This window comes from Geotrypetes seraphini, chromosome 8, assembly GCF_902459505.1.
Source record: "Geotrypetes seraphini chromosome 8, aGeoSer1.1, whole genome shotgun sequence".
Classification (NCBI taxonomy): Eukaryota; Metazoa; Chordata; class Amphibia; order Gymnophiona; family Dermophiidae; genus Geotrypetes; species Geotrypetes seraphini.
Window position 1 is genome coordinate 18400714 of NC_047091.1, and position 288358 is coordinate 18689071.

Sequence of the window (288358 nt, forward strand, 5' to 3'; positions counted from 1 at the left end):
CGCTCTCCACTTTAGCCGTTATATCAAACCAAATCGTTTGATGATCGCTACTTCCCAGGTGAGCACCCACTCGAACATTAGAGATACTCTCTCCATTTGTGAGAACCAGATCCAATATCGCTTTTTCCCTTGTGGGCTCCGTCACCTTTTGTCTGAGCAGAGCCTCTTGAAAGGCATCCACAATCTCCCTACTTCTTTCCGATTCCGCAGATGGAACATTCCAGTCTGCATCCGGCAGGTTGAAATCTCCCAACAGCAGAACCTCCTCTTTCCTTCCAAACTTTTGCATATCCACAATCAGATCCTTATCAATTTTCTGCGATTGAGTCGGAGGTCTGTAGACTACACCCACGTAGATAGAAGTTCCATCTTCTCTTTTCAGAGCAATCCATATCACTTCTTCCTCTCCCCAGGTCCCTTGTATTTCGGTCGCTTGGATATTGATCTTTACATAGAGAGCTACTCCTTCACTTTTTTGAGCATCTCTGTCCTTCCTAAAAAGATTATATCCCGGTATGTTTGCATCCCATCCATGTGATTCACTGAACCATGTCTCTGTGATAGCGACAATATCTAGATCTGCCTCTAACATCAGGGCTTGCAGATCATGAACTTTGTTGCTTAGACTGCGAGTATTTGTGGTCATCACTTTCCAGCTATTTTTCAGCGATAATCTCCTTTTTCGTATGGATTTTTGTTTCGTTTCACGTTCCGTTGCAATACTAAGAAATGAGTTGCTGATATTGTTTATGTTGCAGTCTTTACTACTATCACATCTTTTCTTTTGCCGGGGGTGGTCTCTATAATTGTCCTTCATACATACACCACCCCCACCTTCTAGTTTAAATGCCTAGAAAAATATTGTCTAAATTTCTCTGCAAAGTTTCTTTTTCCTGCTGTAGTAATATGTAGCCCATCAGTGCAATATAGCTTCTTGTCCTTCCATGTATTTCCCCATCCTCCTATGTACCTGAAGCCTTCTTGATGACCCCAGGCTTTGAGCCATCTGTGTTTTTCACTCTTTGCTCTTCCTTTCCATATGCAGGCAGTATTTCAGAAAAAGCTAAAATCTTTACAAAATGTTTCACGCCCTCACCAAGCTCCCGAAAAGCTTTCTGTGCTCCAAGTGTGGAGTTGTTGGCCAGGTCATTTGTTCCCAGATGGATAACAACATCAGTGTTAAAATCCTTAGTTTCTTCCTTAATTATAGTCAGTATTTGCCTGGAACTCCTGGTAGCTGAGGATCCTGGAAGACATTTCACTATTTTGGTCTCCTCGCCTTGTGTTCCAAGGTTAATGCCTCTGATGATGGAATCTCCCAACAGTAATAGTTTTCTGTTTTTGGCTTTTTTATTTGTGCTTAGGGTACGCTTGTTCTCTTGCGTTACGTTCATTGGTTCCAGTCCCACCTCCCTTCTGTTTTCTTGAGTATCGCAGTGCACTAGTGGAGCGAAGGAATTCTGTAGAGGTAATATTAGTGAAGGTGGATGTTTCTGTGTTATATGTTGCAGTCTTCCTGAGCCTACTGTGACCCATTTATTCCTGGGCTGTTTTATTCTTTGAAGTAGAGGTAGTAAGTTGGTATGATTTTGTGGAGTGATGGAAGCTGCTTTAATTGTATTCAATTCCTATTTACCGTATTTTCTCGCATATAACGCGTGTGTTATACGTGGTTTTTACGTACCGCGCATACCCTCGCACGTTATACGCGTGAGCGCGTTGTACAAAATTTTTTTTACATAGTTCCCCCCCCGACGTCCGATTCACCCCCCGCAGGACCGCTCGCACCACACCCCGAAGGACCGCTCGCACGCACCCCCACCCCGAAGGACCGCTCGCACGCACTCCCACCCGCACCCGCACCCCCACAGCCTCCCGACCCCCCCCCCCCATCATGTAGAAGCTCCTACCGGTGTCCTGCTGCTTCCTCTTGGCGGTCCCGACACCCGACACGATCGGGGCAAGAGGAAGCTCAAGCCCTCTTGCCCCAGCCAACCGCGGCACACCCGACACGATCGGGGCAAGAGGGAGCTCAAGCATTCTTACCCCCCGACTCCCCGACACGATCGGGGCAAAAGGGAGCCCAAGCCCTCTTGCCCCGCCGACTCCCCAACTCACCGACAATATCGGGCCAGGAGGGAGCCCAAGTCCTCCTGGCCCTGGCGAACCCCCCCCCCAGTTGTTCGGGCCAGGAGGGAGCCCAAACCCTCCTGGCCACGGCGACCCCCTACCCCCACCCCGCACTACATTACGGGCAGGAGGGATCCCAGGCCCTCCTGCCCTCGATGCAAACCCCCCTCCCCCCAACGACCGCCCCCCCAAGAACCTCCGACCGCCCCCCCCCAGCCGACCCGTGACCCCCCTGGCCGACACCCCCACCCCCCTTCCCCGTACCTTTGTGTAGTTGGCCGGACAGACGGGAGTCAAACTCGCCTGTCCGGCAGGCAGCCAACGACGGAGTGAGGCCGGATTGGCCCATCCGTCCCAAAGCTCCGCCTACTGGTGGGGCCTAAGGCGCCTGGGCCAATCAGAATAGGCCCGGGAGCCTTAGGTCCCACCTGGGGGCGGGGCCTGAGGCACATGGGCCTAACCCGACCATGTGCCCAAGGCCCCGCCCCCAGGAGGGACCTAAGGCTCCCGGGCCTATTCTGATTGGCCCAGGCGCCTTAGGCCCCACCAGTAGGCGGAGCTTTGGGACGGATGGGCCAATCCGGCCTCATTCCGTCGTTGGCTGCCTGCCGGACAGGCGGGTTTGGCTCCCGTCTGTCCGGCCAACTACACAAAGGTATGGGGAAGGGGAGTGGGGGTGTCGTGGGGGTCGGCCAGGGGGGTCGCGGGTCGGCTGGGGGGACGGTCGGAGGTTCTTGGGGGGGCGGTCGTTGGGAGGAGGGTTTGCGTTGAGGGCAGGAGGGCCTGGGATCCCTCCTGCCCGTAATGTAGTGTGGGGTGGGGATAGGGGGTCGCATGGCCAGGAGGGTTTGGGCTCCCTCCTGGCCCGAACAACTAGCGGGGGGGGGGGGGGTGGCCAGGGCCAGGAGGACTTGGGCTCCCTCCTGGCCCGATATTGTCGGGGAGTTGGGGAGTCGGCGGGGCAAGAGGGCTTGGGCTCCCTTTTGCCCCGATCGTGTCGGGTGTGCCGTGGTTGGCTGGGGCAAGAGGACTTGAGCTCCCTCTTGCCCCGATCGTGTCGGGTGTGCCGTGGTTGGCTGGGGCAAGAGGGCTTGAGCTCCCTCTTGCCCCGATCGTGTCGGGGGTACCGCTGTTGGCTGGGGCAAGAGGGCTTGAGCTCCCTCTTACCCCGATCGTGTCGGGGGTGCCGTGGTTGGCTGGGGCAAGAGGGCTTGAGCTCCCTCTTGCCCCGATCGTGTCGGGGGTGCCGCTGTTGGCTGGGGCAAGAGGGCTTGAGCTCCCTTTTACCCCGATCGTGTCGGGGGTGCCGCGGTTGGCTGGGGCAAGAGGGCTTGAGCTCCCTCTTACCCCGATCGTGTCGGGGAGTCGGGACCGCCAAGAGGAAGCAGCAGGACACCGGTAGGAGCTTCTACATGATGGGGGGGGTCGGGAGCCTGTGGGGGTGCGAGCGGTCCTTCAGGGTGGGGGTGCGGGTGAGAGTGCGTGCGAGCGGTCCTTCGGGGTGCGGGTGCGTGCGAGCGGTCCTGCGGGGGGGGGGGGTGAATCGGACGTCGGGGCATCAGGCTTTCAGGGTGGGGACAGAACTTCAAGGGGGAGAGGAGAGTCAGGACGGGCGAAAGGAGAGTCGGGGTGGCCAGCGGAGAGTCGGAGCGGGCGAAAGGAGAGTCGGGCGGCGACGGGAGAGTCGGGCAGCATGCGCGGTATATGGGTGTGCGCGGTATATAAAAATTTCTGTACATAGATTTGTATTTTTCGCGCGCTATACCCGTGTGCGCGTTTTACACGGGTGCGCGTTATCTACGTGAAAATACGGTAAGTTTGCAGAGCTCCTCCTTAATACTAGCAAGTTGAAGACAGATGGGACAAGCCTTAAGCCTCCAAATAGTATGTCTTGGAATTAAAGCACCACAGTGATTGCATAGAATAAAGGTCATCTTGATTGGTTGTGAAGTGACTTGATTTAAGTAGTCCTGATTATTTGGGTCTCTATATATGAAAAGTGGTCCCTGGGGTTGGTGGGACTATAAGTCTTACCCTTATTCCTATGAAGGGAAAGGGAAAGAGGAAATACGATTTAACAAAGGAAAGACAAGGGTTTATTTTTTTGTTTTTTTAAGTAAGAAACAGGGAGGAGAAGAGAAATTAAATAGATATAATGCTGAAAAACAGTGAAAAGAGCAGAATATGAAATGCTGAGTAACTTAGCTTTTAGAAGTTCACAGGGCAGCCTTGTTCACAGCACTGTCCCAAAGATATAAAGATACAGACCGTGCATGTCTGCCCAGTACTGGCCTTAGTTCTTCAATATTTACTATTATTTTATGATTCTAGATCCTCTGTGTTCATCCCATGCTTTTTTGAACTCTGCCACCGTTTTCCTCTCCACTACCTCTCTCGGGAGCGCATTCCAGGCATCCACCACCCTCTCCGTAAAGAAGAATTTCCTTACATTGCTCTTGAGTCTCCCACCCCTTAGCCTCAAATTATGCCCTCTGGTTTTACCATTTTCCTTTCTCTTGAAAAGATTTTGTTCTACGTTAATACCTTTCAAGTACTTGAACATCTGAATCATATCTCCCCTGTCCCTCCTTTCCTCTAGGGTATAAATATTCAGGCCTTCCAGTCTCTCCTCATACATCTTTTGGCGCAAACCTCTCATTATTTTCATCGCCCTCCTCTGGACCACTTCATGTCTTCTTATATCCTTCACCAGATACGGTCTCCAAAACTGAACACAATACTCCAAGTGGGGCCTCACCAATGACCTGTACAGGGGCATCAACACCTTCTTCCTTCTACTGGCTACGCCTCTCTTGGAAGTAAGGAGGATAGACTGCCCGCATTGGTGTTGGCTCTCAAGTACCTGGCAAAAACCCAAATAGTAGCAGCATTCCATGCCACCGATTCAGGGCGAGCAGTGGCATCTCCCATATCTATCTCAACAGCAGTGTATGGACATTTCCTCCAGGAATTTGTCCAAATCTTTTTTAAAACCAGCTACACGACGCAGGCAGCAAGTTCGTGATGCTGCTCGCGCCGGGAAAACTAAAGAGGTACAAGGGGAGGGAAGGGGGCGCGCGCATGGCAGGGAGTTTGGGAAAGAGCGGACGGAGAAGAGGGCGTGGAGGGGCGCCACTCACCCTCACTATGCCACTGAGGAGAATGGATAGAGACATCTGGGTTTTGTTTCCATTGAAAGCAATGGAAGTAAAACCCAAATGTCTCAATCCATCCTCATTTTTCTGGAGCCATGTGGTATCCCTAAGAACATAAGAACATAAGAAGTTGCCTCCGCTGAGGCAGACCAGAGGTCCATCTCGCCCAGCGGTCCGCTCCCGCGGCGGCCCATCAGGCCCACTGCCTGAACAGTGGTCTCTGACTAATTTTACAAATTGCCTCTAATCCTATCCCTCTAACCTTACCTCTACCCTTATCTGTACCCCTCAATCCCTTTGTCCTCCAGGTACCTGTCCAGACCCTCCTTGAAGCCCTGTAGCGTGGTTCCCTATCCTAGAGCCTCTTCTTCAGTGAAGCCCAGATTTTTCAGCACTTCAGTAAAAGAGCCCTTAAATTTGTACCTGAGGCAAGGGAGGGTTTAAGTGATTTGCCCAAGATCACATGGAAACTGCAGTGCGATTTGAACTCTGATTTCCCACCTGCTGCTCCAGCCATTAGGCTACTTCTTCCTCCTAGCAATTGCTGATGGAGTCCATTATATGCACAGATGAGCATGCAAGTGAAATAAAGAGAGATCTGATGTGACCTTCATGGGACACAGATGTAGATTTAACATTTTTTTTTTTATTGCTCTGAGAGTAACAACCAGTCTCTGCCTTAATAATCATTAATGGTAATGCTCAAGCGGTTTCTGTGCACCCAGCTGCTGGAGAGTGAGCAAGCTTGTGAGTCTGCAGCCTGCACTAAATGGCCTCCCATTCTTTAATTAATCGGCTCCCCATCACAGCCTCTTCTTCTCCGTGTCAGCAGACGAGCAAAAAAGAAAAATAACAATTACTGACTCCGGGACGCGGCAGCGGCGTGACAAGTGTCAGGAGCCTCCAGAGAAGGAGGAGAAAAAGCAGGAACATGACAGTCAAGTGACAGGAGACAGCTCTCAAAATAACCTGCGACGCCTCCCACAAGTCTGCGAAAGGTACGTCTAGTAGCGCACAAGCTGTGTGTGTATATCGGGTCACTTTCCGAGGCCGGGAGGCAGAGCAGCGCTCGAAAGTTGTTGCACTGGTTCATTTAAAATTCTTTCCGCAGCTTCCTTTTCATGGTACAATAATAGCTATGAACAAGTCTGAAATGGCATCTCAGTCTCACTCATCACAGATCAATGCATGCAGTGTGCTTGTGGCACTCTTCCAACCAACGAGACCATTCCCTTGAATAGAACTTTGGAGAAAAAGGATATGAATGTCATTCCGCTAGAAAACCCAGGTCAGGAGGGTAGGCTGCTCCAGTCCTGATTTTATCCTTTTCCAGATACGGTTGCAGCCTTGTGGTCCTACGTCTCTCAACTGAGGTGAGAGCCATGAATTATTGTATGCAGTCGTCACAACCGGGGCTCAGGCTGCTCCTTGTGACATGGGATTATTTCATTCTACATCAAATTGGCAATTCAGTCTTTCTAACCATGGCTTGGAGGGGAAGAGCACCCAATATGCTGGGTAGAGGAATTGCCTAGGGCACTGGTTTCCAACCCTGTCCTGGAGGACCACCAGTTTTTCATTTTTGAATGTTTTACCCCCTTACCTTACCCCCCCCCCCACACTTTTACTAAACTGCGGATATAGTTTATAGCACAGGTCGACACGCTGACTGCTCTGCGCTGCTCCCGACACTCATAGGAACTCTATGAGCGTCTGGAGCAGCGCAGAGCACGCCGGCCTGCACTAAAAACCGCTTTTGTGGTTTTGTAAAAGGTGGGGAGGGGGTTAGTTTAATTGTAAACCACTTAAATTTTAGCTTTGGTTTTATATTGCGACAATGTATTTATCGGTTTCAATTTAAGAAACAGCTAAAAACCTAATTGTTTGTCACTGCATTCTTATGACTTAACAGTTCTTTGGAAAAAAAAGATAGTTCTCCCTTGTTGATTTTAAGATTTTAGTTTGTCATAATTCTTACGTTTGTTTTAACTCATGTGAACCGTTTAGTTTTTACGCGGTATAGAAAAAACTTAAATAAATATTGACGGTATATCAAATAAATTGGATTTGACCACCAGCCAGTCAGGTTTTCGCGATAGCCCTAATGAATATTGTGGCCCACTGTAGCGCAGAACAGGACTTTATAGCTCATACAGTGGAAACTCCAATATAGCACTCTGACGTGTGGCCCGAAATGGAACCACCCTGCAGGACCGGATTCTAAACCGGAATCAAAACAAAACAAAGTCACCACAATTACCATTCAAAGAAATAATATCGTTTTATTCCTTTTTGTATCCAGGTAAGTAGTCTTTTCAAAATAGCTGCTAAGCTTGTCAGAATGTTCTACACAGCAGCACAAAGGAAAAAAATAGCAAACCAAGCAAGCAAAAACCAGCATACAATAAAGTTCTTGCCTTGCATCCAGCAATGTTGCAACCTCAGCTGTGTCTGAGGGTTTCAGCCCAACTCAGGACTAGCACTGACTGCTCCACAGCAGGCAGTTTCAAAAACCAAAAAAAAAATCCAAACAGTTCAAGGCACTTATCTCACAGCACAAGTGTTTCAAAGTTCCTCCAAGCCTCTGGCCAGTTTCACTCACTGCCAGGTAAAGGGGAGTGACAGGTTTTGCACACTAAAGTCCTTAATTTGACTTTCACAATTCCCTCCCAAGATATCAGCAAAACCTCTCCCAAAAATCACTCCCTAGCTTGCAAACCAAAATGTTCCCCACACAGTCCAGCCCCAACAAACTCCACTCACTGTTTGAGGGTGGAAGCAAAGTCCACCTGCATGGCTTCAGCAACCTCAGGAGCAAACTCTGCCAAACCTTCTTCATATTCCATGGGCTGTTCTCCTGGAAACATTGGTTCCTCAGCCTGACCCGCCTCCAACACCTCCATCGGAACTGGTTTGCTGCTCCTGCTTGGCTGAGGGGACTCCCTAGGGAGAAAAGGATTAAACCTCCTCCCTAGCTTGCTTCCCTGCCTGTTCTCTGGGACAGATTTAAATACCTTAGGGCGACACCCTGTTTTGTCAGCCCTGGCAGTGTTCCAAGGGCCTCTTGGGCTCCCCCGGTGGTCAATGTCATTATTTAGCTCAGAAACTACCTGTCCCTTCCCAATTCCTCTCCGGGATTTCTTTTCTGCTCCATTTTCTTTTTCCCTATCTGAGACCGGGGCAGGGAGGATACCTGGCTGGTCACAATATGCATGGAGCAGATTTGCATGTCTTGTCACTTCCATTATATGCAAATCTTTCTCATGCATATTCATTAGGGCTAGTCCGAAAACCTGACTGGCTGGTAGCCCTCCAGGAAAGGTTGTAAGCCTCTGGGTTAGTGGATAGGGCGGTGCCCTGAGAACCAGGGAAACTGGGCTCAGTTTCCATTGTGGCTCCTTGTGACCTGGGCAACTCACTTAACCCTCCATTGCCCCACTCATAAAATAAGTATGAGTCCCTATATCTGATTTGCTTTGATTGTAAAGGCAGTATATCAAACCCCATCCCTCTTCCCTTTCTCTGCCACAGCACGAAACAAATAAAGAGGGAACAAAAATGAAATGAAATGCCTCCAAAGAGATTATCAAACTGACTGCATAAAGGCCTCAATTTGAGAAATGTGGCTGTCAATCTTCAGTTAGGCACCATCTATAAAATCACACCTAAAATGAACTTAGGCACTCTCTATTTAGCCTAAACACTGACACCTAAGTCCATTTTAGGCTCCTACATAGAAAATATGCCCAAGATCCATATACGATCCACACTTGCCTACTTTCTGGTAGGTGTTTAGCAACTTAGGTGCTTAACTAGCAATTAATTTTTATTTATGTCAATGCCTGCATTCTTCTCCCCAAAAATCTCCCAAGAGCTCCTAAAGAAGTTCTCCCTTTTTAAGAGGGATAGTCCTCAGGTCCTTATATAAACCCCTCTTGAGGGTCGGGGTGGATACTATCCCCATCACCTATACAAAATCCCCTTATTGTTTAACAGTCCTTTATGTATCTGTGGTCAGGTCTATATCTTCTCCCTTATTCAAAAGTCTTTTTATTCTCTCTAAAACAGTCCATTCTGTGCAATTGGGTTATATGCAAATTGAGTTGCCAAACCCAGGATGTCTTCTTATACTGGATTCCGGTGAGCCCCCTAGTGGCAAGTGATGGAACATACAGCCCATCACACCTTTCCTTCACACCCACCCATCCCCAGCCCATACAGCATTTCTGTTTCTCTGTTTCCCCCGCAGTGGTTCCTACCCACTGCTGGTGGCTGACATGGAAGCCTTCCCTCTAATGCAAAATGCAAATGTGTCACAGGGAAGACTTTCGGGTCAGCCGCCAACAGTGTGTAGGAACCGCTGGCTGTGGCCTTTGGCTGCTGGGTAAGCGGGCTTGAGCCCAGGCCCACCCCATGGCTATGCCCCTGCCATATAACCATATATCTTGTGCCTGCCTGGTATCTGGGTATCACCTGACACTGAAAATCTACATATAACATTCTCAGCATTATAGAGCAATGGCTAAATATTGGGGGGGGGGGGGGGGGGAGTTAAGTCCTATCTTGCAGTGGTCCACTATCTGTAAACCTGTTGTATCTTCATTCATTTTCATGGTTTTATGTATCAAGCCTATGGGAACACTTGTGATTACAATGGACAAATTCTGCTTCGATGCCCCTCTTGAGACAGGCTCATGCTTGAGATGAATCATGTGCATATTGAGAGGAGTTTTTCACTTTAATAAGCTAGATATACTTGGCTGTAGAAAATCTATAGCCTTCCAACATTTTTCAAATATTGTTTTGTCATTGCATCCTACTTGCAGGCATTTAAAAAAATGAGAAATTTTTTTTTTTCATCAAAATGCCATATTCTACATCTTTCAGAGGAAAAGGTTTTTAGCAGGAAGGAATGAGCAGCCAGAAAAGCTTTGCTTCATGACATTTCCCATGTCGTTTATCGAAGTTTCATTTAATTCAGGGTTTTCTGGCCATTTTCTGACACTTGTATTACTATAGATTCACAATCCTTTATCCAAAATGCTCGGGACCAGAGACATTTTGGATTTTAGAATTTGGGGTTTTTTGGAATGATATGTCACGAGTGGCCATAATGACTCATATTTGTCACCTGCTGCCTTGCTGACATTACTTCCTCTTTCCTTTTCCTGGCACGATGTGACAAAGAGAATCGGCAACAACAAAAAGAAATCCAACCAGATCTGCAGAATAAACATCGGAGCAGGAAAACCAAACAGAAACTGCAGATAATGAACACGATGCAGGCAAAAATTTATTATCCCAAAATTAAAATGCAGTAATATAAAAACCTTTTTACCAACCAAGGGACCCAACACGGTCTGTGTTTCGGACAAACACCTTCATCAGGGGTCCATGGTAAATAAGGTATAAAATGTACCGCAAAAAATGAAGATAACAACAATTGCCTGTATATTAAATCCGCCGAAAGTCACTTACCTTTTATTTTTTATACAGCATTTTAATTTTGGGATAATAAATTTTTGCCTGCATCGTGTACATTGTCTGCAGTTTCTGTTTGGTTTTCCTACAGAGAGAATCGGCAACATCTCAGAATACACCAGTTCAGATTTGCAGACGTTCGGATTTACCCAGACATGTCCGGGGACATGTCCGGGCATCCAGATGGCTTTTTAAAACCCAGCACTTTATTCGGGTGTTGTCAGGAAGGCACCTGCACATGCGCAGATGCAATGCGATGATGTCATGTGCATGTGAGCATGCATGTGATGTCATCACGTAACAGCTGCTCATGCGTAGATGCCCTCCCAACGTGGCTCCAAGCACTTGAGGGGGTGGGGCTGGGGAGGAACGGGGCATGATGTGGGTGGAATGGGGTGGGCATGGAGGTGGGGCCATGGGTCTGGATTTTAGAAACATAAAATCTGAGGCAAGATGAAAAAGCTGAACTACTATCAGCATAGTGTGAAGTCTTTAAAATAAATCTGGGCCAGGTTTTACTTTTTTTTTTTTCCCAATATTACATGATGACGCACTACAAATCCCACACTGCTTTGGGACACAAGTTCCCAAAATCACAACTGGCCAAAAAGTCTCTCACCTCCAAAGTACTTGAACTCCAGACTCCCAAGATGGCTGCCAGGTTTTACTTTTGATGCTAAAATTATGCCTTTTTGTACAAATCAGTAATGCACAAATGTTATTTAAAAATTTGGTTTTTGGAGCTTTTCGGTTTTTAGAATTTCAGATAAAGGATCTTGTACCTGTACTACTACTACTTATCATTTCTATTAGAAAATGACACGGGGACAAATTTTTCCCCGTCCCATCCCCTGCCCCTGCCCCTGCCCCATTCCTGTAAGCTCTGCCTTAACCACACAAGCCTCAAACGCTTATGATTTTAAAGTGTTTGAGGCTTGTGCAGATGAGGTCGGAGCTTAGGCATTGGTGGAATGAGGCATTATGACATCACAATCTGAGCTCTAGAATGTTGCTACTTAGGATTTTAAAGTGTTTAAGGCTTGTGCAGATGAGGACGGAGCTTAGGCATTGGTGGAATGAGGCATTATGACATCACAGTCTGAGCTCTAGAATGTTGCTACTTATGATTTTAAAGTGTTTAAGGCTTGTGCAGATGAGGACAGAGCTTTCAGGAATGGAGCAGGGACAGGAATAGAACTTGCCGGGATGAGAAAATGACTAAACATACTCATGGGTTTCTACAACATGTCTATTCTCAGTCACTGCAAGGAAGCAAAATAAAGTCCACAAATTTCATTTTCAAATCCATGTTCCATGAGAAAAATGCTCTTAGCATTTTCTGTGGTGCACGTAAAACCCTATTTATCCTTTGAAAACTGATGCAAAGATCACTGGTAGAAAAAGCATACATACTGCCTGAGAGAAGAGGATTGGAAATGTTGCCTTCTGCCAGAGATATGGGCGATGGTTAATCAAATCAAGGAGAAGAGCTCTGTGTGCTCAGATTTAGCAAGGCCAGCGAGGGTGAGGCGTAGCGAGGGTGAGAGGTGCCCATGGCATTGGCACCCTTCCCCTGCCCTCTTCTCTGGCCTTCTGCTCCTTACACATCCTTAATCCGTGCGCGTGTGCCCATTCCAAGATCCAAGTTTTATTAAAAATTTGATAAAACGCTTATAAAAATTTCTAAGCGATTTGCAATTAAAAGAAGCAAGGTAAAAAAAAGCACTTAAAACATACAAGAGCAAAACAAGACAGTCACTGACAGGAACAAAAAGGAAAGAGGGCAGAACTACAATTGGAATAGGAAAGTAACATTCAGTAGGTAATTTTACGGGTCTGATGTTTGCCAATAATTTCCCCAGTTGAGCAGAATCACCAACTTGTCGCCCACGTCGGCTTTCCCTCGGACGTCACTTCGCGCGGGACCCAGAAGTGACGTCGGAGGGAGAGCCGACGCTGGCATGAGCAGCAGGATGGAGTTTCTGCTCGCGCTGGCAAAAAGCTAGAGGCATGGGGAGGGAGGGGACATGAAGGCGCGCATGAGGCGGGAGGAGTAGTGGGAAGGGACGGAAGGACTGATCCTGCCCAAAAAGGAATATAGACAGTTTGGAAATCACCCCAGATGCAAATTAAATGTAGTCTATCCCCTGTTATGTCCTCTATTAGCATACATCTTAGATCTTGAGTATTTTAACATGAGTCTTCATGCTTAGGCTTTTGTGAGCACGCAGAGAAAAAGAAAAAGTCGTGGGATCCTTTGGTTAATTAGCGCGGGCGAAGAGAAAGCCGAAGAGTGATATTTCTAGAAAATAAGAAGACAGATTAAAGGGGATTAGGCAAAGAGATGCTAATGGGTCACAGTAGGGAACAGTCCAGCAGGAGCAGGTTTGAAAGGAAATGACGCAGGAAAAAAAAAATTTTTTAATCCCATGGAAGCACACATTAAATGAAAATAATGCAAGATTTTATGACATTGTCACTTGTGACTCTTTCAGTTTACAGTAAGATGCCACCATTCCCATCACTTTCACTCACAAGAGTCCCATTTGTCTTCCACTAATAGGGGACTGTCACCATGCTCCCAATCTCCAGAGCTGTGGTGACTTTAGCTTAATTTAAATTGGCATTTATATTTTGCTTTCTTTCAAGAGACCAGTGTATGGTGAATCACAATCTTCTGAAAAACCATCAAGAGCAGGCATAACAAATAAGAAAGTACATAGGAAATCTTTTTTAAAGAGTTGTACATCATTTCCACCTGCATTAAGGCCCTCTAAGTTGTACCGTATTAACGAGCTAATAATGCAGGCCAGAACCCTAATACAGGTACATAATTCCTATCACCACCACTTGCTCCTGCTGCTAGATGTACAAATTATATGCAAGTAATTTCTCTTTAGCTAGTGGCACAGGAGCCAAATTTTCAAAACAGTTGGTGGTACTAAACGCAATGGACATTGGAGGTGTGGATAAAGGCGAGCCAGTTGATGTAGTGTATCTAGATTCCAGAAAGCTTTTGACAAAGTTCCTCATGAGGGGCTCCTGAGGAAATTAAAGTGTCAAGGGGGCAAAGTTCATTTGTGGATATCGAATAGAAAACAGAGAGTAGAGTCAAATGGCCATTTTTCTCAATGGAGGAGAGTGCATAATGGAGTGCCGCAGGGATCTGTACTGGGACCAGTGTTATTTAACTTATCACTAATAATAAAACCCTAAGCGCGCATGTGCACTCCTACCTGCGTGATCCCTGCCTCTGTGATCCGTATCTCCGTGGCCGGCAGAGCAATGTTAAAGTGCGCAGCGCGTGCGGTGCACACACGTTCGGCACGAGTGCTCTTAGACGCATGCGCACGCCATCTTCAGATGGTCTGCGCATGCATCCGGATCGCACACTAGCGATCCATGCAGTCCAAGGGGGGTGTTCCTTCGATCGCCCTCATTGTAATTTTTTTGGTGGGGGGGGGGGGGGAATTCATCAGGCCTGCACGGATCAGCCACAGATCGGGAACCCTGATGGAGGTTAGTGAATCTAGCCCAAAGTACACTCTGAGAACAGATATGATCATTCATCCTACCCCTTATCTTCCAAGCTATCTGAAGCAGTGGCGTAGAAATGGGGACAGGGGGTGGGCCATCTGCCCCGGGTACCGTCTTGGTGGGGGCGCCGACACCCATCCTCATCTCTGTGCTCCTTACCTTCCCCCGTACCTCTTTAATTTTCCCAGCGTGAGCAGCATCACGAACTTGCTGCCCGCATCGTTGTCGGCTCTCTCCGGCGTCGCTTCCGCACCTAGGAAGTGATGTCAGAGGAAGAGCAGACACGACGCAGGCAGAAGGTTCGTGATGCTGCTCGTGCCGGGAAAATGAAAGAGGTGTGGGGGAAGGGAAGTGGGGCGTGCGCACAGAAGGGGGCGGAGCGGGGGCTGGAGAAGAGGATGGGGAGGGGCACCACTCATCCTCGCTATGTCACTGATCTGAAGTGCTCAAGGTGAGACCGAGCTGCGGCAGAGATGGGTGACCCTTCTTACATGGGTTCATAGACAAAATCGCGCGAGACAACGGCGCGCCGAAAACTGAGCGCAGACAACTGAGCGCAAGGTTGACGGCGCGCCAAAGAAAATCACTATTTTAAAGGGTTCCATTGGGGGGTGTTGGTGAGGAATCCCCCTATTTTACTTAACAGACATTGCGCTGGCGTTGTGGGGGGCTTGGGGGGTTGTAACCCCCCTCATTATACTTGAAACCGAACTTTTTGCCTGTTTTTTAGGGAAAAAGTTCAGTTTTAAGTATAATGTGGGGGGTTACAACCCCCCAAACCCCCCACAACGCCAGCGCAATGTCTGTTAAGTAAAGTGGGGGGGGTTCCCATCCCACACACCCCGTCGGAGCCCTTTAAAATAGTGCTTTTCTTCGGCGCGCCGTCAACCTTGCGCTCAGTTGTCTGCGCGCCGTTGTCTCGTGCGATTTAGTCCCGTCACCTCTTACATGTACAGCACCAGCACTCCATAGTTAATTTCATTTTCTCTTCATTCATCAGAGAAATTCAACCAAGAAAAAAAAAAGAAAGAAGAAACTCAAACAGAGACATACCCTCTAGGGAGAGATCAGACTGAGTCAAGTGTTGCAGAATCTCAGATGCAGAAAGATCCAGTCATTTAATCAATTAAATGGAAAAAAAAAAAAAAAAACACTGGGAGGAGTTACGGAACATTTCCGTAGCATACTGTTCCATAAAAAGGGTACACCGTCAAAAGCGCGCCGGACTTTGGCGCGCCGACAATCACGCGGTGACATTTGTGGGCAGGACATATGCGCGCTGACGCTTCCGCCACTTTGAAGGCTTTGTGCTAGCGCTGTGAAGGGGCGTGGGGGGGAACCCCCCAGCACATTTACAAGTCCTTGTGTTCCCGTTGGGGGGGGGTTGAGGGGAACCCCCCCCAAGTACACTGAAAACTCCCATTCTCCTTTCCGTTTTTGGTGTTCGGAAGTTTTCAGTGCAGTGGGGGGGGGGGTTCCCATATACGCACGCCCACCTAACAGCGCTAATGGGAAGCCTTCAAAGTTGCGGAAGCGGCGGCGCACATATGCCCTCCACGCAAATGTCACAGGATGGTCGGCGTGCCAAAGTCCGGCGTGCTTTTGACGGGTCAGGCCCTCGCTCATTTAATTCCACTAATACAACATGCCATCTTTGGAGTGTGAAGTCTAATCATCTCATTAGCTCCTTTTTTTTTTTTTTTTTTTTGCCGAGATGTAGGAACCATGCACAGTCCAAGAGCTAATGCTCCATTTTCACTTGAATTTTTTCAGCTATTAAGCATGATTTGTGACCCTCCATGTTTTACAGACCCCTAAAAGGCTGCCTCTTTGGTCCTGAGGTACAAATGAAAATGATTTCCTAGATCAGCGAGAGATATTAAGCCACAGTCCATTTGCCCAAGTTTTTAGCTAACCATGTCCTAAAGATATGAGCTGGCGGTTAGGAGCTGAAGCCGTTCTGTCAGCAGACGCCCATTTCACTAATCCTTCTGCACCTCACTGGCTCTGGTGCCACCCTTTGGACTCGGGATACAAAGCATCTCATCATCCCTTGTGCCCTTATGCTCTTTCAGGTCTGAATGTTCACATTTCAGGCACTGTGAAATGGTTTTAAATTTAAACAGCAGCCTGCCTGCTTTCCTCAGCTCAAACCAATGCATTCTGAGCGGTACACATAAGAACATAAGAATGGCTGCTGCTGGGTCAGACCAGTGGTCCATCGTGCCCAGCAGTCCGCTCACGTGGCGGCCCTCTGGTCAAAGACCAGCGCCCTAACCGAGACTAGCCCTACCAGCTAGCCCTAACTTTGTCTTGAATCCTTGGAGGGTGTTTTCCGCTATGACAGACTCCGGAAGAGCGTTCCAGTTTTCCACCACTCCCTGTGTGAAGAAGAACTTCCTTACGTTCGTACGGAATCTGTCCCCTTTCAATTTTAGAGAGTGCCCTCTCGTTCTCCCTACCTTGGAGAGGGTGAACAACCTGTCTTTATCTACTTTGTCTTGAGTCCCTGGAGAGTGTTTTCCCCTATGACAGACTCCGGAAGAGCGTTCCAGTTTTCTACTACTCTCTGGGTGAAGAAGAACTTCCTTACGTTCGTACGGAATCTATCCCCTTTCAATTTTAGAGAGTGCCCTCTCGTTCTCCCTACCTTGGAGAGGGTGAACAACCTGTCTTTATCTACTTTGTCTTGAGTCCCTGGAGAGTGTTTTCCCCTATGACAGACTCCGGAAGAGCGTTCCAGTTTTCTACTACTCTCTGGGTGAAGAAGAACTTCCTTACGTTCGTACGGAATCTATCCCCTTTCAATTTTAGAGAGTGCCCTCTCGTTCTCCCTACCTTGGAGAGGGTGAACAACCTGTCTTTATCTACTTTGTCTTGAGTCCCTGGAGAGGGTGAACAACCTGTCTTTATCTACTTTGTCTTGAGTCCCTGGAGAGTGTTTTCCCCTATAACAGCCTCTGGAAGAGCATTCCAATTTTTCACCACTCTCTGGGTGAAGAAGAACTTCCTTACGTTTGTACGGAATCTATCCCCTTTCAACTTTAAAGAGTGCCCTTTCATTCTCCCTACCTTGGAGAGAGTGAACAACCTGTCCTTATCTACTAAGTCTATTCCCTTCATTATCTTGAACATTTCAATCATGTCCCCTCTCAATCTCCTCTGTTCGAGGGAGAAGAGGCCCAGTTTCTCTAATCTTTCGCTGTACGGCAGCTCCTCCAACCCCTTAACCATCTTAGTTGCTCTTCTCTGGACCCTTTCAAGTAGTACTGTGTCCTTCTTCTTGCACGGCAACCAGTGCTGTACGCAGTACTCCAGGTGAGGGCGCACAATGGCCCGGTACAGCGGCATGATAACCTAATCCCACCCAAAACTTGCCCCCTTGAGATTTAGATGGACTGCAGACAAACAGCATGCAAACCATCTAAAAAAATGTGTTTTGAAAAAGGCATTTGGGACATTTTAGCAAACGAAACATCCAAATGCCACTTTGTGCCATCTTTTGGACGTTTTTCTCTTTCGAAAATGAGCTCCTACAGCTGTTATGTTATAAGCATCGATGTATGCGCGAGCAACAACCCCAACCTGCTGCTCACACCGGCGTCAGCTCTTCCTCTGACGTCACTTCCTAGGCACGGGTCCAGGAAGTGACATCAGAGGAAGAGCCGACGTCGGCACGAGCAACAGGTTGGGGGTTGCTGCTCGTGCCTCGAACGTTAAAAAGGTATGGGGGAAGGGAACGGGCATGCACTAGTAGGGAGCAGGGAGAGGAGGAAGGGTGCCAGTGCCCCTACCAAGACATCACCTAGGGCAGACCACCACCCCCGCCCGCCTCTCCTTATTACATCACTGACAATGATTGTTGACAGTTGCTTGGCTAGAGTGTCACGTTTGCATTATTACACTATTATAAATGTATGCTATATTTACACAAGATTACAGTTAACCATTCTAAGTATGCTATATTTACATCCTCCTAAATAGGTTATCTGTTACAGCTAAGTAATCTATATTTACATGCATCCGAAATAGCTCTAGCAATGTATACTATATTCATCCTATTTACTCTTATCCTCGATAATTTTAGTTACACTCATCCTACTGAGTTAGGCGCATGCCACCCAATTAATTTTAATTTAAGTTAATTATGAGATGCTCATCACTTGTTATTGGCATCGATTAAGCTTTATAAATAATTAAGTTAGGTGCACCGATCTAAGCTGCTAACTTCAGGTGTCATTTATAGAATCCAACCCATCTCCGCCCCATCATGCTCCGGTTCTGCACCACCACGCCCTGATCCCACCCCCCTAAGCCCGCCTCCAATCCCCCCCCACTGCCTGTTCTCATCGGGCAGGACATTCGCGCATGCACGGATGCGACCCTACCCGAAGGAAAGTTTTTCAAATGGGTTTTAAAAAGCCATCCGGACCCCCGGACATGTCCTTAAAGCAGTGGTTCCCAAACCTGTCCTGGGGGACCCCCAGCCAGTCAGGTTTTCAAGATATCCCTAATGAATATGCATGAGAGAGATTTGCATACCTGTCACTTCCATTATATGCAAATCTCTCTCATGCATATTCATTAGGGATATCTTGAAAACCTGACAGGCTGGGGGGTCCCCCAGGACAGGTTTGGGAACCACTGCCTTAAAGAGATGACATGTTCGGGGAAATCCGGATGTCTGGTAATCCTACGCATTAGCCAATTCAGCTTGGCGCACATTTTGCATCGGCACCCACTGGGTGCCACATATTGAATCCAGGGTGATAATGCATTATTTGTCTCAGCATAAGAGCGAACGGCAGAGGTTAAGTAGCCCATGATTTAACCAATTTCCTGGTTTGTGACACCTGCCACTTTGTTGCTTCAATTTGCAAAAGATTGACGGAGGAAGTAGCTGTGAAATATTTTTACGTCAACTGTACAGGTGCTTTGTTCAGGAATTGTGAGATTTGTATGCCTTCCGACGTTCTTCGCAGCACTTAAAACAAAAGACGGCAGCTTGTATTGTTCAGACCTCAGTTGTTGCAAATGACAGTATTCTTCATAATCAAATTTCTTTATTCCTGTAAATCTATTGTGCTCTTTCAAGGCGGTAGATATATATTTTTTAGCCCTCTTGGTGTTGTTGTTCCTACGTATCTCCGGCTCTTTGTAAAGCTAAGAATATAAGAAGTGCCTCTGCTGGGTCAGACCAGAGGTCCATTGTGCCCAGCAGTCCGCTCGCACGGCAGCCCAACAGTTCCAGGACCTGTGTAGTAGTCCTCTATCTATACCCCTCTATCTCCTTTTCCTTCAGAAAATGGTCCAATCCCTTCTTGAACCCTAATACCGTACTCTGTCCTATCACACCCTCTGGAAGGGCATTCCAGGTGTCCACCACCCATTGGGTGAAGAAAAACTTCCTAGCACTGGTTTTGAATCTGTCCCCTTTCAGCTTTTCCGAATGCCCTCTTGTTCTTTTATTTTTTGAAAGTTTGAAGAATCTGTCCCTCTCTACTCTCTCTATGCCCTTCATGATCTTGTAAGTCTCTATCGTATCCCCTCTAAGTCTCCTCTTCTCCAGGGAAAAGAGTCCCAGTTTCTCCAATCTTTCTCTTTCTCTCTCTATTTCTGTCTCTCTCCCTTTCTCTCTCTCTCTATTTCTCTCTCTCTTTCTGTCCCTCTCTACTCTCTCTATGCCCTTCATGATCTTGTAAGTCTCTATCATGTCCCCTCTAAGTCTCCTCTTCTCCAGGGAAAAGAGACCCAGTTTCTCCAATCTTTCTCTCTCTCTCTCTCTCTCTCTATTTCTGTCTCTCTCCCTTTCTCTCTCTCTCTCTATTTCTGACTCTCCCTTTCTCTCTCTCTTTCTTTCTATGTCTCTCTCTCTCTCTTTCTGTCCCTCTCTACTCTCTCTATGCCCTTCATGATCTTGTAAGTCTTTATCATATCCCCTCTAAGTCTCCTCTTCTCCAGGGAAAAGAGTCCCAGTTTCTCCAATCTTTATCTATCTATCTGTATTTCTGTCTCTCTCCCTTTCTCTCTCTCTTTCTGTCCCTCTCTCCTCTCTCTATGCCCTTCATGATCTTGTAAGTCTCTATCATATCCCCTCTAAGTAACCTCTTCTCCAAAGAAAAGAGACCCAATTTTTCCAATCTCTCAGCGTATGAAAGGTTTTCCATACCCTTTATCAAACGTGTCGCTCTCCTCTGAACCCTCTCAAGTATCGCCATATCCTTCTTAAGGCACGGCGACCAATATTGGACGCAGTACTCCAGATGCGGACGCACCATCGCCCGATACAACGGCAGGATAACTTCTTTCGTTCTGGTTGTAATACCCTTCTTGATTATACCTAGCATTCTATTTTCTCTCTTAGCGGCTGCTGCGCACTGTGCCGACGGCCACTATTACCCCCAAGTCCCTTTCTTGAGTCCTCTCAGTCAATAACATCCCTCCCATCGTATAGCTGTACCCCGGGTTTTTGCTTCCTACATGCAATACTTTACATTTCTCTACATTGAAATTCATCTGCCATCTCGTCGCCCACTCCCCCAGTTTCTTCAGGTCCCTTTGTAATTCTTTGCAGTCTTCTATAGTCCGAGCACCACTAAATAGTTTGGTGTTGTCTGCAAATTTTATTATTTCGCACTTCGTCCCTGTTTCTATATCATTTATAAATATATTGAATAGCAGCGGTCCGAGCACCGACACCTGTGGAACAGCACTCGTGACCCTCCTCCAGTCTGAGTAGTGGCCCTTCACTCCTACTCTCTGTTTCCTACCTTCTAACCAATTTCTGATCCATCTTTGTACATCTCCTTCCACCCCATGGTTCTTCAGTTTCCGAAGTATGCATTCATGGGGTACCTTGTCAAAGGCTTTTTGGAAATCTAAATATACGATGTCTATGGGGTCCCCTTTGTCCATCCGTTTGTTAATTCCTTCTAAGAAGTGCAGTAAGTTCGTTAGGCACGATCTCCCCTTGCAGAAGCCATGTTGGCTTGTGATTAGAAGTTTATTTTTTTTCAAAATGCTCATCGATGCTGTTTTTTATCAGCGCTTCCGCCATTTCCCCCGGAACCGAGGTCAGACTCACCGGTCTGTAGTTCCCCAGGTCACCTCTTGATCCCTTTTTAAAGATGGGCGTAACATTGGCTATCTTCCAATCCTCTGGGATCACGCCCGTTTTCAGGGATAGATTGCAAACTTGCTGTAGTAGTTCCGCTATTTCCTCCTTTAGTTCTTTCAGAACCCTTGGGTGGATTCCAACCTGGCCCGGCGATTTGTCAGTTTCTAATTATTCTAACTGTCTGCGTACGTCTTCAAGGCTTACTTCCATGGATGTTAGGTTATCTGTTTGGTCTCCTTTGAAGATTTGCTCAGGTTCCGGTATGTTGGATGTTTCCTCTTTTGTAAATACAGACAAAAAGAACATGTTTAGTCTTTCCGCCACTTCTTTCTCCTTCTTCACCACTCCCTTCCTGTCTCCGTCATCCAGCGGTCCCACCTCCTCCCTAGCCGGCTGCTTCCCTTTAACATATCTGAAGAATGGTTTGAAATTTCGTGCTTCCTTGGCTTGCCTTTCTTCATATTCTGTTTTGGCTTTTCTAACCACACGGTGACATTCTTTTTGATACTTCCTGTGCTCTTTCCAGTTCTCCTCAGTTTTGCCCTTTTTCCATTTCCTGAATGAATTCTTCTTATCACCTATCGCTTTCTTCACTTCTTTGGTTATCCACACCGGGCCTTTTGTTCGATTCTTTTTGCACCCTTTTCTGAATCTTGGGATATGCAGATTTTGCGCCTCGATCACCGTGTCCTTGAATAAAGTCCAGGCTTGCTCTATAGTCTGCCATTTCTTTGAGGTTTTCCTAAGTTTCATCCTTACCTTACCAGATACTCTTTGGTATCTGGTGAATAATATTTGGGAAGCAGTGGTGAAGTAAGGGGGGGTGGGGTGGTCCACCCCTGGCTCCATCTTGGAGGTGGCACCGCACCCCTCCTTCTCTCTGTCCCCTACGTCTCTTCCCACTCCTCCCCTCGCCACGCGTGTGCTCCCCTTTCCCTTCCCCCCGTACCTCTGGTTGTTCACCGCCATGAGCAACAACTTCAACGTGTTTCTCGCAACCACATCAGCTCTACGGCTGACGTCACTTCTGGATGCCATGCATAGGAAGTGTCATCAAAGGGAGAGTTGCTGGGGTCGCAAGGAGCACGCTGAAGTTGTTACTCGTGGTGGTGAACAACTAGAGGTAGAGTGGAAGGGGGGAATGTGCAAGGCAGGGGGGAGCAGAGAGGTGGAGACAAGGGTGGGGGAGGGGCACTTCTCACCCTCGCTACACCACTGTTGGTAAATGTGTGTCATGCTGAATTCAGTGTTTTCTTTCTTTCTTGATGGTACTTTCCTTGGCTATCCCGCTTTCATTGGTGTATTCCCTCTCCTCCCCCCAATCCTACTAGCTGCACCTAGAATCAGTTGTGTAGTTTTTATTTTTTCATTACCTTGTTCTGGTTTTCCTGCATTGCTTTATGTACGAGGGGCCACTGAAAAGTTCTCAGCCCAGCCAAGAACAGAACGATGGGTACAAGCATAGGGAAACCAAGCCATTGTGACATCATCAATGAAGTTGGCTCTTGGGCATTATTGGAATGAGATATTATGACATCACAATACGAGGGGCCACTGAAAAGTTCTCAGTCCAACCAAGAAGGGAATGATGTGGAGCCATGAAACTTACAAGTTATTCTACACTTTTCTTGACACTTTTTGTTTCAGTGAGGCAAATGCATGTAGTACATGAGCACAAGTATAGGGAAATCAAGCCACTGTGACATCACGGATGAGGCTGGCTCTTAGGCATTGGTGGAATGAGGCACTATGACATCACAAGACAAGGGACCACTGAAAAGTTCTCAGCCCAACCGAGAAGAGAATGATGTGGAGCCGTGAAACTTACAAGTTATTCCACACTTTTCCTTTCAATAATATGAAATGAAACAAAAATTGTTGTATTTTATTTATGTACGAATCAACTATTTGTTATACCACCATTCAAAATATAGAAATAAACCATGACAGGTTTACAGTTCCTGAAAATATCTCAACATAGGCACAGAGACAAGCACGTAGGAGAGACATCACAAAAATAAAACAATTAAATAATTCTACATTTGAATTGGTATAAATAAAAAATACTGTAATTTAAAATATTGTAATTTGAAATACTGAATGGAATGGAATAGGTGGATGTGAATTGACTAGGGGTAGTTGATTTATAACAAACCGAAGAAAATATTTTTTTCACTCAGTGTGTAATAAAACACTTGCCGGAGAATGTGGTGAACAGTTAGCTTAGCAGGGCTTAAAAAGGTTTGAATGATTTCCTAATACAAAAGTCTATAACTACTACAACACTATCTATCATTTCTATAGAACTGCTAGACGTTCTGTGATGGATGGGTCAGCGAGGCACGTCTTCACTTGAGACAATTTCTCAACTGTAAATTAACTACTTTGCACAAAAAAAAAATCACCTTGTATAAGGCTCACGTCAAAAAGGATTCACAGGCAGCTCTTTGTACTCCACAAGGCAAAGAGAAAAAGAAATAAAGAATTCATAGAAGATTTTGTGCAATTCCCAAGGACAAAAAAAGCAAATTAAATTGTAACCCACAAAGCTAAGAAGTTCATAAAAGATCATTTGTGATCCACAACCACAAAGAAGTTTCAAGTGAGTCAATTGTAATCCACAAGACAAAAGAAAAGCCAAAAAGCATTAAAAGCAAAAAGAAATCCAGTCCAGAGAAGTAAAATCTCTTCCTCCCCAAAACACCAACCAAGTATTCAGATCCCTGAAATGTAACATAATCTTATTTGTACTCTAACTGTAATCTATTTGTTATATCACACAGTAACGTACAGTCAATTTAATATCCAATTTGCAAGTTCTTCCGGAATTAATCCAGGTACCTCTCCTCCCTTGTAAACAAAAAAAAAAACCAAAAAACCCCAAAACTGTTGTAACTTCACTGGAAATGTCCAGTTAGCTCTGGAGACTGGAGCTCTGGAGACTGGAGTCGGTGCAAAGAATGGCCACCCGGATGGTCTCGGGACTCAAGGATCTACCATACGAAAAACGGCTTGACAAATTACAGCTATACTCGCTCGAGGAGCGCAGAGAGAGGGGGGACATGATCGAGACGTTCAAGTATCTTACGGGCCGCATCGAGGCGGAGGAAGATATCTTCTTTTCCAAGGGTCCCACGACAACAAGAGGGCATCCGTTGAAAATCAGGGGCGGGAAACTACGAGGTGACACCAGGAAATTCTTTTTCACTGAAAGAGTGGTTGATCGCTGGAATAGTCTTCCACTACAGGTGATTGAGGCCAGCAGCGTGCCTGATTTTAAGGCCAAATGGGATCGGCACATGGGATCTATTCACAGGGCAAAGGTAGGGGAGGGACATTAAGGTGGGCAGACTAGATGGGCCGTGGGCCCTTATCTGCCGTCTATTTCTATGTTTCTATGTTTTGTAATCCGCCTTGAACTGCAAGGTATAGGCGGAATAGAAGTCCCTAATGTAATATAATGTAATGTAAAATGGGCCGGGTTTTCTACTTTTATTTTAGCTCAAAGTCTCAGAGTTTGGAAATCTGTCCCCTAGCTATACTTTCAGGGCTAGATGCAGAAAACACGGTTGCTAAGATCGCGCGGATCGCTTTTTGGAATGCTTTTTTTTTTGCCAATTCTGAAACAGCGATCGATGTTCCAAGTTTGCATGAAAATGATTTGTGCAGAGGTTTGCCGTCCGATTGGTTGTTGTGAGAGCGACTTTGACATGTGCAGAGCAGGTTTGGGGAAGCCCGAATAACTGAGCAGCACTGGAAACCCCAAAGCAGCCTCCTGCCATTCAGCTATTGGGGCTTTTTCTTCTTTTGTTTTAATGGGCACAATACCTGCCCCATTAAAAAAAAAAGTGAGCCCCCCCATGTGAGCCATTCCCTCCAAATGACAGTCACTCCCCCAATGATCCCTCCCCCCCCTGGCTGATCCCTGGAACCAAAATAGAGGCAGGAGGGATGGCCACTCCTGCCTGCTGCCACACCCCCCCACGCCAGCTGAACCACCCTCCCGCACTTCAATAAATATTGGTATGAGGGATGTCCACTCCCTCCTGCCACCGTAAACCCCCCACCACATAGAACTGACACCACTCCACCGATCCCCCCCAAACTGACCTCTCCACTCCCCTTCCCCACTTTACCAAAAATCTGCAGGAGGAATGCCCACTCCCTCCTGCCACCGGATGCCCCCCCTCTCCGGTTTCCCCCAAACTAGCCCTCACACCCCCACAAACCTCCCCCTTACCTCTAAATTAGGATGACAGCAGGAAGGATGCCGAGTCCCTTCTGTTCGCAAGCCCTACACTCCAAAATGGCAGGCCTTCCCCTTTCTGGTCCATCCTAGGATGCATGGGGAGGGGCCTAAGATCCTGATTAACTCAGATAGCTAAGACCCCCCTCCCCTGGGGGCCTTAGAAATCTGACCCATTCAGGGCCTTAGGCCCCTCCCTGTGTATCCCAAGGAGTAGCAACATTCCATTCAGAATCCTAAAGAACAGCAAGATTCCAGAATCCAAAAGAGTAACAAAAGATTCTGGAATCTGAAGTAGTAACAACATTCCATGCTAACGATCCAGGGCAAGCAGTGGCTTCCCCCATGTCTTTCTCAATACCAGACTATGGACTTTTCCTCCAGGAACTTGTCCAAACCTTTCTTAAAGCCAGCTACGCTATCTGTTCTTACCACAACCTCTGGCAACACGTTCCAGAGCTTAACTATTCTCTGAATGAAAAAAAAAATTTCCTCCTATAGGTTTTAAAAGTATTTCCCTGTAACTTCATCGAGTGTCCCTAAGTCTTTGTACTTTTTTAAGGAGTGAAAAATCTATCCACTTCAACTCCACTCAGGATTTTGTAGACTTCAATCATATCTGCATGCCATTAGTTTGTTGCACTGAGGAGTTAAAACCTTGCGTTTGGCTTGCGTTAGAAGCCCTCCACAGTGCACAGCACTAAAGCAAGCTCTCTGCGCCAGCTCCTCGGTTTCTTTCTTTGCTCTATCTGTAAGCAGCATCACCAGATCAAGAAGGTAAATAGTGTTCAATGAAGTGTAAGGTAATAAATTACAGAGAGAGAAACAGTTGCAGCATTGAGTAAGCTGACATATAATTCACTCAATAGCAGATCCTCTGACAACCTGCAATTCTAACGTCACCTCTGCGGCCATATCATAGAGATGAAGATTAGCGAATATCCTCCTCCTAAAAGTGCCATCCTTATCTAGGAGTTTGCATAGGCAGGCCAGAAATACTGTACATGCACATACATACACGCAAACACAAAACACATACACACACACATGCACACATAAAACACACACACACAAAACACATATATACACACAGACTTACACACACACATATACACATACAAAACACACATATACACACATATTCACACATACACGTATATACACACATACACAAACAAAACACACATATACATACACACATATAAACACATACACATACATACACACATACACATATATACACACACATATACTCACATACATATTCACACATACACATGCATAAACACACATACATACACACATATATATATATATACACACATACACACACACATACATACATACATACATACATATACACATTTAGCTGAATGCCATACACAGAAAGAGGTAGCGGTAGGATTTTGAAAAGGGGGAAGGCAGAAGGTGGGGTATATTTGTACTTTCCTAGTCCTCCTCTCCCTCATACATACACACATACACATACATACACACATATTCACTCATACACATATATACACACATACATATTCATACATACACATATATACACACATACATATTCACACATACACATGCATACATACATACACATATATACACACACATATACTCACATACATATTCACACATACACATATATACATACATACACATATATACACACACATATACTCACATACATATTCACACATACACATATATACACACATACATATTCACACATACACATGCATACATACATACACATATATACACACACATAATCACATACATATTCACACATACACATGCATACATACATACACATATATACACACACATATAATCACATACATATTCACACATACACATGCATACATACATACACATATATACACACACATATAATCACATACATATTCACACATGCATACACACACATACATACACACACACACATATATATATACACATACACACACATATACACACACACATACACATACATACACACATTTAGCTGAATGCCATACACAGAAAGAGGCAGCGGTAGGATTTTGAAAAGGGGGAAGGCAGAAGGTGGGGTATATTTGTACTTTCCTAGTCCTCCTCTCTCTCATTCATCCTCCCTTCTGACTTTTTATCCCCTCTCTTTGCCCACTGCCTCTAATATTCCAGGTTCTTCTCTCTACCTACTTTCCCTATTTATTTCTTTCTTGTGCCTCCGAGGGTCTCTCTCCATCCCTCTCTTAAGCCGCTTAGGTTCTTTTCTATCTCCTTTTCTCGCTCTTCCTCTTTCTTCCCCACAAGCAATATTCTGCTCCATCTACTCTGTCTCTACTAGAATTGAAAGGTCACTTGGACACACAAAGTCAGAGGCGTGAAGAAAGTACAAGAGGTTTATTACAGCATGCCGGACTCTAGTGCAGTTAACAGCCTGCCTACTAGAGTGTTAGAATCAGGAAATGCATGGACTTTTATGCCCTTTTCACTAAGCATACGCAAACTAATATATGCAAAAACTACAATTTTCATTTGTTACTTCTATAACTTTCTACAATTATTATTGGTCCTAAGCCAGCACTTATGATAGGTTCAGGGATACAACTTATAGTCCTATAGGAAACTAGCTCATTTCTCTGCTTATCTAAATCTTACAGGTCTAAATTTTACATGTACAGAAGAGCAGGGTACATCATGGCTCAAACTCTTATCTATTTAGCTTACAATGTGGTAAGGTAGGGACATACATTTTAGGCAGATGAGGTCAGTAGATTGTACACTGTTTTCAGCTATGTAGGCCAGAGCAATATTTTAAACAACAGTTAACCATTTCATGACCCTACAAAATCTCATCCATCTCTTCTGCCCTTAGGTTTAGTTGTTTGACGGGCCACTGAAAAGTTCTCAGCCCAACCAAGAGGAGAATGATTTGGAGCCACGAAACTTACAAAAGTGAGGAATAACTTGTCAGTTTCATGGCTCCACATCATTCTCTTCTTGGTTGAGCTGAGAACTTTTCAATGGTCCCTCGTGCAATTATTCCTTTGATATACAGCCTAAAAGAAACCATCAAAGTGGTTTACAGTGTTAAAAAAGAAAAGGAAAAGAAAAACCAGTAAGGAATATAAAAGCAATAAAAAAACCCCAACAAAAAACGATATGCACATAAAAAGAGGAAAACTACAAAGCTACAATCTGAGGAAAAAACCAAGAGAACAAAAAGCAAATAGGAAGAACAATAATAATTTTGACCCTGTAAAGTACTACGGTACAGTCCCGATGAGCTGACCTTTGCTAATCCGACCATTACATCACCGTTAAGAAGCACCTGGCTTCTCTTCCTGGTTTTGTTTTGTTTTTGGCTTCGTATGAAACATAGAAACATAGAAACATAGAAATTGACGGCAGAAAAGGGCCATAGCCCATCGAGTCTGCCCATACCAGTGACCCTCTCCCTGATTCTTACTCTCCTAGAGATCCCACATGAATATCCCATTTCCTCTTGAAATCTAACACGCTGCTGGCCTCAATCACCCGCTGAGGCAGCTCGTTCCAATGATCGACCACCCTCTCGGTGAAGAAGTACTTCCTAGCATCACCCTGAAATTTCCCTCCTCTGATTTTCAGCGAATGTCCTCTGGTTACCGAGGGCCCCGTAAGACTGAAGATATCATCTTTCACCACTATACGCCCAGTAATATACTTGAAGGTTTCAATCATGTCTCCTCTCTGTCTTCGCTCCTCCAATGAGTACATCCGCAGTTTTTTTAACCTTTCTTCATACGTGAGATCCCTGAGCCCCAAAACCATCCTGGTAGCCATTCGCTGAACCGACTCAATTCTCAACACATCTTTTCGGTAGTGTGGTCTCCAGAATTGAACACAATACTCGAGATGAGGTCTCACCATGGATCTGTACAGTGGCATTATTACTTCAGGTTTTCTGCTGACAAAACCCCTACGGATACAGCCCATCATTTGTCTTGCCTTGGACGAAGCCTTCTCTACTTGATTGGCAGCCTTCATATCGTCGCTAATGATCACTCCTAAATCACGTTCCATCGTGGTCCTGGACAAGGTTTCACCATTTAGTGTGTAAGTTCTGTGTGGATTTTTTTTGCCTAGATGCATTATTTTACATTTTTTAGCATTGAAGCCTAGCTGCAAGGAAGCCATGTTTTTTTTAAGATGTGAGCTTGCTTTTCCTGTATGTACTGCAAATTTTGGACCTGGGTCCTTACTTTTTCTGCAAGGGAATCATGTTTTCAGCTGATATTCCTTCGTAGGGTTACCATATGGCTCCAGAAAATGGAGGACGGATTGAGACATCCAGGTTTTACTTCCATTGCTTTCAATGGAAGTAAAACCCAGAGGTCTCCATCTGTCCCCTTTTTTCTGGAGCTATAAGGTAACCCTACTAGAGGTCTGCACGGGAACGGGGATCGCGGGAATCCCGCGAGAGTCCTGCGGGAATCCCCCCTAACCCACGGGACTCCCACGGGGACCCCTTTCTGGTCCACGGGACTCCCACGGGGACCCCCCTCTAGCCAACGGGACTCCCATGGGGATTGAAGGCTTTGGAAGCAGGGTACGTCCATATAATATAATGGACACGTCAGTCTTAGTAAAAGAGGGGGGTTATAAGTTAATTACCTGAACAGAAAACAAAAAAAGGGTTCCACCAAAGAGATTCCACAAGGAAAACAGCAGCGCAAACACAAAAGAAACTGTGGAATTGATGATCCTGTCAGAAGTAATTGCTGCTTTTTATGGGGACGGGCGGGGATGGAGGGAATTCCTTGCGGGGATGGATGGGGACGGAGAGAATCCTGGCAGGGATGGGCGGGGACGGAGAGGATCCTGGCGGGGCTGGGTTGGGATGGAGAGGATCCTGGCGGGGACAGGCGGGGATGGGTGGGATTTCTGTCCCCATGCAACTCTAAACCCTACTCCTTCGTGCTCCTCTCATCGCATGGCCATTAAGAAACGGGTAGGTTCCCTTCCAGTTATCTGGCTTCACATGCTACAAGGAAGCCATGGTATTTTTTAGCTGAAACTGTGCTTTTCCAGTATAGTAGGTGCAGTAATTTTTGGACCTGGGACCCCGCTTTTTCAGTGAGTAAGTTGATTTGATCTTAGACCCTGCTTCTCTGCAAGCAGTAGCGTAGTAAGGGAGGTGGGGGAGGGGGCATCTGCCCTGGGCACCGTCATGGTGAGGGCGCAGGCACCCATCTTCCTCATCGCCCTCCTGCTCCTTCCCCGTCCCCCTTCCCCCCATTGTCGTGCATGCGCACCGCTTTCTAGGAAGTGACATCAGAGGAAGAGCCAACGCTGGCGTAACAGCAGCTCACGCCAGGAACGTTACAGAGGTACGGGAGAAGGGAAGAAGTGCACGTACAGCAGGAGGGGGCGGGGAAGGAGCGTGTGGAGGGGAGGGGCACCACCTCCCCGGGTGCCTCTCACACTCGCTACGCCCAGGGCATGATTAACTCTTTGTTGGGCCCTAGGCAAACAGGTATGTTGGGGCCCCTCATTGCAATTTAAATACATTTGAAAGCTCCCACAAATGAAGCCTTGCATGATTCTGACTACAGAGGAAAACTGGCAGAGCAGGAAACAGCAGATAAGAGGCCCTGCTCGCTGGCTCCCTCTGCTGACTAAAGGCAGTACACAGGGTGTGAGGAAGAATAGACAAACCTCTGTGGTGAACAATGGCTCTACACCCTCCCGATTTTCTTCTCTGTGACAGCAGCTAATGTACCAGGGCAAAATTCTGCCCTGTGATTTGAGAGGGCCCCTCCTAAATATTTGGGCCCTAGGCCCATGTCTAATTTGCCTATGCTTTAATCCTGCCCTGGCTACGCCACTGTCTGTAAGGGGACCATAATTTTTGAACCTGGGTCCCCGATTTTTGCAGCTGGAAAACCGTTTTTGATCTGAGATGCTGCTTCTAACAATGCTTTGTTTAAGCATTGAATGAAGGTAAAGGAAGTGCTAAAAAAAAAAGTGACCATTAAAGATGTTTTGAACTGAAACCTTGCTTTTACAACATGGCAGCAATTTCTGGATATGACATGCTGTTTTTCTACAAAGGCAGCACTACCTGTATTTGACCCGAGAGCCTGCTTTTCTTTCCAGGGAACCATTTTTGATCTGAGGCTGTGCTTTTGCAATAAGGGAACCGTGGTATGATACTTGTTCACAATGAGTTTTATGCAGTACTGTATGTACAGCTGTTCTTATCCCTGTTCCTATTCTTAGATCTGTTCTACCTGTGAACTTGGAGTGCAGTGAGTTCCAGTTGCAGTTCTGCTTCACACTGTTATTGACTGGCAAAGACAAAGCGGTTAGCTTGAGAACTGGAGCTCCAGTAATGCTCTGCACAATTGTTGTTTTCACTTTGGAATGTTTGCTCACTTCTGCTGTAGAAGTGAGACTGAACACTTAGTTAGTAGATAAATATGGTATCCTTGTTCTGTTCTAATTTTTGCTTATTAGTTTTTATAGACCAGTGTCTCGCAAACTTTTTTTTAACCTCTGCAACACTAATGGAGCAAATGTTTTTCGTGGCACACCTGCCCCCTTCCGTCCACATACGAGTACCAGATTTTCCTGACGGAAAATCTGGACCCATGGCCACGCCCGTCCTGCCCCCAGAAGGCATCCTTGCCTGCGCAGACACGATGCAATGACATCACACGCTTGCACGTGATGTCACCGCACATTGCGTCCGTGCATACATGAATGCCCCTTCCCGACGCGGTTTTGCCAGGAAACTTTTCAAAACCCAGACAATGGGCCGGGTTTTGAAAAGCTGTCCGGAACCCCGGACATGTCCTCGAAAAGGAGGACATAGAATTCCTACTAGGTTAACCATATCAACTAGCTAAATGTATTTGCATGTATCCTAATTGGCTCTATTAACGGTATTAGAATTGCCCTATTTACTCTTATCCTCTGTCAGTTCACAGTTTCAATTTGAAATAGTCTGAGAAAAGGATAGTTTTTATCCCTTTCTTGAATATTCTAGTGCTCCTTTCTCGTTTTAGTATTAAACTTTTTTTTTATTGGTAAAGAGAATAACAACTCACAACCACAGAACACAGATAAGGATTGTAACATTTCCAATAACAGTCAAAAGAGGGCCACCTCCCCCCAAAGAGGACTGGACTCTGATGTCCTCTCAGGGAACAAAGAGACCCAAACACCCCCCAACTGGCCTGTACCCCCCCTCCCCCCAAACCCCTCTTCCCCCCTACCCCAACAGAAAAGAATCCCAGGTCAGACAGGTGGAGCAGAATACAGTTGCAATCTGTTCACAATTCAACTACGACTCCGTGGCGGCAAACTGTTCAAGTAAGGAGACCAAGTGTGAATAAAGTCACTACTAATGCGGCCTCCAGAATTGCACACAGTATTCCAGGTGGGGCCTCACCATGGATCTATACAATGGCATAATGACTTCCGCCTTACGACTGACGAAACCCCTTCGTATGCAGCCCATGATTTGTCTTGCCTTGGACGAAGCCTGCTCCACTTGATTGGCAGACTTCATGTCCTCGCTGACGATTACCCCCAAGTCTCGTTCTGCTACCGTTTTTGCTAGGATCTCGCCATTAAGGGTATAAGACTGGGCAGCCAGAATCCATGCAAGTCTTATACCCTTAATGGCGAGATCCTAGCAAAAACGGTAGCAGAACGAGACTTGGGGGTAATCGTCAGCGAGGACATGAAGTCTGCCAATCAAGTGGAGCAGGCTTCGTCCAAGGCAAGACAAATCATGGGCTGCATACGAAGGGGTTTCGTCAGTCGTAAGGCGGAAGTCATTATGCCATTGTATAGATCCATGGTGAGGCCCCACCTGGAATACTGTGTGCAATTCTGGAGGCCGCATTATCGCAAGGATGTGCTGAGACTGGAGTCGGTGCAAAGAATGGCCACCCGGATGGTCTCGGGACTCAAGGATCTACCATACGAAAAACGGCTTGACAAATTACAGCTATACTCGCTCGAGGAGCGCAGAGAGAGGGGGGACATGATCGAGACGTTCAAGTATCTCACGGGCCGCATCGAGGCGGAGGAAGATATCTTCTTTTTCAAGGGTCCCACGACAACAAGAGGGCATCCGTTGAAAATCAGGGGCGGGAAACTACGAGGTGACACCAGGAAATTCTTTTTCACTGAAAGAGTGGTTGATCGCTGGAATAGTCTTCCACTACAGGTGATTGAGGCCAGCAGCGTGCCTGATTTTAAGGCCAAATGGGATCGACACGTGGGTCCTATTCACTAGGCAAAGATAGGGGAGGGTCATTAGGGTGGGCAGACTAGATGGGCCGTGGGCCCTTATCTGCCGTCTATTTCTATGTTTCTATGTTTCTACTCTTACGACGAGAGAAACAAGCCAGCCGGGCCTCCCAGCACATCCTTCGGCAGGGCGTTCCTCCACCATGAATGCATTTATGCTAATATTCTGAACATTGGCTTCTACAACTCACATGAAAAGCTATATATATGAGCAATAATACTTTCCAATGAATATACCTTTTCAGTTATTTAAAAAAAATCTCACAATTGCAGGTGAACGACCTTCTGAGGTATAGCCTTCAAGATACTGTAGCTTAACAGCTATTTCTTAAAGGATTTCGCCAACTTCTTCATTAGGTCGATAGAACCTTTCTACTTTCACTATATTTAAATATATTAATAGTCAAAAAAAGTATCTTTTTTTTTTTAATTTATAAACTTTATTTAGCCATTGCATGACTTTGAGATTCCATTCATGAATTCATGTTTTACTAGAACAGCTGAATCACGAGGATCTCCTAGAGAATTGAAAAAAATTTTAAAAAAAACTTAATATCACCCCCTCAGTCTTTAAAGCAGTGTCCCGAAAATTTTTTTTATTGCTCTGGCACACTAACGGTCAAACGTTTTCCTGTGACACACCCACAACCCCGCCCACTCTGCCCCAGCCCCACCCTGCTCCACCCCAGCCCTGTCCCACACAAACCTCATCTCAGTTTCCCTGAGCTCGGGCCCGTGTCTGGAGGGCCTCTGAGCTAGAGGTCTGCACGGGAACGGGGATCGCGGGAATCCTGCGGGTCCCGCAGGTATCCACCCCTAACCCCCAGGACTCCCACGGGGACCCCCCTCTGGCCCACGGGACTCCCACAGGGACCCCCCTCTAGCCAACGGGACTCCCACGGGGATGGAAGGCTTTGGAAGCAGGGTTCATCCATATAATATAATGGACACGTCAGCCTTAGTAAAAGAGGGGGTTTATAAGTTAATTACCTGAACAGAAAACAAAAAAAGGGTTCCACCAAAGAGATTCCACAAGGAAAACAGCAGCGCAAACACAAAAGAAACTGTGGAATTGATGATCCTGTCAGAAGTAATTGCTGCTTTTTATGGGGACGGGCGGGGATGGAGGTAATTCCTTGCAGGGATGGGTGGGGACGGAGAGGATCCTGACGGGGACGGGTGGGGACAGAGAGGATCCTGGCGGGGACGGGTGGGGACGGAGAGGATCCTGGCGGGGACGGGTGGGGATGGGTGTGATTTCTGTCCCCGTGCAACTCTCTACTCTGAGCATGCGCGGATGTTGACATGATGACATTGCATGTATGCACACATGTTCATGATGTCATCACATCGACATCCGTGCATGCTCAGAGGTCCTCCAGATACAGCTGCTCAGTGAAAATGAGACAAGGTTTGCGTGGGGGCGGGAAGGAGGAGATGCACCGATACCGGAAATGACTCGATCCCTGGCGGCACACCCAGAATCTCGCTGTGCCACAGCACAGTTTGTGATTCACTGCTTTAAAGGACCAAGCATATCAAAAATATAAATTCACAATTAGGGCTATCTCCAGCGGTTCATACCATTAGTCAAGTTAGAAATGTGTCTTTCATAGCTCACGGCATTTTTTTCAATCTTCTATACATAATCACATGAATCAGAACAGCCAATCACAGAGCATCATTAGATCAACGCCATCCATTCTATCTCCCGATTCAATCCCAAAGGAGCCACAGAGTTGAACAAATAGATCCAATGTTGTTCTTTGTAATTTTAAAGATCTTTTCAAAATGTCCGCCCTCCCACCCATCTTTAACAGTATCTATAACTCTCCATCGAATATCAGAAACAGAATGTTTATAGTCCATCCAGTGCTGCACTATCGGTTTCATTGGACCAGAATGGAAAGATCCACTTACTGGACGTAGAATATATTCTCACGGGATTACATCATACTTCTAGGCTTTTGTAACTTTTATATGAGGATTTGTTCTTGCAATCTGATTTATATTGGGAGGAGTATTCGCCAAATTAAAATTCAATTGAATGAACATAAATCAAAGATTTTGACTGGTAATATCCAAGCTTCAATAGTGTAGCACTAGCTGGACTACAAATATTCTGTTTCTGATATTTGGCAGACTGACATCCCCCCCCCCCCCACGGAATGCACCATGCAGGGATAGGCACCACCCATTTTGGAAGACATTGCCACAGAGGCACGATCGAGAGGGCATTTCTCCTGCCTCTTGTTCAAGGTATATTGGCGGGAGGGGTGGGGGGGAGGCTTGGAGGGGCAACAGGAGCTCGGGGTCTGCTAGACTACCAGTGATTTACCAGTGAAAACCAAGCTAACCCGTATACATGGTATCCATGCCATTTTTCCTCATCATGTCCCAAATTCTAGTCCAGAGCATCAGCACTGTCGGTGAACTAGTAGACAGCTGAACTGCTACGCTGTTTTTTTTTTTGTTTGTTTTTTTTATTTATAACTAGCTGATAACCCGGCGTTGCCCGGATATTTATTTATCCCAAAATGTCCAACCCCCTACATGTCCCACCCCCCTATGTCCCACATGTCCCACCCCCCACGTATCCCCCCCCACATGTCCCATATGCCCCACCCCCATGTCCCAACCCCCTACCCTCCACATGTCCCAAAGGAATGTCCCTCTCTATGGGGCTGAACTTAGACTTAAACGGCATCGGGAGTGTCGGTATTCATCTCTGCGAGCCCGAAAACTATGGATTGGACATTAATATCTGTCGCTTTTGATAATTTTAACATATCACCCCCTTCCCACCCCCACAGTATTTTACCCCGTCCCACCTGCACAATATTTTCCCCCAGATAGTAAGTCATATGTGTACCAAGTTTGGTTGAAATCTCTCCATGCGTTTCAGAGTTATGCTGAGTATTCATGTGTGAGCCCGAAAACACTATGGGGTAGATACTAAAATCTGTCATTTTCAATCATTTTTACATATCCCCCCCTTCCCACCCCCACAGTGTTTGTCCTCAGATAGTAAGTAATGTGTATGTCAAGTTTGGTTGAAATCTGTCCATGCATTGAAGAGTTATGCTGGAACATACATACATACACATATATTCAAATTATAATGTGAAATATTTGACAAAATGAATACAATACAACTAACGCAAAACTTGATTATAAACAACAATTTTAGTTTCACCTCCAGGAGCAAGAACATATAAATTCTTGGGTGAACCCACCCTTGAGCAAGCAACATAGAGTTGTGGGCCGCGAGACCCCCAGAACATATCACCCCAGGTAGTGAGGGATCCGCATACCAAGTTTCGTTCAAATCGGGCAAGCCGTTTTTGCTTGATCGCGGCACATACATACATACATCCGATTTTATATATATTGATTTTGAATACTTTACAATATCCAACAATTCAAAAGAAAAAAGGAATCACTTAAAACAATACATAATCAAATCATACATACAAATCTCCTTTCAAGCCCACATTAATGGGGAGCATATCTTACTATTTCTAATAAAATAAAGTTCAAAAAATATTAAGGATAAAGAATCTTGGCTCATATTCAATGAACCCTGAGTTATCCTTAAATCGGAGTACTATTATATTAATTCTCCTCAATTTCTCAGTAAAATGAAACAAATCTCATTTCTATTTCTTTTCTCTTGCAATTAAGAATTGTTGTAGTTGTATTGGATCCCAAAAGGAATATTCGATATCTTGTAGTTTAATCATACATTTACAGGGAAATTTCAGGTAAAAGGATGCATCCAGTGCCAACACTCTATCCTTCAGTTTCAAAAATTCTTTCCTCCTCAGCTGTGTGGTTCTGGATACATCCGGAAAAATCCTGACCAAATCCCCACAAAATTTCGTTAACCTATTTTTGAAATAAAGTCTCATTATCAACATTTTATCCATCTCGCTCATGATACACTGTTTTGTTAGTATTTCAAAAAGTTATTCATAAAATCACAAGAGGAACTGCCAACTATTTGTCATCCCTTTTTACAACCACATCAGAAATCCATATCTTAAAAGTGATGAGGCATTCTGGTGCAGTACATTGTTAACAATCAAAGGCGAAAAGAGCCTCCAGTGGAATTATACAGTGTTTCAGGAGCGAAACAGAACATTTGGCAGGGCGAAAATGCAGAATGCCATGTCTGGTGTGACTCCAAACCATAACATCTGGGTTTTGTTTCTGTGCCAGGCCAGATGAGAGCCATAGATATCCCTGCATGTGTTATTTATATGAGTATTCTGGCTATTCAAATCCCTAACAGCTCAACCTAAAAAAATATTCTGATACTTCGAAATGATATATTGCAGTTTATTTATTTTTATGTGAAATCAAATGTCTGTTCCCATCCCTGCACAACAATCTGTTGACAGAAAAAAGATGCCTCCAGTCCCAGCTTCATTAACAACTGACTAATTAGCATACAATGCCTAGCGCCTGGCAGCAATTAGCATACAGTGTTGGACTGCCAGCGGTAATTAGCAGCTATGGGTCATTACAGATGGCAGGTTTTATTTTTAGCTCTTTATCCTTTGGGATTGTCCAGAAAGGTGAATGACACGGCGACACATTTTTCCCTACCCCCGCAGGAACTCATTTTCCTGTCCCGTCCCGAGTTCTTTTCCTGTCCCTGCCCCATTCCTGCAAGCTCCGTCCTCATCTGCATAAGCCTCACACACTTTAAAACCATAAGTAGCAACATTCTGGAGCTCAGACTGTGATGTCATAATGCCTCATTCCACCAATGCCTAAGCTCCGTCCTCATCTGCACAAGCCTCAAACGTTTTAAAATCATAAGTAGCAACATTCTAGAGCTCAGACTGTGATGTCATAATGCCTCATTCCACCAATGCCTAAGCTCCGTCCTCATCTGCACAAGGCTCACACACTTTAAAATCATAAGTAGCAACATTCTAGAGCTCAGATTGTGATGTCATAATGCCTCATTCCACCAATGCCTAAGCTCCGTATTCATCTGCACAAGCCTCAAACGCTTTAAAATCATAAGTAGCAACATTCTAGAGCTCAGATTGTGATGTCATAATGCCTCATTCCACCAATGCCTAAGCTCCGTCCTCATCTGCACAAGCCACAAACGCTTTAAAATCATAAGCAGCAACATTCTAGAGCTCAGACTGTGATGTCATAATGCCTCATTCCACCAATGCCTAAGCTCCGTCCTCATCTGCACAAGACTCAAACGCTTTAAAATCATGTGTTCAAGGCTTGTGCGGTTAAGGCAGAGCTTACAGGAATGAGCAGGGACAAGGACAGTGACAAAACTCACGGGGATGGGCCATGAAAATTGAGTTCTTGCAGGTGCAGGGCCTGGAAGTGGCGTCCGAGAGAGGCAACACCAATGCGGGTAACAAGTTTGTGATACTGCTCATGCAGGGAAAATTAAAAAGGTACAAGGAAAGGGAAGAAGTGCACATGTGTGGCAGTGGGGGGTAGGGAAACAGTGGGAGAATGGAGATGAGGACAAGTACCTTACCCTTACCCAGACCATGCCTGAGGCAGACTGCTCCCCTGCCTCTCCCTTACTAGGCAAGGTAACGATGAGATAATGAAAAAGAAGGCACAAGTAGAAAGTGGCAGAGAGAGAGAGAAGTAAAGCAAAGAGAAAGATGGGCATCTCACTATCAGCTACTGTACATGAAAGTAGATCTGACAGCGCTGCTTCCTGCTACCTCTATGCTGGTCTCTTACCTTTCAAAAGCCTGCCTCCTATCTGTCAAGCTCTCCGCTAGGGCAGCTGGAAAGGGAAAGTGTAGTTACTTACCTGTAACTTAGGTTCTCCGTGGACAGCAGCTAGGGCAGCTGGAAAGGGAACTGCCAGTCAACCAAAAGGTTTCCTGCAAGCAGAAGCTGGGATTCTGTCTTTATTTTATTTTTGCATCCTATGTATGCGCTCTTCTTTGAAACTAAACACTTCATTTGGCAGTGTTTCTTGACACACTTGTGTTCCTAGTGAGGGGGTCGCATCAGGGACCTTTTCTTTTAAAGGTTGGATGTTCTTAATATCTGTCTAGAAATGGTGGAGGACACTGATTTATCCACGTAAACGGCCTAAGGTAAGCAAGGCTGACGTAACCATCAGACAAATTGGGCAAAAGCCTTGGGTGTCAGCTTCTGAGGGGCAGCAAAGCAAAACAATAAATCATAACAGCCAGACAACTCAAAGAACCACCAGCACATACTTTAACCTGCAAAAGGGGGAGGGGGTGTTGTTACTTTAAAAACAACTCAGTGTATCCGGGTAAATAACTTTCAGAAACTGTTCTCATTATAAGTGTACATATGAGCGTTTAATATTTAAAAATGTAATATCCACTTATGCATTTCTATAGGTTATGTTGGGATAATTATGGAAATATCAAGAGAGGTTGAGGAGAGGACTTAGGGGCATGAAAATAATTGAGTAGGGACACAAGACTGAAAGTTCACCTAGAACATCTAATACCTTTGAACCAGCCCAGGTGGTAAGGCCAGAAAGGCATGGAACAGATCCCTTAAAGACTACTGCATAAATAAAGCATCAGTATCAACACAGTAAACATTTGTAGTGGTGATGTGAAACATTAAACATCCCAAGAGACAAGGACAAACATGTTAAAAAATCATGGCTGAATCCAGAACTGCATTAGCCACTGCCCTTGGCAAACTTTTGTGGATTCCCCCTCTTCCCTGTTCCAGAACACCTCTCAGTCTAGGCCCCCTCTCCTCTCCCCCCACACACAGGTCAAGATCTCCTCCTTGTCCACAGGCACAGCAGTATTTATTCCTGTCCCCTCCCTCCTTAGTCCAGCAGTGCAACTTACCTTGCTTGTTGGGGCTCTGCCAATCGCATCCCTCAGAAACAGGAAGTAACATTAGAAGGGGCCAGTGTCAAAACAATGGAAAACTGAGAACTGATGGTTCCGCGAGCTTATGATAGGAGGTACAGGAAGTCTCGACACACAACCCCACCTAGTTCCAGTTCAGGCCCACTCCATGGTAGCACATATTATTAGTGTAGCTGGAGGGGCTATTGGTGGCGCATATCCAGACACTAACATTGGTACCTCCTCCTCCACACTTGTTAGGTTAAAACAAAATCCACTGCATATGTGTGTGGGGGGGAGCTCCTGAGAGGACTCTTCAGGTGGCTTCAGGATCCCTTCCAACCAAGATATTCATTGGGGGGGGAGAGAGAGTTAGTGAGCAAAGAGGAAATGTGTGAGCCATACCCATCTATCACCCCCCCCCCCTCCCAGCCCCACCAGAATTTAGAGTCTGGCAGTGCTACTGGAAGAGGCAGACCTGGCAGAACTATCATGGTGAGGTTTGACAGCAGCTCTACACCTTGGAAGCAGCTGCCCCCAGAGAGGAGAAAGGAAGGAAAAGAAGATGCCGGATCAGAGTAGGACCTGTGTTCACACCTGCTTTTATTTATGAATCTCCTGTTAAGCTGGGCCTTCTACTACTTATCAGTGGCATAGTAAGGGTAGGAGATGCCCGAGGAGATAGTGCCCTCCTCCCCCCCCCCCCCGGGTCCTCCATGCCCCCACTCCACACTCACGCTTTCTCCACCCCTGGTACATCTAAATCTTTGCCAGTGCGAGTGACTTTTCTCCAGCATGCTCCTCACGCCAGCTTTAGATTTCCCTCTGACGTCACTTCCTGGTCCCTTGACCCGGAAGTGATTCAAAGGGGAACCATTCTGGCACAAGCAATAGGCAGACGTTGTTCGCGCTAGCAAAGATCTACAAAGGTACAGGGGAGGGGGGAGGGATGGCGTGAGTGTGGCAGAGAGGTTCCAGCGTCCCCACCGACATGGCGCCCGGGGTGGGCTGCCCTCCCCCCCGCCGTCCCCCCCACCCAACTTACTACACCACTGCAACTTATCATTTCTATAGTGCTGCCAGATCCATACAGCACTATAAGAGGCAATTCCTTCTCGACATTGTTTACTATCTAATCAAATAGACAAACAGGATAATTGAGGAGGGGAATAACAGAGGGCGTAACAAAAAATAGACATGAGTACTTTCAGTAGCATAGCGAGGGTGAGAGGCGCCCGGTCTGGGCGCCCCAACCCCGCCCCCCTGCTCCTTCCCCGAACCCCCCTGCTGCATGCACCCCCTTCCCCATACCACTAATTGTTCATTGCTGCAACCAACAACATCAGCGCGCACCTCGCGACTGCGTCGGCTCTCTCTCTGACATCACTTCCTATACGCGGCACCTGAACTGATGTCAGCTGGAGCCGACACAGTCAATGAGGACATTGCAGTCGTTGCTCACGGAGGTGAGCAACTAAGATTTTTGAATTAAAATGATCAGATACTGTGGAGCTGTATAAAAAAAGAAAGAGATCTTTGCAAAAATCTGGACTTTCTAATTTATTATTAGCCGTAAAATTTTACTGCCGTCATTTTCTGATCACCCATCAACCTTTCCCTCTCTCCTCCCCATTCCCTCCCCTTCCCTGTCAAACCATCATTGAAACACATTTTATGATTCTTTTATATTTTAAAGCGTTGCTATATTTTTCGCATTCTGTACTGACCTAGGGAAAGGAATGCCAGCTCCCAAATGCTGATCAGAAACGCATGAAGTTAGCTCAATAAAAAAAAAAGTATTAGATTCTGTTCTTCGAGGCATTCAGTAGGAGAGGATGCCGGCTAGAGATCAGTGCTTTAAATCCGTATATTGGCCTAATTTACCAGCACCTAAATATTTATTCTTCTAAATCTGATACAAAGACTTTGGGAGCATCTGGTCTAATTCTGGTTCAGATGATATCAGAGTCTAAAAAAATTCGTCATTTAAAGATAAGTCTGTTACTTTGCAAGATGTTTGGCTAGTTGTAAATAGAATTGAAACTTCATTACAGAGGACTGTCACTAAGCTATGTCAATTTTCTTCTGATACAACTGTGAAAGTAAATGAACATGAGATGAAATTTTATCATTGATAGAGAAAAAATTGGATAAATTAGATTTATCTGTTAGCACTTTACAAAAGTCAGCTATATCCAATATAAAAGATAGTACATTACTGCATGTTCAAATGGAGAAAATAGAGAAATTTATGAGGTCATAAAAACCCGGACGTCTGATAACCCTAGTCCTAATCATTAGGCCACTCCTCCACTCCATATGATGTACTATATGGAATCTGGCCCTAATTTCTTAATAGTAAAAACACTGTACAAAAGAGGTCTTGGGGCATGAATGTAGTGGGTGTTCTATAGTGATTTGGGGGTCGCTGAATTCAAACCCGACCTTAATTTTTTGATGTAACCCTCTGATATTTGGCAAAATATTTCAGAGATTGTTATAACGTTTACTCCCAGCATTAGAAAATATAGCAAAAAATTATATATAGATATGTAGATAACATTTTTGCTATATTTTCTAATGCTTGGAGTAAATTATAACACTATGAAATAGTAAAACAGTCTGCCTCAAATTAGATTTTTAAACTAAAGTGAGAAAAGAGCATGGAGAGCATTGAAGAATGTAATCGAGAATTTTCCGGGGAATAGGAGGGCACCAGACTCTGGGCTCATTTTACAAAGGTGCGCTAGCGTTTTTAGCGCATGCATTCAAGGTTTATTAATATTTGATTTATCGCTAAATCTATTTACAAAGCGATGTACATAACTAAAAGAGTAAAATATAAAGATACAAATAAAAACTCAGTAACAACAGTTTTAAAACAAGACAAACTTGAATTGGGAGGAAAAATGGGGAAAAGATTACATCTGTTATATATAGAAAAACAAATACGGGAAAAAACATAAGGAAACAGGGCTAAGTAGAAGATTAAAAAATTAAAAAAATTTTTTAATAATGAGTATTAAAAACATCTTTAAAAAGGTAGGTTTTCAAAATTTTTTTTAAAAGAATGGAGATCTCTTTCGTTTGTGATATGGTGTGGTAAAGAGTTCCACAATTGTGGACCCATTACAGAGAACATGTCTGCTCTTCTTGTTCCTATTGCTTTTAGAGAGGGTATCACCAATAAGTTTTGGGAAGGCGATCTAAGTGAGCGAACGGGGTTGTAAGGGATCAACATCCTTGATATAAACAGAGGTTCGTTATGAATTAGGGTTTTAAAAATGAGCAACATAACCTTATATAAAATTTGGTGGCTAATAGGAAGCCGGTGAGCGTCGATAAATAGAGGCGTGACGTGATCAAATTTCTTTGCATTATAAATTAATTTAATGGCAGTGTTTTGAATGATTTGAAGACGTCGCTTTTCTTTGCATGAAATTACCGTGCGCTGCATCGTGCGGCACGCTTCTAGAATAACGCCAGCTCAATGCTGATGTTAAGGTCTCGCACACGTGGTAATTGAATGCACACTATTTCACGTGTTAAGGCCCTAGTTAAAGGAGCCCTTAAATCGGCGTAATGCGTTATGACTTCTCATGCTATAAATATTTGTGATTTGCTCAAAAAGTAGACGTGACAGGAGAAAACTGAGGCTATTTTCGTACACAGGAGGTCAAATTCTATAAAGTAATCCTCATTTTCTTCATGCCCCGGAAAAAAAAAGTTAAAATTTGTTGCACAGTGAAATCGGTAAACTGTTTTACTAAGGTGCGCTATGCATTTTAGCGTGCGTTTAGCACGGGTTAACCGCTAATGCATCCCTAGACTAACATGCACGCGTTAGCATTCAGTGCGTGGTTAGCACGCGCTATATAGCATAAGGCACCTTAATAAAAGGAGCCCTAAGTACCCCCACTGCCCAAATGATACATACGGTAATATATTCTTGTAAACTTATACTGTACCTGCAATACAGTATGTTACATTGTTATTTATTTATTTTTAATTTTTTTATTTTATTTCATAGCCCGCTGTATCCACAGTTCTGTGTGGGTTACATAAGAACACAAATAATAATAATTATAAGAACCAACCAAACTATTTGCATATAATATATTAAAAGCACATTAAACTTCCCTCTCTGTCCCAAATGGGCTCACAATCTACAGTGCCTGAGAAAGAGTATATGTAATATATAAGAGTATGAAACAATATCAAATAGAAATAAAAGAAATAAAACAGAAAGGCAAAATTAAACATGACGTAGCAAAATAATCAAATCAAATACATTTCAGTCTGTAAAAAAGTCAAAACGTCTGTCCAGTATAATAGAGCACAACATCCATCTCTACTCCGTGCGAGGCTGCTGATTCAATGCCATGGACATCAAGCCGATGTAGGAGGCAGTTCCAGGCAGGGCCAAGCACAACGGCCATCGGATGCAAACAAATCAAGGGCCCGAAGAGAAACAGCAGCCCCTCCGCCGTCACCAACCGCGAGCTTCGCCTCCCCGTTGATCTCGGTTAAGTAAACCAACTACCCAATGAGGATCTCCAGTAGAAGGGTTAGCCGACATTTGCAGATGTAAAAAGTTACTTTATACATGTAAATAGTCACCTATTATAGCAAAAGGTAATTTTAGATAAACCATTACTTATACCTGTGTATTCACCAGCATGAACAGAAATGCGGACTATCCAATTTGAACCTTCTTTTTTTAAATAGACGTCTATGAAAAATATAGGTATACTAGCTGATGCCCCGGCGTTGCATGGGTATTTAATTATAGCAATAACACTGTAAATGGATTCAAATAAAGATACTTTATAGTGGTGAATGAAATTATTGTTTTACAGCTTAATAAAAAGTACAATATTCAAATTATAATGTGAAATATTTGACAAAATGAATACAATACAACTAACGCAAAATGTGATTATAAACAACATTTTTAGTTTCACCTCCAGGAGCAAGAACATATAAATTGTTGGGTGAACCCACCCTTGAGCAAGCAACATAGAGTTGTGAGCCGAGAGACCCCCTAGAACATATCACCCCAGGTAGTGAGGGATCTGCATACCAAGTTTCGTTCAAATCGGTCAAGCCGTTTTTGAATTACTGTGAGAATGGCAGCTTTTTACATTTTTTCCATTGACATGAATGGGTGAAATCTGATTTTCTGTTTGTAGCTCCGCCCACGTGTGCAGGTGGGCCGCGAGACCCCCCAGAACATATCATCCCAAGTAGTGAGGGATCTGCATACCAAGTTTCGTTCAAATCGGTCAAGCCGTTTTTGAATTACTGTGAGAATGGCAGCTTTTTACATTTTTTCCATTGACATGAATGGGTGAAATCTGATGTTCTGTTTGTAGCTCCGCCCACGTGTGCAGGTGGGCCGTGAGACCCCCAGAACATATCACCCCAGGTAGTGAGGGATCTGCATACCAATTTTTGTTCAAATCGGTCAAGCCGTTTTTGAATTACTGTGAGAATGGCAGCTTTTTACATTCTTTCCATTGACATGAATGGGTGAAAGCTGATTTTCTGTTTGTAGCTCCGCCCACGTGTGCAGGTGGGCCGCGAGACCCCCAGAACATATCACCCCAGGTAGTGAGGGAGCTGCATACCAAGTTTCGTTCAAATCGGTCAAGCCGTTTTTGAATTACTGTGAGAATGGCAGCGTTTTACATTTTTTCCATTGACATGAATGGGTGAAATCTGATTTTATGTTTGTAGCTCCGCCCACGTGTGCAGGTGGGCCGCAAGACCCCCAGAACATATCACTCCAGGTAGTGAGGGATCTGCATACCAAGTTTCGTTCAAATCGGTCAAGCCGTTTTTGAATTACTGTGAGAATGGCAGCTTTTTACATTTTTTCCATTGACATGAATGGGTGAAATCTGATTTTCTGTTTGTAGCTCCGCCCACGTGTGCAGGTGGGCCGCGAGACCCCCAGAACATATCACCCCAGGTAGTGAGGGAGCTGCATACCAAGTTTCGTTCAAATCGGTCAAGCCGTTTTTGAATTACTGTGAGAATGGCAGCTTTTTACATTTTTTCCATTGACATGAATGGGTGAAATCTGATTTTCTGTTTGTAGCTCCGCCCACGTGTGCAGGTGGGCCGCGAGACCCCCCAGAACATATCATCCCAAGTAGTGAGGGATCTGCATACCAAGTTTCGTTCAAATCGGTCAAGCCGTTTTTGAATTACTGTGAGAATGGCAGCTTTTTACATTTTTTCCATTGACATGAATGGGTGAAATCTGATTTTCTGTTTGTAGCTCCGCCCACGTGTGCAGGTGGGCCGCGAGACCCCCAGAACATATCACCCCAGGTAGTGAGGGATCTGCATACCAATTTTTGTTCAAATTGGTCAAGCCGTTTTTGAATTACTGTGAGAATGGCAGCTTTTTACATTTTTTTCCATTGACATGAATGGGTGAAATCTGATTTTATGTTTGTAGCTCCGCCCACGTGTGCAGGTGGGCCGCAAGACCCCCAGAACATATCACCCCAGGTAGTGAGGGATCTGCATACCAAGTTTCGTTCAAATCGGTCAAGCCGTTTTTGAATTACTGTGAGAATGGCAGCTTTTTACATTTTTTCCATTGACATGAATGGGTGAAATCTGATTTTCTGTTTGTAGCTCCGCCCACGTGTGCAGGTGGGCCGTGAGACCCCCAGAACATATCACCCCAGGTAGTGAGGGAGCTGCATACCAAGTTTCGTTCAAATCGGTCAAGCCGTTTTTGAATTACTGTGAGAATGGCAGCTTTTTACATTTTTTCCATTGACATGAATGGGTGAAATCAGATTTTATGTTTGTAGCTCCGCCCACGTGTGCAGGTGGGCCGCGAGACCCCCAGAACATATCATCCCAGGTAGTGAGGGATCTGCATACCAAGTTTCGTTCAAATCGGTCAAGCCGTTTTTGAATTACTGTGAGAATGGCAGCTTTTTACATTTTTTCCATTGACATGAATGGGTGAAATCTGATTTTCTGTTTGTAGCTCCGCACACGTGTGCAGGTGGGCCGCGAGACCCCCAGAACATATCACCCCAGGTAGTGAGGGATCTGCATACCAAGTTTCGTTCAAATCGGTCAAGCCGTTTTTGCGTGATCGCGGCACATACACACATACACACACACATACATACCTCCGATTTTATATATATAGATTCAGCAAAAGATGAAACTCTAACCTTATATATCCCTGACTTCTTTTGCTGCAAATTCCCCTCCTTATTTTTAGCTAAACTGTGTCAGCTTCAGGGGGGGGTTTCCCAACAGAACTATTTACCTTCACAATCTAATCGCAAAATATCTTTAACTCTTTGTTCTACATTTTATTTCCCCTGTTGCCCAAGGAAGATTTTTCTCTCAGGTTCTTGCTGGGGTTGATATTTACACTTGGCTGCGTTTCTAATACACCTCAGATCACTCACGAAGGGTTTGCAGAACTAGTCTCGCCCAACACCCATTTACCTGCTTATGCAATTTGCTAAGTTTGCCTATAGGTTATCCTGTCAGTCACACTCAAAGAGCTCTGCTTTTCTGGGCCCTGTAATATTTATTTATTCAATTTTTGATAGCCCTCTCCCTGGGGAGCTCAGAACGGTTTACATGAATTTATTCAGTTACTCAAGCATTTTCCCTGTCTGTCCCGATGGGCTCACAATCATACCTGGGGCAGTGGAGGATTAAGTGACATGTCCAGGGTCACAAGGACCAGTGCGGGTTTCAACCCACAACCTCATGGTGCTGAGACTCTAGCTTTAACCACTGCACCTCCCTAGCAATCAAAATATAGCAGACGTGAGCCAAGTACAGTGGGGCCTCGCATAACGAACGCCTCGCACAGCGAACGCTGCACACAACGAACTTCATGTCTTGATTCACACAACGAAGTTGCCCGAGCTGCGTTACTCCTTGCGCTTAACTGCCCTCTCTCACAGCCCTTCGCCTGGCTCCCTGTGCAGGGGCGGACCGTCGGCTCGCCTCCTTTTATGGAGGGGCCCGGCGCCTACTGCTGATGCGTTGGGGGGGGGGGCGGAGCTACTCTCGCCGCTTCCCCGATGCTAGAAAAAAAAAAAAAAAAAAGTTAAGTCCCAGTTTTTGCCGCTGAGACTCTGCCCTCTCTCACTGTATACAGTCGTCCTTTTAACCCTTTCAGGACCAAGGGACATATTTGTCCCATAACTTTAAAATCCTATACATTTTGATTGGGATAGTCTACAGTTCTAAATTTGATATGTACGGATTCCATAGGATACTGCCTTTATGTAAACAAACTGGTTCCGACATTCATTCATTAGCGTCGTTGCCAGATTGATGAGAAGATTCACTTGCCACACTGTCCATAAGCCAGAAGTGTGATTTTTTAAAATAAAAATAATGATATTTCACAAAAAAAAAAATCAATTTTTTGGCATCTGCAAGCCCTTTTTACCATAAAAATGTCGTCAAAACCACAAAAATTGGCCTACGATCCTTATGGTCCTGAAAGGGTTAAGATAAACTCAATATTTTTTATATATCATGGCTTCTAAAAAAAGCAGGAAGGTGATTTCTGTTGAAATGAAACGGGAAATAATTAGAAGGAGTGAATGTGGGGTAAATTTATCTTTTTTTATGTCATCTTAGCATATTATATGCTACAGAACGAATTATTTTTTTTAACATGTATTGTTATGGGAAAACGCGTTTCACATAACGAACTTTTCGCATAACAAACTTGCTCCTGGAACGAATTAAGTTCGTTGTGTGAGGCACCACTGTATAGGACAATGAAGCCATTGTGACATCACTGATGAGGTTGGCTCTTAGGCATTGGTGGAATGAGGCATTATGATGTCACAATACCAGCTCTGGTTATCAGCGGCTGAAACTCTTCACACTATTTATTTATTCAAATTCTCTACTGTTCTCCTAGGGGAGCTCAGAACGGTTTCCATGAATTTATTCAGGTACTCATGCATTTTCCCCCATTTGTCCGAGGGGGTTCACAATCTATCTAATGTACCTGGGGCAAGCCTGACAAAGATGGCAAAACAAAGTTGACAAAGCATGGTAAAAATATAATATGACAAAACATGGTATGGTAAGCCATAGCATGGCGAGCATAGTTCAGTAAAAACATAGCATGGTAAACATAATACATGATTTTGTTTTCTTTGGCTCTCTTCTCATTGTCCCAGCCAGGATTTGGAGTTGAAGGAGAAATACAATTGAAATAATGTTTAATTTTAACACACTTCCCATAGGGCAGAGCTTCTCAAACTATGGTTCAGGACCCCAAATGGGATGACAAAACCTGCATTTGGGATCCCAGACTAGGCAGATGCTTCATAAGATATCATTGCCCTGCACTGCCCGGAGGCCACACGCTTTCCATAGTCGTGCAATTTGGTGTCCTGGCTGTAGAAAGACTGGCAAACATAACTCTGCCACAGAAAGTAAGAAGGTGCTGAAACAGGGCAGAAATGGCAGATGCACCTGGAAATACACTTAAGTATTCGAGTACAGAATAGTGTTTAAGACATTGATTCTATAAAAGATGCCTACAGTTAGGCATCTACACAGAAACATGATGGCAGATGAAGGCCAAATGGCCCATCCAGTCTGCCCATCCACAGCATCCGCTATCTCCTCCTCTCCCTATTGACTAAGGCTCTTTACACCTGAATTGTGATGTCATAGAACTTTATGGTTATAGAAACATAGATAACACACTAAATAAAGATCCCCAGTGGGAAAACGTATATATAGTATTATGTACCCAATATTTCCCACTTATAACTAACTATGAATAAGGTTGTACATGTCGTAATCTATGAGAGTTAGCCTCAGTAATGGAGCCTACGCGTAGCCATTCAATGACTGGGGTATTCAGCGTAGCTATACTCGCTCCTTTAATCTCCAATCATTGGCCTCACTCTCATTTTATATTATTCAACACTTATAAAAAAAAATTTTTATTCTTAATATTTATTCTTTTTTTTAAATCTTTTTTTAGGAAAATCCTTAAAACATCTATTTTCATACACTTCCTATCATTCTATATTTAATCATACACTTCCTATCATCCTTCCTTATTCACGTTTGAGACTACACTATCTATATTTCTCGTTTTATCTCTAAATTTCTTTTCTCCAACGTTATGTGATTACTCAAAAATATTCGTATTCAGCAAATATTGGCTTATACAAGCCTACTTATCTTTAGAGCTTATCTTTAAGTCAGCACTCATCTTAAGTCAGCACTTGTATTTCACAAATAAAGCCAACGTGGCCAACGTTTCGTGGGCGAAAATTCAAGCTAACTGCATCAGGGCCAAGTTATTTAGGAAACAAGATGTGCTTTTTGCTAGTGCACTAGTGCACATCTTGTTTCCTAAATAACTTGGCCCTGATGCAGTGAGCTTGAATTTTCGCCCACGAAACGTTGGCCACGTTGGCTTTATTTGTGAAATACAAGTGCTGACTTAAGATGAGTGCTGACTTAAAGATAAGCTCTAAAGATAAGTAGGCTTGTATAAGCCAATATTTGCTGAATACGAATATTTTTGAGTAATCACATAACGTTGGAGAAAAGAAATTTAGAGATAAAACGAGAAATATAGATAGTGTAGTCTCAAACGTGAATAAGGAAGGATGATAGGAAGTGTATGATTAAATATAGAATGATAGGAAGTGTATGAAAATAGATGTTTTAAGGATTTTCCTAAAAAAAGATTTAAAAAAAGAATAAATATTAAGAATAAAAATTTTTTTTTATAAGTGTTGAATAATATAAAATGAGAGTGAGGCCAATGATTGGAGATTAAAGGAGCGAGTATAGCTACGCTGAATACCCCAGTCATTGAATGGCTACGCGTAGGCTCCATTACTGAGGCTAACTCTCATAGATTACGACATGTACAACCTTATTCATAGTTAGTTATAAGTGGGAAATATTGGGTACATAATACTATAGAAACAGACACATGATGGCAGATAAAGGCCATATGGCCCATCCACAGCATCCATCTCCTCTTCTTCCTATTGGCTTAGGCTCTTTACACCTGCATTGTGATGTCATAGAACTTTATAGTTATAGAAACATGACGGCAGATGAAGGCCAAATGGCTCATCCAGTCTGCCCATCCGCAACATCCACTATCTCCTCCTCTCCCTATTGACTAAGGCTCTTAACATTTGCATCTCCTCTTCCTATTGGCTAAGGCTCTTTACAGCTGCATTGCGATGTCATAGAACTTTATAGTTATAGAAACATGACGGCAGATGAAGGCCAAATAGCCCATCCAATCTGCCCATCTGCAGTAACCATTATCTCTTCCTCTCTGAGAGATGCCATATGCCTATCCCAGGCTTTCTTGAAATCAGACACAGTCTCTGTCTCCACCATCTCTGCTGGGAGACTGTCCCACGCATCTACCACCCTTTCTGTAAATAAGTATTTTCTTAGGGGATAACAGGGTACAGATAGAGGTTTACCTTACAGGACATTGAGCGAATAGGGTATGGATATTTTAGGTTAGGTAGGGAACACTTTCAGGTCATGGACCTGGGGGGCCGCCGCGGGAGCGGATTGCCGGGCACGATGGACCCCTGGTCTGACCCGGCAGAGGCAACGCTTATGTTCTTATGTTCTTATGTTCTTAGATTACTCCTGAGCCTATCATCTCTTAACTTCATCCTATGCCCTCTCATTGCAAAGCTTCCTTTCAAATGAAAGAGACTCGACTCATGCGCATTTACATCACATAGGTATTTATACGTCTCTATCATATCGCCCCTCTCCCGCCTTTCCTCCAAAGTATACAAATTGAGATCTTTAAGTCTGTCCCTATACACCTTATGACGAAGACCATGTACCATTTTAGTAGCCTTCCTCTGGATCGACTCCATTCTTTTTATATCTTTTTGAGGATGTGGCCTCTAGAATTGTACACAATATTCTAAATGAGGTCTCACCAGAGTCTTATACAGGGGCACCTAGCCAATCTAGGTGCCTAACTTAATTTTTTTTTAATTGGTTTAATCTACTACCACTGCTACTTATCACTTATATAGCACTGAAAGGCGTACATTTTGACATTTATAGACAGTCCCTGCTTGGAAGAGCTTACAATCTAACTTGGACAGACAGATAGGACAGCACTGATAACTGAAAGCACCCCAAAAAAAATTTTTTAAATCTAAAAAAATTAATTTGCTGGTAGGCACCTACCACCTCGCCGTAGGCATCTACACTGAGGCGTTTACCAGGCGTAGTTTGGGGAAGAATTCGGCATGAAGTATAGGTGTGGGCCGGCTTAGGTGCCAGTAGGTGCCAAGAAAACCCTGGCCTAAATGGTAGTGCATCTAGGTTTTTAACACTATCAGTGCCTTAGGCAATTCTATAACGCATGCGCTTAAAGAATAGCGCTTTTGGCAAGTGCACACATAAATGGCTCCCATTATGCACGTAAATGCAGGCACACCTAATATAGAATCGCTCTCCATGTGCCGATCGCAACAGTCAACGTCACCCTAACAGATGGGATATTCTCAGGAGCCTGGAGAGGTTGGCACACTAAGATTACACGTGTTGACGCTTTTTTTTTCCCTGCCAATAATTTTTAACAGACCTTTCTATTCATCTGAACGCAGAGGGCGCATTAGAATAAATGACCTGCTGGATCATATCTGTTCATCCTACTGTTTGGTTCCCGACTCTCCGAACTGCATGATTCTCCTCCCTAAATCATAGGGCCGATTCTGTGAATGAGAAAGTGGAGCGAGATTCGGATTTTTACTCACACCTTTTTGGCAGACCTACGGGTACAGTTAGGGAGGGGGGAAGAGGCACTAAACCCTCCTCAACTGGCCGTGACCTTCTCTGGCAAGAGCGGAGTGACAGGAAAACCATACTTCAGTGTTCAAAGACAGATTGCTTAGGAATCCAGTTAGAAGCAGAACACCCCCTTCCACTCCCTCTCATTGCCCTCGGCACTGTTCCTTAACCAAAGGAAACTGACAACTGGCTGCCAAACCAAAAATAAGACCAGATAAGGGATGAGTGATAGGTTTACTCAGCAAAGATTTCTGAAGACAATGCCTCTGGGTGGAGGAGGAGGAAGGAAATTACAGAATGCTTGAAAAGGCAGAAGCCAAGGGGGAGAGGGTGGTGCAGTGGTTAAAGCTACAGCCTCGGGTTCAAATCTCACGCTGCTCCTTGTGACCGTGGGCAAGTCACTTACTGTAATCCCCTTATTGCCGCAGGTACATTAGATAGATTGTGAGCCCACCAGGACAGACAAGGAAAAAATGCACGAGTACCTGAATAAATTCATGTAAACTGTTCTGAGCTCCTCCGGAAGAACAGTATAGAAAAATGAATAGTGTGAAGAGTTTCAGCCTCTGGTAACCAGAGCTGGTATTGTGACATCATAATGCCTCATTCCACCAATGCCTAAGAGCCAGCCTCATCAGTGATGTCACAGTGGCTTCATTGGTTCACTTCTGCTACATTTTGACTTCTAGAGTGGTGCAGTGGTTAAAGCTACAGCCTCAGCACCCTGAGGTTGTGGGTTCAAACCCACGCTGCTCCTTGTTGCCCTGGTCAAGTCACCCCACTGCCCCAAGCACATTAGATAGATTGTGAGCCCACCGGGACAGACAGGGAAAAATGCTTGAGTTCCATGAATAATTTCATGCAAAACTGTTCTGCGCTTCCCTGAATAAATAGTGTGAAGAGTTTCAGCCTCTGATAACCAGAGCTGTTATTGTGACATCATAATGCCTCATTCCACCAATGCCTAAGAGCCAACCTCATCAGTGATGTCACAATGGCTTCATTGGTTCACTTCTGCTACATTTTGACTTCTAGAGTGGTGCAGTGGTTAAAACTACAGCCTCAGCACCCTGAGGTTGTGGGTTCAAACCCACGCTGCTCCTTGTTGCCCTGGTCAAGTCACCCCCACTGCCCCAAGCACATTAGATAGATTGTGAGCCCACCGGGACAGACAGGGAAAAATGCTTGAGTTCCATGAATAATTTCATGCAAAACTGTTCTGCGCTTCCCTGAATAAATAGTGTGAAGAGTTTCAGCCTCTGATAACCAGAGCTGTTATTGTGACATCATAATGCCTCATTCCACCAATGCCTAAGAGCCAACCTCATCAGTGATGTCACAATGGCTTCATTGGTTCACTTCTGCTACATTTTGACTTCTAGAGTGGTGCAGTGGTTAAAGCTACAGCCTCAGCACCATGAGGTTGTGGGTTCAAACCCACGCTGCTCCTTGTGACCCTGGTCAAGTCACCCCCACTGCCCCAAGCACATTAGATAGATTGTGAGCCCACCGGGACAGACAGGGAAAAATGCTTGAGTTCCATGAATAATTTCATGCAAAACTGTTCTGCGCTTCCCTGAATAAATAGTGTGAAGAGTTTCAGCCTCTGATAACCAGAGCTGTTATTGTGACATCATAATGCCTCATTCCACCAATGCCTAAGAGCCAACCTCATCAGTGATGTCACAATGGCTTCATTGGTTCACTTCTGCTACATTTTGACTTCTAGAGTGGTGCAGTGGTTAAAACTACAGCCTCAGCACCCTGAGGTTGTGGGTTCAAACCCACGCTGCTCCTTGTTGCCCTGGTCAAGTCACCCCCACTGCCCCAAGCACATTAGATAGATTGTGAGCCCACCGGGACAGACAGGGAAAAAATGCTTGAGTTCCATGAATAATTTCATGCAAAACTGTTCTGCGCTTCCCTGAATAAATAGTGTGAAGAGTTTCAGCCTCTGGTAACCAGAGCTGGTATTGTGACATCATAATGCCTCATTCCACCAATGCCTAAGAGCCAACCTCATCAGTGATGTCACAATGGCTTCATTGGTTCACTTCTGCTACATTTTGACTTCTAGAGTGGTGCAGTGGTTAAAGCTACAGCCTCAGCACCCTGAGGTTGTGGGTTCAAACCCACGCTGCTCCTTGTTGCCCTGGTCAAGTCACCCCCACTGCCCCAAGCACATTAGATAGATTGTGAGCCCACCGGGACAGACAGGGAAAAAATGCTTGAGTTCCATGAATAATTTCATGCAAAACTGTTCTGCGCTTCCCTGAATAAATAGTGTGAAGAGTTTCAGCCTCTGATAACCAGAGCTGTTATTGTGACATCATAATGCCTCATTCCACCAATGTCTAAGAGCCAACCTCATCAGTGATGTCACAATGGCCTCATTGTCCTATACTTGGCTCACTTTTACTACATTTAGAGTGGCACAGTAGTTAAAGCTACAGCCTGAACACCCTGGGGTTGTGGGTTCAAACCCACACTGCTCCTTGTGACCCTGGGCAAGTCACTTGAGCCCCTCATTGCCCCAGGTACATTAGATAGATTGTGAGCCCATCGGGACAGACAGGGAAAATATGCTTGAGTTCCATGAATAATTTCATGAAAAACTGTTCTGCACTTCCCTGAGAATGGTATAGAAAACGGAATAAATAAACATGATGGGAGGAGAAATGAGAAAGAGAAAAAATGGAATAAAAAGAAAAGAGCAGTGGTATAAAAGAGAGAGGACTAGAACAAAGAGTGACATAAAGGAAAAAGGCAGTTGAAAGATTAATGGTATCATATGAAATGGAAAAGGATTACTCTGAAGAAGGATGGAAAGGAAACATTGAAAAAGAGAAAGCTATATCAAGAAGAAAAACTAGAAAGATCCTTTTAAATCTCCTTTTAACAACAAACAACTGGCATATTCTCAAATCGTGAAATGTGTCCTCAAACGCCACTCTTCAAAAAAATAATTATTTTAAGCTAAAAAGACAATTAAAAATTCTTCTCCATCAAGCGGCTCACAGACACAATTTGCATATAGCATTTAATTGAACATTTTCCAAACCATCAGTCATTTGAGAAAAAAAATAGAATACAATTGTATTCTAGTAACAAATGAAGCTCGCTGTGGGCAATTTGCATCATCTGCTTTTATATTTTTTAACATTTGCCTATTTACATAGTTGGCATGAACCTATTCTATTTTTGTGGAAAGAAAAATGAAATCTCTCTTTAGTGCCATTTTTTTTTCACCCCCAAGAATTTCTTCTGCTTTTCTTTTTCAGTCTTCTGGCAAAGAGTTAACCAGAGCTGGTAGATTTTCTCAGTCTAATATAAGTTCTCTATATATTAGTTCACCCGTTGCTCAGGGTGACCTCTTCGCGGTTTTTAGCGGAAGTAAGTTTCTTCCGGACATGACGTAGAACGCCGCCAAAATACACCTATAAATCTGGCTGAGTGGCTTACAGCGTCTGAGATCTTCTAAACCAGTGGTTCTTAACCTTGTTGGAGGTACTGAACCCCACCAGTTTCATATGCGTGTTCACCGAACCCTTCTTTATTGGAAAAATAAAATATGATTTTTACAAATTCAAAACATAGGTATACAGTGAGGAAAAAAATAATACCAATTTTGAAAACAAAAAAGTTCTCCTATATTTCAAATAATAATAACATAATAATGAAATTTACTGCAAATCAGTGTGACTTCTGCTGTTGCCTCTCAGAGACCAGTTAAGAAATGCACGGATTTACCTTGGCAAGTGCCACTCTCATGTCATTTTCGCAACAAAGACTGTTCCTTTTCTTCATTTTTATGTCCAGCATCCTCGAAAAGGATTGCGCGCTATATGAGTTGGAGATGTGTTTTGACCTCCACCGAGCCCGTGAGACTGACTCACCGAACCCCTGGGGTTCGGTCGAACCCAGGTTAAGAACCACTGTTCTAAACTTTTAAACGCGATGAGGAGACATGCGATTAAAAATCAGCAAGTGTAGAGAAACATTTAGAAATTTAATGGTAAATCCTAATATTATATTGCTTATTTAGGCTACAATATCAGGATGAGTTAGGTGGGTGGAGTGTTTGAGTTTTTCTTGGACGGTTAGAATTAAAGATATTCGGCTTTCTTTAAATAGTGAAATAAGTTGGTAACATTGTGTTTTAATTTATGTAGATTTAGACTATTGAACTGATTGCTGTCCTGAAGAAGCTCTCCATAATTGAAGTAGAGCGAAACGGAGATCTTCCGTCGGGATGAAAGCCGGGAACAATTCTTAACCCGAGCTAAGTAACATTCAGCAAACAGTTGCAACAACATTGTGTGATTGAGCTATTTATATTTTTAATGATAGTTCACAGTTAAACAAGATAGATAATTTAGATCACCGCTCACAGAGAAAATAAGACAAATATCAATGATAGCCCAGATATACCGTATTTGCCGGCGTATAAGACGACTTTTCAGTACCTTAAAATCCTCCCCAAAGTCGGGGGTTGTCTTATACTCCGGGTACTGTTTACATCACAGTTCTTCAACCGCCGGTCCGCGGTGCTGGTCCGCAGAAAATTCCTGCCGGTCCGCACAGGACCGGCGAGATGGACCCGTTAAATTTTCTGCCCCGATGGTGTTTGCAGAAATCTTCTGTTCCTCCCAGCCTCGGGCGATCAAGACAGGCGGTCATTCCCTCTGTGAGTCTCGCCTATGCGGAAACAGGAAGTTGAAACAAAATAGGCGGGACTCAGAGAGGGAAGGTCCCGACGTTTGCAGCCTGTCTTGATCGCTGCCCCTGCTGAGTCGCCGAAGAGGGCCGCGGGGAAAGTGCAGGCAGAGAGAAGATGGTCAGCGTGCGCGGGGAGGTCAGCGTGTCGATTGGGGCCATCAGCAGCGTTTGTGCTGAGTCTGCCCACGTGCAGGATGCGGCGGGTAGGGGCCTCCGACTCGTCTTGGGCGGCTGGGCCTGCGGTGCAAAGCTGTTTTTGCCGGCTTGGGGGGGGGGGTCGCGAATCGGAAGAAGGGGTAGTCTTATACGGCGAGTATATAACAAACTCTATATTTTAACTGTAAAAGTTGGGGGGTCGTCTTATACGCCCAGTCGTCTTATACGCCGGCAAATATGGTAAGTTAAACAACTAGGATATGCTCTGGTTGTAAACTTTGGGCACTTGAGATAAACAGTCTTCGTCTCTGAGAGTGAGCAAGCTGTTCCTTTCTTTCTACCGTTGGCCTTCATTAAGGTTTTTTGAGTTCTTATACTATTTATTGAATTGGAAAGAGGCCAAAATAAAAACAAAAGCAAAAACGATGGATAACCAAAGAGGAAAGACAAGACAGAGTAAGTGACAGAAAACATCAAAAGGAATGGTCTCTAATGTATGTCCAGTTAGAATAATAACTTGTATTGAAAAATATTACACTGTAGGATAACTATGGCAAATTGCAACTTATAAACTCTATACACTTCTCCCTCCGTATTTGCGGTTTCAGCAATCCCGGTTTCGATTATTCGCGGTTTTTAGCTTGCTGGCTCCTTCCCCCAAATTACATCATCTTGCATAGAGAAATCGCTGATTGCAAGCGTTTACAGAGAAAATTGCCGATTCCCGGCACTTTCTTCACCGTGTTTTGCCTCTCCTTCAGGAACAGGCCAGGTCTCCCACCATGTTATTTGTGGTTTCATGATGGTTTTTAATAGAAAACAACGAATAACATGTGAAAAAGTTATTTGCGGTTTTTCTGTATTTGCGGTTCTGTTAATCCCCTATCACAGCGAATACGGAGGGAGAAGTGTATTATGTAATTGGTATTAGACCCCATTGTATATGTCAAGTTAGGATAAGAGCTGATATCATAAACTTTCCCATAGTTATAGCAAATCATAACCTGTTAACTGTTTAGTGTGTGTGTTTGACCTGGTAACCCGTTCTGAGCTCTTTGGAGACAACGGGATAGAAAATGAAATAAATATTTGATAAGGCATGGCCTAGTGCAGGGGTATCAAATGTCGGTCCTCAAGGGCCGCAATCCAGTTGGGTTTTCAGGATTTCCCCAATGAATATGCATGAGATATATTAGCATACATTGAAAGCAGTGCATGCAAATAGATCTCATGAATATTCATTGGGGAAAACCTGACAGATTGCGGCCCTCGAGGACCGACATTTGACACCCCTGGCCTAGTGGTTAGAGCTACAGCCTCAGCACCCTGAGGTTGTAGGTTCAAATCTCAGGCTGCTCCTTGTGACCCTGGGCAAGTCACTTAATCCCCTTATTGCCCCCAGGTACATTAGATAGATTTTGAGCCCACCAGGACAGACAGGGAATAAATGTTTGAGTACCTGAATAAATTCATGTAAACCATTCTGAGCTCCCTTAGGAGAACAGTATAGAAAATTGAATAAATAAACAGTGTGAAGAGTTTCAGCCTCTGATAACCAGAGCTGGTATTGTGACATCATAATGCCTCATTCCACCAATGCCTAAGAGCCAACCTCATCGGTGATGTCACAATGGCTTCATTGTCCTATACTTGGCTCACTTCTGCTTCATTTTGATTTCTAGAGGGGCGCAGTGGTTAAAGCTACAGCCTCAGCACCCTGAGGGTATGGGTTCAAACCCACACTGCTCCTTGTGACCCTGGGCAAGTCACTGAATCCCCCATTGCCCCAGGTACGTTAGATAGATTGTGAGCCCACCGGGACAGACAGGGAAAATGCTTGAGTACCTGATTGTAAACCACTTAGATAACTTTGATAGGCAGTATATAAATACCTAAAATAAATAAATAGATGGTCACTTGCTCCTTAATTCTATAACTTTTCGTGAACAATTGTATACTTAGGACTCAATTCAAAATACCGCACCTACGAAACTGGTGCCGAAAAAAAAAGCCTAAAGTTAGGTGCGGATTATAAATTAGCGCTTACCCCTGGCAGCCACACTTAACTTTCGACAAGTTAGGCACAGATGCCCCTTATTCTATAATTATGCTCGTAATTTTGAGGACCGCCCCAATCCGCCCATCACCCTCCCATTTCCACTCTCTCTTTTTAGGGCTGTGTGTAAGTTTTAGATGCGGATCCCATGCCTAAATTTACACGTGTAAATTTAGATCAAAATCAATTAGCGCTAATAATTGCTTACGAGGTCAATTATTTGTGCTAATTGGCTCGTTATTCAATTAAGTTATGCATGTGAATTAGGCAAATGCCCAAATTTGCACATGCAGTTCAAAGTGCCATTTATAGAATTTGGGCATTAGTGCACGAAGTTGCACATGTAATTTAATGTGATAATTAACTGCTAATTAGCATTTACCAATTATTGGTTATAATTAGTGTGAATTGGTATAAATTGGTGCTAATTAGCAGTTACGTGTGCAGGTGTTCTTAGGATTCAGTTATTATCCTAACTTGGTCTTCGTCATGAGGCGTACGGGGACAGACTTAAAGATCTCAATTTGTACATTTTGGAGGAAAGGCAGGAGACGGTAGATATGATAGAGACGTTTAAATACCTACGTAATATAAATGCGCACGAGTCGAGTCTCTTTCATTTGAAAGGAAACGCTGCAATGAGAGGGCATAGGGTGAAGTTAAAAGGTGATAGGCTCCGGAGTAATCTAAGGAAATACTTTTCACAGAAAGGATGGTAGATGCGTGGAACAGTCTCCTGGGAGTGGTGGTGAAGACAGAGACTGAATTCAGGAGGGTCTGGGATAGGCAGGTGGGATCTCTCGGCAAGAGAAAGAGATAATGATTGCTGCGGATGGGCAGACTGGATGGGCCATTTGGCCTTTATCTGCCATCATGTTTCTATGTTTCTAGACAAGGGGTCTAATACCAGTTACGTAATATACAGATTATAGGTTGCAATACAAAGAGGTATAGACCTGGGAGGGGCTTGGGCGGGTCAGGGGCATACCCTGACACACGGATGCACACGGATTCTAGAATACTTGTAGTAATGTGTCTTACTCCCTGCTGCTAGGGGGCCATTCAGCTAATGTAGGTGCTTGTGTTTAAAGTTAGGTGTGCAATTGTGGACTTCCACTAGATTTTAGTAGTGAATGGGGCAATTGCCGAGTGAATGCAGGAGGCAGAGCAGAGGATTTCAGACTTGGAGGATCCATGGCATCTGTAATGGCCAACCTGGAGACAGAGCTGGTGATAAACATGCTGGGGCCTAGGGGGGCCCAAAGTCCACCAGTAGGTTATATCTTCCTCAGCTTGAGGACCCCTGTAATGTCTGGGCCTGTATGAAGAAGTTTAAAGGTCTGGTAGAAAAGCAGAAAGGAATGCTGGATGACCAGCAGAACAGGCCTCTCAGAGGTTATCGCAGATAAAGAATTTAAGGGCTTCAAGGAGATGCGGCTCCCCAGGGAAATAAGGTATGGAATTGGAAAGCTCCATAAGGAAAAGGCCAATTGGATCATGCCAAAACATGAGGGAACAAAGAAGCCACAAGCTGTGATAGGGGCATAGCTATCAACCTGGACTACTGTTAAGACATGTTATGATATGTTATGTTATGTTATTTGTGGTCTTATATCCTGCACAATCCTCCAAAGTGGAGTTTGAGGCAGATTACAACAGCAACCACTGACTCAAGCTATTTACCACAAGGTCCCATTTTATGCAACGAGATGTTAGTTACTAATAAAATAACATTTTTTTGTTATCCCATATTGATAAATTTCCCCTTTAATTAAAGGGAAAAAAAAGAAGAAGAAATGTCTCTAGAGATTGAAATCACTGCTGTATGAAATCACAAACTATCTTTCCCCTCGTTAAAAGGCGTCATGTATGCAGGTAAATTAAGGAAATCCCTTTTCTTCAAATTCACTGAGCTTTGGAACAACCTCCCTGCCCCGCTGCTGAACCTAGGCTCATTCCAGTTATTCCGAAAGCATCTGAAAACCTGGCTTTTCGCCAAAACGTAAAGCTATCTATTTAAAATGTAAAGCTAGCTATCCTCTTGATAACCTCTAATTTCTTATTATGTCCTTCCCTCATTTATTGAATTACCTGTAAATCGTGCTGAGCTCTATCTTTATGGAGATAATGCGGTATACAAACTTAAGGTTTAGTTTCAAGAGAAAGAAAGAAAGAAGAAAAGAAAGAAAGGAAGAGAAAGAAAGAAAGAGAAAAAAAGAAAGAGAAAGAAAGAAAGGAAGAGAAAGAAAAGAAAGAAAGAAAGAAAGAGAAAGAAAAAGAAAAAAAAAGGAAGAGAAAGAGAAAGAAAGAAAAAGAAAGAAAGAAAAGCTCATTCCAATTATTCCGAAAGCATCTGAAAACCTGGCTTTTCTCCAAAACTTAAAGCTATCTATTTAAAATGTAAAGCTAGCTATCCTCTTCATAACCTCTAATTTCTTATTATGTCCTTCCCTCATTTATTGAATTACCTGTAAATCGTGCCGAGCTCTATCTTTATGGAGATGATGCGGTATACAAACTTAAGGTTGAGTTTAGTTAAGTTTAGTATGTAATAAAAATGAACCAAGAATAGGATATTCAAGTCATTGTGACATCATTGATGAGGTTGGCTCTTAGGTATAGATGGAATGAGGCATTATGACATCACGATATCAACTCTGGTTATCAGGGACTGAGGGCTCCTTTTACAAAGGCGCGTTGGCGGTTTAACGCACGTAATACCGCGCACTAAACCGCCGGCCGCGCTAGCTGCTACTGCCTCCTCTTGAGCAGGCGGTAGTTTTTAGGCCAGCACGGGGGTTAACGTATGATGAAAAGTCACGTGCGTTAACCCCGCTAGCGCGGCTTGATAAAAGGAGCCCTGAAACTCTTCACACTAAGAGAGGACGTTCTCCATGTGAGCTACCTTTGAGGTGTGTTGTTTGAGCACAAACTTATGCTATTTTAGCACAGTTCCTGTTTTAAACAACAAGCCAATAATTCAGAGCAATTTAAGTGGGCAGGAAGCTCCAGACTATTCTATAACACTTCATGAATGTTAAAGGAATGCCCCGGCCCTTCCATGGCCACACCCCTTTACACATCCACGCAGAAACACTTAAGCGCTAATTTATAAATGGATATGTGCGTTTTTTGTGCAGATCTGCCCTCTTTTCTCAGCTTGCATCCATTAAAAATTAGGCATGGAAGTACAGTAATACCTTGGTTTGCGAGCATAATTCGTTCCAGAAGCATGCTTGTAATCCAAAGCACTCATATATCAAAGTGAATTTCCCCATAGGAAATAATGGAAACTCAGACGATTCGTTCCACAACCCAAAAACTTTAATACAAAATACTATACATACTTGTAATGCAAGACCTCGCTCGTTTAGAACAGTCACTAGACTCCCGCAGCGTCGGAGAGAGAAGAACCATTGGCTCAGTTGTGATGATGTGACGCGTGTATACTGTATGTACTCGTATCGCGAGACCTCGCTCGTTTAGAACAGTCACTACACTCCCGCAGCGTCAGAGAGAGAAGAACCATTGGCTCAGTTGTGATGATGTGACGCGTGTATACTGTATGTACTCATATCGCGAGACCTCGCTCGTTTAGAACAGTCACTACACTCCCGCAGCGTCAGAGAGAGAAGAACCATCGGCTCAGTTGTGATGATGTGACACGTGTATACTGTATGTACTCGTATCGCGAGACCTCGCTCGTTTAGAACAGTCACTAGACTCCCGCAGCGTCGGAGAGAGAAGAACCATTGGCTCAGTTGTGATGATGTGACGCGTGTATACTGTATGTACTCATATCGCGAGACCTCGCTCGTTTAGAACAGTCACTACACTCCCGCAGCGTCAGAGAGAGAAGAACCATCGGCTCAGTTGTGATGATGTGACACGTGTATACTGTATGTACTCATATCGCGAGACCTCGCTCGTTTAGAACAGTCACTAGACTCCCGCAGCGTCGGAGAGAGAAGAACCATTGGCTCAGTTGTGATGATGTGACGCGTGTATACTGTATGTACTCGTATCGCGAGACCTCGCTCGTTTAGAACAGTCACTACACTCCCGCAGCGTCAGAGAGAGAAGAACCATTGGCTCAGTTGTGATGATGTGACGCGTGTATACTGTATGTACTCATATCGCGAGACCTCGCTCGTTTAGAACAGTCACTAGACTCCCGCAGCGTCGGAGAGAGAAGAACCATTGGCTCAGTTGTGATGATGTGACGCGTGTATACTGTATGTACTCGTATCGCGAGACCTCGCTCGTTTAGAACAGTCACTACACTCCCGCAGCGTCAGAGAGAGAAGAACCATTGGCTCAGTTGTGATGATGTGACGCGTGTATACTGTATGTACTCGTATTGCAAGACCTCGCTTGTTTAGAACAGTCACTACATTCCTGCAGCGTCAGAGAGAGAAGAACCATCGGCTCAGTTGTGATGATGTGATACGTGTATACTGTATGTACTCATATCGCGAGACCTCGCTCGTTTAGAACAGTCACTACACTCCCGCAGCGTCGGAGAGAGAAGAACCATTGGCTCAGTTGTGATGATGTGACGCGTGTATACTGTATGTACTCGTATCGCGAGACCTCGCTCGTTTAGAACAGTCACTACACTCCCGCAGCGTCAGAGAGAGAAGAACCATTGGCTCAGTTGTGATGATGTGACGCGTGTATACTGTATGTACTCGTATTGCAAGACCTCGCTTGTTTAGAACAGTCACTACATTCCTGCAGCGTCAGAGAGAGAAGAACCATCGGCTCAGTTGTGATGATGTGACACGTGTATACTGTATGTACTCATATCGCGAGACCTCGCTCGTTTAGAACAGTCACTACACTCCCGCAGCGTCGGAGAGAGAAGAACCATCGGCTCAGTTGTGATGATGTGACGCGTGTATACTGTATGTACTCGTATCGCGAGACCTCGCTCGTTTAGAACAGTCACTACACTCCCGCAGCGTCAGAGAGAGAAGAACCATTGGCTCAGTTGTGATGATGTGACGCGTGTATACTGTATGTACTCGTATTGCAAGACCTCGCTTGTTTAGAACAGTCACTACATTCCTGCAGCGTCAGAGAGAGAAGAACCATCGGCTCAGTTGTGATGATGTGATGCGTGTATACTGTATGTACTCATATCGCGAGACCTCGCTCGTTTAGAACAGTCACTACACTCCCGCAGCGTCGGAGAGAGAAGAACCATTGGCTCAGTTGTGATGATGTGACGCGTGTATACTGTATGTACTCATATCGCGAGACCTCGCTCGTTTAGAACAGTCACTACACTCCCGCAGCGTCAGAGAGAGAAGAACCATTGGCTCAGTTGTGATGATGTGACGCGTGTATACTGTATGTACTCGTATTGCAAGACGTTGCTTGTTTATCAAGTTAAAATTTAATAAAATGTTTTGCTTGTCTTGCAAAGCACTTGAAAACCAAGTTACTTGCAATCCAAGGTTTTACTGTAGTTCCTAAATCCCGTAAGGGATTTTATGTTTCCATTACAGATGAACATCAATGTTATACCAGTATCACTGTTATCAAACACGAACTACCACAAATTACAAATTCTTTATACCACCTTTACTTCAGAGATTGAAACCGATGCTTACTTCAGCTTTCATTCAGTGGTGCAAGCTATGGAATGCAATGCCTACGTACCTTCATGAAGAATCCTCTTTAAACAAATTTAAATCAAACTTGAAAACATTTGTATTCAAAGATGCATTTGATTTCTGAATATTGACTAACTCCTAATCATCCTGATAAGACTACCAAGTCCCTTCCATTCAGATATGATTACCACTAATCAGATTTAATTGTCCCCCCTACTGTTCATTCCTTGTTTGTATCTCTGTCCTATCGAATTTCATATTTCTTCCCTTTTACCGCTTGTGTGAATAATTTATTTTGTTTGTCAGTTAGTATTTGTCAACCCATATTAATATAATTGTTATTCCATACACCGCTTAGATATCTGATAGAGAATGACACGGGGAAAAAATCTGTCCCCGTCACTGCACCGTCCCCAGCCCACCATCCTCTGCACCGCCCCGTCACTGCCGTTCCCTTCACTGCCCCGTCACCGTCACCGCCATCCCTTTTACTGCCCCGTCACCGCCACTGCCATCCCATTCACCGCCACGTCACCGTCCCCGAAGCATCCATATAAGCCTTAGTACTGCAATATTTAGCTTATTCCTTTCTTATAAATCAAAGTTCTGGCTGCTGAACTAGAGAAAGAGATGTTCAGCTGGCAGGGCTTTGTTTATAAATTTTTATCAACACAACTAATATACTACTTTACCCGCACGCCGGCTCGATTGTTTAACCAGCTTCCTCTCTCCAACTCACCTTAGTTTGCCGGCTTTCTTTTTCGGCGACCGGCACGCTTTCAAAGAGCCGCGCATGCGGGCCTGCTCAAAGTTCAATCTTCTGCTCTGCTGCAACTTCCTGTTTCCGGTTGGGTCAGAGCAGAAGATTGAATACTGAGCAGCCGCGCATGCGCGGCTCTTTGAAAGTGTGCCGGTCGCCGAAAAAGAAAGCCGGCAAACTAAGGTGAGGTGGAGAGAGGAAGCTGGTTAAACGATCGAGCCGGCGTGCGGGTGGGGGCTGCGGGGACCGCGCGATCCTTGATGCCTCACTGCGGTGACAAGACCATTCACTGCTCCACGGGGCGGTGAATGGCCTTGTCCCCGTCCCCGCAGAGGCTGCTATTTTTCATTCCCCGTTTTGGCGGGTTACCCGCAGCTAAACGCGGTAGCCGCGGGTAAACCGCCACCGTGTCATTCTCTAATATCTGATAAGCAGTTTATCAAATGTTAAATAAACTTGAAACTTGGTATCCCCATTTTCAGAACATTGTAAGATTTCCAGACACGGCTTTAAGATTTCTACAACTATTGCATTTATGGTATTAATAGCTACAGATTTAATGAGACATAAATGAAACCAAATAGATATAAGTAAATATATGTCAAATGTCTGCTACGGAAAGGGTTACCAGATTTTCCGTTCGGAAAATCCGGACCCCCTAGGCCTGCCCCCAGGCTCGCACACAGTTCCACCCATCCCCACCCCCATCACACCCTTAGCCCCGCCTCAGCCCCACTCCCCACTGCCTGCTCTCGTCAGGCAGGAGGGCATCCGTGCATGAGTGAATGCGCGAATGCCCTCCTGCCCGACGATGATTTGATAGACGCTATTCCAAACCCGAAAAAGTGCTGGGCTTTGAAAAGCAGTACAGGGAAATCCGGATGTCTGGTAACTAGTTAGGGAGAGCTGGAGGATGGTGGCTTCTGCTAGGATTTGCCATGTTAATGGTTCGTGTTTGTGCTTTCGCCCAGGTATTGCTGGAAAGGATATGGAAGTCCAAACAGTAAGGAAGACCATGTAAGGTGACTGCAGAAACTGTGCTTCAGAGATACTTCAATGCCGGATGGTTCAGCAGCCATGCATATAGAGCTGAGAAAGCAATGGATGAACATCATGTAGCAGACTGTAAGAACTATGAGGGGAGATTATGTGCAAAGATGAGTGTATCTGGCATTTTTTTCCAGCTGTTTGCGATTGCTTAGAGTTTTAAGGAGGTTCAGATTGGGAGTGAATGGAATGCATGTTTAGAGTATATGGATGGACTGGTGGGAAATCGGATGGTCCCAAGCATAAGGATATAAGAACATAAACATTTCCATGCTGGGATAGACCAAAGATCCATCAAGACTATATATAGTTTCCAACAGTGGCCAATCCAGGTCAGAAGAACCTAATAATATACCAAAAAGATTTACCCAAGTACATCTTAATAACTGCTTCGGGACTTTTCTTTTAAGAATTTGTCCGCAACCTTTTTTTTTTTTTTTTTTAAACCCTTCTATGCTAACCACTTTTACCACATTTTCTGACCAAAAAATTCCAGAGTTTAGCTACATGTTGAGTGAAGGAGATTTGTGCATAAAATGGTGGAGAAATTGGAGGGGAATAAAGGAAATGCTGCACTGGCTCACAGTCAGAGCATCACTGGGCTATAATGATAAATAAGCGTGCCACCAGATCCAGGCTGTGATGCTTAAGGAGCACATCGCTCATATTGGCATGCAAGACTGAAAGGAGCAAATCTCTGGTGCTGGGCTTTTAGAATGAAGAAATGCATATAGGATAGGAGTGTGAGCATAAAAACAGAGCTTGTCGAGCTGCGTTTCCAAATAAAGATCAAACTGCGGCGTTCCTTCCTTTTCTCCCATGGCTTGCTAATAAGAGAGAAAGTAATTGTTGACCAATCATTAAACAATTAGATGGCTTGGCCACATGTCTTTCTTTGAATTTCCTTTGAGAATCGCTCAGCTCTGGAATAGTCTCCCTTCCCCTCTCCGCAACTTGAGCCCCCTTCTACCATTCCGTAAGCTTCTGAAGACTTGGCTCTTTTCCAAAACGTAACCCGTCCCCTCCCTATTATTATCACACCTAACCTCTCTCTTACTTACTTTTATAAATCCACTGGAGTTCCGTTGCTTCCTAACCATGTAAACCGTGTCGAGCTCCACCTGTGGAGATGATGCGGTATATAAACCCAAGATTTAGATTAGATTAGATTAGATTTAAGCATCCTAGTTATCATTGCAGTAACCATGATCTACCAAGCACCAATTTTCCTATCATAGCCAGTTTAATTGACAGCACTTTGGATTAGTGAACACCCTTTAACTGGCCGCCATCTTGTTGGAATATTCATTTCTATCTCTATCTCTACTTCTGTCTTTATATTTTTATCTTTACTTTTTATAAATTGTTTCTTCAGGTACTTTAGTTAGATTGTGAGCCTTTGGGACAGTTAGGGAATTTCCAAGTATCTATCATTTATTTTTATTTATTGTATCTTTTAATGCATCATTTTTGTAAACCGCTTAGAAACCTCACGGTTATTAGCAGTATATAAGAATTAAATTAAATTAAATTAAATTTAATTTAATTTAAATAGCTATTATTTAGTAAAGAGCTATTAAAAAAAAAAGGACCTGTGATATCTTATTTAGATTAGCATCTCTTTTGCTGTTTTTTCTGCTGTAGTGTTATATCTCTTAGGAGGGGAAGACTGTACCATGTACAGCTTTCCAATTTCTTTGTGTGAGAGGAGAGTTGAAGACTATTGGGCTTAAACATTTTGAAATTGGTTTTATATTTCCTGTGGTACTGTGAATTATTTGCATTTACTATATACATATATTACTGTATTCGTTTTATTGCTGGTTTTGAAATTCTTTTGATACTCTGGGCTCCTTTTACTAAGGTGCGCTAGCATTTTTAGCGCACGGAGGAAATTACCACGCGCTACGCTTCTAGAACTAACGCCAGCACAATGCTGGCGTTAAGGTCTAGCGCGCGCAGCAATTTAGCATGTGCCATTCCGCGCGTTAAAGCCCTAACGCGGCTTAGTAAAAGGAGCCCTCTGTGTTTGTTTTGATATTCTGTGATATTTTGCACGTAAGCTGCCTTGGGTCCTCTGGAAGAAAGGTAGGATAGAAACTTTAAAATAAACAGAAGCTCTGCATTAAGATTATACAAACCAATGTACTGGCATCGGGGGGAAGGCTGGTGGGCCCAGCGCATTTGCAATCGCTGCTGGCCTGTTAGAGCATCGGGGAACAGGGAGAACTCGGCAGCAACGGCGGCTTGGGGGCCTGTTCTCAGATGACTGCGGCGGTGGCAGCTTGGGGAGAAAGATAGGACAGAAAGGTCCGGATGGTCTCGGGACTCAAGGATCTACCATACGAAAAACGGCTTGACAAATTACAGCTATACTCGCTCGAGGAGCGCAGAGAGAGGGGGGACATGATCGAGACGTTCAAGTATCTTACGGGCCGCATCGAGGCGGAGGAAGATATCTTCTTTTTCAAGGGTCCCACGACAACAAGAGGGCATCCGTTGAAAATCAGGGGCGGGAAACTACGAGGTGACACCAGGAAATTATTTTTCACTGAAAGAGTGGTTGATCGCTGGAATAGTCTTCCACTACAGGTGATTGAGGCCAGCAGCGTGCCTGATTTTAAGGCCAAATGGGATCGGCACATGGGATCTATTCACAGGGCAAAGGTAGGGGAGGGACATTAAGGTGGGCAGACTAGATGGGCCGTGGGCCTTTATCTGCCGTCTATTTCTATGTTTCTATGTTTCTATGTTTCTATGAAAGAGAGAAAAAAAGACAGACAGAAAGACAAGGAGGCAGAACAGGGCCACAGAATGACAGACAGGGAGACAGAAAGAAAGAAAGGAGGCAGGGAGACAGAAAGAAAGAAAGGGGGCAGGGAGACAGAAAGAAAGAAAGGGAGACAGAGAGGGAAAGAAAGGGGAGGGGGCAGGGAAAGAAAAAGAGAAAGAAAGAAAGGGGAGGGGGAAGGGAGAGAGGAAAATCAAGTTGGACTCATGGAAGGACAGAAATGTTGTTTGGGGAATGGAATGAGGTCTGGACGAGAGGAAGCATGCAGGAGGCAGAAAAAAGGGAAGAAATATTGGATGCATAGCCAGAAGAAGAAAGTGCAACTAGAGACTCATGAAATCACCAGACAACAAAAGTAGGAAAAATGATTTTATTTTCAATTTAGTGATCAAAATGTATCCATTTTGAGAATTTATATCTGCTGTCTATATTTTGCACTTTTACTAAACCGCAGTAGTGGATTTTAGTGCAGGGAGCCTATGAGTGTCGAGAGCAGTGCAGCTCCCTGCACTAAAAACCGCTATCGCGGTTTAGTAAAAAGGGAGGGGGTATATTTGTCAATGTTACTGAGGTAACATTGCATATTTTAAAGCCATCTGCCTTGACCTGTTTGGAAAACTCCCCCCAAATATAAATCATAATTAACATTTTCTCTGCGTACAGTGTGCTTTGTGCTTATTTAAATTTTTTTGTTCGTAGATCATTTTGATTTGGTCATTTTAAAGTAGCTGGCAAGCCAAAAAAGTGTGGGCACCCCTGCTCTAGGGTGAATACCATCTGGTGTTGGTGATTTCCCACCAATAAAATTGTCAATTTGCTCTAATGCATTCTCCAGCTTCATTGCGATTCAAATAAATTCCTTCAGAGTCATCATCTTCAAAGAACAGCTGCAGTAAGGCTATTTTCCTAACATCCTCTTAAAGACCAAAGCAAATATTCATTTAGTATTTTGCTATTTCCTTATCCTTTCAGATCCCTCCTTTAAATTTCTGATACTTTAAAGGCTTCTTATTTCTAAAGTACTTGAAAGCATTTTTATTAGGAACATTATCCTCTTTCTTGAGCTTCTTTTCAAATTATCTCTTGACCTGTCTTAAAATACATACAAGCTTGCCAGAATCTATATTCTTTCCTAATCTCCGTATTCAAACCTGCTCTTTATTTAAGAAAAGATACCTTTCTGGCCTTACTGGATTCTTCTACCTCACCATTTAAACATGCTAGCCATTGTTGGTTTTCCTTTGACCTTTTAAAAAAAAAAAAAAAAATTGAGGGGTACTCTCTCTGAGCTTCCAAGATGGTGTCTTTGAAAACATGCTAGAGAAACTTGGATTTTGTGGAAAAACTCAATCGTATTTAAAATACACTTTCACAAGAAAAATATAGAATGTCAGGTGGAACATGAACAGCATAGCTTAGGTTTGGATGTAATGCGCAATAAAAAAAAAGAGGAAAAAGCCTCAGACTAGGCCCCTCCCACCTCCACAAAGATGGTTAACGGGTGGTCAGGCGCTAACCTCATTGGCAAAAACAACAGAAGATAAGTGGAAAGATATTTCTCCTATCATTCAGCACTAACAGCTCTGCTTAAGGTTTTTACTTTCTGGAGTGCAACGGAGGTTTTTTGCCAATGAGGTTAACGCCTAACCACCTGTTAACCACCTTTGTGGAGGTGGGAGGGGCCTAGTCTGAGGCTTTTTCCTCTATTTTTTTTTATTGCGCATTACATCCAAACCTAAGCTGTGCTGTTCATGTTCCACCTGACATTCTATATTTCTCTTGTGAAAGTGTATTTTAAATAATATAAATGTCTTTAAAAAAACATGTCCATGCCCCACACAAACTTGTAACGAATCCTTTTAATATTTTTTTTCACATCTAAATTCCTCATTTTATCATATTCTTCTTTCTTAAAAGTGTTATGGTGGTAGATGTTTACAGTGTTTTTCTTTCCATAATGATGTCAGATTTGACAGCATTATGATCGCTATTACCAAGTGACCTTTTGCAATAGGTTCTGCGATTCAGAAGTAGTTCTCTTTCTCATTCATTCTGATACCAGCAGGTCTATGGAGAAGTCATTTATGGCATCTTGGAACTTTACCTCCCTAGCATGCTCCAATGAGAAATTTATCAAATCAATATTAGGGTAATTGAAATCTCCCATTATTATTGAGTTACCAATTTTATTTGCCATTCTAATCTGTGTAAACATTTCACAGTCTGCTGCTTCATCTGGGTCAGGAACAGAGCAGTATACAGAAGCTGCTGTACTTTTTTCCTTTCACATTTGGAATTTCTGTCGACAAAGACTCCGGAATGCAGTTTGTATTCTGCAGAAATTTCTGGGCGCGTTTTACTTAGGGCTCCTTTTACGAAGCCGCGCTCGCGGGTTAAAACGCGTGTGACTTTTCGTCACGCGCTAACCCCCGTGCTGGCCTAAAAACTACCGCCTGCTCGAGTGAAGCGGCTAGAGGCCGGCGGTGAAGCGTGTGGTAATGCGCGCGTCAAACCGCTACCGCGCCTTTGTAAAAGGAGCCCGTAAAGAATAGCATTTGTTAGGGAGGGCTCACCTCTCTGTTTGCGTGTCTGTCTGTCTGTCTGCATGTCCAGTATCAAAATCAGTTCCAGAAAAATTTGTGTCCATGAAGTTAATCTTATTTCACTTAAATCCACATTTCTTGAAATATTCAGCTTGCTTCCCCCCACCCCTTTTTACAAAACCATAGCACAGTTTTTTGCACCAGCCACCGTGGTAACAGCTCCAAACCTCAAAGGAATTCTGTGAACGTCGGACCTGTTACCACCACGGCCGGAGCCAAAAGCCATGCTACGGTTTTATAAAAAGGAGGGGTTAATCACTCAGGGCCTCTTTTACAAAGCCGTGAAGCCGAATGCCATGCATTAAATGCTCCGACGGCTCATTCAATTCCTGTAGGCGTCGAGCATTTACCTCACCAGTTTGCACTGCCAGCTTTTGTAAAAGAGGGGGGGGGGGGAGGGGGGTCAGCGAATTAATGAGACTTAGGAAAAGAAGAAAATAAATCGAGGGAGAAGGGAGGGTAAAGAGGGAGGAGGAAAAAAAGGTTAATAAATTAATAAATTAATTAAACTCTGGAATTGGTTGCCAGAGAATGTGGTAAAAGCAATTACAGTGATGTGAAAAAGTCTGGAACCACTTGTGAATCATGCGCTCTTTCAACTTTCTGACCTTTTATTTAAATTTTTTTTTTTGTTGACCCAGTAGATTTGTCAGTGTACCACATTTCAAGGGATACATTTGGCTATTAGAATCAACTTTTTATTCTAGTTTGGCCTTCAATTTCTGAGTTTGTTTGTTAAAGTTGCCATGTTAATCATTTTTCTAAATAAATCGAGTAATGTACTTCGCTGGCCAGAAAAGTACATGCAAGCGCCATCTATCCTTCATATTCATGTAGGCAGCCTTGAAAAAGGCCATTTTGTGTGTCGGCGATGGCTCAGTATTTGGTGGGCCACCCTCTGTTCTTGATCATCTGTCTACACCGTGTCGGCATTGAGTGAAACAGTGTGATGAGGTGATCATGGGGATAGCAACGCGGATCCAGTCTGCAACGAATGACTCAATCAACTCATGTTTTGATGTTGGATGTCTCTAGGATATCTTCGACTGGATTAAGATCCAGAGATTGGGCTGGCCAGTCGATTGTTCCGACGCGATGGAAAGGTGCATTGTCATCTTGGAACAGGAAGTGGCCTGGAAACAGCTGCTGAGCTGATGGCGCCGGTTCATAGACAAAATCGCGCGAGACAACGGCGCGCCGACAACTGAGCGCAAGGTTGACGGCGTGCCGAAGAAAAGCACTATTTTAAAGGGTTCCGACGGGGGGGGGGTGTTGGTGGGGAACCCCCCTATTTTACTCAACAGACATCGCGCTGGCGTTGTGGGGGGTTTGGGGGGGTTGTAACCCCCTTCATTATACTTGAAGCCAAACTTTTTGCCTGTTTTTTTAGGGAAAAAGTTCAATTTTAAGTATAATGTGGGGGGTTACAACCCCCCAAACCCCCCACAACGGCAGCGCGATGTCTGTTAAGTAAAGTGGGGGGGGGGCCCCACACCCCCTGTCGGAGCCCTTTAAAATAGTGCTTTTCTTCGGCGCGCCGTCAACCTTGCGCTCAGTTGTCTGCGCTCAGTTGTCGGCACGCCGTTGTCTCGCGCGATTTAGTCCAGTCACCGATGGCGCCATGCACCTTTGCAGTATTGTGATGTACTTGGTCCTGTTGACCACTCCATCGATGGATGTGCAGATTAGAGAATGACATGGAGACAAATTTGTCCTCATCCCTGCGGGATCTAGCTCCATCCTCGTCCTGACTACTTGTCTTGCCCAAACTATATGTTAAGACAACTGCAGTCGGTTCAGAACACGGCCCTCAGACTCATCTACTCCCTTGGCAAATATGACCACATCACCAACGCATACCTAGACTCACACTGGCTACCAATAAAAGCAAGATCCCAGTTCAAATTCTACTGTCTACTATACAAAGTAACACACGGAACAGCACCCATATACCTAAATAACAGACTACACCGTAACCTATCTCATAGATTAAGGAGAACTCGGAGCCTATTCATTCACCCTCCTCTCAACGGAACAAGACGAAAGAAAATATACGACAGCCTTTTAGTGACACAAGCAGCAAAGATTGATCCCACCATCAACAACCTACTGATAAATTCAACAGACATCAAAATATTCCGAAAAGAAATCAAAACTCATCTCTTCAAAAAACACTTTCCATCATCATAACCCCTCAACAACAATAGAAAATACTCCCATGACCACCACCATCACCACCATAGCAATACATCAGAACCCTGACTCTTATTATTTCCATTCATCACAACAACCTACCAGAATCCTGACATTACTATATCTACTCATCACAACTACTTATCATAATCTACTATTAGCTTTCAAGTTCTTCCGAAAAACCCAGATTAACAATTGTATCTTGACACATTCTTGAATTTATGTACTGCACCGCTACTGGAAATGTACAGTCTTATACATTGTAATCCGCTTAGAACCGCAAGGCACAAGCGGAATATAAATCACTAATGTAATGTAATGTAATGTAATGACTCTGCACGTTATGTCCCTGTCCCTGCCCCATCCCTGCAAACTCTGTCCTCATGTACACAAGCCTCGAATAGTTTAAAATCATGTGATTGAGGCTTGCACAGATGAGAACAGAGCTTGCAGGGATGGGACAGGGACGGAACTTGCAAGAACCGGACGGGGATGGAGATATATTCCACTGGAACAGGGATAGATTTGTCCCTGTGTCAACCCCACTAGCAGTCACGCAGCCCCAGACCATGACCTGGAAAGGATGCTTCACAGTGAGGTTGAGCAATTCAGGCTTGAACTCCTCTCCAGGAAACCTCCTCATGGGCATGGGCCTGGTTACAAAACAGTCAGAAGGTGTTTTCATCATTGAAAAGTACCTTTTCCCACATTTCACATGTCCAGCTTGAGCGCTTCTATGCCCACTCAATCCAGTTTCACTTTTAGACGTCAGTCATCAGTGGCTTGTTGCATGCTTTGCAGCCCTGCAGACCAACTGGCACCAGCGACGAACTGTCAATAAGTTGACACTGACATGACACTTGTCTGACCACTTATGCAATAGTTGAGGTGAGGTCATCTTGCAATTGGTCAATGAAATCCATCAAAGTGCATGGTTTTGGAAAGATGTTGATGCACATGGATGAGCAGACCAAGGTTTGTCTACCACTGATCCCATTGCTTTCTTCTTTTATACGATCTTTACTACCACGCTGTGACTGCAGCCAACTTTGCTGGTGATCTGGCAGCACAAAAATCCTTCCTTGCTCATCACTGACACATGAACATGCTCCTCCAACGTCAGGTTCCAAGTCTTGCTCATGGTTGATGCAGAAAGTGTATGAAACTCAAAAAGCCCATGCTTGTTATAGCTGCCCTATTACCTATATGTCTGCACTATGATTGGCTAATGAAAGCAACCTTGTGATTGGTCTGAAACAACTTGTGCTGATTGGACAGTCTTGATCCAGTTTTGAAGCATGAACTATAAAAGTTATAGTAGCTATGTTCCAGTATCAACAAAATTAGAAAATTAGAAACAAGTGACCTTAAAAAGTTGATTCTAATAGCCAATTGTATCCCTTATAATATGGTACACAAACAAATCTTTTGGATCAACAAAACTCAATAAAAAATTTTGAACTAAAAAAAAAAAAAAAAAAAGAAATTAAAATAAAAGGTCAGAAAGTTGAAAGAATACAAAATTCACAAGTGGTTCCAGACTTCTGCGCACAACTCTAGCTTAATGGGGTTTTAAAAAGTTTGGATAATTTCCTCAAAGAAAAGTCCATGAGTCATTATTAAGATTGACTTGGACAAATCCACTGCTTATTTCTTGGATAAGCAGCATAAAATCTGTTTTGCTCTTTTGGGATCTTACCAGGTACTTGAACCGCATAAGCAATGGCGGAATACAAATCTCTAATATAATGTAATGTACTTGTGGCCTGGATTGGCCACTGTTGAAAGCAGAATACTGAGCTTGATGACCCTTCAGTCTGCCTCAGGGTGGCAACTCGTATGTGCTTAATATAGGGAAGGGGAGGAAATAGCCACAGAAATGGTGAGACAATGGAGGAAACAAGAGGAAACGATAATAAAGAGAAGGAAGAAAGTAGAAAACGTGATACAAAGATCCGCAGGAAAGGAAGGCAAGAGAGTAGCAGAAAAGAGAAAGTGTTCTGAAAGCCTAACCAATGGAAGAAAGAAAGCGAGCTAAAGAGATTTGTATGTGTTGATAGACTTCTTGCCTCATCAGAAAACCCAATCAAGTGACCTTCTTTTTTCTCCCTATTTTGCCCAGTTCTTCAAAGGGGTTGGAGTGGCAGCCGAGGACCTTTCCTGTGTTTTCTTAACAGGACAATAGAGGCCATTTGGCTGTAAATGTCTGCAATCACAGTACAAATGGAAGGAGGAAGGAGTGGCGTAGTGGTTGGAGCTATAGCCTCAGCACCCTGAGGTTGTGGGTTCAACTCCTGTGCTACTCCTTGTGACCCTGGGCAAGTCACTCAATCCTCCATTGCCCCAAGTATGTTAGATAGATTTTTGAGCCCACCGGGACAGATAGGGAAAATAGTAACATAGTAGATGACGGCAGATAAAGACCCGAATGGTCCATCCAGTCTGCCCAACCTGATTCAATTTAAATTTTTTATTTTTTTTCTTCTTAGCTATTTCTGGGCAAGAATCCAAAGCTTTACCCGGTACTGTGCTTGGGTTCCAACTGCTGAAATCTCCGTCAAGACCCACTCCAGCCCGTCCAAACCCTCCCAGCCATTGAAGCCCTCTGTAGTCCATCCTCCCCCAAACAGCCTTATACAGTCACAGACCGTGCAAGTCTGCCCAGTACTGGCCTTAGTTCAATATTTAATATTATTTTCTGATTCTAGATCCTTTGTGTTCATCCCACGCTTCTTTGAACTCAGTCACAGTTTTACTCTCCACCACCTCTCTTGGGAGCGCATTCCAGGCATCCACTATCCTCTCTGTAAAGTAAAATTTCCTAACATTGCCCCTGAATCTACCACCCCTCAACCTCAAATTATGTCCTCTGGTTTTACCATTTTCCTTTCTCTGAAAAAGATTTTGTTCTACGTTAATACCCTTCAAGTATTTGAATGTCTGAATCATATCTCCCCTGTCTCTCCTTTCCTTGAGTACCTGATTGTAAACCGTTTAGATAACTTTGATAGGAGGTATATAAACTCCATAAATAAATAGCTAAAATCATGCATATAGTCTCCTCACACAGAATAGGTTTCAATTCCAACTTCTCCTGATAGTTCTCTTTTTCTACTTCCACCCCACTGGGACGCCTCAGTGGTACCATAAGGAACGTGAAATAGAAAATCCTATTAAAAGAAGTCAATTCCTTTTTATTTAATGATCAAAAGTTCTTGATGAGTGGAGGAAAAATTGCTCAGAGTTAGCACCTGTTTAAATAAGATGAAGGAAGTAATTTCACATGCAGTTAATCGAAGGAGCGACTGAAATACCTCCGAGACTCTGCTCAGAACGTCTTATTGGGACGTCGCGGGTGGAAATGAAAGAGCTGCCTTTTGTTTATCAACACAAGGATAAAACTCTGAGCATTCAGCTGGCAAATGTAGTGCAATGTTATATTAGCAGCAGAGAGGGCTGTGGGGGCGGAAGGGAAAATGAGATGCCGCTATTGCTTTCCTGTGAAAAATACCACAATTAAAAAGGGACAACATTCCCTGTTCATCTGGTGAATCACCTTAAAAAATGACCGTGAGATCCCTGCTTACAGATGTAAAAATGAAAGATCAGACCCAGGTGTGGCTGCTTGTACTATTCTGTATCACATGGTTGCATGTTATTTCCTGATGTTCATTAAAGAAACCAATTTCTGGTTAGGAATTAGATAACAAATGTTTTTTTATTTATTGAGATATTTATTTATTTAAATTTAATATACAGCAATATATTTAACTCATAGCAGTTTATAATGAAATAAATATACAATATACATAATTTAAAATAGATGGCAAATATGATAAAACACATTAAAAAGCAAATAAAATAATCACCCTTCTTCCACTATCAGTCGTATACACCACTGAAGTCTAGATTTATTAATGCCTAGTACATGCTAAGGGTCATTATTGTATGCTAAACGCTAGTGAATAAGGACGTCAATGAATAAAATATTAACCAATCATAATTAATGGAACAATCCATCCCCATTTAATTAATTCAAGTAAACTTGAGTAAATAGCCAAGTTGCCTTGTTCTGAATCTCCAACTGTTGTTTGTTCCTTACCAATGGAGCATAACGCCAGAATGATAAATTCCTTTCAGACGATAACTTCAACATAGATACTGAAGGAATTAGCAATAACTCTTGCTGAGAGGCACAAAAAGCACAGTTTGGTATATGAATTCTAAAAAATGTAAAAGGTAACAGCTCCTAGCACCATTTAAAAAGAACCTAGGATAGATAAAGACATGGATGGCAGGCACAACAGAATCTATGACTGCTAGCAGAACAGAAAGACTGAACCAACACAACTCATGACTGCTGCGAAAGCAGAAAGACAGACTCAGTGGAACCCAAAAAGCCGATAAAGCAGAAAGACAAACCCAATGAAGCCCAAGACTGCTGAGAAAGAAGAAAGATAGACCCAAAAGAACCCATGACTGCTGAGAAAGCTGAAGGACAGATCCAATGGAACCCATGACAGCTGATAATATAGAAAGATAGACGTAACAGAACCTATCATGATGATGTGGCATAAAATCTGATCCAACAGAGCCCATGACTGCCGAGAAAGTAGACTCAATAGAACCCATGACTGTTGAGAAAGCAGACTCAATAGAACCCATGACTGCCGAGAAAGTAGACTCAATAGAACCTATGACTGTTGAGAAAGCAGAAAGGCAGACCCCCCAAAAACTATCATTAATGATGTGGCAGAAAGACTGACCCACAACAAAAAACACCACCAAAAGTTCCACAGAGAAGAGGAAGATCCAAAACAAAAAAGGAACTGTGAAACCAATGTCCATGATGACAAAGTTTATTATCAAATATATATCAAATATAAATCAATAATAAAAACAATTTATAAGGCTAAAAATGCAGGTAACCGCTGTATACAAACATATATATATATATTCCAAAATGTATGCTCTGATGTGTAATGATACCAATCCAATGAAGCTGCTAAATTGTATAAAGATGAGGACCCGGCATGGTCCATGTTTCGGCTATGGATAGCCTTCCTCAGGGGTCCAATGTATTTATTTACTCATTTATTTAGCCCGTCCTCCCAAAAGAGCCCAAAGCAGATTAGAAAAGTACGTTCACAGTATAGACGGACTTGAGAGAAAAGTACATACTGTACTTGGCAGTCGTAGCTTACTTGATATTGCAGCTTTCACAGTATAGATATAACGTAACATACAGAGCGTTGCTTATTTTTCAGTATTCATAGTACTGACAGAAACAGAACATAAAGGTAATTCATCTTTTATGTTGCAGGATAGTATGATGGCACTACTATTTAAAGGGTCCTTTCATTAAAGTATGCTAACTGATTTAGCGCGCTCTAAAGATTAGCATACACTAAGGGCTCCTTTTATTAAGGTGCGCTAGCGTTTTTAGCGCACGCATGAAATTACCGCACGTACACCGCGCGGTACGCTTCTAGAATAATGCCAGCTCCATGCTGGCATGAAGGTCTAGCGCGCGTGGCAATTTAGCGTGTACTATTCCGTGCGCTAAGGCCCTAACGCACCTTAGTAAAAGGAGCCCTAAATATAGGTGAGCGACCAAGCGAATAAATCCAATTACATAAAAAGCAATTCTAAAACAAACGGGTCCACAAAATTTGTGAAATTCAAAGCAGTAGCACGCAATAAAGACTGACCTAACAGAGCTCGGGCTTGCTTTACAGAATGGAGGACATAGGGGTCCTTTTTAATAAGGCACGCTAGACGTTTTAGCGTGCCCTAAACGATAATGCGCCCATAGACTATAATGAACGCTTTAGCATTTAGTGCACACTAAAACCACTAGCGCGCCTTAGTAAAAGGACCCCATAATGCTTAGACTTTAAGATTTTGGGGCTCCTTTTTCTAAGGTGCGCCAGCGTTTTTAGCGCACACACAAGATTAGCGCATGCTAGCCGAAAAATTACCGCCTGCTTAAAAGGAGGCAGCAGCGGCTAGTGTGCACGGCATTTTAGTGCGTGCTAAGCGCACACTAAAACCACTAGCGCGCCTTAGTAAAAGGACCCCATAATGCTTAGACCTTAAGATTTTGGGGCTCCTTTTTCTAAGGTGCGCTAGTGTTTTTAGCGCACACACAAGATTAGCACGTGCTAGCTGAAAAATTATCGCCTGCTTAAAAGGAGGCGTAGCGGCTAGCGCGCATGGCATTTTAGTACGTGCTAAGCGCACGCTAAAACCGCTAGCACGCCTTAGTAAAAGGACCCCATAATGCTTAGACCTTAATATTTTGGGGCTCCTTTTACTAAGGTGCACTAGTGTTTTTAGCACGCACACAAGATTAGCGCGCACTAGCCGAAAAATTACCTCCTGTTTAAAAGGAGGTGGTAGCGGCTAGCGCGCCCAGCATTTTAAGCACATGCTATGCGCACGCTAAAACCACAAGCTCGCCTTTGTAAAAGGAGTCCTTTATGTGATCTCCAGTTTTTTTTCACCTTCTCTTAGGTGGGCATCAGCTCTTTGACATTTCCCTTTTAATCTTAATTTTTACAGAAATGATATAAGCAATAACTAGGTTCCCCCTGACTTTCTCACCCTCACCTCTCTCATGTGTTTTGGCGGCCACAGAAAACTTTTTCTTAGTTGTGAGCGGCCCAAGGCTAGCTCCCCATACGCCGATGATCCGCTTATAACGGAACTCAGCGCATTCTCTTTCTGTGTTTTTATACAATAACAGATGACAGCGCTAATGTGTTGTTTTAATTCCTGAAAATTCACCAGTGCCGTGGCCTTTGAGTGGTCCTCTTCGTCACAATTACTCTTATAAGGGCCTGTTAGTGGTATGTTGACAAGTTCAAATACTGTCAGTCTCGGCGTTGCAAAGAGGAAAATTGAAAGACCTTTGTGTACCACAGAAAGATGAGCTGTCACTCTGAGCGTAGCAATTATAGTATCATCCCTTCTGTTCTAGGCACCAGGAAAACCTTTGGCAGCACACTCAGTGCACCAGGGATTGGAGAAACCAGGAGACAAGGGTATCTAGTTCTTAAAATCAGATTCTGGAGGCAACCTCTGTGACAGGGGCCAATTTTACTCAGACCTTACTGAAATCAATTCTGTTTAGAACGCACAAGACATAGGAGAGAGACAGAGAGAGGACAAGGAAACAGCCCAGGATACTTGTAAATCGAAGCACTGGGACAAGTTTGGACTGTATGGCCCTGATTCTATAAAAGGCGCCTACTGGTAGGCGCCTGGTACTTACCGATCTAGGCCCCTAATTGGTTTTTTTTAAAAATTGGGGTTAATTGAAACCACCATTACGAACTGATTAAAAAGCAATTTAAAAAAAACTTAATTAGCCAGTAGACATCTACACTGAGGCACATACCAGCACTTACATAGAAAATAGGCATGATTAGGGGCGAAGTTTGGGCATCAGTATATTAGGCCAAGAAAACCCTGGCTTAATATACTAAATTAAACTAAATCTTAGGTTTGTATACCGCACCATCTCCACAAGCGTAGAGCTCGGCACGGTTTACTGGGGCCTAACATTAGGCACTGCTTGGCATTATTCTACAAATGGCACCTAACTTTGACAGGCGGTAGGTGCCTCTTTGCTAGACCCCCCCTAGACCCTCCCCCAGGCCCGCCCAGTTCTACCCAACCCCGCCCCTCCCCCCCATCTGTTCATCAAGCAGAAAGGCATCCGCGCATGCAAGGATGCGACGTGATGACATCACATGCATGCACCCTCCCGACGCATTTTCTTTTCAAAACCCAGCCAAAGTGCCGGGTTTTGAAAAGCCGTCCGCACCCCCAGCCATGTCCTCAAAAGGAGGACATGTCCGGGAAATCCGGACGTCTGGTAGCCCTAGGGGAGACCAAAGGCCGTTGGCTGGATACCATCAAGAATGAGACGGGAATGAACATCAAGCAATTGAAAGAAGCTGAGGAAAACAGGAAAGCATGGCGAGGAGTGGCTTACAGAGTATCCAAGGGTCAGACACAACTAGGGTTATCGGTTTTACGTCAGTATAATCTGGACCCCATAGGCCTGCCCCCAGGCCCACCCAATTCCACCCATCCCCGTCCCGTTACACCCCAGCTCCACCCCTAGCCCCATCCCTGCTGCCTGTTCATCAGGGCAGGAAGGCTTCCATGCATGCACAGATGCATGACCTGCGTACATTAGAAAGTTGGTCCTCGACCTGGCAACTGGGCTTCAATGCCAAGAAATGTAAGGTCATGCATCTTGGAAGCGGTAATCCATGCAAAGCCTACACTTTGAATGGAGAAACTTTAACCAGTACTACAGCAGAACGAGATTTAGGAGTAATCATCAGTGCAGACATGAAAACTGCCACTCAAGTGGAGAAGGCTTCATCTAAGGCAGAGCCATGGTGAGGCCTCATCTGGAATACTGTGTGCAATTCTGGAGGCCACACTACCGTAAAGTTGTGCTCAGAATTGAATCGGTTCATCGGATGGCCACCAGGATGGTCTCGGGGCTCAAGGGTCTCACGTACAAAGAAAGACTTAACAAACTGCAGCTCTACACTCTCAAAGAGCGTAGGGAAAGGGGAGACATGATTGAGACATTTAAGTACATCACGGGACGTGTAGAGGTGGAAGATGATATCTTTCTTCTCAAAGGACCCTCGACCACAAAGGGACATCCGCTCAAACTCAGTGGAGGGAAGTTTCGTGGAGACGCCAGGAAGTACTTCTTCACAGAAAGAGTGATTGAGCATTGGAACAAGCTTCCAGTGCGGGTGATTGAGGCCAGCAGCATCCCAGACTTTAAGAATAAATGGGATACCTATGTGGGTTCCCTACAAGAGTCAAGGAATAAGGTCGCTAGGGTATAGACTTGAAGGAGCAGGTCAGTAGAGTGGCTGTATGATTAAGGGGGTCAGTAGACTTAAAGGGGTGGGTCAATAGAGTGGGCAGACTTGATGGGCTATAGCCCTTATCTGCCGTCATCTTACTATGTTTCTATGTTTCTATGTGATGCAATAACATCACATGCATGCACACAGATGCCTCTCCTAATGCGATTTCTTTTCAAAACCCAAAGTGCTAGGTTTTGAAAAGCCATCTGAACCCCCGGACATGTCCTCAAAAGGAGGACATCTACGGGGAAATCCAGATATCTGTTAACCCTATACCGAGTTAGACATCTTTTATAGAAACTGGTTTTACATTTTCAGGTACCTCCTGCGGTCCACCGTGATCCCAAAAATTCATTAACAGGGCCACATCTGGCCACCAGCATTGATATCCAGGTCAACGTTTGCTATCTTGGATTTAGCCGGTCAAACCAATATTCAGCAGGTGGCAGGCTAAGACAAAGCAGCAAAAGATAGACCTTTTTTAGGCAGGTCTATCTATCTAGCCGCTAGTCTTATCCAGCCAGCCATTGAATATTAGCGATGAGTGGCTATGTCGAATGACATAGTAGCCACCAGCCAATCTTAGCCAGTAGAACGGGTACAAGTGGATCGATTTTTCACTCCGAAAATGACAAAAACTAGGGGGACACTCGATGAAGTCACAATAGGAGGAAATATTTTTTCACACAGAGAATAGTTAAGCTCTGGACCGCATTGCCAGAGGTTGTGGTAAGAGCAGATAGCGTAGCTGGCTTTAAGAAAGGTTTGGACAAGTTCCTGGAGGAAAAGTCCATAGTCTGTTATTGAGAAAGCCACGGGGGAAGCCACGGCTTGCCCTGGATCGGTAGCATGGAATGTTGCTACTACTTCAGATTCCGAAATCTTTTGTTACTCTTTGGGATTCCGGAATCTTGCTGTTCTTTAGGATTCTGAATGGAATGTTGCTACTCCTTGGGTTCTGGCCCGGTATTAGTGACCTGGATTGGCCACTGTGAGAACGGGCTACTGGGCTTAATGGATCATTGGTCTGACCCAGTAAGGCTATTCTTATGTTCTTATCCACCCAGAGCTTTCTGGGAGGCCAGGAAATAAATTGAAATAAATAAATCGCACTGCAGAAGATGCTATTATCATCTTCCCAGTAGTGAATGGCTAATACAGTCAAGTCATTCAGGCCCGGATTCTCGAACTGGCGCTGATTTTCTAGATGCCCATACTGCCATTAAAAACACTGTCCAAATGGCTTTTTTTGTTTAACAGAGATTTGAGGCTCATACCAATGCCTAGAAAATCAGCACCAGAATTGCACCCATGTAGACGCTTTAGGCCAAGTAGGCACGGTCAATGCCGGAAGTGGCGATAGGGGGGGGGGGGGAGCCTAAAGTGCCTTTGTAAGTGCAAGTCCCGTGAAGATAAGTGCCAGGAATGCCGGGAATGTAGACTCAGAAAATCCCGGCCTACATTTCCGGTGCCTCTATTTCACATCGACGCAGTTCCAAAACCAGCGCTGATACTTGATTGGCACGCGATCGGCGGACGCTTTTAAAGCAGCCACTGATATCAGTGCCGGTTCAAGAATCCGGGTCTCCTACCCCCCCCCCCCCTGTTTTATTACGGTGCGCTAAGAGTTTTAGCGTGTCTTTAGCGTGCGCTAAATCTACGCTCGTGCTAAATGCATTAGCGTTTAGCGTGTGATTGGCACATGCTAATATTTAGTGCACGCTAAAATGCGTAGCACACCTTAGTAAAAGGAGCCCATAGTGTATTGTGCCCTAGAGGCCAAACATGTTCCTGTGACCTGCTGATTCATGACCAACACTAGGAACTATTCATTTTCTCTTCTTCTCCTCCTCCCTTTCTGTCATTTATCCTCCACTCCTTCCACCATGCTCTTTCCACCTCTCCTATATTCTCTGCTTTCTCCCCCTTATCTATCTCTCACTTATCGTTTCCTCTTTTCTGTCGTTATCATCGTCTCCTTCTTCCTATCCTGTCCACACCTTCCTATCTTTAACACAGACCTGAATGGGGAATCGGTTGCCTTAGTAACAAACTTGTGTTCTTCAGTCCATTTTTCAAAACCACCCAAAGAAAAGCAGTGTTAACCCAGCTGACCTTGAAAAGGAATGGAATTAAAAGGAATAATAGAGCACTGCTAGCCACCTACAGAAGCTTGCCTCCCTTCTTGCACAATTATATGGCCCATGAACCACAAGTGCATCATAGTGGGTGGTTGCATGAAACAAACCGTAGACATGTGTAAACAGAATTCCAGAACTGAGATTATGCCTTTGCATAGATCCATAGTGTGAGCATCTTGAGTATTGTGTGCACTTCTGGGCATCCCATCTCAATGAGAACATAGTGCAGAGCTCTTAACCAATTCAAGATTCAGTTTATTTTTGAGATGAGTGGAGAAGCACTTCCTCCTCCCTATTCGCGGTTTCGACACTCGTGGTTTCACATATTCGTGATTTTTTTTGGGGGGGAACCCATAGTTTAGCATGTTCTCGCCTCTCTCCAGCCTTCCTCCCGGCATCCCAGCCTTACCTGGTGGTCTAGCGGGCTTTCAGGGCAGGAGCATTCTTCCTATGTTCCTGCCCCTTGTAGATCGCCAATAGGAAATGGCTGCTGTGAGTTCCCGTCGTAGTCTCGAGAGACTATGGGAGCTCAAGGCAGCCATTTCCTATGAGCGATCTGCATGGGGCAGGAGTGTGACAAGATCGTTCCTGCCCCGAAAACCCGCTAAACCACCAGGTAAGGCTGGGAGGGGGCTTACAGGGCTTAAAATAGACCGAAAAATTTAATTTTTTTTGTTTTGTTTTAAAATCGTGAATAACCAAATCTGCGGATGCTGAAACCACGGATTCGGAGGGGGAAGTGTACTACATTCATGGCATTAGGACGCTTAGACTGAGGTGCCAGTTTACAGAATCATAGCAATTCTATAAACTGGCACCTCAGTCTAAGCGCCCTAATGCCATGGACTTGGAGCCAATACAAAAAGTGTTTAAAGCGGTGTCTCTCAAACTGTGTGCCCCGGCACAATGGTGTGCCCCAAAGAGATTCAGGGTAGGCTACAAGAGTTTCCAGAATTGTACTTTATTTTTTTATTTTTTTAGTTCAAAGATTTTATTGATTTTAATATATAGCAAGAACAGGATTTCCGCAAAAGAATTCCTTTCGGGCTGCAAAACCCCCGACTGTTCAGCCAGCCCGTGCTCCAGCAGTTCGCAATCAACAATGATGGGATCTCGGCTCCCTCCGACATTTCTTTGGGAGGACGGCTGTCTTTTTTTCTGGCGGAGTGGGCCAAGATAACGTCCGATCAGTGGGTATTGGACATTATTCGAGAAGGTTACAAATTAGAATTTTCCTCTCCCAAATAGGGATATAGGATATAGGGAGGGGGGTATTTTTCTTATTACATATATTATATAATAATGGAAGATATGGATGGGAGGGATGGGAAAGGGGAAGGGTTAAAAATTTATATAATGTAGCAATGATTGTTTATAAGTGATATATTTATTGTTACTGTGAATGAATATATTTTACACTTAATGTAATTTTGAAAATGAATAAAGAATATTAAAAAAAAAAAAAAAAGAATTTTCCTCTCCCGTCGTCGATTCTTTCTTGGTATCCCCCTGCAATGGGGCAACCAAGAGAGACTCAGTACAGCTCACCCTTCAAGTGCTTCTGGATCTGGGGGCTGTGGTTCCAGTTCCCCCAGCAGAGGTGGGCCTCGGCAGATATTCCATACTTTATTTTTAAAAATTCCCTTCATAAGTATACACTAGAATAGATGACATGTATGTCATGTATGTCATGTACGCAAGAGTTTGTCAATGTTATGAGTATCCATGCGTGTAAGGATACAACCACCCAGTCAAGCATCATTCTTTGATGTCATTAGTCCATGAAAACTAACAAGTCATTTTATTTTTATTTTTTATGCAGTAGCTATCCTAACTTGAGCAACAAAGCAATCAAGGCTTCATATCTTTGCGAACTTGGATTTTCAGCTCTGACAGAAATTATATTGAAAAAAAAGAGAACGACTGCAGATGGTGGATGATGAAATGCGTGTTTGCTTGTCGACTATCAAGCTGCATTTTGAGTGAATTTCCACTCAAAAACAAGCACATCCATCGCATTGATTAGCAATTCTAACATAACTGGGTTTAAAAGACATTTGCACTAGTTCCTGGAGAAAAAGCCCACAAGCAATTAGCCAAGTAGATAACTGGGTTTAAAAGACATTTGCAGTAGTTCCTGGAGAAAAAATCCACAAGCAATTAACCAAGTAGATAACTGGGTATAAAAGACGTTTGCACTAGTTCCTAGAGAAAAAGTCCAGAAACTATAAGCCAAGTAGATAACTGGGTATAAAAGACATTTGCACTAGTTCCTGGAGAAAAAGTCCAGAAACAATAAGCCAGGTATATAAGGGAAAACTACACCTTATTTCCAAAAATGAGCAATAAAAAATTAATCCACTCTTTGGACTCAATGGCTACTTCCACAGGATTAGCCACTGTTAAGAGACAAAAAGCTGGACTCTGGTCACCAGCTTTTCTTCTTAGGTTCTTAGTTGTCACTTTGAAATTAAGGGAAGCCATGCTGTTGATGCACAACTTACGGTTTTCTGCTTCACTAAATGGGGTTTCATTAGTTCCAGTTCAGGAAGGGGACTGAGTTGAACCAACAATGCATTTTATAAAGTCTCCCGCAGACTAAGCTGAAGTTAGAAGCATACATCACTTGCACGGGCCCGATTTGAAACCTTTGTAAGGGAAAAGCACCTTCTCTTTCAAAAGCCCCTAGATTAAATTGCTTTACCAGCTCTCAAGATCCATCCCAGCTTGCTCCCTTAAAAGTCTTTGTAAAAGGCAAATAAGCATAGTGAGCATTAAGAAAAAAAAAGAAATACTCATTCTTTAATAGCTTTTCCGCAATTTGACAAGAAGCTCTAACAGAACGAGAATGCTCAAAGAAGAAAGAGAGTCATTCTTTAAAAAAAAAAAAATTACAAAATCTCTCTGGAAGCCAGCGAGAAGCCTGGGCTTGCCATTAAGTAGAAAAATATTAATAGCAATAAACTCAGAAAGCATTCTTTGTCCCCGAGGGGCACCGGTTCTTTTCAGAGAGTTAAACAGACTCTGTTTGAAACATTGATAAGATATTGAGAGCTCCCCATTGTACCAGTGTGCCAGGCTCTGGTTGACATAACAGACGGATGCATTCCCATTTTGTGAACAGCCAAATTACCCTGAAGTGCACATGCCACCTTGGAGAGCGCCATACACCAATCATGCAGAGATAAGAGGGCAGTCAGGGACAATTTGCAAATCAGGCTTAATTCTTCATGTACCTCCCAGCTCAAATGATTTCGGGCTCCAGATGTGTGCGCGTGTGCCTGTGTCTGGAATGTTTTCTCAATAAAATCTTACAGAGGCAGGCTTGAAAATGTCTGGTAGTCTGGCCCAGTGGCCTCCAGCCGTATTCATGGAAAGAGCCGCAGTATGAAAAACGCACATTGGCTCCCGATCACACATGGAATAACGTATAAAATAAGTCAGAGCTTCAAATACGCCCGCCTTCCTAGATAAATTATGAATTCCTTACAATACTCTAAAATCCCTGAGGTCAAATGAACACCTATTGTCCATCTCCTCTTTGAAAGTTATTAGCACTAGACGCACCGACATCTTTTCAGTTGCGCCCCTCAAATCTGGCACTTACTACCTATCTACTTATGAGAAAAATTTAGGCCCTCTTTTACTAAGGTGCGCTAACCGATTTAGCGCGTGCTAAAAACGCTAACGCATAAATGTTTAGTCTATGGATGCGTTAGCATTTAGCTTTCTCTTCAGAGACGCTTTTGGAGGCTAATAAGTCAGCTGATCAGCAATCATAATCAGGATTTTAAACTCAGCCATCTTTCTTTTTTTATTATTATTATTTTTTCTCTTTCTTCCCCCCCCCTCTTCCTGATGCTATTACCTTACGTGTTTTCTATCCTATTAAGAATTGTCGTTCCTCCCTCTCTCCTTTTGTTATCAGTTAGTTATTTTTTTGTTCTGTTCTGTACACATGATTTTATTTATCGATAATTATCATATCCCCTATTTTTTTTTTAACTTGCAAATCGCTTAGAATTATTGATAAGCGTTCAATGATATTTTAATAAAACTTGGAACTTGAGAAAGCTCTGAGAGTCGCCGAAAGATTTCAAGCTTACGCATTCTACCAATTTTGTAAACCACCTTGTCATAGAAACATAGAGTATGATGGCAGAAACGGGCCGACGGCCCATCAAGTCTGCCCACTCACGAACCCTCCCTCCTTCGAGAATCCGTCTTCTAAGTATTCCTCTGGAGCGACCCCACCTGACGGTCCCATCGTCCTTTGAAGTCGAGCGTTGTGCTCGCTTCAACTACCTGACGTGGAAGACCATTCCATCTACTTCTTTAGACTGGATATCAAACATTAAAAGTTAATGCTGATTCCACAGTACTTCAAGGACATATTCTAAACATTCACTTTATTTTGGATTGTCATTGGTAGCAAATTCCATAAATGAGACACTTGAATAATAATAATAACAATTTATATACCGCAGGACCATGAAGTTCTATGCGTTTTACAATGATTAAAGATGTTACAGATTTAGTGGAGTAAAAACTTACGTGATTAACAGTTCTAGGGATCGTTTGTTGAGGACTAAGATTGCATAGGTTGGTTTCCTAAGTATTTCAGGAACAGATGTGTTTTTAAGCGTTTCCTGAATTCCCTATAAGTAGTAGGCACGAGTAATTGTTCTAGATCTTTACCCCATAGTGCTGCTTGATGTGAGAAAAGATGTTGGTGATGAGTTTTAAATTTACAACCTCTAATCAGTGGAGAAACATAGTTCGAGTATGAGCTTCACCTATGTCTATTGGTTGTGGAAGAGAAAAGGTCTGTTATATATTTAGGGGCTAAGCCATAAAGCACCTTGAAGCAAAAACAACCAAACTTGAATTTCACACGTTCCTCCATCGGCAGCCAGTGTAGAAGTCGATAGGAAGGTGTTACATGGTCAAATTTCTTCAGTCCACAAAGTAGTCTTGTACATTTTGTACACTTGAATAACACACTTAAGAGATTCTCTTAGCCTTTAAGATCAATTCTTCTCATCAGCCTGCCTTCCTTGATAAATATCTCATTCCGCATACCCCTTCCAGGGCTCTCAGGTCCACTAACCAGAACTTACTAACAGTCCCTCCAATCAAGGATTTATACTATACTAGAAATACAATTTTTTCTGTTGTCGCGCCCTCCCTTTGGAATGCAGTGCCATTGAATCTTCACTCTGAAAATTCCTTAAACTAGTTTAAAACGCTCTTTAAAGACGCTTATCAAAATTCCAATTGAGTCCCCAAATAAAAACAGGAAAATAAAAACGCTTCCAGGAAGCGATACCCTATATTCTCCTCTTGTTTTATCCTTCCCCTCCTCCTCTCATTTTATTTTTATGATTTAGTTTATTTGATATACTGTTTTTATTAACAAAAAAACAGAGCAATTTACAATATTACATAATGTAATTGAAAAATTTTCCCTTCCCTATTCTTCCCTTTTGTCTCATACCCTTCGTAATCAAATCTTTGTTACGATCCTATCCCCCTATTTTCATTTAGATTTTTTAATTTCTTTCTTTTTTATAATTTTTATTTTTTATTATTGTAAACCGACCAGATACTTGTGATGGTCGGTATATCAAAATATTAATAAACTTAATAAACTCGAAACTATATCAAGTGGGCCAAGATTGAAATGAGTATATTTATAGGATTTGATGAACATTTCAGCCATCTGTTTGAGGGCCGCAGTGGAGGACTTCAGGGACCGCATCCAGTGCATTGGAGACTACTAGTATAGCCTACAGTCTAGGGCAGGGGTCAGCAACCTTTTTACAGCAAAGAGCCGATTTATCCAAAATATTTGACCCATGATTTGCAAAGAGCTGCAAGGTGTACCTTCTCTCCCCTCCAACCCCTTACAGGTCTCTGCACCTCTCATCCCTCCTCCCAACCTATAGCCAAGGTTCTCTCCCCTCTCCAGGCCATGACCTTTTAATCTTCTTCCCAAACCCACAATTCCCTCCCCACTAGGGTTACCATATGGCTACAGAAAAAGGAGGACGGATTGAGATATCTGGGTTTTACTTCTACTGAAAGCAATGGAAGTAAGGAGGACAGATAGAGACATCTGGGCTTTTCTTCTCTTGAAACAAATGGAAGTAAAACCCGGATGTCTAAATCCTTCCTCCTTTTTCTGGAGCCATAAGGTAACCCTACTCCTCACAGGCCTACCGAGGTACCTCGTGGTCCAGCGGGAGTCTTTGTGTCAGAAGCATGGCCCTCTCGCTTCTGCCTTCTAAAATGGCTGCCGTGACCTCTTGCGGCAGCTCGTGGTACTACAGGAAATGTCGCGAGCAGCCGCGAGAGGCCATGCCCCCGTAGCTCTTTAATTTTCCCGGCGCGCGCAGCATCACACATGTGCTGCCCGTGTCAGCGTCAGCTCTCTCTGACATCACGTCCAGGTCCCGTGCTAGGAAGTGGCGTCAGACGCAGAGCTGACGCCAACGTGAGCAGAAAATGTGACGCTGCTCGCACTGGGAAAATGAAAGGGGTATGGGGAGGAAGGGGTGCGCGTGCAGCAGGGGAAGTCAGGAAGGAGAGGTGGCGGAGAAGAGGTGGGAGAGGGGTGTCACCGGCCCAAGCGGCACGCGCCCTCGCTACGCCACTGCCAGAGATGCCTAACCTAGGTGTCATTTATAGAATCTGGCCCTACGTATTGGGTTATGAGGGATAACAAGTTCCCATTCCAAAATATGTGTAAAGCAGCAGCAAATATAAGCCTATAGAAATATACAAAATAGATCATTTCTTTTCATTTCTCATCTTTGCCTCCTGAGTACCATAAGCCTCTTTGGTTGGATGCACATACAGCATAGGAAGGCGTTCGGATCATAAACCCCTTGCAAAACTTACATTAAATTCAAAGATTACAGCACCAGCTTCTATTAGGGTCTGTAAATCATACAAAGCATAGCTGACTATCTTGATCATAGAGATTTCTCTTGAATCTCTCGTTTTGAGAGCAGAAAGGACCCCAGGGAAATGCAAAGCAATTATTCCAAGCCTGTAGCTCTCACCATTGAGATCCTCACACCCTGCAGGTAAATATAAAGAAACCATTTAGAAAGCTGAATCATTTCACACTTTGAAATCATCCCGATGGATAAGTAAGGGCGAAATACATGGGTAACATTGTATGTGCAAGGATGATTTTCTCATGAGAAAAGACTGTAACTCAAATTCTTTGGCAGCACCCGACCAGTGATGGGACTGGCCTATATCAGACTACAAATAACAGAATAAAACTCTCAAACAAACATGAAGAGAATTATAGCCCTTGAGTACATAACAAGTAATATCATGACGATTTCTAATAAAGACAGAGGGTCACACTGTGCTTACTGACTTCACTCTTTTCTGGTTATTAGCCACTGAAATCTACTGGACCTCCGAGGGTGAATATTAAAATTAAATATTTGTTTAAGATATTCATTGCTATATTCACTTTGTTTCAAGGAACAAGAAGTAATTTTAAACTTTAAATATGTCAGAGCAGCTCAGTACTTGGAAGATTTTCAGTCTGTGGATCTGTAACGGCTAAGCAGCACAAAACCCTGATTTTTGGACGCTCCCAATCCCTTCCCCAAGCTTCCAATTCATTGTCCATGGTACTGCAGATTCCTTTTCTTCTCAAACGCCTATATTCTATAAACGGTGCCTTAACTAAGGTGCCAGTAGGCACCCTATCGGCACTTAAGTTAAGTTCAAAACACCATTTAAAACTGAATTTAAGAGATATTACAAGGCACCAGAATCGTGCATCTGGAAGTGCCTACGTGACCCTTACACCACGTGTTCTGTCTCGTCCACTTCGATCTGCAGGACAATTAGAGCTGCAAATTCCTTCTGTAAAAGAGCTGAGGCTAACATTATCTAGAGATAGTACAGTACTCCCCCGCAAACTCGTGGTTCAGTGTTTGCAGCCCCAGTCGTTCGCGGGGGGGTTTTCCCCTCCTCAAAAATATACTGTTTTTCAGATTACCCCCGCGCGCTTCTCTCCCGTGCTGCGAATACCCGGCACTCCATGCAGCCGCTTTCTCCAGCGCCCTTTCCCTTCCAGGGGTTCTGCAGTAAAGAGGAGAAGAGGGGTGAGCCCAAAACAGAGCATCACCGAAGTCAGGAAACCTGCACAGCACGAAGATACAGAGAAAGCCGTCCCTGCAGCCCTCTCCCGCCTCCCCTAAACCGCATCCAATTATCACGGTTTTTCAAAATTCATGGGTGCTCCTGGAACGGAGCCCCAGCGAATTTCGGAGGAGTACTCTATATTCTATTGTATAGGGCCTAGGGCAGGGCTGCCCAAGTCCGGTCCTTGAGATCTACTGACAGACCAGGTTTTCAGGATATCCACAATGAATATGCATGAGAGAGATTTGCCTGCACTGCCTTCTTTGTATGCAAATCTCTCTCTCATGCATATTCATTGTGGATATCCTGAAAACCTGGCCTGCCAGTAGATCTCAAGGATCAGACTTGAGCAGTCTTGGCCTAGGGAATGGAATAACCTCACAACCGAAGCACGTACGTGTCAGATCTAGATTGAAATAAAAATGCTGTTTTCTTTGTCTTTTAATTTTCCACCATGTTTTTGGTTTTGACCAAAAAAGACCATTTTTTGGAGTTGAAGCCAAAAATTTATGCTTTCTCCTTTGTATCCCCAACTATCCCACCCTCCTTTTGTATCCCCACCTATAAGCACTCCTAGGTCTATTGTGTTCTATGGGTGCAGTTGGTGTGTGGTCTTCATCATAAGGCGTATGGGGACAGATTTAAAGATCTCAATATGTATACTTTAGAGGAAAGGCAGGAGTGGGGGATTTAACAGAGACGTTTAAATATCAAAGTGGTGTAAATGCACATGGGTCAAGTCTCATTTAAATGGCAGCTCTGAAATGAGAGGGCAAAGGATGAAGTTAAGAGGTGATAGACTCCGGAGTAATCTAGGGAAATACTTTTTTACAGAAAGGGTGGTAGACACGTCGAAAAGTCTCCCGATAGAGGTGGTGGAGACAGAGACTCTGTCTGAATTCAAGAAGGTCTGGGATAGGCACGTGGGATCTCTTAGAAAGAGGAAGACATAACGGTTACTGTGGATGGGCAGACTGGATGGGCCATTTGGCCATCTGCCATCGTGTTTCTATGTTTCTAAGAACAATCACCAGTTACTCCTACCCATTTCAGCTCTACTCTCAAAATGGTCAGTATACCTTGACTATACTACTAGACCCTAGAGATTGTAAGGTAGTCTTAAGGGGGCTTCTCTTTATATTCTTTTTTTTCTTTCTGTATTTCAATTGCAAGTCATGCAGTTATGATCTTACACAATACCATAAACATATAATAGCATAGGAATACCAGATGAAACTGAAAGAAGCCAAGAAAGATATGTCTGGTGAAAGCATAATCAGATGAGCAAATGATTAGAAAAGTAAAGAGCGGAGACCAAATTTTTTTAGGTATATTAGTAAAAGGAGGAAGGCTAAAAATGGGATTATAAGACTGAAAGAAGCTATGAACTGCTATGTGGAGAATGATGAGGAAAAAGCAAATGTGCTAAACAAATACTTCTGTTTTGTGTCCACAGAAGAAAATCCTGGAGAAGGACCATGATCGTCTGGCAAAGGTACATATGATAAGAGTGGATGCTGCACCGTTCATGGAAGAAAGTGCTTATGAACAGCTTGAAAAACTGAAGGTTGACAAAGCCACGGGACCAGATGGGATCAATTCCAGGATATTGAGAGAGCTCGGGGAGGTTCTTGTGGGTTCTCTTAAAGATTTACTCAACAAATCCTTGGCGATGGGAGAGGTTCCATGCGATTTGAGGTGGACCCTCTTCACAAAAGTGGTGACAGAGAAAAAGCAGGAAACTATAGGCCAGTAAGCCTCACTTTTGGTAACAGGAAATGTAATGGGTGCATTGCTGAAGGAAAGGACAGTGACCAAGGCAATATGGTTTTACTAAAGGTAAATTATGCCAAATAAATCTGATTGAATTGTTTGACTGGGCAACCAGAGAACTGGTTTGAGGACATATGCTAGATGTAATTTACTTAGATTTCAGTTGCTCACAGAAGGCTCTTGAATAAACTTGACAGGCTGAAGTTAGGACCCAAAGTGGCAAACTAAATTAGAACCTACTTGACGGACAGATGCCAGAGGGTGATAGTAAATGGAATTCACTCAGAGGAAGGAAAGTGAGTAGTGGAGAGCCTCAAGGATTGGTGCTGGGGCTGATTCTGTTCAATACATTTGTGCACAACACTGGTGAATATCAAGATTTATGAGTGGACACCCCAGAGGGAGTGGAAAATATGAAAAAGGACCTGCAAAAGTTAGAAGAATGGTCTAATGTTTGACAATTAAAATTCAATACAAAGAAGTACAGAGTGATGCACTTGGGGAGTAGAAATCCAAGAGGGCCATATGTGCTAGGAATTGAGAGGCTGATATACACAAGAAGGGGAGAGGAACCTTGGAGTGATTGTGTCTGAGGATCTGAAGGCAATGAAACAGTGTGACATAGTGGTGGATGTAGCCAAAAGGATGCTAGGCTGTATAGAGATAAACTTATCACTTAAATAAATATGTATAGGATTAATCAAAAATATTAATCACAACATATATGATAAAGTTGTGAAAAAAGTGCTAAGAACCCACATCAGAGCCGCAAGAGAACCAAAGGAGCCATCATTGCACTTAAAGTGTTCCTGAACCAACCCACTCAAACATAGGGTATCATATTACTAAGAAAAGTTGTTTTACATATATACATCAATGATTTTTTTTTTTTAAACACTTATCTGTCAATGTGAAAGTGAGCTGATTCCAGCTGATATCATGTAGAAATATACCAAATATCACCGCGGCTCCCATCAGAAAAACTGGTTTTGTCAATTTTTTTAAAATATTTGCTTAACTTGGTTTTTTACTGAACATTTCAAGCCATCTTCCTACAACCAAATGACTTGGATTTGGCCGTTTTCAACATGTTTTTTGTGGTCACAAATGGCTAGAAAGTTGTGCCCTAAGGCTGGATGTCTTGTTGGTCAAGACATCTAAATAAGCGATTTTCAAAACAAAAGATGGACATCTAGTGATTTCACAAATGGACATTTTTGGCATCTGAATTTTGGACACACTTTTCAGGACATCTCAATCATACTTCGACACGCTATCAAAAATAGCCCTATTAGTTTATATGGTAAACAGAGTGTTCCAAATAAATGCTTTTGATACAAAATTTTAGCAGGAGATCCAAGATGGCCGCAACAGCTTGCTGCTGAGATAGACACTGCGGATCTTACCTGCAACTTAACTTCATTAATATGCCGAAATGGAGGGGTAGGGCCATGGGTAATGCCTCCCGACAGCATGCTGTTCCACCGATCGGCTCCATTGATCAACTCCTGCAACGCCTGCAGAGGGAAACTGAGCTGTCGGGACCTCGCCCGCTGGAGACGCCACCAAGGAGTGAAGTAACGTTAGATCTCCCTGGGCTAGACGCCACCTTGAGTCCCGAGGTTAGACTGCCGCCCCCGCAGCCTCAGCGAGCGAGCTCTCCACGTGTGCTCAACGGGTCCTGTAACCGGGTCTGGGGGCCTGCGTGAGACTCCACAGCACATACAGTGATTACACAACAATGACACCTGCATGTGACCCAGACTGGAGTCACCCTGCAGTCAAGGAATGACACCAAGAATCAAAAGCAAAAAAAATAAACCACAATTCCTCAGAATGAGAAGTAAAAAAAAATTCAGGTTTTATTTTCTTCAAAGTAATAAGGGCAGGCTTATTAGAAGTCCTACTCAAAACAGGTAAGTGAAATGTCTTCAGTCCAAGTTCACTAAGCAGAGTAATGAACAGTCCAAACATAAATGAAAACAAAAAAAATACTTTTTCCTTTTTTTCTTCACCCAACTGGGTTTTATGTTTTCCTTAGTTCTCAATTAACCATGCTACTAAACAGGGCATTTTAGTTCCTTCCAAACACTGAATAACACAATAGGGTTTAAGGCACTGGCTGCCCTATTGCTAGTGTTTCAAAAGAAGCCTCTGACAGCCAAGCCTTGCACTGTCAGGATAAGGAGAGTGCCTCAGGTTTGCTTTACTTTTTAGCTTATAATAGCTTCAAATTTCCCTCCCAGATTATAGCAAACCTCTCCCTCAATTCAGGCACCACCAGCTTCTTAACAAAAAGAAAAAAAAACAGAGCAGAAAAGAAACCACAAAGTCCTTCAAGGTTCAGCTTCATTCAAGCCAGTCTTTTACACACAGCAAGCTGAACAAACATGAGAAAGGAAAAAATGCACTCACTGATTCTTCACTGTTAGCTTCCTTTAGCAGGTACAGCTGGTAGACAAACCAACTTCCATGGCTTCCTCAGCCAAGCTCATTTCCTCTGGCAAGAGTTCAGTTTCCATTGGGAGTTCCAGCTCAGGCACAGTTTCTTCCAAAATATCTCCAGCTTCTTGTACCTCCATGGGTGAGACGGGTTCGCCTCTGCCTGGCCCAAGGAGACTCGCAGGGAGCAAAGGTCCCAACCTTCTCCCTAACCTGCTTCCTCCCTTGAACTGAGCTGCTGGTTTTATACTGATTGGGCCACACCCTAACCTGGCTGATTCAGCAGTCCTCAAAGCAGCTCTAGAGCTCCTCCTTTGGTGACCTGAATATTGCTGGTCTAGGGGACTTTCAGGATATTCCAACTCCCTCTGGAGGTCAGGGTGAGAATCAGCCCGATTCTTCCAAGGACAACCTTTGGGCACTCCTTTCCGGGTTTTACTGGGAGTCTCAATAGGAACCCTATCCGGAACCAGGGCAGGCACGAAGTCTGTCTGGTTACAGTCCGGAGAAGCGGCGTTTGAGTCACAAGAGCTTGCTGAGAGCTTGCTGGAGATCCCTGGAGAGACTGTGTTTTCTCCGGAGAGACTGCCTGAGGAAGAACATCTGACGGAGATGGATCGAGGCAGTCAAGGGGTATGTTTGGGAGCTGAGAGTTCTTTACCACCACTTGAAACCTTTTTAATTGCAATTAAACCTCTGGAAGCAATATGGGACTTGGTAGTAAAACTTGGGAACTCAATTGTGCCACAACTTAACAAACAGGGAGAGAGATTAGAAGAACAAGTAAAAGAAATTTCTAACTGATTTATTAAAAGTTTCTATGGAAGTGACCTCTGGAAAAAAAAAGTTCAAGAAGCCCTAATAATGGATAATACTTACTTAAGGAAAAAAACTTGAGACTTTGGAAAACTTAGGCAAAGCTAACAATTTACGTATTTTAAATTTTCCTAAGATACCACTGGTCACTCCAATAGAGATGGTGAAAAGGTACTTTAGAGAAATTTTGAATATACCGGAACAATCTACGTCACCCCTTGTAAGAGTTTATTACCTACCGCTGAAAATTGACCAACAAAAATCTGAGAATGGAAATCTACGAGAGTCCCCATTAGATGTCTCCACTTTATTGGTTGAAGAGAAATATTTTTGAAATATCTTCTGAAGTAAAACTTGATACAAGACCACTTTATTGGAGACATCTGATGCCTCTATTGCTTCTCCAGTAGAGAATGACACGGTGACAAAATTCATCACCATTCCCGTCCCCGCGGATAACCGCGGGAAACCATCTTCATGTCATTCTTTAAGGAAAGATGGAAGAATCAGAGTATGAATGGGCTCAGCCACTGACCCGCAAGCTTTGCTTTGAAGAATGCTGATGTAGAAAGACTGAGGTTGAAATAGACACTAGAAAATGACATGGGATTATTTCCCGCGGTTATCCGCGGGGACGGGAACGGTGATGAATTTTGTCACCGTGTCATTCTCTATTCTCCAGCTACACCTTTGCTGACGGTAGCGTTACAACCGGATAAAGAATGGATTTTAAAGACGTTCTTCAAAAACAGATCTAAGGAATTTTTGGGATATAAAATCCAGATTTTTCCAGATGTCTCGAGAGAGACACAAAAAAGGAGATGTCAGTTTTTGATCTTGAGACCAGCAGTGACTGAGATAGGAAGTGTTTTCTATTTGAGATTTCCCTGCAAGTGTGTGATTAGATATCAGTCCCTAAAATATTTAATTTATGAACCTTCACAGTTATCCAGTTTCATATCCCTTAAAAGTCTTGAGCGAGATGTGTAATATCGTCACCAGTATAAATGAAGTTTCCTTACTCAATAGTTAAGCTGTAAATCCTAGTTAGAATTGTTAACTTTGTTAACTTTTGTTTTCTTTGGAATCACTCTGATGTAAATCTTGGATCTAAGAATTGAGGACTTGAGATAGATTCAGCGTAAAGTCTAGTTTCTTTTCTTTTTTTTAGATTGATGTATAATTTGAAATTACTTTGCTCAATCTACCTTTCTGAACAAGTGTATTATACTTGAAAGTTATTCTGAAAATTATAAATAAATAATAATAATAAAAAAAATTTTTAGCAGGAATTTAAATTTGGGATGATAAGCTTCTTAGGAATTAGCCTTTCTGAGGAGTTTTGACATCAAATGTCACTCTGAGTGTGGCAGTGTCAGCCATTATAACAGCATCACAGTTTTAGTTTCAGTTTTCATTAGCTGTGGTCCATTGTGTGGGAGCCATTTTGCTTGGAGGTAAAATATGATCTTTCATTATTTAAATTATATTCTGACTTGAATACAGTGGGTTTAGAAAAAAGATGCAGATTGGAAGCCCTGATAGTCCCTCACTAGTTGACATTCACACAACCAAACAGTGGTGTAGTAAGGGGGGGTGTGGCCCGCCCCGGGCGCCAAGTCAGAGGCACTGGCACCTCTCCGTCCCGCCCTGCCACACCATGCTACCCTCACACTATCCCTCCCCCCAACCGCGTACCTTCGTATTATCTCCGCTAGCGTGAGCAACTTCTGCCTGTTTCTCGTGCCAGCCTGGTTCTTCTCTGAATCACTTCCAGGTCACAGGGCCAGGAAGTGACATCAGAGGGAATCCAGTACTGGCGCAAGGAGCATGGTTGGAAAAGCCACGCACGCTGGTGAAGATTAAGAGGTTCAGGGGGAAGGAAAGCGCAAGGGTGGAATGGGGGGCATAGGAGTGGGGTTGGGCATGGGGGTGGTGTTATCGCCCCGGATGCCTCCTACCCTTACTACACCACTGCAACCAAACTTGAGTTTTCAATTTCAGTCAAAACCAGGTGATGAGTTTCAGCTGCACTTTTGGTTTCAGCTGAAAGCTTGCAGACAGTTTCAGTGGCAGATTTAGCTGAAAATGAAAAAAAAAAAGCACTTTTAATCATCCTCTAGTGGAAGTCAATTTCTCAACAAAAATTACACTCCTTTGGACACCATGATGGCATTTGATCAACCTTAGGGGTAGTCACTGCATCCACAGAACAGGCACTTATGGTTATGAGAAGACTTAGAGACCAGAGGCAGAAGCCAGTTTACTTAATATATCAGTGTATAATTTAATTTTCTCTAGTACATCTTGCTGGTGCTTTCTGTACATAGAAAATATTGTTATATACCATGTTGGGAAATATCATAGAAATTAAATTACTTTAATTACCCATAATTGCATGCTGTGAGCAAACAAAACATGCTCCATTTAGAACACTAAAAACAATGAAATCTGAAACAGGCTTTGAGAGACTGAGAGCCATACAAGAAGGAAGTAATGTCATCAGCGTGAACGCAATCTCATGGTCCAACTCATTATTCTGGGAAGTCATTTTAAAAGAGAGGGTCAATGTAAAACAATTTTTAAATGCTACTATGTTATGCCTGTTTTATAACAGCCTGAAAAATAAGGTGAACGTGTTCACAAATCCAAACAGAAAACTCAAAACCAGCAGAGCACAATCTTTAAAATCTATTTTTAGATAAAGGAGACATCAATGTTCAACAGATGGAATGAATAAATCTATTGTAACGGCTATGTTGGGTGCTGTTGCCGCCATTAAAATGTTTTGGGTTTTTTTAAAGTTTGCATTCTGGCAGGGCAGGATTAACCAATAGGCCGTGCCTAGGACCCGAAATGGTCAGGGGGGCCCGATGAAGGAGGGCATCAACATTGTTTTTTTTCCAAACGGCGATGGGCCCCTCTAGCATCGATCAGCAACACTGGCCCCACCCCAATCGGCAACGCAGTCCCCCTCCATCGATGGGGCCAGGAAGTGACATCAGAGGGAATCCAGTACTGGCGTAAGGAACATCTTCGTAAGAGACTTGGCTGAGGGGCTTCGAGATAAAAATTACATTATTCGCCGATGACGCTAAACTATGCAACATAGTAGGCAACCGCACAACTGATGAAAGCACAGTGCCCGACAAAAGCTCAATGCCCGACAGTATGACGCAGGACCTACTCCTGCTGGAGCATTGGTCAAAGACTTGGCAACTAAGTTTCAATGCCAAAAAATGCACCTTGGCGGCAAAAATCCATGCAGGACTTACACCCTAAATGGTGAGATCCTAGCAAGGACTGTAGCAGAACGTGACTTGGGGGTGATCATTAGCGAAGACATGAAGACTGCCAATCAAATGGAGAAAGCTTCATCCAGGGCTAGACAAATCATGGGCTGTATTCGTAGAAGTTTCGTCAGCCGTAAGCCCGAGGTCATAATGCCATTGTACAGATCCATGGTGAGACCCCATCTGGAATACTGTGTACAATTCTGGAGGCCGCATTATCAAAAAGATGTACGGAGAGTTGAGTCGGTTCAGCGAATGGCCACCAGGATGGTCTCAGGTCTCAAAGATCTCCCGTATGAGGAACGACTGGGTAAGTTGCAGCTGTACTCACTCGAGGAACGCAGAGAGAGGGGAGATATGATCGAGACGTTCAAATATGTCACAGGCCATATCGAGGTAGAAGAGGATCTCTTTTTCCTTAAAGGACCCACGGCAACAAGAGGGCATCCGTTGAAAATCAGGGGTGGGAAATTTCATGGCAACACCAGAAAAAATTTCTTCACCAAAAGGGTGGTTGATCGCTGGAATAATCTTCCACAACAGGTAATTGAGGCCAGCAGTGTGCCAGATTTTAAGAAAAGATGGGATTGGCATGTGGGATCTCTTCATGGAGGTAGTTAGGGGGTGAGCCATTAGTGTGGGCAGACTATATGGGCCGTGGCCCTTTTCTGCCGTCATGTTCTATGTTTCTATGGAAAGTAAGACAAGCATGCAACGCGGGTAAGAAAGGCAACGGGAACTGTAGTTGTGCAAGCGGTGCTGCTTGCCCGAAGCTTCCCTCTGACGCAGCTTCCTGTTTCCGCTTGGGCGCATGGTGGGGTGGGGCGGGGCAGGGGGCCCAGTGTACTTGTGTGCCTAGGGGCCTTCGATGAATTAATCCTGCCCTGCATTCTGGTGGTTTGGGGGTTTCGCATTTTTTAACGGCGACTTACAAGGGGCCGTTGAAAAGCTCTCAGCCCAGCCAACAAAGTTGGGGCAGTCTCCATCGAAGGCTATACACTTAGGGCTCCTTTTACGAAGATGCGCTAGTGGTTTTAGCGCACGCACCGGATTAGCGTGCGCTACAGCACGCGCTAGTCGAAAAACTACCGCCTGCTCAAGAGGAGGGGGTAGCAGCTAGCGCACGTGGCATTTCAGCGTGCGCTATTCCGCGCGTTAAGGCCCTAACGCACCTTCGTAAAAGGAGCCCTTAGTCCAGCTATTTTCCACGTTATTCATTCCATATTTTTCCAACGAAATGAAAAAAAGTGGAAATCGCTGAACTACCCCCCCTGTTTTATTAAGGTGCGCTATGTGTTTTAGTGCGTGTTTAGCACGTGCTAACCGCTAACACATCCATATACTAACATGCATGTATTAGCATTTAGCGCATGGTTAGCTAAAATGCATAGTGCACCTTAGTAAAAGGAGCCCCTTTTAAGCACTCGCTCTGACGTCACTTCCGGGACCCGCGCCTAGAAAGTAACATCAGAGAGAGCTCCAAAAAGGTATGGGGGAAGGTGACGGGGGAGGGGTGCCACCACCCCAGGCACCCCTCACTTTTACTACGCCACTGTGTATAGCCCTTGATAGAGAGTGCCCCAACGTTGTTAGTTGAGCTGAGACTTTTTCAGCCGCCTCTCGTACACCTATATGTGCTTTATAAAATATGCTCTCAGAATAATGCCCAATAACATGCAAATAATCCTATTTGTGGGTATGATTCTGCAGAACTCCCGCCACCCCCACCCCCACACAAACTATACCTCCAGCAATAATCTGCTTAAAAGTACATTTGCTCTTGGTAGCATGCATGTTTATGATTTAGTTTATTTGATATACTGTTTTTATTAACAAAATAACAGAGCAATTTACAATATTACATAAATCTAAATAATTAACCTTGCTCTTATCACCTCATGCCTAGATTACTGCAACTTCCTTCTCACAGGTCTTCTACTAACTTATCTCACCCTCCCGTCAATCTGTAATCATAGGCCTTGAAAAAAAACCTCTCTTTTTTTTTTTTTTTTAATCTTTATTAATTTTCAAAACTAATACAAAGTGCCATAAACTATATATAGATTAATGACAAAAATAAGCACTTAAATTCCATCAATAACAATGCAGATAAAAAATATCCCTCCCATCCCATCCATCTTTTCAAAATTGTATAAATATTGTTCATCAAAATCCACATGAAATTAGTAAAACTTATCTTTGGTTGGATTGTCCCAACAGGACCTGTTTCGCTCAAGGCTTCTTCAGGGAATCAGTGGCACCAGAACTACATTGTCTCAAAACATCAACCAAATTAAATTCATCTTGGCAGTTCAAAGAACAATCATATCTGCCGTTAACACTGTGACTCTTCGACGGCCGCTGCTTGAAAAATTAAGAGTGTTTTTTCAAGGCCTATGATTACAATACGACCCATCCATTTGATCAGCTTCGGCTGTTGATGTGATCTAAGGGGTGTATGAGGTCCTTTTTCCTCTTTCTCATAACTTGCAATCAAGAGAAGTACATAATTTAATGTTGAACATTTGATAGATGAAGAACTAAATTGGTTTTGATGATATATAACTCGACTTTTTTGGGTTTATCTGTGGATAGTAGTTCATAGAGTTTTTTTCCCTATTCGGTTTAGAATTCTAATCATTCCTACCATAGGCAATTCCCTAATCACTTATTTGTCCTGTTTGTCTGTTTTGATTAGATTATAAGCTCTGTCAAGCAGGGACTGTTTCATACATGTTTAGTGTACCATGCTGCATGTCTGGTTGTTGGTAGGTGCTATCAACTCGTATTTGAGTCCTAGTGACTTGATGAAAATCATCAAGTTTTTTGTGGCAGAATACAGAAGTAGCTTGCCAGACCTTTCTTCAGTGCAGTATAAATTCAGTGTTGCCGCCGTTGTCACATCAAACGCGATCCTCCACTTCCAACATTGCCCATCCGCTGCTGCTGCCCAGATGGGTGATACATCGATAGTCCACTGAAATCTGTCCACCTTGGGGGGCCCTGTTGGTAGTGAAATTACCGACAGCATAGCTTTCAGCTTCACAGATGCGCACAAGCCCCAGTGGCACAACAAGCCCATATACCATGACATCTAGCAGCGCTATATAAATGGTATGTAATAGTAGAATGTATTGAAAAGAACGCCACAACACTACACTACAGAAAAGAGAAAAAAAAGAAGATAATAGGATAGGTTAGTGATCGAGGACCATAAGATATCAAGACTATAGTAACAATTACCTTCCGGCACACAGCACACCCTCAGTCTTTCATTGACAACCTCCATAAACAAATGTTTTTTCAGGACTTGCTTTAATTTGAGAAGAAAGTCTTCCAAATGGAGAGTGGACAGCATAAGTAGCATTCCAGAGCATTGAAGCAACGTAGAAGAAGACTGAATGTCTGGTAGAATCAACTCTAGCTTGATGGACAAATGGTATATGAAGATGACAGTAATTTTTTTAAATTAATAATAATAATTTTATTTTTATATACCGCCAAAGCCATAATAGTTCGAGGCGGTTTACAATAAGAAGAGCTGGACAATCAGCGAAGATAGGCACAATGAAAAGTCATTGAATACATGTGAGCAGGATACAGAGATAAGAGGAGCTGGAACAATCAACGCACACGATCAGCGAAAATAGGCACACTGTAAAGTCAAGTACAAGTAGGCAGGGTACTAAGAAGGCTTGAGAGATCTTGGTTACAAATTGGTTAGAGTAAAAAGGGAAGGGCTTTAAGAGATCTTAGGTTACAAATTGGTTAGAGTAAAAAGGGAAGGGCTTTAAGAGATCTTAGGTTACAAATTTGTTGTACAAGTTAGTTTTTACTAGTTTTCTAAAACTTAGATAGGATGAGGAGTGTGTAATAATGTTACCAAGCCAATTGTTCAGATGACCTGCTTGGAAGGCGAGTGTTCTGTCCAAGAATCTTCTATATCGGCAGGCCTTTATAGATGGATGGATAAACATGTGGATTCTGTGTGTAGGCCTAATGGAACATAGGGGCCTAATGGAACATACGGGCCAAACCAAGAATAGATTTGAAACAAAGACAGGCGAATTTGAACAGAACTCTTGCCTCCAGGGACAGCCAATGAAGTTCTTGATAGTAGGGGGTAAAGTGATCCCATTTTTTTATACCAAAAATCAATCGACTGCCGAGTTTTGAATAATTCGGAGTCTTTGTAAGGTTTTCTTGAACGACCCCAAGTAAATGGTGTTGCAGTAGTCGAGCATGCTTAGAACGGAGGATTGCACCAGTAAACGGAATGGAGTTGCGTTGAAGTACTTTCTGATGGTTCTTAGTTTCCATAAAGTTGAGAAGCCTTTTTTAACCAATAATTCAGGGTGTGCATCTAGAGTAAGGTGACAGTAAACACAGCAGACAAGGAGATGTGTAAGGAATGACTAGGGAAGCAAGATAAATGATGTACCTGTTTGCAAAGCTTTATGGGCCAAAACAAGGATCTTGATATGGACATGTTTAAACATTCTTATATAGCCACACCATTTTATAATCACCATTTCCCAGATGCAAAGGATATTTACCTACAGAATATGCTTTATAAAATTGTCTCCTAACTACTGCGCTCTTTTGTCTAGCTCATTTGAAAAAGTGGCCAACCCTTTCTTCATACACGTTGATCACAGCAAACCTAAGTCAACTTCGACAAAAGAAATCTTGAGCCTACTTGCTTACAAGTGTGCTAATGAAGGGCCTTGGCCTAATTATTTTCTGAAGGATATATTCTCATCTGTGGTAATGTATAATTCTTGATATTTTTTTGGTATGTGTGTGTACGATCTTACATTTATTCCCTGAGACAACTTCTCAGATAGTTTTTTTCTTTCCTTTTTCTAGAAAGTGCCACTGAAAATATGGGTATGGCCCCTGTGAGCAGGATTTGTCCAGTAAAAGCAGCTCCTATCCTGAAAAGTCCTGGGGAATATCGGGCTTAGACTTTCTAGAAGAATGGAGGAAAAGGGAAGACATGATATAAATGTGTAGCAGGCTTCAATGAAGTGCAAAAGAGGATCTGTGGCTAGAGGGATTCCATGGTGTTGCACTACACACGCCTAAAGAAGAACTTCTGGAATAGACTAATGGCAGAAACAGAAAGCCAAGTCAAGGATGGGGGAGTGTGTGGTGCAGTGGCTAGAGTTATAGTCTCAGCACCCTGAGGTTGGGGGTTCAAATCCCATGCTGTTTCTTGTGACCCAGGTATAGTCATCTAATCCTCCATTGTTGTTATTACTTATTTTTAGTTTATCAGGTACTTTAGCTAGATTGTGAGCCTACGGGACAGATAGGGTAGTTTTTCTCAAGTACCTAATTTCATTTTAGTTTGATACACTGTAAACCGCTTAGGTCAGTAAAATGCAGGAGCGGTATATCAAATCTTAAATAAACATAAACATTGCCCTACATACATTAGATAGACCGTGAGCCAACCAGGACAGACAGGGAAAAATGCTCGAGTACCTAAATAAGTGGTATATAAATACTAAAATAAATAAAGTACTGTTTCTTCTCTATTCCAGCTCTCTCCCAAAGCTGCTGAAGCCAATTGTCTGCCCAGTAGCTAAGAATGAATGGTAGTACACTTCTCCCTCCATATTCGCTGTGATAGGGGATTAACAGAACCGCAAATACAGAAAAACCACGAATAACTTTTTCATACGTTATTCGCTGTTTTCTATTAAAAGCCACCGTGAATATGGTGAAACCGCGAATAACATGGTGGGAGACCTGGGTTGTTCCTGAAGGAGAGGCAAAACACGGTGAAGAAAGTGCTGGGAATCAGCGATTTTCTCTGTAAACACTTGGAATCAGCGATTTCTCTATGCAAGCTGACATCATTTGGGAGAAGGAGCCAGCAAGCTAAAAATCATGAATAATCGAAACCGTGAATACGGAGGGAGAAGTGTAGTGGCAGGGGCACTATCTATGCAGTGAAGGTACTAACACGTTTTTTAAATTTATTCAGCCTTTCATTTGTCAGATGTACAGAGAAGGTGCAACAGTAGTACCATGCAGCCATGGTTTCACACAGTTGCCAGTGAGTGTAAGGTCTTGAAAAGAGTGCCTGCTCATACATTCCACATTGGCCCAGCAACAGCACCCCCCTCAGGAAACCTATGTGAAATACAAGGCCATGGAGCTACCATAGGAACTGTAAGTGCCTAGACCCCTCACAGGGGCTAGCAGATATGATTATTTTACCCCCCCCCCTCCCTTCAGAACCTGCACTGATTACCAATCAGTTTTTGTTTTTGATTTACATTCTCCTTTTAATACATAATGAGTATCATGAGACTACCACTAGGGGTCAGTCTGCCATTTTAAAAAACCCAAAGCCAGACAGGTCAGGAGCAGAAGGAGGCAGCTCCTACCTTGTTTCACTAGACTACCGAGGATCACCTCCAGAAAAGTCCTAGGGGTGGCAGAGGTTCTGAGGGAAGAATAAGGGGGTTGGAACAAAGGGGATCACAACTGGGGATTGGGAGCCCTCTTATGTGGGTCCCAGCTGAATATTGGCAGGGTCCTGCATAAGTGACAGCAGCCAGCTCCTGGACCAGTGCCTGGCTATGACTTGCAATTGAATATTTTTGTATTTATTTATCTAAAACTTTTCTATACCGTTTAAGAAAACTAAACGGTTTACATCAATAAGATCATGCATAAAATAAAAGACAAACTAAAATCTTAAAAACTCCATAGTTAACAGTCTTTTCTATTCAAGTGACAGTCAATAACTCACAGAAATGCAGTGACAAACAGCTGAGTTTTTCATTGTTTCTTAAATTGGAACCGGTTTACACATAGTTGTAAATGGTTCCACATCTTAATACCAGCAATGCAGAAAGTCATCGCTCTAGTATTTACATAATTTCCCTGCGCTATTGGATTCAATAGCCTTTGATTTTCAGATCGTAAAGATCTATTAGGCTTATACAGCGCCACAACTCGCCGAAAGTACCATGGTGTTTGATGATATACAGTTTGATGGACCACGGAAACGAAATGAAACTGGTAACCAGTGTAATATCTTCAGAACTGGGGTAATATGTACCATCCTGTCAACTCCCGGTACTAGTCTGGCTGCAGCATTTTGTACCAATTGCGACGCTCTCCCCCTCATTTTAGAAATTCTGAGGTAGAGGGCGTTACAGTAGTCTAACCTAGACGGAACCATCTCCTGCACAGGTGTGAAAATCAGAGGCTAGAGAATCAGCGGTTTCAAGCGATATAGCATGTGAAATTGGCTAAAGCAAACCTTTACCGTCTTGAATATTTGTAGCTTCGCAGTCAGGCCTGAATCCAAACAACCTCTAGGACAGTCATTTCTTTCCTCACTGGCCGTGATCAATACTTTAAGAAAAATCCTAACTACCACTCAGTGGTGTAGAAAGGAGGGGGGCCAGGCGCCATCTTGGTAAGGGCACTGACACCTCTCCTCCTCTCCACTCCTTCCCACTCCTATCCGCCGCACATGCAGCTTCAATTCACCCCCCCTCCCCCACCATACCTCTACCTCTTCACCGGTGCAAGCAGCAACTCCAACCTCCTCCTTGAGCCGGCTTCAGCGCCCCCCCCCCCCCCCATCTCTAATGTCATTTCCGGGTCCCGCAACTAGGAAGTGATGATGGAAGGAGAGCCGATGCCAGCATGGACAGCACGTTAGAGATGGTGCTCGTGCAGGGGAAGCTAAACAGGTACGGAAGAAGGGAAGGGGAGCGCACATGGCAGGGGGCACCACCGCCCCAGGTGCCTCCCACCCTTGCTACACCACTGCTGCCACTGGCAATATTTGGGGGTAGGGTTAACAGATGCCCTCCTGCCCGACAGTGATTTGTTCCAAGCTTTTAAAAACCCGGACAGAGTGTCGGGTTTTGAAAAGTCGTCCGGACCCTGGACATGTCCGAGGAAATTTGGACGGCTGGTAACCCTATTTGGGAATACTATTAATGCTTTCCTGCCCATCTAATATCCATGCAAAAGGTAGCTATTTGAAATAAACTAAATTCTTAAATATCTACTTCTTACTGGCAGATTGAGTAGGAGTCCTAAAGCTTTGGACTGTGAACTGAACTGGGTAGGATCTCTTTTTGTACTTGATATTTCAAGCTTGGTTATATTCTCTGAGGATTTTCAGCTCAACTAGGGGGAAAAAAAAGCCATCTCGTTAAACTTCTTTGGAAAGTTGGCAGATAATGATACTGAATGTGCATCCGTTGATGTGAATGAAGCAGAATTTATTTCATCCCCTTAGAGGCATCTATTTTATTGGCAGGGCTCCCTCGAGAATCTTTAACTAAAAATCTTTGTCTGCATTAACAGTGACAGGTGTCAGATTCCTGATGTGCAGGTAAGCCTTGACACACATATTACTGTAGGCATGTAAATTCTCCCATGACTTTACCAGTTAGCACTGAATATCAGTTTAACCAGTTAAGTTGCCATGGACAAAACTCCTTTCCAATTAAACGTATACCAAATGTACGCTGAACTAGATCCACTCTAGGTATGTTAACTTAATATGATAAAATCGTATGCTAAATGAAGATAATCAAATTGTATGCTAAACTTGATTCTCTCTATGTATGTTAACAATGAATAATGAAAACCTAGGCACTACTATAGTTAATTTGTTTTTGTTTTTTTAATTCTTTATTTATCATTTTAAATTTTTTAACAAAATCAAAACATTTTGTACAGAAAGATTGTCTAATCGTTCATAATAATAGAAGAAATTAATTTCCATAATACTAAAAATCTCTAAATCTAACAATCTCAAGTCCTCAAGTATTGATCCAAGAATTTATGAGTGAACTTTAAGGGAATCCATTAATAAACCTATACAAGAAAAAGGTATCTAGTGACTGGTTAAAGGAGCTTATTCTATTTATCGAGTCCATTAGTTGTTACTATTACATTGTTGTTGTCGTTCTTCCTTCTTTCTCCAAACGTTTCTGCGTCAAAAAAGCTGTAAGTTGAGCCGGTTCAAAAAACACATATTTATTATCTCGATACCTTATAATACATTTACATGGGAAGCGTAAAAAGAAAATACCACCCAGCTGTGCAACTCCTGCTTTCATCAAAAGGAATTGACGTCTACGACTCTGGGTTTCTCTACTAACATCTGGAAATATTTGAATTTTCAAGCCCAGAAATTCCTTATTTTTGTTCTTAAAGAACATTTTTAGTATCCAATCCTTATCTGGCAGCATCGCCACAGATAGTAAAAGAGTTGCTGGTTTAGCCAAATCTTTATCTGATACTTCCAAAATTGCTGTCAAATCTTGTTGAAGATCTTGTGCTTCCTGTTTCTGATTCTCCGTTTGCTGATTTATTACTTTGTTAGGCAAGTAATATACCCGAGTGAGAGGGGGTAATGATTCCTCAGGAATATTTAATATCTCAATAAAGTACCTTTTTATCATCTCCCTTGGGTTTATAGATGGAACTTTTGGAAAGTTCAGCAAGCGGAGGTTATTAGTCCGATAATTATTTTCCATTGTTGCTACTATAGTTAATTTGAATGAACAATATTATCATCAAGATGTTATCTTACCGATTTGCCAAACTTCATTCTATATGGTTTAACAATATTTTCAGGTCCTCAGCGGGCCACCACACACTCAAACCATCTCATTGTGCGGGGCTTTACGCTCCCACTCGTCATAGGACCAAGTCTATGTTTATAAATATTTTTAAGAATTTTTTTTTAGAATTTTTTAATACGTGCTAAAAGTACTTAGCTTGTAAATTCGACGCTAATCGGGAGGGTGGAAACATCAATCGCCAACATGTTTCGCCTGTGTAATTCAAAGGGCTTTATCAAGGCTCCCTCTCCCTAAATAAATATAAAGCGCACCTGAGTCTCCATAAATATCCCTATCCAGCATATATTTCTTTACGCACTTTAAACCTTTCAACAATAATACTCTAGTTTACTCTTACCATTCACACAGCTATCGAATTTACAAGCTAAGTACTTTTAGCATATATTTAAAAATTCTAAAAAAAATTCTTAAAAATATTTATAAACATAGACTTGGTCCGATGACGAGTGGGAGCGTAAAGCCCCGCACAATGAGATGGTTTGAGTGTGTGGTGGCCCGCTGAGGACCTGAAAATATTGCTAAACCATATAGAATGAAGTTTGGCAAATCGGTAAGATAACATCTTGCTGATGCTGACTGTTAACAATGAATATGCATAAACTTGATTTGCATACACTGCCTCTATTATATGCAAATTTCTTTCATGCATATTCATTGTGGATATCCTGAAAAACTGACTGACAGGTAGGTACTACAGGACGGAGTTGAGAAACCACTGCATTAGAGAATACCATTTATCATGTGTTCCGGCGCCCAACGTTGGGCCTGAAGACTTGCATCAACTGAAACCTGAAGTAAATCTCGGCACACAACTTGGGTGCATACCCTCAGATTCTATACCACTGTGTATGATTTTTTTAGAGCAGCCCTGACTTGCATTCTACCTTCTATAGTCACAGCCCCTTTTGAGGTACATGCAAGAGGATTTGGGCATGGGTTGTCACAGAAGTGCACCCCCTTTTCGGTTTGCACGTGATTCTCATAGAATAGCGCTTAGCAAGATGCATGTGCAAATCCAAATTGTTACAAATCCGTGTCAATAATTGCTAGTGCCCAACTACTGGCATTAATTGGATCATTGTGCAATTAAATTGCATGCACAGATTGGGCATGTGCCCAAATTTGCATTTTGAGTGCTATATATAGAGTCTGCAACTGCAAAAAGGTCTTTACCTGGGAAGGTACCTGGGTAGGATATGGACATGTCAAACAATTGCATGTTTAGGTTATAGAATTCCATAATGCATGCTTTAAAGCAGTGGTGTCCAACCTGCGGTGCGAGGGTCGCATGTGGCCCAGTGAAGTATTTTGTGCGGCCCCGGTCGAGGGCGATGAAGTGTTTTCCTCTGCTGCCCCCGGGTGTTTACCATCTTGCCGGCTCCTTCCTCTGTCTTGCTGCAGCGTTTGTGCGGCCCCAGAAATATTTTTTTGGCCAATGCGGCCCAGCGAAGCCAAAAGGTTGGACACCCCTGCTCTAAAGTATCCCATTTACAGTACATGTGCCATAGATAAGGCTTAAGCGGGCATGCCTAAAAGGTTGGTGCATAAATACCAATTTACAGTACTTTTCTATCATGGAATCCAGGAGATCAATATTCAGACCACAGAAGGCAGGCCAGCTAAGTCCCGCAGTCAATAGTGAGCCTGGCAAATGCCAGGCTATTTCCAGTGACCATCACTGTTACCTCTAAGCTGAGCAAAGAGTTCTCCAACTTCACTGGTGCCAGTGGGAGGTGGTGCTTCAATATTTTGTTTTCAGTCGCTAGAGACAGGCAGGCTCCTTTAAGTCCTGCAGAGCTTTCCTGTCCCTTACATTGAAAATGCGATAGTGAAACAACACCCTCTACTGGCAGGATTGTAGTTGGAGGACTCCCGCTCAGCTTAGAGGGAACAGTGACTGGCATTAAATATCGGAGGTTTTTTGGCCACTATTAATTGGCCAAGTCAATAATCAGCACTGGCCGGTTAAGTTAATAGAGGCCAAACATAGGTCTTCTATTTATGTGGCCCGATCTGACCACTAAATAGCCAACTCTTGAATATGCATGGATAATAGGCTAAGTGAGCAACATAGGCAGCTGGTGACTAGCAGGAAGTCGTGAATGTTCAGCAAAGATGGTCGGTTATCCCCAGCTGAATATTAGCAGTTAGCTGGCCAAATGTTATTTACGGTAAACGGCCAAGAATCATTCCTGGCCAGTTAAATAGCATCAAACATTATGGGCGGTAGGTGCCCAAATACCATTCACACTCGGTGAACTGCATTTTGGCATCTAACTTTTGGCTCCCTTCCTAAAACTGCCTCCTCTATTTTCTTTCCTCGGGTAAAATTAAAGCAAACTCATTTGGACTCACGCATTTTGCCTCTCTCACTCTGTTCCACTGAAACAAATTGTCTCTTGTACCTCCTGTCTTCTGGCGTGCTTCATATGCACACAGACCACACAATCACCTGATGAGGCTTCAGCATACGAGGTAAAAGAGATCAATCATAAGGAGAACTATATTTCCCGGAACACTCAATTGTTAAGGAAAGTCTTTCTGGCTTTGAAGGGTCAAGTTTGGCATTAGGCACTACATTTTTTCTTCGATTCCCCTATAAATGTTATATTACATATGAGGGGGACACAATATATATCTTATGAGTTTTCTCACTTGGAAAAATTTTTGCAGGAACATAGGGCTCCTTTTATCAAGCAGTGGTAGAGTCTTTCACTGCGGGCCGGCGAGGTAAATGCTCCGATGCTCATAGGAATTGAATGAGTGTTGGAGCATTTACCTTACCGACAGCTGCTTGATAAAAGGATCCCATAGTACGTAATAATACCTTATGGGTTGTATGGAATATAAGAGTTCTGTAATTGGATTAGTCTCAAGATAATCAAGATGTGATTTTATTAATTTCCTGGACTATTTCCTTAGATATGGTTTAATCTTCTCTCGTGTGTCACAGTATTTCTGTTTGTTAGCTTTCGGCGCACCTAAGATACTGGTATGGCCACGGTACCGTGCTGCCTTTTTATTCTTGGATTTTCGGCCTCTTTTACAAAGCCGCGCTAGCAGCTGCGATGCGCTAACGGCCCCGAAGCCCATAGCAATTTAAAGGGCTTCTGGGCTGTTGCCGCGTGATAGCCACTAGTGCGGCTTTGTAAAAGAGGCCGTTTGTGTTCCCAGATTATGTTTATCTACATTGGATGAACCTACCAGAGATTATGACTCCTGACGCAGGCTGTTAGGGCCGAAACACGGCCCCAGGTCGAGTCACATCTTTTTAAGGTGGGCACTAAGGGCTCGATTCTGTAAACGATGCCTGAATCAGTAGGCGCAATTGGACATGGCACCTACCACATCGGTGACAGGATAATCGTGCGCCAGACACCAGCATGCCGACAATCGAGCGCTGACAATTCGGTGCAAGAAAGAAGTGCGCCGCGGGAAAACTCAGTTTTAAAGAGCTCCGACGGGGGGTATGTGGGGGGAACCCCCACACTTTACTGCATAGTGTTTGCGCTGCCTTTGGGGGGTGCGGGGGTGCAACCCCCCACATTATAGAGAAAACGGAACTTTTCCCGAAAAAAATCAGAAAAAGTTCCATTTTCTTGATAATGGAGGGTTCCAACCCCCCCAAGCCCCTCCCGCAGCGCAAACACTATGCCGTAAAGTGGGGGGGTTCCCCACTCACTCCCTGCTTCGGAGCTCTTTAAAACTACGTTTTCCCGCGGTGCGCTTCTTTCTTGCGCCGAATTGTCTGCGCTCGATTGTCGGCGCGCTGGTGTCTCGCGCGTGACTGACTATGGACCACCACATCAATCAAATGTAGGCACCATTTGTAGAATCGCGCCTAGCGGCACCTAAGTCAAGTTAGATGGCGCTAGGTATCTCCAACTTAGGTGCTGTTATATTAGGCCAGAGTTTTCGTAGCCTAAAATAACAGTGCCTAAGGAAGACACCTAGCGTCTAGTGCCACCTCTTTCCGTGCCCAAACCACGCCTACTTTTAACGCGCATAATAACGTGTGCTAATTTGCCAGCCACGCTAGCACTTCCTCTTGCGCAGGCGGTAGTTTTTCGGCTAGCGCAGGGGTTAACGCGCGCTAAAAAGGTGTGTGCGATAAAGCCGCTAACGTGGCTTCGTTAAAGGAGCCCTTAGTGTTGCGTTTGTTTTTTTTTTTTAATCGACTTTTAATGGCATTTTCAATTATCACACCATTAAAGCCAATTTTCAAAATGTAATTTGCTGCATGGAAATCAACTAGGCACAGTGGCGTAGTAAGGGGGTGCGGGGAAGGGGGCAGTCTGCCCCGGGTACGGCATTTCTCGGGGCTCTGGCACCCCTCCTGCCCTCCACCCCCATTCCCACTCCTCCCCCTGCACCCAGGTAGTGATGTCAGAGAAAGTGCCCAAGCCAATGCGAGCAGCCAGTTCATGGCTGCTCGCGCCAAAGATTGAAAGGTACAGGGAAGAGGGTGGGAGAAGGGCACCTCTACCCCTGGCACAGCTCACCCCCCGCTATGCCACTGAATAAGTGCTGTTTAGAGAATCAGGCTCTAAAAGCTTAGAATTGTGGTATTTAATAAAATTGTCAACTCATTTTCCTTGGAAGTTTGGAAGGTCATTTATCAAACCCTACTCTAACTGTCTGGTGACTATTTTGGAGTAACATTTTCTTGTGGTAACTATTCCTTCTTCCTTCTTTTTGAAAGAGGAATTGTTACGTATTATTTCCCACTGTTACCTTAACTAATGAGTGGAATAATATATTATTTCAAAAATTAATAAATAAATTTTTAAAAAGTCATGTGAACTATGAGAGTCGCAGGTCAGCATACCAAAGTGCGCCTCTTCATTGTCAGGGATATTTTGCTGAGGAGGGTGAGGAGAGATGGAGGAGGGGGGAGAATGAGAGTGATCTTTTTTTCCAGGGAGGCATATTTGGGCAGCTCAAAGCTTAGGCACGTGATGGAAAGGATTTGACTAAGATGTGAGGATTCAATTTCTGTTCTTGTGTAAAGTATCCTTAAAATTCTCTGCTCTGGGACCTTCTGTTTAACCTGTTCCTCAAAAAACAAAAACAAATGTTAGCTAATCCAGAAATTACCCACTTGGGTTTCTGTTCATGCCTCAGCTCCTTATTATGAGCTCCATCGTTAGATTTTATTAGTCCATTGTTTTGCATTGTTTCCACATCAGTTGGTTTGTCATTTTGATGAATTTTAACTTGTTATTGCAAATTTTCAATCAACATTTTATGAAAGAAAATGCACAAAGCATCTCAAACAACTCAATGCATTCCTCTAAATGCAGGAATTAGCAGCCGGAAAATGAACCAGACCAGTTGGTAGGTGTTTACTTGGTAGCAAACAAAGATTTGTGAAACTTTGTACTCCCATGCTCTTGGTGTTCGTTAGCCCATAGAAATGCAGTAACCACTCCCCAAATCTGGGTCCCTGCTTTAGAAACAACCTGGAGAGAGATCATAGACATGCAAAAATGTTTCTAACTCAGACAAGGATCCACTCCACAAAATTGTCTGTTCTGCAATATAAACCGGTATGAGGTGGCCTCTGCAGTCAGATGAACATATTGGACTCAGCACGGTCCATGTTTCGACAGGACAATGCCTTCATCAGGGGTCCTTAATGCTGAATTCAAAGAATGCTTGATGAGAACTAGTAGGTGTTGTATTAACTGAAGATTATCCAAGTCCATAACTTAGCCTTAGGAAAAGGGCTCCCTTACCCAACAATAGGTCTTACCATCTTTGATGGTGGGGTTGCCTTAACACAATTAAGATGACGATCATACAGCGTTTAAAGTGGACTCAGGCGCTGGTAGACATCCTAAACTTAGGCACACTCTATTTATACCAGGGTTTTCTGGGCCTAAATATCGTTGCCTACGTCCAAAACAGGCGCCTACATTAAAAGCATGCCCATGATCCACGCCTAGCCATGCCTACTTTCTGGTAGGCACCTTGGACATCCAAACAATTGTAATTTAAGCCAATTATGAGGTGTTAATTGCTTGTTAATGGTGCTAATTAAGCTTTTTCAAATAATTACACCCCCCCCTTTAATGAAGCCACATTGGACTTTTTTATTGCCGGCTGCGGCAGTACAAACTCTGGAATTCTATGAGAGTCAGAGTTTTTACAGCCGTGGACGGCAATCAAAAAACCTAACGCAGCTTCATAAAAGGGGAGGTAAAATAGGCACCTAGATCATCTAGGCACGCCAATCTAGTTCCTTAACGTTAGGCATCTTTTATCAAATTTGGACCACATACACTACTACCCTGTTTCCCTGAAAATAAGCCCTATCCTGAAAATAAGCCCTAGTTAACATCAACCCCAAAGACCCAACCCCCCCACCCCCGAATCCATCCTTGACACTAGTGCTGTCTGATTTGCTGGAAAAAAAAATCTGACTCGTCGTTTCAGCACCTGCTGCTTTAGGAGGCCTTGGAGGTACGGTATGTCATTCTCGCGGTGGGAGGGTCGATGGGGTTCTGCTGCACAGGGGGGATGGGAGGGCGGGATAGAGGGATGCTGCACAAGGGGATGGGCGAGAGGGGGAGGAAATTTGCTGCACATGGGGGTGGGAGAAAGGAAAGAGGAAGAATTGGGGTGGAGGAGAGGAAGGGAGAGATGATTGTTGCACATTAAAAAAAAGAAGACATCCCCCGAAAATAAGCCCTAATGCATTTTGGGGGGGAGACCCAAAATTAATATAAGACACCATCTTATTTTCGGGGAAACACGGGTAGTAAATGTGAGCATAACCCATGTGGGCCCAGTTTCTAGAACTGCCTTTTGTGTAACCCGTTCTAAGCTTGTTGGGGAGGATGGGGTATATAGCTAATGAAATAAATTAATAAATAAGGACTCCTTTTACAAAGCTGTGCCAGCGGTTTCACCGCACACACCGGATTAGCACACGCTAGCCGAAAATCTACCGCCTGCGGCAATTTAGCGCGCGCAATTCCCTGCGTTAAAGCCCTAGCGTGGCTTTGTAAAAGGAGCCCTAAATGTCAAAGCCTAACAAGTATTGGGAAGCTGAAAGATTTTTTTTTTCCATATGTATGTGTGTGAGCTTTCCATTTTCTCTATTGTTGAAATGTCATTGAAGGGTTAGTTAAAAAAAAAACAAAAAAAAAACCAACCCAAAACAACCCACCATCAAAGAATGAGGAAGTGAAGGGGTGTCTAGCTGTGCTGTGAAACAAAACTTGTGTTAAGCAGGTGCTCCTTCCATCCGCCCCCACTTCGCTGCTTTTACCTCTGAGAACGAGGAGGCTCCCCGCTCCCCCCATTGTGTTTCTGATTATGGGAATTTGTTGGGGTTTTTTTCTGTTCCTCAGTGCATAATTACGGTTGCCGGTGAATAAACTGAAAGCCGCAGAACATTGCCGCTTGATTTCAGATGCCGGGGGAAAGGGAGGCGAGGTGCCCGTGCTGAGAGAAGGAGGCTGTTCGTACGCTTATGCTGAGTGGAAGAGGGAGCCCGGGCATGGGATTGTCCCTGAAGAAAGCGGTGCCCAGCAGATAGAGCCAAAATCACTAAACATATTGATTCATTCATTAATTATTTCAAAGCTTGATTACTGTAACTCTTTATGAATAAATGTCACCCAAAAAGAGAAAAAACGTCTTCAAATAGTTCAAAATACTGCTATCAAATTAACACACAACCGCAAAAAAATTTGACCGCGTTACACCGCTCTTGATTGAGTCACATTGGCTTCCTATTGCCCATCGCATTGCTTTTAAAATCTTACTTTTAGTTTTTAAAACATTGACTACAAATGAACCCCAATTTATTAATACATTACTTATTCCACATAGTACGTCACGCTCTTTAAGATCCACCAATCAAAAACTCTTAACAGTTCCATCGCTAAAAGTCATCGGAACTCGTCGCCCTGACATTTTTTCTGTAATGGCCCCACAATTATGGAACAGTTTGCCCCAGTATCTTAGAGTAGAAAATGATCTGAAGCAGTTTAAAAGCAGCTTAAAGAGTTTCCTTTTTACAGATGCGTTTAATTTATAAGCTTAACTAAGGATTATTATCAAATTTTTCCTTTTTTTATCTTTTTATTTCCCCGTTATCTCCCCTACCTGTTGTTTTTACCATTCATGTTTTCTTTTATATATACGATTGTAGTTCTACCCTTTCTTTCCCCATGTATCTGTTAGTTTGTATGACTTTATTTACTATTTTGTATGATAATGTGTCAAATTTATGTATTCTTTTATAATTAATCTGATGTATCTATTTTTTATCTGTAAATCGCTTAGCAAATTAAATTAAGCGATTCAATAAGTCAAAAATAAACTTGAAACTTGATAAGGAAGGGTGATCAAGCAGATCAGGCTTGTCCCTGTCCAGGACACCGGACTTTGAAAGCAACTGGGCTACACACAGAAGCCTGATTCCACTTGCTTTAGTAAGAACCATGCTGAAATATCTCCAAGGGGCAGAAACCTCCTCTCTGTACCGTTCTTCAGTTCTGCCTATGGTCGTACATGTCTTAAATCTGGCCCTGGCAGTATGTAGCAAACGGTTCATAGTCAAATGCGCGCAGACAAGTGAGCGCAAGACATCATAGTAACATAGTAGATGACGGCAGATAAAGACCCGAATGGTCCATCCAGTCTGCCCAACCTGATTCAATTTAAATTTTATTTTATTTTTTTATTTTTCTTCTTAGCTATTTCTGGGCAAGAATCCAAAGCTTTACCCGGTACTGTGCTTGGGTTCCAACTGCCGAAATCTCTGTTAAGACTTACTTCAGCCCATCTACACCCTCCCAGCCATTGAAGCCCTCCCCTGCCCATCCCCCACCAAACGGCCATATACAGACACAGACCATGCAAGTCTGCCCAGTTCAATATTTAATATTATTTTCTGATTCTAAATCTTCTGTGTTCATCCCACGCTTCTTTGAACTCAGTCACAGTTTTACTCTCCACCACCTCTCTCGGGAGTGCATTCCAGGCATCCACTACCCTCTCCGTAAAGTAGAATTTCCTAACATTGCCCCTGAATCTACCACCCCTCAACCTCAAATTATGTCCTCTGGTTTTACCATTTTCCTTTCTCTGGAAAAGATTTTGTTCTACGTTAATACCCTTCAAGTATTTGAACGTCTGAATCATATCTCCCCTGTCTCTCCTTTCCTCTAGGGTATACATATTCAGGGCTTCCAGTCTCTCCTCATACGTCTTCTGGCGCAAGCCTCCTATCATTTCGTCGCCCTCCTCTGGACCGCCTCAAGTCTTCTTACGTCTTTCGCCAGATACGGTCTCCAAAACTGAACACAATACTCCAAGTGGGGCCTCACCAATGACCTGTACAGGGGCATCAACACCTTCTTCCTTCTACTGACTACGCCTCTCTTTATACAGCTCAGCATCCTTCTGGCAGCAGCCACTGCCTTGTCACACTGTTTTTTCGCCTTTAGATCTTCGGACACTATCACCCCAAGGTCCCTCTCCCCGTCCGTGCATATCAGCTTCTCTCCTCCCAGCATATACAGTTCCTTCCTATTATTAATCCCCAAATGCATTACTCTGCATTTCTTTGCATTGAATTTTAGAGCAAGACAACTGAGCACGAAGGGTTCATAGTAAACGTGTGAGCGCAAGACAACTGAGCGCAAGACATAAAAGGAGCCAACGTAACCATAGTAATGAAAATGCATTCACGACGTGACTCATATTCTCAGCACAAAGAGGCCAGGTAACCAAAGTGATAAAAATGCACTTGCAAAACACCGTCAGGGATGACAATGACGTACCTTAAATCCTTACGTGAACGTGCGCGTGATTGTGTAGTGAGGCAACCGCGCTGAAATGCCTTGCACTAAAATGTCTTGCGCTCAGTTGTCTTTGCGCATTTGTCTTCGCGCCTTTGGCTTGCGCGCATTTGACTTGCCACCGTTTCAAACACTACGGACCCAATATACAAAAAAAAAAAAAAAAAAAAAGCCTAGGGTTTGATAATCAGATATTTATTCCTGGATATCCAATGCCAGGCTGTGTCCGGGCACTGGCATTAAATATCCAAGGCATATTTAGTCAGTTAAGTGCCATATTCAGCACTTAACTGGATATGATGAACTGCATAGAGACAGAACGGCATTTTATAAAGTCCTGTTTATGAAGTTATCTTGGATAAGGGCTGAATATTGACATTTAAGGGGGAATTCATCAGTGGGTGATAACCGCATTAGAACACACTAACGATTAGTGCATGCTAAATGCTAAAGGCACCCATTATATTCCTATGGGCATCATTAGCTTTTAGCGAGCGCTAGTGTAGTAGCATCTGTTGATGAATTTCCCCCTTAACCAGCTGAGGTGGAATTCATCAGGGGGCACTAATGGATTTAGCACATGCTAACAGATTTAGTGCATACAATGATTAGTGTGCGCTAAATGAGAGCGAGCAGAGACATATTTTCCTGTTGGATACTGTAGAACCCCATGGGTTGAAAGGAGAAATTGAACGGACCTCACTCATAGGCTAGAGGTCGGGCCAATGAGAGTTAGGGGGGAGGGAACAGCTGACCAAGAAGGGAGGGTTATTTAAACTCCGAGGTTGGACGCCGCGGCCATCTTTCTCTCATATTTACTGTAGAGTCGGATGACACGCGCGCCCTCGGTGAGTAAACGGCACTATGAGATAGGGGGCATAAGTCAAGATATAAAATGTGGGGGGAGGTTGTTGTGAATGGTGTTTAACAAGTTCCTTTCCACTGTTTATAGGGAGACCCTTGATACAGCACTGTTGGGTGCGAAACATGTCATGTCGGGTCAGACTCCCAGGCGTTGGCTGATGGAAAAGCTAAGTACATAGACAACTTTTAGAAAATTTATTTATAAAGAGAAATAAAAAAATAGAAGATTTATATAACACTAAAGCATAAATAATATATATGGGCAGCCAATGATGAAGTGCCACGTAATTCTTCCCGCAGGCATGAATTAACACAGTGGTGGAGTGGTGGGGCTGAGGCTTCCTTTATAAAATAAGGTGAATTTGTCATATATACAAATGCTATTGATGAAATTGATATATATTGTATTCCTATGGGCATCTTAATGTTTAACATAGGCTAATCATTAGTGCCCGTTGATGAATTCCCCCCCCCACCTTAAATACCAACTCTGCCCCCGGAGTGCCCACAAAATAGTCAGTTTTGGCTTAGATGTTAAATGGTCTCTGATGATACCTCATTTACACCACAACCCCACTCCCCCCCAACCCCCCCCCCACATACACACACACATAGCATGGTTTTTAGCACCAGGCACAGCGATAACAGCTCCGTCGCTCATAGAATTCCTATGAGCATCGGAGGCATTCCTGCCACGGCTGGCGCTAAAAACTGTGGTACGGTTTTGAAAAAGGGGTGGTTAGAATATTGTGCACAATTCTGGAGATCGCGCCTTTAGAAATATATAAACAGGAAGACTTTTAAAATGGTCAATGCTCGTTATCATGAGGCGTATGGGGACAGACTTAAAGATCTCAATTTGTATACTTTGGAGGAAAGGCGGGAGAGGAGAGATATGATAGAGACATGATACGATAGAGACTAACTAGTTTCCCTTTTAGTGGCTTCGTTACCGGAAATCACATCACCGGATATGATTCCGGTTTCAGCTATTTCGTGTCTTGTAGTTCTCCTGTGCCGATGTGCACGCAGTTTTTGAGAAATTTATGTGAATCCCTGAAGAAACCTGAAAGGGGTAAAACAGGATCCTGTTGGTGATTTTTTTTTTTTGCGCTCTGGCCGATTTTTGGGAGTAGCGGTCTGTGCAGGTTCTTATAACGCTGATGAGAAGAGAAAAATACTGGCGCTTCAACATAGCTGTTGCAGTTACCCTGTGGCGATTGAGCTAATTACTAATATTTCTAACTTTGAAATGTGCACAATACAGTTGTTCCCCCGTGAATTTGCGGTTCACGGTTCGCGGACTCAATCATTCGCGGTCTGCTCCGACCGCCTCTTCCTGTAGTAAAGTCGGGCTACACCAATCAGGAGCTGTGTGTCAAAGCAGCTCCTGATTGGTGTAGCCCAACTTCATTACAGGAAGAGGCGGTCGGAGCAGACTGCGAGTGATTTTCTTCACCCGCCGACGCGCCAGCTGCCCTCTCCTGCCTTCCCTGCCTTTTGACAGGCGAAAAACCGCATTTGCAGTTTTTCAAAATTCACGGGGGTTCCTGGAACAGAACCCCTGAGAATTTTGGGGGAGTACTATAGTGGGTTTTTTTTTATTATATCTTCACATTGTGCGGGTGTGAGTTTTTTGCCAATGTCGAAAACAGCGCCAGCTATAAAATCATCAATGATAGCTGCATGATCTATATATCTTGAGGCTTTTTCTCCACCCGTTTTGTATGAATGTTGATCTTTAAGGTATAACCCACTGGTGGTGACTAACGTTTTTTTGTAGCTTTTTGATTTAAGGGTTACTACTTCGTGGTTTTTGAGAGACATTTAAATACCTTTGTGGCGTAAATGTGCATGAGGTGAGTCTCTTTCATTTGAAAGGAAGCTCCATGATGAGAGGGCAAAAGATGAAGTTAAGAGGTGATAGGCTGAGCAAATTCTTTTTTACAGAAAGGGTGGTAGATGTGTGGAATAGGCTCCTGGTAGAGGTGGTAGAGACAAAGACTGTGTCTGAATTTAAGAAAGCGTGGGACAGGCACATGGGATCTCCGAGGGAGGGGAGGATATAGTGGATTCTGCGGATGGGCAGACTGGATGGGCCATTTGGCCTTCATCTGCCATCATGTTTCTAGGTTTCAATGTTAATGGGAAGCCAATGTTCATTTCTGAGTAAAGGAGTAAAGGAGATGGAAACACCATCTGTCTTTTTGACTGCAACATTCTGGATTAATTGAAGATGGCGAATTTGATATTGAGGTATCCTGTTTGCACTCTGATTCAGTTTTGATTCCGGTAAGGAAGAAAAAAGGGAAAACTTGCACCCGAATCCATGGCTAGTATAAATTTTGGTGGATGGGTTGGTTGCCTAACGGATTAGGGTTACTAGATTTCACATTAGTAAAATCTGGATCCCCTAGACCCGCCTCCGGGACCACCCGTTCCACTCATCCCTGCCCCATTATACCCCAGTACCGCTCCCCCCCCCCCCCCCCCCCCCCCCCCCCGCTGCCTGGTAACCCTATACAACTGCGGTTTCAGTTCTGGATAGCAGATGCTACCAATCAGGTAAGTGCCAGTGGGATAATTATTCCTATATTTCAACAATTTATAACCCACCCAACACATATTCAGTTTCACTCCCTATATATACCTCAACACTATCCAGACAGTGCCAGGGAGGTCTGAAGGAAGAGCTCGAGAAGGTTTCAGGTTTATATAAAATGTGATATCACTTATAATATTTCTAAGCGATGTACATTTTAAACGCAGGGATAGAATGTTACAAGTTTAAGAACACAGATAAGATCAAATAAGGACCAACATGATACATACAGGTCAGGGGTAGAACTACATTAATTATAGGAAAGAAACAGGCATGGGAAATACAAATTAAGAGCAGGAGGTTATCCAGAGGGCCACAGCCAGTTCAAAGGGATATGAGCCCTAAGCTGACTTTTGTGAGAGCAAAGGAATACACTCTCACCACTACCACCAGTGAGACAAGCTTTTGGTGCCCTGCGCCAGGGCCTGGCTTGGCTCATGCCTTCAGCTGGCCCTGCAGATAGTTAATTGGATTATGTTAGGGCAAAAGGTCTGTTCAAACTTTATCCAGCAGGAGTCTGAATATTGTCACTGATTCTCAGATATTCAACGCAGGCCAGTATCTAGATATGGGCACTGAATATCCAGTTGGAGGGAATTTTTTTATTATTTTTTTACCCACAGTGACTGGCATTTTAAAAAAAAGTGTTGACCATCTTGGGTTTAATATTAGCCCCTGTGTTTTTGAACAAACTGGCTAAAGCAGATTCTTGTCCTCTCTCTTTTGTGGTAGTTGGTTTTCAATTTAGTTAGCTTTCCTTTTATCGCCCCCCCCCAAAAAAAAAAAAAAAAAAAAAACCCTAAACAGACAAACAACATAGTGTGGTGTACACTTCTCCCTCCGTATTTGCGGATTCAGCAATCGTGGTTTCGACTATTTGAGATTTTTGGCATGCTGACTCCTCCCCCCCAAAATTACATCATCCATGAGTAAAGTACTGTACAGCACTGATAAAAAAATTTTGACGATTACCAGCTTTCACAGAGAAAATCGCTTCTGGATGAGCTGTCTCGCTGCATTACGGAGCTGGAGACTAGGGTGGTGACGGTGAAGGAGGTGACTACATCAACCTCATCGGATCTCGAGGAACTTCGTACACAATTATGTTCTCAAGCTGCAAAGTTAGAGGATCTCAAAAATCGATTGCGTTGAAATAACATCAGGTTTGTGGGCCTCCTGGAATCAGTTGCCGACTCCCACCTAATCTCTGAGTTGCAGACGGAATTACCTTTCTCGGAGAGTATGGGCCCCCTTATGTTGGAGCGCACACATCGACTGGGCTGATGGGAGGAAAGTCACCGCAGCCCTCGGGTGGTGATTGCCAAAGTTCATAATTATCTTCACAAGGCGGCACTTTTCCAGCGCTACAAGGCTAAAAGGGAGTTGCTTAATTTGAAAGAGAATCGTTGCGCCTCTTGTTATTTGCAATTTTATTATATTAACAGTGGTTATTGAAAAAAACAGCGAATAACATATAAAAAGTTATTCACGGTTTTCCCGTATTCATGGGGCTGTTCTGCACCTAACCCTCGCGAATACAGAGGGATATATGATGTAGCTCTCTCCTATATTTACATTTCCCAATGTCTCTCTTATTTATTTTTCTTTCATTCAAGCAGTTACTTGGATACAATTTTGAAATGTCATAAAGAATTTTTAATAAAGGAAATAAAATGAATTTCTGTGCTAAAAATTGTATAATCGTGCATTTGAAAACCTCCCTCCCCCCCCCCCCCCCAATACTTTGCAGGACAAAGGGACACAGTGGGAGCTGCAGGGCCATAATGGAACCCGCAAGACTCCTGGGATCTCCTCCATCAGGGCGAGGGGGGTGAGGGAAGTCTTTGTGCAAGATCCTTATTGATGGGATTCTCTCTTGTGGTTTACAAATAAAGACACCTCCACACCAGATTGTGTTTTTCCAAAAATAAAATAATTTACCGAGAAACTTGCTGAAATGAAATGAATTGACAGAAAATACATTTCCTTCTGGTGACATAATTTAAATAGTCACATAAATAGGACTTATATACAATACACTGGCTTTTCATGACTGGAAGAACCTAATTGAATTGTTGCTTATTCTTATTACTTGCAAGGGAAAGACCAAGGGCTCCTTTTCCAAAGGTATACTAGCGGATTTAGCGCGCGCTAGCTGTGACCGCCTCCTTTTAAGCAGGCGGTAATTTTTCAGCTAGCGTGCGATAATCTTGTGTGTGTTCTAAAAACACTAGCGCGCCTTTGTAAAATGTAGAAACTGTACAGTTCCACAGGGAGGCATCTCTAGGAGACGGCAGCACTCAATGGACTTGCCCGGGGAGTGTGCGGCAGCACAAAATAATCCTGGCAGGAGCGATGCTGCCCATTTTTTAGGGTCAGAAGGAACAGTGGTTGATTTTGTGAGCTCCTGATTCCCAAACTTCTTTAATTAATTATTTGATTCGTGTTCTATCCCGTTGTCAACCAAAGAGCTCAGAACGGGTTACAGGTTAAACATACATAATTTAATATTAATATACAGGGTGCCCACAAAAACACTCCTTGAATTTAAATGGTTACAAACCCAAAATGTATTGGAATATTCTTTCACCTTTGAGGCTACAGTTTCATCAACTCATAAAGTTTCATATGGTATCTGTTGATTGTGCCCAACTTGTTACTCGGCAAACATCGGTGCGATAATCGAGCTCGGACCAGACTCTCCGAAGCATAACCGGCGTGATCATTTATAGCTTCAGGGATCCGTTCCTGAAGATCATCCATAGTTGCGAGTAGCAGAGGTACGTACACTCTGTCTTTCACGTACCCCCGAAGGAAAATGTCACCAACAGTTATGTCCAGTGATCTCAGGGGCCACTTGAAGAACACCTGGTCATTATGTCGCGTTGCATTGTCTGAAGGTTGTAACCTCTGCACCAACTGCAGCTTATAAGGGTGAAAGTGCAAGCGATTGTGTAAGATCTAGAAAAAGGTTTTTCACCCTTTGGAAATTGCGATCAATTAGGGCCTATTTTGATGTAGAATCATTTAGAATTTTGGTACAGTCTCTTGTGCTCAGTCAGCTCGATTACTATAATATTGTTTATCTAGGAATATCTCAGAGAAATATGCAGCAGCTGCGGAGGGTCCAGAATGTGGCTGTAAGATTGATTTTGGGCTGAAGAAGCATGATCATATCACACCATTGTACCGGAAATTGCACTGGTTGCCAGTGGAGGCGCATGTGAAGTTTAAATATGATTGTTTTTTGTTTCAAAGTTCTGTTCGGACTTTCTCCCAAATATTTGACTGACCTCTTTGCTTATGCAAATAAGAAACATAGGAGAAATTTGCACTTGAACTTTGTCTCTCCGCCTGTTAAAGATTGCAAATTTAAAAAAATATATCATCAGCATCTTTTGTCCTATCAGGCAGCATTATGGGGCAAAGATATGGAAAATCTAACCATGTCTTCGAGTTCTTATGCGAAATTTAGAAGAAATCTAAAGACATATATGTTTCTTAGTAATATCTGGGTAATTAATTCTGGGTAATATTCTGTTAGACTTATTTTAAGTACACACAAAAAAAGTGGAATGAAATAAAAATGAACTTTGTCAATTCAATTGCACTGATAGATCATAAATGGAAGAAGGCAAAACCTCAGACCGTATTGCCAAGTCTCATGACAGCCAAAGGCTATTGACAAATGCAATGTTATGGTTTCAATCACTGGTCCGCCTCCATCCTTTTTATATGAATGCAATAATTCATTAAGTGCTATAATTGACATTTTTTTAAAAATGTCAGTAAATTTTATAATTTTGTATAAATAAAGTTATTGTGATTAGAAATATAGAAACATAGAAAGATGACGGCAGATAAGGGCTACAGCCCATCAAGTCTGCCCATACCATTGACCCCCTTTTAAGTCTACTGGCCCCCTTAACTCTACTGACCTGCTCTATTAAGTCTATATCCTAGCGACCCTATTCATTGGTATGACCCTCGCAGTGATCCCACATAGGTATCCCATTTATTCTTGAAGTCTGGGATACTGCGGGCCTCGATCACCTGTACTGGAAGCTTGTTCCAATGCTCTATCACTCGTTCCGTAAAGAAGTACTTCCTGACGTCTCCACGAAACTTCCCTCCCCTGAGTTTGAGCGGATGTCCTCTTGTGTTCGAGGGTCTTTTGAGAAGAAAGATATCATCTTCCACCTCGACCCGTCCCGTGATGTACTTAAATGTCTCAATCATGTCTCCCCTCTCCCTACGCTCCTCGAGAGTATAGAGCTGCAATTTGTTCAGTCTTTCTTCGTACGAGAGACCCTTGAGCCCCGAGACCATCCTGGTGGTCAAAGTTAATAATAAAGTTGTATGAGGTCATATAAAAAGCTCTGTGCAAAAAGGAAATTCTGTGCAAAAATAGCGGTTTAATCATAAATAGATGCTATTCAGGTCTGACACAGACCATTTCACTTTTTTTCAGGAAAGCTATCTTCATGGCTCAGTCAGCACTGTGGCTTTTCTAACTGATTCTCCGAAGAATAACTAACGAAACGGATCCGTCAGAGTCAGTTTTTGTGCCACCAAGATAAGGGGTTTCTATGTTTCATGATTTTTTGATAGTGCAGCCAGTTCCGATGATAAATTTTGAAATCTTTATCTATTTATGATTAAACTGCTATTTTTGCACAGAACTTTTTATATGACCTCATACAACTCCATTTTTAACTTTGACAATCACAATAACTTTATTTATGCAAAATTATACAATTTACAGAAATTTTTTTTTTTAATATCAATTATAGCACTTTAATGAATTATTGCATTCATATAAAAAGGATGGAGGCGGACCAGTGATTGAAACCATAACATTGCATTTGTCAATAGCCTTTGGCTGTCATGAGACGCGGCAATACGGTCTGAGGTGTTGCCTTCTTCCATTTATGATCTATCAGTGCAATTGAATTACATTACATTACATTAGTGTCTTCTATTCCGCCAGTACCTTGCAGTTCTAGGCGGATTACAAAAGAAGATAACCGGACATTTCCAGGAAAATTACAATTTAGGGAGCAGTTTACATGATTGAGACTTTGAAGAGAAAAATTACAAGAGTGGTAGAGACTTTGAGGGGGAAATTTACAAGAGAGGGGATGGACAAGGGGAAGAGTTAAGATATCTGGATAAATTTTTTGAATAGCAGGGTTTTGATTTCTTTTCGAAATGATTTGAAGTCGCTCGTTGTTGTCAGCAAGTTGGAGATGGAGTGGTCAAGTACCTTTGAATGGGGGGGTAGGTAAATGAGGTCTGAGTTCTCCTTTGTCTAGTTATAAGGTTCCGATTTAGGCAATTGTTTAGGTAAGTGGGGGCAGTGCCATTTATTACTTTGAATAATAGACAGTATAATTTGAATTGAATTCGTGCTTGTATAGGTAGTCAGTGTAAGTCTAGGTAGGCAGTGGTGATGTGGTCAAATTTGCTTAGTGAATAGATCAATCTGAGGGCTGTGTTTTGTACAGCCTGTAATTGATTTATCATGTTTGCGGGGCATAGTAGGTAGAGGATGTTGCAATAGTCCACTAGACCTAGGACTAGGGATTGGACTATGAGCCTATATTGCTCTTTGTCGAAGAATGGTCGTCTTGCTGATTTGGACCTGCATTGTACAGCATCTATCTATCATCACTCCTAGGAGTTTAAGAGCGGACTGTATAGGGTATTTGGTGGCATTTATTTCTAATTCTATAATGGATGGGGTTTTGGCCTTTTCAAGCAACAGAAATTTTGTTTTGTCCGAATTCAGCTTCAATTTGTGGTCTATCATCCATTTTTCCACTGCTTCTAGTGTTTTTTTCAGTTTCTCTGTTGAAGTGGGATCTGGTGAGTCGAAGGGGAGGAGTATGGTGATGTCGTCTGTGTAGCTGAATGATGTTACGTCTAGGTCAGTGGTCTCAAACTCAAACCCTTTGCAGGGCCACATTTTGGATTTGTAGGTATTTGGAGGGCCTCAGAAAAAAATCAGTTAATGTCTTATTAAAGAAATTACAATTTTGCATGAGGCAAAACTCTTTATAGTTTATAAATCTTTTTTTGGGCTAAGTCTTAATAAGAATATTGTAATTTATAGCTAAAGAGAGATATGATCAAGAAACTTTTATTTTACTTTTGTGATTATGATAAACACACCGAGGGCCTCAAAATAGTATCTGGTGGGCCACATGTGGCCCCCAGGCCGCGAATTTGAGACCACTGGTCTAGGTTATCTAGAGTGGTCCCAAGGGAGGATATAAAGAGGTTGAAGAGCATAGGCGACAGTGGTGACCTTTGTGGTACTCCACAGGGGTTAGACCAGGGGTCTGATTTAAGATCGTTTGTCTTAACATTTTTTTGTGTATTTGATATTTGTTTGTGGAATTACTGCTTTTTTGTTTAGTCTTATTTTAAGTTACATAATCTTCAATCTATTCGATTGTATACACTATTATAATCTTTGGTTAACCGCCTAGAACTTCACGGTCCTGCGGTATATAAGCTGATTGTTATGTTATGTTTATCTGTGTAGGCAGCCGATTCCAGTAGTTCGGTATGAAGTGGGAGCAAGGCCTTTGGTTGGCGGTTTGCAGTCGATTGAGGTCCATAAAATACCGAGTGGAGTGGAATAGGTACTTACAAATCATTTGTTTACTCTTTAGACAAGGACTAGGGGGCATGCAATGACGTTACTAAGAAGTGCATTTTAGAACAAATCAGAAAAAAATATATCTTCACATAATGTGTAATTAAGCTTTAGAATTCATTGCCAGGGAATGTGGTAAAAAGCCATTATCATAGCAGGATTTAAAAAAGGTTTGGGCACGTTCCTAAAAGTCCATGAGCCATTATTAAGGTGGACTTGGAAAAAATCCACTGTTTATTTCTAGGACAAGCAGTATAAAATGTGTTTTTGTCTTTTGGGATCTTGCCAGGTACTTATGACCTGGATTGGCCACTGCTGGAAACAGAATACTGGGCCTCGATAGGCCTTTGGTCTGCCCAGTACCTCAATGTGTTTCCAAAAGAAACTCTCCAACAGTATTCAGAAGAGAATTACTAGTAAACTTTAGAGACTGACAACATAATCCCTTAAATAGTGAGGCTCATTCCTGTCATGACTTGCACACAAATGACAAATGAGGACATCGTAAATAAATCATTTAAATCCTCAAAGCAAGAAACTGCCAGCTCTCTCCGACTAACCCACAGAATTCATCTCCTAGCATTGCCCACACAGAGGACTGCCTGACCTGCCGGGATTCTTAATATCCAGATGGGGAGTTTCTAATTAGCTCCTATTTACCAAATGCCAATTAGCACCAACGGGATACAGCAGACATGCAGTTGTTGATTAGACACCCCTGGATTGTTTCCAGATCTCTGTTCCTGTAAGAAAGATATTAGCTCTATTTAACCAGTTTTCCACTTCATTTCTGATTTTCTTTCCTGCTCGCGGTACTGTGCGTCTCTTTTTTTTTTTTTTTTGTCCTTTCTTGTGCTCTATCTTCTTCTCTCCCTGCCTTCTTAACTCCTGTCCCTCCAGGTCACCCCACCCATCCTTCTCACTAATTGTATGTATCTGTAATCTTAAATTATTAACATTATCAGAGCATACAAGGGCTGTAACATCCAAGGATTATAATGGTGTTCTGGAAAACAATCTGATTAATAGTCCGTAAGTAACTCAGGGACTTGTGTTCTATAATTAACTGAAGCCACGCTGATGCCTAATATTAATGAGAAACATTTTATTATGCAAATTAAACTGCATCTAGACCAAACAACAACGCAACAGTTAGCTATGATAGTTTCAAAGACCAAAAAAAGGTGGATTTGGGGGATATGAGCTTTCAATCAATGTCAGTCCAACATCTGGACTAAACGCAGGCAGGATGCAAAGAGGGTTAGTCTTCCATCACAGACAGTCAATCCCTGAGAGCAGCCCCAAGGAGGAAGGGAGGACAGATTTTGCAAAGATCAGCTCTCAGTCAATGACAGTCCGGCACAGGAGCAATGGATAGCGGAAGGAGAGAGAAAGGGATTTCGATCAGATTAATCCCTCTATGGTTTTCAAGGACATTGCTTTTCAGTTTAGTCCAGAGATTCTCCAATCTCCACCCAGTCTTCAGGACATACTTTAGCCAGTCAGATTTTCAGGTTAACCACAAAGAATATGCATGAAAATAGATGTGCACAAAATCGCACTATGGGATGCCATGCAAACATTGAATTCTTCTTTGATGGAAGTGGCCAATGGCATTGTAAAGGGGAGCGGGGTAGACGGACCGCCTCGGGTGCTGTGTTGGTTGGGTGCACCAGAACCTCTCTGCCCCACCCAGCCTCACCATGCCACGCTCGCGCCATCCCTCCCCCCACCCTCCACCCCATACCTCTGTAGATCTTTGCTAGAGCAAGCAACTTCTCCTGCCTGTTACTCATGCTAGCCTGGCTCCCCTCTGAATCAATTCCGGGTCAAGGGGCCAGGAAGTGACATCAGAGGGAAATCCAAAGCTGGCACGAGGAACATGATGGAGAAAAGTCACTCGCAAAGATTTAGAGGTACGGAGGGGAAGGAAAGCATGAGTGTGGGCTGGGGGCGGGTAGTTGCTTTGGACACCATCTGTTGTGAGAGCTTAATATTTATCTCTGTTGAAGCCATTGGACGGAGCTAGCCCAAATATAAAATCTGAAATGGTTCAAATTTAGCTGAGTTTTTGGAGTCATCTTTGGACGAAGTGATACAAAGAACTACCTTATGTGTCAGATTTGTTTTAGAACTGGACAGGAGAGTGTGACGTCATGGTTAGAGATACAGCTTCAGCACCCTGAGGTTGTGGGTTCAAACCCTGCGCTACTCCTTGTGACCCTGGGCAAGTCACTTAATCCTCTACTGCCCCAGGTACATTAGATAGATTGCGAGCCCACCAGGACAGATAGGGAAAATGTTTGAAGTACCGTACGTAAAACCACTGTGAATATGGTTCACAAAAGGTGGTACACAAATCCCTTTCCCATCCCCTGTCTCAAATTGTTTGTTAGGGTATATGAGGGGTCCAAAGTTAGAATATTTCCTGATATTTCTAGCTGTACCTAGAATTGCTGCCAGGCGTTTCTAGCATTGTGCCCTATGGGAATGTCTTTTTCGTAATTTCCTTGTTCGTGCTGTAATATTTTTGAGGGCAAATATTTTTTTGCCTTTTAGTGGGCCTAAATATCTATTGGATTTTGTGGTTTCTAAGGAAGAATCGAAAGCGATTGCATGATTGTCTCTACATAGGGTATACTGTAAAGCTGGCTGAGACATTTTCCCTGAGTAGGCTTTCTGCTCGGCAAATAACATCTTTTAATTTCCTTTTACATTTTTCCTTTGATATGCGGATGATAGTGAATATTACTTTCCTTAGCTGAATTCTTGTTACCATGTTCTTGTAATTTCACATTGTGATGCGATTGTATCAATTCAATACCTGAAAATAAAAAGTTAAAAAAAAAGAAGGTAGTGTTTGTATTTTAAGGGTAATTTTCAACGGGAATTATCTGGGTAATAAAGGCATTGCCTGAGTAAATCCCGGTGGTGTTACAACTACCTCTCTTTCAACAAGCTCAAGAAGCACTCTAATCACACAGTAGACTATGCTTTTTGAGTTCACCCTCATGTACCTTACGCTACCACACAAAGTCTGTGGGTCTTTTTGTACCTACAGTGGTTGCTAGCCCAAGACACCTTTTTGCTGTGGTAGGCAGCTGCAGTGGCATAGTGAGGTTGGGGGGAGGTGTGGACTACCCCAGGGCGCCGTCTTAGTGTGGGCACTGGCACCTCTACTCCTCTCTACCACCCCACCACCCACATACCTCTTTGGCTCTTTGTAACGGTGAGCAGTATCACCAACCTGCTGTTCACGCTGGCCTTAGCTGTACTTCAGATGTCACTTCCTGGTCATGGGACCAGAAAGTGACGTCAGAGGGAGAGCCGATGCTGGCACAGGCAGCAGGTTAGAAATGCTGCTCGCTCCAGCAAAGAGTTAAAGAGGTAAAGGGGGAAGGGAAGGCACAGGCTGGGGGGGGAGGGGCAAGGTGGGGAGGGCCTCCTGCCCTCACTATGCCACTATTTCTAGGTAATAAATCCTAGAAATGGATGCCGATTATCCAGATTTCCCTCGGTAGAGGGTAGTCCAGATAATCAAAAATCCAGATGATTGGACATTAATATTTTTTCTTTTGCTTTTAATAATTGTTAAAAAAAAAAATACTGTCAGCGTACCCCTTCTCCCCCCCTGACAAGAAAAGGCAGTATTCCCCCTCCCTCCACTAACAGGTACCACTAAACTCCTCCCAGACCTAGAGGAAAGACTCCAGGCCTACCTTGTTTCCCCGGTGGTCTAGCGGCATGTGTTGGGGCAGGAGCGATTCCTACTCACTCCTGCCCATACTATTTCAGTGACAAAAATAGTTGCCAAGACTTCAAGGACAGTCTCATGAGGCTATAAGTAGCCTCGCAAGACTGCCAGGGAAACAAGGTAGGCGTGGGGTCCCTTCCCCTGGGTCCGGAGGGGGGTTGAAGGTGTCTGTCCAGGACGAGAGGGGGAATGCTCTCTTTTCTTGCATGGGGCGTGCTAACAGTGGGGGAAAGGTTCCAGGTTCGGGGCAGGGCTGGGCTGATAGCAGCAGCGACAGAAACAGAGAAGGAACACTAGTGGGAGGGAGAGTGACAGGAATGGTACTTCAGGGGGAACTCAAATATAAACGAGACCCCCCCCCCCCCAAAGCAATCCGGATAATCGACGTTTGGATAATCGTCATTCTACTGTATTAATTATTATTATTGTTATAAAACTTATCTATTTGTTAAATACCTATCTGCTCTGTAACTTTGCTTCTTGGAGTTTTTCTCTCCCGTTATGTTTTTTATTGAATTAATGTGTTATTATTCCCTCTTCCTTTCTTCATCTATGTCTGTTATGTATGACGATAATTGTTCATTCCGTTTCATAGGTATTACAGTTAGATGTGAGCCCATTGGGACAGAGAGGGAAATTGCTTAAAGCAGTGTTTTTCAACCTTTTTACACCTATGGACCGGCAGAAATAAAATAATTATTCTGTGGACCGGTATCGGTCCATGGACCGGCAGTTGAAGAACACTGGGCTATGTCGTGGGCCAGACCCCGCCCATCTCTACCCAATCTCCATCCCAGACCCCGCCCCCATAATAGTACTAATTGCACCTTGCACGTCCTGTGCCTCATCTGGAAGCCTTCCCTCTGACGTTGCAATGTCAGAGAGAAGGCTTCTGGTTCAGGCGCAGGATGCCCGTAGGAGCCATTGCCCGTGGCTTTGTGCACTGAATCAGTTAGGAAGAGGGAGCTGGCTTGAAGATAACGCCACATTGATTGCACTGTGGACCGGTGGTTGAAGAACACTATTTTGGGCCTGATGAAGAACATGTGCTGGCCCTGTGGACTGGCAGGAAATTTCTGTGGACCGGCACTGGTCCATGGACCGGTGGTTGAAGAACACTGGCTTAAAGTACCTGATTAGATTTTTTGGCTACTCTATAAATTTTCTTTATATTTGTTCTCTTGCAAACCGCTTCGAAGCCAGGGTGATGATTTAGCGGCATATAAACTCTGCATTAAATTACATTAAATACAATGAATTTAGCTCAGGCCTTTTCAGAAATAACTCACTGTGAGTTCCATTCAAGTATGCTAGGTATTTCCCTGTCCCTGGAGCTCTTACAACCTGATTTGGCATCTGAGGTAACTCCAAGGCTCTCTTTTATTAAGGTGCGCTAACCGATTAGCACACGCTAAACGCTAATATGTGCACCTCAGAAAAAGAGGGGGTAAGTGACTTGTTTAAGGTCATAAAGAACTTGCAGTGTGGTTTGAAATAAAGCAGAAGTAAAGGCTACTGGGTACATAAAGGTTAAATCTACCATCACATTTACAAGTGGATGGACGGTTGCTCAATTTTCTTTTCTATCGAAGTTACAACTTTGGCAATGTGACTAGACTCTGGTTAGTCTGTGGAATGTAATTTAAATTAGTTTCATGTACAGTGGTACCTCGGTTTATGAGTGCACCGGTTTGCGAGTGTTTTGCAAGACGAGCAAAACATTCGCCAAAATCGGTGCCTCGGAAACCGAGCGTGGCTTGATTTACGTGCGGCCCCCCCCCCCCCCGCATGATCCGGCACCCTCCCCCCGCGATCCGGCACCCTCCCCGGCACGATCCGGCACCCCCCCCGACACGATCGGGCACCCCCCCGCCACTTCTTACCGTCATCTGGGCACTGGCACCGGCATGTCCTGTGCGTTGGTGCCAGTGCCCGAAGATCGGCCTTCTCTTCTGCTGGGCCTTGAGCATCTGCGCATGCTCAAGGCCTGGGAGTTCACGTTCTATCTTGGAGAGAACGTGAACTCGCAGGCTTTGAGAATGTGCAGATGCTCAAGGCCCAGCAAAAGAGGAGGCTGATCTTTGGGCACCGGCATCAACGCACAGGACATGCCGGTGCTGGTGTCCAGATGACGGTAAGAAGCGGCGGGGGGGGTGCCCAATCGCGTCGGGGGGTGGGTGCCGCATCGCGGGGGGGAGGGTGCCGGATCGCAGGGGGGGGGGGACCTTCGTGGGGAGCAATGCCGGTTCTCGTGGGGGGGGGGAAACGTATCAAAGCGAGTTTCCATTTTTTCCTATGGGGAAACTTGCTTTGATAAACGAGCATTTTGGATTACGAGCATGCTCCTGGAACGGATTATGCTCGTAATCCAAGGTACCACTGTATTTAAATTTGCTCAGCCTCTCATCTGCTGGATATGCATAGGGTTACCAGACGTCTGGATTTCCCCAGACATGTCCAGGGGTCCGGACAACTTTTCAAAATCCGGCACTTTGTCTGGGTTTTGAAAAGCTTCCTCGAAATTGCGTTGGGCAGGAGGGCATCCGCGCATGTGCGGATTCCACGCGATGACATCATGTGCACCTGCGCGGGTGCGTGACATCACCGTGTCGCATCCATGCAGGCGCGGATGCCCTCCTGCCCGACGAGAGCAGGCAGCGAGAGGCAGGGCTGGGGCGGGGCTAGGGTGAAATGGGAGGCGGGACTGGAGTGGAACTGGGCAGGGATAGGTGGAACTGGGCGGGCCTGGGGGCGGGTCTAAGAGTCCAGATTTTGCTAAAGTAAAATCTGGTAACCCTAGATGTACAGAGCAAAATATAATAATACTACCATGCAATCATGGTTCACACAAACATTACATTTTCAATAAAATAACCACACCAAAACAGCAATAATATATAATGCTGAATGGTGTACACTTACTTTCCTCCATTTGCCATGATAACATTTTTTTCAATAAGGTAAGTGGGTGGGTGGGTAGTCACTGTGGCCCTGATTATATAAATGGTGCCTAGCAGAGCCTAACTCAACTTAGGAGCCAGTCGGGCATCATACTCAAATGGTACAAAAAAATCTGCGAGATTTCTGCTGGGAAAATTGAGGCAGACGCGTGCCACCCGGCTACTGAAAGAGTTACCTGGCTCCCGATTGAAATGCAGGGTGAAATTCAAGATCTTGTTGCTGACACACAAAATTATTCATCTCTCGTCAGACTACATTACCATAAACCAGCACGCGCCCTGTGCTTGAGCCAAGAATACCTGTTGGAAATATCCTCCTTCAGAGACATCAAATACAAAAGCGTCAGGAAAAGGAATGTTCTCTGTGATGGCTCCAAAGTGGTGGAACGCCCTTCTAAGCATCTAAAACTAGAGAAGGACACTGGAAAGTTCATGAAACGGATGAAGACCATCCTCTTCACAGACTACTATAGCCAATAATGCAACAAAGAGGAGATAGTTAGCTAGTCACCACTAGGAACATCTATAGAACATAAGAACATAAGAATTGCCACTGCTGGATCAGACCAGTGGTCCATCGGGTCCAGCAGTCCGCTCATGCGGCGGCCCCTAGGTCAAAGACCAGTGCTCTAAATGAGCCCAGCCTCACCTGCGTATTTTCCAGTTGAGCAGGAACTTGTCCAACTTTGTCTTGAATCCCTGGAGGGTGTTTTCCCCTACGACAGACTCCGGGAGAGCGGTCCAATTTTCTACCACTCTCTGGGTGATGAAGAACTTCCTTATGTTCGTACGGATACAAACTCAATCCGAACTCTGTCCAAACCCCAACAGTTTAAAATTCAAGCACAAATCATTCTTCCTAATTCTTCTTCCTCATATTCTATACTGACTAGCTATGTCTCATGACATAGTCAGTGACCAAGATATTCAGCGGGAGGTAGCTAGTTATCTCCCGCTGAATACCGGGGGTTAGCAAGCTTAGCACTATTTAGCCATCCGGGAGCTGTTCCCAGCTGGCCAAATAACCCGAATATCGGGCAGTCAATATATATTTCTTTGATCCTGTTCTGGAAGTTTGTTCTGGACCACAATGTTGTTGTGAAATCTTGAGCAGGTATCTGGTAGGATTAACGCAGGGGTCTCAAAGTCCCTCCTTGAGGGCCACAATCCAGTCGGGTTTTCAGGATTTTCCCAATGAATATGCATGAGATCTATGTGCATGCACTGCTTTCAATGCATATTCATTGGGGAAATCTTGAAAACCCAACTGGATTGCGGCCCTCAAGGAAGGACTCTGAGATCCCTGGATTAACGGGTTCTTTAGAAGAATATGGATCTCATTTGAAAAACGATATGCTTTCTCTTTGTTTCCTTTTTAAGAATTTCCTTTTTATTTTTTCTTAGTAACTGATATTTCCCCTAGATGTAGGCTATGATAATGTTTTGTTGTCATTTCCAATTGTAGATGAAGGCACACTAGGCATTGTTTACTTTCAGTCTTTTATTGATTTCTTTATTTTCTTGAAGGTGATTTGGAATGTAAATTTTTCAAAAGGATTTAATAAAAAGCAAGATGATTGTTGGCCAACCAAATTATAATCCCCGCACCAGACTGCAATCATATCAAATATTCTAGCTCAGCTGATAAGGCAGGTCGGAAAACAGGGCTTTATTGATCAGGTTTTTCAGGTTCCTTATAAATATCTGTTTGTTGTATTTGGATAATAGGAATACAATTAAGTCTCTACATAGTCTAGCAGTCCTGATTGATTTTGGGCATTCAGTTGCAAATTCAACACAGTGTGCTTTCCATCTGAGAGCGGGACTAAGCCTGTCCAATATCCTGTGTGTGGCACAGATAGACAATGCTAATTCCGAGCCAAAATAAACCTATTACATTAAATTGCCCATCTCTCACCCATTAAAATGCATGGGTTTTTTTTATTCTGTAACTGAATTATTATGAGTAAAATGCTTTCCCACACCTCTATGCTATTCACATGTTTCTCTCTCTCCATTTTCTCCTGCTGTTCTCCTTCTTCCCGTGATCTCGCTGATATACCTGAGGAGAACATAGCCAAGAATTACTTAAAACAAAACAAAAAAAATATTTCGTATTGCTTATGTATTAACAATTTTCTGAGGTGTCAAACCCTCTTCTGCAGTCTGCACGTAGCAGAATGGGTATAAATACCCTACCAAGAGGTCTTGTCACATAGATGGACAGGCTCAAGAAATTACCCCGCATCTCCTTGTAAGATAAATGTGAACAGAATTTGTTACCACTGATTGTCATTGACAAATTCCTTGTGACAATTTAGCTGTGTTACATGAAAAATTTAAATGCTCTGTCTCCTGTGCCTTATAGACAAACAGAAAAATGTCTAAAAAGATAAACCTATCTACACAGCATTGCTTAATGTATGTTACGATAGATAGATAGCTTTGTATAAGATTTAGCGCAATGCTAACACAGGTCCTCGAGGGCCGAAATCCAGTCGGGTTTTCAGGATTTCCACAATGAATATGCATGAGATCTATTTGCATGCACTGCTTTCAATGGATATTCATTGGGGGAAATCCTGAAAACCCGACTGGATTCCGGCCCTCGAAGACCGGAGTTGCCCACCCCTGTGCTGACAATTAGTATGCACTAAATGCTAAGGGGAAAATTCTATAAAAGGCGTCCTAATTTAGGCGGCGGTAGACATCCTATTATTGTCTAACCAGCCAATAGGGACACCCGTTTTTTTTTTTTTTAATTAAAAAAACATCCTGAGGCAGGCTGTCTACATTGTAGGTGTCTTCGCTAACCTAGGGAGGCACAAAGGGCCACCTAAGCTCACCCAAAGCTAGGCATGGGTGTGGTTTCACCCGGAAGTGGCATTAAGTGAGCTTGCAATTTTGTTTGATAAGAGCTGAGCTGAGTGCTGATTGGTTGATTCGGACCAGAAGTGAGGTCTGTGTTGGAGGGAGGGCTTTAAGTGCTCTTGTCTGTTTCCTTTGTTCTGGGGCTGGTCTCAGCATGGCTGCACTTTTCAAGGCACCTACCCATCTTCCCACTGGACCAATACTTAGGGTAAACCTGAAGGGGCCACATGGGGACCTAGTTCACAGAATGAGGTGGAGATGATGGAGCCTGCTCATAGACCTGGAAATCAAAGGGGTGGCTTTTTTATGTGAACCTAGTATTTGCAAAAAATAAAAATAAAAAATCTTGCCCATTTTCATTGATACCAATGACAGGAAACGACAGAAGAAATTTATTGACTTTTCTTCTGCTTTAAACAACTGTCCATTCCTATTATAAAGCTTGAGGGAAAGATATGGCAGGAGGGAGAGAGAAACTTAATGCTGGATTAAGAATGGGATCTTGGCTGCTTACCTTCCGAAAATGGTAGAGAACCACAGAAGACAATAAAATGTGATTTGGATAAAGATAGCTCATCCTCCAAGCTTCTATGGCCGGCAGCTGGGATATTTCCTTCACAATGTGGGCCAGAATAACTCAGCAGACTGGATGTGTCATTTCCTATCCTACAAGGAGTGGGAGGGAGAGAGTAAGGACAGATGTTGAAAGCCGTAAACTGGGTTTTATTAGCTATAAATCCAGAGGTTGAATCATGTAGTCTCTGGAAATGTATTTCATTAGCAACCCAGTAATATGCAAGCTAATCTGGTTGATTATTTTAAAAGAACAAGAAAAATCCTTATTACAGTAAATCAATTATTGAAACTGTTCAGGAGAACAAACCTTGTTCGATATATGCCCGGTGGCACTGACGATCATGATAGCTAAGTTCTGTGTTTGCTTTCTAAGGACAATTTTATGAATTGGGTACTCACTTTTGTGTGTGTAAATGTTTAGAATATTAGCATATCCGAACATAGGCGCACACTTTCCCAATATATGCCAATAGGCTGATGCATTGCCATCTTGCTTAGAATGTTTTTGCAAGTGAGGCATTCGCAGGGGTGGCGTATGGGCGACAAATGGGCGGAGCTCACAGAATACTGTAAACTACTCGCATTTTCTGCTGCTCTCCAGAAATGAATAGCACTGCACAATTCTATAAATGGCACCTAACTTAGGCGCTGAGGAGCACATGTCTTTATGCATGTGCATTCGGTTTCTGCATCATAGGCACTTTTGAGAATTGGGCGGGCCAGGGGGCATGGCCATGGGTCCCGGATTTTCCCGAAGGAAAATCTGCTAACCCCAGCCCTTTACTTTTTTTTTTTTTTTTTTTTTTATTTCTTGGTAGAGATACATTGACTTTAATACACACAGCCCTGGTATTCCAAAATATCACAGGCTTGGCACATTTTTGCCAAAACGGCTATGTTCCCACTTCTACAACTTATCTAGAATGGCATTAACAGCCTTTAGGAGCAAGATTCTGCTATCCTTGTCCTATTTCTCTTTGCTAGAGAACAGAATTACAATTTAGAGGGTATTTATTTACATTTAGTCAAGCAATAGAGTCATTTTAGGGATACTCATTCCAAATTCTTCCTCAGATCGTACCAGCTGTTTTCCTTGACTGACCTATCCAGTGATTGAAAAAGGACCAGTCAGTTCTTGCTAGCACAGTATAACTACAGGATCTAACAAACTACTGGCAAAATTCATCCTGTCTGCTTTACCCCCGAGTACAAGAAGATCTCAGAAGAGGCCTTCAGCGCCCCCTATAGGCCTGTTCTAGAGAACTGCACTGTGAAATGATTCAGGAGTCAAAGCAGATGTTTGCAAGTCATTGCCATGCAGCCCCTGAAAATATGATTCCAGAATTGTTCACCCAGACACATTAAGTACAGAGGCAAGGGGTGAGGAAAGAGAGGACGGTGAGGTAGGGGGAGAGGAATGAGCAATGGCTTCTCAGTCTGGAAACAATTCTGACAAATCGGGTCAGATTCCATGGCTCTGCATGCCTATGACCCTGCCAAATGAGGGAAAATCAAAGGCATCGCAACACACCTCATTCTTCCAATGTCACACAGTTCAAGTTGTTAAGAGAGCTGGGCACAGATACCCCAGGTCCAAGAGACATTTCTCTCTGCCTAAGAAGTGATTGATCTTGCTAGGCCTCGGGGGGGGGGGGGGAGGGAAGGGGGTTAACATGGCCTCCTCAGGCAGCAGAGTAAGATCAATGCTTAATCACAAGCGTGAAACTAGCGTGTAAGCACGGCTGGGCCACTGCTATTAATCACTATATTGATCTCTCTCCTCACTGCAGGCCATGCAGGAGAGGAGAAAAGCAGGCAGGGAGGCTTCTGGGGACGCTATACAGGTAAATAACTGAAAAGGTGTGACTTGAAGCCAAGTAAAACACTGTAAGAGAAAAGGTGCCTTAAGACTAGAAGGCTTGCTGTAACTAGTAGGAAAACTAGAAGCTGAAAATTCTTCTCTTCGACAATTGAACCTATATGCTTCTTTCAATCTCTCCTCCCACAATTTAGGCCTCTCCTTCAAGTCTTTCCTCTGCCCCTCCCCCCTCTCTGTAAGTCGCCTAGAGCCTGCACAGGTATGAGCGACACACAAATGGAAGATCAGATTAGAAAACTAAACCCAATTTAGCTCCCAAACTGTTTAATCAGTGGTGTAATGAGGAGTGGAGTAGGGAGGCGGACCACCCTGGACACAGTCTCCGCCCCCTGATCTTTCCCACCCCTCCACTGCCACACTCGCACTTTCACTTCCTTGCCCCGCCTCGTAACTCTAGCTCGTCACCCGAGCAGCAGCTTCGACCTGCTGCTCACACCGGTCTAAGCTCTCCCTCTGATGTCACTTCCTGGTCGTGGGACCAGGAAGTAACATTAGAGGGACAGCCAAGGAGAGCCATGCTGCTCATGCCGGGGAAGCTAAAGAGGTATGGAGGAAGGGAAGGGGGTGTGCCTGCATGTGCGCAAGGTGGAGGGGGGGCAGGGAAGGAGTGGAGGGCAGAGAAGAGGGTAGGGAGCACCACTGCCCCGGGCGCCTCCTACTCTCACTACACCACTGTGTTGAATCATTATTTTTTATTCTCTTCCTCTCTAAAAATACTTGGAGGCAATGTTCAGCTGGTGGCAGTTAATATTTCTGTAAACACTGACTGAATTAGACCCAAATATTCAGTGCCGGCCCCTAACCTAGGGTTACCAGACGTTCGGATTTCCCCGGGCCTAGGGTGTCCGGATTATACAATCGTAAAATCTGGCAATTCTTCCCTAACCAGCACTCAACATCTGGTTAATTGGTGGCCTGTCAGGAATAACCTGGTCATCCCCATTCTGCGGCAGCACCCAGATATCTATCCGGTTAGCTTAGGACAGTCTTTTTGTTGTGCTAGGTTAGCCAGATGATTTTCCAGGTTCCACCGCTGAATACTGGCAGTGCCTGGATAACTTCCCTCTCCACCCTGACTTTACCGTCCTATTCCTGTGGCACTAATCAGAGTTCTGTGGTTGTCAGACAGGATATTCATTACATTACATTACATTACATTAGAGATTTCTATTCCGCCTGTGCCTTGCGGTTCTAAGCGGATTACAAAATTGGGTGAAAACTGGACATTTCCAGGGAGTTTACATATCAGATATATAACATATACATATCAAGTTTACATATCAATAGCAGTACATACAAATTAGGAAGATTATTACATAACGTTGAGGGAAGGAATATTCTGGTTAAAGATGGAGGTTGCTTACATAGTGTTAAGGGAAGCAATATTCAATGGCATAAACCAGACAGTACCCCTGAATATCTTGTTTAAGTTGGGCTGTCTTTGCTATAAGGTAATGTATGGCATTGCTCCATTCTACATGGTCAATAGATTTTCTATAGCATTGTATAAACATATCAGAAGATCTCACGCCCTGTTTACTTCTCCTTCCTTACAGGGTTGTAAAAGCAAGGAAATTTTTGATCATACTTTAGCATTTCAAGCAGCTTCCCACAATAAAGAATTCCGATCGTTATTGCTTATAGCTTGTTCTTCTAAACATTTTAGAACTCAGTTGAAAACCATTCTCCTTTCTTTTGATCAACAAACGCCCACCAAGACAGACACACTACACAGAACTCTAGAATCAGTGGCAACATGGATAAAAGACAACAAACTAAAACTGAACCCAGACAAAACAAAATTCATAATTCTCGAAAAAATAAAATAAAACCCCAACCATAACAAACCTAGTAATAAACTCAATCACATATCCCATTCAACCCACTTTAAAACTTCTGGGAATGACGATAGACAGATGCAGCACCATGCAACCACAAATCAACAAAACAATACAGAAATCATTCGCGGTCATGAGAAACCTAAGGTAAGTTTGAAAATTCTTCGACAGAAAACAATTCCAGCTCATGGTCCAGTCCCCTAGTCCTAGGTCTCCTTGACTACTGCAACATCCTCTATCTCCCCTGCTCCGCAACAATGATAAAACTACTACAAACAGTACAAAACACAGCCCTGAGAATAATCTATTCACTAAGAAACATGACCACATCACCGAGCCATACCTTGACTCACACTGGCTCCCAATTCAAGCAAGAATACTATTTAAATTCTACTGTCTACTCTTTAAATCCATAAATGGTGACAGCCCAGCCTACTTGAACAACCGCATAATCCAAACTACCACAACCAGACAGAGGAGAACCCAGACACCATTCACATACCCTCCAATCAGAGACATCAAACGGAAAAAACTGTACGATGGCCTACTACAGGCAGCAAAACTAGACCATCAACTCTCCAATCTACTAATCATGACCCCAAACTACAAAACTTTCAGAAAAGAAATAAAAACCCTGCTATTCAAGAAATCCATGAAGACTAACTAACACCGTATGAAACATTTCAATCCTCTGAAGCAACCCGCTCTACTCTGTAACACCTCTGGACATGTCCAGAAATCCTCTTCTGTAATCTGCCTTGAACTGCAAGGCAATTGCGGAATAAAAATCATTAATGGAATGGAATGGAATCTTTTATCAAAATACTTGGTCAAATAACTTCATGCTCTTCACGATATTTTTTATAATCTTTTGTAAACCGCGTTGAACTTATGGTTACGTGGTTAAGAAGCACGATGTTATGTTCTGTTAGCACTAGTTAACTAGTGTGAGGCTCTCCTCCTCGCTTAACTAGCAGTGAATATCAACCCCTTAAAGGTTATGTTGATACTTCACGCTATACCAAATTCATTTTGTACATTATTTGATAGATCTCTCTGAAGTTAGAACTTTAGTCCAGTGGTTCCCCTTTCCTGGAGGACCACCAGCCAGTCGGGTTTTTGGGATAGCCCTAATGAATATGCATGAGAGAGATTTGCAAGCAGATTTGCATGTCTGTCACCTCCATTATATGCAAATCTCTCTCATGCATATTCATTAGGGCTATCCCAAAAACCCGACTGGCTGGTTGTCCTCCAGGACAGGGTTGGGAACCACTGCTTCAGTCTATTCTTTTGTCCAAAACAATCTAGATTATTGCAATTCACTCTGGGCCCCTTGTACAAAGCGCAGTAGTGAAGATGCCGTCGTAAATACACCGAAGCCCAAAGGAACTGGATGGACTTTGTTGCATTTACTGCGGTAGCATCGCTACTACAGCTGTGTAAAAGGGGCCCTTTGTCAGTTTAAATCTTTCAATCATTATCTCTCCTCACTCATCTCCCCCTATGTTCCCCTCCCTCCATGAACTCCGTTAGATTCCTCTTATCTGTACCCTTCTCCTACACTGCCTACTAGTGCTGCCCGATTTGCCAATTCAAATTGATTCGAGGTGAATCGATTCACTTTCTAAAAAAATCGGACTCACCGATTCAGTGAGTCCTGACATAGTTCTGGGCCGACCTAAAGTAACAGCGGTGGTGGTGGTGGTGGCGGTGATCGGTTTAGTAGAGGCAGCACGGTGAACAGGCTTCTCCTGGCCTGCCCTGCTGGGTTCTTCCCTTTGCCGCATCGTTTCTGCTCTGTTCTTCTGAATTTTTTACAGCCCACCGGAGGAAGGGTCATAGGGGAGGAGCTGCACACCTCGAGTTTGTGCCCTACCGGTGGCGTCGTTGCACTGCTGTGTGAAAAGAAAATACTGCAATAGCAAATGCACAAGTATTAAGACATCCAGCTGAGGGTCACAATCAATAACTTGCTCCTTATTTCAAAGCAGACCAGGACCCTACCCTTAAGATCTGAATAGTCACTGCTTAATAGCAGTTTGTAGAGGAAATCACCTTGCTCTTCACTGGGGGGCGGGATTTCTGGCTTCAGCTGTCCTGTTGGGCAAAAGAGACAGGAAGCCAGCAGGGAAGGTGCGCCAAAAGAGGAGAAACTCATTAAAGATGGTGCAGTAATTAGTTAGCCAGCTTCTTTTTGTACCTGCGGGATCTGTCTACCCTTTCCAGCACTGGCGTGATGATCATTTTTATTGCAGTGATGTTTCCAGGGGGATCTGTGAGCATGCAAGGAAAGAAATGAGGTGGTTCAATCTATTTCTTTTATTTGCTGGGCAATGCTTGCCACTTAATCTTACAAGTGCCTTGGTAGGGCAGGGTGGCTGAGAGCTAGAGACAAAGGCAGAGAAGGAACCAGGCTTCATCTTCTTTGCCCTCTTTCCCCGAAGTGCAAGACATTCTCAGTCTTAAACATGCCAATATATGTTCCAGTGGCCTAAAGGTTATTTTAATCGGGGAAGAGAATGCTCGGAGCACCATGGAGTGTAGTTCTCGAAAGGGGCTCCAAAATTTGGCACTTAGAGCGGAGGTTCCCGAACCTGGACCTGGAGGTGCCCCAGGCAGTCAGGTTTTCAGGATACCTAGAATGAATATTTTCATGGGAGAGATTTGCGTCCTTATCGTACTTTCACATATATGTTGCTTGCCTATAATTAATGTAATTCTACCCCAGTCCCTTATGTGTCAAGTTAGTCCTTGTCTGACTCTGCCTAGATTTTAAGCTGTAATATCATGTCTATGTTATATCATGGACATCGCTTTGAATTTTTATAGGCGATACTATCAAATTTTAAATAAACCTGAAACCTGGTCGCATGCAAATCTCTCTCATGAATATTCATTGTGGATATCCTGGAAACCTAACTGCCAGGGGTGCCTCCAGGACCAAGTTTGAGAGCCACTAACCTAGAGGGAGTTTATCCTATAAAGCAGAGGTTCTCACCCCAGTCCTCGGGCACACCTAGCCAGTCAGGTTTTCAGGATACCCGTGATGAATCTGCAAGGGATAGATTTGCATAGGAAGGAAGTAGTGCATGCAACTTGATCTCTTGCATATTGACTGGCTGTGTGTCATCCAAGGACTGGGCTGAGAACCTCTGCTATAAATAAAAGTAGGTACTTACTTTCCTTTATAGCAGTGGGACCCCAGCCAGTCGGGTTTTCAAGATATCCCTAATGAATATGCATGAGGCATATTTGCTTATAATAGAGGTAACAGGCATGCAAATCTGCCTTATGCATATTCATTAGGGATATTTTGAAAACCTGACTGGTTGAGGGTCCCCCAGGAGAGGTTTAAGAACCACTGCTTTATAGAATACTAGTACAATCGGGTATACATGCACATATGCACTTAGGCGTAAGCACTCACACCAGCCATGGAGTGGTGTAAAGACTATTGCCTAAATGCCAGGCATATGTGTGTAATTTACAGTATTGCATACATCAGAGCTACTCAAGTCCGGTTCTCGAGATCCACAGGCAGGCCAGATTTTCAGGATATCCACAATGAATATGTAGCGGTTCCATATTTTGGGCCGCAAAACCCCATACACATGGCCCCGCCCTGTTCTGCTCCAGCTCCACCCAGTTCTGCCTCCAGCCCCGCCCCCCCCCCCACAGCCCCCTCTCTTCTTCCCCGATGAGCTCCGGCCGCGTCTGGAGGGCCTGGAGCATGCGCAGATGTGTGCGACGTCATCTGTGCATGCCCAGAGGCCCTCCAGATGCGGCCAGAGCTCAGTGGGGCTTTGCAAAACCCCGGACAAACCGCCGAGCTTTGGAAAGCCCATCCGGGCGCCAGGACAGTCCTCTAAAAAGAGGACATTTCTGGGGGTTCCCAGTCGTCTGGTAAATGCACAACAGACGAAGATTCAGTGCCCGACAACATGATGCACGACCTACTCCTACTGGAGCGATGGTCTAGGACATGGCAACTCAACTTCAATGCCAAAAAATGCAAAGTTATGCACCTGGGCAGCCAGAATCCATGCAAGTCTTATACCCTTAATGGCGAGATCCTAGCAAAAACGGTAGCGGAACGAGACTTGGGGGTAATCGTCAGTGAGGACATGAAGTCTGCCAATCAAGTGGAGCAGGCTTCGTCCGAGGCAAGACAAATCATGGGCTGCATACGAAGGGGTTTCGTCAGTCGTAAGGCGGAAGTTATTATGCCATTGTATAGATCCATGGTGAGGCCCCACCTGGAATACTGTGTGCAATTCTGGAGGCCGCATTATCGCAAGGATGTGCTGAGACTGGAGTCGGTGCAAAGAATGGCCACCCGGATGGTCTCGGGACTCAAGGATCTACCATACGAAAAACGGCTTGACAAATTACAGCTATACTCGCTCGAGGAGCGCAGAGAGAGGGGGGACATGATCGAGACGTTCAAGTATCTTACGGGCCGCATCGAGGCGGAGGAAGATATCTTCTTTTTCAAGGGTCCCACGACAACAAGAGGGCATCCGTTGAAAATCAGGGGCGGGAAACTACGAGGTGACACCGGGAAATTCTTTTTCACTGAAAGAGTGGTTGATCGCTGGAATAGTCTTCCACTACAGGTGATTGAGGCCAGCAGCGTGCCTGATTTTAAGGCCAAATGGGATCGGCACATGGGATCTCTTCACAGGGCAAAGGTAGGGGAGGGACATTAAGGTGGGCAGACTAGATGGGCCGTGGGCCCTTATCTGCCGTCTATTTCTATGTTTCTATGTTTCCTATGAATATTCATGAGTGCACATCCTGAAAACCTGGCCTGTCTGTGGACCTCGAGGACCAGGATTGAATGACCCTGCTATGCATTATACATGCAAGTCTGAATCCTGCTCACATTCTGCTGTCCTAATAATATGGGCAAGTTGTTTTATTTATTTATTTATTTTTAATTATTTATATTCCGGATATCCTACATTTCTATGCGGATTACAAGTTATTCAGGTACTCAAGCATTTTTCCCTAACTGTCTCGGTGGGCTCCCACTCTCTCTAATGTACCTGGGGCAACGGGGATTAATTGACTTGAAATATCGACGAAGGAAGTCATCCTGCCGCTGTATCGTGCAATGGTACGGCCGCATCTGGAGTACTGTGTCCAGTACTGGTCGCCGTACCTCAAGAAAGACATGGCGGTACTTGAGGGAGTACAAAGAAGAGCAACCAAACTGATAAAGGGAATGGAAAATCTCCCATATACCGACAGATTGAAGCAGTTGGGACTTTTCTCCCTGGAGAAGCGAAGATTTAGAGGAGACATGATAGAAACCTTCAAGATCCTGAAGGGCATAGAAAAAATAGACAGGGGCAGATTTTTCAAATTAAGGGGCACCACAAGTACAAGGGGGCACTCAGAGAAATTGAAAGGGGACAGGTTTAGAACAAACGCTAGGAAGTTCTTTTTCACTCAGAGGGTGGTGGATACATGGAACGCGCTTCCAGAGGCTGTTGTAGACAAGAAAACATTAAATGGTTTCAAAGAAGGTTTGGATAGATTCCTAGAAGAAAAAGGGATTGGGGGGTATAGATAGGTATAGACCATTGCTCAGGCAATGGGCCTGATGGGCCGCCGCGGGAGCAGACCGCTGAGCAGGATGGACCTATGGTCTGCCTCAGTGGAGGCAACTTCTTATGTTCTTATGTTCTTATCTCAAACACAACCCCACACAGAACAAACGAACCTGCTCAGCGACGCTACAAGGCTTAAAAATACATCCACCCAACCATCCACAGCAGGAGAAACACTCAATCAAACAGAAAACAAAAAAAGAAGTGGAGAAAAAGCCTCAGTTCAGCTTCATTTGGCAAAAAACTCCACTTCACATACACTCCTACACAAACCAACCGGTAGGGTGAAGAAAGCACTGTAATAGCTTGCAAAGTCAATGTTCAAAAGCACCAGGGGTACATAACCCCACACGTGAAAAAAATGTGGCAACAGGGCCCAAAGGCACAGTGATCCGAAATCATAGCATTAGGCCAAAAAAACCACTTAGCTGCCAAAGTCCATCAGATATGTCTCAATCCAGCGTAGTAACACATCAGCTAGAGTACCCAACGGGGAATCTCCCGTTTCGCCGGTTCTTGCTGCATCAGGGGTATCCACACGGCTTCATCTGCCAGTCGACGGATCCTTCGGTGCTCCTCTAGTACACCCACCATGTCATGAATCACAAAAAAGGTGCAGATGAAGCCATGTGGATACTCCTGACGCAGCAAGAACTGGCGAAACGGGAGATTCCCCGTTGGGTACTCTAGCTGATGTGTTATTACGCTGGATTGAGACATATCTGATAGACTTTGGCAACTAAGTGGTTTTTTTGGCCTAATGCTATGATTTCGGATCACTGTGCCTTTGGGCCCTGTTGCCACTTTTTTTCACGTGTGGGGTTATGTACCCCTGGTGCTTTTGAACATTGACTTTGCAAGCTATTACAGTGCTTTCTTCACCCTACCGGTTGGTTTGTGTAGGAGTGTATGTGAAGTGGAGTTTTTTGCCAAATGAAGCTGAACTGAGGCTTTTTCTCCACTTCTTTTTTTGTTTTCTGTTTGATTGAGTGTTTCTCCTGCTGTGGATGGTTGGGTGGATGTATTTTTAAGCCTTGTAGCGTCGCTGAGCAGGTTCGTTTGTTCTGTGTGGGGTTGTGTTTGAGATATTTATTAGATTTAAATCGCCCTTTTTTCCTTAGTTTACATAATTTACATTACATTACATTACATTAGGGATTTCTATTCCGCCATTACCTTGCGGTTCAAGGCGGATTACAAAAGGTTAGTTTAAGGACAGGATTACAATGAATTACCGAATTACAGAATTAGAGAATTACAGAATTACAGAATTACAGAGTTACATAATTACAAAATTACATAGTGAATAGCTAGTTAGGTAAGATGTAGATCTTAAGGGTTTTTTAGAAGTCGTGTTGTTATTGCTGTTTTAGGAATTTCTTGAAAAGTGTGGTTTTTATTTCTTATCTGAACGTCTTATAGTCTGGGGAGGTCATCAGCAGGTTGGATATCTGGTTGTCCAGTCTTGCAGCTTGTGTGGCTAGGAGGCCGTCATGTTGTTTTGTTCTTTTTACTTCTTTGGATGGGGGGGGTATGAATGGGGAGTGCGTTTTTCTGTGTCTGGTGTTGGTTGCTTGGATGAGGCGATTGTTCAGGTATGATGGGCTGTCTCCGTGTAGGGTTTTAAATAATATGCAGTAGAATTTGAATTGGATTCTTTCTTGGATTGGGAGCCAGTGTGAGTTGATAAAGGCCTCGGTGATGTGGTCGTGTTTTTTCAATGAATAGACGAGTCTTAAGGCTGTATTTTGGATTGTTTGTAGTTGTCTTATCGTGGTTGCTGGACATGGGAGGAAGAGTATGTTACAGTAGTCCAATATGCCTAGTATTAGGGATTGTACTATAAGTAGGAATTGTGTACTTTCGAAGAATTTTCGGACTTGTCTCAGGTTTCTCATGATTGCGAATGATTTTTGAGTTGTTTTGTTTATTTGCGGTTGCATTGTGCAGCATCTGTCTATGGTCATGCCTAGTAGTTTTATGGTTGTTTGGATGGGATATTTGGTTGCGTTTATGTCTAGTATGGTTGTGGTTTGGATCTTGTCGTTTTCTAGGAGGATGAATTTGGTTTTGTCTTGGTTGAGTTTAAGTTTGTGGTTTTCCATCCAGGTTGTGACTGCTTCCAGTGTTTGGTGAAGTTCGTCTGTCATGGTTGGTTTGGAATGATCGTATGGGATGAGGATGGTGATGTCATCCGCATAGCTATAGGATGTTATGCCTAGATTATCCAGATGAGTTCCTAGAGAGGCAGTGTATAGATTGAAGAGGGTGGGGGATAGTGGAGATCCTTGTGGCACGCCGCAGGGGTTTGACCAGGATTCTGATCTTTCTTTGTTAGATTTTACACTGTAGGTTCTGAGTTTTAGGAATCCTTCGAACCAGGCGTATACTTTATCTGAGATGCCTATTGCATCTAAGATCTGTAGAAGGATGTTATGGTCTACCAGGTCGAATGCCGCCGATAGGTCCAGTTGTATGAGTAGCATTTTTTTTCCTTTACTAAGTTGTTGTCTGACGGGTCACAAGGAGCAGGGCAGGATTTGAACCCACAACCTCAGGGTGCCCAGGCTCTAGCTCCAACCACTGCACCACACACTCCCACAGGTTGGACATTAGTAGGGCATTTTCTTTACATAGTAAATGTCAGCAGGTAACCTGCATGGCCCATCCAGTCTGACCAACAAGGTGGTCAGAGTTGAATCTGGCTAGGGTGACCAGACACCCAGGAAAACCTGGGCATGTCCCCTTTTTATAGGACTGTCCGGGGTGCCCGGAGAGATTTCCAAAACCCAGACGTTTGTCCGAGCTTTGGAAGTCCCCAGCTCAGGGCCGCTTCTGAAGGCCCTCTACGCGTGTGCGGATGCCGACGCGGTGACATCATATGCACATGCACACGCGTGTGACATCATCTCGCAGAGGGTCTCCAGGCTTCGGGGAAAGAGATAGGAGGTTTGGCTGGGGGTGAAACGGGACAGAGCAGGAGGCGGAGTGGGGCGCGGCTGGGGGGGAGTCAGAATGGGGCGGGGCCAGGTGTCCTTAAAGAGGACATCTGGCACTCTGCACAGGTTCTGCTTCTTCATGATTAAACACCGGCATACTTAAGCACTATCGTCTCCCTGCTAAGTTTGGGGCTACAGACCATAGAAATCTTCCCGGTACCAATCCCACTTCCCAACTACCGGAGTTGCTGTCAAAAATCCCACTCCAGCCTTGATCCTGATCCGTCCTTGCCATTCACAGGACCCAGACTATAGAAGTCTGCCTACATTGCTCTTATCTTCCAATCTCTAAGGCTGTGGTGTCAAAGCTTGCTCCAGCTATGAGGTCATTTAAGTTTTGCTTTTTCTGTGTCGTAAGTCTTTGGGGTCCTTTTACGAAGGTGCGCTAGCCGAAAAACTACTGCCTGCGCAAGAGGAGGCAGTAGCGGCTAGCGTACACTATTGCGTGCGTTAAGGCCCTAGCGTGCCTTCGTAAAAGGACCCCTTTGTGTTTATTTTGTCATCTTTTGATCAACATTTTCCTTCGTGACTTGTATACTGTATATGGAAAAGCATAAATGTAAAAAAAAAAAAAAAGGAAGATTGATGCAGCTAAGAAGAAAAAATAAAAAAAAAAACAAACAAACAAAAAATTTAAATTGAATCAGGTTGGGCAGACTGGATGGACCATTCCGGTCTTTATCTGCCGTCATCTGCTATGTTACTATGTTATGTTACCTTTGTGCAAGTGCAAAGGGTTAAAGTTCTCCGTAACTTCCGCAGAAAGTCAAATTTAATTGAAAGCACGAAGCTGGTCCTGCTAGTATAGATTTTTCTGCAAGGTCCTTGACTTCCCATTTACGCTGGCTGCTACAGATTGGTGGTAATTGAAGAGGTCACTTAGAATAACAACATGAAATTAGGGGAGTTTGAATAATTGATAGCTGGAAAAGAATGAGATTGATTTTCTCCCTCATTTCGGCTCTTCCATTTCTCGTCGGCTGAAAAGATCCACATAAGAATGAATTCTTTTTGCTTTTGTTGAGCACTGGACACAGACCTTGAACTCTTGTAAGCAAACATGTGTGCATCGGGTAAGAATCAGTAATTGCTGTAAATGTGTGTTTTGTACAGAGAAAGTTATGCAGGGTCCTTCGTGGTACGTGGTGCCGCTGCCTTGAGAAAACCAGGAAAACAGAAGGCGCAGTCTGAATCATTGCTACTGTTTACAATATTTCTCCCAATGTGTTTGTTCCAAGCTGTGCCATAGTTAGAACACTGAGGGCCCATTGGCAAAAATATTAAGGGGGCCACCCCATATAATATTCTCCATACAATCTCCTCTCTCTCCCCACTCACCCCCTATTATGCATTTTCTCTCACTCTTTTCAAGAGGTTGCTGACAGCAGTTTCTAAACACTTCCAGAGGCTGACCCGGAAGCCTTCCCTCATTAGAGGGAAAGCTTCCAGGTCACCTGCAAGCAGTGTGTAGGAATGCTGCCCATGGCCTTTTGAAGAGAGCAAGTGTGGCTGCACTGAATTATTGAAAGTCCACCTGGTATTGTCCTAGGTTCCAAATGCTGAAGTTGCCATCCAAGCTCACTTCAGCCTATCCAACCTTAAAGTCTGGCCAATAACAGCCTCATGTTCCAAGTTAGTGGAGTTCACTCCCCAGCCCATCCCACACCAAATCACCACATATGAGACACACACCATGTAAGTCTGTCCAGTACTGGCCTTAGTTCTTTAATTTACATCCTTTCTTTTCTAATTAGAGATCCTTTATGTTTATCCCACACTTTTTTGAATTCCATCACCATTTTCCTCTCCACCACTTCCCTTGGGAGGGCATTTCAGGCATCTACCACCCTCTCCGTGAAAAAGATTTCCTAACATTGCTCCTGAGTCTTCCTCCCTGCAACCTCAAATTATGCCCTCTAGTTTTACCATTTTCTCTTCTCTGGAAAAGATTTGATTCTATATTAACACCTTTCAAGTATTTAAACATCTGTATCATATCTCCCCTGTACCTTCTCTCCTCCAGAATATACATATTTTGGTCTTCCAGTCTCTTCTCATACTTCTTTTGGTTCAAACCCCTTACTATTTCCGTCGCCTTCCTCTGGACCGCTTCAAGTCTTTTAATATCCTTCATCAGATACGGCCTCCAAAACTCAACACAGTACTCCAAGTGTGGCCTCACCAATGACCTATATAGGGGCATCAACACCTCTCTTCTTCTGCTGGTTATTCCGCTTTCTAGCATCCTTCTGGCTACAGCCTTATCACACTATTTTGATGCCTTTAGATCCTCAGACACAATCACCCCAAGGTCCCTCTCACTTCCAAGCACATATGGATCCCTCAGTTTTCCACCCCCTAAATACATCACTCTGCGCTTCTTCGCATTGAATTTTAGTTGCTGGACATTAGACCATTCTTCTAACATTTGCAGATCCTTTTTCATGTTTTCCACTCCCTCCAGGATGTCCACTCTGTTACAAATCTTGGTATCATCTGCAAAAAGGCTAACCTTACCTTCTAACCCTTCAGCAATGTTGTTCGCTAACATATTGAACAGAATCAGTCCCAGCATCGATCCCTGAGGCACTCCACTACTCACCTTTCCCTCCTCTGAGCGAATTCCATTAACCACCACCCTCTGGTGTCTATCCGTCAACAAGCTTCTAATCCAGTTCACCACTTTGGGCCCTAACTTCGGCCCATCGAGTTTATTTAAGTACCTCTTATGAGGAACCGTGTCAAAGGCTTCTAAGAATTTCACTATCCTTTCCTTCAGCAATATTTCCATTATTTTTCCTATAACTGACATGAGGCTTACTGGGCTGTAATTTCCCGCTTCATCTCGGCAATCACTTTTGTGTAGAGGGACCACATCCGCTCTTCTCCAATCCCGTGGAACCACTCCTGTCTCTAAATATTATTTAACAAATCTTTAAGATGACCTGCGAGAACCTCTCAGAGCTCCCTCAATATCCTGGGATGGATCCCGTCCGTTCCCACAGTTTTTCAAGTTGTTCATAAACACTTTCTTCTGTGAATGATGCGGTATCCACTTTATTCTCAGGTGTAACTTTGCTCACCAATCGCAGTCCTCCATGTTTTTCTTCTGTGAATACCGAACTGAAGTATTTGTTTAGCATGTTTGCTTTGTCCTCATCACTCTCCACATAGCAGTTCATGCCTTCTTTCAGTCTCATAATTCTATTTTTTTGTCTTTCTCCTTTCACTAATATACCTGAAAAAATTGTTGTCTCCCTTTTTTATATTTATAGCCATTTGCTCTTCCACTTGCGCTTTCGCCAGACATATCGTTCTCTTGACTTCTTTCAGTTTCAGCCGATATTCCTTTCTGTACTCCTCTTCTTGAATTTTTTTATATTTCACGAACGCCAATTCGTTTGCCTTTATTTTTTTCACCACTAGTTTGGAGAACCATATCAGTTTCCTTTATCTCTTATTTTTATTTTTCTTCACATAAAGGTCAGTAGCTTTTTTTATTGCACCTTTCAACTTGGACCACTGCTTTTCCCACTTCTCTTATGTCTTTCCATCCAATCAACTCTTTCTTCAGGTACTCTCCCATGCTACTAATGTCCATACATTTGAAATCCAGGACTTTGAGCCATCCTCCACTTTGGCTACTATATCAAACCAAATCATATGATGATCACTACTTCCTAGGTGGGCCCCCACTCAGACATTAGAGACACTTTCTCCATCTGTGAGCACCAGATCCATCATTGCTTTTTCCCTTATGGGTTCCATCACCATTTGTCTGAGCAGTGCCCCTTGAAAGGCATCCACAATCTCCCTACTTCTTTCCGATTTCGCAGACGGAACTTTCCAGTCCACATCCGGCAGGTTGAAATCACACAGCGATAGCACCTCCCCTTTCTTTCCCAACTTTTGTGTATCTGCAATCAGATTGTTGTCAATTTGCTGCGATTAAGTCAGAGGTCTGTAGACAACACCCAGGTGGATAGAAGTTCCATCTTCTCTTTTCAAAACAATCCATATTGCTTCTTCCTTTCCCCAGGCCCCCCTGCATTTCAGTCACCTTTTCAACCATCTCTTTCCTTCCTAAAAAGCTTATAACCCGGTATGTTGGTGTCCCATCCATGGGAATCACTGAACTATTTCTCTGTGAAAGCAACAATATCCAAGTCTGCCTCTAACATCATGGCTTACAGATCCTGCATACTGTGGTGTTTGTGGTCATTGCTTTCCAGCTACTATTCCTCAACAATCTCATTTTTTGTATAGTTTTTCATTTCAGCTCATTTCCTGTTGCACCACTAGGAAGTGAATTGCTAATATTGTTTTCATTGCTTTCTTTATTATCATCAAATCTTGTCTTTTGCTGGGGGTGGCCACCGGAAGTAACTTCCATACATACGCCACCCCCACCTTCTAGTTTAATGCCTAGAAACATATTGCCTGAATTTCTCAGCCAGGATCCTTTTTCCTACCATGGTAAGGTGCAGCCCATCATTACAATGTAGTCTCTTGTTGTTCCATGTATTGCCCCATCCTCCTATGTACCTAAAGCCTTCTTGATGACACCAGGCTTTGAGCCACCTTTTGAAGTTCTCAGTATTTTGTACTCCTTCCTCTCCCTTTCCATAAGTAGGCAGTACTTCTGAAAAAGCTAGTCTTTAGAAAAGGTTTTATCCCCTCCCCCAGCCCCTGAAAAGATTTCTGCCCTTTAAGTCAGTTATTGTTGGCTAGGTCATTTGTTCCGAGGTGGAAAATATCAGGGTTCAAATTCTTTGCTTCTTCCCTAATTCCAGTCAGTATTTGTCTGGCATTCCTGGCAGCTGAGTATCCTGGAAGGCATTTTACTATTTTGAGTCCTGTCAACGAGCAGGTCTGCCCCGGAAGTCTTCATTCTACAGCGATGCCGTGCAGTGGCGGCTGGAAGATTTAAAATTATAGCAGCTGGGAGGTGGTGGATGGCGAAATAGAGCCATAACTGACCACCAACTTTTGGGGAGGCCTTGGTCTCTGTGGCCTCCTCCGTTCCATCACCTATGCTATCATGAATTTGAATCTTACCCCAAAACGTCTTGAATGTTAGGCAGAAGCTTCTTCCGCAGTAGGAAGTTTCCGCGTTATTTGGACAAATGTTGAGGGTCCCGGTTTCTTTCCAGACACTCTGTAGAATACTATCAGTTATGCACTAAAGTGCAATATTTGGACCCGCCTTTTACATGGCATACGTTTCAGTGCCTAAATGTTGGCACACAAATGCAGACTTGTTGAAGCTCATAATTGAAGCCAATTTATTAATTAATCCCCTCCCCTCCATTTTTCAAAACCGTAGCGCGGTTTTTAGTGCCGGCCGCAGCAGTAACAGTTCCGATGTTCAGAGAATTCCTATGAACGTCAGAGATGTTACCACCAGGGCCGGCGCTAAAACCTGCACTATGGTTTTGTAAAAGGGGGGTGGGGGTAAGTTAGGGGATTAACTTTAGGAAATTATTTATTTACATGCCTATCTTTAGGCATCTCTTATCAGTGGCGTAGCGAAGGTGAGAGGTGCCCGGGGTGGTGGTGCCCCTCCCCTGCCTTCGTCTCTGCCCCCCCCTGCTCCATTCCTGATCCCACCTTCCATACGCGCCTCACCCCGCTCCTTCCCCGATCCCGCCTGCCGTATGCGCCCCCTTCCCTTTCCCCTTCCTCTAGTTGAAGTTGCTGCTCGCAGCGGATAATAACATGCTCCTCGCCACCCCGTCGGCTCTCCCTCCTATGCGCAGCCCCTGGAAGTGATGGCGGGAGAGACGACGGGCTCACGAAGAGCACGCTGTTGACCGCCACAAACAACAACTTCAACTAGAGGTGTGGGGGAAGGGAAGGGGGGCACTCATGTGGAGGAGTGGGAAGAGGCGGGGCGGAGAGGAGGAGGGGTGCCGCACCCATGGCGGACCACCCCCCTTGCCCCTCCCCCCCTTTTACCACACTACCCCCTCTTATAGAATTTCCCCCCATGTGTGTTTCAAAAGGAAAGAACAAAAACGGCACCTGGACTTAAATTTAAACATTGAGTGGGGTCTCTAATGCAAGCATTTAGATTGTAAGCTCTTCTGAGCAGGGGCTGTCTATTAGAATATACAGTGCTGCGTATGCCTTTTAGCTCTATAGAGATAATAAATAGTAGTAGTAATAGTTATTTGTGCATAAATATTGTGGATATTCTGGAAACCCAACTGCCTTTAGGGTTTCCAGGACAGACTTGGGAAACCCTAACATCAAGTGTGCATGTGCTACTGTGCACCTCATATAAGGGTAATCCATCTATTCTAACCAATCCTACAGAGTTTGTTAATGAGGCCGCTAATTGCTTGACAGTCTATCAACCTCATTTGTCATATACTGCCATGGAAGGATTGCAGCTGTATTAGGAAGAGAAGGTTAGCACACCCTAGATGATTATCCAATGGCAAACCTTGACTGCGATTCTAATCTCCATGAAAAGGGATTGTTTCTTATGTACCTCTGAGCAGCCCTGCCTACATCTTACGATGCTATTGAAACGCCAAGTAGAAGCAGTCGTTCTCTCAGCTGGACACCGTAAAAATGCAAGAAAGCACCTAGAGAAAACAGAAGCTGGCAAAACTGAAACGCGCTTTCCAGCTGTTTCTCCTGGAAATTAGGTCTGTGCAGGAAGCCTTCGTCCGCCGATGCACAAACGGCTTTGCATCATAGAGTTTAATATGATTTAGTCTCCTGTTGCTCTCTGACCCTTTTAGCGTTTGTCTGCAGCTGTGGATTTGAGGAACCGATCTTCTGAGTCAGGCACCCTTGGGGGAGCATCTCTCCAAACAGGCCAGGCCTTCACGTAATTGTCACTGTTTCCTCTGGGAAATAGCTCTCTAAAGTGCAGCACTTTTGATCCTGAATTCTAGCAGCTCCACAGGTTCTGCAGAGAACTGTAATCTCGGTAGTACACAGTGCCTGTTATAGGGTCAAGAAAAATAAAGTCATAAAGGATGTTTAGAGAGACCATAGCAATTCTCATTTTGTGAGGAAGAAGATGCAGTGGATGGAATCAGTACAGGTCCAGGCTAGAGAATGACACGGGGTTATCATGCCGCTGAACCGGGCCATGGTACGCCCTCACCTGGAATACTGAGTCCAACACTAGTCGCCTTACATGAAGAAGGACACGGTACTACTCAAAAGGATCCAGAGAAGAGCAACTAAAATGGTTAAGGGGCTGGAGGAGTTGCCGTACAGTGAGAGATTGGAGAAACTGGGCCTCTTCTCCCTTGAAAAGAGGAGACTGAGAGGGGACATGATCGAAACATTCAAGATACTGAAGGGAATAGACTTAGCAGATAAAGACAGATTGTTCACCCTCTCCAAGGTAGGGAGAACAAGTGGACACTCTCTAAAGTTGAAAGGGGATAGATTCCATACAAACGTAAGGAAGTTCTTCTTCACCCAGAGAGTGGTAGAAAACTGGAACGCTCTTCCAGAGTCTGTTATAGGGGAAAACACCCTCCAGGGATTCAAGACAAAGTTAGACAAGTTCCTGCTGAACCAGAATGTATGCAGGTAAGGCTAGTCTCAGTTAGGGCACTGGTCTTTGACCTAAGGGCCACCGCATGAGCGGACTGCTGGGCACGATGGACCACTGGTCTGACCCAGCAGCGGCAATTCTTATGTTCTCATGTTCTTATGTGTCCCCTTCCCCACACGAACTCAATTTCCCCATGCTGTCCCTGCGAGTTTTGTCACTGTCCTTGTCCCTGCCCCATTCGTATAAGTTCTGCCTTAACTGCACAAGCCTCGAACACTTATGATTTTAAAGTGTTAGAGGCTTGTGCAGATGAGGACGGAGCTTAGGCATTGGTGGAATGAGGCATTATGACATCACAGTCTGAGCTCTAGAATGTTGCTGCTTATGATTTTAAAGTGTTTGTGGCTTGTGCAGATGAGGACGGAGCTTAGGCATTGGTTGAATGAGACATTATGACATCACAGTCTGAGCTCTAGAATGTTGCTGCTTATGATTTTAAAGTGTTTGTGGCTTGTGCAGATGAGGACGGAGCTTAGGCATTGGTTGAATGAGACATTATGACATCACAATCTGAGCTCCAGAATGTTGCTACTTATGATTTTAAAGTGTTTGAGGCTTGTGCAGATGAGGACGGAGCTTAGGCATTGATGGAATGAGGCATTATGACATCACAATCTGAGCTCTAGAATGTTGCTACTTAGGATTTTAAAGTGTTTGAGGCTTGTGCAGATGAGGACGGAGCTTAGGCATTGGTGGAATGAGGCATTATGACATCACAGTCAGCTCTAGAATGTTGCTGCTTATGATTTTAAAGTGTTTGTGGCTTGTGCAGATGAGGACGGAGCTTAGGCATTGGTTGAATGAGACATTATGACATCACAATCTGAGCTCTAGAATGTTGCTACTTATGATTTTAAAGTGTTTGAGGCTTGTGCAGATGAGGACGGAGCTTAGGCATTGATGGAATGAGGCATTATGACATCACAATCTGAGCTCTAGAATGTTGCTGCTTATGATTTTAAAGTGTTTGAGGCTTGTGTAGATGAGGACAGAGCTGGCAGGAATGGGGCAGGGACAGGAAAAGAACTTGCCGGGATTGGACGGGAAGATGAGTTCCCGCGGGGATGGGGAAAAATTTGTCCCCTTGTCATTCTCGAGTCCAGGCCAAGGATATCACATGTGCTAGGTGAACCTTGACCAATGTACCCTTACTCCCTAGGGCAACTCAAGACTCTACTTGTAGTTCAGCATCTCCACTTCCCCTTGTTATGTCCCACTAGTAGACAGCATTTCACTTTCTCCTCTTTAAACCCCCACCCCCCATTGACCAGCATCTTATTCTCCCATACTTCTGCCAAGCAACCAATATCTCCTTTCTTCTATCCCCACTTTAGGACCAGTTACCTACACCACCTCCTATCGCCTCCCAAGTCAACCCAAAGCTTAAAGAGGACTGAGCTTTATGTGGATCCTGTAAACATAGGCCCACCACTTCTAACAGGAAGTCTGCCTTGGAAGGGAATGGGACAAGACAGCGCTTTCAGGACCCACATAGGGCTTAATCTTCTTTAAGTTTTGGGCTAGCATATGAGAAGGTAGGGAGACAGTGGTGGCAGGCCTGGTTCTTGTATGCACCACAGCACACCACCACCCGCTTCCTCTCCCCTTCTCCCACACACACTAAAATCTAGTCCACTCAGTGGCAGGTCAGCGTGGTTAATGTAACCATATAGTCTGCCAATGAATAGAAACATAGCCCAAACATATGCTAAAGAAGTCTGCATAGCAGAATGAAATGTCTCTTAACACTTGCCATAAACTAGACCTGCAGAAACATGTCTGACCAATTTTCCCAATACCGCCTTTCCCCAAGTTTATCCCTGTGCTCTCAGCAAAGTCTCTACAGCTCCAATTGACTATCTGATCTCAGGCACTTCACAGAACGCCACATACAGGTCAAACGTTTAACAGGGAAGCATGGTTTTTCATTCTACTGTATTGCCACGTCCTATACCTATCATCACTCAGTATACTGCATATCAATCTGTCTCTGCCTTGACAGCTGATTCCTCTAATGAAGAAATACTGTCTTGATTAACCTCTCAATGCACCAGAAAAATTGAGAAGGCCTAGTAATCTATGTGTGAATGGCATCTAGGATTCTAAGAGCTAATGCTACAAAGCGAATACAGGCAGTCTCCGGGTTAGATGCCCGACTTAAGTACGACTCGTACTCAAGGACACCGTTGCGGCTTCATTTGATTTTACTGAGCAGTATTTGCCACATTATGAACAGTGTGTGGTTGTGAATGCTGTACCTTAGAGCAGTGGTCTCAAACTCAAACCCTTTGCAGGGCCACATTTTCAATTTGTAGGTACTTGGAGGGCCGCAGAAAAAATAGTTAATGTCTTATTAAAGAAATTACAATTTTGCATGAGGTAAAACTCTTTATAGTTTATAAATCTTTCCTTTTGGCTAAGTCATAATAATAATATTGTAATTTATAGCTAAAGAGACATGTGATCAAGAAACTGTTTTATTTTACTTTTGTGATTATGATAAACATACCGAGGGCCTCAAAATAGTACCTGGCGGGCCCCATGTGGCCCCCGGGCTGCGTGTTTGAGACCACTGCCTTAGAGGGAAAACTGGTAGGGACAGTTGGCCCTTTTGTCAGCTGGGAGCAGAGGTAAGCATTGAGAATCTTAAAATCTACAGGTTCTGAGTTACATACAAATCCGAAAATGAGAACAGCTTTAAAAACGGAACGCATTCTTAACCTGGGGGACTGCCTGTAAAGAAATAATCAAGCCATTGTGACATCACTGATGAGGTTGGCTCCTAGGCATTGGTGGAATGAGGCATTATGACATCACAGTCTCAGCTCTGGAATGTTGCTACTCTTTGGGCTTTTAACGAACATAGGAGAGAACTGCAGAGATGATGTACAAGATGCCATAAAGAATTGCTTTGAACATGGTCCAATTGGGTGATAAACCGGGACCCAACATGGTCCGTGCTTTCTTCTTAAGAATGCTTTTGACTGTTAGCTCCACAGATTTGGATTGCTGTGTCAAACTCTGACCTCTGATCTCTCCTAACCCTTCAGCTTAACCCTCCCTGTTGTTTTATTCCCTATTTGTCTCATTTTCTATCAATTATTGTATTTCTTCACCCTTTTTTCCTTTTGTAGCGTGTGTCCTGTACGTCATGTCCACGTTGCATGTGTTGTTCCCCTGAAAGTTGTAAATTTTTTAGTTAGGTACATTGCTTAGAAGTATGATTGAGCGATTAATCAAATTTAAAATACAACTTGAAACTTGAAATTTCCCCTGATGAGGCAAGATGTGGAACAGAGATTCCCAGTTGGGAGGTACAATGAAAGCTGCCATTCTGGCGCACTGAAGAATACTGATTGGAACAGGTTTCAAGTTTATTTAAAATCATTTATTGTACTTCATCTACTAAACTCAATAAAAAAATTTTGAACTAAAAAAAAAAAAATTTCTTATATCGCCTAATCAAACTTCTAAGCGGTGTACTATAATTAAAATTTATACAACATGCATCAACTATAAACCAAAGTTAAAAATTAATATTACGCGACATCATAGGGGATTGTTAGTACAAAACAGAATTACGATAAACCACGGACAAACGAAAACGGAAGGAAAAAGGTAAGAACTACAAGATTTGGAGAAAAGAGAACAAAAAAGGGACAAACAGTAGGTAGGGTAGTACTAGAATGAAACCGATGTAATTTTAGCTCGTACAAGGGCAGTTATGATTCGAAAGCATCATGGAATAGAAATGTTTTTAGCTTTGTTTTGAAATGATTTAGGGCTTTAACGTTAGGGCTTTAACGTGCGGAATAGCACGACCTACATTGCCCCGTACACCAGCTGGTGTTAGTTCTAGAAGCATAGCGCGCGGTGCAGCACGCAGCGATTTCCTGCGTGCGCTAAAAATGCTAGCGTACATTACAGTAAAAGGAGCCCTTAGAGATAATTCGTCATGTAGATCATTGGGTAGGGAATTTCATTGGGAGGGGGCGGTCACCGCAAAAATATTCGATCTCATTGTGTTAATATGCCTAAAGGATGGAGTAATAAGGAGGTTCTGAGCCGTGGAACGAAGAGCTTTAGATGGACTATAAGGACTGAGAAGTCGGCCGACGAATTCGGGCCGGTTACTTAGACAGGTTTTGAACCTTAGTAGAAGGATTTTATAGCTAATTCTATGTTCTACTGGCAGCCAATGTGCTTTGTACAAAAGGGGGGAAAGAAGTGCTAAGAAGTCATGGCTGTATGTTTATAAGATGGCTTGGAAAGTCTGCATGATACTACTGTGTTTCCCCGAAAATAAGACAGTGTCTTATATTCATTTGGGGTCCAAAAAAACGCACTAGGGCTTATTTTCGGGGGATGTCTTAATTTTTTTCATGCCCAACAATCATCTCTCTCTTTCTCTCCTCTACCCCAATTCTTCCTCTTTCCTTTCTCCGCCCCATGTGCAGCATCATTCTTCCCCTCTCACCCCTCCCCTTGTGCAGCAGAACCCCACCGACCCTCCCGCCGTGAGACTGACATACCTCCCCTCTGAGGTATGTCCTAAAGCAGCAGGGGTGGGGGTTGCTGAATTGACGAGTCCAATTTTTTCAGCAAATCAGGCAGCACTAGTGTCAGGGTCAGGGATGGAGTCAGGGAGTATCGGGGACATTCGGGGGGGGGAGGTGCGACACTTCGGAGGGGGCGATCTTAACTAGGGCTTATTTTTGGGGTAGGGCTTACATTAGGAGCATCTTTAAAAATCATGCTAGGGTTTATTTTCAGGATACGTCTTATTTTCGGGGAAACAGGGTATCAAGAACAAAATAGCAACCATAAGGGACTTTTTACTAAGATGCGGTAAAAAGTGGCCCTAGTGGATGCTTATGTGGGTCATTCCTGTACGCTTAGACCATTTTTGTCCCGTGGGTAAAATGGCCGATTTTCCTATTTCAAGCATTAATGGCCATGTACTATTCTTCTTAGCACATGGCCATTAGCACATGATGCCTTCCCCATACCTATTTTGTAGGCGGTAAAGACTCGCATGTTAAGCACTCGCTGACTGATTAGCACGCAGCAATGTAGCACTGCTAGCCGATTAGCGCATCTACTCTCCATCCTGACCCATGCCCCCCCCTCCCCTGGTGCTAAAAATAAAACCTATTTTTTTAGCGCATGGTTTGCGCATGGACATGGAAAAATTACTGCAGCATTCTTCAGCTTGCCCCCTTGGCATGCCATATATTTTGTCTTTTTGATTAAAAAAAACGTGAAGATTGTTTGAGCAGTTATGGTATTGCTTGCTCCTACTTCTTTTGTTGGGAAGTTGGATGAGTTTAGTGAGGTGTTTTTTGTTTTTTTTTCTTCCGCTTCATTTCACTCGAGCATCTCTTGCCTTGACATAGGTTCTTTGTTTATCTTTTAAAGACTTTTACGTGAAACAGATTGCGGTTGATTTTCAGAGAGGTTAAGGCCCTCTTTTACTAAGGTGCGTTAAGGGTTTTAGCGCGCGTTTAGCGCATGCTAAATCAACGCAGGTGCTAACCGCTAATGCGCCCATAGGATAACATGCACGCGTTAGCATTTAGTGGGTGATTACCTTAGTAAAAGAGGGGGAAAGTTTCAAGCTTATTTAAAATTTGATATACCGTTCATCAAATATCTAAGCGGTTGACATTTAAAAATTTATATAAATAGGAATTAACATCTAAACAGGAAAAGAGAAAGGGCTCCTTTTACGAAGGTGCGCTAGCGTTTTTTTAGCGCGCGTGCAAGATTAGCGCACGCTACAGCGTGCACTAGCCGAAAAGCTACCGCCTGCTTAAAGGGAGGCGGTAGCGGCAGGCGCATGCGGCATTTTAGCGCGTGCTAAGACCGCTATCGCACCTTTGTAAAAGGAGCACAAAGTCAGACAAAATTATACAAATGGATAAAAGGGTAGATATACAATAGTTTATTATTTTTTTTTTTAAAAAAAAGGAATCACATTAGGGAAGGAGGAATGAAGTTTAAAATAAATGAGTTAATATTTCACCCTCCCTTTTACAAAACCGCAAAAGGGGTTTTTAGCGCAGGCCGGCACGCTGAATGCTCTGTGCTGCTTCCGTGGTTTTGTAAAAGGTGGGGTAAATAATGAAAAAAAAATTGTAAAAGTCTCAAGACTTTAAAATGAAGTAATTATGGGGAACCCCACCCCCACTCCACACACACACACACACACACTGATCTTCATCATACATTATATGCATCTTAGATTTAAATCTAATCTAAAATCCTTTTTATTCACTCTAAGGAAAATTCTTGATGAAGATGTGCAAGCAAAGTATTCCATAATGTAGAAGCTGTGACAGAAAAAATAGATTTATGCGTGGTATCGTATACAATATGATGCAAAGAAGGAACAGCAAGAAGGTTTTGATGCCTGGAATGTAATGATCTAGAACAGGGATGGGCAAACGCTTTGACTTGTGGACCACAATGGGTTCATAAATTTGACAGAGAGGCCGGGTGACCCGGGGGGGGGGGGGGTGACAGGGCAACCTGGAGGGGGAGCAAGATTCCATTCTGTTTTATAACAATTTATGCACTGTTCCTCAAGAAGTTTGTCCAAACCTATTTTTTAAAACCCAGCTATGCTAACTTTCTTTATCAAATCCTCTCGCAAAGAGTTTCAGAGCTTAACTGTGCAGGGAGTGAAAAAATATTTTCTCCAATTTTGTTTTAAAATATACTAAGAGAGTGTCTGAGCAGCGGAAGATGGAGCAGGAAAGCGTAAAAGAGGAAGCAGCCAAGGGCCCGTTTGCTAGCCAGGACTGGCTAGAAGGAAGGGGGCTCTGGCAAACTTTCTGGCACTGCAGCGAGCGAGCGAAAGGCTATGTGGAGGAAGGCTCGGCTTCACAAAGAGCCGCATCTCCTGTGTCACCGTTGGTGGCAGAGGTGCGAGGAGAGCAGTGGCGGCGCGAGAAGTCTTTGAGAGCGCAAAGGCAAACATCCGAGACTTCTCTTACCCAGCAGCAGGAGCTTGACCTTGCAGGTCGCCTTCTCGCCATCCTCGCTCAGGCTCCGGTCGATCATCTTGCTCCTCACCTCATCCGCCTTGTCCTCGGCGCTCAGTGTGCAGCCCATGAAGGCAGAGGGTTCGACAGGCTGAACCACGGAAGACCGACTCTGCTCGCTCGTGCTCTCTCACTCCCGTGGGGCCTCGCTCTCTTTCCCGCAGTCTCTCTGTGGGCCTCACTCACTGGCTGACAAGCGCCGACACTGGCCAGTCCCTTCCTGCAGCCGCGGGCTGGATTAAAATACTAAACGGGCTGGATATGGCCCATGGGCCGTAGTTTGCCCATATATGATCTAGGAGTATAGGGAAGAAGTAATCTGTCAATAAATGCAGGTGAATCTTCATGGCTGGATTTAAAAGTGAGAAGCAGGATTTTATATGTCAGTCTGTGTGAAATAGGCAACATATGGTAAGACAGTGTACTTCAGGGCTACACAAGGCAGTTAACAATTCTTATTTTTCACTTCCTTCTGATTATCTTCCCCTTGGGGGGGAGTGGGGAGTGAAGGAATCAAGGAGAAAAAAAAGAACCAAAAAAAGAGATGAGTTTGAAAGAGATGAAGCAAGCCTCTGTGTAACAAACTTGCCATACCAAAGCAACGCTAACGTGAGACAGCAAATTCTACTTACGGAAATCAGCTCTGTAAATGTAATTGCAATAGAATGTGCTAGAACAGCAATGCATCTCCTACTGGGATGTGCAGTTGCAAAATACAGCACGCTGGGCTGCTATTGATCCTAACACGGAAGCAAGATGAATCCCTCCGTTCAGTCACACATACAAAACAGGCAGACCTTTGCCGGCATAGAATACGAGACCTCGGATTAGAAAAGGGGGATGTGTGGAAAGCAATTGAAGTGGGAATTGCCAAGAAGCCAGAGTCTGCCTCCAGCATGAGATAGGAAAAATAGAAGCAGAAATGTACTTTATCCTGTATTATGCAAAACACAAAGGGTTCAGTATTCAAAAGAGTTTAACCTTGCAGAAAAGCTGAGTGGGCTGGGATAGGATATTCAGCTGCATTTAACCAGGTAGTGTCACTGAATATCTCTTTTGACTGCCACAGCGCTGTCTGGGTTACATAGAAACATGATGGCAGATAAAGGCCAAATGGCCCATCCAGTCTGCCCATCCGCAGTAACCATTATCTCTTCCTCTCCCTAAGAGATCACACATGCCTAGCCCAGGGTTTCTTGAATTCAGACCCAGTCTGTCTCCACCACCTCTACTGGGAGACTGCCGCCACCTCGCCCAAACATCCACCGGCATCTACCCTACTGGAACCCACAAAGCTGCACCCCCCCCCCCCCCCTCGAATGTCCATGGCAGGAGGAGTGCCCAACTCCTCCTGATGCCACCTCGCCCAAACATCCACCGGCATCTACCACCCTTTCTATAAAAAAGTATTTCCTTAGATTACTCTTGTTTGGGTGGTCCAGAGGTGGAGTTGGGGTGTTCCCAGATGTTATGCAGATAAAGGTAATATTCAGTACCGGTGTCTGCATAACAGGGACTCCTTAAATAGCAGTCATAGCGTTGCTTAGTTTATAGTCTCCCTCATAAAACCATTGACATAACCAGAGGTGAGCTAGGGCCCACCCACTTTGGGCTCTTGCCAACCCAGCAGAGGTGCACTACTTAGCAATCCCCCAAAAGAATATGCGACGATTACAACTAATGCAAAACACTGCGGTCAGACTAATCTTCGGTCTAAAGAAGTTCGATCACGTGACGCCATACTTCAAACAGCTACACTGGCTGCCGATGGAAGCTCGTTTAAAGTTTAAGTTTGCCTGCCTCTGTTTTAAAGTTTTCTACGGTCTAACCCCTAAATACATCACTGACCTATTCTCCTTCTCAGCCAACAAACACAAGAGAAGCTCCCACTCGCACTTCGTTTCTCCCCCGGTTAGAGGATGCAAACTAAAAAAACACCATGAGCATCTTCTCTCACATCAGGCTGCCCTATGGGGTAAAGACCTAGAACAACTCCTATTGCCCACCACTTATGAGGTATTCAGGAAACGCCTCAAAACTCACCTATTCCTGAAATACCTAGACAGCTGACCCACTTCCCTCCTTCCCCTCTCTTGCCCTTTCTCCCCATTGTTCCCACATCCCTTAAGTTAACTCAACTTGTACGTCAACTCAACTTGTACCCCACTAATCTTCTGTAAACCGCATAGAACTTAACGGTATTGCGGTATATAAACTGTTATTATTATTATTATTCATGCAGCTACTGGAGATAACCTAAGCTCTGTCAGCTAAAGAGCTCATCGAAGGCATCTTGAACGCCCCCCCTTCCCCACACCCTTCCCTTGACAGCGCAAAAGTCAGCGGCAGTTTTAGTGAGCTGCCCGATGCCAGCACAAGCTCCGTTTTCAGGCAGGCTACTGAGAGGACATTATGCCTGCCCATTTTGGCCACAAGCCCACCCTAAATTGGAAGTCTGGCTACACCACTGCCTGGAACATCAACGACATCTCTTAGGCCACGTTTCTAGGACTAGAAGTTCTGGGGGAAAGTATTTTGGAACCCTTGTTAAAATGTTTTCCTTGTTGAATTCTTTTATTTTTAGTATTATTTGTATATTTTTCAAAATATAAATAACAAGCGCAATAACCACAAATAGTTGCGATAATATTACAATGCTCAAACCTCTATAAACAATTAGATAGTTCACAAAAGGAATAGGAATATAGTATTACCAGGTTAATAATGAGTACAGTAGATATGAACATAAGAACATAGGAATTGCCGCTGCTGGGTCAGACCAGTGGTCCATCGTGCCCAGCAGTCCACTCCCGCCACAGCCCCCAGGTCAAAGACCAGTGCTCTAAATGAGTCCATCCTCACCTGCGTACATTCCAGTTTAGCAGGAACTTGTCCAACTTTGTCTTGAATCCCTGGAGGGTGTTTTCCCCTATGACAGCCTCCAGAAGAGCATTCCAGTTTTCTACCACTCTCTGGGTGAAGAACTTCCTTATGTTTGTACGGAATCTATCCCCTTTCAACTTTAGAGAGTGTCCTCTCGTTCTCCCTACCTTGGAGAGGGTGAACAGTCTGTCTTTATCTACTAAGTCTATTCCCTTCAGTATTTTGAATGTTTCCATCATGTCCCCTCTCAGTCTCCTCTTTTCAAGGGAGAAGAGGCCCAGTTTCTCCAATGTCTCACTGTACGGCAACTCCTCCAGCCCCTTAACCATTTTAGTCGCTCTTCTCTGGACCCTTTTGAGTAGTACCGTGTCCTTCGTGTACGGCGACCAGTGCTGGACGCAGTACTCCAGGTGAGGGCGCACCATGGCCCAGTACAGCGGCATGATAACCCTCTCTGGTGCATCCTAGACTCCCCGTTTTGATAAAAGAGGGCAAATGATTATGTTTTAAGGCCATAACTTTTTTCATATTTTCTAAAAGCACATAGAATATTCCAGCATTCGTGAAAAGAAACACATTGATTATTTTTTTCAATGAATTGCAATGATGTGTAAAGCCAAGGCTTATGAGGTCGAACAGTCTAGAATGAGTGGATTGAATTCTTGACTTAACAATTCTGAACCCTTGTGTGAAATTCACCATTACTATTATGCTATTAGTGTTAGTCTTCACGGCAAAGCTATTTTCAGAAAAGCAAATTTGGAAGAAGAGAGCATTGGTTGAAAAATATAAGTAATCTGCATTATGCAAATGACACAATGCTCGTTGCCAGTGGGAAAGAAGATATGTTGTATCTGCTGAGAAAAGTTAAAGCCGAAAGTCATAGCATGGGGATTAGAACTGAATCTAAACTAAACCATGAACATGGAAAATGATGAAGAGTTTGAGCTTGAAGGTGATAGAATAGAAGTTGTAAATCTTTTGTGCTCTTTGGTATTCGCAGGGGTTAGGGACAGAGCCGGCCCGCGAATATAAAAAAAAACCGTGAATAATATTTGGGCCGGTTCTGCCCCTAACCCCCGCGTCCCCCAGCTATTTTAAGCCCTGAAAGCCCCTCTTTAAGCCTTACCTGGTGGTCTAGCAGGTTTTCAGGCAGGAGCGATCTTCTCACGCTCCTGCCCCCTGCAGATCGCTCACAGGAAATGGCTGCCTTGAGCTCCCGTAGTCTCTTGAGCCATTTCCTGTGAGCGATCTGCCCGGGGCAGGAACGTGGGAAGATCGCTCCTGCCCCGAAAACCTGTTAGAGCACCAGTTAAGGCTTAAGGGGGGCTTACAGGGCTTAAAATAGCCTGAAAAATGAAAATGAATTTTGTGGTATATAACCGCGAATAAGCGAATCCGTAGATACGGAATTTGCAAATATGGAGGGGGAAGTGTAGTTGTGAAGACTTACTCTGCAGAACAGCAATTGGTAGCTCTATAATGAAGGCTCTTGATAAGGTATTTAAAGGCAAGGAGATAACCGTTAAAACAAAGATCAGACTGTTTCCAGTTTGTCATAATTAGATTGTAAGCTCTTTCAAGCAGGGACCATCTCTTGCGTATTTAATGTACAGCACTGCATCCATTTGGTAGCGCTACAGAAATAATATTAGTAATAGTGTCAGACTGGGCCAAGTACTCATTTTCTCAGTGGTCAATTATCTAATCTAATCTAGTATTTGTGCATCGCGCATACCTGTGCAAGTTCAAGGCGACTTACAGTGTAACGAGAAAAGGATACATATGGCATGGAGGGGACTTGAGGGGAGAAAGGGGAGAACTAATAAGGAAATAGAGAGAGAGATCCATGATGTTAAGCTGGACATTGCAGAAACAAGGTAGAAAGAGGATTGACTCATTTGAACTGTGGTGCTGTGGACCACCAGGAGAACTAACAAATCGACTCTGGAAGAGATCAGACCAGATATGTCGCTCGAAGCCCACGTAATGAAGTTACAGCTATCTTAGTTTGGTCCCACTGTTAGGAGAGATCGCTGGAAAAGGACATCATGTTTGGGAAGATTGAAGGAACCAGGCAACGAGGGTGACCTTTAACTAAATGGCTGGACATGTTGACAACAACGCCTATGGGGATGATGCTGAAGGAGCTTGTCGGACTAGCACTTAACCGACTTTTGGGGGGGGGATCTTTAACTTATCAAGTCGCTAGGCCTCAAACTCAAATCAATAGCACCTAACACACACATTATGCCACAGGGGTGCCTTTACCTGTCCTAAAGATTCCTAAATATGTGGCTTAAAGTTGTATTTCTAAGCCACCATTTTCCAAGTCTCCAGTTCCTGGTATTCCACTCCAGATTATACTTACCTTAGGTGTCCTTTTACTAAGGAATAACATGATGGCAGATAAAGGCCAAAAGGCCCATCCAGTCTGCCCAACCACAGCGACCACTATCTCTTCCTCTCTCCATGAGATCCCACGTGCCTATCCCAGGCTTTCTTGAAATCAGACACAGTCTCTGTCTCCACCACCTCTTCCATGAGACTGTTCCATGCATCTATCACCTTTCTGTAAAAAAGTATTTACTTAGATTACTCCGGAGCCTGTCACCTCCTAACTTCATCCTAAGACCTCTCATTGCAGAGTTTCCTTTCAAATGAAAGACTCGACTCATGCGCATTTACATTACGTAGGTATTTAAACGTCTCCCCGTTCCTGCCTTTCCTCCAAAGTCTACAGATTGAGATCTTTAAGTCTGTCCCCATACGCCTTTTGATGAAGACCACTTACCATTTTAATAGCCTTCCTCTGGACCAACTCTATCCTTTTTATATCTTTTTGAAGGTGCGGCCTCCAGAATTGTACACAAATATTGTAAATGAGGTCTCACCAAAGTCTTATATAGGAGCATAAATACCTCCTTTTACATACTGGCCCTACCTCTCCCTATGCAACCTAACATCGTTCTAGCTTCTGCCATCACCTTTTCAACCTGTTTGGCCACCTTAAGATCACCACATACAATCACACCCAAGTCCCGCTCTTCTGTTGTGCACATAAGTTCTTTACCCTCTAAACTGTACCGTTCTCTCAGGTTTTTGCAGCCCATATGCATGACCTTGCATTTCTTAGCATTAAATTTTAGCTGCCAAATTTCAGGCCATTTTTCAAGCTTCAACAGGTCTTGCTTCATGTTATTCACACCATCCTGGGTATCTACTCTATTGCAGATTTTGGCATCATCCACAAAGAGACAAATCTTGCCCAACAGCCCTGCTATACTGGGACAGATTGAATGTCCATCAAGCCCAGTATCCTGTTTCCAACAGTGGCCAACCAAGGTCACAAGTACCTGGCAAGATCCGAAGGAGTAATTTATGCTGCTTATCCTAGGAATAAGCAGTGGATTTCCCCAAGCTATCTCAATAATGACGTATGGACTTTTGTCTTAAGAAATGATCTAAACTTTTTAAACCCTGCTAAGCTAACTGCTTTCACCCTATTCTCCAACAACAAATTCCAAAGTTTAATTACAAGTTAAGTGAAGAAATATTTTCTGCAGTTTGTTTTAAATCTATTTAGCAGCTTCATCGCAAACCACAGAAAATATTTCTTCACAGTAGCGGATTTTGAAAGTGCTAATGAGTTTCAAGTTTCAAGTTTAATATTTTTCTTGATTGATCGCTTAATCAAATTCTAAGCGATGAACATATTAAAATATAGTCAAATAGAGACAAAACATTACAAACTTTAAATAATAACATTGGGTAGATAACTAATACATTATACATTATACTCATTACATAAGGTAAGATAAGGGTTTGAAATACAATTAATAAAGAAAAGCAAAACAAAGGAAAAATACAATAGGGAAATAAATAACCACAGAGCATAATACAATAAAATAAAATCGCTGGTTTAAGAACTGTTTAATTAAATATTAAAGCATCTTTAAAAAGAAATGTTTTTAAATTACTTTTAAATTTTCCCAGGTCCTGCTCGTTCCGTAAATAAATTGGGAGAGCGTTCCAAGTTTGAGGAGCAGTTACCGAAAAAATAAACTGATGTCTAGTACCTTAAGTGATGGAATGGTCAATAAATTTTGCTCATTAGACCTCAAAGTTCTGCTTGGATGATATGGTATTAAATGTTTAAATATGAATGCAGGAGTCTTGTAGAGAAGAGACTTAAAAACAAGTAAACAGAGTTTATATGTTATCCAATGGATAACTGGGAGCCAGTGTGCATCTATCAAAAGGGGTGTAACATGGTCATATTTTCTAGACTTAGTGATGAGTTTAATGGATACATTCTGGATAATTTGAAGATGTTTAATTTCGTTTAGTGGTATCCCCTTAAAAAGAGCTTTACAGTAGTCTAATTTAGAAATCACTAAAGAGTGAATGAGAATGTTTATTGATTTAGGGCATAGAATTTTGCAATAGATCGTATCCTACGTAATCTGTAGAATGTAGATTTACCTATAGTACTAATATGATCATGAAAGTTCAATTTTGTATCAAAAGTTACCCCTAAGATTTTTATATTATTAACTATTTGTAAAGGTATGTTTTTTATTGTAATGGGAGAAATAAGAGTAGAATTGTCTTTCCATGGGAAGAGCATCACGTTGGTTGAGCAAGTTTATTTCTGTTTAACCATTGATGAATTTGATCAAGTTTCTCACTGATCTCTTGGATGTCAGATGTTTTGTTAGTATTTATTGGATGCAGGAGCTGAATATCGTCTGCATATGCAAACACCTGAAAACTCACGGATTGACATAGGGTAATTAAAGGAGCTAGAAAAATATTAAATAATAACGGAGAGAGAATAGATCCTTGAGGAATCCCATAAGTGGTTGATGAAGATTTAGATGTTGAGTCATTAAAGAGAACAGTAGAAGTGCGGTTTGTTAAATATGATATGAACCAAGAAAGGACTTGGTCCGTGACACCGATAGAGTGAAGTCTGTTAAGAAGAAGCTGATGGTCAATCGTGTCAAAAGCCGCAGAGAGATCAAGTGAAATTAACAAAGTCGTTTGATGGTGATCTAGATAATATTGAATTGAGGTGGTCATACCTATCAATGCAAGTTCGGTACTATGATGTTGCCTAAAACCAGTTTGGTTAGGTTGAAGCACATTGGTTTTTTCCACAAAGTCTGAAATTTGGTTGAAAACTATTTTTTCCATCAATTTTGCCAAAAAAGGGATATTGGCTATTGGTCTATAGTTTGATGGGTCTATGGAACTATGGAACATTTTTATCTTTTTATATATATATATTTATTGAATTTTCAATATAATCAAGTATAACTTGTACAGAAAGGAAATTCAGCAAGAAAATAAATTCAGCAAGAAAACATTATAAAACATCAAATAAAAGCTTAAATTTCAACTCAGGTCCTCAAATAAGATCCAAGTTGGATGATAGGCGAAAATATAAGGAAAATTTAAATTACAAAAATATACTAGTTGACTAAGGTCAGTACACCCTTTCTTAAACATAGCACTCATGTTCCATCTTTCTCCAAACACGAAGTTGAGAGAAAGGTTGTCAGTTGAGATGGCTCAAAGAAAACAAATTTATGTGAACGATAATTAATTACACATTTACATGGATGTCGCAAGTAAAATGTAGCCCCTAGAGCTATAACACCAGGTTTCCTTAGTAAGAATTCACATCTCCTTCGCTGAGTCTCCTTAGCCAAATCTGGAAACATCTGTATCTTACAACCTAAAAATTCTTTTTGTTTATTTTTAAAGAAAAGTCTCAGCAACCAGTTTTTATCTGGTGCGAGAGCTACTGTTAAAAGTAAAGTTGCTGGAACCGCTAATTCTTTATCAGATGTTTCCAAAATATTAGATATATTCATTGAGTCATGTCCCAAATTCTGTTGTTGTTGATCCTGTGTCTTATTTGGAAGGTAATAAACCTGTGTGAATGGAGGTAATGTTTTCGTTAGTAAGCTCCAATATTTCCATCAAATAGCGTTTTATCATTTCTCTAGGGGCTATCATAGGCACCCTGGGAAAGTTAATCAGTCTAAGGTTGTTATTCCGGGAAAAATTTTCCATTGCCTCCATCTTCATTCTTAAGTTAGTATTATCTTTAATTAATGTCTCAGTAATTTGTTTAGAGACCTTTAATTCTTGGTAAACATTTTGTATTGAGGTCTTAGAGTCCTCAATTCCAATCTTCAAGTTTTTAATCTCAGTCTCATGATAATTTAATTTATTTTCAAGTTGTTGTAATTGTGGGTTTATAGACTTTGCCAAATTAGCCACAAGATCCCACAGGGAGTCTAATGTTACCTCCCGGGGCTTCTCTATCTGAAATGGGTGTAAATTAAATTTACTTAGCTCACCCACTGGCAATCCAGCTCTTCGAACGTCCTGTTGGACTCCTGCTTCTCCCTTCGCTTCCTCCTCAGTCTCAACATTCGGGCTTCCCTGTAGCAACAAGGACACCGGCAACACAGTTCCCCCTTCGATCTCCTTAGCCTCCGGGTGGAGGTAAACTCCAACATCCGGGCGTAACTCCGCTCGCGGGGAACTGGTGGACTGAGGGCGTGGGGAAGGTGCTCTCACATCGGGGCTTAACGATGTTTCCAGCCCTATGGAGAATGGTACAGATTCACCACCACTGCGCGTCTCCTGCAGGGAACTCCCCGATGGTGTCGGCGTTTCCTGCATTCTCCTCACCAGCTCTTCAATGTTGCCGAAGACGGCTGTCCTGGAGCGCTGTGAGGCTACACCAGCGCTTCGTCCTCTCCTCTTCGGCATTTTGAAACCAGGTAATGTTCTTGCAGACAAGTAATTCCAAAGGGAGCCAGGGAGAATGAAACTTAGACCTCCTAGCTTTCGGCCATCTTGGATCCAGTCCGCATTTTTATCTTTAATGATAGGACGGATGATTGATTTTTTCCACATCATTGGAACAGTGCTTTGGTTCAAACTCTCGGTAATTAAAGTGTAAATAAATGGTCCAAAGATATGAAAGTAATGCTTTAGAAAGAAAGGAGGAAATGGATCAGCTTTCGAGCCCTTAATATTAATGGTTTTTAAGATAAGTTCAATGTCTTTTTGACTAGGTAGTTTAAATCTAGAACATTTTGAGATTAAAGATTCCAAGTTTGTTTGATCGTAGTCATTCGTTATTTGTTGGTTTATTATGAAAGTTTTCCTAATGTTATTGATTTTCTCAGTAAAGTGGTCCGCAAGTTCTTGAGCAGTGAGAATATTGCCAATTTCATCTGGTGTATCTTTGCAATTTGTTATTGTTATTCTATTTAATATTTTATATAGTATGGATGAATTTTTAGCTTTGAGTATTTTATCAGAGTAGTATTTCATTTTTACTTGGTTTATTTTTTTTTATAGTATATGGATTGTTCATTGAATAATTCTAAATTAGTTTGGGTTTTATTCTTTCTCCATTTACGTTCTAAGGATCTTACTTGTTGTTTAATGAGAGAAAGTTCAGCCGTGAACCATGGATTCCGAATTTTTTGAGCTGAAATTACCTTGGTTTGTATGGGTGCTGTTTCGTCTAAAAGTGATTTTAAAGCCATATTCCATAGGTTAGTTAATTCATCTAAGGAGTTAGTACTAGATTTAGTAAAATCTAGTTTGAATGAAGAGAGAATTGAATCAGCAGAAATATCATCGTAATTTCGAAAATTAATTATTTGTTGTTTTTTATGATTTAGATTATGTGCAGATATGTATGTTAAGGAGATTAGAAAATGATCGGACCAAGAACTGGTAGGCAGTTGTTTAATAGTAACTTTTCTTTGTAGTTGATGGTGTTAGGGCATATCAATTGTATGGCCTGCCTGGTGAGTTGAGGGAGGGTATGATTGGATATAGATCTAGTTGCTTTATGTATGAAAGAATAGTTTTTGTGTAATTGTTATTCGGGTCATCAAAGTGAATATTAAAATCACCCAGAATTAGGGGATTTAGGGTAGAACTGCCAAAATCAAAGATTAGAGATTGTAGTTGTGTGATAATATCAGAAGATATTGGGGGTGGTAAGTATAACAAGAGTATGAATTGTGTTTTAAGTGCTATGCAGCCCATAAATATATTTATTTATTTAAATTATTAACATCGCTTGATATACCACAATAGGCCCTGAATGAGGCACCTAAGTGGTTAACAATAAAACCTACTTAAAACAACTCAATTGAACTGATGAAAACATGAAAAGAAGAGAGAGAAAAAAAAGCTCATCGGTAGGGGAGAGAGGAGAAAGCAGCAGTGAAGAGATGTGTTTTAAGAAGTATTTTCAATTTCTTCAAAGATACTTCCCTCCTTATGTCGGGAGGAAGTGCATTCCAAAGAGATGGACCTAGGTTGTCTCTCATGAAATGGTGACATGAAAAGAAGCAAGTAAAGGGACAGAACTTAAGTTATCAGTAGACGAGCACTCTACCTGCAATATATGGGATGAAGAGATTATTAATATAAGCTGGGCCTCATGGAGAGCGTCCTTTAATGGCGGAGAAAGGGAGCCAGTATTCTTTTTGTAAGAGAGAAGTTACTTGGTTAATTATATACCTATGGGCCCGTAAGGTTAATTTTGAACCTGAAAAATGTCAGACCATGTTACCCCCTTTTATTGCAGGCTGCACTGGCTTCCAGTTGAGGTCAGGATTATCTTTAAATTTGGGTTGTTGTGCTATAAGGTGCTCTTTTGTCTTACGGCAGATTATCTTGTGGAACATTTTTGCATTGGCCTTTCCAAAACGCTCTCAACGATTCCTGACGCTTTTTGCCTTTCCTTCTCTTAAGGATCGTCGATTATGAAAAAATACTTTCGATAGGTTTTTCCTCATTTAAGGCATTTCAGTTAGAGATAAAGAATTTAGCCAGTTGATAACTCATGCAGCATTTTAGAAAACTTTATTTGATAAAGGAGATGATTTGTATTTGTTGTAAACCGCAAAGAACTGGTAGGTAATGTGGTATACAAATAAAAGATGTAATGTAATGTAATTTATTTCTTATATACCGCTAAACTCCATTAGGATTCTAAGCAGTTTACAGAAAATAGACAATAAAAATAAGATAAATAAATAAAGAATAGGTACTTTGAAATTCCCTTACTGTCCCGAAGGCTCACAATCTAACTAAAGTACCAAAGAACAAACAAATTAGCAAAATAATAGAGAGGAAAATAAAGATAGAGGAAAAAAATGAGATATGAAGCATCCTAACAAGAATACATTGAACTCTCAATACCATACTGTTAAAAACAAAACGTACATTTCAAAATAATAATGTAATGGAAAGAAACTAATTAAATAGAAAATAATTTTAAGAATTAAATCAAATATAGAAATGTAAAAAGAAAAATAAACATTAGAAGTGAGGAAAAAAGAAAAGGTAGAGGAAGGCATATGAATAGAATGGAAAGAGAAACAGTTAAACAATAGAATTCTAAGAAAATTTTAAATGAAAACTAAACAAATAGACATGTAAATCTGTCTTGGGGGGGGGGTTTCAGTGCGCTTCGCCCACCCCCCTTTTTTAGCAGATGCTAGAGCTGTTGGTTTTATTCAGGGGGGGTTTGGAGGGGCCCTTCTCCTTGGGGATGGTCTCTCTTCTCCTGCGCAGGGCCGGGCTCCAACGGCCGGGCACGTCGATCTGCTGCAGGAGCTGCCGGAAGACCTCCAACACCTGCCGGTTCTCCTTGTTATGTTACGTTATATCCACCAAATCTTGATGCTTAAACCCAATTTTAATTCAGCACTTTCTCATCACATTCACTCTTCAATTTTATGCTGAATAACGTATAGTTTACTATACCGGCCTCAGACCCACCACTCCATTGCCTAGTAAGGATTTCAAGTGGGAAGAATTACATAGCTCTTCATCATCGGCTCTGGCTTTCTTTTTCCATTTAATTTACTTTAAATTACTTTAAGATTCAATAAATAACTTAATACCATTCACTGAAGTTTTAAATAACTTTAACATCAACTTTTCACAGTTTGTTTGTTTTTTACTTATCTTATGTGTGACCCGGGAGGGAATGACCTGACATGTTTCGCAAAATGCGCTTTATCAAGGGTCCCCCTAGAAAAGAGAAACAGATAATGTTACATATTAACCTGTGACCCCTGCCTTGTTTTCTCTTTTTTATTTATTTTAGTTTAAACCCCCCAAACCAACTCACCACGGCCGCTATTGTCATCCGACTCCTAGAACTCTTAAAGAGTAAGATGGTGGCGACGTTCTACTATCACCAGTTTCATACACTCCCTCCAAACAGCTGAAAACCCCTGCTTCCTATTGGACAGAGTCCTCAACCTATCAAAGACGCACATTCTACCTCCATGTTTAATCCCCGAGTGTTCCACAGCGTCCAGTTGATAAATTAATCGCTGTTCTTTTTCATTTAATATTTTTTCTAAATTTCCTCCCTCCCCCTCCCCCTTGCTGAATGCTCTCGATAACTCGCCAACGTAATTCATCCACCGAGTGCCTTTCCCTGATCCAATGCTGCACCATAGGGGCTTGGAGGCACTCAGTATTAAGCCCGCGACTTATGTTCTGTCAAACGCAATTTTACCGGCCCGCTCGTATGTCCTATATAGATTAACTCGCATGGGCAGACTATTGCATATATCACATAAGCACTAGAGCAGTTAGTGAAACTCGTTGATCTCAAAACTATATCTCTCCCTGGAACTTGCCAACACTCCCCCCTCAATGGTCTTAGTACACCACTGGCACCTCCCACACTTCACGTGCTCACCCCCACCTACTACCTGCCTCCTTCCAAATTTTCGGAAATTAAATCTTTGCCCCAATGTCCTCCCTTTGGAGAAAGCAATTCTCGGAAAGTCCTGTAGCGGGGGATGTGTCCTTACAATATGACAGAAGTCCTTCATGATGTTAACTAATTTCAAGGATGCTTGTGAATAAGGAGGACACAAGTTAGTTTTCCTTCCTCCCCCCCCCCCCCCGCCCGTACATGCTCCTTCATCAATAATTCTCTCTGAGCATATTGTGCCCGTATATAAGTTATATGGCATTTAACATACACTAAGGGGGGAAATGCTAGTGCCTAAATGTAGGTGCCGGTAGGTGACCTACCGGCACCTAAGTTAATAAATGGCAAACAAATGCACTGTTAAATCGTCTACTGGTGTCTAAATAATACGTGCTGGAATTACACCTATGTCGGTGCTTTAGGCCGCCTATGGACATAGCTAACACTGGAAGTATTTTCAGGCGGCCTAAAGCACCTTACATAAGCGCAATTTGGGACAAAGACAGGTGCCGGAAATGTAGGCCCGGAAAACCTGTGTTACCTGATGTCCCAAAAGGCTGTTACTCCATCTGTAGTGGCAACTGTCAGAAGGACAACCTTGTCACTTGTCCAAGCTTTGCATTCTGTGCATACAGTGCGTAGGCCTCATGCCTGGCCTGCTGTCCATTGTTTCACCTTTGGTCAGAGAATATAGGAAATGGAGGGATCACTGCTGGAGGCCTTACACCTGCATCCCTGCCTGCCTCTTCCTGCTGGGCGCCAGTATTATCATTTTCTTTCCATACAGCAAGCGCCGATCTGTGCTGCATGCTGTGCTTTACTTATCTCGATCAGCAGAGGTAGGAGGAAATTGCCACCTAAGTACAGAAAACAGTTTCTGTTCCAGAGTTCTTGTAAAGATGAAATCCTGCTGAAATCAAGCTTGGCCTGTTTTTAAGTCCTATAGTCGTGTCCCTGGGGTCTTCAGGAAGGAGGTCCAACAGGAATTCTCTTTCATTGCATTTCTGGCACCTATGATTCGCTGAGGCATGATTCCCTATTGGGCACCATCGCGTGATTGGCATGTGATCGTCAGCTGCTTTTTAGGGGACCAATAATATTGGCGCCCTATAGAGAATCCAGGCCTGAATCCAATGTGCATCTTAGTAAAAGGGCCCTGTTGTGTTTTCTGTTTCTAAGACTTCAGCTTCTAGTATTCCTGTTCCAAGGCTTTAGTGACCTTTGTTTGAGGGCAATGTGCAAAGGAGTGAAGGGGAATTAACACTATACCACTGATAGCCCCAGTAAGTTCCAGGGAAGATCAGCTGCCTCTTTGCTACTGATGGGAAGGGAGGGGTGACATATTGCCTACTGTTGGTGCTGGCGGGAGGGTTGATAGGTGTCAGGTGTGGGTTGTCATTGGGAGTGGGAGTTGTTATCAGGGGATTGGGGTAGTTTGTCACAAGCTGGTGTGTTGTTTGTTTTTTTTGTTGTTCTTCTTTTTTTTGGGGGGGAGGGGAGGGAGCAGCAGCCATAACCACTTTTTAATTAACAAAATGTATAAAAACAAAAGGGAACAAATCAGAAAAAGCTGCAAATAAATCACTGGAAACTAAACAGAACCTGGACACAGAACAAGTCCTGTACAGGAAGCTGTAACATTTGTAACTTACAAAAAAAATAAAAGGCAGGATCAGGCCCCATGAATACTAAGCAGATCAGCTAGAACTTGAACAGCAGAGCCTATGCTTGGCAGGCAAGAGCAAAAAAAAAAAAAAAAAAAATCTGACACGAAATGGGCTCTGGCCGTCAATCATACAACTGACAAGTATGGTCAGACCCTTTAAATGTCAGAGAGCTGAGAGCTTTTTTTTTTTTTTTTTGTGGTTAAGGATTTAGAGCGCTCTTTCAGTCCAAGGGATTCAAACTGAGGTTAGGAAATGCCACCAGGGTTTATTTTTGAAAATGGTTACGTTTTTGCCTTAGTGAAAGAGCACAGACGCCCCCCAAGGCTGGTCCGGCCGTGTTCCAGCAGTGCGCGTTTCTCACACAACTGACAGACCCTGTAAACAAGAGAAGCAACAAATGGGCAGAGAAGAAAGGGCCCTTTCTCAATAAAGGTTTTTACCCATTTGCGCGCGGACTGGACGCCACAAGTTCCCACTTTAACAAGCTTTCTTGCCAGCGGGGCAGAAAGAAAACGGCGGCTTAGAAAGTTTCACTGTGAAAGTTGTCTAAATATTGTGCTATGTCATTACAAGAACGATTGTTCTGACAAAGGTACAACCCGATTGCACAACTAATCCAGTCGTGCGTGACAGCAGAGGACTTCTGTACAAAGTTGTTATGGTAACTAGGAATAGCGCCTCAATAATTAGGTCAAACTCTCAATAATACTAAGCATGTTTAAAATATAGATGTATATATATATATATATACAGTGGTGCCTCGCATAACGAACGCCTCGCACAGCAAACGCTGCGCACAACGAACTTCATGTCTTGCTTCCTACAACGAACTTCGTTTCACACAACGAAGTCGCCCGAGCTGCATCCTTCCCGCGCAGGCACCGCGCTTAACTGCCCTCTCTCCGCCTGGCTCCCTGTGCAGTGGCGGACCGTCGGCTCGCAGGGGCCCGGCGCCTACTGCTGATGCGTTGGGGGGGGCGGAGCTACTCTCGCCGCTTCCCCGATGCTAGAAAAAAAAATAAAAATGAACAGTTAAGTCCCAGTTTTTGCCGCTGAGACTCTGCCCTCTCTCACTGTAAAATTAGACTCTACTTAGTCTGTCTTTAAATTTAAAAAATGTGTGTTGTTTTAAAAAACAATTATGTTGTTAGATGTATCTAAATAAAAATAATAACAAAAAATTTATCTTTTTTTATGTCATCTTAGCATATTTTATGCTACAGAACGAATTATTTTTTTTAACATGTATTGTTATGGGAAAACGCGTTTCACATAACGAACTTTTCGCATAACAAACTTGCTCCTGGAACCAATTAAGTTCGTTGTGTGAGGCACCACTGATATATATATATATACTAGTTTTTTAGCTCGTTACATTAACGGGTGCTAGAATAGATGTGTAGACTTAGGCATTTCTTTCTCTCTTTATGTCTGTCTATCTTTCTCTCTCTCTGCCCCGTTTCTTTCTTTCTGTCTCTCTCTCTGGCCCCCTGTCTGTCTGTCTCTCCCCCGTCCAGCAGTAGCCCTTTTCCCTTCCTTTCCCCCCCCCCTGTCCAGCAGCACCCTTTCCCTGCTCTTATCTGATACGTCTCCTGTGTTTTCTGAAGCAGCTCTGCCACAGGCTCCTTGTAGCGATAGGGAAACCGCCCCATGCAAACTGTCACAGGCTCCTTATTCAGCTGGGTAAACCACCACACGCGTCACAAACTGCCACCGCCACTGGGGAAACCGCCGCACACGTTGGAAATCGCCACAGGCTCCTTTTACTATGCATGCAGCGGCACGGCACCACAGAGCATGGAGTTTGAAGTGCGCATGCGCACTAAGGGTTTTATTATAGCGGATATATATATATATATTTAATTTGCTTCTCTCTTTTTAAGAAGCGAAATTCGAAGCGTTACACTAGTTAATTTAAGTTGGTCTTGGAGGGGGAGGGGGCTTATATCATTTTTATTAAGGAATCCCAAGAGAACAAAAGAACATTTTTATTATTTTTTTTTTTTTAATTCAATTTTTCTATACCGTTCTCCCAGGGGAGTTCAGAACGGTTTACATGAATTTATTCAGGTACTCAAGCATTTTTCCCTGTCTGTCCCGGTGGGCTCACAATCTACCTAATGTACCTGGGGCAGTGGGGGGATTAAGTGACTTGCCCAGGGTCACAAGGAGCAGCGTGGGTTTGAACCCACAACCCCAGGGTGCTGAGGCTGTAGCTTTAACCACTGCGCCACACACATATCTTGCAAAGAAGAATGCAAATATCCGTGTACAAGAAAGGGATGCCTAATGTAAACAAACCAGATATACACTCTAGTCCAGTGGTTCTTAACCTGGGTTCGACCGAACCCCAGGGGTTCGGTGAGTCAGTCTCGCGGGTTCGGCAGAGGTCAAAACACACCTCCGACTCATATAGCGCTTCGGTCACGTTCAATCATCTAATCAGTTATTCAGTGATTTTGATCAAGACTGATCGTGTACTCGGTTTCTTGATCTATCAATCTGTAACTAACGCCTTATATACATCAATCAATTCCTGATCAAAATTTGTGATTTAACTGATAGATGATTGAACGTGACCGAAGCGCTTATGATTCGTGATGATACGCCCCGCTTGTCCATAATTGGCTGCCGGTGATCACGCAACATCGCTTGGCCTATCTGTGCTGCAGGGGATTTGTATACCTATGTTTTGAATTTGTAAAAATCATATTTTATTTTTCCAATAAAGAAGGGTTCGGTGAACACGCATATGAAACTGGTGGGGTTCAGTACCTCCAACAAGGTTAAGAACCACTGCTCTAGTCCTAAAAACAACAGAAAAAGTAGCATATCCCACCCCATACAGAAAAAAAAGACAACATGAGTTTAAGAAGGGAAAAACAGCTGCTCCAGTTATCATAGTGTGACAGTGATCTCAAACTCGCGGCCCGCCAGGTCCTATTTTGAGGCCCTCGGCATGTTTATCATAATCACAAAAGTAAAATAAAAGCTTTTTGATCATCTGTCTCTTTAGCTATAAATGACAATATTATTATTAAGACTTAGCCAAAAGGAAAGATTTATAAACTATAAAGAGTTTTACCTCATGCAAAATTGTCATTTCTATAATAAGACATTAACTATTTTTTCTGAGGCCCTCCAAGTACCTACAAATCCAAAATGTGGCCCTGCAAAGGGTTTGAGTTTGAGACCATTATAATATGTCTATGGTTCATACCGTTCCCCAACAAAATGTGTAGAGCAGCGGAAATCCATCTTACTCTCCCGAACTCCTCGTTTGTTTGGGGGGGGTTTTGGTGATTTTTTTTATCCGGTATCCATCTTGCACGTTCCAACTGCCTTCTTTGAAAGACCTATTTATAATTACCACTAATCTCCTCTTCTGGGTATGGTGGGATGGGGAGGGGGGGGAGGGCTGTATGAGTGTTGTGGTGTTTGGTTGGAGTGTGTGATGAGGATGGCTGTGTGTTTTTTTTAAATTTTAAAATTTGGATTAGTTTATTACCTTTTCCTGAAGCAATAGAGCAGGGGTGTGCAACCTGCGGCCCAAGGGCCGCATGCAAACCTGTGAAGTATTTTGTGCGTCCCCGGTCGAGGGCAATGCGGTGTTTTCTTCTGCTGTCCCCGGGTGTTTACCGTCTTGCCAGCTCCCTCCTCTGTCTTGCTGGAGCGTTTGCGCAGCCCCAGAAACATTTTTTTTGGCCAATGCGGCCCAGGGAAGCCAAAAGCGCTGCTGCCGCTAGCTTCGGCCATGATGAGGAGCGACCCCCCCCACAACCACCACCGCCACCACGAGGGGGAGGCCATGGTTGGCGCCGCAAACGGTCAGAGAGACGCGAGCGGTGCCTGTCCTGAAAGGAGACAGATTCAGCGAATTTGACATGCAGGAGGAGAGAGTGAACATCTAAGACGAGTTGATAACTGGAGACACTGGATTTGGGGCTTCCGGTTTGCTGACAAGGATCGGATGACATCTGGAGAAGTTTCGCAGCCAAAGCAGTGAAGTCATTTCAAGCTGGACTTCAGTCTTGACTGTTTGTTTCTTATTTTTTCACTTTCTTTTTTAGTTTATGATATTTTATTTTTAAATCTCATTCATTGTTTTGCCATTTGGTTTTTGTTTCCTACTTTATTATTTAAATTTCATTTAAATTTCTCAAGAATTCTATAGTTTCAACGGTTCTCCCTCCTACTTCTATTTCCTATCGCCCCTCTTTTTTCAACCTTTCAAAGTCCTTTAGACCATTGTAGTCTTATTAGAATGTTTATTTTCTTATTTTTTCTCATCTATCTCTATTTTAATTTTTTCATTATCTACTAATTGTCATTTTTCTAGGTACTTTAGTTAGATTGTGAGCCTTCGGGACAGTAAGGGAATATCTAAGTACCTATTTTACTTATATTTTACTTATAATTTTAATGCACCCTATTGTCTGTTTTTTTTCTGTAAACCGCTTAGAATCCTAACGGAGTTTAGCGGTATATAAGAAATAAATTACATTACATTACATTAAGTGACTTGTTTAAGACTGAAAAGAGCTTTAGTGGGCTCTGACCCTCAGCTTGAATGATTTCCAAATGACTGCCCTAAACACCGGGATCCTCCGCACATTTGGTTTCCCCTTTCCTGTGAGCGGTTTGAGTCTCCTGCCTATCTAGACGACTTTATTGCCATTACTTTAAAACCTTGGGGCTCCTTTTACTAAAGTGGGCTAGCGTTTTTAGCGCGCGCAAACCGTGCGCTAAATGAAAAATTCTAACACATGCTCTATGGAGGTGTTAGCGTCTAGCGCGCACGGCACTGTTGCACGCGCTAAAACCGCTAGTGCACCTTAGTAAAAGGAGCCCTTGGATTACGAGCATAATTGGTTCCGAAAACACTCGTGTATCAAAGCGAATTTCCCCATAAGAAATAATGGAAACTCAAACTTTAATACAAAATACTATACTTACTGGTATTGCAAGGCCTCGCTCGTTTAGAACAGTCACTACACTCCCGCAGCGTCAGAGAGAGAAGAACCATCGGCTCGGTTGTGATGATGTGACGCGTGTATACTGTATGTACTCGTATTGCGAGACTTTGCTCGTTTAGAACAGTCGCTAAACTCTTGAAGTATCAAAGAGAGAAGAACCATCGGTTCAGTTGTGATGTGTGTATACTGTATGTACTTGTATTGCCTATCCATCTTTGTATAGAGGGAGATATACAAAGATGGATAGGCAAATGGCTGGAAAACCGAAAGCAGAGAGTGGGCATAAATGGGAAGTTCTCTGACTGGGAGAAAGTGACTAGTGGTGTACCCCAGGGCTCGGTACTTGGGCCGATCCTTTTTAATATTTATATCAATGACTTGGAAAACGGAACATCCAGTGAGATCATCAAGTTTGCAGACGACACAAAACTCTGCCGGGCAATCAGATCGCAGGAGGATAGTGAGGAACTCCAGAGCGATTTGTGTCAGTTAGAAAAATGGGCGGAGAAATGGCAAATGAGGTTCAACGTGGAGAAATGCAAGGTAATGCATTTAGGCAGTAAGAATAAGGAATACGAGTACAAAATGACAGGTGCAACTCTGGGAAAAAGTGAACAAGAAAGAGACCTGGGTGTACTGATAGATAGGACCCTGAAGCCGTCGGCACAATGCGCGGCAGCGGCAAAGAAGGCAAATAGAATGTTGGGCATGATAAAGAAAGGAATCTCGAGTAGATCGGAGAAAGTAATAATGCCGCTTTATAGGGCAATGGTCAGACCTCACTTGGAATACTGCGTCCAACATTGGTCTCCCTACCTAAAGAAGGATATAAAACTGCTGGAGAGGGTGCAGAGACGAGCAACTAAACTAGTGAAGGGTATGGAGAAACTGGAATATGAGGATCGACTTAAAACACTGGGATTGTTCTCCCTTGAGAAAAGGAGACTGCGGGGGGATATGATCGAGACTTTCAAAATACTGAAAGGAATCGACAAAATAGAGCAGAGAAGATTATTTACATTGTCCAATTTGACACGGACAAGAGGACATGAAATGAAGCTAAGGGGGGACAAGTTCAGGACTAATGTCAGGAAGTTCTGCTTCACACAGAGAGTGGTGGACATCTGGAATACTCTCCCAGGGGAGATTATTGCGGAATCGACAGTCCCAGGCTTCAAAAGCAAACTAGATGCATATCTCCTTGAGAAAGGCATATAAAGATATGGTGGCTATAAATAAACCAGGTGTATACCTGGCGGGGCCTCCGCGTGTGCGGATCGCCGGACTTGATGGACCGAAGGTCTGATCCGGAGATGGCGCTTCTTATGTTCTTATTTTCTTATGCAATACCTTGCTTGTATATCAAGTTAAAATTTAATAAAATGTTTAGCTTGTCGTGCCAAACACTTGCAAACCAAGGTATTACTGTAGCTCATTCTCGTACGTTACCACTATCCAAGGTGGTGTCAGACTCTGTAATGCTAAACCCATTTAGGACTTGTTTGCTAGATGCATGCTATATGAAACCCAATTATTTTAAAAGTAACACGTTCAAAGTCGTGGCATCAGTGTTCCTTACTGCTAATAATTTACCATATCCCTGCACTGACTTGACATGTGTAAAACATGTAGAGCATTAGATTTTCTATCACATCTTAATTAGAACAAAGTGTTCAATTAGAGAAAAAAAAAAAGTGACTCTTCTGTAACTCGACCAGAGTGAAATTAATTTCTTTTTTTTTTCTGACACTTCTCTAGACGACTCATAAACCTAAATAAATAAATAAAAGCAGTATGAAATAGAATTGCTCAGTTAGCACAAATAGGTGTCTCCCCCCGCCCCCACCCTCAAGTTTTCTAAGCAATTGGCATCTTTATCAAGTACTAACGTGAAGAAAAGATATTTCGCTCTACTTTTCTGACTCTCCTTAAAGCCTTCAAGGAGTTACAAAGGAAAAGGGTGCCCATTCAGAGAGCAGAACAATAAAGATAGGAAGAGAGAAAATCATGGCTATACTAACTTTTAGGATAGTAATATAATTTTAACAGAAGAGATCCCCGCAGACTATCTGTGAATAACTCTCCAGATCCCACAATAACGTTTACCACATTACGTATTTCACAGGCCAACGTCTGATGCCATTGGGCATCAATTTCAGCACAATGGACAGCAGCCCTACTGTGGCTTTCTCCATGGATGTTTCCAACAACAAATGGAGGTCATTTTTCCGAAGCTGTTTGAAGTTTATCACCCTTTCTAATGAGTTTGCTCAACTGACTTGTCTTATAAAGGTTGTGTCCGCATGAGAGACATGAGTTTTCAAATACTGCTTAAATTACAATATATTCTGCCTTAGAAATGAAATGAGGCTGAGAAAGATAAGGGCAAATCCAAATACCTTTTTTTATTTTTCTCTGCTAAGTTAAATCATTTAAAACATTTTTCTGGCATCATCGCTGCTTTAGAAATTGGCAAAAAAAAAAAAAAATGAAATGCACTTTCATGCATTTTTTTTGTAATTACTTTCCAGCTGTTTCTCCAAGAAATTACCATTGGAATTGCTTTGCATCATAGATTTTAATATGATTCAATGGCCTGAAATTCGCTTCAATCTCCTGTTGCTGCATTTCTCTGTAGCCTTGGATTTAAGGGACTGCTCTTTAGAATTAACATCGATTCTTCTTCATTCAAACCCCAGTGAATGTCACATTTGATGCAATGCAGCATATCCTGAAGGTAAGCAGCCTGAAGCTGATGAAAGAAAAATTAATAGCAGCTTCATAGCGCCCAAGGGAAACCGTACCTTCTCACCAACCTCTTAACCACAGACCACTTCGTGTGCCCGGGTCAGTGGAAACAAAAAGGGAAAAATCTATATCATAAGAGTGTATCTCTCGTCATCCTGTACCCACAGATACAAAGGGGAATGAAAACGGTGAAGGAAATACTTATTTGCACAATAGGAAGTACAATGGGCATTATTTTTGTATGCACAAAAGGTGCACTTTTAGCAAGATTGAAAACACAGATCCCATGTGGAACACCTCAAGGCAACAGCAGTGCAAGCTTCCATCAACATTAGACACACACATGCTTTCCTCAAATACACTGCATCGTATCAGATAGCAACTGTGCAAACTTCACGCACATGCACGTGCACACAAACACACAGGGGGCAACGAGGCAGAAATAACTCTATTGAAGCCGCACATATTGATTTGGGTGTAGGTGTAAATGTTTGCATACAGAATACATACATGCATGAACATTTTGCAAACAATGCACATAAATTGCCCATGCTCCATCCATACTCCCACTCTGAGCACGCCTACACCTGGATCGTGCAAAAATACGTGCCTTCCTGACACTAATACTTTTACTGTATGTGTGTAATCCCTGAGTAATTTTTAAAAAGTCCTTTAGAGGCATTAAAAGGCTTTTGCAAAATATTCTTCAAGGTTTAAGGTTTATTACATTTAGGTGGTCGGGGGTGTCAGGGACATAATTGGGATACAATAGGGGATATTCTGCAGAAGAGAACAGATAACAGCTCAGGGAGCAACAATGCAACAATTCCTCATAGAAACTCTCTCTCTCCCTCCCTCTCTCTTCCCCCCTTCTCTCTCCCTCTCCCCCCTCTCTTCCCCTCCCTCTCTCTTCCCCCTCTCTGTTCCCCCCTCTCTGTTCCCCCTCTCTCTCTCTTTCTCTCTCCCTCTTTCTCCTCATCCCTAACATGTCAGGGCCAAAATTTCACCAGCAGGCTGTGTCTCCTTCAGCTTCTCAAAGGTGCAGGGCCTCCTGTGGCATGGGGGGTGATTTCCTAAGACAGTGAAAGGATACCCCAAGTGCAACCCTAGAGTAAACTTTTCCAAAGTGCACTGCTTGTTATAGATATTTTTCCATTATTACTTGGTATGTTTGAAGTTTCCAAACGGGCAGTCAACTGTTGAATTTTGCAAACCTCAGCCAATCCAGTGCATCAGTAGCAAGCTGGTTGAGTAAAACCTATTTTCCTTGAAGAAGGGAATATAAAATTTAGCCCTTTGGATGTCTTCATACCACAGGCTATAGAGGCACAACAGATTTCCTGAATGCATACAGGTGATATGGTGCCCAATGCAAGTGGGTTAATGATTTAGTTAGTACCACTCCTTAAGTAGCAGCCTAGAGGGTACAAGGGATTGACAGCAATTTCTTCAGCCTGCTCTAGGTAGAACTCCATTGAAATATAAAAAATAAAGGCACATAAGGACCATATGGTCTATACCAGTGGTTCTCAACCTGTCCTGGGGGACCCCCAGCCAGTTGGGTTTTCAAGATACCCCTAATGAATATGCATAACACATATTTGCATGCCTGTCTCATCCATTATATGCAAATCTCTCTCATGCATATTCATTAGGGATATATTGAAAACCCAACTGGCTGGGGGTCCCCTAGGATAGGGTTGAGAACCACTGGTCTATACAGTCTGTCTGTCTGTGCCATCCATATTATCTTTCCCTTAAAGATCCTAGGATCTTGTCTCAAGCTTTCTACAATTCAGATATATTCTTTGTCTTCACCATCCCCACCAGGAGGTCATTCCACATATTCACCACCCTTTCCACGAAGAAGGATTTCCTTAGGTTACTTCTGAATTGGTCACCTTTCACCTTCATCCTATGCCCCTTCATCCCTCATACTAGAGCATCCTCTCAATTGAGATTCATCTCCTTTGCATTTATGCCACAGAGGTATTTAAATATTTCTACCATATCTCCTTACTCCTACTTTTATCCCAAGCATCCTTCTGGCTATTGCCATCACCTTTTCTACTTGTTTAGCCAACTTAAGAACATCACATACTGTCATCCCCAAGTCCTGCAACTCGTTTGTAAAACAGGTACAAGTGGATCGATTTTTTGCTCCATCAAAAATGACAAAGACTAGGGGACACTCGATGAAGTTACAGGGAAATACTTTTAAAACCAATAGGAGGAAATTTTTTTTCACTCAGAGAATAGTTAAGCTCTGGAACATGTTGAGTACCTGAATAAATTAATGTTCTCCCCTGGGAGAACGGTATAGAAAATTGAATAAATAAAATAAAATAAAAATAAATGTGGTAAGAGTGGATAGCATAGCTGTTTTAAAGAAAGGTTTGGACAAGTTTCTGGAGGAAAAGTTCACAGTCTGTTATTGAGAAAGACATGGGGGAAGCCACTGCTTGCCCTGGATCGGGAGCATGGAATATTGCTACTACTTCAGATTCCAAAATCTTTTGTTACTCTTTGGGATTCCGGAATCTTGATGTTCTTTAGGATTCTGAATGGAATGTTGCTACTCTTTGGGTTTTGGCCAGATGCTAGGGACCTGGATTGGCCACCGTGAGAACGGACTCCTGGGCTTGATGGACCATTGGTCTGACCCAGTAAGGCTATTCTTATGTTCTTACGTGAGCCAAGTATAGGACAATTACGGTAAGTCATTGTAACATCACTGATGAGGTTGGCTCTGAGGCACTGTGGAATGAGGCACTATGACATCACAATCTCAGCTCTGGAATGTTGCTCTCATTGGGGTTCCAGAATCTTGCTATTCTTTGAGATGCTGGAATGTTGCTACTCTTTGGGTTTTGACCAGGTACTAGTGACCTGGATTGGCCACCGTGAGAACGGTCTCCTGGCTTGATGGAACATTGGTCTGACCCAGTAAGGCTATTCTTACGTTCTTAGAAGTAATTCACCCCCTAAACTTACAGCGCCCTTGGGATTTTGTAGGCCAAACATATGACCCTGCATGAACTCTAAGGTTTCAAATTTGCTAAATCCCTCCTCGTGTTGTCTCCATCATCTGAGGTATCTACCCTAGTGCAGATTTTTGTATCATATACAACAGTGTCTCGCAAACTTTTGCGAGCCAGAGCACACTAAACCTAGTGTCCCCAGCTCGAGACACCCGGAAGTGCGCGGGCATTGGTTGCGATAACGTCACACGCATGCGTGACATCAGCACGCCACTGGCAGCACATGCGCAAAGGCCCTTCAAACGGGCCTTGCACTGGAGAGAAAGACCCGCGCTGGAGAGAAGCCCCGACAGAGAGAAGAAGTGCCGGCGTCGCGAGACTGCTTACAAGACGTGCCTCTCTTCGCGAGAGGCACGTCCTGCAGACAGTCATCCAGCACCGGCACCTCTCCTCAGTGTACCGCGGCACATCAGAAATCTTAGGAGACACAGTTTGCGATACACTGATCTAGAAAGAGGCAAACCCTTACAAGATAGCCCTTCTGCAATATCACTTACAAAAATGTTAGAAAGGGCTAGCCCAAGAACTGAACCTTCTGGCACACCACTAATAGCATCCCTTTCCTCAGAGTGAGCTCCATTTACCATTATCCTCTTTCATCTTCCACTCAACAAGTTACTAAGAACATAAGAAGTCGCCTCTGCTGGGTCGGACCGGTGGTCCATCGCGCCCAGCAGTCCGCATCTGCGGCGGCCCATCAGGTCCATGACCTGTATGTGATCCCTTAAAATTCACCTTGATACCCTTTCTATATCCTATCTTTACCCTTATCTGTATCCCTCAATTCCTTTATCTGTCAGGAATTTATCCAATCCTTCTTTAAAACCCCGTAGTGTGCTCTGTCCTATCACAACCTCCGGCAGCGCATTCCAGGTGACCACCACCCTCTGAGTGAAAAAGAACTTCCTGGCATTGGTTCTAAACCGGTCCCCCTTCAGTTTCTCCGAGTGCCCCCTTGTTCGTGTGGTTCCCGATAGGTTGAAGAATCTGTCCCTCTCCACCTTCTCTATGCCCTTTATGATCTTGTAAGTCTCTATCATGTCTCCTCTGAGTCTCCGCCTCTCCAGGGAGAAGAGCCCCAGCCTCTCCAACCTGTCTGCGTATGAAATGTTTTCCATACCTTTTATCATTTTTGTCGCTCTTTTCTGGACCCTTTCAAGTATCGCCATGTCCTTTTTGAGATACGGTGACCAACACTGGACACAGTACTCCAGATGCAGGCGTACCATTGCACGATACACTTTAGGACCCAAACCAAGGGCACTAAGTTTATTTATAAGTGGTCTATGCAGAACCATATCAAGCACTCTAAGTGTGCCACATTAAGCTGTTCTCCCTCAATCTAACTTTCTGGTTACCCAGTCAAAGAAATCAATCAGCTTTGTCTGGCAAGACCTGCCTTCAGTTAAACCACGCTGCCTCAGGCCCTGCAGTCCATTGGATTCCAGAAGCCTCACTATTTTCTGCTTTAGAAGCATTTCTATTAATTTGGTACTTACTACAGAGGTCAGACTAACTGTCCTTTAATTCCTTACTCCTGTTTTTGTGGAGAGAGACCACCTCCACCCCTCTCCAGTTCCCTGGGTCCACTTTCAGAGGCTCCCCCACTCTAGAGAAGCATTTTTAAAAGTCCCAAGACAATGGAACTGCGAGAACTTTCCTACGCTCTTTCAGTGTTCTTGGATATTGCCCCTTTTTCCCATTTCTGTAAAACGTACATGACTAATAACAAGTACATACTGGGTAGGTGGAACTGTAGAGTCCCTAGGAACAAATAGGGAAGGGGGGAGAAATACAATTGTTATAGAAAGAAGAAAAAACAATTAAGGTAAATACAAAAGGGAGTTGGGAAGATAAGAATGAGAAGCAAAAAGAAGTAAATTGTGGACACTTTCCCCGGAGGTGAATGTAACCATTCAACTTTATTAAGAATCATGTGGTCAGCTGAAGGCATCTTTAAAAAGAAAGCACTTTAGGCTGCTTTTAAATTTTTGTAAGTTTTTTTCGATTCTTAAGTATAAAGGAAGAGAATTCCAAGTCATAGGAGCGGTCACAGAAAAGATTAAGGTGCGACGTGTACCAATTGTTTTTAAAGATGGAACATTAAGAGTAGGACATGGCGTTACTCGAGAGAGTTCAGAGGAGAGCGACACATCTGATTAAAGGGATGGAAAACCTTTCATACGCTGAGAGATTGGAGAAACTGGGTCTCTTTTCCCTGGAGAAGAGGAGACTTAGAGGGGATATGATAGAGACTTACAAGATCATGAAGGGCATAGAGAGAGTAGAGAGGGACAGAAAGAGAGAGAGAAAGAGAGAGAGAGAGAAATGGAGAGAGACAGAAATATAGAGAGAGAGATAGAGAAAGATTGGAGAAACTGGGTCTCTTTTCCCTGGAGAAGAGGAGACTTAGAGGGGATATGATAGAGACTTACAAGATCATGAAGGGCATAGAGAGAGTAGAGAGGGACAGAAAGAGAGAGAGAAATAGAGAGAGAGAGAGAAAGAAAGAGAGAGAGACAGAAATAGAGAGAGATAGATAGAGAAAGATTGGAGAAACTGGGTCTCTTTTCCCTGGAGAAGAGGAGACTTAGAGGGGATATGATAGAGACTTACAAGATCATGAGGGGCATAGAGAGAGTAGAGAGAGACAGATTCTTCAAACTTTCAAATAATAAAAGAACAAGAGGGCATTCAGAAAAGTTGAAAGGGGACATATTCAAAACAAATGCTAGGAAGTTCTTCTTTACCCAACGTGTGGTGGACACCTGGAATGCGCTTCCAGAGGATGTAATAGGGCAGAGTACGGTACTGGGGTTCAAGAAAGGATTGGACAATTTCGTGCTGGAAAAGGGGATAGAGGGGTATAGATAGAGAATTACTGCACAGGTCTTGGACCTGTTGGGCCACTGCATGAGCGGGCTGCTGGGCACGATGGACCCCCAGGTCTGACCCAGCGGAGGCATTGCTTATGTTCTTATAGATCTTAGAGCTCTGGGGGGGGGTCGTATGGGATCAAGAGTCTGTCTATAAATGCTGGGGTGTTGGTCTGTAATGTTTTAAAAGTCAGGAGAGAGAGATTCCAGTTTAAAACACTCTTCAGTAGATTAGCCAGTCTGCTGAAGACACTTCTTTTCTTTGTTAGATGGGTACCATCTCTGCTCATTAGCTCTTGGAAAATCATCCCATGGTCCATGAAGTCGAAACACTCTTAACATCATCCACACAGCCTTGGCATCAGTGGTGTAGCGAGGGTGAGAGGCGCCCAAGGCAGTGGTGCCCACTCCCCTGCCCTCTTCTCTAAACCCCCCCCCCCCCCAGCCACATGTGCACGCTGCTTCCCTTCCCCGTACCTTTGTAATGTTCCTAGCGCGAACAGCAACCCCCAACCTGCTATCATGCCTGCGTGGGCTCTCCCTCTGATGCTACTTCCTGGGTGCAGGTCCAGGAAGTGACATCGGAAGAAGAGCCCACCTAGGTGTGACAGCAGGTTGGGGGTTGCTGCTCATGCCAGGGACGTTACACAGATACGGGGGAAGGGAAGCATCACATGCGCATGGCAGTGGGGAGGTGAGGAAGGAGTGGGAGGGGCAGAGAAGAGGACAGGTGACGTACCCCTACCAAACCGGTGTCTAGGTTAGACCGCCCCCCCTTACTACATCACTGCTTGGCATTCACCCTTGACAGGAAGGATTGATGACAACACCACCTGTACAGCTATCTAATTCACCCTCTCTCCCAGAGCCATGAAATAACTTTTGAGGCATTTGGAAGGATATCTAGCAGTATCATTCATGCCAACATGGATGAGGAGCATTGGATAATAGTCAGTAGGTGTGATAACTTTTCAAATCCCAGCAGGTAAGATGCTCCACAGTGAAGTTGTCTTCCTCTCGGCAGGTCCTCTCTCAGATACATATACAGATTAAGCACCTCTATACCTCTCCATCAATTTTCTGTTTCTATAATTACATAAATAATTTTGTTTACCTGGGTATGGAAGCTCCATTAGTTTCTAATAGACCAATGAACACATAAATTGCTGAGGCTCTGCAATTACTTAGCAAAGGTCTAATTTATCCAACCTCTTTTTTTTTTTTAAAAAAAAAAAGGGTTACCAACCTTAGTAGGGTGGATAGTCCACAGGAAAGCCCAGTAAGAAAGTAGAGAAACGGAGAATGTCATGATGTGTATAGATCATTTCTCAGTGAGAAATAGACTAGAAGCACATATCAGAGGCCATAATTTATAGACCTATTAAGCAGAGACATTTTCATCCATATCAGGAAATGAGAAATTGCTGCAGAGATGTTTCCTACACCGACTGTAAGTTGATGCTGAGTGTCTCATTAATACTATTTTGTGTCTTAGTATCTTGCTGCATGAAAATATAAACCTTGCTTTGCCGTCTCCCGGCAAACCTAAAAATCCAGTACAGAAATGCCTTATAAATTCTTGCCTAGAGCAAAGTCCATTGGGTCCCACAAAAGGTGAACTCAGAATTCTCTGACATTCTCTTCTTATCTTGCTAAATCGAGATATTAACTTGTCGGATTGGTTTGACAAAACAAAATCCTGAAACTCTCGTCCTCGGGAGACCTGCACCATCTGTGGAATGCAATGTTCTGTAAGTGGAGTTAAGAGCTGAGACAAGAAGAACTTCACCATGATCCATATACAATCCCACTCATTCTTCCATTCATCATCCTGGCGTGCCTGAACGTTGCAACATGGTAAAACGTGACAGGTAGTTTGTCAGGAGAGAGAGAAAGAGAGAGAGAGAGAGAGAGGACCAAGGGAAAGGAGAGGAAGCATTGCCCATTATATCAGCAGTCGATAGATCCAATGAAATCCCGAATGAAGGATGAAAGAGAACCATTTTTCAGTGTTTCCTAACCATTCACTTACAATTGACATAAGTTAGACAATTTGTATTAGAAAGAATAACATACACAGCCTTTCCATTAAGGGAAGGGACAATATGACTTTCTGAGTGCAAAACCTTCCTCATGCTTGGTAATGTGCATCATAGAAAGCAAAATGCTTTTTTGTTGGGGGGGCGGGGCAAAAGCTCCGCCCAGCAGGATCCTGCAGTACGACCTCTCTCTCCAGCTCCCAACAGCCCCTCCCGGTCGCTTTAATTTTTAGTCTTCAGGCAGCCGCCGCACAGCATCGGCGAGCAGGCCTGCCCCAGAAGTGTTCATCCTGCAGCGATGCTGGCTGACTTCAGATTACAGCGACCGGGAGGGGCACAGAGCCGCCCATAACTGACTCTTCCAACCGCCAATTTCTGGGGAAACCATGACCCCCCTGTAGCTTCCCCCGTTCCGACGCCCATGCTGTGCACCCCATAATATCACAATCATTACTATTCCCATTGCTCATTTATCTATTTCATCCTGTTGACAGTTAAACAGTTTTGTCTTTTATTTTACAAAGGTGTATACCTGATGTCTTTCCATTGCAAATGCAAGCAGTGTCTCACTTCCGGTTCACCACACAATTGTTTCCCACGTACTCACCTTTATAGGACCCCCAGGGACCCCTGAAGAAGACTTTTTGTCGAAACGCGGACCGTGTTGGGTCCTGTATCCCTAGCGGACTAGGTCCTTTAAGGCTCTTATGTGGATGATTTACTTTTATGTGGATGGAATTATTTTATGTGGATGATTTCAGTGTACCTTTGGAACTTTGATACTTTCAAATAAAGTCCATTTGGGAACATCGTCACTCCACAGAGTTTTTTTTGTTTTCTCTGGATTTTCTTCTTTGTGGATATTTTGGGGTCAATTCCTTTTGTATACCTGATGTCACCTTGTTTTAGAAAATAGATAAACAAAAGCAATCACAGAGGGTCAAGAGAAAGAAAATGTAGGGTTGTGCAGAGAAGCTGATCTAGGCACCTATCTTAATTATTTAAAAAGCTTAATTGATACAGATAATAAGCAATTAGCACCTTATAATTGACTTAAATTAAAACTAATTGGGTGGTAGGCGCCTAACTCCATAAGCGCCTACCACTTTGGCGTAGACACTTAGCCCAAGGTGCCTACCAGAAAGAAGGCATAGTTAGGCGCAGATCATGAGTGGATCATGGGCATGTTTTGTGTGCAGACGCCTAAGGTGGACTTAGGTGATGGTATTTAGGTCAAGAAAACCCTGGCTTAAATAGGATGCACCTAAGTCCACTTTAGGCATGACTAGGTATGAGTCTATATACAGAGCCTAACTGAAGAATGTACTGCGTTCCTCAGGTGCTGTTTATAGAATCGGGGCTTTGGTGATGAATTTTAGCTTTGTAGGATATATTTGCTGTGTAGAATAAGTTTTTAGTAGAGGAGAAATATAATGGAGGGCAATAGTTTTAATGGTGAATGTGATTGTCCATTTGTTACTTTGTTGTTACTTGCCTAAAAGTGTTATAAAAGATGAGGAATACATGATTTATTAATACTACTATTAACAAAAGCATAAATATGTTATGTTAATCAGGCTTGCTATTCCACCTGAGGTTTTCTATTACATGAGGATGCTAGGAATTATTTTAAAAAAGAGATGGTTAAGAAGACTAAGAATGTCATAATGCCCCTGTATCGCTCCATGGTGCAACCTCGTCTGGAGTACTGCATTCAGTTCTGGTCTCCTTAACTCAAGAAGGATATAGTGCTGTTAGAAAAGGTTCAAAGAAGAGCGACCAAGATGGTAAAGGGTATGGAAAGCCTCTCGTATGAGGAAAGACTAAAACGGTTAGGACTCTTCAGCTTGGAAAAGAGACGGCTGAGGGGAGATAGGATTGAAGTCTTCAAAATCCCGAGTGGAGTAGAACGGGTACAAGTGGATCGATTTTTCACTCCGTCAAAAATGACAAAGACTAGGGGACCTCTATGAAGTTACAGGGAAATGCTTTTAAAATCAATTGGAGGAAATTTTTTGTCACTCGGAGAATAGTTAAGCTCTGGAACGCATTGCCAGAGGATGTGGTAAGAACGGATAGCGTAGCTGGTTTTAAGAAAGGTTTGGACAAGTTCCTGGAAGAAAAGTCCATAGTCTGTTGTTGAGAAAGACACAAGGGAAGCCACTGTTTGCCCTGTATTGGTAGCGTGGAATATTGCTACACCTTGGGTTTTGGCCAGGTACTAGTGACCTGGATTGGCCACCGTGAGAACGGACTACTGGGCTTGATGGGCTATTGGTCTGACCCAGTAAGGCTATTCCTTATAAAGTTGCTAGTACAGGTAGATCAGTATAACTATGAATACAGTTAGGTCATAGTTTCAACTGTATGGTTACCAGTACAAGTAGGTAATCGTTGGTTCTTCGTTTTCTCCCAGGAGTTGCATTAGACAGTTTAGAAATGTGCTTTTACAATTACCATTTCAGTTAGTTCAGGGTTGGCTCCCTGGGTTCATAGACAACCCCGCGAAAGACAAAGGCGCGCGCCGACAACTGAGCGCAAGACGGAGGCGCGTGCCGAAGAAAATTACAGTTTTTAGGGGATCCGACGGGGGGTTTTGTTGGGGAGCCCCCCCAGTTTACTTAATAGAGATCGCGCCGGCATTATGGGGGGTTGTAACCATCCACATTTTACTGTAAACTTAACTTTTTCCCTAAAAACAGGGAAAAAGTGAAGTTTTCAGTAAAATGTGGGGGGTTACAACCCCCCAAACCCCCCAAAATGCCCCCACAACGCGGCGCGATCTCTATTAAGTAAAGTGGGGGGGTTCCTCCCCCCACGCCCCCCCATCGGAGCCCTAAAAACAGTAATTTTGTGCGACGCGCGGCCCCACGCTGCGCTCAACTGTCTGGGCGCGCCTTTGTCCCGGCGCGCTTTTAACTCGACACCGGCTCCCTGTCCTGGTACAGTAATGTTTTTAGTTTTGTGAACTTGAAGTAGGGGTCACAAGATCATAGTGTATATGTTAGTTGGTTCCAGCATTTTGCTAATTGATATTGGAAGAATAGAGTAATTTGCCTGGTAGAGTTTATATTGTTGCATGCTGGGAATTTTAATTGGAAAAGATTTCTGGTGGAATATCATGTTGAAGTAGGGTGGCAACTTTGTTAGGTAGTCAGGGGCATTCCCTTTCAGGATCTTAAAGGCAGTGATGCCTAATTTAAACTTGATCCTTGCGGTTATCGGCAGCCAATGTAGTTTCACATAGTAGAGCTGTAAGTGTTCCGATTTCCACAGTCCGTATATGAGGCTTACTGCTGCATTTTGAGCAATAGCAATGTTTTAGACTGAGCAAAGAACTAGCGTTATATTACAGTAGTCTAGTTGAGATAGGATTAGGGATGGCATTAAGATTCAGAAAGCCTCTATTTCGAAGTATTTTCTGACAGACCTTAGCTTTCTCATCACAATATAAATAAAGTAAATATCTTTTACATGATACTGCTGAAATATCTTATTCTGGTGGATTTGCCAAAAGACAGAGTAGGCAAGTGTCTGTGGGTGGTCACCTTGCCTGTTTGAGTCATTTGTTTACATCATCTGCTGTAGTGCTGCAAGAGAAAAGGGAGCCCAACCTAGTGAAGACCAGGGAGTACAGCAGCTGGAACTTTCACAGTGATAAGTAAAAGCACCAAAGATAAGACAAAATGGCATATCAAAAAAACAAACAAACAAACAGTGATAAGTAAAAGCACCAAAAATAAGACAACATGGCATATCAAAAAAAAACCAAACAGTGATAAGTAAAAGCACTAAAGATAAGACAAAATGGCATATCAAAAAACAAACAAACAAACAGTGATAAGTAAAAGCACCAAAAATAAGACAACATGGCATATTAAAAAAAACCAAACAGTGATAAGTAAAAGCACTAAAGATAAGACAAAATGGCATATCAAAAAAACAAACAAACAAACAGTGATAAGTAAAAGCACCAAAAATAAGACAACATGGCATATAAAAAAAACCAAACAGTGATAAGTAAAAGCACTAAAGATAAGACAAAATGGCATATCAAAAAACAAACAAACAGTGATAAGTAAAAGCACCAAAAATAAGACAACATGGCATATAAAAAAACCAAACAGTGATAAGTAAAAGCACTAAAGATAAGACAACATGGCATATAAAAAAAACCAAACAGTGATAAGTAAAAGCACTAAAGATAAGACAAAATGGCATATCAAAAAAACAAACAAACAAACAGTGATAAGTAAAAGCACCAAAAATAAGACAACATGGCATATAAAAAAAACCAAACAGTGATAAGTAAAAGCACTAAAGATAAGACAAAATGGCATATCAAAAAAACAAACAAACAAACAGTGATAAGTAAAAGTACTAAAGATAAGACAAAATGGCATATCAAAAAACAAACATACAAACAGTGATAAGTAAAAGCACCAAAAATAAGACAACATGGCATATAAAAAAACCAAACAGTGATAAGTAAAAGCACTAAAGATAAGACAAAATGGCATATCAAAAAAACAAACAAACAAACAGTGATAAGTAAAACCACCAAAAATAAGACAACATGGTATATAAAAAAAACCAAACAGTGATAAGTAAAAGCACTAAAGATAAGACAAAATGGCATATCAAAAAAAACCCAAACAGTGATAAGTAAAAGCACCAAAAATAAGACAAAATGGCATATAAAAAAAACCAAACAGTGATAAGTAAAAGCACTAAAGATAAGACAAAATGGCATATCAAAAAACAAACAAACAAACAGTGATAAGTAAAACCACCAAAAATAAGACAACATGGCATATAAAAAAAACCAAACAGTGATAAGTAAAAGCACTAAAGATAAGACAAAATGGCATATCAAAAAACAAACAAACAAACAGTGATAAGTAAAAGCACCAAAAATAAGACAACATGGCATATAAAAAAAACCAAACAGTGATAAGTAAAAGCACTAAAGATAAGACAAAATGGCATATCAAAAAACAAACAAACAGTGATAAGTAAAAGCACCAAAAATAAGACAACATGGCATATAAAAAAACCAAACAGTGATAAGTAAAAGCACTAAAGATAAGACAACATGGCATATAAAAAAAACCAAACAGTGATAAGTAAAAGCACTAAAGATAAGACAAAATGGCATATCAAAAAAACAAACAAACAAACAGTGATAAGTAAAAGCACCAAAAATAAGACAACATGGCATATAAAAAAAACCAAACAGTGATAAGTAAAAGCACTAAAGATAAGACAAAATGGCATATCAAAAAAACAAACAAACAAACAGTGATAAGTAAAAGTACTAAAGATAAGACAAAATGGCATATCAAAAAACAAACATACAAACAGTGATAAGTAAAAGCACCAAAAATAAGACAACATGGCATATAAAAAAACCAAACAGTGATAAGTAAAAGCACTAAAGATAAGACAAAATGGCATATCAAAAAAACAAACAAACAAACAGTGATAAGTAAAACCACCAAAAATAAGACAACATGGTATATAAAAAAAACCAAACAGTGATAAGTAAAAGCACTAAAGATAAGACAAAATGGCATATCAAAAAAAAACCCAAACAGTGATAAGTAAAAGCACCAAAAATAAGACAAAATGGCATATAAAAAAAACCAAACAGTGATAAGTAAAAGCACTAAAGATAAGACAAAATGGCATATCAAAAAACAAACAAACAAACAGTGATAAGTAAAAGCACCAAAAATAAGACAACATGGCATATAAAAAAAACCAAACAGTGATAAGTAAAAGCACTAAAGATAAGACAAAATGGCATATCAAAAAACAAACAAACAAACAGTGATAAGTAAAAGCACCAAAAATAAGACAACATGGCATATAAAAAAAACCAAACAGTGATAAGTAAAAGCACTAAAGATAAGACAAAATGGCATATCAAAAAACAAACAAACAGTGATAAGTAAAAGCACCAAAAATAAGACAAAATGGCATATCAAAAAAACAGTTGCAGCTGCAAGATTAATCACAGGGGTTCCAAGGAGTACCAATATAACTCCTGTGTTGAAGAACCTACACTGGTTACCTATGCAACAAAGAATGCAGTTTAAAATCGTTGCGATTATACATCAGACACTGTATCATGCTTCCCCAAAAACCTACAACTTCTTTGTATACCCGAAGATTTTAGGCTGTAAACTTAGGTCTTTTTTTAGACAGGATGCTTGCATTTCAAGCAAGCAAAGAACAGTCTTGGTTGGGTAACTATATTTGTGCAGCCATGCTGTCTTATGACGCCTTCCGAAAAGAAATTAAGACAGTACTATTTGACAAATTTATCTCTTAACTTGAAGTTTTTACTCTCAATATATTAACTTAAATATTTTTAATCTCTCTTTAACTAATGGGCTGTATTCTTACTATTATGATTCTGTATTTCGCTGATTGTCTAGTTTTTTCTCTTTTATGGAAACCGCCTGGAAGTCTTTTGATTAAGGCGGTATGAAAAAATAAAGTTATGCTATGTTATGTTACAAGAATTCTTTGAGATCGATTAACCGAGAAGAGAGCTTAGAGATGTAAATGGGATGAAATTAAGTTTTGGAGGGTAGAATGTCGACTATGCCTGCTAGGATCGGAGCATCAATGATATCTGTGACTGGCGTAGAACTATGGAATGCCTTGCCTGGTACCCTGCGTTTTTGTGTGGGGAGGATGAATTTTAAAGAAAATGCTGAAAACTCAATTATTTGCCAATACCTTCTTATGCTAAGGTATATTTCAGTTGATAACTGCCTTTTAGAACTCTTTTGACAACAATGTATGAGTTAAAGTATGATTGTATTTCTGAACTGATTGAATTTGTGCTCTATTCCTGTTTATATAGTAGATAGAAGGGGAATTACTCTCACATTCCTCCAATATACTCACACTTCCAAATAAATGAATCTAAGTTTCATAGTAGAATACAGCAGATAAAGACCCGAATGGTCCATCCGGTCTGCCCAACCTGATTCAATTTAAATTTTTTAATTTTTTTTCTTAGCTGTTTCTGGGCAAGAATCCAAAGCCCTACCCGGTACTGTGCTTGGGTTCCAACTGCCGAGATCTCCGTTAAAACCTACTCCAGCCCATCTACACCCTCCCATCCACTGAAGCCCTCCCCAGCCCATCCCCCACCAAATGGCCATACACAGACACAGACCGTGCAAGTCTGCCCAGTACTGGCCTTAGTTCAATATTTAATATTATTTTATGATTCTAGATCCTCTGTGTTCATCCCACGCTTCTTTGAACCTAGTCACAGTTTTCCTCTGTGAATGACCCTCAGAGGTCACCACCAGATACTCAAGCCAATTTCAACGCACCCATTCTTCACCGGGTCTTCCTTATTAAATAATTAGATTTTTTTATGAGGTAAGAGTTTGTCCATTGTATGAATAGCCGCCAGGGCAGCCTCCAACACGTAATCTTTACGTTTCAGAAAACCTGAAGATGAAATGAAGGCTAATGATGGTAGCGACGTCCATTATACACTAAGGCATGGATGTCAATCCACAGGCATTTCGTTGTCACTGTCATGGATAATGTCATTCGTGCCTATGGTTGTATGTATATTTTTAAATGCTAATAAAGATGATTGAACTAAAAAAAAAAAATTATTAGATTTTTTAATATTTTTAAACTTTTCTCTATTTTATCTGAAGCATAATAAATATGCACTAGTTAAATTACTCAGCTTGATAGTTTTCGTGGTCTGAAGTTCAGGGATTATCAGGCCACGAAAACTATCAAGCTAAATAATTTAACTAGCGCATATTTATTATGCTTCAGATAAAATTGAAAAATTTAAAAAATATTTAAAAACCTAAAAAAAAAAAATCAAATTATTTAATAAGGAAGACCGGGTGAGGAAGGGGTGCGTTAAGCCAGATACAGTGGTGCCTCGCATAACGAACGCCTCGCACAGCGAACGCTGCGCACAACAAACTTCATGTCTTGCTTCCTACAACGAACTTCGTTTCACACAACGAAGTCGCCCGAGCTGCATCCTTCCGCGCAGGCACCGCGCTTAACTGCCCTCTCTCCGCCTGGCTCCCTGTGCAGTGGCGGACCGTCGGCTCGCAGGGGCCTGGCACCTACTGCTGATGCGTTGGGGGGGGCGGAGCTACTCTCGCCGCTTCCCCGATGCTAGAAAAAAAAAAAAATGAACAGTTAAGTCCCAGTTTTTGCCGCTGAGACTCTGCCCTCTCTCACTGTAAAATTATTGTTTAAAGCAGGAAGGTGATTTCTGTTGAAATTAAACGGGAAATAATTAGAAGGAGTGAATGTGGGGTAAAACAGTGTGACCTCGTCAAAGAGTTTGGCCTCAGCAAAACCACCATTTTCACCATTTTGACAAATAAGGATGCAATAAAATCAGCCAAAGTAGCCAAAGGAGTATCAAAACTATTTCATGAAAAACATAGGTCTTCAATCCACGAGGAAATGGAGAGGCTATTAGCAATTTGGATTAAGGACAGGCAGGTGAAAGGTGATGTGTTGTTTTAAAAAACAATTATGTTTTTAGATGTATCTAAATAAAAATAATAACAAAAAATTTATCTTTTTTTATGTCATCTTAGCATATTTTATGCTACAGAACGAATTATTTTTTTTAAACATGTATTGTTATGGGAAAACGCGTTTCCCATAACGAACTTTTCGCATAACAAACTTGCTCCTGGAACCAATTAAGTTCGTTGTGTGAGGCACCACTGTACAATGAAATTGGCGTGAGTCTCTGGTGGTACCTCTGAGGGTCATTCACATATTAACTAAGGGCTCCTTATACAAAGCCGCGTTAGCGGTTTAACGCGCGTAATAGCGGGCGCTAAACTGCCGGCCGCGCTAGCCGCTACCGCCTCCTCTTGAGTAGTTTTTAGGCTAGAGCGGGGGTTAGCGACTGATAAAAAAAAGTCACGCGCGATAAAGCCGCTAACGCGTCGTCGTAAAAGGAACCCTTAGTTAATATGCGAATGACCCTCAGAGGTGCCACCAGATACTCACGCCAATTTCATTGTATCTGGCTTAACGCACCCATTCCTCACCCGGTCTTCCTTATTAAATAATTTGAAAATGTGAGTATATTGGAGGAGTCTCAGAGTGAGTCCCCTACTATCAACTCTATTTACATACTTTCTCACACACAAGTATTTTCATATTTAACAATACAGTGCTATTCAGAAACTATTTCTGTTTATAACAGGGACGATTAATGACGCTGTTTAGACATGTCTATGTTATATGTGGTAATCGCAGAGAAACAAGATTTTATGTATGTGATATGGAAACCGCATAGTTATTTACGGTATATAAATTTTTTAATAAATAAATATATCCTCAGTGGTTTACATTTAGGCGTTTTATCATATTTCTCTGTCTGTCCCAGTGGGCTCAAACTCTATCTAGTGTGCCTGGGGCAATGAGGGGATTAAGCGACTTGCCCAGGGTCACAAGGAGGAGCGAGGGATTTGAACCCACAGTCTCAGGATGCTGAGGCTATAGCTCCAACCCCCTGTGCTGCACACTCCCACAACAGTTGTCACATTAAAAATGATCATGAAATAAAACCATCCAAATATGAACAATAACGACATGAATAAATAAACCATGCATGAATGAAACACAGAAGCACATCAAGGGTAAATATAGCATAAACTAGTCTTTAAGCCTTTTACATTAACGGGTGCTATAATAGATGTGTGTGTGTCTGTCTTTCTTTCTTTCTTTCTTTCTTTCTGTCTCTCTCTTTCCTCGGTTGTCTACCACCACCCCTTGCCTGCTCCCCCTGTCCAGCAGCACCTCTTCCCTGCTCCCCCTGTCCAGCAGTAGGCTTTCTTCCTTCCTTTTACCTCCCCCCTTTCCAGCAGCACCCCTTACCTGATCCTCTTGTCCAGTAGTACCCCCTTCTCTTTTCCCTGCTCCCCCCATCCAGCAGTAGGCCTTCTCCCTTCCTTTTACCTCCCCCCCTGTCCAGGCAGCACCCCTTACCTGATCCTCCTGTCCAGTAGTACCCCTTCTCCTTTCCCTGCTTACCCTGTCCAGCATCCGCTAGCCCGGGCAGCCTCGGGGCTTTTGTTAGGCCGGCCCACCTTGCATTATCGAAGTGGGCCGGCCTAGCCAATGCCCCGCAGCTGCTGCGTTTGCTGGTCCGGGGGTGAGAAGAGGTGTCCCGGCAGCAGCAGCGTAGGAGTTAAACCGCCACTGCTGCTCAAATCTCTGCACGCGCCACAAGCCGTCACGAGCCACCCCACGCGCCGCAAATCGAATTCTGCACGGAAGCACACAGCACGGTGGCAGGGATCACAAAACCCTAAGCGCACATGCGCGCTTAGGGTTTTATTGTAGAGGATGAGAACACTTTGTGCCAAAAAAACAGATGAAGAGTAGTAAAACGGCATCCAAAGAAGTAGTATTAAAAAGGAGGGCTAGAAGATCTCCAGGATTGGGGGGGGGGTGGGAAGGGCGGATTTCAGAGATGAGGCCTTTTCAATTTGGCTCATTCTGCCCTGCGTGGCATGGCTCTCAATTTAAATTCAGCTCCTTTTCTTAATCTTCCTGCTACCATCCAGGACACAGCACATGCTGTGAAGGTGCATCGGTCAGTGTCCACTCCCAGAGATTAAATAGCTTTTAAATGCTGAAGTGTGGTGGCTCAGCTGCAGCTTGTGTGATCAGGATGTGGGCCTGGAGGTTTACTGAAAACTTGCAGGCCATATAAAACTGTTGTTATGGGCTCAGGTTTTTGTGTTTGTGTTTTTTTCTTTTTTCCTCTGTTGTCTCTGACTAGTGCTGTAGGATTGTCACTCATCACAGATGGAAGTGGTGCCAGTGCTTTGGAACTGGGGGAGAAAAAAAGGCAGATCCTCCCACTGGCAGCAGCTTCATTACTGTTCCAGTGACTGAAGCCCGGCATGGACTCAATAACTGAGCTGTCAGCTCTCCTTAAGTTAGAGATGAAGTGATGCCTGATGCAAGGAGGAGGAATGGGGAGGGGGGGGAGAAGCGATGCACAGAACGATAACAGTGACAAATAGCCTTATTCTTAGTTATCAAAGCTTAAAGGCATAGAATAACAGAGATCTGCAATAGCATTTTGCAAGGGTGACACCAAAGCGATTGCAATCAGCGATGAACAATACTTATAATGAAGTCGAGAAGCGTCAAAAATGACTTCCGTCCAAACTCACAATAAGGACATGAATGTGATTCTTGCTCTGATAAAATGATCGCCTACCCCTGTCCTGTACATCATTAATAGTCCTGTCAAGGCAATCTTGCATACATTATTGCATGCTCCCAGCTGAAGAGAAGGGACTGGGGATATAGCCAACAAACTAAGATGGCTCGGTGGCAAAAAAAAAAGCATATCACCGGGAGGTGAGAGGGTGACTGCACTGCTACTGTAAGAAAGAAAAAAAATAAATTTTATTATTTCATAGGCTGCAGATGGTTCCCTGATCACCTTAGTGCGCTCCCTTCTTCACATAACTGAATGAAGTCCACGGTTCCATTTAGAATGGTTCAGTCAATAAGTCATTACATTCTTGTCCTGGGTTAATCAAGGACTGACAGCTTTGTCCATCATACAAAACTTATAGGTCAAAGAGTAGCAACATCAGTTCACTCTTCTCCACAACCAGACTTGATTGATTGATTGATTGATTGACTCATTTCTAGTCCACCTAAAACCTAGGAGGATTGCAATAAAAATATATATACCATCTTAAAACCACATTAGACCTCAACAACCTGCCCTGTGAGGGGTATCACAGTGCAGTGTGAAAAACCAAGGATAAGAATAAATCAGCCCTGGAATTGTACATACCAAAAAGAGGTCTCGGAGTCACAATTGCCTTATCTGCTGATAATGAAACTGTCAGACTAGGAGAGATGAAGGTTTATTTACAAAGCGATACAGAAGAATAGGGCACAGCAAAAAAAGATTGCTATAACCTCTTACAGTTAATTAATTAATTCATTTTTTGCTTGCATCTTAACATTCATATTCATATAAACAGTCACAAAGCAAATAAAACAGAAATGCTTTCTAGACGTATTACTTGAACAGCTGCCATCAAGATAAAATCAACTCTACCATTGTACTTTAAAGGCTCACATCAAAAAAACCTGATTTCAGCTGTTGCCAGAAAGCTGTAATCTCATGTAAATCTCAATGCAGAGGGCAAATTGTTCCAAAGCAGAGGATTTGCAACTGAAAAGCACACTTCCCTTATGTCACCCTAATGTATTCTATGCAAAGGTGGCACACAAAGTAGTTCCCCCATCAGATCTCGGCAGCCTTGCAGACTGACACAGCTGTAAAGATTTAGACAAATAATAAGGCAGCTCGCAGTTTAAAAAAAAAAATATGAATGAACATACAACTAAAGCAAAATTTGAAATTGTACCGGCAGCCAATGCAACCTTTGTAAAAAAGGAGTAATACATTGCTGACAAAGCACCCCTCCTCCCTGATATTCAAAGCGATTTAAGTGGGCAGGAGAGACTCCTACCCACTTAAATCACTTAGGGCTACCTAAACCCCAATATTCAGTGGCATTAAATCAGGCATTGTTGCTGAATTTAGGCTCTGGATGGCCCCCAAAACAGTGGGCTGGTTAGGAGTAGTATTGGGAGGGGGGGAACTAGGATATTTCATCGCAGCCGTTTCAGAGCGGCCAGTTCAGCACGGCTGTTTCAGTGCTAAATTGGTTATGATTATGTATCCTACACAAAAACAAAAGAATTGACCCAATGATCTCCACAGACAAATCCAAGAAGAAACAAAAAAAAAAAAAAAATGTGGAGAAATGATGTTCCTGAGATGGACTTTATTAATATTAAAATAATATTAAAACTTGGCAAACCACATAAAAACTTCTAGGACACAGTCCGCTGAAAAGCTTTGGACCCTGGACCCAACACGGTCTATGTTTCGACAGAATGGCTTCTTCAGGGGTCCCTATGAAGTCCTATGGTAAAGATACGTCGATAAAATTGCCAGTCGGAAATACACTGATCTGTAAAAGCTTTGTGCACCCCTAAATTAAATCTTAAGCCTCACTGTCTCCCAGCCAGAATTGGAGCCCAGGACTCTGCAAAAGATGCCACCCTCTGCATACTGCTATTGAGTGTTCAGCCAATCAGCAGAACAGGACGATTCAGTGTGGCCATTTCAGCGTGACTGCAATGAAAAGTTCCACAATGATGTGGCCACAACATAAGCAGTGGAATGCTTTTTTATTTAGGGGGTGCCCAAAGGCTTCGCCCTAGCCCTGGCAGGATCCTGTGTCAAGACCTCTCTTTCCCACCTATCTTTCCCGGTTGCTGTAATTTTAAATCTTCCGGCAGCCACCGCGCAGCGTCAACAAGCAGGTCTGCCCTGGAAGTCTTCATTCTCCTAGGACAAGCAGGATGAGTCAGCCACATATGGGTGTTGTCCCAACACCTCCCAATTTGCGGATAAGCTCTCCAATAGCTCAGAGAGATTTTTTTTTTTTTCTCTCTCTCTCTGAGCACGTGCAGGTCCCGGGCCCCACTGGGCATGCCCGAGCCCTACCCATTTCCCCCTGCTTCCCCCTAATCCCCAGTCTTTAGTTTCCGCCCGTTCCCATCGGTCGGATTTTTCTACAGCTCTCCATTACAACTTTTCTACTCATCAACTTGAAAGTGGAGCAGCACATGAACCTGCGAACCACCAGGGGTGGGACCAGCAGCCACCGTTAATCCTCCTGCTGACCCACTCCTCTCTCAGCAGACTACACTCCCCACTATGTCCCCCTTTAGAGGGAGCCACGCACAACAACATGGCGCGGTTCAGCGGCATGCCATGCACCCAAGCAACGGAGGAACAAACTACACACCAGCCTCCAGCCACGCCCCGAGTCACCACCCACAAAAATAAATAAATATTTACTAAAAAAAAACAAAAAAAAACCCCCACAAACGAGGACTCACCCCAAGTCCCTCCAGAAACTTACAGCCTTTCTCAAGATCCACGTGGGTGGACAACAAGTACCCAAGACAGAGTACTACAAGGCCTGAACTACCAGTACCAGTACTTCACGCAGGCAGTGGCGATTCCAGTCCACAAGAACCTCCTGGACTGCAGAGACGAGATTTGGCTGACTCCCTCCTCAGGGCAACCAACATCAAGGAGACTGGGATTGAAGTACCAGATCTTTCCAGCCCAGGGATTCGACAACCCGCAGCAGCCATACATGGACATTGCGGTAGCTTAAGAGAAACAGGGCAGCACGACCCCCCCCTCCAACCCCTGTCAGGGAAGGACCTGAAAAACCCTGGTTTCCACGGGGAAAAAGACCTTCGAGGGCGCAATGCTGAGCGCACGAATTGCTGCGCTCCAGTTCCAGATGCGGCTTTATCAGGAGGCCAGTGAGAGGAAATAAATAAATAAAATAAAATAGAGACTCCAGCTCACAACTGAGCCAGTCCACACTGGCAGCAGTCTGTGCCCCAGCACTCGCAACAGTAACATAACTGCTACGCAAACAAGCACCGCCCGAGGGGCAGGGGCATCCAAGGGCAGCCCTCTCCCCAAGACAAAAACAGAACCTTGACCACCCTCCGGCCCAGCAGGATCAGATTGTCTGCGAAGGCTTGGCCCAGGATCACCATCGACCAGTGGGCCCTCAGCATCATCAAGCAGGGATTCCGAATTCGTCTACACTCCCGCCCCCCTCCCCGAGTGGGCGGGGCACCCTCCATCTGACGACCCAACTTTCCTGCAGCAAGGAGAGGACCTGCTTCGGCAGAATCAATAGAGGCGGTGACGAACAGAGGAGATCACCAAGGGGTTTCTACTCCAGGAACCCCTGCGTCACCATGGACAAGGACAACGCTCGTTCCTGGAGCTCTGTAAGCTCAACAGATGCATACACAAGGTCCAGACGCATTCTCTGGGTACAGTCTTGGCCCTGTTACAGCCCGAGTATTGGCTAATATCCCATGCACCAAGCCCACAGGAGGCATCGTCGCTTCTAAAGCCAAGACAGACGCCTCCAGTACAAGGTCCTGCCCCTTGGACTCTCAACGGCTCCAAGAGCGTTCACAAAGTGCGTGGCAGTGGCACATCCTCGCCTTCAAGGGGTGCGCGTCTTATCTTATCTCGACAGCTGGCAGTCCCGTCAACCACCATAACCCTCCTCCAAGAACTGGGGTTCCTCATCAACTACATGAAATCCCACCTGATACCCACCCAGGGGATATCGTTCATCTGGGCAGTCATCGACACCACGCAGACCAAGGCCATCTTACGGGACTACCAGATCGACGCCATGACATCCCTGGCCCAGTGCATCCCTGCCAGCAGCTCATCGTCAGCACGCTCCGGTCTTTGTTGTGCAGCACACCAGACTACTCATGTGATCCCTGAAAGGACACCTCAGACGTCACTGGGACCAGTGTACCCAACCTCTGACCACCCACCTACTGGAGCTCAGGGCCTTAGGGAATGCCCTCGAAACCTTCAAACAGGCAGGGCAGTCCTCACCCAAACAGAAAACCAGGTGGCCTTGCACTATATCAACAAACAGGGAGGGACAGGGTCAACCTCGCTATGCAAGGAAGCTTGCCACATGTGGGAGTTCTCCAACTCCATTCAATGCCCCATCCAGGCAACTTACCTCCTGTGGGAGCAGAACAACCTGGCAGAAAGACTCAGCCACCAGCTGGATCCCGATGAGTGGTGTCTCAACCCAGCGGCGATGAAAAAGATCTTCAGCACCTGGGGCACACCGAGCATCGACCTGTTTGCAACCGAACCGAACTCAAAATACTCGACCTTCTGCGCAAAGAGATCAACCCATCGCCGTCTCAGCCCCAACGGTCTGTCTGTGAGTTGGAACACCCTAAGTCCTGCAGAAGATTCTTCAGGACAGAGCAACGGTGATCATGATTGCCCTGTTCAGGCTCCAGCAACCATGGTTCCCGTTCCGGCAAGAGATAGCGGTTCACCCACCTCTCCCTGCTCCCGATCAGTGCAGTTCTCATTACACAACGCAGGAACCTTACCCTCCACCACGACCTGCGTTCCTTAGCCCTGACCGCATGGATGATGAGAGGATGAACCTACCACAAGACATGGAGCACACTCTTATGGCAGCCAGAAGACCTTCAACCAGAAAACGCTATGGGTTAAAAGGGAGAAGGTTCCGCTACCAGTGCACAGACACGCAGCGAGACCCCTACAACTGCCCCATACCGGACATCCTGCAGTACATACTGAGCTTATCTCAGGGGGACCTAAAACCCACTTCCATCAAGGTCCACCTAAGTGCAATCACAGCATACCACGCTGGCCTAGACAGCAAACCAGTGTCGAGGCATCCAGTAATCACAAAATTTCATGAAGGGACTGTCCAATCTGCACCCACCGGTCAGACCACCACCGCCTGGATGGGACCTCAACTTGGTGCCGCATCATCTCACCTCGACCCCTTCAAACCTTTGGGGGAGGCAGATCCCGTATTCCTGGCTGGGAAAACCCTGACCATCGTGTCTACTGACACACTCCCTCATGAGAACAGGGTGGTACCCAGAACCCACCCCCGATTCTTGCCGAAGGTGGCTTCAGCGTGCCTCCCGGCACTCTACATCTCCCCACAGGGAGGCACACTGCCACCTCAGCAACACTTCCTGGACTGTGTGCGGGCCCTGACTATGCAGCAGATTAGACAAGCCTCAATTGTTCGTCTCCTACGACCAAAGCAGACCAGGACTTCCGGCCACCAAACGCAGGCGCTCGCGCTGGATATAAGAGTGCATCCCCTTCACCTATAGAAAAGCGCAGCATCAACCGCAGGTGGGAGCCAACGCCCACCAGCGCAGAACCATAGCCAACACAACGGCACATCTGCACCACACACCAATAGGGGACATCTGCGATGCAGCCACTTGGTCCTCCATGCACACCTTCACCAAGCACTACTGCCTCGACATAGCATTCCACGCTCCAAATGCATTCGGCCGAGCAGTCTTGGAAGTGGCTCTTCCCTCCCGGGAGGGACAGCAACCACTAGCACAGCCTTGACAAACACTGATCAGGTAGGGTGTTATAAATATCGACAAACACTGTTCAAGTAGGGTGTTATAGATATTGATTAAGTAGGTCTTCCAGCACTCCTTCCTAGACTGAATGTGGAATAGGCAAGTATGAATTCTCACATGCAAGTACGATTTGTCACTGTTGACCAGTTGGTTTCTCACTGTTCATTGATTGTCATTGACCAATTTCACTGTTCTGGGAGTTAAGTAGGTCTTCCAGCAATCCTGTCTAGTCTGAATGTGGAATAGGCAAGTATGAATTCTCATATGCAAGTACGAATTGTCACTATTGACCAGTTATGAATTGTCACCATTGACCAGTTGGTTTTCTCACTGTTCATTGATTGTCATTGACCAGTTTTCGCTGTTCTGTGAGTTAAGTAGGTCTTCCAGCACTCCTGTCTAGACTGAAGGTGGAATAGGCAAGTATGAATTCTCACATGCAAGTACGAATGGTCACTGTTGACCAGTTGGTTTCTCACTGTTCATTGATTGTCATTGAGCAGTTCATTGTTCTGTGAGTATTATTGCTCAGTTAACACAGCACTTTATCTAAAACCTTGTTTCCACAACTTTACCTGCTTTGCCCGATTACCCTGCCCGGCTCGGCCTCCACAGCCAGGCGAGGGATGCACAAAGCGCTAAGGCGCAGGTCCAGTCGGTACATCCCTCGGCTAGGGAGTCACCCATATGTGGCTGACTCATCCTGCTTGTCCTAGGAGAAAGTGTAGTTACTCACCTGTAACGTAGGTTCTCCGTGGACAGCAGGATAGTCAGCCACACAACCCACCCGCCTCCCCATACGGCCGACCCGGCCAAAGCTAGGAACATCCTGGGGATTAGGGGGAAGCAGGGGGAAATGGGTAGGGCTCGGGCATGCCCAGTGGGGCCCGGGCACTGCACGTGCTCAGAGAAAAAAAAAAATCTCTCTGAGCTATTGGAGAGCTTATCCGCAAATTGGGAGGTGTTGGGACAACACCCATATGTGGCTGACTATCCTGCTGTCCACGGAGAACCTACGTTACAGGTAAGTAACTACACTTTCTGCAGTGACGCTGGGCAGCAGCTACCAGAAGATTTAAAATTACAGTGACTGGGAGGAGGTAGGTGGAGGAGCACGCCAATTTGTGGGGAGGCCTTGGCTTCTGTGGCCTCCTTTGTTCCAACGCCATGACGAATCATCCCATTCTGCCACATGCTGACTCTAACCCAAATAGCCAGTTTTACTTTAGGCACTAACCAGTCATTTTTCACAGTACTAGCCAGTTAAGTGTGGCTGGAAATGACTGGTTAGTTCCAAACAAGCAATTTAACTGGCCAGGCTTTGAATATCAAGCCCCATGTTTTCCCCTATATTTTTAAATACCAAAAAAAAAAAAAAAATCTCAAAACAGCTTTCATAATCACAAATCAAAAATGTCTACCTCTTGGCATATATTACTTGTGTTCAGAATCCATTTTCTTGAGGAAAGGGAAGTGAAAGAGAGACAGACAGCTAATCATCCAGAATGAAAGAATCTTGAAGTCAGTTCCAAAGCATTTGTTTCTCCGTGTTCTTCACTAGCTCTGTAATTTTAAATGATAAAGCACTATCCAGATGGGAAGGAGGCCTTGAACAATGGCAGCTCTTATGAGCTTTGTCTGAACTCTTTGCAAATGATAGTTAATGGAGAAACCAGCCAGAGGGCGCCCAACCAACTTTTGCATAGACAATAAAGTTAATGAGCTCTACTTTGCCAGGGAGGCATTGAAGAGATGTTGAAAGGGCAGGTGGCGGATGCTGTGATTTATTATTGGACTATTGTCGGAAATCTCCTTTCCTGTCACAGCCCATGCTGAAGGGTCTTTGGAGAAGAGAGAGGGAACTGGGCTGCAGCTGTGGAAGTAATAAACAGTGGGGAAACTATGCAGGAAAGATGCAAGAGGTAATCTGAGAAGATCATTGGGAGAAACTGTCTGCAAAAAAGAGGTGTGAATCTCCATAGGTAGTTTATCACCATTGTTGACCCACTTTTGCTCTTTGTACTGTGGGATTCTTTCAGCAGGCGGAGATTTTAAAAGACACAAAAGATTTGTCTTTCCATGTACTGATAATAAGATCCAGGAGAAACAAATCTAATCTAATCTGAAATTTGTAGAACATTCTGTGCCTATAAAGGTTCTGGGCGATTTACAATTAATTAAGAGCCCAAACAACATGGGGAACTTACAAAAGAAGCCATTATAGCATTTTACAAACGGAGAGGGGCAAGGCAAGAGAACAGCTAGCAAGAGAGCAAATGGAAGCAGGGTTATAAGTCAGTCTGGATAACCCTCCGAGTAGACCAAAGGGTCATCCTGTACTACGGTGATTGCTGTAAAGGAATGTTTCAGAATGTTTTCAGTTTTCTTCTAAAGTTCAGGTAGTTGGTTTCTGATCTTGTGTCCATGGGGAGGTTGCTCTAGTTTTTTGGTTGCGAGGTTATGTGAATAATGAGTCGAATATGCGTTTGCATTTGATTTGACCCCCTTTGGTGAGGGGAGAAGCATTCTAGAGGTATTGAAAATTCTAGAAGATGAGAACTGGAGTTCTGAGAAGAGATGAGTTATTGCATCTGCTGAGATGGCGTGGCGTAGCTGGTGCAGGATGCAAAATGATTTGAACGTAGATTCTTGGTGCTATTGGTGGTCAGCGCAGCTTATGGAGGTAGTCGGATATCATGTCGTATTTTCTTAGACTAGGCCACATGTTCGTGGAAAACATTATCTGTGTCAGATAGTAGTGTGGGTGGAGAGTAGATTGGCAGTGTTGGAATGAATTCCCACCAACCTGCTTCAGAGTCCTGAATGGTCAATCTCTCGCAGATATAGAAACCATCATTCCCTCTGCCAGTTTTTCATATTACATAGAGCTTTCTGGACCCCCTGTTCGTTTACATAAATTAGATAGCTCCAAGTCAAATAGATGTTGGCATTGTCATCTTGATGCTGGAACTTTAGATCATTTACTTTACTATTGTCCATTGATTCTGCAATTTTGGAGGTCTATTTGGGATCAAGCAAATAACATGTTAGAGAATCCAGTGGCTTTATCTTATGATACCATTTTATTTGGTACTCTTATGAGAGCCAAAAATCAACTATCAATGAATAATAACAAGCTTCTATTAGTGATGACAGGGGTTGCCATGCAGCTTATTTTAAGAAACTGGAAAATCTTGGATAGGTTGAACTATACATTCTGGTGGGAATCCCTTTATTACACATATAAAATAGAGCGTTGTATGGCCATACAACAGGGAAGATTGAAGAATTTTATAGAGGTGTAGGAGCCATTGACTAAATACTGGGGTGGTGGGGTAGGGAAGGGAATGAAATTTTATGATTTTATGAATGGTTTCATGAAGGTTTAAGTTATTTGTATATTAGCTGGGAGAGAGGGGGAAAATTTCTTTGTTGCAGTAATATTTGAAAGTTTGCTGTGCTTATTATACAAGGTACATATATGTCAGGGGTCTCAAAGTCCCTCCTTGAGGGCCGCAATCCAGTCGGGTTTTCGGGATTTCCCCAATGAATATGCATGAGATCTATGTGCATGCACTGCTTTCAATGCAAATTCATTGGGGAAATCCTGAAAACCCGACTGGATTGCTGCCCTCAAGGAGGGACTTTGAGATCCCTGATATATGTGATTCATTTACTGCGCATTTGTAGTTTGAAAATCAAAGAATTTTTTTAAAAAATGGCAATTACTTTGGTGGTGTTTTATCCTGGATGTACCCTATAAAATACAACAAGTTGAAAAGTGCACAATTATGTGACAAAAAGGTGTGTTTCCTCTGCCTTCCATTTGCAAACTGATACACATTTCTGGGGGAAACTGCATGTGAAGACACTTGGTAAAGCAGGGCTTCCCAAACTGCAGGTTGTAACTTCAAATGGGTCAGGATTTTGACAGATCTCCATAGACATCTTAATTTATATGACCACATTAAAGCACTATAAATTAAGTTCCATCGGGACGATGTTCACTTATGCTGATGATATCTTCATCGTGCTAGAAGTTGAACCTAATTTGAGCAACTTGACAGCTAAATTGCAATTGTGGTCACTTCAGGCTCGTATGAAGCTTAACGCAACAAAGACAAAACTATTATGTTTTGGCCCAGAAATTGGTAATTTGCTATTTTCATTATTCTTAATTCCGGTGATATTTTGCATATAGAATCATCTTCAAGAGTATTGGGGGTTGTTTAGGATTCTTCGCTCTCTTTTCGATGCCAGGTAAATAATCATACCAAAAAAATGTTGTTTTTTTTTAGTCTCCGCACGCTGAGAAAAGTTCGTCATCTGTTCCATCAAGATCATTTTGCAATATTGGTTCAAACCATTAGCTTGGCACAGCTGGATTACTGTAATTCCATTTATGTGGAATTAAGCAATTGATTCAAAATGCTGCAGCCAGACTGATTTTTGGAAAGAAAAAATTTGATCACGAGTCGCCTCCGTTGAAGAAATTACATTGGCTTCCGTTTCAATTGAGAGTTCAATTTAAATGAGCCTGTATAGTCTTTAAAATTTTACATGGACTATTTGTTCCTTTGATGTCTTTATCTCTAAACATCATGAGATCTTCGGGCAGGAGAACAACTCATATGTATAAGCTCTCTATTCCATCATTAGAAGAAATCAAGTCCATTAGTAAAATTTCACATTCCTTTCCATACTTACTAACTGCGATATGGAATGGACTCCCTCCTCAAATCAGATCGTGTTTCTCTCTTCAGATCTTTTGCAGAACCATAAAAACCACTATGTTTCATCTCTTTATAGGCTCACGGCTCCAATGAATGTTAATGGATCTTTCTTTGTGATCTAATTATATAAACCGAATCGAGCTCCGATTTTTAGGAGATGATTTGTTATATATAGCACTAAGAATTAGATTAGATCAGCCTGCACCTCTGGGTGGCATGGGCTTTCTGTGGGGGTGGTAATGGTATCAGAGTTATAGAATATTTGACATGTGCTATGGTAAAGTCTTGTTAATGTAGCAGGAGCTGTAGAGCTCCTCTGCGACTGGTTTCTGGTGTATAGTTTCTCAATCAGGATTCCATACACCCTATAGCACTGAAACAGTTCTTCTGGAGCTTATGTCTAATGTGAGAAATTATTTTGATAAAAGTGTAGGAGTGTTGCTGATGCAATTCAACTTATCTGCAGCATTTGACTTAGTTAATCGTGACTTGCTTTTGGCTTTAATGGATGAGATGGGTATAGAAGGGAATGTCTGGAAAAGGATGGAAGGTTTTCTTAAGAGAAGATCTTTACAGGTTAGTTGGCAGGGGAATCTCTCACAATGGTGGATAACCCAAGGAGTTCCCCAGGGTTCTCCCTTTACCCACATTCTTCTACATTTTTATCTGAGAGACGTACCGTAGGTTCATTGATTCAGAAAAAAAAATATTGAATATTTCTTCGGTACTGACAATATTGTATTAATTTTTCCCTTGTTATTTGATGTGTCATCAGTTAAGATCTTGAATGATGTGTTTATGTGGTCTTTAATTGGATGTCCCAACACTCTCTGAAGTTAAACTCAGATAGGACAAATATAATTTTGTTAAAACTACCACATCTAATATGACAGTAGAGGAAAGATAATCACACCGCTTCTGTGGAAGCGGTGGAACTCCAAAATACAGAGGTTAAATTCAAATATGAAATTAAATTCCTGGGGATTTGATTGGATGTAGGTTTAACTTTGGAAACTCAGGTTAAAATTATGATTAAAAAAATATGGTTTAAACATAAATTGTTGCGCAGAATAAAATGTTTTTTTTGAGAAAAGCATTTTGCATGTTGTAATTCAATCTCTAATACGAGGGGGCCGCTGATAAGTTCTCAGCGAAACCAAGAAAAGAACAGGGTAAAGCCATGAAACTTACAAGTTATTCCATACTTTTCTTGACACGTTTTGTTTCATTTCATATCATTGAAACGAAACGTGTCAAGAAAAGTGTGGGAAAATTTGTAAGTTTCATGGCTCCACATCATTCCTTTCTTGGTTGGGCTGAGAACTTTTCAGCGGCCCCTCGTATTGTGATGTCATAATGCCTCATTCCACCAATGCCTAAGAACCAACCTCATTGGTGATGTCACAATAGCTCGGTTTCCCTATATTTATGCCCATTTAATAGATGCATTTGCCTCATTGAAATGAAAAGCGTGGAATAACTTGTAAGTTTCATGGCTCCACATCATTTTCTTCTAGGTGGGGCTGAGAACATTTCAGTGGCTCCTCATACGTACTTTATGAGATTATTGTAAAAAAAAATGGTCAGCTAGGTCTTCCTGCCAAACAGATGAAATGGCTGCAGATTTTTCAAAATGTTGCTGCTAAACTTATTCTAGGGGGAAGCAGATTTGATCATGTTACTCCGAGAATTGCACTGGTAGCCAATTGAGACAAGAATCAAATTTGAAAGTCTGATTTTTATTTTTATAATTTTATATGGGTTATGTCCAGGTTACTTGACATATTTGATTACTGTATATCAATCAACTAGGCATTTGCATTTTTCCCAAGAACTGTAATACCATCTCACAAAGGTTGCAGATTACTCTCTTCTAGGAAAAGAACACTTTTGGGCAGAGCTGCAGCGCTTTGGAATTTATTACCCAGTGAAATAAGGAATTTATCTAATATTGGGCTTTATAGGAAGGCAATGAAAACATTGTTATTCCAGAAATATCTTTGACTAAGCAGGATGGATATTACGACTATATTTTAAGATGTATACCAACTGTCTAGGAATTAATATGATATTGTATTATCTCGTATTGTGACCCGCTTGGAACTTTGAGGTTAAGCTGGATATAAATATGGAAATTAAATGATAGATGTCTCTACTTTCATTGTTTGGCGATGGAGTTTGGGGGAGGATGTGGAGGGCATGAAAGGTGAGGGGCAGTGCATGTCAGGAGATGCCTGTGGAAAGGTATGTGTGTGGACATGTGGGAGGATGGGGGCTATGTACATAGAAGGATGGGTCTGTGGGGCATATGGAATGATATGTTACGAGGGGTGTTGGGTGAGAAGGATGAGGAGTGTGTGTTTATATGAAGACAGTATATGGGTGAGAATGGAAACAGTGAGAGTGATAGGTGGGTGGGTGGAATGAGGAGTTAGGTTTATATCTGGGGAATGTAGTGGAGGGGATAGAGTATGTACCTTTTGGCATTCGGGCATTCTAGTCCCCTCCTTCCGAATACTAAACTCCTGCCTTCTTCCACACACCCCACCCCCTACATTCTCTATCGCTCTCTCTCCTCCAGCTTCCTTACTCTCCCCTGCTCTTTCCACTCTCAGCCCTGTGCTCCATTTCCCTCCTCCTCTCCTCCATTCCACTCTCCATCTCCTGCCTTCCCATGCTCACCCCTACCAGTGCCCCCCCTCCACCTCTCACCACCACCACCAGCGCTAGCATTCCAATTCCTATGCCATATACAGACTTTCACAGTTTACAGTTCATTTGAAATTTGATATACTGCCTTTTGGAAAATACTGTCAGCTCAATACATAAATATAAATCATTGTAGTCCAATTATGTAAAAAGAATTGAAAAAGTAAATACAATATTCTTTATAGCATGGAGAAAAGATAAAAGGGGTAAGATAAGAGGAGACTGCGAGGGGACATGATCAAAACATTCAAGATACTGAAGGGAATAGACTTAGTAGATAAAGACAGGTTGTTCACCCTCTCCAAGGTAGGGAGAACGAGAGGGCACTCTCTAAAGTTAAAAGGTGATAGATTCCGTACAAACATAAGGAAATTCTTCTTCACCCAGAGAGTGGTGGAAAACTGGAACGCTCTTCCGGAGTCTGTCATAGGGGAAAACACCCGCCAGGGACTCAAGACAAAGTAGATAAAGACAGATTGTTCACCCTCTCCAAGGTGGGGAGAACGAGAGGGAACTCTCTAAAGTTAAAAGGTGATAGATTCCGTACAAACATAAGGAAATTCTTCTTCACCCAGAGAGTGGTAGAAAACTGGAACGCTCTTTCAGAGTCCGTTAAAGGTGAAAACACCCTCCAGGGTTTCAAGACAAAGTTGGACAAGTTCAAGCTAAACTGGTGAGACTGGACTCATTTGGAGCACTGGTCTTGACCTAGGGGCCGCCGTGTGAGCGGACTGCTGGGCAGGATGGACCACTGGTCTGACCCAGCAGCGGCAATTCCAAATTTCCAAGTTTTATTTTAAATTTGATAAATCGCTTATCCATAATTTACGAAGCGAATTACAGTAAAATATAAAATAAACATAATCTAATCAACATACAATTTAAAATTTAGTTAAAATGAGTTAGACGAACAGACATACCGACAGAACTGAATACGAGGGGAGTGAAGGGGTAAAGTTACAAAATTAATACTTTTGGAGAAAGAAAAGAGCCATAGAGGGGAAAAAACATAAGGAAGGGTAAGCTATTAGGTTCTTATGTTATTCAGCCAGAAACAGTAAGGGCCTGATTCTATAAATGGCGCCTAACTCGGCGTGGCACCTCTCGGTGTGGTTGTCAACCGCTAAGCGCCATTTACAGAATCACACCTAGCAGTGCTTAAGCAGGCTTAGACAGGGCTAGGCATCCTCATGGTAGGCTCTGATATATTGGGCCAGGTTTTTCCTATGGACTAATTTACCAGGGCCTAACACAGACGCCTAATGACACTTAAGTCATATCACGCCTACTCTCCACCCCTAGCTACACCTACTTTTCAGGTAGGTGTTGTCAGTCGCAGGTAGGCGTCTTGACTTAGACACCACTAGATGCCACTGGAATTACATAAGAGCATAAGAGCTGCCATACTGGGACAGACCAAAGGTCCTTGAAGCCCAGTATCCTGTTTCCAACTGTGGCCAACTCAGGTCCCAAGTACCTGGCAGAAACCCAAGGAGTAACTACATAGAAACATAGAAACATAGAAATTGACGGCAGAAAAGGGCCATAGCCCATCGAGTCTGCCCATACCAATGACCCACTCCCTGATTCTTACTCTCCTAGAGATCCCACATGAATATCCCATTTTCTCTTAAAATCTAACATGCTGCTGGCCTCAATCACCCGCTGAGGCAGCTCGTTCCAATGATCGACCACCCTTTCGGTGAAAAAGTACTTCCTAGCATCACCCCGAAATTTCCCTCCCCTGATTTTCAGCGAGTGTCCTCTGGTGACCGAGGGCCCTGTAAGACTGAAGATATCATCTTTCACCTCTATACGCCCAGTAATATACTTAAAGGTCTCAATCATGTCCCCTCTCTCTCTTCGCTCCTCCAGTGAGTACATCTGCAGTTTTTTTAACCTTTCTTCATACGTGAGATCCCTGAGCCCCAAGACCATCCTAGTAGCCATTCGCTGAACCGACTCAATTCTCAACACATCTTTTCGGTAGTGTGGTCTCCAGAATTGAACACAATACTCGAGATGAGGTCTCACCATGGATCTGTACAGTGGCATTATAACTTCAGGTTTTCTGCTGACAAAACCCCTACGGATGCAGCCCATCATTTGTCTTGCCTTGGACGAAGCCTTTTCTACTTGATTGGCAGCCTTCATATCGTCGCTAATGATCACTCCTAAATCACGTTCCACCGTGGTCCTGGAAAAGTCCAGAGCTGAGATTGTGACGTCATAAAGCCTCATTCCACCAATGCCTAAGAGCCAACCTCAGCAGTGATGTCACAATGGCTTGATTGTCCTATACTTGTCTAACATAAGAACATAAGAGCTGCCATACTAGGACAGACCAAAGGTCCTTCAAACCCAGTATCCTGTTTCCAACAGTGGCCAACCCAGGTATCAACTAACTAGCTAGATCCCAAGTAAATGCATCGTTAATCGTTTGTTGTTTGTTGTTTTTTTTTTAATAGCCGATTAAGCCAATTAGGAAAATTTAGGTTGTGCGTAGAATTCAGTTAGGTGTCACTAGCCATCGCCGATAAGGGCGCCTAATGTAGGTGCCATTTATCCCCCTTTTACAAAACTGTAGTGCGGTTTCTAGCACCAGCCATGGCAGTAACAGCTCCGATGCTAATATGAGCATTGGAGCTGTTACCACCGTGGCTGGCGCTAAACACTGCGCTACAGTTTTGTAAAAGTGTGTCTGTGGGGGGTTATAGAATTAGGTCCTAAGTTGTCTGTAAGCCACTGCCAGCCAAGGGTTGAATTAACTGTGGATATTCAATGCCAAGTACATATTAAGGGGGGAGTGGGCAGTCTGCTCCGAGCACCATGTTGGTGAGGTCGCGGACACACACACCCTGCCACTTCACATTCCTCCCCTCCACGCACGGACCCCCTTCTCCCATACCTCTAGTTGAAGAAGTTGTTCGCGGCGGTCAACAAACGTGCTCTTCGTGACCCTGTCGGCTCTCCCGCTGATGTCACTTCCAGGTGCCGCAGGGGAAGGGAAGTGGAGGGGGGTGCGCGGCAGGCAGGATCGGGGAAGGAATGGGGGGCACATGTAGCATGCAGGATTGGGGAAGGAGCTGGGGGGCAGAGATGAGGGTAAGAGAGGGGCGCCACCGCCTCGGATTCTCTCCGCCCCCCTCGCTATGCCGATGCTAACTAGTTAAGATCACCCTCCCCCCCCCCCCCCGCTTAGACTACTGCAACTCGCTACTCTCAGGCCTTCTGCTTAGTCGTCTTGCTCCCCTCCGATCCGTCTGGAATTCGGCTGCATAATTTATATTCTGGGAGAGCTGCTATACTCATGTAACCCCCCTCTCTTAAAGTCACTTCATTGGCTTCCCATCCGTTTCAGACTACGATTCAGACTCCTCTTACTAACCTATAAATACACTCAGCGGCCCCTCACTATCTCTCTTCACTTATCTCCCTCTATGATTCCCCCCCCCCCCCCCCCCGTGAGCTCCATTTAGCTGGTAAGTCCCTCCTATCTGTGCTGTTCTCTTCAACTGCCAACTCCAGACTCCGTCCCTTCTGCCTTGATGCGCAAGCTGCCTGAATCCCTACGGCAGGCTCCCTCTCTGACAGTGTTCAAGACCCAGAGTACAATACTGGGGTTCAAAAAGGGACTGGATGACTTCCTGGAAGCGAAGGGGATTGCAGGGTACAGATAGAGGGTTACTCTACAGGACATTAAGCGAAAAGGGTATGAGAGTTTTAGGTTATGAGCACTATCAGGTCATGGACCTGAGGGGCCGCCACGTGAGCGGACTGCCGGGCACAATGGACCTCTGGTCTGACCCGACAGGGGCAATACTTATGTTCTTAAAAGCCCATCCCTTTGAGAGTGCTTTCAACTCCTAACTCCTTTCGCCTTGGGTTCTGTCCCCCAACCCTACATGTCTGTTTGCCCAAGTTATATTGTAAGCTCTTCCGTGCAGGGGCTGTCTGTAAATGTCAAAATGTACAGTGCTGCATTTACCTTTCAGCGTTAGATAAGTGATAAGTAGTAGGAAGTAGGAAGTGCTGGCTTCATCCAAGCTGTGACCCAGACTGCCCCTAACCTAGCCAGTTAGGGAATGGATAGTTGCCGAAGATATTCAGCAGCAATACCCGGTTAATTACATTAGTGACTGGCCAGCTCAGCAGGGTTTAACCAGGCAGGATTTTCTCCTGCCCAGTTAAATCCTTTAAAATATCAGCCTCAAAGTAGAGGTCTGCACGGGAACGGGGATCGCGGGGATCCCGCGGGTCCCGCGGGGATCCCGCGGGTTCCCCCCCTGGCCCACGGGACTCCCACGGGGACGCCCCCTGGCCCACGGGACTCCCACGGGGATGCCCCCCTGACCCACGGGACTCCCACGGGGACGCCCCCTTGCCCACGGGACTCCCACGGGGATGAAAACAACCTACCTAAATTCTGGCGATGCAGCTTACAAGTCTGGCGTAGCGTCGGGAAATAGCCATGTTGAGCAGTGAGCTCAGCACGTACACAGATGAAAGCCTTGCTTGCTGATTGGTCCGGCGGCCCCGCCCCACCGTGCCGCCGGACCAATCAGCAAGCAAGGCTTTCATCTGTGTACGTGCTGAGCTCACTGCTCAGCATGGCTATTTCCCGACGCGGGCATTAGGCTGTTTTTTGTCATTTCGGGTGGGGGATGGCAGCGGCAGCAGCAGCCTGAAAAAGAAATCATCCTGGCCGGGTTCGGTGTCATGCTCCGGAGCTTCTACAGCCTTCCTATCTCCCTCTCCCTTCCCCTGCTCCGCGGCTCTCTTCGGCAACTCAGCAGCAGCTTCTGACGTCGGGGCCTACCCTCTGCGAGTCCCGCTTGTTTCAACTTCCTTTTTCCACAAAGGTGGGACTCGTAGAGGGAAGGCCTCGATGTCGGCAGCTTGTCTTGATCACCGCTGCTGACGAGTTGCTTAAGAGAGCCGCGGAGCAGGGGGGTGTTGCCAGGTGCAGGTAGAAGGGAGAGGGCCAGATGCAGGACTCGTGGGTGAGGGAGGAGAAGAGAGAGGGGAGAGAAACAAAAGGAAATATTTCATACTGGGCTGGGCCGGAGTGGAGAGAGGGTGGAAAGATTCTGGCTACAGGGTGCAGTAACAAAGGAAAAGGGGGGAAAGCTGAAAATGGAGATAGTGACACAAAGAAGAGAAAGGGTAAGCAGGACCTTCTGAATAAGGATAGAGATACAGAGGGGACATGAAGAGGAGGTGAAATAGAGACATAGAAGTAATGCTGAAAAAGTGTGTGTGGGGGGGGAGATAAAGACATTGAAAGGGCAAATGGTGAATATGGGGTAAAAGACAAGGACAGAGACAAATGAAGATTCTGAAAAAGTGGTGAGATAGGGATATAGGTGAGATGGACACAAAGAAGGGTGATGCTGGAAAATAGGTGGAATGGTAATTCTGACAGACACAGAAGGGAAATGCTGGATCAAGGAGAGATGGGGCTCAGGCTGGATGGAATGAGGAGAAATGCCTTGTTGGCCCGGAACTTCCTCTCCTACGTCAGAATTGACGTCAGGGAGCGGAATGCTGGTCAGCGCGACGCTTCTGCAGGGAAAGCTTGGGACAGCGGTGGCTTGGGGACTATTCCCCGATGGCGGTGGCAGCAAACCGAGTGGCTTGGGGGAGGGCACGGAGAAAGAAAGAAAGGGGGCAGACAGAGAGACAGAAAGAAGGGGGAACAGGGAGACAGAAAGAAAAAGTTGGGGGAGAGAATGAGGTCTGGAGGAGAGGAAACATACAGGAGGCTGAAAGAAAGGAAGAAAGATTGGATGCACAGTCAGAAGAAGAAAGTGCAACCAGAGACTCATGAAATCACCAAACAGCAAAGATAGGAAAAATGATTTTATTTTCAATTTAGTGATCAAAATGTGTCTGTTTTGAGAATTTATATCTGCTGTCTATATTTTGCACTATGGCTCCCTTTTACTAAACCGCAATATTGTTTTTTAGCGCAGGGAGCCTATGAGCATTGAGAGCAGCGCGAGGCATTCAGCGTAACTCCCTGTGCTAAAACCTACTATTGTGGTTTAGTAAAAAGGGAGGGGGTGTATTTGTCTATTTTTGTATTTTGTTACCGAGGTGACATTGCATAGAGTCATCTGCCTTGGGAAATGTATATGGCAGATATCTTTGTTTTGTGTTCAAAAGAAAAGGAAATGCATTTCTGGTTTTATTTCTAGTGTTGAAGTACTTGTTGGCCCTTGCTGTGACTGGTGGGGATCCCCAAGCACCGCCAGCAGAGGACCTCCTCTAGAGATGGTCAGAACTCCCCTCCACCAAGCGCAGCAGTCGCTGGCAGCATCCATGAGCCACTGAGGTGCCAGCATCTGTGACTCAGGGACGCTACTGCTGCCTGCCAAGCTTGGCAAAAGGGACCCCAGGCCAACTGCAAAGGAAGTCCTCAGCTGACAGTTTGTGGGTTCTCATCAGCTGAGTATTTATATTTTATATTTACATTAGAGGTTCTGGTAGAAACCCATTTACAAAGTATGTATTCTTCCCAATTAATATTTCCAAATTAATAGTCTCTTTGCTTATTTGTAAATGGGTCTCTACCAGAGCCTTTAATTCAGTAGCATAATTAAATAAAATAACTATTTCTGAAGTTTATAGGGAAGGATGGTGACGGAGGGGATTCCTCGCGGGGACGGGTGGGGACGGAGGGGATTCCTCGCGGGGACGGGTGGGGACGGAGGGGATTCCTCGCGGGGACGGGTGGGGACGGAGGGATTCCTCACGGGGACGGGTGGGGACGGAGGGATTCCTCACGGGGACGGGTGGGGATGGGTGGGATTTTGGCGGGGACGGGTGGGGACGGGTGGGATTTCTGTCCCCGCGCAACTCTCTACCTCAAAGCTATTATCGTGTGCCTCAAGTTCCTGTCCAGCGCCATCTACTGCCACTGCTGCTGTACTGCAACCAAGGCTTAAAAGCATCTTTAAAGAGGAGTGCCTTAAGATAAATCTTTATTAATTTTTAAATATTAACAGTGCAATACACAGGTATAAGAACATATAACAAGTCAAGAAAAGCACATTCAACTTACAAACATTGTATCCCACCCACCCACCCATTGATTAATCACTAACACAAATGTATATACTCTTTCAATAATCTACACTTATTTAAATAATACAATAACACAATCCCACCTCACTCCCTCCCACCCTAGATGTGTAAGGAAATGGCACAGAATTAAAGACATAAAAAAACTACAGAGAAGTATAAGATGTCAACGGGCCCCAAACCAGTTTAAATACGTTACTGTGCCCCAGCATTTCAGCATTCATTTTTTTATACTTATAACTAGAGCATAGGTTCGCCCACCAAAAAGGAAAAATTCAGGCGATCGTAATTTTTCCAATTACAGGTTATCATCTGCATGGCTATTCCGGTCATGGGGGCTTAAGATACTTTTTAAAATATTTGATAAAATGGCTATAATATTATCCTAAAACATACACATAAAAGAATGCACAGTGATAAAAGGCACATATTTTTCATTCATAAAATCTGGTAACCCTACCAATAGTGGCCAATCCAGGTCACAAGTGCCTGGCAATATCCCAAAAGAGTAAAACATTTTATGATGCTTATCAAAGAAATGAGCAAGGAATTTTCCCAAGTCCTTATTAATAAAGGCTTATGGCAAAACGGACTGACCATTCAGGCAATCAGGCAGTGCCCGAGAGCCCAGAGCAGTTGGGGGACCCAGTACCTCCTTCCCCACATGACCAAAATCTCACTCCTCTCCGTTCCCAGGTCTGTCATGCCCCTGCTCTCTCACCCCTCCCTCACTCCAGTATCTCCACTGTCTCTGACACACACACATACACAGCACACACTTATCTCAAAAGTTCCTTTCCCCATAAAGGGCCCCAACATAAGAACATAAGAATAGACTTTCTGGGTCAGACCAATGATCCATCTATTTATTTTATTTATTTATTTATTCGATTTTTTAGCCCGTCCTCCCAAAAGAGCCCAGAACGGGTTACAATGAATATATTGGTGCATTAAAATTATAAGTAAGATAGGTACTTAGAAATTCCCTTACTGTCCCGAAGGTTCACAATCTAACTAAAGTACCAGGAAAAATGACAATTAGAAGAGTAATAAAGAAAGAAAATAGAGATAGAGGAGAAAAATAAGAAAATAAACATACTAATAAGATTACAATGATCTAAAGGAATTTGAAAGGTTAAAAAGAGGGGAGATAAGAATAGATGCAGAGGGAGAACCGTTGATGCAATCTAGCCCAGTGTCCCATCTTCACGGTGGCCAATCCAGGTCACAAGTACCTGGCAAAAACCCAAATAGTAGCAACATTCTATGCTACCGATCCAGAGCAAGCAGTGGCTTCTCCCATGTCTGTCTCAGCAGACTATGAACTTTTCCTCTAGGAACTTGTCCAAACCTTTTTTAACACTAGCTATATTAACCGCTCTTACCACATCCTCTGGCAATGCGTTCCAGAGCTTAACTATTCTCTGAATGAAAAAAATAATTCTTCCTATTGGTTTGACCCTTTGCTAGTGCCGCTATATCTTTTTTTTGAGATAAGGAGACCAGAACTGAATACAATACTCCAGGTGAGGTCACACCATTGAGCGATACATTCTTTGTCTTGTTTACCATCCCTTATCTAATAATTCCTAGCGTCGTGTTTGCTTTTCTGGCTGCTGCCACACATTGGGTGGAAGGTTTCAGCATACTTTCAAGAATGACACCCAGATCTTTTTTCTTGGGCGCTGACCCCCAAGTTGGACCCTAGCATCTGGTAATCATGATATGGGTTATTCTTTCCAATGTGCATCACTTTGCATTTGTCCACATTATATTTCATCTGCCATTTGGATGCCCTGTCTTCCAATTTCCTAAGGTCTGCCTGTGTTTTTTTTTTTAACAACTTTGAACAGTTTAGTGCCATCTGCCACTGACAACCCTATCCAATTCTATCCAGATACATTATGGGACTGAGGCACCAGCTTTAATAGGCAGAATCAGGGACTACAAATCCCACACTACTTTGGGATGTAAGTTAAATTCCAATACTGCCCCAAAGTCTTCTTTCTAGACCTGGATAACTTGGCCGCTTTGTGTGTCAAATGGTACCATTTGGATTAAAGCGCCAGCAAGGCAGAAGCAACAGCATCACTCCTGCCCCATTAGAATGCAGAGGGCATGAAAAGACGTTGATACGTAGGAGGGTGAGGGACTGGAGCAGGGCTGCCCAAGTCCGGTCCTCGAGATCTACTGGCAGGCCAGGTTTTCAGGATATCCACAATGAATATGCATGAGAGAGATGTGCCCGCACTGCCTTCTTGGTATGCAAAATCTCTCTCATGCATCTTCATGGTGGATAGCCTGAAAACCTGGCCTGCCAGTAGATCTCGAGGACCGGACTTGGGCAGCCCTGGGCTGGAGGTATGCATGGGGCGAGGAACCTGCCTGAGGAGGGAGGGGCAGGGCATCCATAGTGCTGCAGAGGGATCACTGCCCGAACCAGAACAGAAAAACAAGAGACAAACTCAAATACATTTTGTTGGATTTTCTATTATTTTGAATTGGATAAAAACACAAAACAAATTTTCCCTGTCCTTTTACAATGAAAGCACACCCCTAAAAAGCTTCAATTAAAAGATTGAGGAGCTCTACTTGGACTCTTGTATACTACATGTTGCTTGTTAAAAAGAAAAAAAAAAAAAAAAAAAGACCAACCTGATCCTGTCTATGAACCTGCTCTTATTTGCAAGGAAGAACAAGGGGAAATTTTGTACAGCTACAGAGAGAGGAAATCATAGTAACAAGAAGTGACATCAGAGGGCTACAAAGTAATTATTTGCATAGCTACTTTAATAGCAAAGTAATCATCCACTCTAATTAGGCTGTATGGTACGGCCATGCCTGTCTATGCAATGACTACGAGAGAGTCGCTATCCCTGGGAGTCTGGATATTAATTTCATTCTTCTTCATTCCGCTTTCTCTTAACCCCGCTTTGTTTGGCATGAGACATAATAATTCAGTGATAGCAAACAGCATTCCTTCAATGCATATGCATGAGCTGTGTTTATATGCATTTAAACCAAGAGCCATACCAACCTGTAACATCCAGCGAAATTGAAAACCAGACCTATTTGAGCATAAGAACATAAGAGCTGCCATACTGGGACAGACTGAAGGTCCATCAAGTCGAGTAATCCTGCTTGCAAAAGCAGCCAACTCAGGTCACAAGTACCTGGCAAGATCCCAAGGAGAAAAGCAGATTTTATGCTGCTTATCCTAGGAATAAACAGTGGATTTCCCTGAGTCAATCTTAATAATGGCTTATGGACATTTAGGAAATTATCCAAAGCCTTTTTAAAACCCTGTTAAGCTAACTGCTTTTACCACACTCTCCAGCAATGAATTCCAGAGTTTAATTACACACTGAACATTAAAGAACCAGAGCTCACCATCCTAGCAAGAACCGTTGCCAAAGGTCACCTTCGATGTAATATTTGGCCTATGGTGGTCAGCAATTTTAAAAACACCAGCCACTGTGGGTTAAACACCAAAAATATTCTATGCTGGTGTTTGGATACCGCCAGCACTGACTGGCGGTGCTATCTGGTGAGTGGTGATATCCAGACAGATAAGTGGATAAAGTTAGGACAGCTCCTCCACACAGGCTCTACCCACAGACTAGCCTGGCACTCTCCAGATAGTCCAAAGGAATATTCAGAAGCACTAAGTCATTAGTATGGTTGATTATTCTGCTGGCCACATTTAGGGCCCTTTTATTAATGTGCAGGGCTTTTTTTTTTGTGCCGATAAGCACAAGTACAGCGTACCGACACCTTTTTTACTCTCAGACCTGCCAGTCTGTTCATCCCCTCCCCACTCCCCTCTAACAGTGGTCAAAACTCACCTCTTCTCTAGCTGGCTGCAGCAGTCAGAGTGAACTGTCTGGGCCAACCTGGGGCCTTTTCTCTGCAGCTGTCCTGCCCTCATATAAACAGTAAGTTGCATCAGACGGGTAGAACAGCTGCAGAGGAAAGGTTCCGGGTTGGCACAGGCAGTTTGCTCTGATTGCTGCTGCTGGCAAAGACATGAGGTCTGACTACCAGAGGAGAGGGTTATGGGCTGCAACCAGAAGAGGGTGAGGCTATGGATCTTTTTTTTTTTTTTTTTTTTTTTGGGGGGGGGGCTGAGATGCTGGAGTCATGGGGGCTTAGGGCAGAAGAGGGGGGAAGTGCTGAAGTTGTGGGTCTGACCCAGGAAGGCCTAGATTGGGGCATCTAGCCAATCTAGGCACATAACTTAAGAATAGCCTTACTGGGTCGGACCAGTGGTCCATCTAGCCCAGAAGCCAATCCAGGTCACAAAAACCCAAATAGTAGCAACATTCCATGCTACCAATCCAGGGCAAGCAGTGGCTTCCCCCATGTCTGTCACAATAGCAGACTATGGACTTTTCCTCCAGGAACTTGTCCAAACTGTTTTTAAAATCAGCAGTGTTAACCACTCTAACCACATCCTCTGGCAATGCGTTCCAGAGCTTAACTATCCTCCGAGTGAAAAAAAATTTCCTCCTATTGGTTTTAAAAGTATCTCCCTGTAACTTCATCGAGTATCCCCTAGACCTTGTAAGTTTTGATGGAGTAAAAAAAAATGATTGGCTTAATTGACATGGTAATTGACGTGAAGGTTTTAGCCAATTTAAGAAAAAAAAATTAAGAGTTAAGAGTTCGTCGAATTCTTAGGACACCTAGATATGCCTAAGTAGAGGCGCCCTTAATGATGGGGGACAAGGGGGCATCCATGGAAAATCAGGGGCGGGAAACTGCACGGTGACACTAGGAAGTTCTTCACTGAAAGGGTGGTTGATCGCTGGAATAGTTTTCCACTTCAGGTTATTGAGGCCAGCAGCGTGCCAGATTTTAAGGCCAAATGGGATAGACATGTGGGATCTATCTGCAAAGATAGATAGGGAGGGTCATTGGGGTGGGCAGACTTGATGGGCCGTGGCCCTTATCTGCCGTCTATTTCTATGTTTCTATCTGAAAAGTAGGTTTGGTTAAGGGCGGAGAATAGTTGTGGTTGACTTAAGTGTTGCTAGGTGCCAGTATATTAGGCCAAGTAAAACCTGGCCTAATATACCAGTGCCTAACTCTGATGCCTAAGCTTGCCTAGGTGCCACTAAGTGGGATTCTGAAAGCGGAGCCTAGCAGTTGATTGACAATTGTGCCAAGCAGCACCTATAATATAGGCACTCTTTGGTGCCATTTATAGAATCTGGCCCTTAGGACTGGATTCTATGAACAGCGCTCAAAAATGGGCAGTTCTAGAAACCCAGTATTCTGTAACATGTGCAACCTTTTAGGAATGCCCCTGACACACCCAGGCCCCTCCCATGGCCACATGCCCTTTTTTGAGATACACTCTATGGGATGTAACTATGCACTCATTGTTATAGAACAGCATGCTGCCAGATGAGTACACATATCCTAATTAGTGCCAATTAACTTCAATAATTGGTTAACAACCAACTACTGATGGTCAAGGGCTTGTTAATCAATTAAGTTGGGATGCATGCCCAAATTTGAGCACTCAAATCTAAGTACCATATTTAGAATCCAGGGGTTAACAAGCAATTAGCATGTAAAAACAAGCTTAATGCATTCTTCAGTATTTTTCTTGTTCATGTGAATTTGTGATGCTCCGGTGCTGCCTACTGATAGTAGACCAAGTCTTCTTCACTGCCAACCAATAGCCAACATACCTCCCCTAGATGGTCACCATGGAATTCCTGTTTCCAAGTACTCTACTTCTATGTCTTCTTGCTTCAAAGGTCCTAGCAACAGGCTCCCCTTTCTCTTAGAGTGAGAACATCCAGAGTCCTTCTGACCATCAGTCAGACCACAGGAGGCAGAAAAAGGAAAACCCCCCCTTCCCTCTTTTGGGTTGAATCAAATCTCTAGAAGTCTCTTTTCCCCTTCGAAAGGCTCCTTTTTTATCTGTTCCAGTTTGTATGGAAATGAGGATGCAAATCAGTTGAGTAATTTCACAACAAAGGTAAAGTTCTCCTTCATATTCCAATGAAACATAACACTTTGGCAAGTTTGGGATAGCCTATTTCAGTCTCCACCTCCCTAGCCTCTTGGATAGACTAGTTTCTCCCTTCAGGAATTAGGTTGACCCAGCTATCTCCCTGTTCACTCCCAGACATCTATTTCCATCCTTTGGAAATCCTTGGACCAGTTAAGATCTAGGTATCCCTCCCTCAAGGAAGCTCACTCCTACATGATAGGACTTACACCCCCATCACAGAATTAAACACTAAGAATTGCCATACTGGGACCAACCAAAGGTCCATCAAACCTAGTATTCTGTTTTCAACTGTGGCCAATCCAAGTCACAAGTACTTGGCAAGATCCCAAGGAGTAAAACAGATCTTATGCTGCTTATCCTAGGAATAAGCAGTGGATTTCCCCAAGCCATCTTAATAATGGCTTATGGGCATTTGTTTTAGGAAATTATCCAAACATATTTTTTTTTAACTCCACTAAGCTAGCTGATTTCACCACATTCTTTGGCAACAAATTCCAGAGTTTAATTACACATTGAGTGTAATTCAATTTTTAGGCATAAAAGAAAGTGGGGTGAAAAAGATGACTCCACTCCCAGATACAATGTCTAACAGATCCAGTTTATTATACCATTTTTATGTACCATATAAAACCCAGCATGGTACGGCGAAGGAAAACGCCTTCTTTGGGGGTTATTATCTAAACATAGAAACATGATGGCAGATAAAGGCCAAATGGCCCATCCAGTCTGCAGCATCCACTATCTCCTCCTCTCCCTATTGGCTAAGGCTCTTAACATTTGCATCTCCTCTTCCTATAGGCTAAGGCTCTTTACACCTGCATTGTGATGTCATAGAAATTTATGGTTATAGAAACATTGTAGCATGATGGCAGATAAAGGACAAATGGCCCATCCAGTCTGCAGCATCCACTATCTCCTCCTCTCCCTATTGGCTAAGGCTCTTAACATTTGCATCTCCTCTTCCTATAGGCTAAGGCTCTTTACACCTGCATTGTGATGTCATAGAAATTTATGGTTATAGAAACATTGTAGCATGATGGCAGATAAAGGACAAATGGCCCATCCAGTCTGCAGCATCCACTATCTCCTCCTCTCCCTATTGGCTAAGGCTCTTAACATTTGCATCTCCTCTTCCTATAGGCTAAGGCTCTTTACACCTGCATTGTGATGTCATAGAAATTTATGGTTATAGAAACATTGTAGCATGATGGCAGATAAAGGACAAATGGCCCATCCAGTCTGCAGCATCCACTATCTCCTCCTCTCCCTATTGGCTAAGGCTCTTAACATTTGCATCTCCTCTTCCTATAGGCTAAGGCTCTTTACACCTGCATTGTGATGTCATAGAAATTTATGGTTATAGAAACATTGTAGCATGATGGCAGATAAAGGACAAATGGCCCATCCAGTCTGCAGCATCCACTATCTCCTCCTCTCCCTATTGGCTAAGGCTCTTAACATTTGCATCTCCTCTTCCTATAGGCTAAGGCTCTTTACACCTGCATTGTGATGTCATAGAACTTTATGGATATAGAAACATTGTAACATGATGGCAGATAAAGACCAAATGGCCCATCCGCACTAACCATTATCTCTTTCTCTCTCCGAGAGATCCCACGTGCCTATCCCAGGCCCTTTTGAATTCAGACACAGTCTCTGGCTACAGCACCTCATCCGGGAGACTGTTCCACGCATCTATCACCCTTTCTGTAATAGAAAGTATGATGCAAGCTAGTTACAGCTTTATTCAGACAAACCAGTGGTGGGATATAGTCTCATTTGGTCTTTTCCATTTACCTATTTGCATAACATCGGAGATAAATCCACATAAATAAATAAAGATTTATTTATATAAATGTAAAACATCATCCTTCACAAGAAGTTAATGAGGCAGACAAAAATGAATCTCATTTATATCCACACAAAGCCCAATTTGCTTCCATATTGCCTGGGAAGACCCTGTTTTCCCTAACTCCCTCCCTCCATCTGTGTTTTTCTTAAAGATGTGGCTATGCAGACATTCTCCATCCCTTGCAGTGGATGTAGGAGCTAAAGCTTTCCTGTAGCCCTGGTCTGTGAGTTCCTCAGTACATCAGTGCAGTCAGACAAGTTGAATAATGAATCATTGTTCTCGTAAATACATAATTTGTCTGCTGTAATTCACAGAGTGAATTGATATTCGAAACTGGAGATTAATTTGTGTTAGTATGACTGAGTCTTGTTTGTGCTCTACACCTCCAGTCTCTCTCCGAGGCACACGCAATCATATTTTACATTCTGCGAGTCTCTCTGCCTCTGACTTTCTCTGCCTGACTCCTTAACCCATCTCATTCCCTCCTTTTTTTAAAAACCAACAAACAAACAAAAAAAAACCCACAATAATCTTCTGCCTTCCTTCTTCCTTTGGCTCAAGATGCAGTCAAGGCCGTTTAGCATCGCTAGTTTTAGAAAAGGATTTAGATAAGTCCCTGGAGAATAATCCATTCCAGGTGATATTCAGCACTGTTTAGTCGTCCAGAAACGGTGCCTATGGTGCTTAACCAGATAAATGCAATATTCCATGTGAGATAACTGGGTTTCTCTGCTGAATATTCCCAGCTAGCGGCTAAAAGCCAGCTGTATCGCTCAATAACCAGTATAGTGGCCAAATCGGGCCACACAAATAGCTGTCCTATCTTTGGCTGTTATAAACTGAGCTGGCCCCCCAAAAATGGAACTGGCCCAGCACTGAATATCATCTGCAGTCAGCATTAACCATGGGAGTTAGCCGGCCTGCCTCCGGTGGTCTGAATATCAGGCCCCTAAAGTTTTATTAGTCATGTGGACTTAGGAGAGCCACTAAGGCCCGGATTCTTTTTTTAGGCGCTGGTAGGCGTCAAATTCAGTAAAAATAATGCCATCGAAACAACATTTTGAACTGAGTTTCAAGGCGCCTACTGGCAGCCTAAAAAATCGGCTCTGGAATCATGCCTCCTTAGGCCTGACACCACTGTAGGCGTGCAGGACAGGATTAACCAATAGACCATGTAGGCACGTGCCTAGGGCCCGAAATGGTCAGGGGGGCCCGATGAAGGAGGGCATCAACATTGTTTTTTCCAAACGGCGATGGACCCCTCCAGCATCGATCAGTAATGCTCCCCCCCCCCCCCCATCGACGGAAAGTTAGACAAGCAAGCAACGCGGGTAAGAAAGGCAACGGGAGCTGTAATTGTGCAAGCGGTGCTGCTTGGCCAAAGCTTCCCTCTGACGCAGCTTCCTGTTTCCGCCTGGGCGCATGGTGGGGTGGGGCGGGGCAGGGGGGCCCAGTGTACTTGTGTGCCTAGGGGCCCTCAACGATTTAATCCTGCCCTGTAGGTGTGGCTAATGCCGGAAGTGGTGTTAGGTGGCCCTAAAGTGCCTGTGGAGGTTCGATTCACATCATAGGTAGCCGCCAGAAATGTAGGCCAGGAAAACTCTGGCCTACATTTCTGATGTCTACCTTTGCCACAGGTGTGATCGAAGGTCCATCAAGCCCAGTATCCTGTTTCCAACAGTGGCCAACCCAGGTCCCAAGTACCTGGCAGAAACCCAAAGAGTAGCAACATTCCAGAGCTGAGATTGTGATGTCATAATGCTTCATTCCACCAATGCCTAAGAGTCAACCTCACCAGTGATGTCACAATGGCTTGATCATTTCCAACAGTGGCCAGCCCAGGCCCCAAATACCTAGCTAGATCCCAAGTAGTAAAACAGATTTTATGCTGCTTATCCTAGAAATAAGCAGTGGATTTCCCCAAGCCATCTCAATAATGGTCTATGGACTTCTCTTTTAGGAAATTATCCATACCTTTTTTAAACCCCGCTAAGCTAACTGATTTCACCACATTCTTCGGCAACGAATTCCAGAGTTTTTTAATTACACATGGTGTAAAGAAATATTTTCTCCGGTTTGTATCTAGGATGTCAGCAGTAAGGAATCGATGCCACTGTTGGATACCAGGTGCCTGTCTATTATTATTATTAGGGTCAATATCCATAGAGATTTAAATGGCAGGAGAGGTTCCTGCATGGTTAAATCACCTTTTTCAGGACTATCCAGGGTTATTCAGAGGCTTTAACCAGATAGTGCCACTGGATATTCTCTCTAACTGCCTAAGCTGAAACCAGCTGTGTTGTGGGCAGTCCAGGGGACTTATCTGGCAAGTAACAACCTTCAGTCCTTACCCAGATAAGTTTGTTGCACAAATAAGTTAGTTGCCACTGTTCCCGTTGCCTTCAAGGAGGAGGGACTGAAGTTGATAAACCCAGGTATGTGCCACTTCTGATTCCACCGGCAATTAGAAGAATGATCTAATGTCTGCCAACTAAACTTTAATGTGAAGAAGGGCAGAATGGTGTAGAAATCTTAACGGAACTGTGATATGCATAGACCTGGAAAAGCAGAGACTTAGAGGGGATATGATAGAAACTTATAAGATCATGAAGGGTATAGTGAAGGTAGAGAGAGACAGATTCTTCAGACTGGCGGGGGCAACAAAAACTAGAGGACACTCAAAAAAATTGAAGGGAGATAGGTTCAGAACAAATGCTAGGAAGTTCTTCTTCACCCAGAGGGTGGTGGACACCTGGAATGCGCTTCCAGAGGGGGTAGTTGAGCAGAGTACGGTTTTGGGTTTCAAAAAGGGATTGGACGAGTTCCTAAAGGGTAAGGGAATCCAGGGGTACAATTAGAGGGTTACTATACAAGACAAAATGCTCTTGAGTAATAGATCACTACAGGTCATTGACTTGGGGGGCCGCCGCGGGAGCGGACTGCTAGGCATGATGGACCTATGGTCTGACTCGGCAGAGACAATGCTTATGTGCTTATGTGCTTAAAGAGGGACCTCAGGATGAGTGTCTGTGGATCTTAAGATGGCAATGTGGTGGCCAAAGCGAGAAAGATGCCAGGCTACATAAATAGACCCTAGGAAGTCTATGGCAATACGCTTGATATCAATCTATTTCCAGTCCCAACGTACATATACCAAACTTATCATGTGGACTTGGATTTCAAAAGATCATATTGTTTATGAGGAAGCCTCAGCCCCACCACCCCACCGCTATGTTACTTCATACCTGTGGGAAGAATTACGTGGCACTTCATCCTTGGCTGCCCATATGTACTGTTCTATTTCACAATAAATTATTAATAATAATAATAATAACTTTATTTTGTATACCGCCATACCCAGAGAGTTCTAGGCGGTTCACAGCAGTGATTACACACGAAAAATAGCCTTGGAATTTACAATTTTTTGGAGTGTACAAGTCGTTGAAGTTAAACAGGAGTTTAAAATGCCTTCAGTAGGAATATACAAAGAATATACAAGGAGTATACAAGGAGTATGATATAAGGAATATAATAGGAATATTCGAGGAATATATAGGGAATATAGTACATGGAATATACAAGAGTGTACAAAATATATATATTTTTTTTTAATTTTTTTTTTAAATAGGGAAAAAACATACCGGTCAGGGAGGTTAGTTGGTTTGGAGGGAACCTTGGGGGGGAAGGTGGAGGTTTAAGTGTATTGAAGGGAGTAGAAGTCGCGAGTGGGGGGTGTTACAAGTATAATTTGGGCAAGCCATGAGTTTAGTTTGGCCGCCTGGAAGGAGAAGGTTTTGTCAACGAATCGTTTGAGAGGACATAGTTTTAGGAAGGGGAAGGCGAACAGATGAATTCTGCGAGAGTTCTTATTGTTGTGATCTAATTGAAAGTGGGGGATGAGGTAGCTTGGGGGATAGACCAAACACCGTTTTGAAGCTGAGGCAGGCGAACTTGAACAGTACTCTGGATTCAAATGGCAGCCAGTGCAGTTTATGGTAGAAAGGGGCGATATGCTCCCATTTGTTAAGGCCAAATATCAGGCGGACGGCCGTGTTCTGAATCAGTTTTAGTCTCCTGGTGGTTTTCTTCATGGCGCCTAGGTAAATGATGTTGCAATAATCGAGGATGCTGAGAATGGAGGATTGTACTAGCAGTCGGAATGAGTTGTCATCAAAGTATTTTTTTATGGTGCGGAGTTTCCAGAGCGCCGAGAAACATTTCCTGACGGTAAGATCAGTGTGCTTTTCAAGGGAAAGGTGTTTGTCTAGAGTGACTCCTAGGATTTTTAGGGTTTGTTCTAGGGGGAAGTCCGATCCATTCACTTGGATTGAGGTATTTTTGAGTTTGTCGTTGGGGGATGCCAGGAAGAATTTAGTTTTGTCAGCGTTTAGTTTTCGTCTATAGGATAGCATCCAGAGTTCTATCTGCCTGAGTAAGTGTGATATAGAGTCAAGCAGCTCTAGGGTGAAACTGGTTAGTGGAATGATGTCGTCTGCGTAAATGAAGAATTTGAGCTTGAACTTGCGCAGGAGGTTTCCCAGGGAGACGAGATACATATTGAATAGGGTGGGGGATAGTGGTGAGCCCTGGGGGACACCACAAGAGTTGTCCCAGCTGTGGGAGAAGGAGTCATTCTTGATGACTCTGTAAGATCTATTTTTTTTTTTGAAATCCGTTGAACCAGCTGAGAACCTGTCCGGAGATGCCGATGTGTGCGAGGCAGTTTAGGAGAATGGTGTGGTCAACTAGATCGAAAGCACTGCTTAGGTCAAGTTGCAAGATTAGGGCGCTGGAGCCCTGGCTGAAGAGTGAGTGCAGGTGGTCGAGGAGAGAGGCAACAATGGTTTCGGTGCTGTGGCCAGAGCGGAAGCCTGATTGGTTGTCGTGTAAGATGTCGAATTTGTCCAGGTATGTGGTGAGTTCTTATATGTATTTTATACGATGTCTTTCTTTACATATACGCAGAATTATATGTGTACTTAGCTTTTATATCAGCCAACGCCTGGGAGTCTGACCCATGACATGTTTCGCACCAAAAAGTGCTGTATCAAGGGTCTCCCGAGGTCGCGGGTGTCATCCGACTCCAGATTGTGTATAAGAGAAAGATTGTGAAATAGAACAGTACATGGCGGTACTTGAGAGAGTCCAGAGAAGAGCAACTAAGCTAATAAAGGGTATGGAGGACCTCACATATACTGACAGACTGAAGAAGCTGGGGCTTTTCTCCCTGGAAAAGCGGAGACTTAGGGGAGACATGATAGCAACCTTCAAGATCATGAAGGGCATAGAAAGAGTAGACAGGGACAGATTTTTTAAATTATGGGGAACCACAAGTAGAAGGGGGCACTCTGAGAAACTGAAAGGGGGAAGGTTTAGAACAAACACCAGGAAGTCCTTTTTCACCCAGAGGGTGGTGGATACATGGAACGCGCTGCCGGAGGATGTGATAAGCAGGAGCACGCTACAGGGCTTCAAAGAAGGTTTGGATAGGTACCTGGAGGACAAAAGGATTGAGGGGTATAGATAGGAGTAGAGGTAGGTTATAGGGATAGGATTAGAGGCAGTTACAAAATTAGTCAGGGGCACTGTTCAGGCAATTAGCGGGTGCGGACCGCAGGGCAAGATGGACCTCTGGTCTGCCTCAGCGGAGGCAACTTCTTATGTTCTTATGATGAAGTGCCACGTAATTCTTCCCACAGGTATGAAGTAACATAGTGGTGGAGTGGTGGGGCTGAGGCTTCCTCATAAACAATATGATCTTTTGAAATCCAAGTCCACATGATAAGTTTAGGCTACATAAATAGAGGCATAACCAAAAAGCAAAGGAGGTATTATTGTCCTTGTACAGGTCATTGGTGAGGCTCCCACGTGGAGTGCTGTGTTCAGTTTTTGAGGCCACATCTTGCTACGGAGATAAAAGACTTGAAGCCATTCAGAGGACAGTAATAAAAATGTTACGGGGTTTGGGCCAAAAGATGTATGAAAAGAGACTTGAAGTCTTTTGCCCCCCTCTCCTCTCTCTCCCTCTCTCCCCATTTCTTTCCTTCTCTCCCTCAGGTCCTCCCTCTTTTTTTCCACCTCTGCCTCCTCTTCATCTCTCTCTCTCTCTTTGCTATTCAGGCTGCAAGTTAATGGATAGAAATAGGAGGGCTTGGGACAGAACCTGAAGAGTAGAGAAGTAGCCTAGCAGTAAACGCAGAAGACTAAGATCCTGGAGAACTGGGTTTGACTCTGGGCAAAGTCACTTACAAAGGGATGCTGAAAAGTTCTCCAAGCCCAACCAAGACGAGAATAACGTGGATATGGTTCAATCAATGATCTGAAACACAGTCAAAACAGAGCATTTTATTTCTGCAAATTGGCACTTAATGAGACAAGATAACCCTCTTTTCAGCTACAGTGGCAAAATAATTTAGGAAGTTGGTTGGTTGGGCTGATAACGTTTCAGCACCCCCTGGTCGTGTGAAGAGTTTCAGTCTCTGGTAACCAGAACTGAGATTGTGATGTCATAATGCCTCATTCCACCAATAAGAGCCAACCTCATCAGTGATGTCACATTGGTTTGATGGTCCTATACTTGGCTCACTTTTATTACATACGAGGGTTTACTGAAAAGTTCTCAGCCCAACCAACCAACTTCCTAAATTATTTTGCCACTGTAGCTGAAAAGAGGGTTATCTTGTTTCGTTAAGTGCCAATTTGCAGAAACAAAATGTTATGTTTTTGGCATTGTTTCAGATCATTGATTCAACCATATCTTCTTGGTTGGGGCAGAGAATCTTTCAACGCCCCCTCATAACCCTCCGTTGCCCCCGATACAAAAAAATCTCAGTTTGTGAGCCCACTAGGCATAAAAAAGTCTGTATATAATGTGTAAAGCACTGCGTATGTCTAGTAGCATTATAGCAATGATTAGTAGTAATACTGCATATACGAGGGTCATTTCATAAATAATGCACATGTTTTTTGTTTTTCAAGTATTTCTTTACAATCCTTCAATTTAGTCTCCCTGCTTTGCAATGACGAAGTCCCAACGTCCGGGAAGCTTCATTATTTCATCCAAGACACCGTTTTTCTTCAGTTGCCGAATGGCTCGGGTACCGGCAGAAAAAAAGCTCTTCCAGAGATGCAAAACGATGTCCACTCATAGGTTGTTTCAACTTTGGAAAAAGGTCGAAGTCTGGCTCACTCATGTCTGGATTGTAGGGAGCATTAGGTAACACCTCCCAACCGTATTTGCGTAGTTTTTCAATGATGAAATTCCCTTTGTGCGGACGAGCGTTGTGAAGAATGAGTGGCCCAGCCAAGAGCAACCGAGGTCGGGTATTGTGCATTTTTCTGTGCATTTTTTTGCAAAAAATCACGATAATACACTGCTGTGACACTTCTTCCACAAGGAACTTTGTCTGTAACGATGAAAAATAAAGAAAATTCTTTTCCAAAGAACACTTCAAGATCATTGTACAATCCCTCATACTCAGCGCCTTAGATTACTGCAACAGCCTCTACCTACCTTGCCCAAACACTATGACAAAACAACTACAGACCGTTCAGAACACAGCTATCAGACTCATCTACTCGCTCAGCAAATTCGACCACGTCACCCCCGCCTATGTAGACTCTCACTGGCTTCCGATAAAAGCAAGAACTCAATTCAAACTCTACTGCTTACTTTTCAAAGTAACCCATGGTATGGCCCCCAATTACCTGAACAACCGTCTTTGCCGCTACCGACTACCCAGATCAAGAAGAATTCAGAATCTTTTCACCTTCCCCCCTCATAATGGTACCCGACGTAAGAAACTTTACGACAGCCTTCTATCAACTCAGGCAGCGAAAATTGACCCCACCATCTCCAAACTGATGATCAAAACAACAGACATCAAAGTGTTTCGGAAAGAAATCAAAACATTTCTTTTCAAAAAACACGTCCTTACTTAATATTCCCCTCCCCAATCGCACATGCACTCTCCCCAGCAAATAACACACTAGTCATCCCCTTGAACCTCATTTACCAAAAATATCCAAACTCCTAAATAAGCATCTCCCTTAGGTATCCACTTAACCTTCTCCTAAATAAGCATCTCCCTTAGGTATCCACTTAACTGATTCCTTCAAAGTTAGGTATCTTTCTTCAGTTGCCTATATTGTTTTCCCCACTGAACCTTGTAACTACTTGAACCCTGTCAAGTTATTCTATCAATAAATCCAGATATCTTATACTTGTATTTCTATACCACAACATGTAATTTACTTAAATCGTTGTAATGTAATTCTCTCGGTAATGTCATGATCTCTTTTAACTGTAATCCGCTTAGAACCGCAAGGCACAGGCGGAATAGAAATAGAAATCACAAATGTAATGTAATGTAATGATCATAAGCAAAAATCATCATTTGTTTGACTTTTGATTGAGCGCCTGTGGGGAAGATGGAGCTCTGCACTCGTCATTGAAAAACTGCACTAATATGGCTGGGAGGTGTTACCTCATGCGCCCTACAGTCCAGACATGAGTCCACCAGACTTCGACCTTTTTCCAAAGTTGAAACAACCTATGCATGGACATCGTTTTGCATCTCTGGAAGAGCTTTTTTTCTGCTGGTACCCGAGCCATTCGGCAACTGAACAAAAACGGTGTCTTGGATGGAATAATGAAGCTTCCTGGACGTTGGGATTTGGTCATTGCAAAGCAGGGAGACTATACTGAAGGATTGTAAAGAAATACTTGAGGAAAAAAATAAAATGTGTGCATTATTTATGGAATGACCCTCGTATATACAGTCATTTAAATATGTGAGAGATATTGCAGTAAAACTGGAGGACATGAATTGAGGTTGCAGGATGGTAGACTTGGGTGTAGCATCAGGAAATACTTTTTCATGGAAAGGGTGGAGGTGATGGGGGGGGACATGTGGAATGATATGCCTGGAAATTTACATTTATGTTATAATGTTTTGAGGTTTCGGAGATTGTTAAAAACGTATTTTCTTGGCCAGGCATTTAATTGAAAAGAAGAACTATGAACTGGGTGTAATAATATCATTATTACAGCTCATGGGTGAAGAACTATGAACTGGGTGTAATAATATCATTATTACAGCTCATGGGTGATGCAAACAATGTGGTATTTGTTTATTGTTCGTTTGTTCAACTGATTATAAATGTTTTATTGTAAGTCGCTTAGGTTTTAGGCAGATAATAGATATTTTAAATAAAATAAATTAATATTTGTTAAATTAGTCAATTAGCACCGATAATTGGGCACTAATAATCAATTATCAGTGCTAATCGGCATTAATTAAAATTTGCATGCATATCTTTAGGCAGCGGGATCTGCATGTAAATTTTACATGTGGTCTGAAAAGGGGGCGTGGCCATGGGAGGGGCATGGCTGGAACTTGCATGCGCTGTTAAAGAATTCAGGGGATCCTGGCCTAAATTGGGTACAGATCCCAGCGCCAAATGCTGTTCTATAAATGGTGCCCAACTCTGACTGTCATTTATAGAATAGTGCTTAGTACTCATTTTTATCAGTGCCCAAACTGGGCACCATTTACAGAATCGAGTTCAATAGGATCCTAACCGATTAGTTATTTGTATACATGTATTTAATTGTGTTTCCTGTCATCCAGATGAAACCAGTGAATGATCCCAAAGCAACAAGTAACAGTATGTGGGATGCTTAAAGCATTTCCTCCCTTGCATCAGTCTCTTTCCCTCCTCCTCTCCCTCTCCCTCTGCTCCCTCTCCTTTCTCTCTCACCACACTCTCTCTCTTTGGCCCCCTCTCTCTTTCTGCCCCCACTCTCTCTCTCTGCCTCCTCTCTCTTTCTCCCTCCCTTTCCTTTTTTTTTCTCTCTCTGGTCTTCTCTCTCTCCCCGCCTCCTTTCTCTCTCTCTCTCTCTCTCTCTCTCTCTCTCCCTCCCACTTTCTCCTCCTCTGCCCTCTCTCTCTCTCTCTTTCTTCCCCCTCTCTCTCTCCCTCTGCTCCTCTCTCTTTCTCTCCATCTTTCTCTCTCTCTCCGCTCTTCTCTCTTTCTTTCTGCCCCCTCTCTTGCTCTCTGTCTCCTCTCTCTTTTTCTTCTTCCATTTCCTTCTCTCTCTCTCCTCATCCTCTGCTCTCTCTCTCTCTTTCTGCCCCCTCTCTCCCTCTGCTCCTCTCTCTTTCTCTCTCTCTCTCTCTCTCTTTTTCCTTCCCTCTCTCTCTCTATCTATATCTCCTCTGCCCTCTCTCTCTCCCTTTCTGCTCCCTCTCTGTTTCTCCTTCCCTTCCCTTTCCTTCTTTCTTTCTCTCTCCCTTTAACTCCTCTCTCTCTCTCTCTCTCATATTCAAGCTCCAAGTTCATGGACAGAATTATGAGGGCTTAGGACAGCACCTGAACAAACTTGGACTGGAAGTGCCACCAGCAGTGAAAATGCAGCACTTAAATCTTGGAGAACAGGAAGCCCAGCTGTGGCATTTTAATATGAAAGTGCATTCTCATTTTTCATCTGGTTATCATGAATTGCTTTTAACCCTTGCACATTTAACAAACCTTTTCTCAACAGAACTAGAAAAATCTTAAAGTGGATCACTTCATGTCACTTGCATTGCAGCACATCTGAGCAGCATTCACCAGGGAAAAAAAAACCTCCACCATCACCTAGAATGGGACAATCAGAGAGGCTACCTTGACCATTTTCACATAAGAGTGCTGAGATAGCTACAGGGGCCTGTCCTAAGAATTCCATGGGGTCTTTTTTTCAAAACTAGGCCTCAGCATCAGCAAAGCACAGAGCGTGTCTTGACACTAAAGTCAGCACTGGACCTAGTCATATGTTAGGCGGTAAATAGCCACAGAGCTATGGGCACCAAATACAAGAGGCAGGGTCTGAGGTTGGCACAAGTTATAATGCCAGTTGGTCTTATCCTTACAAATTAGAAATCAGTGAAAAATGGCATTTTCCCATGAATCTCTAACTAGAGGAAACCTACCAAATTGAAGTAATAGGGATATGATCTAACTTATTTTAGAGCTGCCCTCCAATTTTCAAAAGAATTTTACTATAGATTTTAAAATCATGGGGGTAAAGTTTTGATGGGGTACTTAGGCTGCTTCTTAACCACTGCTGAATAATAATAATAATAACTTTATTCTTCGGTGTCAGGTCAAAAGCGCGCCGGGACAAAGGCGCGCCGCTCTAAATTACTGTTTTTAGTGTCCCGACGGGGGGGGCGTGGGGGGGGAACCCCCCACTTTACTTAATAGACATCGTGCCACATTGTGGGGGTGTTGTGGGTTGTAACCCCCCACATTTTACTGAAAACTTCACTTTTTCCCTGTTTTTAGGGAAAAAGTTCAGTTTACAGTAAAATCTGCAGGGTTACAACCCCCCAAACCCCCCAAAACGCCGGCACGATGTCTATTAAGTAAACTGGGGGGGTTCCCCAACAAAACCCCCCGTCGGAGCCCCTAAAAACTGTAATTTAGAGCGGCGCGGGCTGCGCTCAATTGTCGGCGCGCGCTTTTGTCTTTCGCGCCGTTGTCTATGAGCCTTATTCTTCTATACCCCCATAATCTTGCAACTTCTAGGCGGTTTACAACTGAAGAGAGCTGGACAATCAGCGATTTACAGTATGCAGATAGAGAAATCTTAGAAATGCGGCAATTATAATATACAGTTTGTTTAGAAATTCAGAGAGGTCCTCTTTGATAAAGTGGTGAATTACATAATACTGTTTGTTTAGAATTTTTTTCAGGGGTGACATATTAGATGACAGAAAAAGGAAAAAGAGAGAGGTGTGGTTGAAGTTTAGTTGACATATTTGTCGAATAAGGCAGTTTTTATGGGTTTTCCAAAGGCGACGTAGGTCAGTTCAGCTCCATTTATGCAGTTGTCCAGCCAGTGTTGTTGTTTGTTTGCTTGGTACTTAAAAGTTCTGTCCAGGAAGGTTTTGTATTTACAGCCGGTAATGCTTGGATATGTGAATAGATTGCAATTTCTGGTTTGTCTCGTGGGACTGTAGAGTACGAAGTGTGATAATAGGTATGTGGGGGGCTAGTCCCCATACTAGCTTGAAGCGTATGCAAGCGAACTTGAATATTGTTCGTGCTTCGAATGGAAGCCAGTGTAGTAGTCTGTAGTAGGGGCTGACGTGGTCACTCTTCTTTAATCCAAATATCAAGTGGACTGCTGTGTTCTGAACTATTCTAAGTTTCCTCACTGTTTTTTGGGGGGGAATGCCCATATAAATGATGTTGCAGTAATCCAGTGTAGAGAGTACTAAATGATAATGGGTCAAAGTATTTTTTGATGGTCTTTAGTTTCCATAATGTTAGGAAACACTTTTTTACCACTGAGTTCAACCATTGTCAAATGTGACTCCCAATATTTTTATTGTTTTGGTAATCGGGTAGTCATGATCTTTTATATCAAGTTCAAGTTTATTAGGATTTTATATACCGCCTATCAAGGTTTTACAATCAGGTACTCAAGCATTTTCCCTCTCTGTCCCGGTGGGCTCACAATCTATCTAACGTACCTGGGGCTAGGGAGGATTAAGTGACTTGCCCAGGGTCACAAGGAGCAGCGCGGGATTTGAACCCACAACCCCAGGGCGCGGAGGCTGTAGCTTCAACCACTGCGCCACACACTCCTCTTATGCCTAGCCACTCAGGTTTTCAAGTGAAGATTAATGGACTTTGCATTGTTTACAGACTCTTCTAATCTGAGGGCTAGACCATTATCTACTAACAGTCAGGGTCAGGCTTACTGGAAGCTTATAACTTCAGTGACTGTTAATTGGCACCATGAAAAATCTCCTAGACCCCGAGAATCATGGCCTAAGACTGCTTTAGAACATAAGAATTGCCATTGCTGGGTCAGACCAGTGGTCCGTCGTGCCCAGCAGTCCGCTCAAGCGGCGGCCCTCTGGTCAAAGACCAGTGCCCTAACGGAGACTAGCCCTATCAGTGTACGTCCTTGTTCAGCAGGAACTTGTCTAACTTTGTCTTGAATCCCTGGAGGGTGTTTTCCCCTATGACAGACTCCGGAAGAGCGTTCCAGTTTTCTACCACTCTCTGGGTAAAGAAGAACTTCCTTACGTTTGTACGGAATCTATCCCCTTTCAACTTTAGAGAGTGCCCTCTCGTTTTCTCTATCTTGGAAAGGGTGAACAACCTGTCCTCATCTACTAAGTCTCTTCCCTTCAGTACCTTGAATGTTTTGATCATGTCCCCTCTCAATCTCCTCTGTTCGAGGGAGAAGAGGCCCAGTTTCTCTAATCTTTCACTATGAAGTGTGTATTCATTATTAACTAGTTTTCTGGTTTAATTTTTTCTTCAAGGCCATCAGTTTCCACAACTCCTTCCATGTATGCTTTTGATTGTGGAGTCCTCCAAGGTTCTATCCGCTCTCCATTATTATTTAATATCTTCCTAAGCTCCTTAGCCATTCTCATACAAGATCTAAGCATCAGTGCATACTACTATGCTGATATTCTGTTAAGTATTTTACACTTCTCTACATAACCAGACCTAAGCTCTCTGTATTACTTATAGTCTGACCGAAACCAAGACCTTTGTTTTTTGCTGAAACCAAATCTGCAACCTAAATTGGCCACTTTGTTTTAACTGAAACTGAACATGAACATGAAACGGCCCCCCCCAGCTGACCATAAAGTGCCCCCTTCCACAGTTACCTGCCGATCGAACTCGAACCCCAGCAGCAGCTTCTTTGTAAACATGTCCCCAGCAGCAGCCCCCTCATGAAGCCCTCCCTCCCAGTGGCAGCCACTTCCATGTCATTGGTGAGTAAAGGAAAAAGGAACAATTCTCACTCAGTCATGAGCATATACGGATCCTCCTTCAAAATGGCTTCCGGACCTTCCAGCAACAGTCTTGTAAGATTACCTTGGGAGGTCCCAGTGGCCATATTGAGATTGGAACTGGCAGAAGCACCTCCAGTCACTTCTGCTTTTGCTGGTTTTTATCTCAATATGGCTTCTGGGACCTCCTTCACATGACCTGTTAAGTTGATATTCAGAACTTAACCAGTCATGGGTTGATGCTGCTTCAGCTGGGGATCATTGGAAAGAAGGGAAACGTGGGCTGCTCAAAATGGTGCCTGTGAGGAAAGACAGAACAGACTTCCTGAAAAACCATCCTTCCACACATGCATCACTTGGGGTAGCCTTCATCTCCCTTCTGCCAAGGACCCCTGGCTGCAGCAAACAGCCTCGGGCCCTGCTCCCAACAATTACTGAAGATCAGTGCATGGAGGGAGAGTACTTTTGGATGCCATTATTTGGGCATCCAAAATTCAAATGCCCCAAATCCTTAGAACATGCTATACTGAGACAAACCGAAGGTCCATCAAGTCCAGTATCCTGTTTCCAACAGTGGCCAAACCAGGTCCCAAGTTCCTGGCAGAAACTGAAAGAGTCGCAACATTCCAGAGATGAGACTGTGATGTCATAATTCCTCATTCTACCAATGCCTAAGAGCCAACCTCAGCAGTGATGTTACAAAGGCTTGATTATCCTATACTTGGCTCACAAGAACTGCCATACTGGACAGAATTGAAGGTCAATCAAGTCCAGTATCCTGTTTCCAACAGTGACCAACCCAGGTCCCAAGTATCTAGCTAGATCCCAAGTACTAAAACAGTGGTGCTGAAAAGGTAGCCACATAACTTTATCCTAAAACTCCTCACGCGATTAATGGGGAATTAGGATATTCCTACCGAGTGAACAGCTCAGTCCACTTCACAGCCCACTTCCTAGTGCATATATCCTTCTACAGTCACAAAACAGGGACAGAGTATCCAGCTCATAAACATTCACACACCCGGTGAGAAGAAACTCAGCAGTCAGCTGGATAATACCGTTTACACTGGAACAGGTTCCATTACAACCAAGCTGTTTGGTTTTTCCTCGTTTGGTTGATTCACTGCAGATTTCATTTGATTTTTTTTTCTTGTTGCTCCTGGCAATTACAAATGCATAAGCTGGTGAATCTTAAGGGAGTAAATTTCCTATATAAAGCAATTAAGGGTGAACTACCGTAGTTCAAAGTACCAGACCATAATTTTAGACCAATCTGTAGCAAATATCTCTAATACCAGCCTTTCTAAGCACTTGAAACCGCTATCTTCTTTGGTCTGCAAAGGAAGGGTATTTTTATGAAAATGAGACCTTTCTCTCCTGTCTAGCAACCGTCCCAGCTTAGACTGCATGCGATTGTAGTCTAATATCTTGAAATTAGCCCTTTCTTGTTTAAGAAGCTATTGTTCCTGTGGCTGGATTTCATGCGACTGAGGCTCTTTGAACACAGTCTCCGTGGCAAGCTCTAGCATTTGCCCCTATCCTAGTCTCTCAGCTTCCAGAAGCATTTCAGGTGAATTTGCATCTTTTAGAATATATACACTCATCTCGAGCAATTGCTCCTGATGAGAATGCATTCATCTTCACTAATAGCTAAACCTATTCAGGTATTATTTTACACTGCAGCAAATATCATTCCAATAGCACTGGAATATTTTTAGCTACATACATGCAAAACCCCAGCTTGGTTGGTGAATGTTTTCATGTTTTACCTCTTGAAAGGCTGCAAGCAAAAAGCAGAAGGATTTATTTCACTCCAAATGAGCGACCTTTTTCAACACCCTCGGAGCAGTTATACAGTTGAATGACCTGATACTCACTAATAAAAAGTTCAAATAGGTCAGCCTCTTGCGGAACCTTTGCAACCAGAATCATTCTCTGTTGGTCACAGTTCCATGCTCTGCCACAAGCCAAAATTGTACGTTCTTTGCTTAAACTTGACATTAATTGTGCATAGAATGACCCTTTGAACCTGTATAGACCCTGGGAAAAATCCATACTGTAATTCGGAGATGATTTGTAAGTGAGTAGAGCATACAGAACAATGTTACATGTGCTCATGTGGTACTTACAGATTTCGCTAGGGGTATACGGTACACACATAAAAGCAGGCATTTAGAAAATGCAATTTTCATGTAATACATATGCAGGTATTTTCAAGGGTAGAGGATGGATGTACAGGCAATCTATTTGGAGACGATGACAGGTAGGAAATGGATGTATAGACAACCCGTTTGGAGACATTACCCTGTAGAAAATGGATTTATAGATTACCTATTTGGAGAAATTAATACATAGGGAACAGGTGTATAGGGAACCCATTTGGAAACATTGCTTTTATGTAGTAATCACAGTTTCCTAAGAACCTCATTCTGTCTTTTCCTCCCTTTACAATGTAGCTCTCTCTCTCTCTTTATCTCGTCTTCTCCTCTGTCTTTGTGAATTTCTTCCTACTCTTGTCTGACTTCTTCACTTATATTCTTTCTCTATGTCAGCGATTCCCAAACTAGGTGCCTGGAAACCCTGGGATTCCATGAACTCTCTCCAGAAGTTCCTCAAGAAATTAGATTGTAGAATCTGTTTGTATGAACATAAATCTGTTTAAATAAGTTGAGAGTTCCTTGGTGTACAAAAAATATTTTAGGGGTTCCACCATAATAAAAAATTTTGGGAATCACCGCTTTATGCTGTACTTTCAACTGCGTTCAATTCTGGTCTCCTTATCTCAAGAAAGATATAGTGGCGCTAGAAAAGGTTCAAAGAAGAGCGACCAAGATGGTAAAAGGGATGGAACTCCTCTCGTATGAGAAAAGACTAAAACAGTTAGGGCTCTTCAGCTTGGAAAAGAGGCAGCTGAGGGGAGATATGATTGAAATCTGCAAAATCCTGAGTGGAGTAGAACGGGTACAAGTGGATCGATTTTTCACTCCGTCAAAAATTACAAAGACTAGGGGACACTTGATGAAGTTACAGGGAAACACTTTTAAAACCAATAGGAGAACATTTTTTTTCACCCAGAGAATAGTTAAGCTCTGGAACACATTGCCAGAGGTTGTGGTACGAGCAGATAGTGTAGCTGGTTTTAAGAAAGGTTCGGACAAGTTCCTGGAGGAAAAGTCCATAGTCTGTTATTGAGAAAGACACGGGGGAAGCCACTGCTTGCCCTGGATCAGTAGCACGGAATGTTGCAACTCTTTGGGGTTCTGAAATCTTTTGTTACTCTTTGGGATTCCATAACCTTGCTATTCTTTAGGATTCTGAATGGAATGTTGCTGTACCTTGGGTTTTGGCCAGGTACTAGTGACCTGGATTGGCCACTGTGAGAACGGGCTACTGGGCTTGATGGACCATTGGTCTGACCCAGTAAGGCTATTCTTATGTTCTTATGTACCTTTTTTATCTTTATGAACATATTACTGAAAAAAATGGAAGTTGCTAAATTTTCTATCTTTTTGGTCATGCAGTCGAAAAACTGGAACCCATAAACTTTTCTGTCTTTCTGGACATGCAACTGAAGACATGGAACATGTTAGCTTTACTGGGGCCAATTTTGAGACTGTGGGAGAGAGGCCGGCTAACTCCTGTGGTTGGTGCTAACCTCAGATTTTCAATGCCAGGCAGATTTTCAATGCCGGGTCTTCTAAAACTTAGCTGGCTTGTGGATCCCCCACTACTGCATTCCGATGAGGATGGCTGCTGGAGGAAGATTCTCGGGCCTCACTTCTCTTCATGAAGTCTCTCAGTGCCCTCTTCCTTAGCTTGCGTGCACATGTGCGCACAATGCAAGCAACACGGAAACCTCGAACGCCGGATCCAATCAGTGGGCGCACAATTCATGAGGATCCAGTGTGTTCATCCTCCTCCTGCATCCCAGTCATTTCTTTAGATGATTCAGGCATCTTCAAGGTGATGAGTAGAAAAGTTGTAATGGAGAGCTGTAGAAAATCCGACCGATGGGAACGGGCGGAAACTAAAGACTGGGGATTAGGGGGAAGCAGGGGGAAAGGGGTAGGGCTCAGGCATGCCCAGTGGGGCCCGGGAACTGCACGTGCTCAGAGAAAGAAAAAAAAAATCTCTCTGAGCTATTGGAGAGCTTATCCGCAAATTGGGAGCTGTTGGGACAACACCCATATGTGGCTGACTCATCCTGCTTGTCCTAGGAGAACTTACGTTATAGGTAAGTAACTACATTTTTAAGCACTTGTAGGCTAAGTTATAGTGACCAAAAATAGACCAGCTATTTGCACAGCCCAATTTAGCTGCTAAACTTGGTTGGTCAACGCTTAAAATTGGCAGCCATCATGTAGGGTTGCTAGATTTTCCAGTCAGAAAATCTGGATCCCCTAGATCCGCCTTCAGGCCTGCCGAGTTCTGCCCATCCCTGCCCTGTAATGCCCTAATCCCGCCCCCAGTCCTGCCCTAGCCCCACCCCTAGCTGCCTGCTCTTGTCGGACAGGGAGGAAGTCCACGCATGAGCGGATTTCCCCCCCTGCCCAACGCGATTTGAGGAGGCTTTTCAAAACCCGGACAAAGTGCCGGGCTTTGAAAAGCCATCCGGACCCCCGGACATGTCCTCAAAAGGAAATCCAGACATCTGATAACGCTACTATCGTGTGATATAGCCAGCCATGTTTTACCCGCTAATTCCATTAAATATTAGCAGTTAGTTGGCCAAACACTATTTAACAGGCCAGAATAAGTTCCTGGCCAGTTAAATAGCCCTGAATATCAGGCGGTCTATCCTTATGGACAGCTATCAAAGAAATGGAAATTACTAACTTTTCTGTCGTTCTGGACATGGAATCAAAGCAATGAAACTGGCTACCTTTTCCTGCCTTTATGGACATGCAATCCATGTTTTAATATATTGCTTGGATGCATAACTAGCAAACCCACATTAAAAATTTAAACAGGCAGAGCCTGACTTTATTGCATGCAAAAGGCTCTCCCTGCCTGGAGGGCAATTAGATTTTTCACAGCCCCAACTTGTGTCTGGTCTCTCATTATCCTTTCCACAGGCAGAGCAGTGAATCATGCAGTGAGGATTTTAAATTACTTGATTGCTGTGATTCTAGTTAATGCTATCTCCTTTCTATCCCAGTCCAATAAAAATGACCATGGAATGAAGGCAAGCTGTAGATCAGGGGTAGGGAACTCCGGTCCTCGAGAGCCATATTCCAGTCGGGTTTTCAGGATTTCCCCAATGAATATGCATGAGATCTATTTGCATGCACTGCTTTCAATGCATATTCATTGTGTAAATCCTGAAAACCCGTCTGGAATACGGCTATCAAGGATCGGAGTTTGTACCCCTGCTGTAGATGGACTAGACCAGGAGTAGGCAATTCCGGTCCTCAAGAGCAGGAGCCAGATCAGGTTTTCAGGATATCCACAATAAATATGCATGAGGTAGATTTGCATCTCAAGGAGGCAGTGCATGCATATCATACATATTCATTGTGGATATCCTGAAAACCTGGCCTGGCTCCGGCTCTCGAGGACCGGAATTGCCTACCCCTGGACTAGACACTTCTTCCGTCCCCTCCTATTTCATGCACCTCTGTCTGCAGAAGTGATTTTTGTTCCTGAAAAACTGGTAACCCTACATATAACAAAAAAAAAAAAGCCACAGAGCCAGCATACGGTAGGTTCATGCTGCTTTTGTCTCTGCCGGCCCCTCACCTTACAAACAGGAAGTGACAGCAGAAGGGGTGGGAACAGCAGAACCATGAGTGTTGTGAACTATCAACGATTCCATGGCATTGTGCCACTTTTTAATCCCTGGGAAGCAGCTGCACTAGGACAGGAGAAGGGAAGGAAGAAAGATGCAGGCCTAGTGTGGGCTCTATCTTCAAGTTACTTCTACTTATAAGACCCCTGTTAAGCTGGGCCTGGAGCTGCTTCCTCCCTTGCCCATTGGTAAAAGTGTCCCTATCCCATCTACTAATGACACCATTTAGGGTCCAGACCTACAGTTTGGGATCTAAACTTACACAGTGTTTGAATGGCATTTATTGACTTGTTGCCAGAGTATATGATAAAATTATTTAATATAGCTCCATTTAAGAAAGGTTTGGACAAATCTGTAGAGGTAAAGTCCATAAACTGCTATTAAGGCAGAGCTGGGACAGCCACTGCATAACCCTGAGTGTAAGTAGCATGGAATCTTGCTACTTTGGGATTCTGGAATCTTGCTACTTGGGGGGACTTTCCCAGATATTTGTGACCTGGATTGCCCACTATTAAAAACAGGATACTGAGCTAGATACACCATTGGTCTGAACCAATATGGCAATTCTTATTTTTTTATGTTAATCAAAAAAGCTGTGAAGGCATCAAAAGTTGCAATGAATTTCTTATGCTGAGAGAGGAAGGTAAAGCCTCCATTTTTTTTTTTATGGCTGATAGCATCGATAAGCATCTTTCCTTTATAGCCCTCGTGATGGGTGCTTTGCCCGTTGCACTTATCACAGTTCTTAAATGAAGTATAATTGAGCAATTGGCCAAAGAGTAATAAACTCTCTCTCATGTTTGTCAAAGGAAAGATGAGCAAATGTCCTTGGACCCAAAGGGCTTGCAGCTCACAAATCTGGAAAACCCTTACATCATTTTAGAAGTTTGGTTGCTATAGCAACCCAGCACCGGTTTTAAAATCTATTCAGTTCACCCTTTGATCTGATGGAGCCTGGACTGTTTCATTCTGCTCTTTCGCTCTCTGTAAACAAAAGCTCAAAATACAATTGGCAAAGGAGTTCAAACAGCATGGTGAGAACCAGGTGAATAAAATCCCACTCAGTTTTTTTTTAAAAATAAACTCTTGCAACCCCTTCCTCAAAAGGAAGCCTGATTTTAAGGCCAAATGGGATAGACACGTGGGATCTATTCACAGAGAAAGGTAGGGGAGGGTCATTAGGGTGGGCAGACTAGATGGGCTGTGGCCCTTATCTGCCGTCTATTTCTATGTTTCTATGTTTCTATGTTTCACACTGCATTCCCTGAGAGCAAATGACCATCTATTTCCCTATGGGAAGGCCACAACCGAAGGAAGAGTAACCAGCATTCCACCTAAGAAGTGTGGGAGTCCTCCACCTACAGTCCTGCCAGTGGGTGGTGCTGTTTGTCCGTCACATTTCAATAGTGAGGGACAGGTAAGCTTTGCAGGACTACAGGTATCCTGCCTGACCCTGACAACTGAAAACAAACGTTGAAATGGTTCATAGACAATGGCGCGAAAGACAAAAGCACGCGCCGACAATTGAGCGCAGCGCGCCCCGCCGCGCCGCTCTAAATTACAGTTTTTAGGGGCTCCGTCGGGGGGTTTTGTTGGGGAACCCCCCCCAGTTTACTTAATAGACATCGCACTGGCGTTATGAGGGGTTTGGGGGGTTGTAACCCCCCACATTTTACTGTAAACTGAACTTTTTCCCTAAAAACAGGGAAAAAGTGAAGTTTTCAGTAAAATGTGGGGGGTTACAACCCCCCACACCACCCACAACGCCCCCCACAACGCGGCGCGATGTCTATTAAGTAAAGTGGGGGGGTTCCCCCCCCACGCCCCCCCGTCGGAGCGCTAAAAACAGTAATTTAGAGCGGCACGGCGGCGCACGCTGCGCTCAATTGTCTGGGCGCGCCTTTGTCCCGGCGCGCTTTTGATCTGACACCGTTGAAACGCTTCCACCCATTGGCCATAATGCAGTTGGAGGACTCCCACTCAGCATAGAGGGGATAGTGATAGTAAACATATGTAAGTATACCCAGTTAAGAGATAGACTAACAACCCCATTTAGAAATGGATATGCTGATACAGAGCCTTTTCTAAAATACCCGCAGGAGTGCATTTGTGTTTAACCTGCACAAGTGACACAAACGGTCATGTTCAGATACATGCTGAAAAAAATGAATGGACCTTCAGCAACTTACATGTGTAAGTTGGTAGGTCAGTATGGGAGTGTAGGTAGGGTTACCAGACGTCCGGGAAAAACCGGACATGTCCTCTTTTTAGAGCAGTGGTTCCCAACCCTGTCCTGGAGGAACACCAGGCCAATTGGGTTTTCAGGCTAGCCCTAATGAATATGCATGAAGCTAATTTGCATGCCTATCACTTCCATCATATGCAAATCTCTCTCATGCATATTCATTAGGGCTAGCCTGAAAACCCGATTGGCCTGGTGTTCCTCCAGGACAGGGTTGGGAATCACTGTTTTAGAGGACTGTCCAGGTGCTCAGACAGACTTTCCAAAACCAGGCAGTTTTTTTCCGGGTTTTGAAAAGCCCAGATGAGCTCCGGCCACATCTAGAGGGCCTCTGAGCATGTGCAGATGATGGTACACATATCCGCGCATACTCAAGGCCCTCCATACACGACCCGGAGGTCGAGGAAGAAGAAACAAGGCTTTCTGTGGGTGGGAACATCAGAGCTGTTACCGCGGCAGCCGGTGCTAAAAAACGCGTTACTGTTTTGTAAAGGGGGTGGTGCTAAATAAGAGAAGATAAAAATCTAATAGGCGTAACCAATTTTACAGAAGAGAAAGTAGGCATCCCTCCTGCTGGATGACTTCGCGGCTGTGGGGTTTCCTGCCGCGGCCGCTGAGCTGATCGCGGAAGGGAAATTCCCTTGCTGCGATCAGCTGAGCAGCAATGCAATTCTCTAACAGGCACCTGTGATATGGACGCCGGTTTCAGAATTGAGATGGTTAGGCAGGATTAGGTGTCTGTCCATCAGGACAGATGTGATTCTATATAGGACCCCCGTGTGTGATTCTCAAAAGTTGCTTAGGCCACAGTTCTTCAACCGCCGGTCCGCGGACCGGTGGCGGTCCGCAGAAAATTTCTGCCGGTCCGCGCAGGGCCGGCGAGATCTACAAATTAAATTTCCTGTCGGGCATCTCTTCCCCTTTCCCTTCCAGGGCCGGCGTGAAGATCAGCTTTGGTACTGCTACAAACGGACGGCAAAAAGAAAGACAGAAGCCGCGGGACTTTTGCTCTTGAATGCATCGCTATAGGCTCTGCCGATCTTGATCCCACCCCCTTCTGAAGTGACTTCCTGTTTTTGAGGGGCAGGATTGAGACCGGCAGAGCTTATAGCGAATAGCAATTCAGGCAAGAGGAAAGGTCCTGCGGCTTCTGTCTTCATTCTAGCCTTCTGATTTAGCGGGACCATAATTAAAGGTAGGGTAGGTTTTGCTTTGTTATTGCTGACAAGTTTAGCAGGACCGGGGTCGAAGGCAGGGCTAATAGCAATCGAGTACTGGAAGAGTGGATCGGGACCAGCAGCCAAGGGAGGAAATAAGAGATGCTGGATTATGAGAGGGAAAAATGTGATATAGGTGTTGCTGGAAGGGGATGATAGACCCAGGAGGGGGGATTGGTGTGACAGAAGGAAGATGGTGGATCCCCTTGGGGGAGGATAGTTATTGGAACTAGGTGGGAATTGGAAGAATAGGGACACAAAGATAGATGCTGGACCTTGCAGGGGGCAGAGAGACATGGAAAATGCTGAACATGAGGATGGAGTATGAAGACAGAAGTCAGATATTGGACATGGGTAGAGGGAGTAGGGAGACAGAGGGGATATGCTGGACATGGTGAAGGGGGAATAGGGAGACAAGGAGAAGATGCTGAATAAGGAATGGAGGGAGTAGGGTGATGAAAGGTATCTGCTGGATTAAGATGGGGAAAAGAGGGGAGGCACTGGGATGGGGAAGATGGTGGGTTGGCTGGATGGCTCAGCAACGGGAAGAAAAAAAGAACACAGGAAGATGCTGGACATGGAGGTTGTAGGGTGAAGGAAAAAAGCAGACTTGACTAAGTAGGACTTGACGGACTAGGTGGGAGATGCTGGACACAGGGTGGATGCAGTAAGAAGAAAAAGGAGGTTCTGGATATTGGAATAATAGGTAGAAGACAGGAAGGGACAGAAGTGGCAGATAGATTGAAGACCTTGGAAAGAAATTTAAGAAAAGACAGAAGAAAGCAGAACAAAATGGGCAGACAATAAAGGTAGAAAAAAATAATTTTATTTCTATTTTGTCATTAGAATATATCAGATTTGAACTATATATCCTGCTGGAGACATAACTGGGGACTGCAAAGCCCAGGCAGTGCTTCTTTAGCTTCCAGCACTCCCCTAACACTATTCCTGTCATGTGTGACTGCAGTATTGTGTTAGCATGATATTTCTGTGTAGCATTCTGTAATAATTTGGCTTGTTCAGTTTTCTTGATAGTGGAGAGGATATATGTGAAGGGGAGGGGAGGGGAAACAGGGGTTTTGTTGGTCCTTGCTCTGTATATTTGTATTTATAAAATGACAATTGTACAGAATATTGTTTCTTTTTATACTTTAATAAAATATGTTCAATATAAAATCATAACTGAGGCTTGTGCAGATGGGATCAGATGGTTTGCGGGGACACGGAGCAAAAATGTTTTTTTTAAATTTCAGTCTTAGTAGTTTGCTGGTCCACAAAATAATTCTTTTATTTCCGCCGGTCCATAGGTGTAAAAAGGTTGAAGGACACTGGCTTAGGCGGCTGCTGAGACCGGGCGACCTATACAGAATCCGGCTCTTACTGTATGACCTTATCAGTTTCACCATTTGTCATTTTTACATGTTGGAATAAACTTGTTTGAACTTCTTTGATCCAGTTCATTGGTTCCAATTTTTGCCAGTTTTTTTTGGTCACTCCTGTTAAGGTCCTTTTTTGCTTTGTTATTCTAAATTGGAATTTATTCATTAGTCTAGACGAGCCCAAATAAAGAGAATTGCAGTAATTCAGATGTGGTAAGATTAACATCTGGACTAACAAAGTGAAATGTTCTTCATTCAAATATGATTGAATTAACTGTAATTGTTATAGACTTACCCCCTTAGGATTAAATTCTTCGAGGAGGTGCTGAAAAGTTCTCAGCGCAACCAAGAAGAGAATGGCACGGTGTCCACATATTCACCCCTAAGTTCTACACACTTGGCACATTGTGTCTGAAGTTTCCGTAACTCTTCCAAAACTACTCTGATATCTGGTCTCTGAAATATTGTTCCACTGCTGTAATCACTTTCAAATCACTCAAAAATCATTGCTCTTTCAAACTATAAGGTTTGGAAACAGAAAATAGTCAGATGGAGCAAGATCTGGTGAATAGGGTGATGGATGGTCTATGTACTGAAACTCCAACTGCGTCAAAACATCCATCGTTTTGCCAGCCATGTGAGCAGGTGCATTGTCTTGCAAAAAGAGGACTCCTTTCCATAGCTTCCCTCACCTTTTTTTCTTTCAATGCCTCATTTAATCAGCACAGAAAGTTACAGTAGTATTCTGCATTAACTGTTTGGCCCCTTGGAAGATAGTCCATTCCATTGGTTGCCAATTCATTCTAGGACACAATTCAAAATACTACCTCTAGTTCATCAGGTCCTGTATCATCAGCAACCTGAATATTTCCATTCTTTAATAATATTTTACTCTCCTAACAGAATGTTGAGATCAATTCCGGATTGTAAACTGATATTCCCTTCAGCAAAGAGGGTCAAATGGGAATCTACAATAAATAAAGCCTTTTATTTCATTGGTCTCCAATTATGGAATCATCTACCACAGGGTATTAGATTAGAAGTAACCACAAAGGCATTCAAAACTAGATTTAAGACCTTCTACTTTAAGGAGTCATTTGGAACTGACATATCCTTATCAGATATTTCCCATATTTATTGATTGAACTCGATTTAGCGGCATGCCTCTTGGGGAGTGTGATGGATAGTGGACATTTGGGTCAGTATAGAAACCTTTTTTTAAACTTCATATAATATTATGTTACTAGTATTTTAGCCCGTTACATTAACGGGTGCTAGAATATATGTCTGTCTGTCTTTATTTCCGTCTCTCTCTCTCTGTCCTGCTGTCTTTCTTTCTGTCTGTCTCTGTCCCTGGCCCCCTTTGTCTGTCTGTCTTTCTGTGTCTCTCCCTGTCCCTGTGTCTTTCTTCTTTTCTTTCTGTCTCCCTTCCTCCCCCTGGTGGTAGAATATATGTCTGTCTTTCTTTCTGTTTCTCTCCATACCCCTGTCTTTTTCTTTCTGTCTCTCTTCCTCCCGCTGTCTTCCTTTCTGTCTCTCTCCCTCCCTGGCCCCCTTTGTCTGTCTGTCTTTCTGTCTCTCTCCCTGCCCCTGTCCCTGTCTTCCTATCTCCTTCCCTACTTCCCTGTCCAGCAGCCGCAGCATTCCCTCTCTCTCTATTTACCGCGAGAGGAGCCTGCACGGACCTAACAGCCTGAGCCCCCAGCAGTGTAACTTCCCGGCGGCTCCTCTCACGATCGCCGCCTTCTCCGACGCAGGAGCGGCTCGTGAGAGGAGCCGCTGCAGCGTCTTTGAGAAGTTGAAAAAAAAACTTGGTCCGTCTCCGTGCTCGGCCGCGGCGGGCTACAGCTGCTGCAGCCTGCAGCCGCTGACAGCCGCCGCGGCCGACATCCGCCTTGCCGTATTTTTTTTTAGTTGAAAGACGCGGCGGTGGCTCCTCTCATGATCCCCACCTGCGTCGAAAGTCCGACGCAGGCGGGGATCGTGAGAGTAGCCACCGCTGCGTCTTTCAAAGAACCGTAAGCCGCGCATGCGCACTTCCTATGGGTTGCTACAGCTCACAGAAAACAGACCCACGCGATGGGAGTGCGCATGCGTGGCCTAGCGTTTTATTATATTAGATATGTATCCTATTTCTTTACTTTCTTATCTTTAAAGGAGTTACTTTCATAAAATGTATTGTAAATCGCTTATATCTGTCATATGCTGAAGCAGTATAACAAGTTCTAAGAAAACATAAACATAGTCATTACAACACCTTACTGATCCCACAACCGAGTGGCCATGACCTTTCCTGCTGACTTTTACATCTTGAATTTCCTTGGCCTTGGAGAACCTGAGTGCTGCCATTGCATGGACCGTTGTTTTGTCTCAGGATCATAGTAATGTAACCATGTTTCATCAAGAGCAACTAGTTGTTCCAAAAAGATGACACCAGCTTGCTGAAAATGCTACAAAATCAACTTGGAAGTGTCCAATCAATGTCATTTCTCATCAGCATTCAAATATTTGGGCACCCAGTTGGCTGCATATGCAGCTGCTCATAGATTATACACCCAACACATTCCCTGGATGTCTGTAGAGTCTCGGCAATTGTATCAGCTGATATTCGCCGATCTGTCAAAATCAAGTCATGGATATGGTCAGCAATTTCAGAAGATGGCACCGTTTGAGGCCTCCCAGACCATGCTGCATCTTCAGTCTTGAAATCTCCGCGGTGAAAGTTTGAACACCACTTCTTCACTGTGGAGTACGATGGGTATTTGTCACTCAATGTTGGCGTCATCCATTCATGGATTTCCTTTGGAGTTTTCTTCTGAAGGAATAAGAACTTCATGATGGCTCAGAGTTCCACACTTGAAAGTTTCACACTTTTCATTGACATGGGTTCAATCAATGATCTGAAACAATGTCAAAACGTAGCATTATGATTCTGAAAATTGGCACTTCGCAAAATAAAATAACACTCTTTTCAGCTACAGTGGTAAAACGATGCTCAGAATTTTGGAAGTTGGTTGGGCTGAGAACTTTTCAGTGCCCACCTCGTATAAAAGGCACCTACACAATTGGCGCTATTCTATAAACGGTGCATAAAGTTACGCGCGGTTTATAGAATAGCGCTTAAGCCTAGGACAAGCAACTAAGGGCTCCTTTTATCAATAATAGCGCACGTTAAACCACCGGCCGCGCTAGCCGCTACCGCCTCCTCTTGAGCAGGTGGTTGTTTTTGGCCAGCGCGGGGGTTAGCGTGTGATGAAAAGTCACGCGCGATAACCCCGCTAGCGCGGCTTGATTAAAGGAGCCCTAAATCTAAGCACAATCATTTACACAAACTGAAATGAGGTGTAAATCCTTGCATCTATGCCAGGCACTGATCTCCCTTATTCTATAACTGCATATGTAAATTTGAGGCACGCACCTGATCTGCCTGTTATCCTCCCCTGGCCACACCCCCTTTTTGGATCCGCCCATAAAATTTACGCATGTAAATTTCAATTAAATTCAATTAGTACTAATAATTGCTTGTCAAGATGCCAATGATCAACCCTAATTGGCTTGTTGTTTAATTAAAGTTGCAAGCCCAAATTGGGCATGTGCCCAAATTTACACACGTAACTCAAAGAACCCGGGGAAGGTTGTCTAAGAACACAATTCATTTGCACAACTTAATTCCCTTGAAAACTGGACCCATTTACAGCCTTCAGGCACCAGAGTTAAGAGCTCCTAATCTAACTCAGCGCTATTATATAAATGACTAGGAAATCGTCATGCAAATGAGGTGAAAAGTCTCTCCAGGGGACTAAGGTAAGCAGCCAAGTTCAAGCTGAGAAAAAAGGCTGAGGGAAGTGATGGAAAAATTTAGTGAACGACAAATACACAAAGGGCTCCTTTTATCAAGGCGCGCTACGGGGGTTAGCGCGTCGGACATTTCATCACGCGCTAACCCCCGCGGCAAGCCTAAAAACTAATGCCTCGTCAATGGAGGAGTTAGCGACTAGCGCGGCAGGCGGTTGAACATGCGGTATTCCGCACGTCAACCGCCTACCGCACCTTGATAAAAGGAGGCCAAAGAGTAGGGATAAGAAACTGCACAGTCTGGGATAAACATCCTTATACCAGCGCTCTGGATAGACACACTGCTAATTCTCTGATGAAATCTTTATTACAATATGCCGATTTTGACTCGACATGGTCTGTGTTTCAGCTCAAGCAAATTTGATCACGTCTCACCACTCCTGTCTAAGCTCCATTGGCTCCCAGTAATCCCCAGGATCCACTTCAAATGTGCGTGTCTGGCCTACAAGATCCTACATGGCATCCTTCCTGCCGTTATCCCTCTATCCTGGAACTCCCCAACCCCTACTTCCTCCAGATCCTCCCAAATTTTTAAACTATCCTTCCCTTCCATAAAAGGTATTTCCCATGTAGGCAAACTTGGGTCATCCCTCCCCTTTAGAATCACTGAGATCTGGAATAACCTCACCTCCCCTCTCCGAACCTCAAGCTCCCTCCAACTCTTCCGCAAACACCTAAAAACCTGGCTATTCTCAAAACTGTAACACTTCCCCCCTCTTAGGCCTCTCACCTTCCCCCTTTACACCTAACTCTTTAATCTCTCCACTGTAGTTCCTCTCTCATCTTTCTTCCTGTAAACCGTGCCGAGCTCCGCATTCGTGGAAATGGTGCGGTATATAAACCCAAGGTTTAGTTTAGTTTAGTTTAGTTTAGGGGTCACAGTTAATATCCACAAAATACACAAAAATAATCAGGAAAAAAATTTGAAATAAATTGAACAACAAATAAGGGAATTAAAAACAAGTAAAGGGCAACGTTATGTGAAGGCTGGGAGAACAATCTGATGTTCATATCCAGGCAGGACCTAGCAGAAATTTTAAACTGTACAAAAAAAAAATCGTTTAGCGCGCCGTAGTAAAAGGATCCCTGAATGTGCCCCGATGCAGGAAGTCCTGCTGCTGAAACATGTTGGGAAATGATTGAAACGCCAGTATGGTAGGAAAATACGGGGTAACCACACTCCAAAAATAAATGGGACAGTGGTAAAAACGCTCAAATAGAAAAATATACAAATAAGCCATTGTAGAACAATTCAAACATCAAATATTTGGGGCAGATGGAGTTTTTGAGGCATTTTGAGATGTACCCTGTTTCCCCGAAAATAAGCCCTTGCGTAATTTTAAAAGATGCTCCTAATATAAGCCCTACCCCCCCCCAAAAAAAAAGCCCTAGTTAAGATCGACCCCCCCAAAGCCCCCCCTGAAAGCCCCTCCCCCAAATGTCCCCCGGCACTCCCCAACTCCATCCCTGACATTAGTGCTGCCCGATTCGCTGAAAAAATCGGACTCGTCAATTCAGTGACCCCCCTACCCTGCTGCACAGGGGGGATGGGAAGGAGGGATAGAAAGATGCTGCACAAGGGGATGGGTGAGAGGGGAGGAAAGATGCTGCACAGGGTGGGAGGAGAAAGGAAAGAGGAAGAATTGGGGTGGAGGAGAGAAAGGGAGAGATGATCATCGTACATGAAAAAATGAAGACCTACCCCGAAAATAAGACCTAGTGCTTTTTTTGGGCCCCAAATTAATATAAGACACTGTCTTATTTTCAGGGAAACACGGTACATCTGCTTTAAAAAAAATGAGCACTTTAAGCTTCTAAAATTCACTCATGCTTATTTATTTTTTATTTAATGATTTATACGAGATTCCAAGTATTTCATGATTTTATCACTAACGATGCCCTACGTGTATTTTATAACGTGCACTGGCTACAAGTTTTCCCATAAAAAGGGGTGACCAAACTAAAATTCAATTCAATCCTAAAACCATTTTGAAGAAAAGAGTTCTCGATAATGTTATAAGGTCAAGCAAATGGCATTTAATGGTGACACAGGAAGTGCCTCCACAGAAAACAGAAAGGACCACCAGAAAGAATATTAATGGTGCTTTCACACTGTTCCAATCAGCCCTATAACATCTTTCTCAACATGACTGACTCCTCTCCTCAAAACCACACTGCCTAATTGAATGTTAATTCAGGTGGCAGACAGCTCCTGGTGTGACAGGTAATATGTTATGGATGGCAAAGGAAGGCTTTTAAAATTCAGCTCACTAGCACTCAGGAAGAGCAGGTCACTTTATTGACATTTTTATGTCCTTTTACCTACCTTTTAAAATTTTGCTTCTTGTTTAATCCTGCCAGAATCCGGTCAACACTAACCCTACAGGGTTAGGACTGGCGCTGATTCGGTGAAATAACCTTCCAGAGGTTAGCTCATTTAGCTGAAGATGAAAAAGAAAAGTCAGATATCAAAACTCCATTGATTCAAAAGCATGGTAAGGAAAGGGAAAACTCATGCCGGGAATCAGAGCAAATCCTTTGGCTGGGAGAACTGATTAAGTGCCAGGATCCCACCGTGAAAACAAATGGTGAACTGTTCCTATACGACATAGTTTTGCAGAATCCAAGAGAGCGGTATGTGCTAGGGGGTGAGGGACTGCCATGCACGGATCAGAAGAGAGACCTTGGGGTGATAGTGTCTGAAGATCTCAAGGTGGTGAAACAATGTGATAAGGCGGTGGCTGGTGCACGATGAATGCTAAGCTGCAAAGAGAGAGGCGTAACCAGCAGATGAAAGAAGGTGTTGATGCCCCTATACTAGGGTTACCAGATTTTACGATCATAAAATTTGGACCCATGACCTCGCCCCCCGGGCCCGCCTAGTTCTACCTAGCCCCGCCCTGTTCTGCCCAGGTCATGCCCCATTCTGCCCCAGCCCCGCCCCCAACCTCTTCTCGTACTTGGATCCACATCGGGAGGGCATCGGAGCATGTACGGATGCGATGCGATGATGTCACATGCATGTGATATCACCACGTTGCATGCACGGATGCCTTCCCAATGCGGTCCTGAGCTGGAAGCTTTTCAAAACCCGGACAAAGTGCCTAGTTTTGAAAAGCCATCCGGATGCGTGGACAGTCCTCTAAAAAGAGGACATGTTCGGGTAAATCCTGACGTCTGGTAGCCCTACTTTGTACAAGTCATTGGTGAGGCCCCACTCGGAGTTCCTTATCAAGTTTTAGAGGTCGTATCTCTCCAAGGATGTAAAAAGACTTGAGGTGGTTCAGAGGAAGTCTACAAAAATGGTACAGACTTTATGTCATAAAACCTATGAGAAGACTGGAAGACTCGAATATATAGTATATACAATGAAAAAAAGGAGGGAGAGAGATGATATGATACAGACCTTTAAGTATTTCATAGGTATTAATATTCAAACAAACCTCTTTCAGAGACATATATTGTCTGCATTGTAATGTAATGTATTGTTACTGTATTTTAGATTTATCTATGCTTAAATTTATTGTTTTTTAGTTATTACTTAAATATATTGTCTGCATTGTAATGTAATGTATTGTTACTGTATTTTAGATTTATATTGTAAATTTTAAATGTACATCGCTTAGAACATTTGATTAAGCGATTTATCAAGTCCCATAATAAACTTGAAACTTGAAACTTGACATGAATGGAGGTTGCAGGGAGGTAGATTCCAGCAAAGTTAAAAAAAAAAAAAAAAAAGAGAGAGAGATAACCCTCTGTTCCTTTACTGTTTTGAGAAGTTTGGTTCTCTTCTGCTAGATACTCTGTTGACTTTAATCCATGCTTCCTCTTGGCTTCCTTCTCATAGGAAAAAGGTAGACTCAAGAATAATGTCAAAGAAATACTTTTTCACAGAGAGGATGGTGGACGTATGATTTTGCGTCTTTTTCAATATTATTTTGGATGAATGTGGTCTGCTGCTAGACTGACCAACAGTGCATTTTTCAGCCTAGTTCTTACTTAATTTATACGACTGAATCCTTTTAATTGTTAGGTGTATGGAATGCCCTTCCATGAGAGGAGGTAGAGTCTAAAACGGTGAATGACTTCACAAATGCATGGGATCGATACGGGGAATGCTTAAATAGAAAAAAAGATGGATGCGCAACATGGTGGTTGAGATGTTAGTTTGGAAAAAAATAGTGGGAGCTGAGGCTGTTGCCCCGCAAATGGTGAGAGACAAAGAGTGGTCAGACCCAGCATGGGGGAACAGAGGCCAATGCCGGATAAACTTATATGGTCTCTCTCCCGCTGGTGGTACTTTCTGTATATTATGTTTGTGTTGCCATAATTGGCCCATTTGAAAAACCTGTTGATGTACATTTGCGTGTGGTGGGGTTGTGTAGAATAAGGCAGGGGGGGGATCAACAACTTCATCAGAAGCACTACAAGCTCTATTTTTATCTCTAGTAGTCTTTGCATGTGTTGCTTCTGATCTTTGACTGGTTAAGAACATAAGAATACCCTTATTGGGTCACACCAATGGTCCATCAAGCCCAATAGCCCATTTTCACAGTGGCCAATCCAGGTACCTAGTACCTGGCCAAAACCCAAAGAGTAGCAACATTCCATGCTACCAATCCAGGGCAAGCAGTGGCTTCCCCCTTGTCCCTCTCAATAACAGACTATGGACATTGTCAAACTTTTCTTAAAACCAGCTACGCTATCCACTCTTACCACAACTTCTGGCAATGCGTTCCAGAGCTTAACTATTCTCTGAATGAAAAAATATTTCCTCCTATTGGTTTTAAAAGTATTTCCCTGTAACTTCATCGAGTGTCCCCTAGTCTTTGTAATTTTTGACAAAGTGAAAAATTGATCCACTTGTACCCGTTCTACTCCACTCAGGATTTTGTAGACTTCAATCATATGTCCCCTCAGCCACCATTTTTCCAAGCTGAAGAGCCCTAACCTTTTTAGTCTTTCCTCAGTATCATCTTGGTCACTCTTCTTTGAAACTTTTCTAGTGCTGCTATATCTTTCTTGAGATATGGAGACCAGAATTGAGCACAATACTTCAGGTGAGGTCGCACCATGGAGCGATACAGAGACATTCTAACATTCTTAGTCTTCTTAACCATCTCTTTTTAATAATTCCTAGCATCTTGTTTGCTTTTTTGGCCACTGCCGCACATTGGGCGGAAGTTTTCATCATATTGTCTACAGTAACACTCAGATCCTTTTCTTGAGCGCTAACCCCCAAGGTGTACCCTAGCATCTGGTAACTGTGACTTGGGTTATTCTTCCCAATGTGCATCACTTTGCATTTGTCCACATTAAATTTCATCTGCCACTTGAATGCCCAGTCTTCTAATTTCCTAAGGTCTGCCAGCAATTTTTCACAATCTGCATGCGTTTTAACAACTGTCTCTCTCAATGTCCTTCATTTGTCTATCTTGTGGTATACATTAGAGAATGGCACGGGAACAAATATTTTCCTGTCCTCGTGGGAACTCATTTTCCCATCCCATCCCGGCAAGTTATTTTCCTATCCCTGCTCCATTTCTGCAAGCTCCATCCTCACCTGCACAAGCCTCAAACACTTTAAAATCATTACATTGCATTACATTAATGATTTCTATTCTGCCATTACCTTGCGGTTCAAGGCGGATTACATAAGAGTTGTCAGGTTACAAGAATTGTAACATTACATAAGAATTGTCATAAGAATTACATAAGAATTGTCGAGAAGTTAAGGAGATACATGTTGGGTAATTAGAAACATTTTAGATTAGATATGGGTGGAGTGTGTGGTAGGTGGAGTTTGAGAAGGAACTGTTCGTGTTAGATAGGTTTTATGTATTTTTTGAAGAGTAGGGTTTTGGTTTCTTTTTTGAAGGTTTTGTAGTCTGTGGTCGAAGACAACAGATTGGTGATTTGTCTGTCTAGTTTAGCTGCTTTGGTGGCCATTAGGTTGTCATATAATTTTCCTCGTTTAACATTTTTGGTTGATGGTTGTGTGAATAGTGAGTGGGTTCTCCTGTGCCTGGTTGAGGTGGATTGGGTTAGTCTGTTGTTTCAGTAGGTTGGGCTTTCTCCATTAATAGCTTTGAATAGTAGGCAGTAGAATCTGAAGTGTTCTTTTGCTTGTATTGGGAGCCAGTGTGAGTCATGGTATGCTGCTGTGATGTGGTCATATTTTTTCAGTGAGTACATGAGTCTTAGGGCTGTATTTTGTATTGTTTGTAATTGCTTTATAAAGGTCGCTGGACAGGGGAGGTATAGTATGTTGCAGTAGTCTATTAGTCCAAGGATAAGAGATTGTACCAAAAGTTGGAATTGTTTCCTGTCGAAGAATTTTCGGATTTGCCTTAGGTTTCTCATAGTCACGAATGATGCTTTTATTATCTTGCTGATCTGTGGTTGCATGGTACAGCCTCTGTCAATCAGTACTCCAAGAAGTTTTAGTGTGGGTCGAATGGGGTATGAGATCGAGTTTATTACTAGGTTTGTTAAGGTTGGAGATTTGCTGTTTTCTAGGAGGATGAATTTTGTTTTGTCAGAGTTATGCTTTAGTTTGTGTTCCGTCATCCCATCCCATCCCGGCAAGTTCTTTTCCTGTCCCTGCCCCATTCCTGCAAGCTCCATACTCACCTACACAAGCCTCAAACACTTTAAAATCATAAGTAGCAACATTCTAGAGCTCAGATTGTGATGTCATAATGCCTCATCCCACCAATGCCTAAGCTCTGTCCTCATCTGCACAAGCCTCGAACACTTTAAAATCCTAAGTAGCAACATTCTAGAGCTCAGATTGTGATGTCATAATGCCTCATTCCACCAATGCCTAAGCTCCGTCCTCATCTGCACAAGCCTTGAACACTTTAAAATCCTAAGTAGCAACATTCTAGAGCTCAGATTGTGATGTCATAATGCCTCATCCCACCAATGCCTAAGCTCTGTCCTCATCTGCACAAGCCTCGAACACTTTAAAATCCTAAGTAGCAACATTCTAGAGCTCAGATTGTGATGTCATAATGCCTCATTCCACCAATGCCTAAGCTCCGTCCTCATCTGCACAAGCCTTGAACACTTTAAAATCCTAAGTAGCAACATTCTAGAGCTCAGATTGTGATGTCATAATGCCTCATTCCACCAATGCCTAAGCTCCGTCCTCATCTGCACAAGCCTCAAACTCTTTAAAATCCTAAGTAGCAACATTCTAGAGCTCAGATTGTGATGTCATAATGCCTCATTCCACCAATGCCTAAGCTCCATTCTCATCTGCACAAGCCTCGAACACTTTAAAATCATAAGCAGCAACATTCTAGAGCTAAGACTGTGATGTCATAATGCCTCATTCCACCAATGCCTAAGCTCCGTCCTCATCTGCACAAGCCTCGAACGCTTTAAAATCATAAGTGTTCGAGGCTTGTGCGGTTAAGGCAGAGCTTACAGGAATGGGGCAAAGGACAGGGACAATGACAAAACTCACGGGGACAGTACGGGGAAAAATTTGCCCCCGTGTCATTCTCTAGTATACATCTATTTTTGTTTCCTGCCCTTGCCCTGTCTTTATGCCTCTCTGGCTGGTTTTAACACACCATAGAACCCACAGCTTAACACACCTTAATAAAAGGGCCCCTTAGATACCTATATGTCTTCATAAAATAGGCACTCTTGCCCTTTACAATAGGCAACCTTTTATGAAATCGTTTTCCACCTATAAATGCATGTCTACTAGTGTTTTAATTGCTTTGTCTAAGGTTGACTTCCAAGTGCTCTAGCGCCTTTCAGAAAACTGAGAAGGAAAAATGGATCTCTTCCCAAGCAAGATTTACCCCTAAGACAAATTTCGGTACTTAAATGCAAGTTGCACAACGCATCCAGAGAATTAAGCAAACCTCCACAAACAAAACCAGAAAAGCGGCTTGGCGGAAACGCAGCATTTGTTGACTCAGCTGGTAGCACGTGCTCCTTACCACCGCTATACAAACAATAGCAAGCTGCTCTTTGCCGAGATATTAGTTCTTCTAGATAAAAGGGTCTTTGCTGACCTTCACATGCCAAACAATCTACACCTGAAGGACTAGCACACTTTGTAATCCTCCTCCTAACGTCCGTATTTCTTTCCCTGAAACAAAATAGAGGGCATAGAGAGAGTGGAGAGGGACAGATTCTTCAAACTTTCGAATAATAAAAGAACAAGAGGGCACTCGGAAAAGTTGAAAGGGGACAGATTCAGAACGAATGCTAGGAAGTTCTTCTTTACCCAACGTGTGGTGGACACCTGGAATGCGCTTCCAGAGGACGTAATAGGGCAGAGTACGGTACTGGGGTTCAAGAAAGGATTGGACAATTTCCTGTTGGAAAAGGGGATAGAGGGGCATAGATAGAGGATTACAGTCCAGGTCCTGGACCTGTTGGGCCACCGCGTGTGCGGACTGCTGGGCACGATGGACCTCTGGTCTGACCCAGCGGAGGCACTGCTTATGTTCATATGTTCTTATGTTCTTAAAATACAGCCACCATGTTATTCTTTTGCTCACCCACCCATATAATAACAATCACCACCTTGTTCCTTGAAGAGTTTTACCCTTGTCTTCTACCCCGTTCCAACTTACCCTTGACTCAGCCATTAGATTAGTACCAGTGACCCTTGCTCGTCCTCAAGGGTAGCAAAACAGGTCTGGTGTCCAACGTAAAATAACTGTGCTCTCAGATATCCTGAAAGCCACACACATTTGTGGTTCTCTAATAGATATCCACAATAAATCTGTATCCGGGTGTCAGCCGGTTTCTACATTGCCTTTTATATCTAAATTGACAGAAAGATTGGTATTTCAACAATCGCTTTCTCATGTGGAAGTTCCATATGTCTAGGGTTACCATATTTGGAGCCTCACAAACCTGGACGCCATCTCACAGCCAATCGGGACACACGTTAAAAAAAAGGGGGTGGGGAGGATGCCTATATTGTAAGCCTATGTCACGCACCTATAGAGACGCGTAGAGACACTTCCAGATGTCCAAGGCATGGCGTGGGTATGGTTTCCCCTGAAAGTGGCTTTGGACGTCGGTAAGCATCCCTGCGTGCCTCCGCAGGTGCAAGACACACACCTTAAAAGTAGGCCTCTAAAACGTTGGCCTACATCTAAGGCAGGGGTGTCAAACTCAATCACATTAAGGGGTCAAAATCTAAAACATAGGCTAAGTCATGGGCCAGACCCCGCCCCCATAATAGTACAAATTGTAACACCATTTTTTCCATTCATTTTTCATATATACACGCACAATATAATCTTATTGACCCCACAAAATGGTTAACCACAAAATTAAACTACACAGGCGCAGGCTTGCCATAATTTTTTCGGTACTTCATTAGAATCTGTCTGCCATCACGACTACACACATGCTTTCTCAGCTCTTTAAACAGGATTAGGCTATGAGTTGTGAAATCCTAGTAGCCATTGATGTTCCACGTGTTCAAACCTGGGAGAAAGGGGAAGGGGAGAGGGGCTTCATTAGAAGAATGAGGGTCTTCCCCAGGTACCAGTGCTCTTATGTCTTCTATGTCAATGAAGCCTTAGGAGATGAAGTAAGTTCTGAGTGTAGGTCCAAAGGTGATCAGGTCAGCCAGAAGCTCTCGTTCCCATTCAGGCTTTGACAGATTGTTGTCCTGTGCTGGAAAGTACTTCCATAGCTTTCAAGCAATATATCTTCTGGCCAGCTCCCTTCTCCTCATTTCCACAGAGTGCTCAAAGCCGCAGGCGGCGGCTCCTAAGCGTGTCCTACACCTGAACCGGAAGCTTTCTTTCTGACGTCGCAACGTCAGAGGGAATGTTTCCGGATGAGGCACGGAACGCACAAGGAGCCACTGCCTGCAGCTTTGAGCACACTGCTGAAATGAGGAGGAGGGAGCCGTCCAGAAGATAAAACACCCAGGTGCGGTAATGAAAACGCCGCATCGCACCACGGGCCGCATAAAACAGCCAGGCGGGCCGGATTCGGCCTGTGGGCCTTGTGTTTGACACCTGTGATCTAAGGCATCTATGAGAAAACTAGATGTGATTCTCCATAGGACATTATGCTAAAAAATCATAGGACTAATAGGTTTAATAAATATACAATCGGATATACACTGTAAACCAAACATATACATATAACAACCCAAAATAAGGTAGAGCACATATCATGAAGAGATAGACACATACCTGAGAAACGTTGGGATGATATAAAAAGAAAATCACCAGTATAAGATAAAGCGTATATCAAATGTACACAAAAGTATTCATTGCTGGTATCCTGAAAACCTGACTGACTAGTAGGGTCATAATCAAAACACAAAAATGTTTTTTAAAAAACCCCAAAAAACCTAAGTCAGCACTTGGACATTTTTCTCGCCAAAACATCCAAGTGCCGATTTTCAAAACTGGAAATGTAGATGTCACGAGGGTTGTTCTTCTTCCAGAACGTCTAAATGGGGCATGTAAGAGGCAAGTTATGGGCACGTTTTGGGTGGACTTTGGGGCAGGGTAGGCTTCGATATTTTGCAGCGATAATTGAACCTTTTGCAAAATGTCCTGAATGGAACTTAGATGTTTTTGCCTAAACCTGTTTTAGAAGTGTCTAAGTGCCGATCAGATAACCACTGGAGGAATTAAGTAATGACACCACACTTTGCCCCCCCCCCCTCGTGGTCACTAACTCTCTCCCACCCCCCAAAAAAATCTGAATGAAAACGTACATATCTGTCTGTAGAACAGCAGTATCTGGTATGGAAATCCTAATACAGCTAGTGAACCATAGAGAGGAGGAGCCAAGCCCATAAGCCACTCTAACCACTACATTTATGGTACAAAGTATGATCCCACCAAAACCCTACTATATTGCCGTATAGCTGCCACCTGACTCCTTAACAGCTATTAGGGTGGTAGACAGGTGGATATAGTAGTTTTGGGGGGGAGTTTTGGAGGGCTCAACATAAATTTTAAGGGGGTTATGGTAAGATGGATTTCTGGCACCCTTTATGTGAAGTTCACAACAGTGCGCTCTAATTTGCCCCACTGTCTATGTGGCCAGTTCATTACAATGCTGACTCTTCCCCACATCGAAATGATGCCAGTTTAGACATTTCTCACTTGGACAATTTTGTGGTTGAAAATGGCGAATAACTTCAGATGTCCTGATGGTCTAGACCAGTGGTTCCCAAACCGGTCCTGGGGGACCCCCAGCCAGTCAGGTTTTCAAGATATCCCTAATGAATATGCATGAGAGAGATTTGCATATAATGGAAGGGACAGGTATGCCAATCTCTCTCATGCATATTCATTAGGGATATCTTGAAAACCTGACTGGCTGGGGGGTCCCCCAGGACAGGTTTGGGAACCACTGGTCTAGACGATGTGGTAGCCAAGACATCCAAGTAGGCACATTTCAAAAAATATATATATTTGAACGTCCAGTTCGAAAATGGATGTTTCCCCATTCTTGCATTTGGACATTTAGCAGAAATCGTCCAAATTCGAATTTAGATGTACGATTGAAAACACTCTTTTAGGTATGTTCTGAAGAGTGGGTTGAGAAACCCTCTGATCTAGTAAGACTGGATTGATTGATTGATTTCAACTTGGTATCTGCATCCTATCGTAATAGCCCAGGGCAGACTACAAATAATTTTTAAAAACGATGAATAAAACATGACAATATAACAAGAATTTAAAATAGTCACAAAAATATACAAAAAAAATTTTCACGTCCCATTCATCAGAGTATCTGGAAAATAGATATGAAAGGACAGGTAGATTTGATAAGCCATATGATTTTTATCTGTTGTATTTTTCTCTGTTTCCAAAATTTTTTGTGAAAGGTATTGCCCTAACCATAATCTATTCAAATGTTTGAATTAATAAGTATGCCTTGTTTTTTCCTGCAAGAACAAATAATTCAGCTCAAAAGAGAATTCTCGATAACCAGGGGCGAAATAACTGTTGTATTAAAAGGCATTTCCACCTACAAAACAATGTTTTACATGCAGAAATGGCCTTTTTCTGAAATTATTCAGAGACTTTTGTGCTCACACTTATACATAAGAACTTAAGAACATAAGAATTGCCATTCTGGGACAGACCGGAGGTCCATCAAGTCCAATATCCTGTTTCTAACAGTGGCCAATCGAGGTCACAAGTACCTGGCAGAAACCCAGAGTAGCAACATTCCAGAGCTGAGACTGTGATGTCATAATGCCTCATTCTACCAATGCCTAAGAGCCAACCTCATCAGTGATGTCACAATTTGTTTTCTATCCCATTGTCCCCCAAAGAACTCAGAACGGCTTGACTACACTTATCTACACTTGGCTCACATAAGAATTATCCTACACTTGGCTCACATAAGAATAGAGCTGCCATACTGGGACAGACTGAAGGTCCATCAAGTCCAGCATCCTGTTTCCAACAGTGGCCAACCCAGGTCCCAAGTACCTAGCTAGATCCCAAGTAGTAAAACAGATTTTATGCTGCTTATCCTAGGAAAAAGCAGTAGATTTTCCCAAGCCATCCCAATAAAGGCCTATGGATTTCTCTTTTTTATATCCCGCTAAGCTAATGGATTTCACCACATTTTCCGGCAATGTATCCACATAAGCCAATGAGCCTTCTTCGCAGTAGTTCCCGGACTCTAGAATAGAGGTCTGCACGGGAACAGGGATCGCGGGAATCCCACGGGTCCCGCGGGAATCCCCCCTAACCCATGGGACTCCCACGGGGACCCCCCTCTGACCCACAGGACTCCCATGGGGATGGAAGGCTTTGGAAGCAGGGTTCATCCATATAATATAATGGACACGTCAGCCTTAGTAAAAGAGGGGTTTGTAAGTTAATTACCTGAACAGAAAACAAAAAAAGGGTTCCACCAAAGAGATTCCACAAGGAAAAAAGCAGCGCAAACACAAAAGAAACTGTGGAATTGATGATCCTCTCAGAAGTAATTGCTACTTTTTATGGGGACGGGCGGGGATGGAGGTAATTCCTTGCAGAGACGGGTGGGGACGGAGAGGATCCTGACGGGGATGGGTGGGGATGGAGAGGATACGGGCGGGGTCGGAGAGAATCCTGGCAGGAATGGGTGGGGTCGGAGAGGATGCTGGCGGGGACGGGTGGGGACGGAGAGGATCCTGGCGGGGACGGAGAGAATCCTGGCAGGAATGGGTGGAGTCGGAGAGGATCCTGGTGGGGACGGGCGGGGATGGAGGTAATTCCTTGCGGGGATGGGTGAGGACGGAGAGGGTGCTGGCGGGGACGGGTGGGGATGGAGAGGATCCTGGCGGGGACGGGCGGGGACGGAGAGAATCCTGGCAGGAATGGGTGGGGTCAGAGAGGATCCTGGTGGGGACGGGCGGGGATGGAGGTAATTCCTTGCGGGGATGGGTGGGGACGGGCGGGGATGGGTGGGATTTCTGTCCCTGCGCAACTCTCTACTCTAGAATATACTCTTATAAAGGTCTCACTTAACCTCAGACTACGGTGCCTTTGCTTTTGAAAGCAGGCACAGTAAAAGCTTGGCTCCTCTCCCAAACCTAAATGGAAGAGATAGCTAAGTAATTAGTCACACATTCAAGCAGTGTTGCGCTTGTTACTCTTCAAAAGTAATTAATTACAGTTATTAGTTACTTCTCAACTTAAAATAGTTAGTTACAGCAATTATATTACTAATTTAGGGAAGTAATTGATAACCAATTACAGTTAACCTGCTTAGAGTAGCTAATTGTCTTTCCTATACTGATGCCATGTGAAGGAATACTTATGGTGAAAGCCTTATGGTATATGAAAAGGTAAAATATCCATCTTATTCACGACCCCAGTGTGATTATCACATAACTTCATCTCTTGTTGCTTATTTCAAAGAGGTTTGACCAACGAGGTGATAGGCTCAGGAGTAATCTAAGGAAATACTTTTTTTACAGAAATTCTGGTAGATGCGTGGAACAGTCTCCCGGTAGAGGTGGTGGAGACAGAGACTGTCTGATTTCAAGAAAGCCTGGGATAGGCACATGGGATCTCTTTGAGAGAGGAAGAGATAATGGTTACTGTGGATGGGCAGACTGGATGGGCCATTTGACCTTTATCTGCCATCATGTTACTATGTTTCTATAATCAAAAAACAGCAAGGGAATATATTTATCCAAGGTGATACTTATAAATCACTGTTGTACTAATCACCTTTGTTTTACTTCAAGCACTAATTTCAACACAAGACTGATGTGGTTAAGTGAACGCTCAGACCCACAGCTGAGGTCCGGTGAAACAAGTTCACGGGGCAGCTGTTAAGGAGACCATCATAGTTGTTCACAGTCTCCTCCACCAAACAAAGACTAAATAACAGAAAATAAAACTTAAATAAAAATTTAATCATAAATTTCACAACAACTTAACTTTGAATGGTGTAGATGGTACACATAACTGCTCCGGGCTCCTCCGTTTATTCACAATACCGACCCCCCCAACCTAGGTTTCACCCGCTGGCTTCTTCAGGAGGGGTACTACAATTACAAGATGACTCAAATCAACACTGCACCACACAGCTTGCTAACTTAATAAACACTACATTTGAAATACTCAATGTACACACTCTCTCTACAACTTACCGGCACAAACACTCCATACTGCTCACACACGCACTACTGACAAGAAGAACTTCCCAGCAGGCCACGCTTTAAATACACTCCCCTTTTACTACCTACTACATCATCACTTCTGACATCATGATTGATTATAATTGAAACCATTCAATATCATTGTTTAATCCTGTGGGGGCCAAGGTATGCCATTGGAATATAAACTTCTGCTCCAAATAAAGAAGATGTTGAGTGATATTTCCAGATTCTTTATAAGCACACATAAGAACAGTATATTGTAACTCCTCAATAGAGTGTTGTTGCTCAATCCAATGGCTCACCAGGGGGGCAGTTACACGTTTGCATCTTATATTGCTCAAGTGTTCGGCAATGCGGATTTTAATAGCACGCCGGGTATGTCCTATGTAATACAGCCTACAAGGGCAAATAATGCAATATATTACAATATATGCAATACATTACAATATATGCAATATATGCAATATATTACAATATATATGCAATATATGACAAACAATTAGTGCCTGTTCTTAAATAAAATTTCTTACCCCCTGTTTGAGGAATTACCACTTGGTCAGTGTTGAGGACATGAGGGCAATACACACACTGATGACAACGTACGTGAGGACCCTCTCTGTTCTGTTGGACAGGGTCACGATGTTTCAAAATCTGACCTAAATTCCGGCCCCTAGTATGGGCAAATAAAGGGCTGTCGTTCAAGCTCTCATGTACCTGCAGCACTGGCCAGTGTTTCAAAATGATTTTTCTAATTTGTTGACTTCGATTGGAATAAGGCAATACACATACCACGGCTCCACTATTCTCCCTTTGTTGGGGACGAAATAGCCTATAGGCTATTTCGTCCCCAACAAAGGGAGAATAGTGGAGCCGTGGTGGCTATTTCGTCCCCAACAAAGGGAGAATAGTGGAGCCGTGGTGGCTATTTCGTCCCCAACAAAGGGAGAATAGTGGAGCCGTGGTGGCTATTTTGTCCCCAACAAAGGGAGAATAGTGGAGCCGTGGTGGCTATTTTGTCCCCAACAAAGGGAGAATAGTGGAGCCGTGGCGGCTATTTCGTCCCCAACAAAGGGAGAATAGTGGAGCCGTGGTGGCTATTTCATCCCCAACAAAGGGAGAATAGTGGAGCCGTGGTGGCTATTTCGTCCCCAACAAAGGGAGAATAGTGGAGCCGTGGCGGCTATTTTGTCCCCAACAAAGGGAGAATAGTGGAGCCGTGGTGGCTATTTCGTCCCCAACAAAGGGAGAATAGTGGAGCCGTGGTGGCTATTTTGTCCCCAACAAAGGGAGAATAGTGGAGCCGTGGTGGCTATTTCGTCCCCAACAAAGGGAGAATAGTGGAGCCGTGGCGGCTATTTCGTCCCCAACAAAGGGAGAATAGTGGAGCCGTGGCGGCTATTTCGTCCCCAACAAAGGGAGAATAGTGGAGCCGTGGTGGCTATTTCGTCCCCAACAAAGGGAGAATAGTGGAGCCGTGGTGGCTATTTCGTCCCCAACAAAGGGAGAATAGTGGAGCCGTGGCGGCTATTTCGTCCCCAACAAAGGGAGAATAGTGGAGCCGTGGTGGCTATTTCGTCCCCAACAAAGGGAGAATAGTGGAGCCGTGGTGGCTATTTCGTCCCCAACAAAGGGAGAATAGTGGAGCCGTGGCGGCTATTTTGTCCCCAACAAAGGGAGAATAGTGGAGCCGTGGTGGCTATTTCGTCCCCAACAAAGGGAGAATAGTGGAGCCGTGGTGGCTATTTCGTCCCCAACAAAGGGAGAATAGTGGAGCCGTGGTGGCTATTTCGTCCCCAACAAAGGGAGAATAGTGGAGCCGTGGTGGCTATTTCGTCCCCAACAAAGGGAGAATAGTGGAGCCGTGGTGGCTATTTCGTCCCCAACAAAGGGAGAATAGTGGAGCCGTGGTGGCTATTTCGTCCCCAACAAAGGGAGAATAGTGGAGCCGTGGTGGCTATTTCGTCCCCAACAAAGGGAGAATAGTGGAGCCGTGGCGGCTATTTCGTCCCCAACAAAGGGTTGTTAAAATATTGAATGTTAATACTGCTATTTTGTAGGAGCTTCTATGAACAATTGGAAGCCAATGAGCTTCTTTAAGAGGGGGGTCACGTGATCAAATTTTTTCCTATTCGTTATAATCTTAATTGAGGTGTTTTGAATTAATTGAAGTCGACGGGTTTCTTTAAGAGCTACTCCTTTATAGAGCGAGTTACAATTAGGCGCCTCACTCATAAAATCGCGATTCTTTAAAAAGTAGGCGCCTAGCTCAAAGTGCCTACACTAAAAGTGGGTGTGTTTGGGGATGGCTCATGGGTTGTTTTCGAGTAAGGCGCCTCTTTGTGAATCAGGTGCCATTAGGCTCTGATATCGGCCCCCAGACTTTAGGCACAAAAAGCCCCGGCATAAATTGGGGAGGCCTAAATGTTAGGATGTTGAGTGCTGCCTAAGCAAGATGAGTTCGTCGTTCTCACACACTAGCACTGCGGAAGACATACATTTTGAAGCACTGGTGCATCATAATTATTGGCAAACATTGTCTCTCAAGGATTGTATATAGCCACGTATTCAATAGGAAAGTGTGAACCCTTGACGCAGGTCGAAACACACTCATGTCCAGCTTATTTGAAGCTTACTTCATAATATTTGTGTTACCCATTAAAATACTAACAGCAAAAAAACCAAAAGGACTTGCAGTAAAAGAACTTTACAGTTTATTAAAATCACAAAAACAAAAAAAATCTAAAAACACTATCACGCGAAAACTGCATAAAAAGTATATATCCAAAACAACTGTTCCCAATATTCCTGTGGACCGGACCAGTGGTTTTGTTTATGCAGTTTACACATTTTGTTTTCTAGAATTTTTTTGTTTTTGTGATTTTAATAAACTCCTCTACCCTGTACATTTTCATGCAGTATTGTTTTTCTTTACCCATTAAAGTACTGCCAGCTTGGATTCCTTGGTCATGTCTGCTCTTTTGTCATCATTCTTGTCGTTAACCACCTTGGGCAGATTTCTTCAAAAAGGCAATAAATATATCCAAATTTTATTTTATTTTTTTAATTTCTAAACTTTATTAAGCCAATCAAAACACAATACAAAAACTGAAAAAGCAGAACACAGACAAAAGGCAATAAATATATTCAAATTTTAAAGAATAAAAAACGTAATCTTGCTAGGGGAGATCAACTCTACATCAGATACAATAACATAGCAAGGGGGGAGGTGAGGGGGGCAGACCACCTTGGGCACCATGTTGGTGGGGGCGTTAGCACCCCTTCCCCTCGCCACCGTCACCGCCCCTCTGCCTCTTCCCACTTCTCCCTTCACCATGCATGCCCCCGTCCCTCCCCTCCTACCACCGCCATGAGCAACAACTTTAACTTGTTCCTCGTGACCACGTCAGCTCTCCCGCTGACGTCGCTTCTGGGTGCCGCGCATAGGAAGTGCCGTCAGAGGGAGAGCCGCCGGGGTCGCGAGGAGCACATTGAAACTGTTACTCACGGCAGTGAACAACTGGAGGTATGGGAAAAGGGAAAGGGGTGCGCATGATCAGCAGGGGCAGAGCAGGGAAGAAGCAGGGGAGTGGAGATGAGGACGGGGGAGGGATGCATCTGCCCCAGGCGCTTCTCACCCTCGCTACGCCACTGATCAGATGTTCTGGGCTTATATAACAATGCTTCCTGTAATGAACAGAGCCGTAGAAGAGTTAAATACAACTGAACAAACTGCAGAGTACTTAGGAACCCACAGCTGGGAACCTGTGGCACATGAAGAATCTGCAGTAATAAATTACCAATCTCGGTGCAATAAAGCATGAATAAAACCCATGCAAGCTTTCCATCACTTCAGTTCCCCATGGAGAAAGCAGTATGCCTCCAGATAAGCCCAGCTCTGTGATATTCACAAACTGCCTGAGCCTGACTCGTAGGGTCTGGCAGACAGCAGGTATAATAATAATAATAATAACTTTATTTTTATATACCACCATACCACAAACAGTTCTAAGTGGTTTACAAGGGAAGAGACTGTATACAGACATCAGGTTGAGGTACATCAGGTTGAAGTGGGATCAGAGAAATTTGTCAAAGAAATAAGTTTTTATTGACTTCCTAAACGTTTGGTACGAAAGTGCATTCGAGATGAAGTTGGGTAAACATTTGTTCCATTTGCCTGCTTGGAATGATGGTGTTCTATTGAGGTATCTCTTGTAGGTGCAGCCCTTTAGGAATGGAAAAGCGAACAAGTAGGTACTGTGTGTATTAGTTGTGCCTGGAATTCGAATTGATGACTGATAGGTTGGGGATGAACCTGCCATGGTTTTGAAGCAAAGGCAAGCAAACTTAAAAAATGACCCTTGCTTCCACAGGCAGCCAGTGTAGTTTTCTGTAATATGGGCTTACATGGTCTGATTTCATGAGGCCATAAATGAGACGGACTGCAGCATTTTGGATGACTCTCAGTCATTTGATGGTTTTCTTGAGAGATCCCAAGTATATAATATTGCAGTAGTCTAGGGTACTTAAGATCAGGGATTGAACCAGCAGTCGAAAGGAAAAGAAAATCGAAGAAATGTTTAATGCTACGAAGTTTCCATAGAGTGAGAAAGCATTTTTTGACTTGAGCATTAGTGTGATCTTCAAACGTCAGGCTTCGGTCCAGGATGATGCCAAGGATTTTGGTTGTGGGATTAATTGTGTAGTCTGATCCATTTAGTCTCAATGAGGTGTTCACGATCTTGTTATTGGGCTTGCCAAGAAAATCTTGGTATTTTCAGGATTCAGTTTTAGTTTGGAGTGCATAGTCCAATGTTCTACCTTGGTAAGGACGGATGAGATGAATTGTTCTGTCTCTTGGGTCAATAGGGTTATGGGGATAATAATTGTTATATCACCCGCGTATATGTACGATTTCAGTTTTAAATCGCATAACATATTTCCAGTGAAGCCATGTAGATATTGAAAAGTGAGGGGGAGAGTAGGGAGCCCTGTGGCACTCCGCAGGGATTGGACCAAGCTCGAAAGTAGACTCCTTCGCT